Source organism: Aythya ferina (genome assembly GCF_964211825.1).
Source record: "Aythya ferina genome assembly, chromosome: 25".
Taxonomy (NCBI): domain Eukaryota; kingdom Metazoa; phylum Chordata; class Aves; order Anseriformes; family Anatidae; genus Aythya; species Aythya ferina.
In genome coordinates this window covers 2,334,929-2,579,465 of record NC_140323.1, presented here as the reverse complement: position 1 = coordinate 2,579,465, position 244,537 = coordinate 2,334,929, and the positions used below count along the sequence as shown (strand labels likewise).

At 51.6% G+C, this 244,537-nt stretch overlaps 5 protein-coding genes and 1 long non-coding RNA gene across 15 annotated transcripts; 1 reads left to right on the top strand and 5 right to left on the bottom strand.

The window, feature by feature from the left end:
• Positions 1-3,374: 3,374 nt before the first annotated feature.
• Positions 3,375-5,596, bottom strand: RABIF (RAB interacting factor). Its single transcript, XM_084497796.1, has 2 exons — positions 5,325-5,596; positions 3,375-4,871 (listed from the first exon to the last, which is right to left on the bottom strand). The coding sequence occupies exons 1-2, from the start codon at positions 5,568-5,570 to the stop codon at positions 4,629-4,631; spliced, it is 489 nt and encodes a 162-aa protein (XP_084353922.1). The 5' UTR covers positions 5,571-5,596; the 3' UTR covers positions 3,375-4,628.
• A 2,214-nt stretch (positions 5,597-7,810) lies between these two features.
• On the bottom strand, positions 7,811-30,055 carry KLHL12 (kelch like family member 12). 5 transcript variants are annotated; one of them, XM_084498245.1, is made up of 12 exons: positions 30,024-30,055; positions 29,556-29,753; positions 24,254-24,407; positions 23,267-23,484; positions 20,183-20,332; positions 18,292-18,406; positions 15,827-15,933; positions 14,666-14,861; positions 13,331-13,489; positions 12,183-12,281; positions 9,725-9,911; positions 7,811-9,409 (listed from the first exon to the last, which is right to left on the bottom strand). In XM_084498245.1, exons 2-12 carry the CDS (start codon positions 29,739-29,741, stop codon positions 9,283-9,285), a joined length of 1,698 nt encoding a protein of 565 aa, XP_084354371.1. In that variant the 5' UTR covers positions 29,742-29,753; positions 30,024-30,055; the 3' UTR covers positions 7,811-9,282. The 5 variants fall into 5 exon arrangements, with proteins under 5 accessions (XP_084354371.1, XP_084354370.1, XP_084354369.1 ...); XM_084498244.1 differs by lacking the exon at positions 30,024-30,055 and adding an exon at positions 29,985-30,013; XM_084498243.1 differs by lacking the exon at positions 30,024-30,055 and having other exon boundaries at positions 29,556-29,803.
• Positions 30,056-40,809: 10,754 nt separating this feature from the next.
• Positions 40,810-166,101, bottom strand: LGR6 (leucine rich repeat containing G protein-coupled receptor 6). 2 transcript variants are annotated; one of them, XM_084497888.1, is made up of 18 exons: positions 165,763-166,101; positions 120,818-120,889; positions 110,217-110,288; positions 100,663-100,734; positions 83,859-84,074; positions 74,612-74,683; positions 61,930-61,998; positions 60,395-60,466; positions 59,477-59,548; positions 59,244-59,312; positions 58,182-58,253; positions 55,274-55,339; positions 53,005-53,076; positions 51,348-51,419; positions 50,889-51,014; positions 48,615-48,775; positions 43,718-43,798; positions 40,810-43,324 (listed from the first exon to the last, which is right to left on the bottom strand). In XM_084497888.1, the coding sequence occupies exons 1-18, from the start codon at positions 165,954-165,956 to the stop codon at positions 42,087-42,089; spliced, it is 2,868 nt and encodes a 955-aa protein (XP_084354014.1). In that variant the 5' UTR covers positions 165,957-166,101; the 3' UTR covers positions 40,810-42,086. The 2 variants fall into 2 exon arrangements, with proteins under 2 accessions (XP_084354014.1, XP_084354015.1); XM_084497889.1 differs by lacking the exon at positions 83,859-84,074.
• LOC311423633 lies at positions 69,733-74,975 on the top strand. Its single transcript, XR_014685766.1, has 3 exons — positions 69,733-69,845; positions 70,906-71,039; positions 74,203-74,975. It is a non-coding gene; the product is annotated as an uncharacterized lncRNA (long non-coding RNA).
• A 5,735-nt stretch (positions 166,102-171,836) lies between the features above and the next one.
• On the bottom strand, positions 171,837-204,169 carry LOC311423515 (receptor-type tyrosine-protein phosphatase V-like). The gene is made up of 39 exons (XM_084497573.1): positions 203,485-204,169; positions 202,569-202,632; positions 200,215-200,481; positions 199,247-199,516; positions 198,476-198,742; positions 196,647-196,919; positions 196,107-196,367; positions 195,372-195,644; positions 194,544-194,813; positions 193,905-194,174; positions 193,205-193,477; positions 192,639-192,911; positions 192,043-192,312; positions 191,374-191,646; positions 190,382-190,654; positions 189,589-189,861; positions 188,634-188,903; positions 187,790-188,068; positions 187,430-187,564; positions 187,109-187,319; positions 184,424-184,491; positions 184,109-184,232; positions 183,762-183,809; positions 183,216-183,309; positions 182,620-182,710; positions 182,262-182,338; positions 181,310-181,444; positions 180,689-180,811; positions 180,040-180,200; positions 179,302-179,437; positions 178,887-178,966; positions 178,185-178,272; positions 177,648-177,738; positions 176,909-176,985; positions 176,462-176,596; positions 175,818-175,940; positions 175,227-175,384; positions 174,444-174,579; positions 171,837-172,344 (listed from the first exon to the last, which is right to left on the bottom strand). Exons 1-39 carry the CDS (start codon positions 203,548-203,550, stop codon positions 172,285-172,287), a joined length of 6,816 nt encoding a protein of 2,271 aa, XP_084353699.1. The 5' UTR covers positions 203,551-204,169; the 3' UTR covers positions 171,837-172,284.
• A 9,173-nt stretch (positions 204,170-213,342) lies between these two features.
• SLC45A3 (solute carrier family 45 member 3) lies at positions 213,343-240,875 on the bottom strand. Of its 5 annotated transcripts, XM_084497883.1 has the most exons (6): positions 240,619-240,875; positions 240,429-240,535; positions 222,749-223,168; positions 221,681-222,508; positions 220,079-220,344; positions 213,343-216,940 (listed from the first exon to the last, which is right to left on the bottom strand). In XM_084497883.1, exons 3-6 carry the CDS (start codon positions 222,918-222,920, stop codon positions 216,473-216,475), a joined length of 1,734 nt encoding a protein of 577 aa, XP_084354009.1. In that variant the 5' UTR covers positions 222,921-223,168; positions 240,429-240,535; positions 240,619-240,875; the 3' UTR covers positions 213,343-216,472. The 5 variants fall into 5 exon arrangements, with proteins under 5 accessions (XP_084354009.1, XP_084354011.1, XP_084354010.1 ...); XM_084497885.1 differs by lacking the exon at positions 240,429-240,535; XM_084497884.1 differs by lacking the exons at positions 240,429-240,535; positions 240,619-240,875 and adding an exon at positions 240,200-240,346.
• Positions 240,876-244,537: the final 3,662 nt, after the last annotated feature.

The following is a 244,537-nucleotide window of genomic DNA, read 5'->3' as shown; positions in this document are numbered from 1 at the left end:
AAGATGCAGGAACCAAACTCTCCAAGGGGCCTCCTGCCTCCCCTCTTCGGAGATGGAAACACGATCTTAGCAACCCAGAAACCCGTCCAACTCCTCCTCTGCGATTCATGTAGGGACCAGAGCACTTCATTTCCACGCTCTGCACGGTCTTTAAGGCAAGTCAGGCTTTCAGATGCCCGCACATTTCACCCAAAGCACACCTGTGAGAAGACAACCTTGGCTTCTTTCACCCAGCTGGGGGCTGCAGCCCCTGCCAGGCCACCATCTCCCCCCTCCCCGACCCAAAAAAGTCCAGCAGCACCTAAAGCTGCCCTTTAAGAGCCCGGCTGAGGAGCAGCTCAGCCCCAAAGTATCATTTATGCTGAGATGCACAATAGAAATTGGTTAAAGGAGCCTAAAGCTGGCTTTTATGAAAATCTTTCTCTCTTTGCACTTTTTTTATGGTAAGTTCCACTCCTCTGTTGTGGTTTCTTTCCACGGCCCCCAGCAACTGCAAAATACTTGGTGGTTTTAAGCGAAATACTTGGTGGTTTGGTGTTCCTTTGATTCTAGGCTTTGGACATTATTAACCTGGCTTTGCAGGAGGCAGGGAAGCATTTCCCTGCACTATTTGTTTACAGACCCTGCAGCTATTTCCTATTATTTCCTATCCTCCTTTTCTTGTTCTTGCCAGGGAGTGAATTGTCAGGCACGTAAAATAACACTCAGATACTTTTTACGATACATTTCAGGTATCCCACTAGCTGACCCCTAGTAAACCTGGCCCTGTTTTTGTCATTCCACAGCCCTTTCCTGAACTTGGCTGAGCTCCGTGATGTGCTACATGCTGGCAGGAGGTTCCAGATGCATCGAGCTGCAGAAATTGCAAAGATCCTACCACCTTTAAGCCCTCCTGGTGACAAACTGAATGTCCGAGCTCTAGAACTACAAAGTTCTCCTCCAAGGTATTTCTTAACAGCCTGCGTTGTCTGCCCTGCTCTGCCAAGGATTTCTTCTGTTAAGAGACGAGGAATCGTGGAGGCGCCCTGGTGTTGTCAGGCCCAGAAACCAAAACCTTTTTGCTGACCTGCAGAGCTAGGGAAAGAATTGGGCCTTGATTTCCAGTCCCCATTCCAAGCACCACTTAGCTACGTCCATGAAATGCGCCTTAAAGAGGGAAAGGTGTGAACGCAACCTCTCACCAAGGGGGGACTTGTGGCAGCTACCCGAGACAGATTTCACAGCCTCCTGCTGCCCAGCAGAGGAAGATCCTCGTCTCGTGAGTGAAGTCTCTGCAGCTATTTACGTAGAAGAATCCATTTCCAGCTTAATTTAAAAGCAATCTTCATGTGGAGGTAAGGGTTTCTGCTCCATCTTGTCGATGATAAAGATGGGCTGCAAGATGCGTGTGAACAGCTCTTACGTAAGCATTTCCTGCACCTGGTCTGGCTCTTGCCCTTTTTTTCTTGCCTAGAAATTCCTGCAGGCAACCGGGAAACGGTTTTGCAACATGCTAGATCAACAGTGAAAACACCAGACCGTATGTGGGGCTAAATTGTTACTAGCTCCTGCTCACACAGGAACTGTTCAGCACTTCACAAGCTGCTCCCAAATCTGATGTTGCATGCGAGCAGCCCTTCCCCTCACCCCCCTCGAGGCAAGGGTTGCTGACTGCAGACATTCTTCCTCTACAGCTCAGTTCGTATCACAGTGGCACTGCCCAGGCTGAGATCCCACACAATGCTGCTTTTTCCCTTTTATTTTCTTTGGGGGCTGCCGCGAAGCCCTGCTGCGTGGCTGCACCTTTGCTGGGAGGCCGTCCCTGCCCGCGCTGCGTGGGCTTCAGGGCTGCATCCCACAGCTTCTCCGTGCTGCAGGAAGCCAGGATCCCACCCGAGGCTGAAAGATCCCAAGATCTTGTGATTCTTTCCCATCTCTGAGCATCACCGCACTGCAGAGGATTCGGATCTCTGCCACTCTGCTTTGAAGGCTTTGACCTGAGATCTCCCAGCTCTTTGGGAAGCCTTCTACTACCAGGAAAGGCTGCCTTGAGCTTTCCTGCGTGTTCGATGTGCAGCTGTTGAAAGAACTCCTGCGAAGGCAGCCCCATTCAAAACAGTGACCTCTAGCACTCCTGCTTGGGCCACCCTAATAGAAGAGAGGCCCAAAACTGCTGTGAATCACCCCAGAACTGCTGCACCTCAGGATGTCACAAGAGCAGCCGGCACTGCCTCAGAAACAGCAGCATCCTCCACAGCGATGGGGCAAAAATTGAATGCTGATTTAATGCTTCAGCTGTGCAAACTTAACATCAATGAAAGTCAGTCGGTGAATCCCACTACTGAAATAAATCTCCTTCACTTCGAAAGACGTTGCTATCGATATTATTCAAAAACAAAACAAAAAACCACCACAACACCCACACTGTTCAAATACGCAAAACTTACCAAAGATTGGATTGTCTACAAGACAGAGGCATCTTCTTTATTTATTGTTTCCTCTACTGCTATCACATTGGTTTTGTTTTCTTCCCAGGCCACCAGTAAAGCTGCCTCCACCTCTGCTCCGCCCCAGTGCTCCCCACAGATGGTTGCCCAGTATCAGGATTCCACACACATTTTTTGAGAGGTGTCATTTACTCAGCATTAGCCAAGCTGATATCCCCAAGCCTGCACAGTGATGTCTTAAAAACGAAACGACTGCACAGTACATCTCATATTGCGGTAACACAGACCAAAATCTAGCTATTATAGGGCAAAACACATCCCTAGTAAACAAACTGAGTGATAAAGTGACATTGAAGTGATGCGGTCCCACTATTTCTTTGTCTCTCCTGCCCTTCTAGGTACATTTCCTCAATGACCCTGTTCAACTACAGAGCTTAGGGCTAAACAAGCAGAAGGGCACGAAGACAGCAGCACAGTTTTCATGTTGGATGTGCACGTGACACATTTAGCAAGGACATAGCACAAGACTCACCTTCTGCCCCAGTGAGAGCCTAAATCACACATTACACAGGTATACTCCCCCTCCTACTGCCTGCCCACAGCTGAGGTTTGTAACAGCAGCCCCAGAACAGCCAACAGCTCGGTTGCTTTACTTTTATATTAAGGCAGTCTTCAAATCTGAAAAGTGCAGGTGCTGGAGCACTGGAAAAGAAAGGACTTGTTTCTCCCTCACCTGCTGTCATCAGACCAGACCGGGATGCCTTTCGGGACAATCTACCTGAGGCTGTGCCTGCTTTAGGCTCCTGCCACCAAAATGGTTTTAGGAGAGAGAAGTGAGGCAAAAGCCTCTCCCACAGCCATAAGGAGCAACATTTTTCATCTTTACCTACGACAGATCTTGACTGTGGTGGTGAACAAAGAACTTCATTGCCCTAGCACAATGCCAGCTGCACCAGTACCAGAAGTGTTTATTAGCACAGCATACTGATACAGCTCCTGCAGCAAGGCACGTCCTCTGGAGATGTGCCTCAATACAACCACCATAAAGCTGCTCCACTATTCATCCAGGACTTTGTAAACCGAGAATACAAACTGGACTGTGACTGCCAAAAGACTGAGAACCGTGCCTGCTGCAGGCTCCTTCAGTTTTCGGTCAGCTTTGTGCCCATCTTTTAAGAGAGAGGCCAGCACTGGATGCAATATCCCAGCGCTGCTCTTGCCAGCTGCTTTTACAGAAGAGGAATCGTCTCCTGACATCTCTGTTTAATGTGCACACAGCTGTTTTGACATTCTTCAGCACTGAGACACTCGGTCATCAGACGCTGCTTGTCCAATGATTCAAATCCTTTTCAGGATGGAATCTCTTCACTCTTCCTTCCTGGGCTTGCATTTTCTTTATTTGCCATTCTATCAGTGAGCTCTAGCTGTATCTTATTTTATTTTCAAGTACTCAGTTAATATAATGACATTAGTTAAATGCCTTACACACACTTTAGGTGCCATATACTCTTACAGGTTACAGTTGTCAAGTAGGATGAGGTTTTAGAGAACCTAAATGTTAAGGTTTGGGGCAGGGTACATCTCTTCTGAAAATCAACAGAAGACACAGCCTTAAACCCTACAATTGCTTTGGCTGTAGTTTAGACAATTTATGCTGCCTCCATGATTCAACACAGCAGTCCTCTTCTCCTCTTGCCCTTGTGCCAGCATCCACGTTTATAAGACTGTGTCACAAACCAATCAGCCTGAACGACATCCTAAAACATGGAAACGGCTGCCACACGAGGAAGAAGTGACAGAGAGCAGCCAGGAAGGCCTGGCACCGCTTCTAGCAACAGTGGCAGATCAAGCTACTTGGCAAGACTGTCAGCGAGCTGTCCCTGCGGGTCACTGGGGACCTCCCACCAGTGACACCCTCCCCAGGTGGGCTCTGGTGAGGAGCCAGCTGTGCCGATGCTGCATTTCTTGGTTAGTTTATGGATCAGTGCCCTGGGCCGGGGCAGCCAGCAGGGCTGTAAGTCAATAAAGCCGTGGCGTTGCCAGGCTGCGGTCAGTCAGGCACAGGGCGGCCGAGCTGCATTCACCCAGCTGGGCTTCAGCTCAGCCCCTCGAGCTGTCCGGTAGCAGGGCAGCTGGGCTGCGGGGCTTCCCGGCAGCCGGTGCTCATCATCCCCGTCCCCAGCCCAGGCCGTGTCACCGCTGTCACTCGTGGGCCACGCGCTCCAGTGCCACGTAGAAGCTGTCCTTGTCGTCCAGGCAGTGCCAGCCGATGGGCCCTGCCTCGCAGTCGGCGCACACCAGGAACTTGACGTTGCCCACGTCGCGGGTGAAGCCCACGTTCTCGAAGGAGAACATGTCGCGCACCAGCCAGTGCTCCCGCACCACGTCCCCGCCGCTCGCTGCCGCCGCCGCCACCGCCTTCTTCTTCATGGCGGGCAGGAGGAGCTGGGGGGGGGCGAAACACAACATCACCGCCCTGCTTGTGGGGGGCACCACCACCTCCCTGCCCCCTGCACCCCCACCTCTCTGCCCCCTATTCCCTCTTTCTGCCTCCCCATCCCCACCTCTCTTTCTGCATCCCCTACTTCCCTCCCTCCGTTTCTGTCCCCTCATCTCTCTGCCCCCACTCCCCTTCTCCATCCTTTCTATCTCCCTGTACTCCCTCCCCTCTCCCTGTGCCCCCCCCACCCCTCTTTGCCCCCCACATCCCCCCTGTGCCCCCCATATCCCCCCCGTGTTCCCCACACCCCCTCCCTGCCCCCCAGCCTCCTTCTGCCTCCCCCCACCTCCCTGCCCCTCTCCCCCTCCTCCCTGCCCCCTCCCCTCTCCCCATGCCCCCCCATCCCCTCCCTGCACCCCCTTTTTCCCCCTTTTTCCCCCCTTTTTTCCCCCCCTCACCTCCCGCCGAGCGAATGTGGCGGCGCCGGGCAGCAGCACCCTGGAGCCGCAGCGCTGGCACAGCACCGCCTTCAGGTTCCGGCCCTGCGCGCACACCAGCTCGGCCGAGCCCGGCGCGGCGGCAGGAGAAGGAGAAGGAGAAGAAGGAGAAGAAGGAGAAGGGGAAGGAGGGGAAGGAGCGGCAGGAGCAGGAGGAGCAGGGGATGAAGGCGCCGCCGGCTCCATCCCGGCGCAGGCCGCCGCCATGGCCGCGCAGGCGCGCTGGGGCCGCCACCGCCCTGAGGCGCTGGGCAGGGAGCGGAGGCGGCGCCGTGCGCCTGCGCCGGGCGGGACGGGGCTGAGGGGGCCGCCTCGCAACGCCCCCCCTCAGGTCGCCCAACCGCCAGAGCACAGCCCCCAGGGTCACCCCAAAGCACAGCACCCCCCTTAAAGCACCCCCCTCACATCACCCCACACACATCGCCCCCCTCGGGTCACCCCTCTCACATCACCCCGATCCCCCCCTTCAGCCCGTGTGGCCGCACCCAGAATTACAGAATCACAGAATTTCTAGGTTGGAGCCCTCCAAGATCACCCAGTCCAACCCCTGACCTAACGCTAACCAGTCCTCCACTAAACCATATCACCGAGCTCTACGTCTAAATGGCTTTTAAAGGCCTCCAGGGATGGTGACTCCACCACTTCCCTGGGCAGCCCATCCCAATGCCTCACAACCCTTTATGTAAAGAAGTTCTTCCTAATATCCAACCTAAACCTCCCCTGGTGCAACTTTAGCCCATTCCCCCTCATCCTGTCACCAGGCGCATGGTAGAACAGACCAACCCCCACCTTGCTACAGCCTCCATTAAGGGAACTGTGGAGTGCAATAAGGTCGCCCCTGAGCCTCTTCTCCAGGCTGAACTCCCCCAGCTCCCTCAGTCACTCCTTGTAGGACTTGTTCTCCAGACCCCTCACCAGCCTCATTGCCCTTCTCTGGCCTAGGTGATCCCCAGACCCCTTCCCACCTCGGCCATTCTGTGACCCCGTGAGGTGGACGGAGCCGTTCCTACGTGAAGTGGGGCAGTTTCATAAGCTGGCAGTGACCAGTTGGCAGCCCAAATCTGTTTGTTTGCCAGCCAGCTGGGCCCTGCGGGGACAGGCAGGGCCTGGCTCGTGGTGTCTGGGAGGGACGAAGGGCAGGCGGTTCCTGCGGGGCTGCTGCGGGCGTTTGCTGTGACCCCATTTCTGAGAGCCTGGGCTGAGGACTGTGTGGCTCGTGGAGGCACAGAGGGAACTGTGGAAATGTGGATCCAGTGGGGAAAGAGGGGGGAAGAGGGCATTGGAAGGGCACAATGGTTTCCAGGACAGGAAGATGGAGCTCTTTCAGCCTGACCCTGAGCAGACAGCAGCTGTGCCAGTGACTCTGAGCAGCTCTGCAGGACGAGCCCAGGTCCTGAGGCCCGGGTGGCTTAAGCTCACCCCTTAGTGAGTGTGAGGCCCTGGGGGTTTGTGCTGGACCAGCTGGGGGCCCGCTGTTAGCTCTGCTGGAAAAAGGGAAGTGGCCCGGTTGATTGGAGCCACTGCTTTGTTGGGGGTACAACACAGAAAAACCCTGGTTCTGCCTTTTCCCTGACTGTATTATAAACATGCACCATTCTCTTGCTGCCTCCTGAATGGCTGCGCCTGAGATCTTTCAGGAGGAGCCAGAAAAGGGAGCAGATGTTCAAGGTACTAAATAGGACACAGGATTTCATCAGAAATCCAGCTGATGAAAGGCTCCAGCTTGGGAAATCCCAGAGCCTTGGCTGCTGTGCTATTGACCGCAGCTCCGCTCTCTGCCAGGAGCTGGGAAGTGAGCGTGGCTGTTTGACACAAACCCATCGTCCTGTGGGTGTTTGTGAGGCAGAGCTTGGGCATCGGAGCTCCTGAGCCATCTCTGGGCTTGCAGGGCCGAGAGGAGGGTGGAGGCAATAAAGGTGGTGTGAAGCTCACCAAGACCTGCTGTGAGCAGCCCCAAGGCACCCACTACTCCAAAGAAGGCTGCTGGGGCAGGACACAACAGCTTGTTTTAAAATCACCAGAAGGTTTGTAGAGAGAAACCAGGAGAGCAGTTTGCAGCTACGCCAGTGACAGCTGAATTAATACTGGGCTCCATTCATCCCACTCTTCCATGGTGGACAAAGGAGCTGTTGTTTTTTGCAACTGCAGACTCTGTTACAACAGTATTATCACAGGGTGTTTTCCTCATCTCTGCTGTCACTCTTCGCAAGCACCTCTTACAACAAATTAATTCTCAGTTAGTACATCCTCCCAGGCCCCACGGGCTTTTGCACTGCGGATCCCAAAAAGATGGAGCCCTTGCTCTTTAATGCCACTCAGAGACCTAAGCAGCAGGGCAGAGGCACGGCTGAAGGTGGCTGCCTGGTCTTACCAAAGTTTTGTACAAATCCTCAACGTGGGGATCAGGCAAACGTCTTGAGGGTAGAGAACAGAAGCGAAGCTCCCACTGGCTCAGGAAATATTTTATTCTTTATGTTTTCATTAAAAAATAAACATAGGAAACAAAACCACAGAACACTTGTGTAATAGAAACAAACGCAGAAGGTCAGAGCGTTGGCTGAAAGTGCATAATTAAGTCATGCTACCACATCCCTGATCCCACCCTGTCCCCTAAGCAAGGAGTCAGCAGTAAGCTCGACGAGCAGCACTACACAGAGCCCAGGCACTGCGGGGGCCAAGCTGACGGCAGAGGAAAGCCCGCGCTGCCAGAAACACAGCAAGGCAGGAGACATGCTGGGGAGAGCGCCCAGGGAGCCAGTGGTGAAACGCTCACCTGGGACTCGTAGGGCAGGCAAAGGACAGCTGGTGTAAGAGGATGTGGAGTTAAGAGGCAGGGGAGAGCTGAGAACACAGGGGCAAAACGGAACCCTGGGTGTCACTCCAAACCGCGCCTGGAAGCAGAAAAATCCTGGAGAAAAGGAAAATCAACACAATGAATTCGACTACAAGGCTGACGTGGGTGTGCTGGACAGACACCTGTCCAGGGAAGAACCGCAGTCACTCGCCAGCAAGGTCGACATAGACAGTAGCAATTGCGTCCCTACGCTCAGGGCCTCAGCCTCCGCGAGGTGATCTCCCTGCAGGGGTAGGAGCAAAGGCACTGCCTGTCACAGCAAGGCTCCTGCTGCCAGAAAACGCAGCTTTTTGCAGCTGGATCTGTCAAGCTTCTCAAGGGAAATGCGATGTGGTGAACCTCGGTGAGTCCCGTGATTGGAGCACAAGTGCTGCAGACCCGCCTCCACGCTAGGCAGTGAGTTTCTCCCCCCTGCCCTTTGCCCCCAGCAGCCTCAGGCTTTTGGGTCTCAGTAGTTGACAGCTTTAATCTGCGACTCCTTGTGTGCAGACCCGGGAGGAACCTGCAGATGCAGCTCCAGTGCAGGACCCCCTTACACATGCTCACTCAATTTGGCTCTGCACAGATACGTGCTTGAGGAGCAAATTACAAACATTCAGTATGTACAAGATGATTTGAAGCTGGAACATAAGAGCAGCTGGATTCCACCCGCACGCGTCCATGTTGCTGAGAGCAACCGGAGGACCCGCACGGTCCTGCAGTGGCTGAAGAGACCCCCAGTTGTGTGTAGATGTCCTTGGATTTTCACCACGCTGGCTGATGCCAATTCTGGGGGCACCCCGGCTCTGCTGATAGAATTAGCCACAGGAACAGCAGAGAATGCAGCTTCTCCTGATCCACTTCACCACCTCTCTCCAGCTTCACGCAGAGCCCCCGATTTCAAATGACTGCTGAGATAACACGTTTATGCACATGCTCTAGTCAAAGCAGCACAGAAAGCTGCTGTTCTGGTGCCTACTTCCACAGCATCCACACCTCTCAGAAACAGTCACTGCAAATCACTTGGGACTCTTCTTCCAGCAGAGACTTTTTAGGATGTTCTTCTTTGTGTAAGTGCCCTCCACATCACTTCTCCCGAAGGACACAGACTCCAGCATCACACCGCTGCATCCCCAGGGAGGTCACCACCTCCCAGTTGTCGATGATGGGATCGTAGCACTCAATGCTGCTCAGCAGGGAGTTGCCATCGTACCTGCCAGGACAGAAAGTTACAGGTGAGGGATGCTGCTGAAGGAAGAGGTTGAGGCGTTCACAGTCCTTTCTGGGAGGCTGGATGGTTACATACAGCAGGGACAGCCTGAAATAAAACCATTTTATGAGGCTCTCTTTTGCTATCTGCTATTTTGTTATCCACCCTCCTGCCTGTCTTGGCCCTGAACCATCACACTGCCTATATGGGCTGGGAGAGGCTACCCGAAATGTGGCAGCACGTCGTGTCACCTCAAATCACTCGCACCTCTTCCAGCAAGCAGAGCACCTTCCTCTCCAGCCCAGGGCTGTCTCTTACCCAGCGATTGCATACAGCCTTCCCCGCAGCACCGTGGCCCCGACGTAGCAGCGGGGAGTTGTCATGCTTGTTACAGTTGTCCAGGAATCAGTGCGAATGTTATAGGCTTCCACGGAAGAGAGATGTGCTGTCCCATCGAACCCACCAACTACATAAATATGGTCATTCAGCAGAGCCACGCCAGCCCCTGGGGAGAGAGAGGAGGATGGAAGAGTTACAGCCACGACTGACACTGTCGGCACTGTGCCCAGGGCTTGCTGTCAGCAAGGCTGAACTAGGGCAGTTCTTCCTCTTCAGAGGATATCTTCTTATGCTTTCATCTGAGTGATCAGTGACAGAGCTGACCTGACTTGGGATTTGTGACAACAAAATAACCCCCTGAAAAGCCCTGAGGCTGGCAGAAATAACCCCCCTGCCAGCCTCAGCTTGCAGACTGCAGCCCCTCTCAGAGCAAACAAGGTAAGTCAGATACCCGTGCGCTCCATGGCCTTGTGTGCTCCTGCCAACAGCTGCTGCTGTTCTGAGCTGCGTCTCCAGAGCTGAGTAAACCCTGTCAGGACATTACCACCACCACGTAGCTACTGCACTGACAAGTATCCCTAAGGAAACAAGCCAGCTACCCTACAGCTCCTGGGAACTGCTCCGTTTCTTCTACAAACAAGGTGTAAGAGACTTTCTGTCCCACTACAAGCAACCTCTCTCTCACCATCTGTCCTTATGAGAGCACCAGACTGCCCCCGTGGGTTCTCTGAGAGCTTCAGTGGGGGAAACTTCAGCTGAGAAGGGACCAGAGCAGTATGCAACCAGTATGTAAGCTACTGGTAGTGGTATGAGTACCATGGAGTGACAGAAAAAATAAACTGTGCCCAGCAGCATTTTGGGGCACATCCCTGCTTCAGATCTCTGTGCTCCCAGTCACGGCACTGAGGAAGGAATGTGGCTGGTATGAGGAGCCTCACAGTGTTCCTGCTTGCTTGTGGCACTGAAGTAGTCTGCTCTGCGGGCTGAGGCACTGCTATCAAAAGCCTCCAAGTCTTGTGGGAAACTGGCACGGACCTGGGAAAGACTTCTTATAAATGGCTTTCCCTTTGAACTCTTTGCTTTTGGTCTTGCCAGAAGACATCTTCTGTGGTGCACACAACAGACCGCTTGGAAAAAGGCATCCCATTCTTACGCTTTCTGGAGATCCGTGATTAGGTCTTGCATGTTTCCTCTGATGTAGGAAAAGCCATAGATTTATCACACATTGGTATGTGGGATCCTTCTGGGTGTGTAAAGCAACCAACTTCTAAATCAAATCCATTCTTGGCATATGGGAAATACTTTCCAACCCAAACTTAACAGGAATGGCTCTGTCACAGGAGTAAATATTTAAAGCCTGAGGTTTTGGTGAATGCACTGCAGGCACAAGAAAGCCTGAATGTTTTTAGAACAGAGAACAGTTTTAATTGAGTAACCAGCTCTTGTCTCTAAACAAGAATACTACAGCAGAGAACAAAGAGAAACAAGGCTGCCTAGGCTAATTGTAAAGGACATTTATTGGAATTATTAGAGAAAAAGCAACTTCAAAAGGGTTTTGAAAGACTGCCTGTAAGCAGAACTCCTCCATCAAGAACCACAAAGCTGTGGAGCACCGAGCTTCCCACCCTGCCACGTGCAGCTCAGCAAGGCCACGGCTGCTCTCGAGCACTGCCATGAGGCTTGGGGCAGGCCTGAGGCGCAGTGCAGTGGCCTGGGGCCAGCACTGGAGCACACAGGGAGAAGGGAGCTGCACTTCTTTGAGAAATGAGTAACAGCTGAGATAGTAAATCACTCCAAAAGGAGGCTTTAAACTTTATTTTGCTCCTAGATACAGCTGCCAAACTTAAAGCTCAGAGAGGACTCCAAGCAGGATGGAGAAACTGCAAGTTGGTGGGGATAACTGGAGTGTGGCTGCACGATGTTTCAAGTCATCATTAGCTGAGCAGTTTAACACTGCCCTCCCGCTGCTCCAGGAGCTGAGGCCCAGCACTTCACAAAGTGCAGGGCAGGTGAAAGAGAGCTTGCCAAGCACCCCTGCCTTTACAGTGCCCCGTGCAGTTGATGAGCACTGACTTAGCAAACTGTCCCATTATCTTACACAGGATTGTTACATTGCTTCTTCCTTGCCAGCTTGTTTTCAAGCCATGCACCGTTCCTAGTTAGGGCAGTCACACAAGACTTCCTCTCCCTGCAACCTATAAAACCACAGGCACATTCCTTTATTCATGTCTTAGCATGGGATGCAGACATCAGGCATGTGAGAACTAATCCTTCTCTCGGGGAGCTAAACCAGCACGTCCTAAAACAGTCCCTGCTCAAAGCCAGTCCACCCACTGACACCAGCCAACATCCCGAAGAGCAGCAGAACAAGTCAGCAATGATGTCTCCCTCAGTGCAGCACAACACATTTTAACCTCGAGGCTCTGTGGGCTCTTACCTGAGCGCTTGGTGGCCATTGGTGTGACATTTGTCCAGTGTCCAGTGTGGGGATCGTACCTCTCGACAGAATTCAGAATGTTCAGCCCGTCATAGCCACCTGAAATGAAAGAGAGGAGCAAACCATGGGGCTGAGTTCTGGAAAATGTTTTCTGTGTAGGGAGCAGTAACGTGCCCGGTTCACCCTTGGCATGGCACCACCCTGCGACCAGCACAACTCCCAACGCTGGGCAGGCAGAACACTGAGGATCTCTGCAGCTTGCAGGGACAGACCTGAGCCAGCTTGGAGCAAGCGCTGGTACTGCCCCTCCAAACCACTACAGCCAGCTTAGAGCTGCACTGCAGAGCCACCTCCAAGCCCGATGTCCATATTCCTAAACATAGCATACGCTGGGATGCCTTGAAGATGAAAGCATAGAAGGCTGAAAGAGCAGTTTCACAAGACAATACCGAAAAATGGTGTTGTGCTGCTTCAGCAAAGGAGCACTGTGCTGGCATCTTCCTTGGGGGACAGCATGGGGACGAGGAACTTGGGAGAGAGAAGTGAGACCCATAAACCAGTGTCCGATATTCAAGACTCCCCAAGAACAACAGGACTGCAACCGATGAGGGCAGAAAATAGTGCTGGGCCTGCCTTTTTTGGTGCCTTGAAAGTATCTCCAGAACAAGCTTATTAAGGTCTTTAGAATGATTTGGTTATCTGAAACTCAGGGGTCTCTGAAAATGAAACAAGTGCTGCAGAAAGGAGCTAGAACACATCCAGCCTAAGGTACATTTCCAGAGTGCTACAGCCAGCACTGCTTCGTGTTCTGGGGCATTTCAGCCACTGCCCTGGCCCTGCAAATCTCAGCTGCCACTGCTCACCCCTACGCTTCAGCAGTCCCTCAAATGTAGGCTGACTGTGATCCATTTGCTTCTAACAGCATTTACTGTTGTGAGGCAGATCCAGCCTCAGCCCTGTGAGAACAGGCTGGTGAGAACAGGCTGCACTGGCTGACAGCACCGTGCAGGGCTCAGTTCGGTGAAATTAAATCTTCTGGGTGTCTCTTCTAACCCAGATGTGCTGTAACTGCTGCAGAAAGGATCAGCGCTGCCATTTCTGCAAAAAGCACCTATTTGCTGAATGCCCTGAGGTCCTCCAGTACCTACCGAGGCAATAGATAACTCCGTTCGCCACGACGAGCCCCGCTCCTTCCCGTGCTGTCTGCATGTCTCCCAGCATACTCCACTGATCGATGTTGGGGTCGTATCGCTCCATGCTGGTGTGACGTCGGCTTCCATCGAACCCACCAGAAACGTAGATCATGTCTGCAACGTGAGAGAGAGGCTGGACTCACCGCATCGAGGACCAAACGTGCTCACCGAGCAAGAAGGCCCTTGCAGATGGAGCAAACCTACAACAGGGACTGCGAAATGCAGGAACAACTGCAGAGCTTGGCACACTGAGAGCCAAGACAAACCCAGCCTCCTCACCCTGGCTCGCTGCATTAGCCTGCTCACAGGCCCAACACACCAAACAAACACAAAACCCATCTGGCCTTTAAAGCTGCTTCTTGGTGATGGATAAAAGAAAGCATACATGCCCCAGCTATTTTTTTTTTTCATCCTGCAGAACATACAGAAAAAGTGGCGTGCCCAAACCCTGCCACCATTAACACCACCTCAGCACCACCCCAGAGTACGAGATTATAGGGCAGCAAACGGAGAGGATCCAAAAGGCATCAAGACCAGCTCCTTATGCTGGAGAACCCAATGCACATGATACTTCACAAATCTGTCAAGTGTCAACTTCAAAATGGCCACTTTTTTTTTTTTTTTTTACAGAAGTTTCATCAGAATAGATACAGTAAGAATTTGAGATGTAATGAACGTTATTTAACCAATATTATTAAGATCACCACTACTTTAATGGCTATGAAACTTCCTCTCATTTCCACACCAATTCTTTGTAGCCTGTTTATAACCACTCGCTCTTATTCAATTCTTTTACAGCACATTTTCTTCATGTGCTAAATAATACAAAGAGAGAATATATGTATATTATAGAGAAATAATATATGAATATGTCCTGTGTAAACAAGCTGAAGGGTTCTGGTTTGCTCCATAAGGTAGTTTCCTTCTTCCAGGTATGTCCTAAGAATCCCTCTCTGCACGTGCTCCACTTTCAACCTCTCTCCAGTGCTGGGTAGTTCCTGCTGTACTCAGCACTACCTAACACCATCACCACCCCGAGAGCTTCCCACCCCATAACCCTTCTTTGAGCTGCCACCCCTCAACGCACAGACACACGCCTGAAGAATGGAGACAGAACTCCTCTTGGGATACACGCACAAGAAGTTTTCCATTTCTCCATCCAAGTGAGATGCCAGACTTTCAGACTCTCAGAGCCACCGGCTCTGCGTGTGCCAGCTCAGGGCATTTCAGGACAACCAGAGGACAGGAACGACAGAGAACTGCCCTGCCAGTGCAGCGACCTGGACGTACCTCCCAGGGTCGTGGCTCCTGCTAGGCCTCGCCGCACGTTCATCGGAGCTACAGAGTACCAGATACCATCCTCATCTGATGTATAATCCAAGCACTCCACAGAGCTCAGGCGCGAGCGGCCGTCGTACCCCCCGATCACATAGATCCGATCGTGCAGGGACACCGTAGCAACGTAGCGCCTCTTACGGGTAATGCTCTAAAAGGGCCAAGACAATAAAGGGTCAAGGAGAGGAAATAACACCGACATATGTCCAACAACTGCGGTTCTTCCATCCTGTTTCACTGCTCTTTTGGAAAATGGCCAAAGAGACAAATGGCACTGTGGATTTCAAGGGCACAGCCCTGGCTAAAATGTATAAATTGCATCTGACTTCCTCCGCTTCTACTCTTGCTGCCCAAGTCTCTTTGTGCTAAAATATTTTGCATTAGAATGTCAACTTATCCTCTGTCTCTGCTGAGTCTTTGATGCATCTTGGAGGTTTGTGTTCCTCCCACTGGCTCCCTGCAGAGACTGTCAAGGGGAAAAATGTGGAGACTGTGATCTGATGGAAACACCCAAAGTTTTTGGCCTCCAAAAAAGAACAGAATTTTGGAGAAGGTAGTGTAAGTTCTTCTGTGACTACAGATGCTAAAGTAGAGGCACTTCTCCACCATTTCACACTGATAAAGCCGATTTTAAATTTCAGTAGAAATAGTCCCCAATGCAGAAGCTCTCTTCCTAAATATATCCTGCTTTGCTCAGAAACAATGCAAGCAGAGATCATGCAGCCTGCCTGAAAGCAGGACTGATTATACTGCTCCTATTGACATTTCAATTATCATTACTAAACTTCAGAGCTTAACACCCCCCTAAGATCAAAAATGCCTCTCATAAATTCTCACTCCCACAACAAAGATGTGGGTCTCTGAAGGCTCATCTCATTAGAAATATGACAGCAAGCTCTCATAAAAAGCTTATTTAGTAAATCTTCAAATATGAAGCAGTTTTAGCATTCACAGTGTAAACCTCATCAACCCTAATGAATTTCTGTCATAAATTCTAAGCAGAATGCAGAGAAACCCAAAGAGGAATTTTATTTAGAGGCTGGTATATGGTCATATGGTGAGTGTTTGATGTCAGCAATCTGTAGAGCCCCATGATAGTTAAAACTGGTCCCTTACAGGCAAGAAACTCCACTCCTGAGTCTTCGGGTCGTATTTCTCCACAACATCAATAGGTGACTGCTGGCTCCCAAAGCCGCCGATCACAAGCAGGACTTCATTAGCTCCTAGAGCAAAGAGGGAGAGCAACGTCAGGTCAGTCCCTTCACAACCAAAGGGGCACGTCAAGGCAATCATCCGAGTAAACACCGAGCCTTCCTTGGTGCAAGAAGCAGCCTCTAAATCACCCCTTTTTTTAATCACTGCTCTGAAGCAAGCACCTAACGCTGATAAAAGTCACCTGGGTCCCCTCTCGTGTCAGTGGGTAGGAAGAGAGAAACCCTTCCAGGGTGAGTGGCTGTAAGACTAACCTGGGTGCTAGAAGCTGTCCACTGGCGGGCAGTTCCTCCCCATGTTAGATGGACCCTGAGAACACAAGTTGGCTTGTTTATGTCTTCTTTTGTATTCTCTCCCATGTTTATTTTGTAAACTTCTTACCCCTGAGAAAGCTGAAGGAGGATGGCTGCTTCCCTCCACCCTCCTCACAAAAAATGGCATTCTCTCCTCATTTACAAGCGACATCCAAACCAGATAGCACCTTCTTTTTTTCTCCAAGATGTAAAAGTTAAGCTCACTGAAGCCTGAAAAAATAATGCAATATTTTCCCAAGAATTCTCTCTTATGTCTTAATGTATTTTATTTCAAAGTTGCCTTCCCTTTACTTTCTGTTCTCTCAAAGGGTCCCTGTTTTTTTCTTATTTTCTCCTTGACAGAAAAATAAGACTTGTGACCTGGAGAGTTCTAATTTCTAATTTAATTCTGATTTCCCTTATAACGATTGCCTTGAAGGTAGGGTTTCTATCATAGGTTTAGAAATAGATGATCATCCCTGCATTTCTGTAGTAGGGAATTTTATTAGAGTTCAGAGCTACCCAGCTTTTCGTTGCAGAAAGGCTGAATGTTGAGCAACAAAGATTTAGCAAGACCTTGTCCATCCCAAAGCAAAACAATTGCCACTTCAGATGAAGAGAATAACATAAAATGTAACTGGAAAGGACTCAGAAAAAAGCTCCAAAGACAAATTGGAACTTAGAAAGTTTCCTGTACATTATGACAGTTAATAGCACGATCAGTTCAGTTTATCCAACAGGAAGTTAATAGGCAACCTGATGACCGTTTATAAATGACAGATGATAAGAGCACTCCTGATAGCAGACGGTATTGAATCAGTTTAAAAAACAAACAAACAAACCCCCTTGGACTGAATCTGAAGGAGATGAACCTTTGAAACAAGGTGCAAACTTTTTGCCAGTGTAAGTAATGAAACAATTCTGTGACATTTCCTTTATCAGTTCACGTATTCCAACCAAGAACAAAATGCAATGCCCCTTTCTAAAACAGCGGGCAGAGCTGAACTGAATGTCACTAAAATTGATGGAGGATGTTCCCAGAAAAAAAAGAAAACATGCTGTGGGCTGGACTATGCTGGAGGTCAAACCACATCATAACAATAATGCCTCCGGGCCAAAAACCTAATCAATCTCTCTCTGACAAACCTAATTTGCCCTCCTCTTTTAGTATTTAAATTGTTTTCCATCCCCTAAAACAGTGTTAATAACAAGAATTGGCCACAAAGCTTTTTTTCAGGGTCCCTCTCCACAAGCAGCAGCACTGGAGAGCACCCAGGGAGGGCTGCTTGAGGGAAGAGGTGTCAGTGCTGGCACCAAGGGCAGTGCTCTGCGAGTGCAGCCGGGGTAAAGGCAGAGAGACAGTCTGGAGACATGAGAACGGGAGGCAGGTGAGGAAGGGCCATTGTTAGGAAGAAGCCTGAAAATGCTTTTTCTTCTCCTGGGGGTAATTCCTATTGTTTGTGTTACTCCCAAGTGCTTCCAGCCTTAAGCCAAAAGCACCTTTCCCAACAACTCAGCAACTGTGCTCGGTAGGAGGCCCTGAAACAGCAGATAAAACCAACTTTTTTTTTGTCCTAAGAGATTAAGTTGAAAATGAGGTTAAGAAAAATGTACCTCTGAAAGGAATGAGGCACCTCTCTGTCTTCCTCCTTGTGCCTTCCCCTCTCAGATTCCCTGTTGAAAACTAACCTTCACTCTCATACAGTTGTTTCTTTTTATCTCTGACACTGATAACTGCCTTTTTAGACAGGAAGAAACTCTTCCCAAACTTCTTGGACAGCTGCATGCTGAGCAAACATATCCGGAAGCACCAATAATTCAGTAAACTCTTTTTGTGGTTACAGCAGAGGCCTTGGATTAAAGGTAACCAACCAGTCCCTGCACTGCCAGTAAGTACCTGTGCTACAAAAACACACTTCTGTCCCCTGCTCCCCTTTCTTTACCACAGAGGACTGTGTGTCAAGAAGTTACTGCTGCAAAACTCTTCTGCACAATTGCAAGGCACTGTCCAGCACCTGTAGCACAACACCTGCCAATTCCCCAGACCTCCTCGGTGACCTTGCCCTTGCTGCTCACCTAGACGTGCTCTTGTCCTGGGTCCCTGCATCTGACTCCGGAGCTCAGGTCGAAGATGAAATTTCTTAGCTTCATCGACGAGGTCTCTGCACTGCAGACTGCATCGGATAAAAGGCTGAGGAAAAACATGAGTCACTGGTATGCGTGAGGTATTTTAAGATCCCTGCTGAGAACTGTCCTGAAGCCAGCTCTGGTCAATTCAGACAGCACTGAAATGACCTGTGTGCAGGCTGCTGCTAGTAGTGTCATGGTGCAAATGCTGCATGCAAGGAAAGGCAAAGACAACGCAAAACTAAACTGCAGCTGGAAAGACATGGCTCGTTTCTCATGCAAAGTCTGGCACTGCAGGTTCCATGATAAAAATACTTACATTGGAAAACTAAGGGAAATCCACTTCTGCTACATGTAAGCCAGCAGAAATACATTTGTGAAGGGGGACTGGCAGGGACTGAAATCAGTTTGGCTGGATCTGCCCCACATCATCAACTCAACATGCACCTGCCATTGAAGACGAAACAAGGAGCAAAGCACAAACTAAGCAGTTTTGCTGGGTCCATTAGCTCGATCCCTATACACACGGGACACTGAGCTACAAAGAGACTACAGAAGCAGGTAAGGTCTCCTCCAAAAGAAGCTGGGGACGCTGCACCCAAGGACAGTCATATCCTCTGTGAGTAACACAGAGTGTCGTTCCCCTCCCCTGAATGTTCAGCGTTCAGTACCCTTTGGGTATTTCATGCTGCAATAAGCTAAGATTTATTTTTACAATTTCTTTGTGCTTGTGCAAGGACAGGGTGTTCAGGGCAGATGATGCCACACAGCTGACCCTCTCCCCTCCACACTGCACCAAGATGATGTCTTACCATCACCACGTCTCACCTCCAGTCTAGAGGTGCCATCCTGGGCAGTAAGAAAGCTGGGGCCCTAACCACACAATGTGTTCGCCTGCTTTTGGAACAGACTTAATTGTTCTGGGACCAGTCCCTCTTGTGTTAACCTCAATTTCAGTTTAAGGTGGGCCATACCAATCTGACTAAGCACATTTTAGCCCTGGCACAACTTGACTGCATACTTGCTGACCCTATTTAAGAACATCTGTAGTAGGCAGCCATTGGCACATCAGAGATGATGTTGCTAGATCAGCCACTTTCATATGTGATCATGTCTTCACTTTGCATTCAGCACCTGATGAAGGCTAGTAGCCACAGCTCACATCACCATCAGACAAGGACACTGCTTCGAACCTTCTCTGCACCTTCCTGTCAAAGCTTGCACTGGGTCAGCATCACTCATTTGGAATTAAACTTGCACTGCAAAAGCTTAATGCTCTGTAATCACCCACAGTTCGGTTTGCCTCTGCAACACTCCAGCCACACAAAGGATTGCATCTGGCTCTCAGCTGTGTGTTGACCCTGGACCTAACGTGCTGCTGCTCTCCTCAGCCAAGGGCATCTGCACCCGAAACAACTCCTGATGAGGCCCTCTCCAGCCATTTCCTCCCTAGCATCCCAATCAGCAGCCTGTCTCCACCTACAGGAGACCCACTAGGGCTTATGAATGGAAGACAGAAAGCTCATTACAGAAGGTAACAGATGAGAACAGAGAGGTGCTACCTATCAGGAGACAACTGAGTAATTCCTCTGGATGGGACTCCCTCCCAGCTGAAAGCAGGATGCTGTGACTGTTGGCACAGCAAACTACCTCTGAGTAAAACAGGGGGCACTGCAGCTGAACGGGGACACCTCTGTAGGTTCAGCATCAAAAAGCACTGGGAGGGAGAGCAGCTTCTGACACGCTGTTAGGACAGCAGGACTCTAACCAGGGAGCACACAACCACACACAGACACTGGCTCCCAGCTGTTCTGTGCCCCGGACACGGGGCTGCTGATACCTCGGTGTCGATGACATCGGTGATGTAGCGGGGGGTGAGAAGCGGCATGCGCACATACTGCAGCAGCTCCGGCAGCGATGCTTCCCGTTCTTTTTTTGAGTGCTTCACCCAGTTTATAACTGCCTCAAAAACAGGCTCTTCAGAGTCCACCTGGAAAGAGGAGACACACACCGATCAGACCGCAGGGCAATTCAGCAACTGCCCGTGGAACAGACAACTTTCAGACTGCTGATACTGCTCAGAGCCAGCAAGAGAGCAGGACATCTCCAGTTAGTCTGTTACGGAAATTCCTGTGAGCAGTATTTACAAGCACTGATTACAAGCCCTTATTTTCTCTTCCTTAAAACTGCATTTGGTTTTTCCTTATAGCTGAGATCAGCAACTGACAGTTCAAGTACCAGAAATGCCCTATGGTACGCAGCAGAGCCAGGTGGGACCCGGCCCACAAGCAGTGAGAGAGCCCAGGGAAAGGCTGCAACTGCCAGGGGCTCCCACTCGGAGCAGGGGTCACTGTCCTGCAGGCTGTAAAGTACCAGCATAAAGGTGACCAGAATCACATCTCCTTTTTAGAGAAAAGTGCCTCAAGTTAACCCCTGCAGCCTAGTGCCCACACGCTGCCCTGCTAACACTCTAGTCATAACACTGGGTATACCTGAGGTCTTTTACTTCAATTTACATTTAAGGAACTACAAAAGACTGGATTTCAGAGTGGAGAAGGTGTGACCACTGCTGTTCTGACTCTAACTTATTTCTCCTTCCACTTAGGACCCCCACATGCCAGTGCTTACACCACTTCCAGAGCTTACACTGACTGAGCCAACTAAATTTGGCACTTTTAGAGAACCTCAGGTGCTTCGGACAGTTTTACAAATACAGCAGCTCCAGTGCATGCTGAGCACAACCGTGCAAGATTAATCCGATAATGAAAAGATAATTAATTAATTGTGAAGAGACCTATTATACATTATTTGGGCTTGATTTTCTTTTTGCAGGTCTTCAGATTGTCCAATTTAAAAGCAAGTGAGCCATGAATTTATTATGATTATCATTATTATGATCAACTAACATGAAGATAAAAGGAGACCTGTAACAAGAAGACCGAGTCTTCCCACCCATATAGGACCAGTACACTTTGAAGTTCATTTTGCAGCTATTTGTTGAAGAATGTTCTGAAGCAGGGAGCCATAGAGGTTAATTACGTAAGGCAATTCTTCCATGCCATTGATTTATATTTGTAACACTGCAATTAGAAATGGCCTCTTTATTTTTGAATTACAGGGAAAGAACAATTAGAGCTCACAAAAGGAAAGCAGGGTACTTCGCTGCTTCCAATTTTCCCCACCTCCTCCAAAAACGCAGTAATCAACACATCGTTTTATTCCCTCCTTAACTGACTGTTCCCTGATACATTTAACAGTTTTGTTGTATGTTAAATCATGCCTGGTTGCTTGATATATGACAGGTAACACTAAATAGAACACCACAGTGAAAACCTACTCCAAAAGAAGACCTACTTCTCCAAAAGCCAGGGGACTTTGCAGCTGGTGCTTTCTCAGTACCCTCCAATATATCACTCTTGCTCCTGAACACATTACCCCTGTCCAGAGCAGCAAAGAGATTTGCTCTGTTCACTTTCTCAAGTTATTACAATAAATTCACACCTCACGGTGTGTGTGCAAAGTCTGAATCATAACTTATAAGAAAGATGGGTAGAGACTTTTTACTAGGGTCTGCAGTGACAGGTCAAGTGGCAATGGTTCTAAACTAAAAAAAGGTAGATTTAGATTAGATATAAGGAAGAAATTCTTCACGGTGAGGGTGGTGAAGAACTGGAACAGGTTGCCCAGAGAAGTTGTAGATGTCCCATCCCTGGAACTGTTCAAGGTCAGGCTGGATGGGACTTTGGGCAGCCTGGTCTAGTGAAAAATGGCAGGGATTTGAACTGGATGACTTTGTAAGGTCCCTTCCAACCCAAGCCATTCTGTGACTGTTTCCTCTTGACTATCCAGAAGTGTTATGCCAGTACTCACCACAACCTGCATAAGCTTGGACCTTCACTGCATTGAAGCTGCTGCCTGTTAAATACCAAACACACTCAGCCTTTTTCCACTGCTGATCACTGCCTACACCAGGGCTTTTCATTGCTGTCTTGCATGTTCTTTCTCAAGCAGGTTTATCAACAAGAGGCTATCAGCTTGGCAGAAGGCCACTTTCACAGCAGACTTTCAAAGCATACATTAAGACTTCTCCTCTGGCTAGCCCTGCACTTGCTTTTCAGGAACTCTACCAGAGGTATCACTTACATGGGTTTGTTTCTAAGAGCTTGTGTTACTGCAAACTCTGAATAATGATTTAATCACTTCTTTTAGAACTGAAGCAAACATTAACTCTCACTGAAATCCATCTTAATTAAATACACCAGTGTCCTCACTATTTTCACCTTCTTGCCATTCTCAAGAAATACATATTCATAGAAAACTTGGAAAAAGAAGTATTTGACAAGTTCCAGCCAAGTAGTAAATCCTCCAGAAACTAACCCTGAGGGAACAGAATCTGTACCAGAAATCACAGGCAATAAAATCTTCTTGTAACTCCCTGAAGAATCCGACTACCCTGCACCATCATGCATTCTGCTCCTTGTAAAGCAGAGGACACCCAAATGCCTGGCATGATACATGCATTCCTTGTGCTGCTGAGTAGCATACAAAGGTCTACAAATAGAAGTTAATGTCTTGCGGGTATTTCTGAAGTGTAGGCATTGAGACAACTTGTCTTTGTAACCTCCGAATGCTCCTCCAGGGAAACGAGGAGGAAAGGGAACAAGAACTCTGCAGAGGTAACCAACTGTGATTGCCTTACTTGCAGGAAACGTTTGCCTGACAATAAATTCTTACACAGAAGTTGCATGTTACTCATCAGTTTGAGGTTACAAGGCTGAAAAGTTAGAAGAATCTTTTTGGAAATGAAATTCCAAAATTCAGGAACCGTGTGTGAAATCCATCCTATAAGTGTGGACTTAACCCCAACTGGTTTCAATGCTTTACTTTAACGCTTTGCAGGGTAACAGTACTTTTCAGGTTTTACCTGAATTTCATCACACTTGATGAGCTTTTCAACCTCTTCTTGATTTAAGAGGATAAACTCTTCATGCTGAACCACCTCTGGAAAATGTTTCTGGCTGAAGACCTCTGCAGCTTGCATTAGATCAACACAATTGTGTGTCTCAGCAAAATCCCGAATGCCCAAACAATTTGATGGATCCAGCTGGCTTTCTAGAAACTCACAGCAAGCTTGTTTCACACCTACGGAAAATTGGAGGGGTGAATGAGCACTGCATGCTTACTATCAATCCTCTGCTTTGGAAAGGGCTTCAGAAAAGAAAGTTCTAAACAATAATGAAAAACCAACTCAAAAACAAGCTTGAAATACACATGCATGCAAACATTTCTTCTGAGGAAAATGGTAACACTAAACAGAAGAGCAATTGTTTGGGCTGTTTCAATCTCTGTCTATTCTATTTGCACATTAAAAAAATCCAATACTAGGAACTGACTCAAATCTGAGTTGACCCAGCTTCATGGACTATAAGCCAAGAAGGTAGGTATATGCTAGTGGATATGGCCACCAGATTTTTTTTAAGGCTTTCTCCAGTGTCTTTTTGATAGGTGCCTTGGATAGCTCCATAGGCACACATCAACCAGGTTGTTATGACCCAGACACATTGTGACGGCAAGGCCAAGCGATATCAAGGATTTGCTTATTATTACATTGAATTCTTCCTGGGTATTCTCACGCAGATATAAAGTAGCCCAAACCATGGAAAAATAATATTTTATCATCTTTTTTTCCAGACAAGTCAGTTCCTCTACCAATGAGGCCAGTGTGCAAAAGATAATAGAAGAAGTCTGACACAAACTATGGTTTCAAGGCAGAAGTGCTCAGGTCTGGAATGAACACACTGCTTATAGATTTCATGCCTCCCATAATCTGTCTTCCATTTACAGAAGGTCAGACAAACCAGATCTCTGAGCAGCAGCAATTGTGCAGTTTGTGCTGATACTTGGCAATTACCTTTTAGCTGAAGCAGGCACGCTGCTGGGAGCAGTTCTTGGACATTTTCTACTGTCACGTGAACAGTTTCTGTATACACAAAATCTAGCAGGATTTCCATGGTGGAAGCTGTCAGTCCCTGGATATCTACATAGGGTTTATCCTTCTCCGAGAGCTGTAAATCAGAAAGGAGACAAAGGATTATTGTTCAGTAATCTGGTCAAAAAGGCAACAGTGCTCAGCAGTTTAGTTTATTACACGTCTGGAAGAGAGTCAAACCGCATTTTAAAATGAGCAAATTGAGATTGAGCAGAAATTAATTATCATACACAAATGGCACGTGTAAACTACCCTCTGAGAAACTCCGAGCTTTACTAGAAGGAACAGTTCAGGGGGTTCCTTTCTGGGCTGGATGTGTAATACATGCCGCAGCTTACATAGTGTCCCCAGCTTACTTCTCTGCTCTAAAACCAATCCAAATAAAAATCTTTCTTAACTTCAATTCCTGATCCATCCTGTTTGCTTATGGTGAGAGTCTCTACAAAGAATGGCTAGCTCAAAAAATTCAGTTGAAGGTTGAAATACTGAAGTTAAACTCACAATTAAAGTACGTAGAGCGATGGTACTTAAACAACCCTGACTTTGTCTCCTTGCTCTTTTATCATCTCTAAGATGCATCATTTTGGAATAATTACTTTTTCTACGGAATGTTACTGTTGGGAACAGTAAATTCTGAGAATTCACCCAATTTGCACCTCTATGGCTGCAGAACCGAGATTATATTTTCACAGAGCATCAGCTGTTGGTGGTTTAATGCAGCCATTACGAAGCTGCTGGCACAGCATCTGATGATTCACGAACAATGGGCTGGCAGGTGGAATTACTAATCACACCCCGCACAGAGCTGTGAGCTCCTGTCAGCATGAATGGACCTCAACAGAAGGATGTCGCCATGCAGCACGCTGCAAAACTCAGCTTTTTTTCCCTGAGAATTCTGAAGAAGTGGTCAGTATCAGTGCAAGCACAATTCAGATGAAAGCCCTGGACGTTTCTTGCTAAGAATGAGACTGAAGCTGGTTATGGACTGAGTGAGCGAAGACTCGGGGAAGAGGAAGCATGATCAAAGCATCATCACTTGGCTTAGAATTGGCCACAGCTGGGGAAAAATGCCGTGATACACGATTAGAGAAAATAAGAGCAGTCAGATGTACTCCTACAGAGGCAGCTGATGACACAGCAACAGCAGAGAAGCCTCTGCTGAGACTGAGCCACTTCTGCAATGCAGGGATCATTGAATCAAGAGAAACATGGGGGGGGGAATGGTGACACTCAAAGTAATTTGAAGGAGAGGCCTTTCAAGTCTGTTGACACATTTAAAAAACTTCATGGCATCCAGAATCAGACAGGAAAAGGAAATTACCTCGTTTGACCTGCTGTGCGACATTTAGAAGTCAAAATGAGTTCATGGCATGGGTTAGACAAACCATTCCCCCAAACCAGACCGAGATGCTTTGTGCAACAGATAAAGGACACAGGTGTCACAGAGATCAGAGCTGATCGGACAGGATATTCCTCGGATTCCAACAAGCAAATGGAGAGGTGGACTGCACCTGCCCGTGTCCATACACGCTGTGTACTTAGAAGAAGGAAAATAAGAAGTTAAAAGACTAGAATGGCACCAGGCCTACTGCTAAGGAACTGCACTGAGAGAGATAGATGCTGGACACAGCTGTTCTTCACAGACTGGCCTGAAGCTGGGAAAGATGCTCCTGTCCCCACAACCAATATTCAATAATCAGCCATGCACATCCTCTCTGCATGCTGTTGACCCCAACACTAACCACGGGGACAACACTAACGTTACAGAGATGATGAGCTCTGTCTCTTCTTACATGCGACTTCTGCCACACTGTACTACCACCTTGTTAACTGTCTCAGTTTATTCATGTGCTAAGATTGTTTGGAAGAAGAAAATATTTAAAATGACTTCACACAATGTACGTGATATATAACTTGGGATCCTTGAGTCATACCTTAAAGAAAGGATCCCAGAGCAGAAACAGAAGTTATTTTCAGAATAAGAAGAGAATTTCTCTATCTTCTAGGGAGAACAAAACAAAAAAGCCCAAACCTTCAAATTTCTAAAGCATACTCTAAGAAGACAGACTTGTTTCTTTCTGAGGTGGAGCCAACGATCAGCTGTTAACACACCCTGGATACGTTAACTTGTCCAAACAAAGGCAGAAATTCCAGTGCAAAACTAGGGTGCAAGGGAGCATTTGCTGAAACTGCTCTTCAGTTTTCATTACAAGGAAAAGCCTCGTAGGTAAAACCGGTGGGCCTTTCAGTTTGCCCACACAACTCAACACAGAGATGGGGAAAGGTGTTGTCAAAGGCCAGGGGTTCAACGGGTGATTGGTGGCTTCCCCTCCTTCTGGAAAACAGAAAGGAATTTATATTAAGGTTGTTATATTCAGATTGAGAACTTTTGCAAGGAAACGTTAAAGTCAGAAGCGAGAGAAGGAAGAAACTAGAGGCACGGACTGGCAAACAGCTTTCTCTGAAGATCATCTCTGCCGACCTCAGTGCTCCGCTGGCCATGCAGACACAACACCGTGAGCGGCATGGGGCATAACCCAGGGACCAATTCTGAGCAAAGCCCCTTGAAACCCAACCCTGACAAAAGCCACGCATTGCAGCTCACCGAGTAGTCCCCAGGTTTGCTGGAGATGAGCAATCAAATGCAAAGGAAGCCCTTGCAGAGGCTGTTGGCATGTTTTGCAATCCGGCCTTTTGAGTTCCCTGAAGTTACAGCCAAGGCCAAAACACTCCGTACCCACAAGTGTTTGGATGGCAACCAAGTGCTGCCCTATTACACTCACCAGCATACTTGTCATTAACACACAGAGGAAGTAGGGCCACTTTGAGGCTTCCCAAGCTGTCATTTCCTGGAAAGAACGTTCTCCCACAAACACACAGTAATTGCCTGTGTCACTTGGCAGGTTTGTCATTTTGGGGTTTCCGTACGAAAAAGCAAATTTGGATAGAGACTAAGCAAAAGAAGTAAAACTCTTACAGCAGCGGCAGTGTGGGGGCATGAGAGAGAGAGCACTCATGCCCACTGGGCACTGGATGTACTTATCTTTCTAGGAAGAATTGTATCTATGAATTAAGGTCATTACAATGTTAGAGTTAAAACGAGAGTATAAAGGAGCAAGGAGAGATAATCTCAGCTCAGATCCAAAGTACACCCATCCTCAGCCTTCGTTAGCAGCCACAAAAATGTTCTGCAGCACGTAGAGCAACTGGAGCTCTGCAGACCGTGTAGATGAAGTCAAAAGCACTGACAAGAACATAGGGGAAAACACAAAGAGCGAGGACAGTGCTATTAAGCTGCATTTGCTGAAGCTATCAATAAACTGAGAACTTCAGCCTCCAGGGACTGAGTTTGCTTTGTGTACTTTCTTTTATAAAAATATATATATTTCCTTTACGCAGATAACGAGCATAAAGCTGTCAAATTTGCAAATTTCTTGAAGACAGCTAGAAATACAGAATATTGAAATATTGAAGTCAGTAGATAGAAAACACACTGTTATGCGGTCGGTCCACGTATGTCTTATTTTGGTTGCTTCCCTCTGAACTAAAAAAAAATGAAGATAGCTGCTCACCCCACCCAGCACCGAACGAAGGAAGGGTTTGCAAACCGACCACCAACGGTGGTCAGTGCTGGATAAAACAACGAAGGAAGTGATTTTCTCCTGCAGGCAGCACTGGGGTAGCAGGAAGGTCTTTAGGACCTTTGGGCTGCTTAGTCATGTTTCTCTCTGCTGATGGAGAAGTTGCTAGGATGAGGAAAGCATCCTCTGTATGAAAAAGCCACAAAGATTGACTCAAACTTGCAAAAGAGAAGGCCTGGCACTCCTCTCTGCTAACAATACGAAGGAGTGCTAGCTTCAACTCTAACGTTACCTTTCAGTGACGCAGAAAAACAGCACGTAGGTAATGTGAGTTAATATAAAAAATACTGTGAGAGCCAAGGTCCTCGCAAGTGAGATTTCATGAGTAAAGTAACAGGGGCCCCAGGTCCCAGCCCCAAAGGCTGCATCCCCTTTGCAAGAGCAGCACCACAACCCAGCAGGTACCAGCTATCAGCCAGGCTGTGAGTGAATCTCCTCCATTTCAGTTTTCCAGTGGCTGCCCTAGTTCACCACCCGGCCTAAGGCGCACGCCACAGCCCCCCCAGCTCTGCCCTCGGGCTGGTAACCTCGGAAGGCAGATGCTCAGAAGCAGCAAGACACAAACCAGCCCTAGAAAAATCGAGACAAGTCTCAGAACCTCCTGGTTTTCCAGCTCCCTGCTGTGCGGGTTGGTCACCCAGCAGACCGTGATGTGGGGCACAGTCCCAGCCGCTGCCTCTGCTCCCCCTGTGCCATGATGGAGGGCTCTGGGGCTGCTGTGAGGGCACCCAGACGCACCAGGAGATCCTGGGCTGCTGTTGAGAGGATCCAGGGGGATTCGGGGCTACTGTGAGGGGACCCAGGGGCCTCCACACAGGGAAATCCAGAAGGATCCACAGGCACCACCAGGAAGAATCTGATGGGATCCCAAGGGGGACCCCATGCAAAGGAATCCAGAAGAACCAGGAGCCACCACTCCATGGGATCTGGACACACCATGGCAATGGATCCTGAGGGATCCAAGATGCCCACCCAACTGGAGCTGGGCCCACCATGCCAATAGATCCAGAGGGATCTGGGCCCACCACACCAAGGGATCAAGAGGGATCCAAGACCACCATGCAACAGGACCTGGGCCCACCATGCAAAGGGATCTGGAAGGACCCAAGACCCCCACCCAACTGGATCCAGAGGGACCCAAGACCCCAACACAACTGGATCCGGGCTCACCATGCAACAAGATCCAGAGGGACCCAAGCCCACCACCCAGCTGGACCCAGGCCCCACACCAACGTATTGAGAGGGATCCAAGACCACCACCCAACTGGATCCAGGCCCACCACGCAATGGGATCCACAGGGATCCAGGTCTGCCATGCAAAGGGATCCAGGCCCACCACACAAGGGATCCAGAGGGATCCAAGCCCACCACCCAACTGGATCCAGAGGGATCCAAGACGCCCACCCAACTGGATCTGGGCCCACCACCCAATGGGATCCAGAGGGATCCAGGTTTCCCATGCAAAGGGCCCCAGGCCCACCACACGAGGGATCCAGTGGGCTCCCACCCCCCAACCCCCGACCAGATCCGGGCCCACCACACCACGGGAGCCCCGGCGCCCAGCGCCCTCCTGAGCCGCCGACCTCGCTGGTGAACATGGCGCAGAAGTAGTCGCTGCAGGCGGCCAGCACGATGCGGTGGGCCGGGAAGTCCTTGTGCTCCACGCGGAGGGTGACGTCGCACAGCGTGCCGCTCTTCCGCAGGGCGTTCATGGCGTTCAGGATGGACTTGGCGTGCGAGTTGGTCATGATGTCCTTGGGGGGGGCCATGGCGCCCGGCACCTGCGGGCACAGCCAGCACGGCCACATGGCCCCGCCGCCCCGCCAGGGGGCGCCCGCCCGCCACCGCCCCTCCTCCTCCCTCCTCCCTCCTCCCTCCTCCTCCTCCCTGCCCCTCCCGCCCCGCCGCCGCCGCCGCCCCGGGTCCCTCCGCCCGGCAGCGCCGCCCCCCCCCCCCCCCGCTCCCCTCCCGGTGCTCCCCCCCCCCCCTCCTTCCCCCTCCGCGGCCCTCACCGGCCCCGCGGCCCCGCGCCGCCCCCTCCCCTCCCGCACCTCTCCCCCGCCCCCGCCGCTCGCTGATGGCGTCAGCGGGCCGCGACGCCCCGCCCCCTCCCCCGGGGGGGGGGGCTCCGCGCCGTTGCCTGGTAACGGGCACCCCCCCCCCAGCCTGAGGGGCAAAGTTGTGTTTTTTTTTTTATTTTAATTTTTATTTTTTGTGGGGAAATGTGGTTTTTCAAGGGGGAAATGGCACTCGCGGTGCCTGCTCGGAAGGGGTCGTGCAGGCGCGGCGCTGGGGGGGGATGGTAGGGTGAAAAGGGGAAGGTCCCGCTGCCCCGAAAGGAGAAGAAAATGAAGAAAAAGAGGGCGAAACAGTAAAAAAAAGAAAAGTGGTGAAAACAGTGAAAGCAATTAAAAGAGTAAAAGCAATTAAAACAGTAAAAACAAGACAAACAGTAAGAATGAGACAAACAGTAAAAACGAGACAAACAGTAAAATAAAGAAAAACTGCGAAATCAGTAAAAGCAAAAAACCACAGGCCCTGTAGTCATGAGGGACTCCTCAGTAGAAGGACATGGAGGTCCTGGAGCATGTCCAGAGCAGGGCGATGAGGCTGGTGAAGGGCCTAGAACACAAGTCCCGTGGCTGAGGGCACTGGGGGTGTTTGGGCTGGGGAAGAGGAGGCTCAGGGCAGAGCTCATGGCTCTCTGCAGCCCCCTGAGAGCTGTGGGGAGCTGGGGTCGGCCTCTTCTCGCAGATAACCAGGGATAGGGCTAAAGGGAATGGCCTCGAGTTGTGCCAGGGGAGGTTGAGGTGGGCAATGAGGAGCCATTTCTGCTCAGACTGAGCGGGCAGGTGTTGGGACGGGTTGCCCAGGGAGGTGGGGGAGTCCCCGTCCCTGGGGGTGCTCAAGGAGAGGTTGGGGCTGGTGCTGGGCAACACGGCTCAGTGGGGACAGTGGTGGCAGGGGGACAGTTGGAGCAGGTGATCTTGGAGTTCAGCTGGATGCTGCACCGGGCTGCTCCTCTGAGGACATGCAAGTGTGTTTTCAATTCTTGTGTTGCAGTTTCTAGGAGAAAAAGTCAGTTACTGAATTTCAGATCATGCTACGAGCCCTGGTTTAAGAATTACCTTTAATCCTCCCCAGGCCAACTGCCTGATGACTGTTAACTGGTTGAAAACAAGGCAAGGTTTTGGGGAAGAGGGGATTTCTTGACATTGCTGGAAAAACAGGCCAGCATTTGGGCACTCACGCTCTCCTTCAAGCTTGGAGCAGAAGCAGGCCACTCCGGATTCTTCCTCAGCAGTGGTTTACCAGTTTGGGATGGGCAAGATTATTGTGGCTACAGTCATGGAAGAACCCAGACTCTTTGATCCTCCACTTCTTACATGTTGATTTACATTCTGGCTTTACTCTGGAGCAGGCCAACTGGATCCCCAGGGGAGAAACTCATGCTTGTTGTCAAGGGAGTGATGGGAAAGGGAACCAGGCTGGGCTCCATCCGCAAAAGGTAGCTGGGATGTCACCACTGTTGTGTTCTAACCAGAACACAAGGAGAAAGGGGCTCCGTATGTGTTTTCTGGGGTCCTATATTAAATTCATCTCAGTGCTCCAGTTAGAACACAGGTTGCCTATGTGGTGGCCCGTGGGCAACCACAGCTCCCCCAAAACATCCCATAGTTCCTTCCACTCTTCCTTTTATTCAATATCCTTCTACAAAAGTCTGTGAAGAATACAGGGCAACCCCCCTCTGCTGGGCAGAGCAGCAGTTCTGTTGCTGTTTCTCATGCCTGGAAGAGGCTTGCTGCAGCCATGAGGAGAGCTGGAAGCTGTCCAGCTGGTAACATATTGGCACAGCAGCGCAAGGTCTCTTCCCTGGGTATGGGCCGGGCTGATTACACCCGAGGGCAGTGTAACTGCAAATTAAAAACCCAACAACTCCAAAAGGTCAGTAGGAAGACTGCAACTGTCCTTCTGGAGCAGCACGCCTTTTCATGAGTGCTATGAAATATGTGGAAGGGAGACTTCCAATGAGCCAGGACAGCCAGGGAGTAGTTGTGTTTGCGTGCACACTAACAGCATGAACAGAGGGGCAGAGGGTAAGGATACAGGACTCAGTCTAGGGCAGGAGTGTTGTCAGAGTGCTGTCTGCAGCCCAGAGAAGCTGTCAGAAGGATGCACATCCCCTAACTGAGCAGAGATACCTTCACTGTCATCTCAGAGCTTTGCCTTTGTCAGAGAAACAAAAATTCTGGGAAGAGCGCGTGTTGGGGCCACTGCTCCTTTTAGAAGGAGCAACCACGCAAGACTGATTGGAGTTTCAGTTTAGCAACAAGATGCATCCCACTGGGCCTTGGCTGCTTTACTGGTAGCATGATGAGGTGCATCTCCAAGAGAAGCTGCACCTGTCCCATCAGGGATGTCTTCCTTCTAGGGCTACCCACACGTCTTCCTTTGCTGACATTTTTTTCTGTAGGGGAACTGATAGCTAGCTGGTAGACTCACTGACAGTACATCACAGATGAGGTGTAATCAGTTTGGGATTGTTGCAGTCTGCACTCGTGGCAAGATTCACAGCAGATTCAATTTCTTCCTGAATTGCAGGGTGGTCTTCTCTTCCTCCATCTGCAATACGGACATCCCAACCCTTCCCTGAGACGGCAGGGAAGTCCTCTGATTATGACTGTCTTCTCTTTGCTCTTCATGGCAGAAAATAGGGGCTGTGGTCCGTGAATGTAGGCTTAACAGGGAAAATACTTGCAAATCTAACATCATTCAGATGCTTTAAGTCAAAACTCTGATCCTCCCCCAAGACACCATCACATAACTATTATGTAAACTGCCTCAAAAAATTGATGAAATGCCTCTTGAAAAAATACCATACCTCCACCATGGAGCTATTGTGAAAACCCACTGAAGAGACCAAAAATACTGCCAAGGAACTATTGAGGCTAAGCCTTAATCCCCACAAAGGAGCTATTGTAAATAAGACTGTAAAAATTGAGGGATCGTTTTCTAAATCCCTTCAGAAGGCCCCCATGAGAATGCTTCCAAAAATCACACAAAAGATTTTTAATACTGGATTCTTTGTGGGATTATTTTATTTTAGTTTTATTTTTTTAATGGTCCCTTTAATGGGGTGTTTATGGCTATGCTTTGACATTACAGATGACTTCCAAAATAGCTTCTATGTGGGGTATTTGGGGCAATTATAGAATCATCAAGACGTTCACTGTAAATCCCTATGGTTGGACTCCAGGGCAGCTTCACAACTGCCTTGAGGCTGTTGTTTCATCAGTAGTACCCTATAGGCATTTTCTGAATATTCCTTTGATGGGATCACTGAGGCATTTGATAAATTGCTTATGGTGGGGCCTTAGATCTATATTTTTCAAAATTGCCTTTGGCTGTGGTTCTGTGGTTTCTGGTATGCTACATCTGTAGTTCAGAATTTTGTTCTAGCTCACAGAGGAGTCACGGAGTAGTTCCTGGACAGGAACTTTAGATGATTTTTCAAATTCTTCTTGGCTCTGTCCATTAGGTGAGGTCTTTGAGAGAGTTAAAAATGACTTTTGGATATCAAGGTTTCCGAGTTGGGGAGTGTCTTCAGGAGTGTTTTAGGAAATGTCTCAGAAGTGTGATCTGAGAAACGCTTAAAAAAGCATCTGATGCCATCTCTTGTTCATCTCCAAAATGGCATGTGTCCCTGGGCTGTGGTTTAGACGTTTGTTAGGTGTGATCTGTCAGGTACTTTCGGAAAGTACAGCATCCTCTACCGACCATGCAAAGATGATACAGGAATAAGCCACAAGGTTGTGACGCGGTGATAGAAGGATGCAGGGATGCGTTACTGCAGCCGTGGCCGCACACCACGCGAGGGCGGAGTGGCTCCAAATCTGCTGGAGCACCTCTACAAAGAAAGGGCTGTCCCAGCAACAGCGTTGTAAGAACCCAGAGGGTACGGCACACAGGAAAGCAGATCCTACAGTGTTTCCTGCAGCCTTTATGTAGTTCACCAGAGCCAGGTGAAGCTTCCTTTAGATGTGCTTTGCAACTCAGAATACTTCACAAACATTATTTCTAAACCAGCATGTTAGGTAACAAGGGCCAGGGGCATATGGAACGATGCGAGCTAATATTTTATTTGTTTGTTAACTGAAAGGCCTGGATGGAAGCGAAGGAAAATTAAACAGGTAGATGTCTCTGTGCCTATATACTGGTGAAAAAGCTGGTCCTTTGAGAATCCTACCTGGATATCTCTAAAATTTTTCAGTAAAGGCTGCTCTGTTGATATTGCATTTTGCACAGCTGTTTCCTCTAGTAAAAAAAAAAAAAAAAAAGGCAAGAAAAAAAAAAAGAAATAAAACCTTAATACCCCGCTATCTCTAGTATAGGTTTAAATATGACAACCACAAGGTCTTCTCTTTTTACTGCAATAATGCAATGGGGCCATCAATGTGCTCTGAATGATGTGGTCGTTGGGGTGCGAAATGGATGGGAGGCCTTTTATGCAGGAAAGATTGCTGCCATAATGGGCTTTAAAATTTTATGGGGATATGTTTCTATGAACCATAATAGGTATCCATAAAGTTAAATAAGAGATCACGATGAGCATTATTAAGCTCATGGTAGAGATGAAATCACCAGAAAGTGAAAGTTCACTGATATCCAGAAATGTAATGGAAATGGTTTTCTTTATTTGAAAGTCCTCAAGGTCCGACACCAAGCCATTACCTGTACGTGTGCACACAGAGGCCCTACAGAGCTTTGCCAGGCAGGCTGAATGTGCCCATCCTTACTGTCTGCCTTGCTTGTGGGGCTTGGCCTGTGGGGCTGAGCCTCTCCTGTCTGATGCAAGGTAGTGAGAAAAGCTGTAGGCAGTTCAGACTCCTTCCAGAAAGGTTATTGTCACCTTGAAAGCAACCTGTGCTCACAGGTATCACTATGGTCCTAAACCCCAAAATGATCCATAAAGGACGGTGGTGTAATCTGCGCAGGGTCATGCCATATGCTTTGTTCCCAGTCTTATCAACGGGGCTGGCCACAAGAAACATTTCTGCTGCTGGGGTGGGCAGTCTGGGGCACAGGAGCTGCCCTGCAATTTGTGCAGTTTAAGTTTTCTGACAGGGGAGAGGCAGAACCATGCTGGAGAGGACAGGGAGAAGTTGTACCAAGCTGCTGGGAACAATGTGTGCGCCCAGCAGGAGATACCTGGATGCTCTGAGTTAGCTGAGGTCCAATGTTTGCTTTCTTTTGGTCCCTTTCAAGTCATCTGGAAACTCCCCAGTCCACACAGAAATGGCCCAAGCTCACTAAGTCTGCTAAGATGAATCTTACTGAGCTCAGCAGCCATTAATTAATTTCTTCTCTCCCTGTTCCTGCCTGAGCTCAGTTCTGGGAGGATCAACTTCTTTCTCTTGAAGAAATATTCATCAGAGCAAAAATGTCGATTGAAAAGGGGTATTTTCAGCTTGGAATTACTTGTTTCTGGAAGGTGAATTGCATCTCACCCTATGGTATGCACATGGTGAGACAGCTGTAATTTCTGCCTTCCTTTTAAGCATGTGGGAGGCATTACGAGGTGAGGGTTGGCTCCCTGGACATGATGTTTGGAACACAGACCATCAGTTTTGGATGAAGAACTTTATATGATGATTTTTTTTTCCCCTCTTTTTCACTTGTTTGTTACATTTTACTTCTCTATAAACTCCCAAGGCTTTGCTAACAGCAGTCATTAAGCACTGCTGTGAGGGAAGAAAAGAGGAGGCTCAGGGGAGACCTTACTGCAGCCTTTCAGTCTATAAAGTGGGCTTATTGGAAAGATGGGGAGAGACTTTTTACCAGGGCCCGCAGTGACAGGACAAAGGGAAATGGTTCTAAACTGAGAGAGGGCAGATTTAGATTGCATATAAGGAGAAAATCGTTCACGGTGTGGGTGGTGAGGCCCTGGCTGCCTAGAGGAGCTGAGGGTGCCCCATCCCATTCCTGGCAGTACCCAAGGCCAGGCTGGATGGGTGGTAGGTGTTGTGCCCATGGCAGGGGGGTGGACTGGATGGTCCTTAAGGTTTCTCCCAACCCAAACATCCTGGGATTTTATATTCTTCATTCTCCAGCATTTGTCAAAAGAGCGTATTGGACTCTTGCAAAGGTTTGCTCACGTGGCTTCCAGCTTCAGATCTCTGGCACAATTTCAATTCTGTTGTCTCACAATTTGTTTTATTTTGCAGGGAGCGAGGTCGGGATTTTCATGGCAGGAACCAGCTAACAGAAGCAAGACTGAGATGAAACAGGAAGAGGAGAAGAAGTGCAGCAGAGCAGAGATAGTGAGAGGGGGTCAGTGTAGGGTTTGAACAATCAGCCAGCCACCACAAGGCAGAGAAAGGGCAGCCAACCCATAGGAACCAGGCTGGAAACTGCTTTGCCTTGTTGCATTTTCTTCTCTTTGCCCCTAAAGTGTGTGTGTGTGCGTCCAGGGTGAAATTCATTTTGCTGTGTTCCTCAAATGTCTTCAGTTGTGTTGGCAAAAGGATACGTGACACTTTGTCTATGTGACTTTTCCAAACTGGAAGTTTTTTAAAAAAAATAAAGAGAGGAAAAATAAAGGTCTAAATGTGAGAGTGGAAGGAGGAACAGAAGAGGTGGATTGGGTGAGGTGGAAGAGGAAAATAAACCAGTTATTTTAATTGATTGATTCAATTGGAAAGAAATGTAGGAGAGAAACAAAAAATTAAGAGCATAAAAGGCTTTTTTCCTGAGGGCTTGGAACTGAAACAACGTCAGAATTTTTGGTGCAATTGTTTTTTCTGTTTGTTAACCGGCTCTGTTATTACGGGGCAGTAAAGCATGCAGGAAAGGAGAGGAAGAGTCCTGCTGTGAAGCGCTGTGCGGGAGCAAGGGCTACTTCTGGGCACCCATCACGAAATTAGCCCTTTGGTTCACAATTAACCTGCAACTGTTCCTAGGTGGTGTGGAGCAGGCACTGGATTTTATCCCTGAAGTGGCAGCAGTTTAGGGTCACTTCTTCCCATGTACCACCGATGTAGGATGGTGTTTTTGAGGGGAGCAGCTAGTTTTTGGCTGTATTCGCAGTGCCTGCCCTTTGTTCCTCCTACACCTTGCTGGGAAGGTTATAGAAAGAACTTTTTCAAAATTCATTTGGCTGTCTCCAAACAACAGGCCCTCCAGTATTTCTGGTTTCCCAGCTTCACCATGTCCTCGCTCTGACAAGCATTATGTTAGGATGAGATCGACTGCTCATCTCCCCCTGCTTCCCCCCTGCCCCTCTGCAGCATCACCAGAAAACCTGGGCTGGGAGGGTGCAGTGGTGCTGTGCTGCAGGAGGAGCTCCCTGAGCTGGGTAGGGGGAGAATCAGGGCTGGGGGACACGTCCTAAAGGCTAGAAGTTGTCTGAGGCTGCTGGATAAGGGAAACAAGACCTTAAATAATTAAATCACGCCTCAAATAAAATCAATGCTTTCATCAGGAACAGGGGAAAATTCCTATTTAGTTTGTAGATGGCTTTGCTGTCAACTTGGTTTACACTTTCCATCCATATCATTAATCAGTTTGAAGAATTAGATCTTCTAATGCTGACTGGTTGGCCGGTGCCCTCTGTTTTTTTTTTTTTTTTTGCCTTTGATGTGCTGCTAATGTTGCTTTTAAACACAAAACTTTATTCCTTGTGAAGAACGTGCCTCCTGTGTCCCCTGGTGAGTCTTTTTTTTTTGGTGGTGGTGGTTTTTTTTTGTTTATTTCAGAACACTTTGGAGAGGAATAAATAAAAAATGAAATCTGATTGTCCTTTGATTGTTGCAGTCCATTTGTGATGATAGTCATAAGTGAATGAGCAGTTGCTTAATATTGTCAAAGGAAGTACTTTGGCAGCCTGACGTTTCTGCCCTTTTATTCCTGGGTGATGGAAACTGCGACGTTTATGAAAGAGCATGTTGGATTTTTTTTATGAGGAAAGATGCCCCATTATTCTCCGTGTTTCTGACACCAACAGGCCTGTCTAGACCATGATTTGTTTCCTTTCTTGGAGTTGTGACATTATATGATATTAGCAGTAGTTCAAAGTAGGTACCAGTCGTTGTGTAATATACAGCGAAGAGCACTGCTTCATCCCAGCCTTCGCCCAGCCATTGCCACACTGTGGAATCAATAGCTAGGTTATAAATCAAAAGAAGATTATTTCAGCATTTGAACAAATGTCTTAATTTCTTGCTCCTAAATCCCAAAAGAGCCTCAAAGAAGATTTCTTGACATACACTCGATTCCTGTTCATGTTCTTGTGGTAGAACGGGCGCCTTTGAGCCGTAACTGTAGCTTTACACGGTCCTCATCTTGTCGTGTGCTCCTCCATAAACACCAGATCGGACTCTGGACACTGAATGCCAGAGTATCTACGGCTCTCTTGTGTCTCAAAAAAAGGGGCTGAGGGCTATGGAAGGAATTCTATCAGGTGCATCCAGACAGGATGCTGGATTTTGTTTAGAAATAAGTGAATAGTTTACACATATTCATGGTTACAGGATATTTGTGTGTGTGTGTGTGCATGTCTGAAATCAAATACACACACGATGGAATTACAGATTATAGAAAGGCAGAGCAACCCACACAGAATCTTGTCTTGACTGTAGGAGCATATGCAGAAATAATGCCTTGCATCACTATATGCTGGAGGCTGACTGAGATGGACCTGGGGATCTGGGCGGACAGCAAGCTGACCATGAGCAATGTGACAAAAATAATGTGCCTTTGTGGCAAAGAAGCCCACTTATGTGGTGGGCTGTGTTAGGGAGAGTCTTGCCAGCTGGTGGAGGGACGGTGATCCTTCCCCTCTGCTCAGCACTGGTGAGGTGCTCAGCACCTGCAGTGCTGGGGTCAGAGCTGGGCTCCCCAGTCCAAGGAAACATGGACATGCTGGAAAGAGTCCAGTGAAGGGCCACAGTGTTGACTGAGGGCCTGGAGCATCTTTCCTATTAGTTGAGGCTGAGCGAGCTGGGACTGTTTAGCCTGGCGAAAAGAAGGCTCAGGGGAGATCTTGTCAGTGTGTATAAACATCTGATGGGAGGGAATACAGAAGAGGGAGCCAGACTCTTCCCAGTGGTGTCCAGGGACAGAACAAGAGGTGATGGACACTGTCTGAAGCACAGGACATTCTTGTTGAGCTTGCTTGATGAGCTCGATGATGCTCTTGATGAGCTTGCTTCTCATCGTTTGCATTTCTGTGGCCACAGCAGTGCTGCCGTCCTGTGAGTTCTGAATCATGGCTCAGGCTTCCAGAAATCACAATGCTGGTGGAAAAAACAATGAGATTGAAAAAATAATACCGTAGGGTGCTTGCTTCACTGGTTTTCTTTCAGAGAAGTTGCACGTCTACAGCCATGAGGGCTGCACAAGTGAAAAATTGACATCTGAGAGTGCCTACAACTGTCCCTACATTGTCCTGTTAGACAATGCTTCCGGGTCCCTCAGGGCCAAAATCCTCACTCAAATATGTTGTCTCTCCCCTTCAGGGTGTCCTGACACTGCCTTGCTGACGTGCAGGGGAAACCTCAAAGGTGCCCAGCCCTGACAATGGCTTCCAGAGAAGCTCCACATGTCCTCCAGCTAGCCAGAGGGCCTCTGCCTGGAACACGCTGCATCAGCCAAAATGTCACCCACATGGCGGCGTGGCCATGTTCTCCTCCCTTTCAACGTGACCTGACACCTCTTTGCCCTTTTGCTCGCTCAGGATGTTGCAGGCAACATATGCAAAGCTCCTGGCACCCTTCGGTGTGCCAGAGGGGCCCAGGACCACCGGCCGAGCAGGGATCGCCCACCCAGGCTATCATGCTGACCATGCTGGGCCTTGCAGCCCAGCTCCACTTGCCCAAAAAATGCTGTGACACCCTGGCTGCTCCCTGGGGCTGCTTGGCAGACAGACCTCTGCCACCCAGGAACTATCTTGCTACAGGGAGGGAGCCCAGACCTAAAGTTCTTTCTCCTTCTCTTACTTGCATACATCCCCTTCCCCTAAAAGTACCTTGTCCTTGTACAGCACAGCTTTTTGCAGGGCACGTGCCATTTCCCTGCTGGCACCAGTAACAGAAGGCAGGTACTGCTTGCATGTCCCCTGACATGCCTCTCCAGCAAACGCAGCTGCCTTCCAGTATTCTAGTATTTTTAATGTGATGAGCATGAGAATTGATTTTGATCATCCGTAGGATGTCAGAAGTCTGGATCAGGATTCGAGTACTACAACAGGGCTTACTTTTCATAGCTCCCACACAGACTCCATAGCAGAGCTTTGGATTTTGTACCTAAATTTGGGGTTCCCATTCTCTTCTCTAAGCTTTGGACCTCATTCCTCTGATTTATTGCTGATCTCTTGAGTCGTTCTTCTCAATATAAGACTACAGGGCTAACGGGCAGAGATGGGAAGCAGAGAGAGGCTCTGGCTGGGGAGTGTGCCTTTGCATAGAAGACCCTTTTCTATGATGTCCCTAAATTGCCATGCAGCAGACTCCATCCTGCTCGTGAGCTCAGACACTAGATGCAGCCGAGATGCAGATCAGGGGGTGCAGCCAGGGGGCCACAGGGTCTAGAGAGGGACACTGGTGTTGTGATCCTGCTGCGTAGCGGCAGGCGGTTTGGCTCATCCCTCTCAAAAAGAGGGATGGTGAGGATGGTGCCAGCACCCGTGAACACAATGCAATTCCATAGCCTTCACTCAGGCAATGCAGACAACATCCAAGCCCCGTCAGCCCTAGTTTGTCCGGGAGAGGCAGGCAGACAGCCGCTGAATGAACCAACAAGGTGCTTTTCACATGCAAGAGGACAGAAACCAGCCACTGGTCAGCAACGGGGCTCATTTATTATCTCACAGGAATGAATGACTTATACAGCTGCAGTAATGTCAGCAGAACCAAAGCTTTGCCCAAGGCCTGAGCTCTGGCCGTGGGGCTCTCTGCTGTGCTGGGCAGCAGTGGGAGGGACTGTGATGGAGAGGATGGATTTGGGAGATCCCTGAGCTTCAGGGAGCAAATTCAAGACTGTTCGCAGTGGCCTGTGTCCTCCTGACACCATCGTCCCACAAGGCTGATTTATGTTCCTTCTTCAGAATAGGGGACTGGCTGTTCTGTGGGGGGACCATGTACCCCACAACCGTCAGCCCCTTGCAGGAGTGAGGTTTGGGGGCAGTGAATGAGCCGGGCCCCATCCCTGCTGCACCTCACCAGGAGCCAGGCGTGCGAAGGTGGAGGGTGCGATGAAGATGGAGGGAGCCCTGTGTCCCCTGGGCACCCTGGCCAGGTGACCTCAGGCAAAATACATAGGTTTTTCTGGGGAGGAATTTGGATTTGGCTGCTTTGGGGTTCTGAGACCCGTTGTTAGACACGGAGGGCCAGGCTGACAGAAGGGCTGAGCATCCCCAGCTTCTGGTAGTGACTCAAAGCTTGGGTCCTGCCTAATGGTGAGGCTCTCAGTGGGTGAGGCAGAGCCTCCCAACATGGAAGCCATCCAAACCTCAGGCACACAGAGTGCACCGCTTGTAACCCATTTCCTCTGCTTTTCCAGCTGATGGTGTGAGGGAGACACAAACCCACTGCCAGGGGCCTGCGGGGCCTGCAGAAGACCCTGGAGGACAAGGCCTGGGGTCCCTGTGGGTGGCCGTATCATTACAGACAGCCACTTCCACATTACTTCTGCCACAGAGCAATGGCTTTTGTTTGCTGAGATGTCTTTGCCTCGAGAAGACACGCTCGATTTTGCTGCAGGCTCCTCCTGGCTCGTGGTGCGTCAGGATGACGAGGAGGAGGCTCTCCCTGAGCCATTTCCTGAGCTGGTGGGGCTCTCTCCCACACAGTCCCTAGCAGGGGAAACACGTGCGCAGGGGGTTTGCCTCCTCCCTTGGCCAGCCCTGAGTGTCTGGAGCTCAGTCGGAGCCCTTCCAGGCGAGTGGCAGCTGGCGGTGCGGTGCCTGTTGCCCAGGCATATATGTTGGGGGGGTGAGGGTAGATGGGTTGTACTGGGGCTTGACACGGAGCAGCCTGCTGTCACCTTGCTGGCCACCCAGCCCTGGGGCTGGCCCTCAGTGTGTGGTGTGGGGCTGTTGGGCATGGCTACTCCGAGGTTTATAAGTGAGACGTGTAGGGCGGCGTGGGTGGGGAGGGGAAGAAGGCTATCCGGAGGCTGCTGCCGGCTGGATCTCGGCTCTCTGAAGCGATCAGCACCTCACTGTCATTGAGGCAGGGGCAGTGCTCGGAATAGCCCCTCTCCTTCCCCCTGGTGCCCACCCTTTGCTGGCAGGGGACAAGCGTCATGGAGGGGAAGCTGTAGCTGTCGAGGATGGGGTGCACTCCCAGGGGATCGGGTGTCTCGAATATGTGGTCGATGTCAGAGAAGCTCACCAGAGCCTGGGTGGAGTCATAGGAACTTTTCTCCATGTCGTCGACCCCACAGGACTGGGGGTAGCTCCCCTTGTCTTGGCTTTTCTGCCTCAGCAGGCGGAGATCATCTCTGAAGTGGGGGTTGAAGAGCAGGTAGAGCAAGGGGTTCAGGCAGGCGGGCAGGGGCAGGACCACAAGGAGGACGGATTTGATGACCTCTGGGGTGATGAGGAAGAGGTTGAGCGTGGAAGAGAAGGTGAGGAAGGCCACTGGGCAGTAGAGGAGGCAGTTGGTGAAGATCAGCCAGGCCACATGTTTGACCATGGCACAGTCCCAGACAGTGCTGAACTCCCCCTTCAACAGGTTGCAGTAGAGTCGGATGTAGGTGCCCGTAATAGTCAGGAAACAGAGCATGTTTGTCATCACTAAGGCCACAGTGAAGCCCAGGGTGGCGGGTTTCCCATCTGGGATGGGATAGGGGAGGCACAGAGGGGATGCTCCGTATTCCCCAATAGAGAAAAGAGGCAGAACTGCAGCCACGGAGGACAGCAGCAGGCAGCAAAGGGCTGCGGCCTTGACCTTGCCTATGGAGGGTGCCTTCCTGTAGCCCCGCACACAGGAGACTGAAATGCTGCACTGCACCGCAGCCAATGTCAGCAGAAAGATGGCAGCCTCGGAGGCAAACACCGACAGGAACCCCGTCACCCTGCAGCCCGTGCCAGTCTCCCACCTGGCGCCGAACTTTGCGAACTGGCCGTAGGTCAGGGCGTCAACGAGGGCTAGCATACTGCAGTAAATGCCGGTCAGCATGTTGGCTCCAGCTATGGAGCCAATGACGAACTTAACTGGAGAGAGGTAGCTGGGAGAGGCAAAGACAGCCAGGATGACCAGCCCGTTACAGAGCACCGAGACCAGAACGATGACCCAGACTCCCAGGCGGATGATCCAACTCTCGAAGAGGTGATCACAAGGCTTGAAGGGACCTGAAAGAAAACAAAACCCAAAGCTAAACCAAGAAGTTGCCACGCTGCTCTAGTGGTGCTGCTCAGCACAGTGGCCAAGTCCCAGCCCTCTCCTGGCCCCACCAGCCCAATGCCTAATGAATGCCACAGGCTGGAAAGGAGCATCCAACAGTAACCCCCCTGGTCAGGGATACAATGCCGTTGTTTCCTCCTTGTAGGAGGGCAGTTACATCCAAGTGGGAGAAGGAAGTTGTCCTCCTCACTTGTCCCCAGACTGGCCAGAGCCCAGCATTTCAGGCTTGTGGTCTTCATGGCTGTGAAACACTTCAGGAAGGGTCACGGGAGACTGGGGATTTAGAGCTGCTTGAAGGAGTCCAGCTGTGTTCAAAGAAAAAGGTTTCCCTGGCTGCTCACCGGGGCTGGGTGTGCACTGAATAGTGGGGTGCAGCTTTGACTCCTCAAGGTCCAGCTGGAGGTCATCCGCATCTAGGTCATCTGGGAGAAAAGAAGAGAGAAACACTGCTTGAAGAAGAACGAGCAGGGCCATCAGGGCTAGCTGGGCCAGATGCTTTTCTCACTGCCTGTCCTCAACATAGACCTTCCCAGCCACTTCCCAGCCCATTTGTTCAAAGTATTTGCTGGTGCCCAGTTTGTCCCCCGCAGTCACTGCTGGGGAAGAAGAAGGCATGGAGATGTTTTGTAAATGTTGGCGGGTTGCAGTGTGGCCAACCCCTCTGTTTTTAGGCTACTCCCAATATTTGAAGCATAAGAACCCCAGATCCCAGAGTTGTGTGACTTGCAGATCCCTCCTCCCAGCATGCTGTATAAAAAATAAAGAAATGCTCTAGCCTATGTGGTTACAGAAAACAAAGCCTTCAAATGCATCTCATAAATGGAAGCTCTCTGGGAAGGCCTTGTCCGATGTTAGTTCATCAACTTTGGAGCTCTGTTCAAAGACAACTCTCAGCCTCTACTTGCAGCACAAAATTGTTAGCAACTGCCGCTACCACCAAATGGCTCAGCAGAAAAAAAAGACAGAGCATCATTGCTTTATTTCATAGCCTGTGATTTCTTGAGACTGTAGTGTCGTGCTTGCAACCCTGGAGGTTCCCAGTCCTGGGTTTGCTTAAAGGCAGACTGATGCTCCATGTGTGCAGCCTTTGGATCCATGGGATTTATGAAACCAGACGGCACTGTGCTCAGAGCCCAGCCAGCACCCACATCCCTCTGGAGCTGCACCCTGAGCAGGGCTTGGGTGCTCCGAGGGTCAGATGGAGGTTCCCTGGCTGAAGGAGAAGCTGCTGGAAGAGAATTGGGCAAGATCTCAGATATGTTTTCCATGTGCCTGTGGGCCAAAATCATGGTGTAGGTCACCACCAAGGAGAATAGCATCCTCCTAGTCTACTCCAAGACATGCTTTTCTGCTTTGTTTCCTGTTCCCTCTCTGAAACCACTGCAGTTTCACAGCACTGGGAAGGGCACAGTGAGGACAGCTGCTGTCCTGCTGCACCATCCCCACCCATGGCACCAGCACAGCCTTTTGCTCCCAGCGGGGAATGCCGGAAGGTTTTCTACGGACAGGAGGAAGGGGAAAGACTTTTTTTTTTTGGTGTTTTCTGCTCGCCTGATAGCCAGGGAGCTTGGACCAGATCTGTGGCTGTACAATGAACTCTGCATCGGGTGCTGTGATGGATGCTGTACCCAGCCAGTCTGTGACAGCTCACCAGGAAGGTGAGTTTTCACAGTGTTGAAGATGTGGCTAACCGAAGTGGGTTGGATGCCTACTTTGCTTTGAAGTGGTGCCTCTCATGAGATCTGCTCCCTGCCTGTGCTTGAAAACATGACTGGGATTATTTGATTAAAGAATGATGACAAATAATGTACTATCTTTAGTGCCTCCTGACAAGCATTGTGGCTTTCTCAACTTCAAGTGAGCTTTGGAAAAAAAAAATGCCATTTTTAAAATCTGTCTGTATAAGTTGAAATATTACTGCTGTCCTGGAGTCTGGCAAGAAAACCCTCACAGTGGGATGGAAAAATATTTCCTCCTTGTATTTTATAGTCTTATAAATCTCCAGTGTCTTTTCCATCCACAGCGCAGAGGCTGTGATGTGCAGCCCCAATACTCAAATCAATGTGGAGACTTGCACTTTCTGTGCCCCCCCGCCACCCAGCCCATGGTAATGTTCAAACAAAATCTGCCCCCATCCCTTTTCTCTTCAAAAGACCAGAATGCACAAGGGATGATTTTAAGTGTAGATTAAACATTTGCATGAGGTGAAGGCAGTGATCTTTTGTTTTGCCTGGACTACTGAGCTAGCTGTGAATTGCAGAGTAATCCTGGGCCAGCACAGCAGGATTCAAAGCAGAAAATGTACCTCTCTCTGCTGGAAATCAGTATTTCCCCCAGCCTGCGAACTGTTGATAGTTGAAAATGACTTTTTTTGTTCTATCAAGGCAGACTGTATTGTTTTTGAAGTAGCCCTTATTTATTACAATTTTGCCACAGCACCTCCACTTTCTGAGGCTTTGTGGAAAAAACAACTTTGCTAGTATTGTCCTTTCAGTTTTAATGGTTCCCAGCAGGCCGTAGGAACAGTGAAGTGGGAGGAAAAGGAGGAGAATTGCTGGAAAAAGGGTAGAAAAGAAAACATTGGTCTGGATGCTTCTTCTCATTTTGTATTGTCTGCCTTAGCAAGGGCAGCACCACTTGGGTTTTGCAGATAATTGCTCTCTTCCTTGGAGATAGGGCATGGGTGGCTGCAAGGGGCCTGGACAGGTACTTTTGGGGTACTTGAGTAACCTTCTTGAATGACAGAAATAGGAAATGAGTAGCTCTAAGGGCCCTCCAGGGCTTGCTGAACAGTTGCAGAAGTTAAATGGCTTTACAAGCTAATGGAGATGCTAGACACTAAAGCAGTGTCTTATTGTCAAGGATAACCATCCAAGTGTGTTCTCTTCTCGCTTTCTGTAGCTTTGTTCCCTTATTGCAAACATATGCTTTTAAGTAAATATATCCCTTTCTATCCTCAAACCAGTCGTCCCCAAGGGGGTGCTGGGACAGTGAGGGAAGTGCCCCACGGCAATGGGAGCATTTTCACTTTCCCTGTCCTCCCTCTGCAGCCAGTTTTGGGAGGGTAGCAGGAGGGATCAGCTGGTGGCCGTGCTGTGTGATGAGCCCCCGAGCCATCGGGGCTGCTGCCCAGCCACAGGGGACGGGCTCGGGTCAGGGGCATCTGCTAAAGGCCACCAAGCATAATCCAGAAAGGCATAATCCAAGCAGCAAAAGTTTTGGAAACTTCTGTCATGACAGAGTGACCGAGTGATGCGATGACACGCTAAGCACACTCCTTTGGCCCTCAGGTGGCTGTCAGCTGGACGTGAATGGACAACCTTGGGTGGTGTCCCCCAAGTGGCAGGTGGTGTTCCCGTATCTCCAGGGCCCTGGGAGGGTGGGAGAGAGCTGCCAGCCCTGGGGTCCATGAAGCCTCTGGCACCCTGAGGTTGGAATTCAGATGCTCGCTTGGGCGCAGGGCTTGGCTGATGGCTGGGATATGCTGGGGGCAGCACCCGTTTCTCATCCCCACACAGCTGGTCTGGGACCAGTCACCTCTCACCATCCAGCTGTGAGGTTCTGCGGACTTTTTTGTAAATGGGTCCTCAGTCCCTTGCTGGAAATGCTACGCGAGGACAAGAGGGTCTGGCTATCTGGAAGCGTGCCCCATGCCTCTCAAGTTCTCCCACAGCACCCAAGTGCCCTGACAAGCCTGGTGTACACTGCAGGGAAAAAAAAAATGGAGTGATTTTCTTGTAATGAGGCCACTTTCTCTCTTGCAGGGAAGGAATGTTTGGGAGCTTTTTTCCTCCTTAAGGAGGAACTGTTACACAACTCATATAACAGAGTTAAATACCACTGGTGGCCATCTGAAAGGAAGCATTGGGAACATAAATAAAGCAACAATTAATTAAGTAAGACAGCAACATCACAAAACCCTAATCGCCAAGAATAGCCCATGTGTTGCTGAATGGTAGGGAGAATGATCCGTGAAAGCTGTGCATAGTGAGAAAGGACGTTCTTCTGCATTCCATGTTTGTACGGCTGTGGTTTGATATTTCAGACAAACCCAGTGCTTTAACATCTGAAAATGTGGGCTTTTACGAGCTGTTAAGAGTCTCATCTGGCACATTTTAGAAGCACTCAGCATTCCCCTCTGGTCCTAATATCTCCTGAGCACACATATAATCCATGGGATTGAGACTGGTTTGGAGGCCTGTGGAGGGCGTTGGTCGCTTGTCAGGGCCAGGGCAGCGTATGCTTTAAGACAGCAAATAGCTTCAGGGTTTGGTGACCAGAAGGACCAGGTCTGTAAGCAGCACTATGGTCCCTGGCTGCAAACCAGGTCTCTTCACAGTTTCATTGAAGACACTATAATTTGTTGGGCAAACACCCCAACTATATGCACAAGGATCATTAAAGTATGGGCTGCATTGATGATGGAAAAACTAACCCGGCGGCGAAGAAATTCCTGCAGCAATGACCTTAACATACGCCTCCTCTGTACTGTCTGCCCAGCAACAACCACCAGTCTACCACGCTTCCTGAAGCCATATCATGCAAGTAGGAATCACACTTGCTAGCCTCTAGTTGGACTTTTTACATTGCTAAGGCTTATTCTTAGACCATGAAGGATCAGGACAGGGCAGATGGCAGGAGCGAGGGACGCAGGGCTTGTGACTCACTCGCTGGCTGGGTCAGGAGGCACAGATCCCCTGGCTGTGGCTGGGTGTGAGGTGTTCCCAGGAGCATGTGGGCAAAGTGCAGCTGCACCACTCCTCAGGGACTTGGTCCTCTCCCCATCTCCTGCAGGCACCAAGCATGATGTGGTTTTGCCTACAGGGCGTTTCAGACCTTGGAAGTGCATGTGGCCTCTATATTTACACAAGCATATAAACAAATACAGCATCCAAGCTGTGTCCTGAAATGATATTTCCACTCTCCAGCAGTTACAGAGGGGCCAAAAGAGCTCATGATTTTCTTTGTGTTATTCTGAGATTCCCTTGTAAAGGGATCAGACCAGATTTCATCTTGGAGCTGCCGATGTGCTGTGGGTCTGTGGGTGCAGGAGATGTGCTTTGCACGCTCCTCGGATAGCCATGTGCAACAGATTTCATGGGGGTTTATGCAGAAGTACATTTTGGAGCACAGAATAAATTGACACTGGAACAGAAACTGCTGTTCAGCTTCAACTGTGGAGCCACTTCTGCCACGCATAGTTTAGCCCTATAGTGTGCTCACTGTATTCCTACTTACAGTGGTTATCAGCATGACCTGGAAAGAATTCCATGGTCCTCTTGTGGGGATCTTCCTCCTCAGGGCTCATGTCTTCTGCCTCCCATTGGTTGGACACCTTGAAGAAGCCACTGCAGCTTCCATAGGCACAGCACTGGTAGGCGTAAGGTACCTCTAGGACTCTGCAAAGGGGTAAAGCAGAACTTTTAGGTGATTTGACTCTATTGCTTTGCATTTTGTGCTTAATTTTCATGTGCCAAAGGCCAACTTGATGGCTGATGGCTACCCTGGAGCAGGACTTTTCTATGTTGAAAGGGAGGACAGAGTGTGGACCCTAATCACGCCACAGTGCTTCCAGGTTGCCTCACTTTTGGTGCTTAAGATGCTGTCTGTTTGTCATCAAACACCAGGTTTGGAAACCACTAAAGTTCCTGGATAATTCCTCAAAACCTTTGCGTGGTTCTCCATAGACTGACATAGCCTTGCTCTCCCATGCCTGCTAGCTATATGCCGTAAGCACAACCTCTGCATGTGGAGTTTTCAGTTTTTACCCCAAGACCATCATTTTGCTGAACATCCTTTCTTTTGTTCAGGACAAGGAGCTTCCTAAGAGCTTAAGCAAGTGCAAGGACCCTCTTTGCTTGTTGCTGAAGGTCAGAGATGCACCTCCAGGCTCTAGTTCCATGACCAAGGCTCACCCCTGCCAGTCAGGGCAGGGGAATCTCAGGTATCTTAACTGTAGCAGGTTATTTTACTGTCTGGTTGCCCTGAAAGTAGAATTCTTTGTTGTCAATTACAGTATGTATTACAAGGTTAATTAAACAGCAGCTGAACATCATCTGGATGAAATACCAGGCTGTCAGTGAGAAGTTGCATCTTCTTCAAAGATAGAAAACTCCCGCTTCCTTGCTGAAAGCCAGAAAGACTGCCGATGAAGTCAAAGGAACCTCAGGTTTTCTAGACAATTAAGGTTTTCTGACAAGATCAGTAAATATGGTGAAACTCTATATTCTAAAAATATGCTTTTGTTTTAAGTTCCCAAACATTTCTGGCTGAGCCCCGGGACGCTATGGAAACTCTGTATACAAGCTTGCTTCCTGTTATAAGCTCCAAATTAAATCCTATTATTGAAAGGTGGTAGGGAGATACAGATCCTCCCGGGATGGTTAAGAATCTTTCTCAGATGATTCCTCCACACATATGTCCTAAGAATAAAAATACTTAGTGGCAGTACCCCAAAATTTAGGGAATGTTAACGGGTCTATTGCCTGGCTTGCTTCAATGCACCACTCCCTCAGTCTTGGTGTCTCTGGTAGAAATCCAAACCAGCCCCGCAGATGTTAGTGGAATTGGTTCAGAGGAGGAATGCTCCTGCAAGTGCTGAATTCGACCCACTCTGCTCAGAGGACTGCCATCCTGGGTGTGGAAAGCCCTCCAGAAGCTTCTGGGATCCCCTGCCATTTGGAAAGCAGTCATGCAGCAGATACCAACCATGATGAGTCAGAATAGTCACAAGAGAACACACTGCAGCCGCTACTGCCAAGGCAAACCCAAGTGACAGATCAATGCTTTTCACAAGACCTGAGCTGTTAAGCCCAGCACTGATACAGTGGCCTTTGAGGATTTGCCTAAAGGTGAGGAGCTCCAGCCTTGGGAGCCCTCGGCTTGTACTGGATGGCTGGAAGCATCAGCTCATGCATCCTTGGCTCCCAAGGAACTGCCTGGAAGACCCATGCAAAAGATGGCTTTACCTGGGGAAAATTTGAGTCACCTGCACTGTAGGCCCCTTATGTACTGTGCTGGAGACCCACTGCTAAGATAGGGAAGGGAGAGCCAGAGTCTGCGGTGCAGCACTGTACTCCAAGCTTTTTGCAGCCTTGTCTTGCTCTGTTTGACCCCTTCGGGCTCCTCATTAATCCATAGCAGACAAGACACGGCCACACAAACAGAGTTTACTGAAGGAAAGCTGGATGTCATTAGCTAGGACTGGCTTCTGGGAATGTTTTCCATTGAGAGAAGCCCTGAGCTGGGCCTGCTCCACGCTTTCCACTTGTGTGTGTGTGTTTGGGGATGGGGGTGGCAGGCCCAGAAGCGCATCATCGCTTTCCCATGGAAGACTTTGAAAGATGAGGCTTGTTAGCAGCAGATGAAGCTTCCTCAACCTATTGGCCTGAAAGGATGGAGGAAAGCATGAGATAAACAAGGAAAGCAGGAGGCTGATTGATATAAACAAATACAGACTGCATCAAGAGCCAGAAGGGAAAGAGTGAACAAGGCCCAGGGCACAACCAGTACCTCATTTTGGGGAAGCTCTCCTTGGTGAAGGGCTCAGAGAGCGCCGGGTTGCCTTGGAGCTTCAGATGGGTCAGTCCACCCAAACCATCCAGGGGCAGCGTGACCAGCTGGTTGTCAGTCAGGTCCCTGTGAAGGAAAAGCAGAGAGGTAGAGTGCGGTCAGGTTGTGCTGGTGGTATCTCAGCCATCAGCGGCTCAGAGAGGCATGCTGTCTCCTGCTTTCTTCCCAAAATGTGTGGCTCAAATGGGGCTGGGTGCTGCACGAGCCCAGGGTCCTCTGGAGTTAATGGGGATACTGCAATCCCTGGGGGAAACGAGGGGCAGGGGTTAAGACCCATGCTGAGAGCTCTGTGTGATGTTTACTTCTCTGTGCACATATCTGCCCCATGCATCTGTTTCCCTGGGGAAGCCCCCACAGCAGGTCAGGTATGACTGGCAAAGAAATATCACCGCAACTTACAGCTTGGTGAGAGAGTGCAGCGTCACAAAGGCTTCAGGGTGAATAAACTGGATGTAATTCCAGCTCAGGTCTCTGCAAGGCAAGGACAGACCGGTAAGAGGGGTGCAGAGCAGGAGAGTGAAGCTGCTGACACTGGCCTGGGCAAGGGCTTTGACGCAAACGAGTGTGGAATCTGTAGTCCCTTGGTTGGCAGCGAGTTCTGTCTCATTGCAGCTCCCTGGAGGCAAATGTTTGAGTCTGTATCTGGGTAGTTTCTAACAGAGTAAGCAGGTTTCTTGGTCTGCCCTTAGTGCCAGAGCATCTCTGAAGTGGTCACGCTGCTGGGCACCCAGACAAAGACAAGGACAAATAAGTTCAGGAGCTGTGTGGAAGGTGAACCAAGGCCATCTGATCATGTTGCCTGTCACGTGCAGTTGGACGGGTATGGAGAGGATTCACTGAAGCACCTCAATAACCTCATACCCTCTGTTTCCATCTAACCTAGAGGTTTCACCTCCCTCTGTCATAAGCAGACAGGAATCAGGATGTCAGGAACCATTTCTTCTCCTTCTAAGGCTGACTGTATGAACAACCTGCCACATCTTTCTACATCTCTCCCATGCAGAAGGGAGCCAGGGTGCCAGCCCAGGTGTGTGTGTCACACCACAGAAGGCTGAAGCTGGGTAAGATGAACCTTTCCTACAGGCACCCAGAGACAAATGCTAGAACTCACATGCTCAGTTGTGTGTTGTGTGACTGTCCTGTGACAGCAGCATGCTTGCATTTGTGTGCTGCCCGTGGTGTTACATGTAGTACGTGAATGTTCCTGTGCAGTTGTGGTCCCATGACACACACGGATCTCTGGGAACGATGGCCTATTAAATGACACTCAAATTGCTGCACTGTGGGAAAAAGCTTCTATGCGATTCAGTTCATTGCCTAGCAGAACAGTAAATAAAGACCATCTGCACTTGAAGGGCTCTTTCCATACATCTCAGAGAGAATCACACCCTACAAAGCTTTACTAGCTTCTGAAAGGTGCCAAGCACTTAAGAAGTGAGCTGTCTATTGCAAGGTCACTATGTGCGTATGGTATCTGCATGCTTGTGTGCACTTAATACATCTAACATGTACTTCTTTGAGTCTTCTTTATGTCTCCATAAAACTTCTTTGAGTTTTGTGGAGATAATCCCTACTCAAATGAGATGCTCTGCATTGATGTGAGGCCCAGGAGTGTTCCTGCATGGCCCAGGACTAGGCTGTGTAGGGAAAAAGCTGCTAGAGCTCATGCACACCGGGGTAAATCCCTGCCATGCATCAATGTCTCTAAGGGCATTTAGGAGTATGTAATACTTGAGTTGCAGCGTGTGGTAGTGCATGTGGTGTGGAGTTTCTGTATGTGTGGGCAGTAAGCCTGATGTGCAAGGATTTCATTCACAGGGGTGTCTGCATGCAGAAGTGAAGCCAGGGAGATGGCTTGAGCCCTAAGCACAGCTCCTCTGTTCTGGAAGGGACTGGAAGTAGAGGAGGGACTGGACAGCTTCAGGCAGAACGTGAAGCCTCAGAAGAGAGACAGAGTGGGGCTGGGAAACTCCACATCAGCCTGGCTCAGTGCTCACAGTTCCCCAAGCAAAAAGCCCGGTCATCCCCACTGCCAGCCACAGCTGGTGGTACTTACATGGAGCGCAGGGCCATCAGCTGCACAAAGGTGTCTGCTCTGATTTCGTGGATCCTGTTGTGCTGGAGGCCACTGAAAAAAACAGAAACTGGTCTGAGAAAATAGCTGAAGGCAGCGTTCATACTTCATGGGGATCTTTGTCCCTCTGCAGCAGAAGCAAACTATCACAGAAGAAGTCATTTGTGTCTGGAAAATCTGCTCTTATTTCAAGGGGTAAAGAGCAGGAACAAAGCAGCTCAACGCCATTCTCTCCCATGGGCAGCTCCAGGGCCCAGGCAACCTCTTCTTTTGAGGCCATAGCGGCATTTGATGTGCACTGGTTAACGGTTCCCCTTTATCTCCAAAGCTGCACTGGTTCCTTGCTCTGCTCCACCCCATGCCTGCCTCCTCCAGAGCCAAAGAGGATGGCTTGGAGCCAACAAGTCAGCAAACACAACCCTGTGTCACCTTCAGGACGGTGAACATTTTTTTTTTCTAAGTTCCTCAAAATTGTGATTTCCCTGACCTGCAGAAACGTGACCTTCTGCAAGGGGCAACAGCCACTGCTTCTTACTCTACCCAGGGCATTTGTTGGGTAGCTAGCCTGCCTTTCAGACTCAGAAATGGTCTTGAATCATCTCAGACTTGCTCACAAGGACCTATAAGCAATGGCTGTAATGATTCAGCTGGTGCTTGGTCACGTATTCACGTTTCAGAGGCAGCAGCTTGAGGCTCTTGCATCTAATCTACTGGTGGTTTCTCAGTGTCCCATGTAGCCAAAAAGGCATTGCTCATCCTTCTAGTTAGGGTTTCAAATGAGAGGGCTTAGGGAGCTCTGCACAAATTTGGGGGTCTCAGGTAGAGGGGCACTGAGTGGGAGAGGGAAGCAGGAGTATTGGGGCAAGTCAGTGAAAAATAATTCAAGGATATTTAGCTGCAAGGGACCACCTGCGTGTTGCAGGTAAAAACCTGCACGTTGGCAGCTACAGCAGAGCGACTGGCACACACAGGGTGTTTGCATACCAGGCTGCACCACCAGACTTATTTTCAGCTTATTTCCCAGCAGGAATGCTGGTATCAGGTGGGAGTGGGTCTTACAGATGATAACAATGGGCTTAAGGGTTCAAATTCTTATTCTGTAAGAAAATGTGATTTAAAACACACTCTGTCTGACTTCAGTAGACTGAAAGAGGGATTTATTATGCTTTTATATTGATGTTAAGACTGAATTTGGCATATTATGAGATACTGTAAGAAGAAATTTAGGTACCATGTGTAAAATTACAGGTTTGGAATTCTGGAAGTTTGTCACTATTTGGATACTTATTTTATTTTTTAAAACATGTTCTATTTTTATAAATAAAAATACTTCCAGATCTAGCTCTGTCCTCATTGCTCCCAAAGAGGCAGCAAAGGCTGTGTGACTCCAGTTTTCCTGTGATTTCACAGCGCCCAAATGCCTGGCTTTGCAAAGGCTGGATGAACTGCTCTGGGTGTGCAGGCTGTGGTGTTGCAGGGAGCAGGGACAGCCTCTCGTGGTATTTTTGTGGGGATGCTGCTCCCACACATCAATTCTTTCAGATTACAGAATTCTGTAAAAGCATGGAGTCTGTTATTTTGAGATATATATATATACTTCCTCTCTCTCTATATATATATATTCCTGATATATATATATACTTCCTCAAAAAGGGCAAGAACTTCTGTTAGTTGGGTTTGCAGGGTTTCTAGGTTCAGGTCTCTGGACACTTTAAACTGAGCATGAATAACTGTGTCTTGGAGCAACGGGGGTGCGTCCCAGGGCCCAGAGGAGACCCAGATCAAGTGCTATTCATAAACAAAGCATCACTCTCCTCCACGAAGTGGCAAGCCCTAAGCAGTGTGGGTGAGAGCCACTTTGCACCTATGGTATGGGCCCACTCCTTGAAGCAGCTGTTTATGGTATGGCATGGAATGGGATAAATCCCATTCTTGATTAGCTCATGTCTGGAACTTGAATTAGCAAAGCAAAATGTCAGTGCTGTCACATCCTACTTCTGCTTGCTGTGTCTGAGACCTCTGAAAAACCTCAAGTGAATTAAGCTCCTATGCACAGGGAATGTATTTTTATTCTATATTTGCACAAGGGCAATGCGTGGAGCTCTGTCCTGTTTGCAGTCCCAACAGCAAGTTACAGTGCTCAGCCCTCCCAGTGCTGGATGATGGCTGGATTTTGTGTTTGGGGGCTGCCTCTCCCTCCAGGGGTGACCCCTTTGCCCCGGAGCACGGTGCAAGCAAGGTCTCTACTCACAGCTCCTCCAGCCGCTGACACCGGTGGAAACTGGGCAGCTCTTCGATTTTGTTGCGCGACAGCTCTCTGCAGGGAAGAAATCAGCATGGAAATGTTAGGAAAATAAATAAATCAAAAGAGAGTGCCCTTGAGCCCTCTCTTGGGAAGCAAGCATTGCCGGAGTGGGAGGGATGATGCCTTCCCATCCTTAGAAGTGTTCAAAGCCAGGTTGGATGGGGCTTTGGGCAGCCTGACCTCGTAAAACATGTCCCTGCTTCTGGCAGGGGGGTGGACTGGATAATCTTTAAGGTCCCTTCCAACCCAACCATCCTATGATCCTATGATATGATGCTTCTATAATTCTTTCTTATGATTCTATGACTTATATTGAGCACAGCTACGAGAACAGGACCCCCGGGTGAGGAGATCTGCACTCTGCACACACCTGACACTGGCTCCGAGCATCTTTGTGCTCTGCAAGCATTGTGCTGTGGCTCACCCACTCACCCAGCCCCAGCCCAGCTCCCTCCAGCACAAGCTGCAGACTGTAGGAGCTGCTTCTACAGCTGGGGGTGGGTTTTTCCTCAAGGCCATGCTCCTCCCCAGCTCCAAGTCAACCGTGAAATGCATCCCTGCCAACTTCTGCTGTGCACAGCCGTGCTTTCCTGTGCCAGAGCTCCCATCCTGCTGCTGTGGATGGGTGAGCGCACAAAAGCTGCAGATGTGCTTTCAGAGCCTGGGGAGGTTTTGGCCAGCCGAGCAGCCAGCCAGCTGCCTTGCCTCCTTCCTGGCACAGCAAAGCTGCCTGCCTATCGCTCCATTTGGCCTTTCCCTGCATCTCCCCAGGGAGAAGGAAAGGACCATGGTACAGGCAATGTCCGTACAGGACGTTACTGACTCTGAGCATCCCTGGCCCCTGTTTGCTCAAGTGCTGCCACTTGAAAATGATTCCCAGCAAACTCCTGTTCCTGCTCCTGCATGGCCCTGTGGGATGTCCAAGGCAGAGTGACTTGGTAGGCAGAGGAAAAACTATCCTGGCACAGCTTTGATATGAATTTATTAAAACCAAAATGGGCTGAGCGAGGGGTAGCACTTAAAATCATCTCTTTTCCTCAGTGCCAGGGCCTGGATTGCTGCTCAAGGGAAAGGTGTCCCAGGGGAAAGATTAGTATCTGGCCTTTCTTCCAACTCTCCCTATTTCTGCCAATATTTTACTACTAAAACATTTAAATTATTGTTGTTTTATTGTTATTATTATTTTGCCAGCCCCCTCCCTGCAAGTGTTCTGTGGTGGGAAGGAGAAGGAAGGGAAAAACCAACCCAAATTTTGGTGTTTGGCTTTGGAGACTGTCCCCAAGTGCAGAGAAAGAGCTGCAGCATCAACCACTTCTCACTGGTTCTCATAGGATGGGTCCCACAGCCACTGTGCAAGATCTCTGCAGACAATCTGCAGCATGAGGTGAGCAGCAGGGGGGCGGCAGAAACACAGCATTAAAGATATCGTCTCTGTTCAGATGTGCCATGGTTGTAATGTTAACCTGACAAACCGCCAAGGGGCATTTAAAATGGGGGAAAGCAGCAGGAACAACCACTAGCTCTGAAGGGACAGAAGGACAACACATTTCAAAGGCAGGAGAGATGTAAACACGCACAAACATTGGCCCATATGCCCTCCCTCCAAACTCTGAAAGCATTGCAATTAATGTCAGTAAAATTAACTGGGAAAGAGGAAGAAGGAGCAAGGTGGGGTGTCCCCCAAAAAAAGCTTGCTCACAAGGAGGGGCAGACATGAAGTACAGGCTCTGCTGTGAAGGTTTACAGGCTGATAACTTGCAAACATAAACTGAGCACATGGGACCCTATAGCCTAGGCCATTCCAAAGGCTACACTTTGGTGGCAAGATGTCCATTGAATTGGTCCAGATGTCTAAAGCTGAGAGATCTTCCCTACAGGGACAGCTGGAGCCAAAATGCTGTGATCTGCTAAGTTACAAATTGTATCCTTTTATTTTTATGCTTTTTTTCTTGTTTCCAACTTCTGTGATCAGGAATTCACTCCTGTTGCTTTCCTGGAACAAACTTGTTTTCATTTTCAGCTTGCTTGTATAAAGACTGATGAGAGGCAAGCCTCCTTCTTGCCCTAAGGCTCCAAACTTGTATAAATCTGGCTCATGACTCACTTCCTGAGGATGTCTTTGACTGAAGAAAAGGTTGGGGACCTCAGGAATGAGGGGTGTGCTTCCTGAGAAGATGTAGGAGTCAGTGAGGAGCTGATTTCATCATGTGCCAGCTTAAGAAAAAAGCACCTTCTCCCACTCAGCATCCTTCAGTGCCTTGCTGAGCAGATAGGGCCAAAGCAATGTGGAGACTGAGAGAAAAACCCCAATCTGCCACTGCTGCACTGTGTGAAGGACCACAGCTGGGGCCAGGAGGCCCTGCAGGTCTCCACCTGGTCAGGTGTGTTCTCTGCTGGGGTGTGAAGATGATGGCACTTGCTGGAGCCACAGTGGCAGGAAGACATTGTCTGAAATGTGACTTAACCCTGTTTTTTGTGATTTGTATAGCTGAAATGCTGCTGCTCTTCTTACCCGGTGCCCGTTGCACCTTCTCTATCCTCTGCATAGGGCAGACAGTTCCTACTGGTGCAGAGCAAGCAGGAGACAAATGTGGCTGTGCATTATTGCTTACAGCCATCCAGAGCATCACACTGGGGCTATACTGGGATGGACAAGGCAAACAGGTTCAAGAACATGCAGAAGTCAAGGTAGTATCCAAGAAGGTGGTGTTTTCACCATGGGAAAGGTAACAGGAACAAGAACCATGGGATGATCTTCTATAGCTAGTACCCCTGCGCTGGACAAGGAGAAAGCCTGGGTTCTGACAGTGCTTTTCTGAAGACAAGACAGGACAGAGAAACTTATGTTACTCACAGGACTCGGAGGCTGGGCAGCTGCTGGCACATCCCTCTGGGGAGTAAATGGATGCCTGCCCGGGTCAAGGTCCTAGAGGAGCGGAGGAAAGAGAAGAAATGGTGTTGGTGAGGGCCAGAGCACAGACTCTGCTACCTGCAAGCCCAGCTACCAGCCCCACATGGTGGCAGGAGAGACAACATCAATGAGATAATGAAATACCCGGAGAGAAACAAAAACTGACTTGGAAAATGGGCACTGCTGCTGGACCTGGTAAAGGTGAATGTGCCTGAAAGAAATTCTGGGACACTTCTGGGTACTGAATTCACTGGTGTCCTTGGCCATGCCCAGGGCAGGTGGCTGTGACCTCCGAGGCACACTCTGCTGTCCCAGTTTCCCATTGTCCAGACTGGTGATCTGCCTTGAGCCACAACTGCCTCAGAAACCTGCGCATGGGGGATGGATGACATGTCCCTGGCTCCCTGCAGCAAGGCACGGCCAGGCAGGGCACACTCCTGGGCCCAAGTGCTCAGCAGTGCTCCAAGTTTGAGCACAGCTCGTGGACCAGTGCCCTGCAGAGGAGAACCGCGGGTGGCTGGAGACAGCATGTCCTCCAGGTGCCTGATCTCCTGGGTCTGGGGGTGTGAGGATGGGGCCAGACTAGCTGTAGAAGCTTTCAGCCCAGGCAGCAGATGTGTGGCAAACACAGCAGATATTTTCATCCCCTGCACAGCACTGCCAGTGCTGGGATGGGCAGCGAGGCACTGGATCTCAACAGACCATGCTGAAGCACTGCACCCAAAGGCTCATTCCTTCACAGACACAGAAGGAAAGGAAGAAAATAATAAAAAAAAAAAAAAAAAAAAAAAAGTAAAAGATCAGAGAATGCTCAACAGTACCAAGAGAGCAACTCACAGAGAAGAAAGCTGCTTTCAGGAGCCACAGGGGTGAAACGAAGCAGAGAGGTGAGTGACCAGGGAGAGGCAGAGCACTGCAAAAGTTGTCCTCGCTGAAACAGCCTGGACCGCCTTGAAGAGGGAAGAGCACAAATAGCAGGGTAAAAGGGAGAGATTTGCCACTCACAAAACTTCTAGGCTGGTGGTGCCTTTAAGGTCTGGGAATTCTTTGATGTCCGTTGCACCGTTGAGTGACCTGCAGAGAAATGAGGGTGAAGTGAGTTGGGCAGAGGGCCCAGAAGCAAGTGCAGCCGCCCGAGGTCCCAGACCCAACTGCTCCCAAATGTCATGGTGGCAAATCTGCTTCCTTGCACCCAGAGGAGTGTGTTACCTCTTTGAGGATGTGTTTGGTGAACTTACAGAGTGTGTAGCTTTGGCAAGTACTGGAAAGCAGACTGTCCAACAAACTGGATGGGATTGTCATAGAAATGGCTGCAAAGGAAATGAGTAACTTGTTAGATTCTGCTGTGTGTGCGGGAGAAGATGCTATTACAGATCAAGAGCCTTGGAGCAACTAGCAGTAAGCTGTACAGAAATTGCTATAGCCATACTATGAGGAACCCTTCTTTTCCAGACAACCCCAGGCTCTCCCACCAGCCTGTTCTGGCTGAACGTTGGTTATCTGAGGTCTCAAATCCTGCTGCTCTGGAAGGGTCCCTCAGGGTTTTGCTGAACGAGGCAGGCTACAAAGATGCAAAGCCCTCCTTCAATCCGTCTGTAGTGCTGTGATCCTGCTGGGAAACACCTTGCACTTAATGACACCTCCTCTGATCTTACATACGCACAGCACCAGCATCTTTCCTACCTGTCACAGTCAGTGGAGAGAAGTGAACTCTGGTAGGATCCATCCAGTTTTAGGAGTTGTATCACCTCCTAGAAGAAGCACTTTCTCCCAACTGACTGTGAGAGACTTCAGATAGGCAGACCCAGTGGGGACATGAGTTCTGAATGCGAGGAAAATGTACAGGCAGATGTCAACCAGGGCTTAGAAAATCCTGTTATCTGCACGGTTTCTGTGCAGACCTCCCATTTACCCTTCCTTCACTGCTATCAGCCTTGTTAACTGCTGCAGAATTCAGCTGAGGGTAAAGGAGAACCTGTGGCAGAAAAGCTGAAGCAGAGCTGAGAAGGAGCTGAATTCAGCTTACATTAGCCTATATACAACAAATGTCAAATTGTGGTCAGTTGAAAACCGTCAGAAATCCCAACCAAAGACATCAGGAAGCGCTTCTTTCCAGGGAACATAAGGATTTAGGAAACACTGTTTAATTTTCTTACATTGTTTGGAGGAGGGGATTCCCAACAAACGCATTCTCTGGAATAGCTTTGATGTTGTTGTTATGAAAACCACTGTTGGGAGAAACAAACATCTTAATATTAATGCATTAGAAAGGCTTGGAGATGCCATTTTTTCCTCAACAATTTTAAAAGCAGAGAGTCTTTAAAAAACGCACATAAAATAAGATATGTAGGCTCTGTCCTGTCCCAGCAAGTGAACAAGGTCTGTTCTTTGGCAGGACAAAGGCCTCATTCTGCTGTATTTATTCTGTGTAGTCTGGTGATCTGTAAGTCACGTCACTTAACACAGCAGGAATACAGGGACTTAGGGTTTTACAGGCTAGGAAACAGGACAGGAAACAAATGTACAAAATACACTTTTTTTATACCATCCAGGAATTCCAATTTTTATCGATGGTCTCTTCCTTACAGCTCAACAGCTGTTAGCCAGAGTGCAGCCTACTATGAACTATTGGCCCTCATGATTTTAAGGAATTTGTAGATCAAGCAGTGATATTTTTGGCTAAGCTTAAGGAAATGGCTACCAGCAAACTTCTGCATCAGAAGAGAGCTCTGTGACCACAGCCTGATCTCTTGTACAACAAAAGCCAGAGAATGGCAGCCATGGGATGCTGTGCCCAGCAACAAGACCAGGCTCTGGGTGATGCCCAGGTTGTTTCATCCCAGAAGAATCTGCTCTAGCTATTACTTGGATATCTGTTTGAAGTGATTATTTATTTAGTGATGTGAATTTCAAAAGCCATCTCAAAGTGGATTAAGGATATTATTCTCATTTTGAATATCAGAGTAATTATGATATGTGGCCTGAGAAATCTCCTTGACAAGAAATTATTCCAGTAAATGAAAAAAAAGTGTCAGATTTTCTCTTCAAGAAGCACCAAAGCAGCTATTTTTGTGCCACTCCAGCCTGTCACCAGTTTGACATTTCTTAGGGTCCACAGAAACTGCAGATCCACGTCAGCTAGGTGTGACCCTCCGTTGGGTCTTCTACTTTTTTGTTAACTGGGGTGTTTTCCCATTTTTAGTGTCTCCCGGGCTGACCAGTTAGAGAAGAGAGAGCTAGCCACTACAGTGGTCATAAATTCTTGGCATTCCTTGTTATAATCTTGCCCTAAGAGAGATCAAACCATTTAGGCATGTCAGAGGAGGTGGCACAGGGCATGCAGAAGCCATGGCCTCACAATAACGCAGTTAACTCCATGGTTATGGCCCCGGTCTGGGGACTTTGAGCCCATCAGACACTAAAGGGGAATGAAGAGCTGTTGGAGGAACCTGCTCCAAGCTAGGTGGGGGGATTTCCTGCTCACCTCTGCCAGCCATGGTGCTGAGGGTGATGGGGAGGTGATTAGAGCTGATGAAAATCAAAGGGATAATCTGCTTTTATGTGCATGGCTGGGTAAGATAAAAGAAAGGCTTGGACTGAGTGCTCTCCCCAAGTCAGAGTACAGGCAACCCTTTACTGGTCACTCTCCATCAGGGAATGCTTTTGAAAAGGAATAAATAGAAAATCTTACAGCTCCTGCAGTCGGCCCAGCGTCCTAATAGCCCCAGGGAATTCCAACAGCTCGTTGTAGTTTAGATCCCTGAAAGACAGAGAAGGGAAAAACATTCATTAATGTTGCTGTAGGAACTCAGCTGAGTGTATCTGTGCTTTGAAGGCATGGAAACTTGGTCGTTAAGCATGGGAGACAGGTTTTTCCTACTGCGCTGATCCAGCCACCGCCTGGAAACCAACTCTCACGCATTCCTGCTGCAGGACTGTGCTTTGCTAGGAGCTCTGTCAGGCGAGAGCCAGCCCAAGCCGTGGCTGCTGGCGGGCTGCTGCCAACTGGATTCCTTCCCCCCAAGTCTCTCAGTGCTCAGAGCTGGACAAATGCCGCTGCTTCACATCTCCAGAGTGCCCTGTTCCCCTCTCCCAGGGTCTCACCCCCACACACTGTGGCCATGAATAATTTTTCCTGCCTTTCCAGGTCAAAATGGGATGTTAGGAAGAAGACAAAAGAACAGCTTTAGCACAGCTCCACAAAAGGGCTTTCTCTGGGTGCAAAACCCCACATTGGAAACCATGAGCCAAAGGTGGAAGTGATGTGGAAGAGGTATTGACAATTCTGGGTGCTATATAACAAATTAAATAAAAAATATGTTTGATATACTTGGTCACAATGACAAGTGCAGAGTTTGGCAACCAGAATCAAAGAATCACAGAATCATTTAGAATGGAAAAGTCCTTCAAGATCACCAAGTCCAACCACCAACCTGACCTACCAAGTCCCATCACTAACCCATGTCACTCAGTGCTATGTTCGCACATATCTTAAATACCTCCAGGAATCTACCACCTCCCTCGCAGCCCATTCCAATGCCTGACCACCCTCTGCATGAAGAAATCCATCCCCATGTCCAAGCTAATCCTCTCTGATGCCACCTGAGGCTCTTGCCTCGCATGCTATCACTTGTTTTCCAGTCCCTTCACAGCTTCGCTGCTTTTCTCTAGTCACACTCAATGACCATGTAGTGAGGGACCCCAAACTGAGGGCAACATTGGAGGTGAGGTTCAGACACTTGCCCAGGTCTGACGAGGGCCAGGAAACCCGTGGCCTTCTTGGGCCCTTGGGCCCAACACTAGCTTGTGGTCAGCTACCCCAGGGCCTTTTCTGCTGGGCAGCTTTCCAGGCACCCTTCCCTGTGCGTTGTTGACTAGAGGGAGCCTGGGGAGGCCAGCAGAGCTTTAGATGTGAAATGTTCCTCCTCTAGCTGGCCTGATGGAGAGGCAGGTCCAGCTGAAATGGGATCATTTGACTTCCTGCTGGTTATCCCACAGACCGGGACACTGAAGCCTGAAAGCCATGTGACTTGCTTCCTCCTTGCATGAAACTCCCCGAGTTTTAAGTGGTAGATACTTTGGAACATGAGGGTAATTACTGGCTCCTGGAGATTACTGTATAATTACACTTAATGGACCTCAAAGTAATTACCATGTAACCTGGATTGTGGTTTGCAGAACAGAAATAACCATACATTTACACAGCAATGAGTTGCTGCCCAATTACCTTGTAATTCTCAACCTCTGGGCCCAGGCATGGTAATTACATTATGATCTCTCTTGGCCCCCCTCTCTCTTACATGGTCTTCTCCTTTGCCCGCATCCGTGCATGCGAATTACTCTACGGCACCGTCTCGGCTTTGCCCGGTAGGTATTTACACAGTAAATCATCCCAGTTAGTCTCTCCAAATTGGTCTTCCTTTGTGCCTTCCAGGACTCCAGGCTGATAGCACTTACTTCATATATTTTTTTTTTCTGGTTTTATTTCCTGTCTTGTCATTCCCTGACAAATATTCCCTAGCACGTGAGATTGGCCTGAGTGGGTTTTATTCTATGCAGCCCTGAAAAGGTCCACATCAGATCTTGTTGCTGGATTCCCTCTGCAGCCCAGGCAGGTCCTGTTACAGCACACCAAGAGCTTTTCTCTCCTCCGGCCAGAGGGAGTCTGGCTGCCTGCTCTGCACGTGTGGGTTTGAGCAAATGACCCAGGATTCTGTAGGACCTAAGCCTCAAATGGAAGGCGCTGGAAAAGGTTCAAATAGTCTAATAATTGCAGTCAGCAGGAGAGGGTGACAGACAAGACCTCCCAGTCCTGTCCGACCTGCAATGTGATGGCAGAGCCCCAGCACACGCAGAGCTATGTCCCCAGGGTCCAGGAGCAAACCAGGAGCGAGGCGTCCCCTCCTCAAGCCTCATCCCCTCTATTAGGTATGAGAGGTCCACACCTCCTAAAGAGCTTGCTCTGGCACACTCAGTTTTCATCTGGGTCCCAGTGGATCAGTGTTTTTTTTTTTTCCCCAGTTTCCTCTGCTTGAGTCTAAAACGATCTGTCTAAGAATAGCCTAACACATGGCTGCTCGTAGACCTCACTGTTTGCAAGATGCACACAACTCGTTGTCTGCTGCTTGGCTGCTCTGAGCCAGTAGCTCTCTGCTGTACCTGCCAGGTGTCCATCACTCTCATGTCTGTGCCTCGCCTTGTCTGCATGCTCTTTTGCCGGGGCAGGCAGGACAAGGCTTTTGCAAAAAGCCTCAGCCAAAGCTCAGAGAGGGACAGGAATGGGTTTAAAAAGAGAGTGAGTGATTGGAAGTGCAGACAGGACACTGCTGGGCGTTTTGAAAGCATCAGTCAAAGCCCATTAACGTTCACATCACTGCACTGAAAGAAATCAGAGGACATTAGCAGCCTAAACTGACTGACAGTCTCAAATCTCTATCTGTGTATAAGATGCTTAATACCTTTAAAAGTCTCACCCTAGAGGGACTTTCCAAGGTTACAGGGAGGTTTCACAGCAGCACAGGAAGCTGCAGAGGTCACTTAAGGCTGGGTGTGTGCCCGCACCGCTTGCCCAACTTTCTGTAACACAAACTGGGGCTCTGGGACAGGCCTGGGTGATGCCAAGGGACTGACCCCAGGGAGGAGGCAGCACGAGCTCTGTCCCTAGGTGACCCTCAGCCCACCTCTGCAGCATCACTGATGCTCTTGAGAAGCTCCATGCCAGGGACCGGCGTTGAGTTTCTCCCCAGCGATACCTGATGTGTCTGTGAGCACCCGACAGATGGAAAGTATTGCCCAACAAAGATGAAGCTTGGATCACCTGTGATTCACTAACAGAAAAAGAGTTAGATCTGTAACCAATATTATTTACAAGGAATAATTCAGCATGCTGTAATATTTGCTCCTGTCTTTCTCTAGAAATGCATTTCCTTTCCAGCCCGTGTCTCTTCCAGGCAGGCTGTTCTTTCATCAGCAGATGAACATTTTGTTTGCACCATGGTGTGTGTGCAAGTACGTACAGGACCAATTCTTCCTGAGTGAACACACACCTTTTCCCAGCCCTGGCAGCATCCCCAGGCCTCCCTCCCCCTGCGTTTGACAGATACAAAGAGCATTGTGTTAAGCAGCTCCCTCTGGGTAAAAAAGCTGTCGCTAACTTCTGGCATCTGCTGGGCTTGTCGGAAAGTGGAAATGCAACCAGGTGTAGTCATGCCACTTCATCCTGGCTGCCAGCAACCCCAGCCTGTTTAGGAGAGACAATGTGCCCGTGCTCGCTCCTGCCGGTGCTTCCTGGTTTTCGGGGCGATGAGCTCCCTCCCGGAAAACAAACCTGACTGTGCTCATTAACAACTCCCCGCAGTGTTGCTCGCAGCTGACTGCTCCTGATCTGCGTGCTGCTCACACTGCCCTGACTTGCCTCCAGTGCTGCAGATTTGGGGGATTTCAGCTGGCTGGGGGAGGCTGGACGAAGCAGGTACCCGTGGAAGAGCTTCAGCTCTTCCCTGTGGTGGGAAAGCTCTCCCCGAAGCCCAAACCCAAGGTAGCAAACAAGGGTTCCCTGTCCCTTTCTCTTCCTACCCAGAGCTCGAATCAGGCCCTGGGGCAGATAATGGCCCAGAAATGGTCCCAGCTGTCCCCGCAGGGAGGTGGCAGATGGTGGAGGCAGTGGGGAGCTCCACGGGCTCAGGAGGTTTCTGCTCATTTAGTGAAACTCAGTCCATGGGTCTTTCTGTGGACATCTGAGGCGAGCAGGGTTGCATCCAGCCCAGACACTGCTCCTCTCCACCTGCTCTCCCATGAGGAACACGTCCCAGCCAGCCTCATCTCCAAACCCATTCCAGGGTCCATATGGAAAATGGATGGGGTGTAGAAACCAGCTCCAAGTGTCCACTTCCTCTCTTTGACCTTATCTGAGCTGCTTTGGCAATGCTTTGCTGGTCCCAGCTCCGTGCTCAGGCACTTTCGTGTCTGGCATGGGGAAAGCTGCAAAAAGCCAAACCTGCCACCAGGTGACACTATCCCCCCTAATTGCTGTGGCAGATGGGCTGGGGTGGCGCTGGGCTGGCCAGGGAGGCCTCTAAGGCCAAGGCAGCGGGACCTGGCTCTGCAGAGGTCTCAGCTGCCCCAGCTCTGTGGTCTGTCCCAGGACTGTGGGACAATGCGTATGGGGTGTCCTGGCTTTGGGGTGCCACCCTTGTTGGCACATTTGGGACAGCGGATCCCCTGCCAGCATTGCTTGGTGGAAGGATGACAATGTGCCGTGGCCATCTTCATGCCGAAACAATTGGGAAACCTCATAAAACCGTACATAGAAAAAAGACAGGAGTAATGGCCATAGCATTAGGAAGGGAGTTTTGCTCATTATCAAAGGCTTTTGGAAGCAAAGTCACCCAGCCAAGAAGTTCAGAAATGATGTGCAAGAGAAAGGACTATAAAAAATCACTTTCCTTAGTTGTGCTCCAAGTTACCAGCTCCAGGCATCACAGTGGGATGTCAGAAGGAGTCTTGTCTGTTCTTCTAGTCAAAACGAAAACCTCTTAAAGGTCACCCGGTCTGCCCGAGACACAATGAACTGGCTGGCTTTCCATTGTTGTTATTTCTAGAGTGAGCCTATAGCTTCATATTTGGATGATCTTAACCAACCCTGTTGCTTATTCAGAAATAAAAGTAAATTGACATCAAAGGCACAGTTATTTTGGGCTTTAACTGCCAGGGTGATTTGAAGCTGACAACATGCAGCCTGGAACTATTAATATCTTCAATCGGGCCAAAAAGAGAGAAGGAGGGGAAAGAGTCTCAGGTCAATTTTCTGCCTGTTAGGGACTATTAGTGGTTCCACACAGGAAGCCAAAAATAAAAAATAAAAAAATTATATAGTACTATAAATTCTTCCATAAGCCACAAAACACCACAAATTTGCAGCTAATAAACCTGAAGATGCAATAAGATTAGAAGCTGGAGATGGGACATTTGCTGACTATTTCAGTCCCACTGCAGGTTGCTGCCAGTAGTTCGAGACGTTACTGTGGTGCCCTGGAGAGACACTTTGTGCAGCCTCCGATAAGGACTTGAATTTCCACCTGTCCTTCACTGGCATCTCACCAAGCTACCGGTAAATGTAATTACCGCTGCTGCTAGTCGTGCTGGTTGCTGTGGCCAAATCAAGCACTGGAAATGATTTAATTGGTAGTCTTGAAGCCCAAGGGGGCTGTTGTGGCCATTTAGTTTGACCTCTTGCCCGCCACCAGCCAGCCAGCTTTACCCGGATGCGTTATATCAAGGTCATGGCTTGTGGTTGAGCTTGAGCTGAGAAGAGCTGCCTGTTTCATCCAGACTATGGAAAGGGAGAGAAAATGTCTTGTTTGAGAAATGCCCATTTTAGCAAATTTTGAGGAGTACACAGGCTTTGCTGGTGAACTGCAAAGTTCGTGGGTGTCCCAAAGGAGCAGAGGTGGGCCCCACACTGTGGGAAGCTTGGCAGGTACCAGCAGTACCTGATTTCTGCCAGAAGCAAGCAGCAACCTCTGTACAAGGATTCCTGCTGATACCCTGGCCTGGAAGCATCCCAGCCCCTCACTTACATGGTGCTGCACCATTTTACAGGGTTTACTGGCACTGAAAGCTCTACTGCTGGGGCGTGGGGGACCTGTCTGTAGGTCCTGCCTTGTATGTCTGCAGCTGCCAGTCCTTCCTCGCACAGCTCTGTTCCCCATTTAAAAATGCAGCGGTGCCCAGAATGTGTCTGTTCCAACCAGTATTTCTGTCTGTTCTCTAACTGATGAAGGTACCGAATTAAATATGTTTTCAATTCCGTTTGATTTATTTAACAAGGTTGAAATAAGCCTTTGAGAGCAGGATCTCGTGGGGGGTCCTGGGAGCACAAGCGCTGCCATGAACATATCATTTACAAGACACAAAAGGAGCTGACCGCAGAGCGGAGCAGCGGGGACCTCGGTCGCTCAGATGCACAGACAATAACCATGGAGCTGATGACTCAGGCAGGGGAGGCACGGAGAAGGCTGCTGCACTTGGCCAGGCAGGGGAAGAAGCAGGCTGCAGAACGCCTGCTATACAGCAGTGTTTCTGAACTGTGCTGCGGGAAGGATGCTGGGGACCCCCACCTACCCCCAGGTGCACAAGCGGTGGGTCCTGGCCTCCCTGGTGTTGGGAGAAAGTAGCAGGGGTGCGGGCAGAGCTTCTGTGCATCAGCATATCCGTGGTGAAAGCATGCCCACAGCTCGCCTCTGCTGCCCTCTGTGCTGCCTGCAGTGCCTGCTCCTCCCTTCCACAGGCAAGCAATTCACTCTCACATTTCTGGAGGCAGAGGCATCCCCTCCTCCAGCACTGCTCTGCCTCAGCTGCTCTGCAAAAGGCAGCACCCAGGCTGCGTCCGAGGGGAAGGCTTCAAGCAAGATGATGCCTGAGGAGCCACAGGAGTTGGGGACGGGTCATAGCATACATGTCTGGACACACAAAGGTTGGAGGTTTGGGGAGACCCGGTGCTATATGCTGTTGCAAGATGGCCTTAGGGATGGGGGAGCCTGCAGGGTGCAAGAGGGGCAATGTGAGGACTTGGTGGGGAAAGGGAGAGTAAGCAGAGTCCTGGGAAGGGGATGAGCCTTGCAGCAGAGCCATAACCCATGGAAAAATGCAGTGACCTGGGGGGCTTCGCTCCCTGATTTTTCCTTTTAGTCTTCCAGAATGTCCTGTCTGCATGAGGCCAGGTTCTGCCAAAGCTCAGAGTCAGGTCAGAAGGTACAGGTTCAAAGCCTGAGCTGCTCAATGAGGCAGTCCAGGCTCCTACTTTTGGGAGAGGATAGGCAGCAAACAGGGACCGGTTGGTCCAAGGGGACCACAGAAAGAAGAGGCTGATCCCAGTGCTCCCAGGTGGTGGTTGGTGAATTTGCCAATTCAGTTTTACAGAAGATTTTGCCTGTGTGATCAGAGCAGGCAATGTACCTCATGGCCATTTTTGAACCAGGCACAGTGCCACGCAATGGGGTCCCTGAGCTGTGCTCCCTCCCTGCAGAAACCCACCTGCACCCTTCCTTACTCCATCCCCTGCAGCGGGATCTGCAGCCTCTGCTGAAGTCCCCTTCCTCCTCTGGCAGAGCAGGATGTGACCATAGGGCCAGGCTGCCCCTAAAATGTTGCTCGGGGCCCCTTGCTGACCCACAGCGGGGATGGAGCACCAGGAGCAGAGCTCAGGGCAGCACACAGGGCATCCTGGAGGGATCTAAGCCATCAGCTGCTTTGGGACAGCGCAGACAGGGATTAGCACCAGGAGACTGCACAGAAAGTTTAAAACGTGTTGATGGAGCCAAACCCCACTTGAAGAGCAAGGTAGCACTTGGCAGACTATTTTCCAGGAGAACAGCAAGGCCTGCCCAGCCCTAAAGGGTTAAATGATCCCTGTATGAGCTGCGGTGGAGATATTTCCCATTTCCTTCCTCCTGCCTTCATCGCCCGAGGTGTACTTTATATTAATTTTTTTTTTCCTCCATAGAAAATCCAGCTCTCCAGAGGAGTCAGTAGGTTCCAGCTCTGCTCTGCATTTACAGACTCGACTAATTACCCGGATAATAGGGCAGCGCGCTGCGAAAGCCTGTGGTAAGGGCATTTCCTGTGAGGCAAGGTTAGGCAGATAAAACGCCTGGAGCCAGAGGGTTTTGGATTCAGCCCTTCTGGGAGACGTTTTTAATTTATTAGCCCTATTTTTAAAAAATAAATTAAAAAGTTTTTAAATGAATGAAGATTTGCTCCTTCCAAGTGATTTATCTCCTTTGTCTGACTGGCGGAGGAGCTGGAAGGGTGTGGACGGGAGGGGGAAGTGGGAACGACTGGGAGCAGTGGGAGCAGTGGGAGCAGTGGGGTCAGCTCGGGCGGAGGAAAGGAGCCAGGGCTGTGGGGCCTCTCTCAGCCACTTCCCCCACCACGTCCCCATCCGAGATGGGCCACAGATGCATGGGCAGTCAGGGGAGCAGCGCTCTGGGGGCAAATTGCTGCTATTTAGGGCATAGCTCAGAGCTCTTATTTTGCATCTCTCCCTTGCTGCCTTGCTGGTGGTTGGAGCTAGGGCTTGGGGGCCAGCTCTGAGATCCAGACTCAAAGTTTTGATGCCCTCCCCATGGCTCTCCTTGAAGGACTGGATATATTCAGGTGTGTCTCAGGCCACCTGCCCCTTCCATCTCTTCACCCTGCGGAGGGCAATGACTTGGGTCACGGCCATCTGGAGCTGCTTTGTACATCCACCTTCCCTTCCAGGGCTGCTCCATGAAAAAATTATGTTCCAGGGAAGTGGATGGTTAGCTGATCAGGTTCAACATCCTCATAACTGATCTAATGAGGTCAGAGTCAGCTCTGAAAGGCATGGAGAATCCAGAGTGGATTTGATGCAATTATTTATCAGCCTTTAGACTGGCTGCAAAGCTCGAGAACATTATAAAAGCAGTCAGCTTTTGGGCTAAGGTGTTTAGGCAGAAACCCGGGCACAAAGTCATTGTCACCGTGGAAATTCATGTCACAGGATTCTCCCCATGAGAAATACTGGCTTGATGCAGTGTTGGGGAACTCAGCTCATGTATTAGCACCATGCAGGCCTTTGGATGGCATTTTCCCTTGCTGCTGCTCTAAAAACAAACCTGTTCTCCCCCCTGCCCTGTTTCCCCAGATCTGAGAGTGCAAAGACTGGATGTTTGCAAAAATCAGCCTCTGCCATTGCACACTCCTGGCCGCAGTCAACTGCTCTTTGCAGGCAACTTTTCCTTGAACATCCCCACTTACCAAGCCTATGCTACAAAACAGGTACAGTCTAATCCCCCTCCCCTAACCCCTGCATTGTTAAAGATTTAGAAATTAAGGTCCAAATGATCAGGAAATGTAGAAGTAAGATCCCCCCATCCAAGCAGCTGGAAGCCAGTTATGCGGCCTGATGTTTTACAGCCCACATTAAACAGTGTAAGGAGAAATACATTACAGGGCAGGTTTTACAAGGCAAAGCAGGAACAGCGAAGCCAAGTGAAGAGCAGCAGGACTGGACTCTCAGCTTTTGGCATGCCTTGCTTCTGCTTACAAAAGCTCATCTTTCCCTTTGGCTTTTTTTTTGGCTTTTTTCCTCCTTTATTTCACCTCCCAACTCCTCACCCAAAGCCCTCCTGGGTGGGTCCCACTGTGGTCCTCATGCCCAGAGAGCAAACAGCTGCTGGAAGTTCCCCTCTGGGAACGCCTATGGGTTACGGTTGTCACTTTCTTGGTATTTACATCTCTGTTCCCAGCTGGTTCTGCTTTGCATCTCCTGTGGGCACCCCAGAGCTCACGCTATATTTAAAGGATGAGTCCATTACCCACAGGGACTACAGGAGGAACATGTCATGTAAGGATATTAGCACTATGGTTTACTCTGTGTCAAGAAGGCTGAAAAATGCCAAGTATCGCCCTGTTTGGCCATCTAACACCTGGCTGCATGGCTTGGCCACGCTTGGAGTTTCTTCCTGCAGCCCTGCAGGGTGGTTCTCTGTCATCTCTCAGGCTTATGGGAACCGGCGAGGGAATCTCACTGATTTTCAAGGCTGTTTCGAAACCCTATTGGGAAGCTGGCCAGGGCTGCTCTGACTTGCTTCCAGCCTGCCTGCCCAGGTTTCCTTCCCAGGGAGATGAGGCTGGGGGGACTGGTGAACAGCCAGATCTCACCCTGACAGAAGATTTTCCTGGAGCTGCTTTCTCCAGTGATGTGCTGGTGTTTGATGAGTTGAGACCTGGCGAGTGCTGCACATTCAGCACCATCTCCCTGCCCCTTGATCTCTCTTCCCTTCCCCTCATTACCATGGAAAACTCAGAGCTGCTCTTGCTCTGTATGTGACAGAGTCTGCTGTTATGCATGGTATCTGCACAGGAAAGATGAAGTCCTTCATCTGGCTTTACTTTATATCTTTCTAGACTTGCTGTCCTCCTGAAATATGACAGCCAAGCCATCTCCGTGAACAGAGATGCTCAGCTGGGACCTGGTTTTGCACAAGCGAGGCAGGCATCTGGTGTGGTTGTGCATAGGCAGCTTGCACACTGCTGCAACCTGCATGGAGCAGTGGGTCCTGTTCCTTCTAAAGTTTTTTTTCTGCATTTGTTAAAACAGATGTTTCTCTGTCTAGCTGAATATGAAGAGAAACATTTCCCTTAGGGGAACAGAGGTTTCTGCACCTAAAACTTTATATGCTTTTCTGAACCCCCCGAGAACAATTCTTTCCTCTCAACTCCTACAGTTCTTCAGCTATTGTGCCTGGATTATAATCAGCATTTGGCCACAAATACTCATTTTAGGAACCCTGGAGATGTTTCTGTCTTCACCAAATCTTGCCATCCTGCTGCCTTCCAGGAGGTAACGCCCACGGGGTAACTGGGAGCTCAGTTTGGCCTGCCCAAGCCAAGAAAATGTGCTAAGTGCTGTCAACAGAATGTAATCATAATCTGAATTAAAGGGTATGTGCAGGAGACTGTAATAGTCTCCACATGCACAGGAGCTGGGAGGTGGTAGGTAGATGCAGCTCTAGCAGTGTGGCTGCGTTGATGCAGCCAAATATTTTTGCCACAAAGCTTGGCCAGCTTCAGACAGCGGGGCCGAAATCTCCAGAGTGCTGGGGATTAATGTGGGGCTGGCTCCATTGGGGGACAATGTGTTCCTCAAAGAGCAGGGACTTGAGGTATTTGCTGGCCTGGAGGTGAGAACTCGATGCTCAGGCTATGAGGAGTAAAAGCCATCTCTCTCTCTCTCTAAGATGTTCCTTCAGTGTGATCAGACAGGGAGGAGAGCCTGGAGATCTCGACACAGCACTGCCCTTGCATCCTCAAGGCGGATGGGGCATGGGGAATACTACATGAACACGTTGGGGCCATCAGAGCCTGAACACAGGTGCTGGGCAATAGTCAAGCAAAGCCCTGCTCCAAAGCGGACAAACCCTGAAGGTGAAGCACTCCCAGGGCTCTCTGGTCAGCAGTGGAGAGCCCCGTCCTTGCACTGTCTGCAGTCCTGTTCCTGTAGGGTCTGAGAGCAAGGTGGGAATGCTGAGGTCCCCTGAGCACTGGGGGAACCATCTCAGATGGACAGGAAGAGGCAAAGAAAGCACTACAGCAGGAACAGAGGGGAAGAGAGGGAAAAAGCTTTCAGTGCAAGTGTCCATGTAAGCTGAATTATCTCCCAGGACAGTGGAAGCCCTTTAGCCTTCCCCGCAGTAAATAAGGGGCCAGGTTTTTCTCTGTGGCTCTGTTGTGCTTGAGATGGGCAGTGGGGTGGCTTCAACCACCTTGGCTGCAGAATAAATTTACCCCGATGCAGACTGCTACGTTGCTGCATGGGCTGCAGCCCAAACAGGGCTCCCATTCATCAGCGAGTCTTCTCCTCCCTCCTGCGACCTGCCCACCCTCATCCTGCCTTGATGGCATGACTCTGCCCTCATGCATTTACCCGAACCCACCAGAAATTCTGGGGGAGCAAGCCAAGCTGGCACAGCGATGGGGCAGCCCCACCGGCCTCCAGGAGAGCCCATCCAGCCCGCTCCATCCCCAGCCTCCTCCCTGGCACTGCTGAGCCTCTCCCCAGCCGAGCCCTTCTGGGTGGCCCCAGGATGTGCCAGTCTGAGCGCGAGAGACAATGCATGTCATGGGCCTGCCCGAGGAGTGCGTCTGGGGACCCAGGGCTTGCCTGCTGCTTCCAGTCTCACCCGCTCGCTGCTGCTGGCGCCGTGCTCGGCACAGAAGGGCCCTGCCTCCGTGAATGGCACTTGAATGCTGGGAAGCGTCACCTCGCTTTTTGCTGTGACCCAGACCCCCCTAGTTCTCCCTGGCAAGGAGAGCAGGCCTTGTTGACCCCACGGCTCGCATGAAGGGACATGTTTCTGCACAATTGAGGGCTACAGGCGCCTCCTCCAGTCCTCCAGAGCCTTGATTTATTTGCTTTCTTGTTTGTGTTTCCTCCTAGGCCAACGCACGGCACATGAGACCCAAGCAATTCATACCGCCATCAAAAACAGTGTGTGTGCAAGGCAAGGACGTCAGATTTAAGTGCCCGTGGGCTCAGGGTCACCCGTCTGCTGCAAATGAAGATGTGTCCTGGAGGAGAATTCATTCCTGCTTCCCACCCCCCTGTGGTTCCTGACAGATTTCCTACCCAGCCGTGCCAAGAACACGGTGAAGTCAGCTGGCTCTGTGTGGTGCCGTGAGACTGTCTCAGAGAGTTATTCCATAGATCCCCACCAATGTTAACAGCCTTGAACTCAAGCCACCCCCTCATTTTGGTGGCCTCAGGTGGCCGCACTGCACCCCGTTACTGGGCAGGGACAGAGCACACCGGGGGTGAACACGCGCAGAGAGGGCAGGAGGTGACTCACAGCGTTTCCAAGTTGTGCAGCCCGTCGAAGCCGTTGGCTCCCAGGCGTTGGATCCGGTTGTTGTGCAGGTGCCTGCGGACAAAGCAGAGGTCAGTGGAGATGTAAGATGACCTTTTGCTGCCAATCTGGGGTACAGGAACAAGCTGAGCGTGGCCTGGGCTGGGATGATGAGGGGTTTTGTAAGGTCTCCTCTCCTGTCTGATCAGACACTGTCAGGTGTAATAGTGCTGGAGCTGCTACCAAGCTCCCATTTCTCCCAGGACATTAGAGACCTCCACTTACACAGCCACTGGCTGACCTTGGATGAACATGCTTAAACAAGAAGCTTCAAGAAACACTAAATCTCACCTTACATTGCTACCAACCCTGTGTGTGCTGTGTGACTTCACCAGTCGTTTGTGGGCACTGGGTGCTATCTAAGGACAGAGTCATATTTGGACTCCTTGGAGCCTTAATAGCAGCAAGAAGAACTTGAGTTTAAAATCATCCTGTTAGTCACAGTTTATTATCTTTCCTTAAATATATATTTTATATATATATATAAGAAATGCTGCCTGTTCCTGGATCAGCTCCAGTTTGATTGCAAAGAAAGTTATCTTTAGTTTAAAGCTTCTAAGTGTCTCTGGAGTGCCAGGGCCATGCAACAGGCCAATGCACATTCTCTACACTAAGACAGATTTTTTTTTTCCCCTGTGCCCTTCTTTCTCATGCTACATGCCATGAACATCTCATGCTTAGGGGCTCTGGAGCTCCTGGCCTTAATGCTGGTGCTGGGGGCCTGCTGGCTCGAAAAGCCATCTGTGGTATTTTTGCCTTGGAGGCTTCATGGGTGATGAGTTCTCCTGGATTCTCATCTGCTAGGTTCTCTGTTTCCACAGGCCTCCTACTCCCATGCCTGTTTTTTGGCAAATCCAAGATCTTCATTCCTGGATTCTTCCTCTGGGTTGTCAGAGACTGCGTGCACGCATCGGCGTGCTTGAGCCACCTGGGTTCCTTTACAGCTGGTGGGCACCGCATGGCTGCCTGTGCATCTGCCTCTGAAATCCCACTTTAGGGCACCTTGAAATCTGTGCAGGAAGGTATTGTGAGAAGCCTGGGGAAAGTCTGATGAAAAACAGGACATGACAAGCCATGGCTGCCCAGCCTGCACTTCCAGCGAGGGCTGTGTTGTGTGGAGGAATGCCCACCAAGGAGGTAAGGTCCTCCTCTTTGGTCTCTATCAGGGTGCTTTCCCATCAGTTTGTTTTACAGTTCATGTTCTCCTTTAACACAGAGCACTGTGTGGTTAATTTTCTGCCACACCACTTGCCTGTGGGGTCCTTTTCTCCTTTGCCCACGCTCGGGGATGCACCAGCCTTCGTCCAACACTGCTGCCTCCTTCCAAGAGCCTGGGGGAGGCTCCACACTGGCAGGTGGATCAATGACTTTTTCGTTATTTGCTGCTTGATCTAAATCTGTCTCAGCTTGAAAAATCTCTCACTCCACCTGGATTCAAGTGTGAACTGTTTGGCTGAGCACACACAGCTCCCACTGCCAAATATTCTGGGGTAAAACAGGAGGGAGCTGGGAGTGGAGAAACAGCCAGGCTCTAGGGCAGTTTGGTAGGGGCTTGCAAAACACTGCAGTTCAGAAACCAGCCCAAGACGGATGTTTGTCGTTGGGATGAGAACATGCAAACATCTCGGAGGAAGGGGAAGGGAGGGGAAAGATCTGTGATAAAATATGTTTGCTTCTTTGAGCAAACAGGGCAAAAGAGAAGGAAGATATATGCAAGAAAACTTGGATTGCCTGTGACTCTTAGGGGAGAAAAGAGGCTGAATCTTACAGGAGAAATTCTCTTTGTCATAAGAAAAGAAGTTCAAGTCCAGACGGTTTCCTCTGTCAAATTTTATGGGATAGCTTCAGATCATGTTGCCCTTACTTCACTTGGCACTTCCAGTGCAAGATGATGCCAGTCACTTGGGTCCCTTTGCGCACTGGATCCAGCATTTGGCAAATGGAGGCTTTGGATCTGGAGTCGCTCTCTCTAATCACAGCGAGAGGTACCACAGGAACCTCTGGCCCCAAACCTCTGCCTGCAGTGAGGGGACAGTGTGAGGAGAAAGGAAATGCTGAGTGCTGGGGATGATGTGAGCTCCCCAGAGCTTTGTTGGGGTGGTACAGCAGGCTGTCCTGCCTAAGCTGGGCATGCTGAGCAGCTCAGTCTGACTACTATTGCTCAAGTCAGGCATGGAGAGAGAATAGAAAAGCAACCACCTGCTGTGTTTATATTTGGCTCTAATCTGCTTTGTTTGGAGGCAGAGTAATGAAAATCATCAGAAGGGTGTTCTTTGTTGGTGAGAAAATTATGAGCAACCAAAAAAGAGAGTTATAAGAAAAATTGCTGTCCAAGCTTAATAGAGTTGTTACCCAACCACATGGCAATAATAGAAACAAGCAAGTTTGAATGCAATAATGCAATATAAACTGGAAAGGTAAACACTTGAAAAGACATTCTTTTCTTCCATCCTGCCTTTTTTTTTTTTTTTTTTTTTTTTTTTTTTTTTTTTTTTTTCTCCAGTGGTAAACACATTTTAACAAGTGGAATTGCAACATCTCCAATGTTTGTCAATTTGAGCTCAGCCCACACAACGTTATATTCTGCCCTGTAAATTACAGCTGGTATGATAGCAGCTTGAGATATTTGGTTCTGGGCTATAAACAACCATCTCATGATGCAAAAACATGAGAAGTCTTTAAGGCCCTCCTGTTCCCATGGAGCTAGTATCCACCACTGTCCTATCCTTGCTCCTATCGGCAAGCATTATGGTCTCTATCTCCCTTTTCAGGTCAGTACCACAGAGGGGGGTTAATCAATCATCAGTTAATAATCAATCATGGCAATCATCCATGAAAGTGGCTTTGCCCAGGTAGAAGCAAGACAGTCATAGCTCTTTTGTAGGCTGGCATACAGACTGGCTGTGTGTTCCAGCTGCGTACCTCCACTGGAAAACAGTGGTCTCATCACAAAAGCCATCACCCTGGTGGCCTCTGGCAGGATGGCAGAGAAGTTGCCCCATGTGCTCCTGCAGCAGCATGAATGCCACCATGCCCCTAAGGTGGGTTAGCTCCTCTGCTGTGCCAGGTGAAGCCATGCTCTGCCTTGCTCAAAACCAGCACAAATTGCAGTAGCTGCAGAATAACAAATGGCCATAATCCCCAGGACAGGCTAGAGGGAGACGCTTCATCCTGGTTGGTCTCTTAGGTGCTAAGACTCGAGAAACACTCCAGAAAGAAATACCTATAAGACTTATTTGTGGCCCCTCCCCACCCCTGCAAAACTCCTAGTAGAATTTGTTTCATTTTCATTTCGTTTCCCTTTCAATATGTTTTTTCAGTGCATTAAGAAAATCTGAGGAACAGTTTTGTGTTGAACTGCGAAACAGCCCAGCACATGCGACAGCAGTACAAGCTCCATGTGTGGAAATGCCACCTCCAAGGGGACAGGGCAACTCCATCATTTTTCTTCCACAGAAGGGAAAAACAGTTTGAGCTAACATGCTAAATACTGCTTCAATAAAAGCATTTTCCTGAATAAATGAGAGAGTATGGAAAGGGATAATATAGCTGAGTAGTGCAGTGGTGAAACCAGCTCTGGAAGGCTAAATGTGTTTCTAGTATCCACACTGTAAGCTGGATGTTGATAATTTGGAATGGGTGCGGAGAAGAGCAATAAAAATGATCCAAGGGCTGGGAAAAAAGTAGGATGGAGATTTAGAGAACTCAATCTGTCTAGCTTATTAAAAGTAAGATCAAGGGAATGAGTGTAGCATAACGTATAGGATCCTTCCTGGTTAGAAAATGGGTACTAAAATGGTTCGGTGATTTAGTGGAGAATAGAATAATAAGAACAAATGTCTGAAGTCAAAGCCAAAGAAAATTCAAATGGGAAATATGAGCTTTTTCTTTTTTTTTGTTAACACTAAGGATGATTAACCACTGGAACAAACTACAAAGAGAAGTGGTGGATTCTCCATTGCTTTCATTTCTAATGACTTCATTTTTTCATCTTAAAAAAAAAAAAAAAGACAAATGCAAACATTCTCCATCGGTTATTTGCATTAGATGATTTTGAACCAAGTTCAAATCTGACTTGATGCGAATCTTCCCACTGTGCCAGCCATTGCCATGATGAATTTCCAGATCTATTGTGGCAAAGCTGTCCTTTTTCCTCAATTTGGCTGTGGATAAATAGAGAAATCTAAATCATAAATGGTGCAAATTCACATGGATTATTCCTGACAGTGAAGGGCCAGCATTAGAGCTGTCTGGCAAAAAACAGAGATTGATCAGAAGTGACACTGTCGGGCGTGCACTGGAGCACAATTCATTTCTTCCTCAAGTGCTGGAGGAGGAAACTCACTTTTCCCAAGGCAGTGCGTTTGGTCCTCAGAGAGAAAAGGCACTTTTGCAAATTAGAAGGCCCATGAATGGGACCCAGATGTTCCAGGAAATATTGTTCTTAGTAATAATGAATTGCACATGCCTGGCACTCCTCACCAACCCCGAGGTTCTTTCAGAGAGGGACTTGTTAACCCCCTTGTACAGGTGAAGGCAGTGGTGCAGAGGCTCAGCCCTGCACTGAGCTGCCATGCTGGGCTTTGTCCTGCTGGAGAGCTCTGTGTTCTGCTGGTTCCTAAGCTGCCACCCAAAGTTACAGCCTCCCAGCACCTCAGGAAAGCAGGGATAAGATGTTTGACATCTGCTCCCTGGCACAGAGGGCACTGAAAATGAGTTGGCTCTTTTGAAAGCTTTGCCCAAAAGAAAGATCAAGGACTGAAAGAGGATTGTAAACCCAGGCATCTCGGAAATTGTTTTCCTCCTCTAGTTGCTATTTAGTGCTGGTAGACATAAAGCTGCGTCATGTCCTTACATAATAAAAACTGTAAGAGAGAAGCTCTGCTAGAATTTGCTTCATTTGGTGACCTCAGATCTCAGCACACGCAGCTGGAAGGTCTTGCTGGGTGGCCTGGGAGGGAAGCACTCACGGCTGAGTTCCTTGTCCTTGACAGTAAAACATCAACTAAAATTCAGGCTTCATGGATGTAAGATGATGTAGAAGAGGGAAAATAGTGTTACATGAACATACACACTAACAGCCTCTTAAATGTCTACAGGAAAAAGCTCTTGGTGTTCGACAGCTGTCAGAAAAGCAAACCAAATGATAGGGATGACTAGAAAAGAGAAAACAGGGTACAGAAGGGCACTGTGGCACCGTGTACTCACGGTTCATCTTTCTCTTTGTTAAAAGTGTGTAGTTCTGGTCTCTCCACTTAGAGGTGCAGAGGAACAAACGTGATTTATAGGCTAACATCTGCTTCCAGAGCAGCCAGTTGGATGGAGACTGGAAAAGCTGTGATGCAGAAAAGGCAGGACAGACAGTAACAAATACAGAGATGGCACAGATCAGGTAGAGAGAGGGTGCAAGAATTAAGGGGCATTAAGCAAAACTAACCAGTAGCAGCATGAAAACAACCTAAGGAGGTACCCGTGGATCACTGACCTATGGAGGTCCTTGCTACAGAACATTTTGAATGCCTAAAATTTACTATTGTGCCCAAAGCCATTGGAAACATTAATGGACAGGAAGCCTAGCAATGAATCTTACAGATAAAAAGCTCATCTCTGGTTTGGGAAATCCCTAAGACATAAATGAACCTGTGAACGTATTCTGAAGAAGAAGAATGGTCATTGTACCCTCTTCTTAATTTTTTTTCCAGTCATTTGATGCTGGCCCAAGCTAACACATCTCATAGGGCTGCAGACACCTTCAGCTTGCCCCTGGTGCAGCTGTCCATGTTGTTCATGTGTTCATATATTGTTCATATGTTCTTGTCTTTCCCTGTAGTCTTTGTTTTTCAAAGACCTCTGTGCAGGCAGACAGTAGCACAGGAGCATCCTTTCTGATTCTGGGGCTGAGGTAACTCACTGGCTCCAAGCTTGCTTGATGTAAGGTATCAAATGCTGAGTCCTTTTGACAGTGTTGCAGGAATGCTGTAGTTAAAGAGGTTTCCAGGAGCTGAGGCTCCCTGAGGACCCAGACAGAGAAGGACCCAGGTTTTAACCTCATTTGCTCTAACTTAAAGGATCTCCTGCTGAGTGATGAACATAAAACTTCCCAAGGACTTTCTCTAGCCAGGTCCATCATTACAGGGCTGCAGAGCAACCCCTCCTCTGCCTGGCTTGTGGAGGAGAAGGGCACCCTGACCCCGTGTCCCACCCAACATCCTGAGTTTTGCCTAACATCTGTGCTGAGGGAGCTCAGCTCCTTCGGTGACACCAGGAAGGGAACCACAGCCCAGCTCAGAGACTCTGCAGCACTGTGGGAATTCCTGGGCTATGGTTCCCAAATTTGTCTCCCATGAGATTTTACTGCAGTGCTCGTGGACCCTTTTTGGGACTGGGGCTGGAAGAGGTGCTGTGATTCCTGGTTTGGAAGCTGACTTTCTGCTGAATTCAGCTGACAGAGGGAACGAGGGACACTAACGAGAACGGCTGTCATGCTCTTTATCAGCCTGTCAGCACAGCAGCATGGGGGTTTCAGATGCTCAGCTTCTAAATGAAAAACCCTTTGTGCCCAACAAAGAAAATGCTTTTTGTAACAAATCTGTTTCATACAAATCATTAGCTGTACAATATTTAGGACCAGTTCTGCCTGTATATGCTAGGACACATTCTGTCCTGAATAGATCAGACTTGGAGGTAACATCCTTGGTATCCTGTTCCCATGAGACACCCTGATCAAAGAAGCCGCCTGCCTTTTGCCATCCACAGCATGGTGCCAACATCACAGCACACGAAGACCTTGTTATCGAGGCTGGGAAAAGACGGTGCCAATTCCTGAGCCTCAGAGATTTCATGTTGAGTGATTTACATGAGACTCTGCTTACCGAACACCCGGCAGCCCTGGTGAGAAACCTGCGGCAGCTATAGTTGGGAATAAGATCAGGGAATTCCTCCACGGAGGTGTAATTTATCAGCAGAGACTGAACCCCTTAACTTGTTCCAGATTGAGGCTCGTATGTCCTGGTGGTGGTTCTTTGTGTCAGTGCTGGAGGATCACCCGCATTTCTCCCAAAGTCCCAAGGTGCGGGAGGAGAAGCACATCTCCCCCCTCAGCCATGGCCAGCCGTGCCCACGAGCATTAATCAGGCTGTAAAGGAGAGATTCCCCCTGCTCCTCCACATCTGTTCTCATCTCTCCTCCCCCAGGTGCTCATTTTACCTCTTGGGCTGGAAGTTTGCTGAAGTTTCGGGCAGCAGCTATCTCTTCTCCACCTACGTTTGCATTCACAGCTTGGCAGAGGGATGCACGTGCGTATCCTTTGCATCCTGTGTGGAAAAGTCTCCTCGTGGGCTTTACTTGCCTGCTGGCTTTTGGGAGCTTCTTGGCTTGGTGGGTGAGTGTGAGGCAGGGAAACGTCCCGGTAGGGGCGCAGGAAGAACACTGGGTGACTTTCCACTGGCTGCGCGCTGACAGGGGTATGCGTGGAAGCATGGGAGAGATTTATGGGGACAGTTCTGCCAAACACTTGTGATCCCACAAAAATTCAGCTTCGTGTCCCACAGCGCCTGGCAGGATCACACATGTGTTCCCGTCCAATTGTCTGTGGTGGGACATTATCCTCTCCCTTGCGACCTAATGGTCATTGACTTTTATTTCTTGAGCTTGCCTGTTTAATTAAGGAGTTGCTTCGCACCCAAAGTATGGGATAAGCAAGAATGAAAGCAGCATGCTTTGAGACTGGAATAACAATCGAAATGTCAGCTCACCCTCCGTGCTAGCTATTAAGGCTGAATGAAGTGCTTGTATTATGGGTCAAAGGATGTCTTGGTAGAATGGGCACTATTGTGGGTGAAAACTACTTATTTGACATTTCTCAAGTTGCTTTTAGTGTTTCTCCTAAACAAGCCTTTGTGATTTGTCTAAACAGCTGAAGTTGATGCTAATAAAACAGTGGACTGTGCTTTGTCCAGGCACTTTCTGTGCTAGATGGTTTCAGTAAACACTTTAAATTTTGTAAGTGAACTAATTGCTAAGCTTTCACTAGGCACCACATGCTGAGATTACTTAATACCCTGATATCAACAGGCATATTAGCAAACTAAAAGTTAGCATTTCATGTAGATACAGGAGCTCTGAAGTAATTGGCAATCACACCTGAACTTATTAATCAACACCAAAAAGTTAATGACTAGCTAATTTGCACATGTAAACTTCCTTTTAACAGCCAGATACTATCCAAGCCTCTGTTGATTGAAGGGATGCACCTCCTGACGTAACTCCCATGGCATTAGTTTGCTTTCTGATTAGAGGCTGTGTTTTAGTGTCTCACTGCCTGTGAAGTGAATGTGTCCCACCTGCACCTGGTGTCCTCCGACAGCAGTCCCGTTCTCTACATTGTTCCGAGTACTGTCAGTAAAATATTTATCATGCAAACTGGACAACAGCGTGCACCACGGGGCTGTGATCGTTGCAAAGAACTGGTGAGTGGTGTGTGTTACACCGTCATGCAAATAAGCACACACACAAGCTTGGACAAGGTGTTGAGCTCAGACCTTTTGTTCCAAATCATATTTACTCAAGCAGTTTTTGTTGCATGTTTTCCAAGAAAAAAAAAATCAGAAAAAAAAATTGCTTTTTGACCCGATTGCAAGTTTTCATTTTTTTTCTTAATTTCAATAGAAATTCCTGTAGTTTTAGTGGAAGATATCCCTGCCCATGGCAGGTGGTTGGAATTAGATGATCTTTAAGGTCCCTTCCAACCCAAACCACTCTATGACTATGATTTAACACAGAGGTTGGAGAAGGGACTAGAAATTGTAAGCTTTTTGTTGTTTGAATTTTCAGTGGAAAAAATCTGCTTTTTGTTTCCAGATCTTTATTTATTTATTTATTTATTTATTTATTTAATAAATGTCATTATTTTTGAAAGATGTCGAGGACCTTTTTGGCTGTTCAAGTAGGGAAAACATTAAAAAACTTCAAAAGTGAGTGGAAATTTTAGCATTTCCCATCAAATGGTGGGGATTCCTCGACTCTGGTGAACCAGCCCCCTGCCTGCCCACCCCCGGAGCAAAAAGCTGCCCCTCGGGAGCAAGCAGCGGGAGCTCCCCAGGGGCTGAGGATGCTTTGCCAGGCAGGGTCAGCACCTTGTCCCAGCTGGAGGATGCCGCGGCTGCGAGGGAATAGAAGCAGAAAGGCTTACAGCACCACGAGGCTGCTGAGGTTCTGGAAGGCATAATCGGGAATGTGCCAGATCTGGTTGAGAGCCAGGGTCATGGCCTGCAGTGCTGGCAGGTGGTTCAGAGCTCGGACAGGGATCTCCGTCAGGGCATTATCGTCCAGCCACAGGTGACGCAAGGAGAGCAGCCCCTCAAAGCTCTTCTCGGGCACCACAGAGATAAGGTTTGCATCCAGGCGTCTGAGTGGGAAAGAAACAGGGTGGGGATAAGTGAGAGATTGATCCAGCATTGCTTTCTGTGCCCACAGCGTTATGTAAAGGGAGGTTTGGTGCCGAGGCGGGATGGATTGATGGCCAGGGAGATTGGGTTAGGCTGTAAGTAGTGATTAGCATGGGGAGGTCTCAGCACAAGGCTCCTGCTGGCGCCCTGAGATATTTGACCATCCGCCAAGGATAGTCCCTTCCTGATGGCCATTTAGTGGCCATTTTAAGCAAAACAGCTGGGCTGAATCCTTTTGTATGACCCCACCAGATGGACACTGGCTGGCTGTGGCTTGCAACACTTAAGCACAAACATCCCAGCTCATCCCCTGGGGCCAGACTTGCTGTGGCCCCGTAGCGCAAGTGCCCTGCCACAGCCCCATGTGGAGTGCCCTGCAGCCTGCTAAGCCCCACAGCCATGGGGTCTGCTGGAAAGCAAAGCACCATGGGCCAAATCCCATGCCAGAGGGAAAGGATTTGCCTGAAGAATGTGATGTACGTGGCAGCCGTGCTCGGGATCCTGCGTTAGGTCTGAACAGCCAGCGCTACCTGTAAAACCGTGGGTGCAGGAAGCACTGACAGCAAGTCAGACCATATGTCATGGCACAGGAATTAAGCATGTGCTCTCTGTGTTGCACATGTTCAGGCCTTTCTTTCTCCTTGATTTGCCAATTGCCTTTTTTTTTTTTTTTTTTTTTTTTTTAATCATCGTGGAATCCTTAGGGCAATTGAAAAGCAGAGATTTAATTTGGTTAGAAACTTTAATTTTTAAAACTGGTATTTTGTTCCAAAACAGAATGAGAAGCCAAAAATATATTAAGCTTATTATATAAAAAAGTAGTTTTAGTAATCGTCTCTCTTAAAGATCTTTTTTTTTAACGATGGTGAGCAGGGTATACGGTGTTATCTGTAGATTTTAAAATCAAAATAAAAGAGGAAAACCTTTCAAATTTGGATGAGGTACCAGGAACCAATTATAGCAAGGAGAAAGAAAAATTTTGATTTCCATCCATGGCTAACAGAGCCTATTTTGTTTACTCAATCTATCTAAAAGAAGGATCTCTGAATTCAAATTTGCAAAGAGAAAGCACTTTGCCTCTTATCACAGCACGAGAGAAGACAGTTAACAGAGCTGTCACGGCCCAGCCCTTAAATCAATGATCATCCATAAGAAGAAAGTAGTATATAAATTAGTATTTTAGCTATCAAAAGTAATATTTTTGACAAAAGTTGAACGCTGGAGCAGAGCCCCAGACTCGTGTTGCCCCCATCTCCACCAGACACTTGTTCAAAGAGCACACATCACATCTCAGAGTTCACAAACTATTTAAGTACGCCCATTTTGCCACACGAATGATTTTCTCCGAATTGCAATGCGCTTGTGTTGCTGCAAAGCAACGTATTCTATTTTCTGGTGCAAGGCTGTTCGGCTGAAAGGTTTTCACTCAGCTCTACTGATTTTGGAGGGTGAGCTGAGGATGACGAGAACATGTCACAACCAAAACTCAGTACAGTTACCACAGCGCTTGCATCTTTGCTCAGAAAGCTTACACAATACAGTGTATATCTTTATCTTGAAAGGATGGGCATGTTGCAAATTCTGCCTCAATTTACCTCCTATCACCCAGGCTGCAGTCAGCTCAGAGCACAGTGTTATTCATCTTCCTGTGAAGATATATTCAAAGAATAAAGAGCCAGAAAACAAACCCTGCAGCAGCTCAGGGCAAGATTAAAGAGCCTATTTGAAAATTTTCATCAAAATGTTTTGGGACAAACAAGAACTTTTTGACCAAAATTAAAACTTGTGTGGGAAATGTTAATCTTTGCTTAATTTTTCCATTCCTTCTTCAGCATAAGAATTCTGTTACTTTTTTGGCATCATAATTTGTTTTTCGGAAAAAAAAAAAAAAAAAAAAAAAAAGAAGGGAGAAGTACTGCTTACTTTTCACAGAGACATTCTTTCATCCAAATCCCTATATGTTTACTGAAAATTGTTTTAAAGTGAATGCTCTGTTTCAAGTTTAATTAATTAAAGAACAGACAATGAAAATATCCACTGAGAATAGTTATCATTTCTCAAAACCAAATTCAGCTCTCAGAAACGGAGATGCTAAAACAGAGCCACGGGCTGGTACAACACCAGGCTGAGCTGTCCACGAGGATGGTTCATGGCAAGGGAGCAGGGTGCTCCCAGCACTATTTAGCTTTCTGTCCCGCTTTGGTCATGAGCTCCTGGGTGAAGCCACAGGCACGAGCCACAAGAGTTTGGCTTCAGTGTGATGGTGCCCCAGGTGTTAGAGGAACTGTTAGTGCAGCCAGATTTGCTCACAGCTATTTAGCACATGCTCAGGAGGGGCACTTCCTTACATGCATGGTCCTGTAGGTATCAGAGGAGTGCCAGTGAGGTAGGATGGGTCCTTGGTGGATTTTCTGAGGGACTCACTGGCACTCAAAGGCATGGAGGTCCCTACCTTTGTTAATCCCCGTGGTTAGGATGGGGCAATAACTGAGATTCATCTAATAAGATTGTAAATGCTCCTGCACAGGGACCGGCTGCAGCTCCAAGCATGCTGCAGCCAGCCTCTGCTCCATGTCTCGTTCCCTCCTGTCAAGGAGAGGTCGCTTCTGAAGACTGAAATGAGCCCCAGGTCTTTTGTCTCTTCACCTCTGCCCTGGTGGCAGCGTGGCATGTGGTGAGGAGTGCGGCTGCTGCCCAGAGAGCCGCGTGCCCGGGGAGCCGTGCTGGTGAGCTCCAGCCATGTAATTGCTGCCTTAATCTGCTCCAGAGTGTGAAAACCAGCCCCCAGCCAGATTCCTCAGTGGGGTGAAAGGGAGACCTTTAATGAGCTGGATGAGGGCCTCAGAAACAACGGCTTGTTTGGCCCATAGCACAGCAAACTGCACCTATCTGGAGCTACTGAAGTTAAAATTAGGAACAGGGAAGTGTCCAGCTAAAGGCATTTCACCCCTGGCTGGATGGGCAGAGGATTTATCTGCCTTTGCAGCACCAACAAGGGAACAAGAACTAAGTGATGGCTGTGTTCCTGGTACCAAAAGGTCTCTGGATTGTTTAATTGCTCCTCAGGGAGCTGCTGGCTGTTTCTGGAATAGAGGTGCATTCTTTCTAATAAAGGCTGTGCATGTGGGGATTGCTAATTGCTATGGCTTTCAGACAGCTCTCCACTCTCTTCTGGAAGGAGAAAAGCTGAAGTTCTTGGCACAGAGTTGTTAGTAATTATATCAATTATACTAAACAAAAACCAACCCAACAGTTCTCTCCTTTCTTCAGTGTGTGACTCTGGCTCTGTAAGTGTTTTCTGTTATGATTTATACCTAAGATAATTGGGCCGATTAGTGGGTAAATGGGACAGCGCAGGCTGGGGCTGGCTCCTCACCTTCCATGGAGATGTTTTAATCTTTATTTCACCAAATCACTCAGTTGGTTTTCCTCACAAGCATTAACCCATTTGTTGCTAACAAAAGAAGATGTCTCTCTTGCGGAGCTGCTGGATGGCTTGGAAGTGGGACTTGAAGTGGTGCCTGCTGTCAAGCAGTGCTGTAGGTCTGGAGAGTGGATGAGACACACAGTGCTCTCCAGATGTCTGCATGGACAATATTTCCAACCGACTTCACAGGCTGAACTGAGAATCAAGGCACTACAGAGCATTATCCTGATCATTGCAGGCAAAGAGCTGATTTTAAGTGGGACATTCAAGAATGCTGGCACATCAACAGCTGCTAGAAAGCCTCGGCTTCTGGCTTCAGATCTACATCTACTACTGGTAATCATGGGACATTAATATGATTTCAACATGACACCTAGCCAAAACAAAAAATGTCTTAAAAGTGCCCAAATTTTACTCCATTTTTCGTTTTAAGGATTACTGGATTAGGGAGAGAGGGATCTGTTTTGGAAAAAGACCCTTAGCTCTAGGTCTAAGGTTTTACCTATGTGATCTTTGTTCCCTGAGCAGCTGTTCCCATCTGTGAGAGGAGCAGCTCAGCACCAATCTCTGAGCCCCATCAGCTGGTGCCTTTGCTGCAGCTGTAGCCAGTGGCAGTTTTGGGGATCCAAAGGAACCTGTTTGGGGTGGGAAAAGGGATCTTTTTCCTCATGCAGGACACTGTCAGATGTTGGAGTGCAGGGTATAGAGCCCGACAAAGTGCAGGATCATAGCTGACTCTGGTTTATGTGGGCTCTGAAGAGCCACTTTTTTGCTTTGAAGATTGTCTGTGTCGGATAAAATCTGTGTGCCTTCTTACCAAGAACAATCCAGAGATGGTGCTGGGAACAAAAACATTCATAGAAGGAACCAAGCAGGTAGGAAAGCCCTTTTCTAATCACAAAAGGGCAATAATGGGATATTCCTCCTTCCCAGTGTGCAAAAGAGAAGCTAAAGCAATCAGTGCAGCCATTCCAGGAGGTCCAGGTGGTGGTGGGGCTGTGTGCAGTTGCCAATGCAGCAAGCATGTCATAAGGTTTGTATTAATTCTGACAGGTCGAGCTATAATCTGAGATCTTTGTTTTCCTGTGCCACAGACCCAGCAGTTTCCAAGAACTGCCTTGTTTCAAGAACTGCTTCCAGATCACTTCAGAGGATGTACAAGTGCGTTTCCGAGACCTCTGCAAGCACATGCATCCTGCTGTTTGTAACAAGACTGGCAGAAGCGTGCAGCAGTGGATAACCAGAAACACACTGTTCCGTAGCAGATGTAGTGCAAAACTCAGACTGTGACTGGCAGAAGCAATTTTGCCCCAGTCTTTCCAGCTCCTTCTGGCTGTGGAGCATTTAGAGGGAGAGCTGCTGCCTGGAAGGCAATAAACGTGCACAATGCCATGCTGTCAGGGAACATCCTGACTTTTAATGCTGTTCTTCCTTCCTTGCACATGGTAGAGCTGATAATAGCAGGCTGTCTGGATGCCTTACACAGACCACGCACAGCAACTGGTCTGCAGTGTAGACTCTGTGATGTTCCCCTACAGCCCACAGCCAGGTCACAAGGGGACACTGGGTCCTCAGGTGCCCATCCATCCTCCCAGCATTTTTGCCACATATTGGGCTATTATTTCCCTTGATAAATTTGGAGAGAATATGCCACTGAAGATCAAAGGCAGCACTGGGGGTACAGGGCAGGGCCATTCTCCATTCAAACCAGGGAACAACTGTGCGTCTTCTTTATCTGTCAGCAGCAGAATATTCGGCATAAAGAAAGGAGGGTCTGGACAGAGCTGCATCCTTCGAAGGAGTGAGGACAGACCTAGCAGCGTGGTTACCCACTGCTCCCAGAGACAGCCCCTTCCTCGGGGAGCGAGGTGCTTTCTGTCTTCCCTGGCCCCAGCGTGCATGTGTGTCTGCTGAACAGAGCTGATCTCACCAGAAATGCCTAATTGGTGCCTTCAGGCAATCATGTCTCTCTTCCTGTCTGAGTTTATCTTGAAAGGCTCGATTGAGTTACCTCCTATCCAATAATAGGATCTAAGTTCCTTGTAGTAACATAAGAAGGAGATGATGTCACTGCAGCTAGACTTCTCTGATAACTTAGTAATGACTGGGGCCAACACCTCTGCTCCTTTCTCAGGCAAAACTCCCAGACACACTGAGTCAGTACCTGGCTTCTGAGCGCCCAGGGAAATTGTGGTGCAAGGCATTGAGGGCACAATGAGGAAGGATGGCTCCAGCCTGCTCAGAGCCACTCCACACCAGCCTGACTCCCTCCTCGTGGCTCCCCCAGAAGCCAGCTCCACGTGTGGGGCTCGTCCTGCCACGCACAGTGCCCAGTGTGGCCTGGACACGCAGAGGCACGAGGCTCTGGGTCCCAGGTAACCTAGGCAGGGAGAAAGGGCTCCTTCCATCAGCCGGTACCAAATGGGTGAGAGAAAGGCAGCCAGGGACTGCACTGCAAGACTGGAAGGTGGCAAACTGGGTTTCATCTGCTCTGTCCCTCGTGTCCTTGTGGTCGTATGGTGCTGCAGACACAGCAGGAGAAGGACACATTGCTGAACGTGGAGAGCGTTGCCTTGCAGGCCTGCTCCAACATGTGGGCTCCCTGCCCCTGCCACGGGAGAGCTCAGCCCTCAAACAAGACTTGCAAGAGTTCCCAGCTCCCTTTCCAGACCAAAAAGTCTTGTGAAAGCCATCGCAGGCAATGAACGAAGGTTCCGGATGCAAACACGTCCGCAGTCCGTTGGCTGGGGAACAGGACCAGGTGGAAAAGTCTGCAGGGCTCTGTTTGAACTGCAATGAGTCTTCACTCCTGACTTAATGGGACACGTCCCTCTGGGAAGCCCTCCATGAGGGATGCTCAGGAAATGAAATCAGAGCAATACCTAGACTCCACACAATGTGCCTCTGGTACAGACAAGAGGGCTTTGTTATCTCCAGTTGCAGACACCTCCAAAACCCCTCAGGTCAGAACCGTGTGGGAAGGACTGCCAAAATCCCTGTGCAACTACAGAAACTGCTGACAGGCGGGCAGCTGCTGTGCTGACTCCCTGAGCAGCACTCTCCCCGGGAGCCTGGCATTGTCCCCTGTGCCCAGAGAGAAAGAAAGTGCAGAACAAGGTGCAGAAAACAGGCAGAGACTAAGGAGAGTGGCTCAAGGCCCACAGAGCAGTTTGGGTCCTGCATTTTTTGGGGGAAACAAGGAGTTTGTCAAGCACAGGAGCTAGGAGCAATTGCTGAGGACGGAAGGAGCGGGACCCACTGCTCTTTGGGGTGAGGGGTTCTGAACACGTCCCTGTACCCGAGATCCCCTGGGCCAAGCAAGCTCATTCCTTGTGCTAAGTAAGCACCCAAAGGATGCTCCATGACCCTCCAATGCATCCAACTTTGTTTTAGAAGTGAAATAACCCTCAGCTGTTTAGCTCATGGACTATACAGGGAAAAAGCACTGGCCTTTGCTGACAACCTTGAGCCTTGACGGTCATGCATGCAGTGCACAGCTTCTCACTGAACACGTGTGACCCACGGCTGGCCAGATGATGCCCTGGAACTGAATGTACAACTGCTCTCATCTCACCAAGGCTGAGGCCCTCCTGGGCATGCCCCCTCTGTAAGTTACCAGGCTGTTTTAGAGGCATAGCAGCCATGGCTCCATGGGAGAGTCCCCTAGCCCCTCTCCAGTTGAGCCCCTCTCCAGGGGCACTATGTATGACTGTTAGGAGACATTGCTTGGACTGTCTACAGCCTGGGCTAGAAGGGCCCTCTCAGACCCCTACACTGAGCTCCCTCTGCCAAAGATACCACGTCTGATAGAGCCTGTCACACACGGAGCGGGCTCCAGCTGCTCCTAAAATGTTGTTTATGTGCTTCACAGCACTTGGCTAAAAATTAACTTGGTGTTTATCCTACCAGCACAGCTAGCAGTTCTTAAGCCTTACTTTAAAAGGTGAGACAGGTCTGTATAGCAACTTGTCACCTCTGAGCCTCACTGACCATGCCAGACAGCAGACTACGGGCTATTGCTGTGTCTTATGGAGGACTATATGCTGCATAGGTGGGTGCCAGTTTAAATATTTTGTTCATTTCTTATTTGCCTTGCTGTCTGCAGTTTACCTGAAGCTCCTCTGTGGTTCATCAGGAGTGCTTACACATTCAATGTATGGAACATCTGCAGCCCATCTTCCTCTTGCACTGACACATCTACTGTGTGTAACATCTGGGACACATCTTCCCTGCTGTGTGGCTGTATCTACTGTATGGAACATCTGGGACCCATTGTCCATCTTCTCTATTGAGTTGTCACTGGGGAAATGCAGCATGCCCTGGATACTTATGTGTATAAGTGAGTGAGTTAAGGTTCATGGGTATCCATAATAAAGGTCAATGGAAAACACATTGGAACTTACTGTATGAGTCATATGCAAGAGCGTGTGTGTGTGCAGATTGTGCACACACACACAAAAATAATAATCACAGCTCATATCCACAATGTTCTAGACACTGGGAGGGCAGTTGAGGTAGCATTCACCTTTTTCTGAAAGCTGTTACAGTCCGAGATAGGAACTGACAGGGCATAAGAGAGAGATATAAAGACAGAATTAATTTTCTGTGTGTGTCAGAGTCTCTTCTGAGGGATATTTGCTTGTTGAAAGGTGGGCACTGCTGTCATTGCCCTGTGAGCAAAGAAAGGCAGGAGCAGTATGGACGAGGAAAGGACCACCACTTTTAGCCTGGTGTAACTGATCTCTTGAATATTTATCCAGATGGGTCTCCTGGTTGCCACACTGGATTGCTAGCAGTCATGCATATAGAAATGTTTGGACGTGACTACCGTTGATATAACCTCTGCCAAGCCACGAGAGAAGTACAGCCAAGCCACCCAAGCTGTAGTGTGACCTCTTTGCTTGGGAGCACAGCGGGTGAGTCCCAGGAGTGCTGGCACACGACAAGGGTGTCACTCATCGCTGCCCCCTTCCAAGAAGCGCCAACCACAAGCTCAATGAGTGGTAAAATTAGAAAGTGAAGTCTCAAGAGAAGATTTGACTCAGAGGATTGTGAGGAAAATTAAAAGCTGACCATGACGGCCCAACTCAAGATCAATGGGAGCGGAAGAGCTTGCTCTCAACACATTTCAGGACAGAATCTCAAATGCTGTAAAGGGATGAAACTGCTGCTTTTTACACACTGCATACACAGGTATCCAACAAAGTCATGGGTAGAGTTTCTACATCTGCCGATGCCATTCTTGGGACCAGGTAGAAATTTATGCAGACACCTTATTTTTCTGTATCATTTACCAGCTCTATCACAGAATAAAAAAAACAGGAGTTACTGACATTCACAAAAATTTTAGCTGTTAGCCTGATCGACACTTTACATGCTTTTCTTCCTGGGAGGTGAGTGCAGGGACACTTCACAGCATGGACACTCATAAGCATGGGGAATTTGGACATTTCCTTTACAAGAGCTTCACAACATCTCATTACTCAAAGCCAGAATTTAAAGGAAAAGGGACAAGTGGAGGTGGGGTTTTATTGCCTTACCACTAAAGAGGGCTGTTCCTGGAGGATGATAGGTTCAACAGCTCGTGTGTGGTCTCTAAATCTTCCTCTCAAAAAAAGTTACTCAGGTCATTGTAGCAGGATAACCACTCTGTGTTTCATGCTCTTTTTATTTCTAAACAGGAAAGGCTCTACTCTGACCAGCTGAGCTCCTCTCACTAACAGGAGGAAAGAACATCTGTGATGTACCCAATACCCATGTCAGAAGCCTTTCTAATTTCTGATTTGCTTCCAAAACTGTGGTTGCAAATTCAAATCCCTCCAGGTCTGGAGTGCAGAAAATTTCTCCTCTGGTTCATGGGTAAGCTGCTCCTTATATTCGTATTGCTGGACAAGATGATATGCTCTGACAGCTTTCTCTGGGGGCTCCACAAAGGTGTTCTGGGTCATGTGCACAGCATCATGGGGGATGAGAGATGCTCAGCTCTGGTTTGGTACCCATGTTCTGATTGTGTGTTACCTTGGGAATTTGTTTTAGCCAGATGGAAGTGTGTGCAGGGGTGGGGAGAGGAGTGTTTTTTGCTTTCCAGGAGTAGGAAAAACACATCTCACCCGATGTTATTCATGTAAAAGTCAAAACCAGTTATAGGGTCTCTCTGTAGCCAATAGAGAAAATCTGATTCCTCCAGAGAGTGATTCAGCCACCAGACAGGGCTCTGAGATAACAGGGATGATTCACCCTCTGGAGATGCTGATCATTTTCCACTGATGACTAGCTGAGATGACTAATATCAAGATGGCTAAAGTCAGAGGAGACAAATCCACCTGATGAGCCTGAGGGAGATGTGGGCACAGCAGAGGCTTACCTGAAGGGAAAGATGGTTGCACAGCAAAGCTATAGAGGATGACTCAGAAGAATTTGATTTCTTTCCTGGCAGTGCTCAGGATCTCCCACCATGAGGGAAGGATCCAGCACTCTAGTCATAGCACCAGCACGAAGACATCAGCCTCCTGTTCCCAGCCACCTGGCTTCCCAGCTACAGACCTGACCCCGGCTGCTCTATTGGAATGCCAAATTCCGGCACGGCTGATCACACTGCTCTTCTTTGGTGGCTGGAAGATGGAGGCAGTGAAGCTGCTTGTTGGGTCCTACCAAGAACACAGTGATCAAGCCACAGTTTTGGTCCCTATAAGAGAATGTGATGCACTTTCTGCCAAGTGGATTTGCCAATGGCTTTTGAAAATGTAGTATTGCTCATTTCTGCAGTAAAAATGCTAGCACTCATGAAATGTTCTGGGGGACACTCCAAGAACAACTTGTCTTGGGGAGACAAGCTGAACAGCAGAGAAAACTGCTAGAATAAGCAATAAGGTCCAGACAAGCACTTTGTTCTTAGTCTGGGATACTCCTGAACCCAGGCCAGGGATTTGGATCCGGCCAGCGTAAGCAGAGGAACAATTCCAAAGTCTGAATCTTGAGCTTAATTTCTATTTTAATACAGCTTTTTGTCCTCACACCTGATCTAATATTGCCAAGCTATCGATCGCAGTCCTGGTGACACTCACAGTTCTGCAGTGGCAGCTGAGACAGGTCACAGTGGTTGAAGGGGAGATAGAGAGCAGCAGGTTAGATGGCAGTTACATCCATTTTCTGGTCCTAAGTTACATGGACCAGAAAAATTGTGTCTGCTCAAAGTCCATGATAAAAAGCAGTGACTTATCTGACTTTAGCTTAAAAAAAAAAGAAAAAAAAAAGTCTGGGGACAAAACCTCCACTGACTTAGCTGTGTTTCTCTCCAAAACCAGCTGCTGAGAAGAGGTACCTCAGGCCAAGAGGAATTTCAGAGATGGGGCAAGTTCTTCATTGCTCTTCCTTGACCTTTTTTCACTGTGCTCCAGAAAGACCCTGTAGCCAGTAAATCATGTCACAGGACTGAGGTGGTCTTGCCACAAGATAATTTCTACGCCAACAGATTGTAAGTCACTGCTAAGTTATGTTGACTTTATAGATTTCTGCTTTTTCCATAGCTTTTATCCTCTAAACACCCAGTGGAAACAACACCTTTCTTAAACCTTATTGTATCACACATGATTTATAGAGAAGATTATTGCTGTTAACAGCGAACTGTTAAATATCAAATAGATCAAAGATGTGAAATGAGGAATGAATTGACTGAGCTCTTCAGGCCATGCTTATTCCAAAGCCTTTTTTTTTTTTTTTTTTTTATTCCCTCTGTCATAAGAATTTATATGCTTGTGAGAATCTGATCAGGTGGGAAGAGTTTTCCTCCTTTGTCTACATCAAAGTCCATATGTTCGCAAATTGCTATAAGTCATTCTTTGCATTTTAATCTCTAGCCGTATGTATAAAAATAATGACCTGCCTTGAGGGACAGGGGATGAAATGCTCTTTATTGCATTTCCTTAAAAATCCAAAACATTTCTGCTAAAGATATCAAGTTGGAAAGCTAATAGGTTGGAAGAACTGGAATATCTTAGTTAGAGGTAAAATTTAGAATAGAATAGAATAGAATAGAATAGAATAGAATAGAATAGAATAGAATAGAGTAGAGTAGAGTAGAATAGAATAGTTCAGTTGGAAGGGATCTATGAAGCTCATCAAGCCCAACTGCCTGGCCAATTTACAGCTAACCAGAAGTTAAAGTATGTCACTGAGGGCATTATCCAAATACCTCTTGGACACTGACAGGCCTGGCACATCAACCACCTTTCTATGAAGCCAGTTCCAGTGTTTGGCCACCCTCATGGTAAAGAAAATAACTTGTGCACTAAAGTGAGAGTGAGGACAGGATCCCAGGGAATGAGACCTACTGGACCACTGACCACTACATGTGCAGGCTTTTAGGTGACCAAGATATTCTGGCCTGAAAGGAATGTCTCTTGCTTAGCTGCAGTTGCTTCCCTGACAGGCTGGACACAGGAGGAGTCACTAAGACACAGAGGAGAGATACAAACACTGTCAGCTGCTTTCCTGTTTGTTTCTGGGTACCTTTGCTTTAGCCAACATTCTGACAAGTCCCACAGCAGGACAGTCAATCCTTTTTGTATACAGGGACAGCTGAAGCCAGTGTTTCCCAGCATTATGGTGCATCTTGCTAGGGAGACACAAGAAAACGCAAAGTGCATTGCGTAAAGGAGTCAAGAACAGGCTGACCTCTTGCTGCAGGAAATTTCTGTTTCACTGCTCATGAAGGGAAGTGCTGCTGCTGCTGCTGCTGTGTGTGAGAGGGAATATCTCAGGGCAGGGAGCACAACTGGGAGACAGAAGAGATTGACGAAGGAGGTAAATGTAATGTGTCTAAAGATGTCTGGGAGCTATCTTTCAAATCTCATGTGCCACATTTGGTTTCTGTGCTTGCAAATGCAAAGATATCTGAAGCTGGACATGGGCTTTGTGTGCTAGAGGGTGCCAGGGCAGGGAAATCCCACACCAGGTGGGTCCAAGGCTCTGCCTGTCACTGACCACCTAGCCCACTTTCTTGGACTGTATGGCAAGGGAATCATGTATTTAACAGGGAAACAAAAATCCCGTTCTTTGGAAACACAGGGAACCAAGACAACAGACTTCCTTTTGTCTCTTATCCCAAATCTTAGTATTGATGGACTATGATATACGTGCTTTCTCTCCTCTGAGCAGGGTTACTAGCTCAGATATTTCTGGACAAATCCCTGCATGTACAGGTTAGGGGATGGGCTAAAGCCTTGGTAAACTCCCTGATCCACATGCCATGCTCCAAGTAGTGAGGATTTAATGAGGATACTAATTTTGATACACAAAATTAGTAGAATACACTGCTGCGAGTGATCCATTCCAAAGTGAGATGTCTGCATCCAGGAGGTGATTTTCTCCCCCAGAGCATCTATTTCACTCTATTGACCAAAGGATGCTGCTAAGATACAAGGAATTGAGCTCAGCTGGAGCCCCCCACACTGCCAATGTCCCCCTGGGAGTTAGATGACTTCACATGTGTTAGTGTCTCTATGCCAGCTATGTCCAGGTTCCCTGGGGTCTCTGTGAGGTGATACGCAGCCCCAGGTTGCTGTGGGAGGAGAAAGAAGCTCCCACAGGCCAGGAGATAAATTACTGGGTGCCTTTTTTAGCAGGGAGGAATGTGACTGAATGCTTTATGTCTATGCTGCTCTCTCACTGCATCAGCAAACCTGCCCTGGTCCTAGGGATGCCCAAAGTCAACACCCCTCAGCTGAACCAGACACACACTAAGCACCTTCCCAAAGTGCTGATCTGCCAGAAGCTCCAGAAAGAGCCAGCTATTCTCATCACTTTCCATGAGTATTTGAAAAAGAAAAATCAAGAGTTTATCTTGATCTCTTAATCCACCAGGTTTCTTTTCTCTTTGCTTTCTCTACCTCTGCAAGCCTGGTAATTATAATTTACAGCACCTGCTCACTTTGAAATACCTTGGACTCCTTTTGCCTGGCAGAGGAACAGACACAGTGCCCATCTGCTTTAGGTAAGTGCTCACAAACCACAAAGTCGTTAATTAGACTGACACACGACTCTTCCAGAATACACATGGTATGTTGTTACTGCACCTATAAACCACCGGTAACCAGATACCCTGCCAGGGGATCACAATTGGATCAGAGCATGACGTAAGGTCTTGGCATCCCTTGCAGGGCTCAGAGCATTGCCATCAGGTGTGCGTGTTCTTTCTAATCCTCCCCACTGGGCTTCCCAACATGCTTCCCAGATAAAGCAAGCCTCCTTAACACTCAGTAGGAGGCTTGGTCTCCAAAACTTTGTATTGTCTTATTTTGAAATCCAAATTCCTCTTTGTATTCATCCAGTCATCCCCGCCAAGGTCTCCTTCCTGACAGCTCAGGCTCCAGGCGGTGATGCCTCCACATCCTGTAGCTGACAGGGAGCAGGGCAGGCCTGATTCGGGCCCCACAGGCATGGCTGCAGCTTCAGAGGGCCTGTGGGGAGGGGTGTTTGTGAGGGCAGGTGTGTCTGACGGGGATGGGAGCACTTGGGTGGGTTTGACACTTGCTTCCTCAGACTGGCTGGCATCCACGTGGCAGAGTGAATCACGAACACCTCTGGTCAGGCAATGCTGAGCCTCTGCAGTGGGTGCCTCCTTCTGGAGGAGGAGTGGCGCAGACCACATGCAGCCCCTGATGAGTGGTGATGCACAGTAAGTAAAGCTGGCACAAAGATCTTGGTTAGCACAGGAACTGATGGGAAATGGGTACCTACAAATGCTGTTGTCACAGAGTTGTGTTCAATGGTCTGAAACCTCACCTGATTTATTGGCCTTTGCCAGTTTGTGTGTGTGGGTGGAAGCCCTGTTAATATATTTTAAATATCACTTGCCCAAACTCAAGCCTGCAACTTCCTTGGGTTAGAAAATATACTCAGGGAAGAAACAGGACATCCACTTAGAGAGTATCCAACAAGGGAACTTCCTGACCCCCTCATCTAAGGACCTTCCATTTCACCTAAGATTGCCTGAATCTAATGTCATTTTTTGGCATACTGTCTGTCCTGTGAAGGACTGGAATTTAAGTAACTTAGGCTTTCTGAGAGCCAGTGTGTTGCATCTAGGCTAGTAAAAATGAGTGCTGTTCTTCCTGGCTCTCCCATTGCTGGCTCCTGCATCCCAATGTGTGTTGCATCCAAATGCAAGACAGCTGTTGCATTTGGAGATAACTGGGGTTTATTGATCATTACTTTTCACTTTCCAATTTCAGAGGCTCCATTGAGGCTTTAGGGCTTTGCTACATTTCTGCTCTAACCTGGCATTGTGCAGGCAGTAAATACCAGCCTCTCCCTGTCCCACGGTGGCTAAAATGTCTCACTCTGTCTTGCTTGTTCAGCTACCTCATCCCTTGAATTTCCTTGTAAATCCTACTTATAGAGCTAATCTCAAAACAATTGTTCTCAGCTTCCACTTAGTTTGGCTGCTTCTGCTGTAGGCCTGAGAAAAGACTTTTCATATTCAGAAGTCTGTCTTTTTTTTTCTTATGTCAGCTTGTCCATAAGAGATACATACTTTCCCTTCAAATCCTGCCTGAATTCCAGAATGACGAACATGGACATCAAATGCAAATATCTGAAAGAGTAAGAAAATAACCAGCACACAATCCCTTTCTGTCTAGTGTAGCTGTCTGCTCCACCTCACTCCTGTTGGCTCCCATTTTCACCTCCCTTTTCTGCTGCCCTGTTTAGAATGTGTTGCCAACTTGCAAGACAGATAGTTAATATTCCGTGAAGTGCCATGCTAGTCCAGTAACTCATGAACTGTCATGATGTGGCATGAAGCCACTTCCCCTACTGAACGGAAAAAAATAGTCTCTGGGCAACACGAATACACTGGGTCTCAGATAACCTGACCAGTAATGCTCGGAAACCATGCTGTGGTGACCTATGGGTGTTCCAGGCTGGCTAGGTTTTTTGGCTATGAATACACAAGAGTCTCATAAACTTGTGGAAAATGACTCAGATATTAGAAAAAGAAGAAAAAAATCTCTCTAACACAGACCTGTACTGGAGGTTCTTGGCCTGAGGCTAATTACTGTGTTTGGAGAAATCATGGCAGCACCGCTGATACTCAAGCAGAGCATCTTAGCTCTATCTTAAGACACATTGATTGTGCACACTGAGACACTCTTGCTGTGTCACCAGTGAGGGATGAATTTTGATGGGTAAATCAGATGGGAGTGGGGCCCAATGATCCTTGTGGATCCCTTCCAACTCAGGATATTCTATGGTTCTATGAGTCTAGTATTTACAATTATCCTTCTCCAAGCAGAATGCTGGATTTGAGGCCTCCAGAAACTGCTTCCAGGCAAATTTCTATGACAAAAGGATGCAGTAAGAATAGGGCTGAAGTTAAGGATTAGGGTTGAGGTTAATTTTTCAGTGGTTCAGTGTGAAAACCTAATTCAGAAAGCTCTTACAGCTTTGGCAGTGCTATTTACTCCAGCTGGGCAATTACCAAACAGACCTGCCCTAAATTCAGTGCCACTACCAGGATCTGATTGCAATTATGTTTATACCCAGGAAAACTGCATGCATTTCAGTGACGTGGGATTTTTACTGAATATGTTAGCACAAACCTGCTGTAGACATAGTTACTTTAAATGAAAAGCATCACCATGAAAAGCTTCGGTTCTTCCCATGGCTGAATCACTAAAAGTGTTTTAAAGCATTTTATGCTCTTACATAAATACCCTTTGTCTGGGTAAAACGGTACAACTCACATGTTGACAGACCTAAGTTTCCTCTGTGCTACCCATCAGGTCCCTTCCCACTACAGTCCACAGCGGTGAGGAGGAGCCCCTTCTGGGTGGATATTTTCCAGCGTTCCTTGAAATGTGCATTGGCTCTGGTGGCCTTTTCGTCGCTGTGCACACATGGGGAGCTGTAATTTCAACATCCTTTACCAAAACAGTGTTCCTTCCATGAAAACCGCCCTCTCCTCCCTTCTATGCTAAGTGACAGTAATCTTTGCTGTAATTGGAAAAGAAAAGGAAGAAGGGACAGAACATCCCTGACAAAGGAACTAATGACTCAAATGCTGGGAAGTCCGGGCCCCCAAGGGACTGTGCAGCTTGCAGCATTGATTCTTAATGACTTACAGAGATTGGAGGTTTGGAAGATCTCTCAGTGCCTCTGCAGGGATGCGACTCAGCTGATTGTTCTGCAACATCCTATAATTAGAAAAAAGAAAACTTTGTTAAAAAATAAAATAGCCTGACACAAAATGGAAGAGATTGCCTGTTGTTTCTGAAGCTGCAAAGCTGCCCTGAACCCTTGGTCACCCAGGGCTCTTAGGCAAGCTTGCAGGCTGCAGGCAGGCAAGCCACAGTCCAGGCTGCCCTTGGATCCCAGGGATCCTGGGGTGAATCTTGTGCTGCTGGGGGATCCACTGGGTGGATGTGAGGTAAAGGGACACCTCCAGAACACGTGTTTCTGGTGAAGGGATGTGTTGGTGCGCTTCCAGGTGGGTTTCTGGGACTGTGCACTCTTTGATTGCTGGAACAGCACCGAAGAAGGATCTGTGCTTTCTGTGAGTCCAGAGTAATACCAGTGCCTTCAGCTGATCTGTCTCATATTTATACTTGTGTAAGTCATCCTTCTCCCAGCGTCAGTGGTGATTACCTCTGCAGAGTCTATGGAAACTAGCCTGTGGGTAGGTTTCTTATTCAACTTTTGAGGCAGCTGCAACACAATGGTTGAGGAGCCACTTCATAACAGTTTGCTAAGGGGCTTTGCAGCATTTGCACAACTTGCAGCAGGAGCTGGGGCTGTAGTGGAAAATAAAACAAGCCAGGGACTTCAGAGAGTAATCTCTGAAGAGATCTGTTGGGCTGAACAAGGAGGACCCAGGAGGGGCTTCAGAAATGGTAGTGAGCATAGGACATGGAGAAAGGCCATGGATGCTGGAATGACTGCACAGCTTACAGAGGACCAGGAGAGAGACTTGATGACAGCCCTCCTGCCCCAGTGGCAGGTGTCCAAGTGGCTCTAACTGCAGGTAAGGTCCTGGGGTATTTCTGATTTGGTCAGCCATTGTCCTCCTGGAGCACCACGCATGAATTTACTGGTTCATCGGTACATGAATTTACAATTCATCGCTGTGTCTCTGTAAAGGGCCAGGTTTTTGACTCTGAACCAGCCTCATCCTGAAACCTTCCCTTTCCTACAAGAACTGCGACATCATGGGCATATACTCTTCTGGATAAGAGAGAGAGACACATCCCAGCATGGTAGCTGGGCAGGGGAAAGTGCCTAAAGAAAGGAATGTTTTACATAGCTGAGGTTTCTATTTCCAAAACCTTCAAGGAATGGTTGAAGATGACATGAAAACAGAATTAGTGCTTAGGGGCCTGTCGTAATTACTACCAGTGTCAAAGGGACAGAGCATGGCCTTAATAGTGAAGGGCAGCCCAAAGAGTTTTGTTGCAAGCAAGGAATTTTCTCTTTGCTGAGAGCGGTTGCTTTACTACAGAAGATTAAGACATCTGTCATGAAAGGAAAGTTGGAAAAAGACAGTTATAGGGACAATCTTTTTAAAAGGGAAGCTGTAGAGAGCTACAGGCCACACAACTCCTCTTCCATTTCTGGAGGAAAATGGGGACTTAGTATAAAGTTATTTGTATGCACACAGGAGATAAAACAGGGAAACAAGCAACAGTCATTTAGCATGATGTTAGCTTGATTTTAATAAGACATTAAATGCTGGCATGCAGAGCCATTTTTATGAGCAGAGGGGACAAGTTCAATGCAGTACAAAAAAGCAGCAGAGAGGCCACACTCAAAATGAAGTTGCCTCTCAAATGAAAGACACATTTAAGGGCTTGTAGGAACTATCCTGGAGCTGGCATTGAGTGTTATTGTGAAGGACCCAAGCAACAGCTGGGAGGGGAGAGATCATCAGCCCTGGTTCTCCTTCCATGCTTCTGACAGGGGTCTGTAAGCCTTGTGATGGATGCCACAGGTGCTCTGTGCAGCCCAGTGGGATGGGGATGCTCATCCAGGCTGACAGCTCTCATGCAAGGGCCAACACAAATTCTTGGGTTCCTGGTCCTGCACACAGGTTTGTTTGAATAGCTGAGTTGGGGTGGGGAGATAGGACACTGATTCCTGAAGTCCAGTAATGAAGGAGAATGTGTCAGATCTGTTAAACATCAAAATAATGCACAGCTGGACTCTTGATACAGAGTGGGGGTTCAGGAGTCTCAGTTGGTGGGAGTTTTTGTGGGACACACATTGGATCTTTATGAAATCTGAGCTCAGTATTTAGACATGATCGGCACAAGTATATGCTGTCAAAATTAAAGCAAAACCGATTGTCATATTACTGCTGGTTCCTTTATGCCTCACCTCTGTTACAAGGCCTTTCTCCAACCAAAAACACAGACAGAGAAGCTCTCCAGACAGATATTAGCATGGGCTGGTTCCCATACCACACCGTTTTGGTGCAGACAAGCAATGTTCAAGCAAGTGCATCATAGACCTCTGAAACCACTGGAGTGCTGGACAGTGCTTGTTTCCACAACCACAAGGCAGCTCCGGAAGTTTTTGGATGCCTGGGCTGGAGCAAGCCTTACAAGGCACATCATTACCTCCAATAACTCATCATCAAAACTTGATACAGAGAGGCCAAAACCAGAAAATAGCTCCAGACAGGATTAGACAAGTTCCTCGGGGACACGGCCACCCTGGTTTAAACAAGAAGTTCTTCATTCAGCCTCAAGCTCAGGAAAGCCTTAGTTCTACTCACTGGGAACTCTTCTTCTTTCTTTTATAAAAGGCCCTCTCAACATAGCCAGAAAGAGGCTGGGCTGGCTCCCAGGTACAGCAGAGGGACAAAAACAAAAAGCTTCCTTGGGGGTCTCCTCCTTTGCTGTTGTCCCTCTGCTGTACCTGGGAGCCAGCCCAGCCTCTTTCTTGCATATCTACAGTCCTGCCGCTGCCCATGGCTGGAGACAACACCAGTTTGGCTGAGGGGAGCCTGCTGTGAGCCTGGGACCTGTGAACAACTCCCCAGTGCTGTGGCCTCCTGAGGCCCAGGCACTGGGCTGTGCTGCTAGACCAACAAACCCAGTGTGCAGCTCAGACAGACACATTTAGAGACATTGCCATGAGGGCCAAGCTTCAGGCATGCCAGGGTGTGTGCATGGCAGATGGTGCTGGGGACACACTGGGGACCCACTGTCACCCGGGTTTGGCTCTGTTCAGGTGACCATAGTGGAGCTTGCAGACACTGGCAGCCACGGACACGCAACCTGCCATCCACAGCAGGTCAGTCTGCCTGGGGTCAGCATAAATCACAACGCTCCAGGGTGTCATGTTTTATTTTCAGAAGTAGAAGGTTTATGTGTTGGCAGAGACCACACCTGAACAACCAGAAAAAAATCCTGGGATCAGGTCCCATCACACCAGGATCCTTGCACAAGACAGTCTCAGCAGACTTACAGCCCTCAGAGGTACAGGCCTGTGCATGATGAAATGTCCCCATCTGGGGAGGCTGAAGTGACTCAGCCAGCACAAAGGGCTGTTATTGCTTGAGGCAACTGTGCCTGGAGCCTGTATTAAAGACATTCCAACCTCTGCACGTTCCTCTTCCCTCCCCATGGGAGCGTCTCTCTCTTGGATGTGCCACACCATTCCCTTTGTCTCAAAGACATTTCTGTTCTGCACGGACTCAGGGTTGTCAAAGAGGCAGGGCCTGTCTGGGGATTCTTGATGTGTGCCTGGCCATCTGCAGACCTGCCATCCTGGGAGCAACATGGCCTTTTTGGTGGTGTTTTTGATGTGTGTTCACCAGCCAGGTTAGTTAGTGCCTGTTCTACATCACCTGAGAGGCTGTGATGGCAGCTCAGGGTGGGATGTGACCAGTGCAAGTGGCCACCGGGTGGCTCATGCAGAGCAAGGCTGCTCTTGTCAGGCCTACACCTTAGAATCATAGAATATCCCGAGTTGGAAGGGACCCACAAGGATCATCGAGTCCGACTCCTGGCACCACACAGGTCTACCCAAAAATTCAGACCCTGTGACTAAGTGCACAGTCCAAACGCTTCTTCAACTCTGACAGGCTTGATGCAGTGCCTATGTCCCTGGAGAGCCTGTTCCAGCGTGTGACAGCCCTCTCAGTGAAGAACCTCTTCCTGATGTCCAGCCTGAACCTCCCCTGATGCAGCTTGACACCATTCCCGCGGGTCCTATCGCTGATCACTAAAGAGAATAGATCAGCGCCTGCCCCTCCACTCCCCCTCTTGAGGAGTTTCCTCTCAGTCTCCTCTTTTCCAGGCTGAACAGGCCAAGTGACCTCAGCTGCTCCTTATGCATCTTCCCCTCTTTGCCCATCTTTGTAGCCCTCCTCTGGACACTCTCCAACAGTTTCATGTCCTTTTTGTACTGTGGTGCCCAGAACTGCACACCTTGATGGAGACGAGCCGTGGGCAGCACCCGGGCAGCGCGTGGCTGGGAGCGGCTGCGGGCAGGCGCTGGGCAGTGCTCACACCAGTGTCTGTGCGGACATGCTGTGGGCAGTGCTGGGTCTGCATGCTTGCACAGGCTGGTTGAAGCTTGTTGAGGAATGGCGCATGGGGTGGGCCGTCCCCACATCCCCAGCTGCCTGCTGGGCTGCCAGGTCTGCAGCCAAGAGGATGCATCCAGGCATTCTGCCCTCTGCATTTCGGGGTGAGGCAGGCTCAGGTTGTGGTTGTACTTGGAGTCTTTCCCTGCCGAGTTTGGTGTGGGATCCCTTCTTGGCTACTAAGTACTGCTGTTGCTGCAGCATGTTCAGCCAGGAAAATAAGAGGCCTGGCAATCCTGGCGGAGCATTTAATGAGGGATATGTGTGTGAGGGTGGGATCCGGTGTGAAGCCATGGCAGCACAAGATGGGCCACACATCAGGTTAGGATGGAGTTCCAGCCAAGGAACATGGAGATGAGGGGTGTCCAGGTGGCTCACGAGGAGTTCTGGAAGGACAGGGCAGTTTTCATTTTTCCAGAACTTCTGATTAAGCAACATATTCTGCTGCTCCAAGGTTGGGAGAGCACAGACTAAGGAGGTAGTTTTGGACAGAAAGACCTTGGCAAAGGACACAAACAGCCAATGGAGCTGATTTCTACTGATGCTGACACTGAAGCATGGATCCTGGAGCACTGGCCTTCATGGGGAGGGTGGGGGTTGGTTGTGCTGCTGAGCAGAGCCCCTGGGAGAGGTGCACTTACAAAATCTCTTTGCAAAGGGATTCATTCAGTAGAGAAGACCACAGAGCACCAGCTACCACTGCTCAGCACCCTTCACTGTCTGTCTGCACTCAGCTGAGGGGAGCCAAGGAGGCCACATCTCACCTTGCCTTTGGTTCGGGCCCAGAGATCAGCACATGAAGATCTTGGCACATTCCACCATGTCACGGTGTTTTGTTGGTAGCGAAGTGCCTGGCTCTTTACCTGCTCTCTTCCAAGTCTCCACACACCTGCTTGCCTGGCTGTACCCCTGTATGGTTTTTGCACAGGCCTATCTTTATGGCCGCTTTCCAGGTGGTTTCTGTGCAGTGAAGCAGCCGGAGGAGGCAAAGCCAAGAATCTGGTCCTGCTTCCAGTAGCTCTGGGATTCACTCTGAGGGCAGGGAGAGGACCATCTGCACAGGCAGGTTTGTGGAGGAATTCCCAGGGTGTTTCCCATCCTTTTTTAAACATAAATTAAGTCTCTGGAAAGACCGGGAAAGCACCAGGCCCCTTAACAGCTCAAGATGCATGCAAGAGTTTACTTGTGGGCATGCACATGACTGCAATGAGCTCTAAGGCCCTAGCCCATTAACATTAATTACCATCCCCAGCTCCCAGCTTGTCTTCTTGAGGGACACCCCTGTCACCACAGGCCAGAGCTGTGAGTGTGGTGTGAGTCAGCTCCTGAACACCTGCAGGCTTCAGCTGGGCATGGCTGGGGCGGCCATTCCCACCTCCAGCCATGCCTGTTACCTGTCACACCTCAGCCAACCTGTGTCAGAGCATGCACATCCACGGAGGCAATCTGTCCTGAATATCCCTGGTGCCATCGGCTCCAAAGCCTGCTAGTCCTGTCATTCAGGTATGGGGAATATGTATTTCCTTCCTTGTTGCAGCAGCTGCTTGTCCTATACGGATTACATCTGTCCTCATTCACCTTTCCTTGAGGGTAAGTAACCTCAGCTGACTTTTTTTTTCCTTTAGTTCATCACCAGACCCCTGATCCTTCTCACTGTATTTTAATAAAAGTGATTTTTTTTTTCTTTCACTACCGGACTACAGGACCCAGTGCCCTATCACAGTGCCCAGTGCAGGACCAGGAGCCCGAGAAGTTGTGTTGGTCCTTGCATGGGAGCTGTCAACCTGGATGAGCATCTCCATCCCACTGGGCTGCACAGAGCACCTGTGGCATCCATCACAAGGCTTACAGTACCCTGTCAGAAACGTGGAAGGAGAACCAGGGTTGATGATCGTGGACCTGGCAGGGCAGAGCTTGTGCAGGAGATGCAGGAGGAGGGCATGGGCACATTTACACGTGAAACACCCCCAGCCCTGCTCTGTGCCATGGGGGAGCAGTGCTGTGTGAACACCCTGCAGGTCTCAGTGCTCGGCATTCCCACTGTGTCTGCTGATTGTGACCCTCCTGAGCCTTCTGCCCTGTCTGCTCTCCCACTGCCCCATGTCAGCAGGACAGTGTGGCCCAGCCAAGGCTAACCCAGCACAAAGAGGAGCAGGAGGATCAGTGCTGGTGTGCTGCTCCTCCACCCCACCTCACCACCCCCAGCTCAGTGTGCATCTGACACGTGGTGAACAGCCTGACAGGGGACTTGGCCTTCCCAAGTCCACTTCTCTCCTGATTTTCCATCGAACCAGGATGGTTAGGTACAAATTCAATGCCTTGGCTGTATCAAAAGTGAAGAGACAAGGACGTTCCTCCCTGTTCCTCTCTTTTAATACTTCACATCCCGGCATTTCTCTGATCTTTCCTGCCTCATGGGCTTTTCAGATTCCCTCAACAGATACCTCCTTCAAGATGTGTGGTTTGTTGTTGGAGATTAAAGTGCAGAGAGAAGCACATGACTGCAGGAGTGGTTATACTGGTCCTAAGGGAGCAAGGATCTGATCTGGATGGGGAGCAGCGTGACAAGCAGCTCGTGCCACCACAAAATGCTGTGCTCTGCACAGGACATGGATGCAGCTGGGGCCAGACTTATGCTCTCCAGCTACTTTACATGACCAGTTCAGAGCACACTTCTGCATCCTCTGGGCTGCTGCGTGAGGCACACAACTCACAGAACTCTCACACTTGGTTATCCTCCCAATATCTGTCCAGTGTCCATGATGACAGTATCTTATAAATCACTGCACTTTCCAATTAGCCTCACATTTCTCCTAGGTCCTGTTGGATTGAAGCTGCTCTCTTTTTCAAAGTGCTGGGTCAGAGGGAGATCTCAGGAAAGCCTTCTCACCAGGGAGACCTTGCTCTCAGGAAACATTAGGCTTGGATGGGAGCTAAGAAGAACAGAGAGGGAAGACAGGGCGGAGAAATGGCTTGGGAAGGGGGAGCAAGACTTTCTGCTCACTCCCAGAGCATGGGATCAGGGTAGGACAGCACTGCGGTCTCTCTCCGGGCTCTGCTCTGTATTCCCTCCAACAAACAGACACCTTTTCCTACAGGAGGCTTTGGTAATTTTTATTCCCCTACCAAATGAGTTTGTGGTGCTGCTGTTGTAGGCACCCTACACACACACTCTTGTTCCAAGGAGATCAGAGCAGGCGGCCTTCACCTGCCCCCTTCAGCACATCATGCTTTTCCTTTTTGCTGAGCAGAAGAAATCAGTGAGAGTCCTCAACCTTACCGAGAGCCCTCCTGATGTGAATAAGCTGGATGCTGTCCTGGAAAACTTTCTAGTCCTGTTCCAGCAGATCGCATGGGTCCAGCCTATCTTCTCCACATCCCTCAATGCTGGCCTCACTGTCATGGTGACAGTGATATGAATGCAGGTGAGTGCTGTTCCTAGAGGAATAGGGGCTGCAGAGCACTCACAGCTAGGTCCACCAGTGACCTCAGTCCTGTGGAGCCCTTGGTATTGTTACAGACAGCAATAAGAGCCAGGGCACGTGGCAGCACAACATATACCCCTGTAAGCCTGGAAAACCAGAAAAGCATCAGAGGCTTTGTAAAGTGAAAATCTCCCAGTGAAATGAGGGCTGGCAGTGAAGCAGGGATTTCTCTAAATGAGAGCCCATGGCAGTGGTGTAAATTTAGGGCAGCCCTGCAGCCAGAGGGTTGGTATGACAGCCCGGTGGTCACCCTGTGAGCTGTGCACAGCCTGGCTGAGAGCAAGGTGTTTTGTCCTGAGGCACGAGGTCTCCAGCTTCAGCTCTGCCTCTGTCTCCAGTGCTTCAGGCCTCTCCTTGCAATAGGGTCGCTCACCAACCTGCTCCTCCTGGTGTCTGTGAGCCCATCTCAGGCTGGCAGCGGGCAGAGGCAACATGCTCCTCTCATTACTGCAACCTGCAGGGAGCCCTGCTGGCACCGGATGGGAGGCATCACTCTTATATTCTGCATCAATAGGTAGTTACCTGGGCCTGACACAAATAGAAATTGATCAAAAGCGGCTTTAAAAGCTCCTGAGTTCCTGGAGTAGAAAGTTCCTCTTGTTGAAATTGGGTGGGAGAGCTGCGGTTTTTCCTCAGTTCCTTTGATTTGTTGCCTAATGCAGGGGATGGATAAATCTCTAAGCCCTGAGATTTAGGGCAGGATTCATACTTTACATCTTCAGAAGATGTAGTAAACAGCCCTATACTCTCTAATCCTGGGAGCAGGTTTGTACCTGCTCACTCTGTATAAACTGGACCGGCTACAACAATTTCACATTGCGGCTGAGTTCAAAACATCCCCTTGGGGATGAAATGTTTATTGCAGGAGATTTTTTTAAGATGGTGCCTGAAAGGGAGGAAGAGGGACTCCCAGCTGAATACCCTGCACAGGCCCTGCGGGACTGTCTCATGGATGCAGAAAGCTCCAAGGGCAGTGAGACACCCCTGGCCCATAGGACAACACTCAGAGCTTCCCAAGGGTGTGAGAAGCCCCAGCCCTTCCCCACAGGATGGACAGAAGTGGGTGGCCTCTCTGAGGCCTTCATTTACTGGGGCAGTGCTCAGGCATGGCCCCGATGGCTGCAGTGCTCCTGGACCTGGAGCACTGGTCCAGGAGCACTGGTCCAGGTCCCCCTCTGGGCAGGCTGAGCTTGGGCTACCTGAGCATCCCACTCTTCTGGGGGCAGGTCACTTTGGAGCCACCGCATCTGAGGGATGCCACATCAGGGGATTTGGCAAGTTTTTACACAAAATGGGAACCTCTGCAGATTCTCCCATGCCGTGTTTTCACATGGCATGGAATGTTGTGCTCTGGAGGTGGCCTGCTCATAGCAGAAGCGAGGAAGCAGTGCAGGGCGTGCGTGGTGGTCCCTGCAGGGGGGATGCAGCCCCTCAATCACCAAGGGGCATGTTAGCCACTGTGGGTTTAACAACTGGCACCACAGCACCTTGTGCCTTTGCGTCCTGCTCTGGAGGGCTGCAAGTCCCATCACAAGGCCAGTGCCTGGCACGAGGATGCTGGGGCAGTGGAGGCTGCGCACAGGGCGGTGAGTTAGTTACTTACAGAATCTTCAGGCTGTAGAGGCCAGAGAAAGCTTCCCCTGGGATACTGGAGATCTGGTTTCCAGACAGGCGTCTGCAGTGAAAAGAAGAGCCAGTAATGTGTCAACATCCTTGTAATGGCAGTCCCTTGTCTGCAGGCTTAGCAATTCATGCGTCTTGCCTCTTGGGGAGGATGCCGCGACACCTGCAAACCCGGCTGCAGTTTTGTGCTTGGGCAACCCTTGCATTTGACCCCTTCTTACAGTTTGAGGAACAGGCAAAGAAAATAATAGATTATTACTGCTGCCAGACCTGAATCCAGTGTTTTCAGCATCCAGTGAGTGCTCATGGCTGAAGTAATTCCCTGCATACCCACAGAGGACCTTGCTCCACAGAAATTACAGCACAGGCTGTGAGGGACCTCAGCTTTGGGCACTGACCAACCCTCAGACCCTGCTCTACACCAGGTGCCTGGCACTGAGAGTGGAGCAGGGGGAGAGTTGTTTTCTGGTTATGCATAGGTCCTGGGATGATTATCCCTAAATCATGGACCCTCATCTGTGCTTTTTGTCCACAAATGATCTGCTCCTGCACCCTGCAGGCCCTCTTTTGCCCTGTCCATCAAAGCCTGATGCCACCTGATTTGCTTCCACTCCCTCATTCCCAGCCCTGTGACCTGTGTAGCAGCTGAGACCCAGCTCCTTCAGCACGTGAGAACTTGGTATTACTGCTGTGGGGGAAGGCTGGGGAGGGTACTGGAGATGGGGAACATCAGGTGGATGTCGAAATAGAGCCATATCATCTGAGCATGGCTTCCAAAACCAGGACAGAAAAAGTAAAAGTGGTTCTTGGCTGAGCTGTGTCTGGAGAAAACCATAGGAGGGAAGACATGGATAGGGACAATTGGTTTGGGGAAGATGTGAAGGGACAGGAGAGGAAGACAAACTGGGACCACCAGAGTCACAGCACAAAGAGCAGGGCACAGCATACACAACTGGCTGGAAGAATTTCTCCAAGGAAACCTGTGGGATTCACTGATGCACAGTGTCATCTGATCACAGCACTCAGATTTTAGCAAGGTCCAGAGCAGGCTGGGACATTAACAAGGGTCTGGATTTTTCAATTGTATCAAAAAACCGTTCGCATCCCTTTCTCTGAAGGTGACTGTGGTCCTGAGAGACCATGGTGGGACCCTGTGGTTGAGCCAGAAGCAGAGTCCAGGCCTCTTGAGCCTAGGGTTGACCTGAGGAGGGTCTTCTTCTTCTTCTGTTTCTTCTGTGAGGACAAGCATGTACCAAGTCCCAAGGCCCATCAGCCAAAACCTATGAAAACTGGTTCAGCAACCCGATTCTTTATCCCACATTACTACTGCATTTATGCTTCACTTTCTGGTCGCCAAGTGGTCAGACAGATGTCAAGGTTGGGCTTCTCCATAGTCACAGGGTAAGAAACTTGCTGTGGTCTTCATGACTCAGACTGGAATATTGCATCTCCCGAAGGAGACACCGAACATCATTTGTGACCAGGCACATCTCCAGTCTCTCTGAAACTCCAAAGCAGATTCAAGAAGCTGGGCACAGATGCTGGGAAGCGTGTTGTGTTCATTTAGCATTGGCAAAGCCTGCTTCTTTTTAGATGTTTTGGCTGTGAGGAAGACAGGTGTTGAGGATGAGCAGCATAATCCAGGCTGGAAGCAGAGCACATTATAGTGAGGACTCTGCAGAGGTCATGGAGAGGATCTGAGCTTTTTTGAGGAGTCACACTCACCGATGGCAGAGCAGGCTTGTGCGGGTGCCCAAGCTCTCTCCCTCCCTGTCTCTCCCCTCGGGAATCTAGAGAAAATTACTCCCGTAATTAGGCCTCCGACAGCATAAACAGCACAGGGTCGTCTCTTTAATGTGTGTGAGCAGGTTATAACCTGCCTCTTTGCAGTATGCAAGCTGCCTGGCAGGCTGGGCTATTTGTCACTTGGGGGCTGTGATTTGGGGTAATTGCTCCTTTTGATTGCTGATTTCCACATGGGAGGGAGTGTTGTCCAGGAGACTGGAGTGCTCGCCTGGAGGGGGGGTGTTCCTGCACGGCATCCTCGGCCTGCTCCCAGCATCTGTCCTGCCAGGCTGCACCAGCTCCTCTGTGAGGGGCTGCCTGTCCTCCCCTCCTTGAGCTCCTGTCTGCCCCCGTGCCTCCGCTGCAGGGCTCCACACGTGCTCACGGTTACATGTGCTTCTCGACTTGTTTCCTGGCCACTGTGAGCCTTTATGTTCATGCTCCTGGGAGTGTTCAAGCAGTTGCAGGACCCACTCTTGCTTGTCAGGACCCAAAATGGAGCTGGGACCTCCAGGGCTAGAAGAACGGGAGTGTGGAGCTTGAATGGAGCCCTAGCTGGGGCTCCTGACCTTGGAATAGGATTTGCTGTTGGGACACACGTTGGGCCAGTTTGTGGCTTCTCAGCACCACAAGAAAACCAGAACAAGAGGGAACAACAGGCCTTCAGGTTTCACTGGGCACTGTCCATGGGTGAATCTAGAGGCACAGGGCATCCCCCAGCCTCAGGAAAGGCAGCCAGACCCCACTTGCTCTGCTTCTGTCCTTGGCTCTGCCACACAGAGACTGTGGCGGGTCCCTGGCTCACCTCTGGCCTCTGACTCTTCTCCCTTTACCTCCTCTCCCCGAGGTGTGGAGCCCCGTGCTGAGCCAGGCACAAAGGGAAGCACCAGCCACAGCCACCCCACTTGATGTGCCTCCCAAGGCAGCTGCCAGCCTTGCTGGGGTGCAAGATGGGCTGTGCTTACTTGTATGCATGCACAGACCAGAGGTGAGAGGCACCTATACACACAGGCTGAGGTTTTGCTCTCCTACGGGTACATGGACGAGATGTGTACACAGGTCTGGGAGCCTGGGCTTGGGAGACTTGCTCCACTTCCCAGGACTGGAGGTACAGCATGATGTTGTGGTGGCAGCCAGGTGTCCCAGGTAAGGGGCCGTGGCTGTGCCCTCTCTCTAAGAGTAGGCCAGGAATGGGTAGGGCTTTTCTGGTGTCCTGTCCGTCTGGATGAGTGGCCACCATAAAGAAATGCCTGCTTCCGTGTTGTTAGCTCCTGGGTCAGTTCGTACAAGAGCTCCAAGACACAGCAGGCTCCCTGTGTGCGTGGCCCTTCCTCTGTTCATTGTCACCTGTCAATGTCCCTAGCACTTGGATCCCTCTGTCCCCTCACTCTGACTATCCAGAAATCTCCCAGCCCAGCAGGCAGGCACCCAAACACACCTCCAGAAAAGGGATTCTGTAGGAAATTCACTGAAATGATCATTTCCTTCCCATTTAAAAGGGAAAAATAACATTTGGAGTGATGCTGCGAGTGTGACTTCCCCTGAGACAGCTCTGTTTGTGGCCTGCTTTTGTGGCCTGAAGAAAACTAACTCTGCAAGGAAGGACCAAGGGGCAGCACTCCCTTGTGCCCCAAACACGCAGGGGACAGGGAGCTGCTCTTACACCTGGCCCATGGCACAGCAGCTCTGCTCCAAGCCTGCTCAGGTCTCTCTTTAGGACAGGCAGACTTGGTTCAGCTGCGTGTCTGGCTGTCCTGGAGCTTACATGGTAGGTGAGCTGGCAGGAAGGGAAAGCTTTGGATTGAAAATGACTGATGGAACAGGGAGAGAAGGGGCAGGTGGAAGGCGGGTGGGGGCCAGAGTTGGCTGGCTTGCTTTGGAAAGCTTGCATGTTTGGTGGATTTTAGATTCTGTTTCCCCCTTCTTCCCCCTCCAGTGATTTCTGGGAACATTCCTCCAGGCTTTGATCTGCATTCCCAATACACTCCAAGTTGGAACAAACTCATGGTTTACCACTTCATGGTTGCTGTAGTTCAGTTACCACAGGCTCCCACCCCCTCCTGTATCTTGGGCTTCTTGGTCATGCTACAACTTCCATGGCATGCCCGAAGGCTGTTTGTTGGGCATGATCGCTCATGTCATGCGCTCAGACAACACGATGATGCCCTTATCATTCACATTAGGAGGCAGGAACATTGCCCATTGGCAGGACAGGACAAACATGTATGTCCATATCCCGGTGGAATTTTCCCCTTGCCAGATCCTTATTGTGCGTGTCAGCCTTCCTCTTTGATCTCCTGCTCTGGTTCATTTCTCAAGCACTAATATTGTCAAGGCAGAACCTGTGCCCAGATAAACTCCCTGCGCTCCTGTCTAAGCAGCGCCATCACATCGAGATTGTGCCATCCCCCAGGTGCACAGGGGACCAAGGGCTCCATGTTGTGCCTGAGTTTATTCTTGTGCTGGTGCAAAGCAGGAATGAAGCCAATTAAGTCATGCAAGTGAAAACATGGTACATTTGAGAAAAGAGTCAGGCTTGGACTCTCCCTTCCCACACAGGAATCTGCAGCTGGTCCTCGTGTGGTATCACCTGGAGGTGTCTCTAACGTGGTCTTTACTGCCTTACTCCATCCCCGAGGAGGAGACTATGCAGGCCTGTTTCTAACTCTGCCCCCCGTGCCCCCACCAAATGCCTGTTCCAACTCGATAGATTGATGGCATTCGTTTCTTTTGTTTATGGTCCTCAAGCCAGTTTTCAGCCCACACGAATGTTCATATGCAAGCTAGTTTGGATTCGTTTGCCAAGTAAGATTTAATAAGACAGAACTCCTTATTGAACAGCCCAGCACAGGACACTAAATGCTTTCACTCCATCCCCTTATGTTATAAACTGTCAAGGTTTTCAGGGCAGATTTGTTCACTTCAAGCCTTCTGAGTAGTTTTAACTTTTGAGTCCACTCTGGGTGCCTCACTTGGGATACCCCAGGACAGAGTCAGTGGTTTGGAGGAATATTTTCAGGAAAATTAGGGCCAGAGATCCTCACTCACAAGGATTTTTCAAATGCTGAACTCTATCCCCAGCATTAATGGAAAAGAAAAAGAACTGAAATCCCTAAACTTTCACAACATTTTGAAGTTGACTTGGGCCTTTTCAGTGAATCCATGAACTTGGATTCATTTGTCCATGTGCACAATGGAGAACCCCTTAGGAGCCCTACTCTCCTGTCCTCACTGGTCCCTTGGCCTACGTCTGCCTCCACACCACGCCAGACTGCACAGGGCTGACCTTTGGAAGGTTTCATGCAAGGAATTATCCTTTAAACCTCTCTGTGCTGTTGCCCACCCACTGCATTGATGACCAGTGCTGTCCTCTGCCAAGGAGCAATGTCAACCAGGAGAACATAAATTCCTGGATGAACCAGGACTGGCTGGCTGGTCTCTAAAGGGTTGCAGAAAAGCCACAGCATTGTGTTCAGTCGCAGCATGCTGGTGCCTTAGGAGCTTTATTTTGGGGAAAACATGGTGCACCAGCGTTCAGGGGACCTGTACCTCACAGATCAGTGCCTCTCGCCCACAGCCATCTGGAAATGGAGATCTGTGTCAAGCGATGCAGTCACCAAGGGAGCAGTGATGCTGCTACCAAATCTCAGCATGGCAAAGCAAGGTCCTGTCGCCCTGGGAGGGATCACAACAAGCTCATGGCCCTGCAAGCATTTCTCTCTCCTCCAGAGACCTCTGCGGCCTGTGATGTCATGGAAAAACACCAAAGCTGCTCTCCCAGGAGTACTCTACTCTAGGCATGTCACTGCACTGCCCCAGGAAAGGAACTTCCCCATTGTTCCAGCACACTTGAACACAGCCCGGCGATGTCAGCACCCCTTGACACAGCAGAGCTGTCACTCCAGGGGTCAGACCCAGTGTCACCGCAGTGCTGCCTCTCACAGCAACGAGGTTGCCTTGGGGTGAGACCCTGTGCTGGACAATGCCCTCGAGGCTGGATGGCTCAGGTGCCTGGGAGGTGATGTGAGTGGTGGTGGGAGCTCCAGCACCACGCAGGGTGTGCTGGTGCCCTGTAACCCATGACAGCTCCATCAGCATATCCACCTGCAGGGAAGAGGAGTGGGATGGGGTGTCTTCCCCGGGGGAAAGGGAGGAGGAGAGTGCTGACTCTGTTCATGTTGCCAGCAAACACGCTTGCATTTCATTCCGTTTCGCTTTTATGCTGCTTCTTGGCCTCCAGTCCCTTGAGCTGCAAGAGCTGCCTGGGAAAGGGAACAGCCTGCAAGGGGAGGCCACGGGTCCTGCGCCTGCTGTAAGCGAAGCACTGCAGAGGCACGGCACTCCCCGTGACGGTGAGTCCCTCGGCCCTCAGGGCCTGCGAAGAGGCAGGTGAAAGAGCCAGTGGCTGGGAAGGGGTCTGATCTTGCCGCTGTGCCCTGGAGCAGGAGGTGAATGGCAATGAACACCTGCCTTTGGCTGCAGTTTCTCTTCTTGGCATCAGGCTCTCGTGTTTGGATTCAAAGCGCGGTAACAAAGCCCTTGCCGGCGAACACATTTCAACATGTTATTATTCCCAGGCTGGCTTTCAAGATCCTCTTTCTATTCCTTCTGTACTGATTGCTCTTGTTTCTCTTGGCTCCCAGCTCTGGCTTTTCAGGCTTCATTAACTGGAATTTATTAGCAACTTTAAACATTCTTCCTGCTGCCAGAAAGAAAGAAAAGAGAAAAAAAAAAAAAAAAAAAAAAGAAAAGGAGAGAAACAAAGAGGAGAAACACTAAACTCCAGGCTGCTCCCTGTCTGTGTGAGGCCCACGTTTGAACACCTCTGTAGCAGAGGAAAGGACTGGTGGGTGTCCCCACACCCTCTCTGCCCTCTGCTGTGTCCCCTGCTGGAGGCAGGAGGTGCCAGGGAGCAGAGGAAGCCTCGCAGCCAGGAGTGCAGACTGATGGACAGCCAGCACAGCCCCGTCACAGCCCTCGGAGAGGGGTCCTCAGTGGTGGCACATTTTCAAAGCAAGCTTAGACAGAAGAATCCGGTCTTTTGGCAGCCTCTGAACCTGAGGGCTAATTGCATCCGCAACACCTTCCTGAGCAGCTTGCAGTGCGAATTAATCACTAACGGGTCCCGGCACACCTGAGAGGCCCTTTCCCGTCGCTGAAAGGATGGGTAAATAGAGGCACTGGCAGGGAAAATCCTTTCACCAAGACCACACAGTGAGTGAGAGTTTTGAGCTGGAGCAGTCCTGGTGCCCTCATCTGTGCCACAAGCACTGTGCTGCCTCTGATCCCCTGTGAGACATAAGCCTTTGGTCTCTGGGGGGAGCTGGGCCAATGTAGGGGCCAGAGGCTGTTTGGACATTGTGGTGTGGCCTTCACGCTGCAGCCCCCTGCTAACAACCCTCCAGATGGGGCTCACCTGGATCCAGCAACCCTCATTCATGGTGCTCCACAGCAGCTTGCAGGCTGTGCAGCCTGGCACATTCATCCTCAGCATCAGTGGGATGCACATGCTTCATCGACCCCTTTTGGCATCTTTCTTTCCCCCTCCCACTATTCCTGTTCCTCACTTGAACCACAGCTGACCAGCCCAGAGCATAAGCTGAGCCTTGAGTCTGGCTGATCTCTTACTTCCATGAAATTCTGCCTTCATGGGGAGCCGGAGATGGTGCTAAATTTGAAGCACAGAAAGAGGAGGCACAGTAAAAGGAGATGTGTTAAGACATTAGCTCTTCTCCAAGTACTGGGACCCTGCAGCAAGGGGCTAGATCTAATGAGAAAGAAGACTGGCAGCAGCAGAGCAGGAGAGAAGCTATGAAGAGCTCATGGAGGAGGCAGAGGAACATGGACTGTCTCTGACTATCAGAAAGGACGGAGGTGACAGATCTGTACGGGTTCAAGGGCCAGGAGTGACAAGGAGTCTTTCAGACATCTCTGAGGATTAGAAGGGAAAAATGCCCCTAACATACAAGAGTTTCCAGGGGACCTGAAAAGGAGTTTGAAAATCTGTGTTGAATTTGGCAACTATTTTTGGCTGAAGAGCCTGTGATTTTTTTTATTTATTTTTTTTTTATCACCTTTTTAAGGCACCTTTGCAATAAAGCTTTTCAGTTTTCATTTTGAAATGACTTTTTCTTTTCAAGTTTGACTCAAAGTAAAAGAGTAAATGTTAAGAAGCAATCCAAAAATGAAACAGAATATTTTATTTCAGGTCCAAGGAACTCTTTGGGGTTGACTAAAGCCTCAGAGCATCAGTTTTGGTTCACTCTGAGTTGAATTTTGCATTTTTTCTCTTTAGTTGCTGAGTCCTCAAGCCTGTTTCTTAGTTTATCATGGATGTAAAGGGGAACATAGCAGGGTATGAGGCAGGCTGGGACTCTAAGGCCATTTCTGGTCTTCACCGACCCAGTAAGCTCCAGCATGGGCAGTTCTTCCATGGGGGGAGTGCACAGAAGACTTGGTCTTGTGCTACAGTTCACCCTGCCTGATCCAAGGGGATATGTTCAGAGTAGATGAGATCTGCAGAGATTTGAGCTCTGAAAGCTGAGCAACTTTCAGTTGGGGATGTGCAAACAGATAGAATTTGTCTGCTTGATTCTTGTGCACATCTTGGCATGGGAGTGATCCCATCCTGAATGTGAAGGTCCTGATCTAATGTTTTGGGATGAAGTTTTGGTAAAAACGTAAGTGAAAAGAGCAGGGAAATGCCAGGTAAGTTGTCTCACTGGTCCATGACAGCCATATGAATAATATATATGCATACACAGTTGCTGTCTAGATGCTGATGTTGAAAGGATCACTTTTATTTTCTGATACTACATAAAAATCCTTCTTTCCTTTATTGATTTCATATAATTCAGTTGATTTCTATAATTAAGATAACTATATTATTGCTATCAAATTTAAGTATGAATTGGATATGAATAGATATATATTGTTGCAGTTTCCATTTTTTCTCCTAACTGTGGTGTTTTTTCCTACTCAAAATACCTTTGCTTTCCAAATGAGGAGTTGTGTGGCATTTTGAACCTCTAGTAAAATGTTCTTTAACAACTTCCAATTATTTTTCAGATTTTCCTGTTTAAATTTTTCCTCCTCATCTGCTTCATACATAATTATTTTTGGCTGCGGGAAGCTGGCTCTATTGGAGTCAATGAATATTTATTCATTGCTGGTTGAGACTGTTCTGTTTGTACATGACATGTAATCAGGACATGATTGCTTGCAGCAAGACAACCGTTAATTGTATACAACAGAGAACACGGTCTGTGTTTGTGTGAATCTGTACTATCCCCAGTGAATGCCTTGGGTGTCCATGCTTCAACACAGATGTTGACAAAATGAAAGAGGAAGGCTGCAAGATGGATGCAAGACCTTGGAAAACCCACCTCCCGGGGTAGCCTGAGCTGCAGAGCTAAAGGAGGATAAAAATGATGGCTGCTCAGTCTGTAAAGTGCTAATAGGATGGGGAATTCGGGTAGCTGGGGTCCTTACAAGTCTAATGAATACCAGATATAGACACATTAAGATGATTTGCAAGAGCATTTGAAGCTAAAAACCTGTAGTATGATCTGATAAGTAGGAGATTTGACCTGTTATGAGAACAACGAATGTTGGTATCTGGTCTGGTCTTTTTTGTCAATACCAAATGTTCAGAGAAGCAAAGGCTGTGCAGAGGCTGTACAGAGCACGCAGCCTGTGCCCATCAGTGCCACTGCACAGCATTACAGGGGGCTGGCCATTCCGGGTCGCTCCACTGCTGCCAAGAGCAGGAGCAGAGGTAACAGCGTGCACGGGGCAGTGTTAGTTCCCTCTCTGCAAGATGCCTCCTTTCCAGGCAGTGCAGACAAGTTTTCTGTAAGAAATTCTGACAGTTTGGAAACTACCATTTTTGAAAAGTCTGTGTCGCCTGTGGTGTTGGCTGCGAGGAATGATTCAGTAAGGTCAAAGTGTCTCATTCAGACGTTAAACTATTGTAAGTGTTATATACACAGTAAGTTTACAACACATACATCAAATGCAACATTAATATTAGTATTTCATGCTATGCAATAATAATGTTTTGAAGAAACTGCATTTTCCAGCAGAATCTATTGTGTTGAAAGGAGCAAGAGCATGAGAACAACACCTGGAGGTGTTTCTCATGGTCAAGTGGAATAAGACCATACAGGTGCAATTTACCCATGAAGAAATGGCCAACCTCAAACTTTTGCCCCCCAGGCTCTCATTTTTGGGGCTCCCAAGGGATTCCAGTGGTTGCTAATGCCGGTGGTTAATTTCACACTTTCAGAAGTGGGGCCACTCCTTCACTGACACACAGCCACATGCCGATCCCTTGGGATTGTGCTTGCTGCTGTGCCTGAGTGTGCCTGCTCAGACCTCAGCGCACACTGGTGCACGACGGGACACCCCAGCCTCTGGAGCTGATTTTTTTGGACTTCTATTACCTAGACAAAACGCCCAGGACCCGTCATGGCTTTGATCTGAAGGAGGGGACCCTGTATGGAGAAGGGTGAATGAAGCTCCCTGCTTTCTAGCCCTGCTCTGGGGTACAGTGATCATTTCTGCATAATGGATTTGTTCTTTTATTCTGGCATCTAGCACGTGCAGCATAGCCTAATGCTAATATCCCCACTCAAACCCCTACAGCTGGAGTAGCAATTAACCCCCTCCAGCACCCAGCCTCCTTCCATCTCAGCCTGTGGCTCCAGTGGCAACTCTGGGGGTTGCTGCCCGAGCCCCAGGCATCCTCCAGCACATCCCCATCCCAGGCTCTGCATGGGGCCGCTCCGTACTTACAGCTCCTCCAGGAAGCGCAGGTGTCGGAAGGTGCTGGGCTGCAGCTGGCTGATGTTGTTCATGCTCAGGTCTCTGGGGGAAGAAAGACAAAAGTCTCGGATCAGTCACGTTGTGGTTTGCACAGAACAAATCCCTATGCCAGGCTCTGTGTCCCCTCTCTGTTAAGAGGGAAAGCACTTCAGTGGAGAAACCCCTGCAAACTGAAAAGCATTAGCTTCTGTTATTATAGCTTCTTGATATATTAGCTTTATTATTATTATTATTATTATTATTTTAATTATTAGTATCACAGCCCAGGCTCTGCCTGCAAAGGGATGGAAAGGAGTATGGAAAGGAATAACACTTGAGAGAGACACTTATTCCTCCAGGGTGGCCTTCCTGGGCTTCTGCAGGTTATGGAGCAAGTTATGACATTTCCTAACAGCACAAGGTGTGTGAGTGTCTCACACATTTTGGACGGTGGACAGGAAGCCCAGTGATGCCTGAGTGGGAATGCATGTCCTTGGGCCCAAAGGTGTATTTCTGTGGCCAGTGGTCATGCCAGCCACCCCCGGGAGTGTCTGGAGACAGAGCTGCTTTTGAGGAGACAGCAAGCCATTGAAATTGGGTATATCCTATTGGAGAGGCCAGCTGGAAACTGGAAAAAAAAAATCACACCAAAAAAAAATCAGGAATGAGACCTAGGTCTGCTTCGTGGATGGCAAAGCTTGAATTCAGGAGGCTGGGGGAATCCGTGTGGTTGTGCCTGTTTTAGGCTCTAAGATCTCTCGCTAAAGGCTTACCCCACCTGCTTAGGGTCAGACAGACCCTCACAGAGGAGGCAGTGCCAGTACCTATGGGGTCCACGAGCCCTGTCCTCATTTTAGGATATAAGAGTAGCAAAGTCCGCAGCAAACAGTGCATTAGGCTAGTTGGTAGTTGAGGAAAACAAACAAACAAACAAAATGAGGATGCTTTTGGGTTCTGCGCCTCTTTAGGGGGTCTGATACTAAATTGCTGCAACTCTGCCCTTGTGGGCAGCTGACAGTGAAGAAAACCATGCTTATTAAACAAGTCTGAGCAAGCTGTGTCCAGATAACTGCAAGTGATCACCAGGTTTTAAAGCTGTGAGGAAAAATGAGGCTGAATTAAAAGCTGGCAGAGTTAAAACCAGAGGGAACTGAATGAGCCATATCCCCTACCAAGCAAAGCAATCCGAGTCAAATGTCATCTAAGGCTCTGGGTAGATTCCTGTGAAGTGGAAGGGGCTATTTTTGATCATTGTGTACAGATGGGACAGCGCCTGGCTCCATCAGTCTTAGTCTAAGAGGCAGAGACAGAGAGGTCCCTCTCTTGTGATGTAACAATAACAAGGCACACACATAAAAGAAAAGAAAAAAAAAAAAAAGACATTTTACTTTATTCTTCCTCCAATAAATCTCACAAACCTGTAGGAATTTTCCTTGCCTTTGGACAAATGCATGAAGGATTTGTACAAAGGACAAGGACTGATGCTAAGCTAGAAGCATGAAGAAGAAAAGCTTCCCCTAGCAAACCCCTGCAGTACCAGAGGGACCTCTCTGAGCTGGCTGCTATCTGCACAAATTTAACATGATGTGATCTGCACATCATCATTTTAACTGAGATGCTGCAGACCCAACATGTGAGACATGGGGAAGATCTAAAATCTCCCTTTACGGTTTCTCTGGAGATGTGTCTTGTGACAAAACCATGCACTTGCATGAGTGCTATTTGAAGATACTCCAGGCAAAGATTATATATTTTTTTTCCTTATAACTTTTCTCCTCTTCAAAGAAGTGGTGGAAAAATCCCTAAAAATAAAAAAGAGAATTCAAAGACCTTTTGTCAGAATGAATGCAAAAATAAAGTTATTGTCCATATTGTTCCCTATGCAACTCTACATTCTGTATTCAGATGATCCTGTGGTATAATAGAAGGGTTAAAATACTATTTTGTTCTGCTTCTATTTTTATTTTTAAATCCCTAAGGGCAGTTGCTACTTAGCACCCATTAAAACATCTTTTTTTTCTACATCAAAGTGTCTCTTGTTTATGTTGTAATGAATCAGTCTGATGTTTTGACATGTTGTGAAACAATGTAAAAATAATGAAAAATAGCATAAAATGAAAGGCTATGAAACAAAACACAGATCTGAAATGTTCAAGGTCTCCTTGAAATTCGGAGGCCTATTCCTCAAGTTGCCTTCAGCTGGCAGTGTAGGGAATGCTCCTTGCTCCCCACAGAAGACACTTTTCCGATGTTGTGTAAGTGCCAGCTGGGTGCCAGTCCTTTCCTGGGGACAGCAGCCAGCATGGACAGCCTGTGGCACAGCACAGGGAAGAGTTTGGGTCATTTTATTTAATAATATCTCATGTTTGGGGTGTTTGGATGCCATAGTTGTTTGTGGTTCTCCTGCAGGACTCAAGCACAACGCGTCTATATTTGCAGTACTAACAAGAGGAGTTCTGTAGCGCACACCTTGGAAGTGAACAGCTTGATAATGAAAGGTGAAGCAAATAAAAGAATCAGCTTCAGGACTGCGTTTACCATTAATTCTCTGTGATACCCACAGGGGTCCCATGGCGGCACCTGAAGCAGTGGACATCCCGCCTGGGCTGGTGTGCTGGAGTGGCCCTGGTGTGAGGACAGCACAGAGGGGATGGGGGCAAGGACAGCTGATATGAAGGAAGACAGAGTGCCTCCGAGGGCTGGAAGTGAACTTCCTGAGCATGGTCCTGGACTCAGTGATTTTGCTAGCCACAAAAGCACGAGATGTTTCTCCACAGACTGTCCATGCTTGTGTGAAAGCAGAGGCACAGGATTCCTGCCTGCAGTGTTGTGGGAATAAATGTTTGACTTATTACTCACGTAAAGATGTTGTTGACTTATTGCTGTGCTTTCCCAAGCTCATGTTTTTCCTCTTAGTAATGTCTCTTGTGTTATGTACATCCCCAGTGCATGTAAGAGTGGAAATGCTTCCTGTCAGGGTAATCAGGGAAGCTATTTATCTCTTCAAGTGTTTGGGGGTGGTTACTTCAGCAGCCACATTCGGTTCATTTTAAAAGGAACCCATGGTATTTGAACCTGGCTGGGTATTTTCTTTTTCAGCAACATCTGGCAGACGGGTTAGGGATTCATGGGCTACATGGATGACAGACTCCTCTGACCTTTCTCAGGTCTGCCAATGACTTTGGCTTTACAAAACAGCTCTCTCTTCACTAGCATCTACTTGAAGTCATACACGTGTTGGGTTGCTGGTCTCTAAGCATGGCTATTGCCATTTACACTGGTGAAGCCACCAAACAGCTAGGAACCATACCACAGCAGGTACTGCAGGAACCCACGGTAAACATTATTCAGATCCCAAAGTCCCTTAAACTCAGAATCAGAAAGGTAGAAGAGGAAACCGGGTGCTGCAGCTTCACCCAGGCTTGCAAAGGAGGGCCAGCAGAGGAACTGTCCAGTTGCTTCTCTTTGAGTTCATGAGGCCACGCTGCATTGCACCGGGACAAGCTATCACTCCCTGCCCCAGAGCTTTCCTTCTCTTTCTCCAGCAGCTGGCCTTTCTGTCCTCTCTGCAAGCTACCAAATAAAAGCAGGAAACCTTTTGCTTCGGGTCGTTTTGTGTGGCTGTGTGTAGTACGAAATGCCGACAGTGAAGTGACACAAGTTCCCAGAACCGAAATGTGGTTCTGGTACCACCTACGTTCACCCATTGAGCACCTCTTGCATTAGGTGTTAAAGTTACCTATGCTTTCCAATGGCACTGCACCAAAGCCATCAGGGCTATAATTAGTGTGATTTAACACCCCCCTACCCCCCTCCTTCCCCAACTAATTCTAAACATTTATTGTAAGCATTTCTAACTTGTACCTGCAGGAAAACTGAGACACAGTTCATGGAAACTGAGCCCATGTGATTCAGCCTCAGACCTTACAACTCTGGCCCTCGAGGGGTTCCTTAAATTATTTGCTTTGATGTCGCCTTCTTTCATGAACAAGCTTTGATTATTCACTGATTAGCTGATCTTCCTTACCAAAAAGTGATGTGACACACAGCATGCTTTGGGTACTCCAGTAAGGCTGCCTGCAATTGCCTCTACCAGCGCTATGAGATGGGCGCTAAAGTGTTTTAGTTCAGGAATGATACCAGATTTAAAGATCAAAGGAATTTATCTTTGGCATAATTGCTCAGGCAGGTGGGATGCCAGCCTGTGGTGGTGGTGCTCCAAAACGCGGAGCCAGGGATGTCCCTGCCAGGAGCAGCATGGTCCCACTGGGCTCTGTCCTGCTCCAGTGAAGGTGGGACTTCTCCTTGTGGGACCTTGTAGTGTGTGCTCTTAGGCCAAAAGGGAGGTTTTTCAAGTTACAATATGGGGGCCTGCATAAAGGGCACCCTTCAATACTCGTCTGAGGTAGGTCTAAGCATTGTCCCCAGTATGCACCTCTAGGGGCAGCAGGATAGATGCCTCCCTTGGACTCAAGGTGTCTAAAAGCTAGCCACAAAACTGGAGAGAGATGAGCCCTTCCCATAAACTTCTTCCCAAGCTATAGGCAAAGAGTTTCCCCAGAGACACACTCTATAAATTAGCACGAGCAGATGTCAACAGACCTAAAGCAACACAGGATGAGGCCACGCTAGAGTAGCACAGTGAGATTGTGGCTGCTCAGCCAGGAGGGTTGAAGATGAAATCTGCAGCGATATGGTTTTGGCTGAGGTCAAGCACATAACTTTCAGAGCCCGATGTGCATCTGGTTCCAGATCTGTGAAGTGCACATGACAGCAGAGAGACGCTGCTCTCTCAGAGGCAATCACGGGGCTGGGTGAAGACATTCCCTAGCCATTTCTTTCTTTACTCTGAAGGAGCAGAAAGTCGGGTCGTTAGCTTCAGTCACCTAAAGTGCTCTCCATGGGTCCCTCTCACTCAGTATGATGGAAGTATGCGTCCTCGTGCCATGAGAGCACAGTGGTAGCAGCAGATATTTGCTCTACAAGGTTTCTGTAAGCCTGGTGTGAGGTTCAAGGGGAGACCTTCAGGGACTCAGTGGTAGAGTACACTGTGGGCTCTCAGCTTCTTTCATATTTGGATAAGCTACTAAGAATCCCAAATGGTGACTATCTTCTCAAGCCCTAAATCGATCTTCTGTATCAATATCTTCACATTTTTCAAGAAGTTCAGGATTTTAATGTGATCTCTTCCCAGCCTGGTCTCAAGCCCAGCTCCTCTCAATGTTGGTGCTGAATACATGAGTTCCTGGACCATAAAATAGAGCTTCCTTACACTCAGGCACTTGAGCAGAAATTTTTAAGATGATTGTGGGGAGAAGCTAACAAGCGGGTGTTCTCTTGATTAATTGATTGCACAATAACACATTAAAGCCTCCCAGTTCTGGTCCAGCAGTATGATTTCTGTGGGAATGGTATAAACCACACCAAAATTCCCATATTTATTCCAGAAAGGTCCAACGCTGGACCTGTTCTTGCAAGGCATGAAGCACTCTTGTCTTGGTGAAATCACTAGGAGATGAGCAATGTCTCTATCTTCTGGCCACTCTCATTAGCATCCAGTAAAAAAAGCACAAATAAACCACCCTTAAAAAAGAAGCCCAAAGGCAATAAATGATGGTTTTAGAAATTCTTTGGATTGTACGAGAGTGATTCATAAAGGTTCTTGTTATCTCCTTTCCTCTGTATCTCAAAATCTCCAAGGTCACCACAAAATGCCTGGATTGCTTGGGGTAAAGCTGGGGCTGCCGACAGAATGGTACTTGGAGCCATAGCGCCAGCTGAAATTTTTCCTAAAAGCCTGCAGGTTGAAAACTATGTTAAAGGTAGTCTCCATAAAGAAAAAGAGAAAGGGAAGATAAAGAGATCAAAGCAGTAAGAGCTCATTTGCATTCCACCATATCTGGAGGCACCAGCCCTATTTCAATCCTGTATCACTGCAATAGGCAAGAGCAGGACGTGTTTTTACTCCCACCTCTCCACGTTTGAAAATAGATCAGTCATCTTAGATCATACCCCACGTGTAGGCCCTATCCGAGATCTCCACAGTGTTTCAATAATAAAGACTCCACCAAGGCCAGTTTGCCAGGGTGAGATTAAGCCCATCCCTACACCAGCAGATCTTCAGAAGTCTGGTCTGCACAGCTTGAATCTTGCTAAATATATTGCTAGAGACTTTTCTCCAGGGCTCTAGCACATGGGTTCCCAGTGTCCTGGCTGCTAATTCCCAGGTTACCAAAATCTGCATGGCAATAGAAGGGGAAATCACTTGTGCTGTGACAAGGTGGGAAGAAGAAGTCTTATCATGAGCACGGTGGGTATCGGCATCCTCTAGCCTGCAGACACAGAAGTCCCCTGGTGCTTCCAGTGACTCTTTGGGTAGAGCTGCTTGAGATGGAGTCAGAGAGCCTCAAACAATGTGCCAAGGGGGAGCCTGACAGAGCCTCCACCCAGCCCCCCTGCTCTCACCTCCCCAACAGCGCAGGCACTGCCCCAGGCTGCTTTGGGTTGGTTGCGTGTTGGATTTTTTATTTCCGATATGATTCTGCAAGTTCGTGTTTTTGGTGGTTTCCATGAAACAGAAGCCCAGAAAGAATTGTTTTCTGTTGATCAAAATTCCTTAAAGCAATAGCAAAAAATATTTTTTTTCCAGTTTTGACATTAAAAAGAAATCATTACAGAAAAAAAAAATAATTTGAAAAGAAAAAACATCTTCAGTCTTGGAAGTGTCCAAACAGGACTTCTCAGCCTTACTAAAATTATGTTTTTAAATGATTTTTTTTCACATAATGGGATTCAGGGATGGCCAGTGTTTGGAGCTGGATCAGCATAAACCTTCCTTAGTGTGAACACATCAAAAGCAACAAAATGTCTTCTGATCTAAAAAAGAAATATTGGGTCATGAATGAGAGCAAAGAGCTTTTTTTTTTTTTAAGTAAGAAAAATGAGGCTTGCATCAAATGTCCTTTGGAGAGGAGAAAGGACTTTCCTTCAGGCTTTCTCACAGCCCAACAACTTCTAGATTTTGAGGAACTAAATGGCCCCCACTAGATCCCTGGGAAGAGCCTCACATTCCCTGTGTCCAAGTACAAGTTCATTCCCTGCCCTTCTCCAGGTGGAGGCTCCAGCTCCCTGCTTGCTGACCTCTTTGGGAGCAGGGCAGGTCACTGCCAGGGAAGGTGAAAGCTCGCTCTGCCCCGGAGCAGGTCTCCTCCTTACACCCAGTGCAGCTACCAGGGGAAGGCAAACCCAGAAGCACCATCCTCTCTGCTGCCCAGCCAAAGCCTTCTCAAAGAGCTAATGAGCAGCAAACAGTAAACAAATGCCATCGGAGCATCCCTCACATTCCCCACGCAAATGTCCTTGGAATCAACTGCGTCATGGAAATGCTCTGCTTTCAAGTTGGCATCTTTTACCTTGCTTGCAGCAGGATATTTATAAAGACAAACACTGTGTTGAGAAACTATTACCCAGCTCTGCTCTGGGACACGAGCCACGCTTGCCTGAGGGCTGGCTGGGGAGCACGGTGCTGTGTCCCAGGAAGAGCAGTGCAGAAGGGGAGAAAGCTGGGCAAGGCAAGCCAAGGGTGGCCACAAGGCACGCTCTGGAGAGCCAGAAGCTCCATGGCCAGCAGACTGGGGCTGTTCTGCAACCCACAGTGCCTGAGAAGGCAGCTTGTGCATCACAGCCTGCCCTGACTGCTCCAGGCTCCTGTCCAGCACCTCCGAGGAGACCTCTGCAGGCAGTTTACCCTGCAACGTGCAGGACTGATTTCCTCTTCAGGCCAGTAAAAGGCTTCACAGCCCCCCTGTGCCACTTGCACCGTTAACATGGGAGAAAGTAATGGGAGCACAATGATGAATTGCTGATCCAGCCTGCATGGTGGCACCAGAAGTGACTCGCTGTGGGAATGTTCCTGGAAGAGTAAATGATCCACCTGGAAGGTACGGCTTCTTGGATTGCACAGAAAAGTAGACAATGAAAGAGCAGAAACAACACAGGAGAGGGAACAGGATCTAAGGAACCAGGTCAGTGTAGAGATGAAGTTGACATGTGCAACCACTGTCATCCACATCCTTCCTTTAATTGCACCAAAGGTTGTGCAAGGTGCGTCTGGCCCTGCATATCCTGGCAAAGCATCAGCTGGAAGTCTAAGGAGAGGCAATATTGGATTAGGGGAAAAGCACTCTGAATCCTAAATTCCACCGCTGCTTATAGAATCATAGAGTCATGGAATGGTTTGGGTTGGAAGGAACCTTTGAAGATCATCTAGTCCACCGCCCCTGCCATGGGTTTGAGAGATGCCTGAAAGAAAATTAAAGCCCTGCTGGACTCTGTAACATACCCACAGTTAATTTGTGCACATTCGAAACCTTTGCACATCTGGCCCAGGCCTGCTGCCTCTGTCCTGTTTCTCTTCTGTGCACAGATCCTCCCATCACTGCCAACTCCTGCCCCCCAGCTTTGTTCAGGAATCCCAGACAGCTGATGCCCACGGTCTCCAGCCCCGCTCCATTTACTTTCAGACCCACTGAAAGGAGATGGCAGAGCCCAGGGCTGGCAGGGAGGAAATTGATAGCCTATAAATGACTAGAAGCATATGCAAAACCATGCTGTTTTCTTTCACTTTGAGGGGACCTGGCAGCACACAGTTATCCCTGTTACTTCTCCGGCTGGCAAGAAATCAGAGAAAGGATCTGGCAGGCTATATGGTCACACACAGCATGTTGCTCCTACCGGTGACAGAGCTCTGAGCTACGAACAAAAGCAGCCTACTGCTGAGCTGGGGAAGAACCAGGGCAAGGCACTAAAAGAGCACTGGGCCAGGCTGCCTCTCCTCTTGCAAGCCACATCTCAGGGGAGCTGCACCAGCTCACGTTTGGGGCAGAATCCTGTCCCAAAGCCTGACACTAGCAAGTAAAGTTGTACACATGAACTGAAGGGTTGATGCACTGCTGAAACTCTGCAGAGTTTGTATCTGTCACAAACTAGAAAAAGCAGAAAAAATTTGGAAATATTTTACCGAAGACCAATTTCAATACATATTTTTAGTTGAAAATATCAGACGAACTGGCTGAAATGCTTTAGGCTTACGGGAAAATATTTAATTCACCAAATGCCAAGTCATGACAACACAATATTTAATTTACATACATTATCTGCATATGTTAACCTAAGATCCACTGTAGAAAAATCAGAAATAAAACAAAACCCAAACTGAAACAAGTCTTTCATTTCAGATTCTGCCTTTTACAATCCGTTTCCATTCAAAAATTTCAACCACATCTGTCTGTAGCCTGGAAACCTTTGTTTTTGATGAAGAACAGTTTTTGCTCTAAGTAACTGTTTCTTAGAGAAAGACTTGGTTTTCCTGTGCATCGTAAGCAGACCCTTTTACTGCTCACAGGCAAGCTGCAACCAAGGGGCCCTGCAGGGCGCAGTATGCCCAGCACCACCACAGTGAGAAGGGTCTGTGACTCCATGAGAATCCTGGTTTTGGTGCTGGGCTGTGTTTAGGCACAGGAGGAGACATCGCCTGAAGAGCTGTTCCCCATCTCCCCCTGATGGAAAGATGATGAGTTTCTGTATTTGACTGGCACACTGCTTTGAAGCTGTGTTATCTCCAGGGCAGTGCATACCCCAATTTAAGAACCCATGTCCTAGGACCAAGAGGTGACCAAGCATCAAGGAGGAACCATGCACAAACACATTGCTGGCAGAGGGTGTACAGATTGGCATTCAGAGCCATTTACCTGGGCTCAAAGGCCAGGAGCTGTATGGGCTGGGAGCTGGCAGGATGGACGAAGGGAGGCAGTGCTCTGTCTCGGGAAGCAATCCCCAGAAACACTCACGCTTTGATCTTTGCAACGTTTGGTTTGGTAAGACTTTGCGCTGCAGAAGCCTCTGTTTAAATGGCACTTTCTAAACACTCCCAGCCAGCATGGCCAACCAGCAAAGACAATTCAGTGTCATAAACAACCAAAAGAGCCAAGGATGTGTTCTCATGCCTGAAATGGGTGTAAGGCTCAATTGTGGTGTCTCTGACACCGCTCTAGTCAGCTCTGGTGCCAGCTGTGTTGCAATGCTGGCCGGCAGACAGGAGAAGGTGGGCTGCTGTGACTGTTCCCGTTCTGGCTTGGGGTGCATCATGAGGCAAAGTTCCTTCTGCAGCATCTCTGCCCTGCTCGTACAAGTGCTGCTTCAGAGCCACCCTGTAAGCCTGAGCTTAGGTCACCCCCACTGACAGCAGCATCAGGGGAACTGGAATCAGATGGAAAACCAAGCTCTGGTATCAGAGTGCTTATTTAGTGTCACTACCTTTCCTGGCTATCCCAATCTTCCAGCGGAACAACAAATAGTTATAGATTTTTCTTTGGCCCACATGACTCACATTATGGGAGCATCGTTCCCTCACACAGGGACACTGCTCTCATATGGCCCGGCTTGGGTTTTAAAATGGGTTAGAAACCCCTTGATCCAGCTACAGATTCAGACGCCAGGCATCAGGCTAGCTATCACTGTACTTTTTTCCATAGGCACCAGTTGCCTGTTGCACCCAGAGAGGTTTCAATCGGATATCAGGAGGAATTTCTTCATGGAAAGTGTGTTCAGGGACTGGGACAGGCTTCCTAGGGATGTGATGGAGTCGCCATTCCTGGAGGTATTTAAAAGATGTGTAGATGCTTAAGGACATGGTTTAGTGGTGGACGTGATAGTGTTAGGTGGTGGTTGGATCTGAGATCTTAAGGGTCTTTTCAATCATGAATGGTTCCATGATTCAGCAATTCAACAACTGCCAGAGAAATGCACTGCTTTAGTAGAGTGTTACTCCCAAATTTTCACCCGTGCCTTCAAATCCAGGGTCCAGCTACCAGCACTGCTGTATGGTAAGGTATTAGGTGGGATCCATCCATCCAACACCTTGCGCCTTGTCTGCACTGACCCACAGTTGTCTAAACAGGAGCCCTGAGGCACCCTCACATTCCCCTTGGCTTCCAGCCACCATGCCAGGAAACTCCATGGGTCCTGAGGCATATGGACAGGCCCACGGATGGGATGTCTGAAATGCCATGGTGTCTCACAGATTGCACTTAAAGCCACAGCTCAGGGAACTACATCAAACCCCAAAACACCATGTCAAATCTTTGGCCAAACAAAGAGATGGTTGCATTTGGCCCTCAGATGGCAGAGAGATCTCTGAGCTGTCTCTTCTCTTCCAAACACTTTGGGCCCCAGCAAATGGGTCAACAGGGTCCTCCTCCAAGCAGGAGTATTTTTTAATCTTGTTTGTAGCACTAATTTCAGTCACAACTGTGAGAAACTGTTGCCAAGCTGGAGGATTACCTGTGCAGTCAGGGATTTTCTAAAAAAAATAATTAAGTAATGGCCTGAAAATTGCAACCATGTGGGAAACTTGGTCTCTCTAGGCTCTGCCTGTCATCACAGTGGAAATTACACAGGTGGAGGTTATTCTCCTCATTAGCAGATGAAAGGCCAGGCTCAGCCCAGAGACCTCAAGCCACGCTATCTGCATTGTTGCCACCTGCAGTGGAGAAGGCAAGTGGTACTGGCCCCAGAAAGCATTTCCAGGTCACTGCACGTGTATCAAACCTGCAAACAGCAATAATACATAATCTGTAGCTGCCTTTAGAGGACAAAAACATATCATCAGCTAACACCTGCTTAGAAATGAGACAGTGTCCACATTTTGCTTTTCAGCTCACTCATTGTGGAGACATTGTACTCTGTGCCAAAGCAAGTAAAAGAAGGAACAATCACGTCATGACAAGGCTGAATACATTTTATGCTCTTAACCAGGAACGGAAAGCAATAATTCACGCTGGAGCAGGACTAGGTTGGGATGGTCTGGCACTGCAGATGATTTATATTTAGAGTTGGGCTTGGCAGGTGCTTTTATGGAAGTTTGGTTTTCTATTGTACTCAACCTGTCCCAAAAATAATTTAAACCATCATGCTTTATGGCATGGCCAACTATTAACTAGCACCACTGGGAAATGCTCACAAAATTGCCCTTGTACTGCTGGAGACATGATATTGGCATTGGTCAGAGACGTCCAGCCACTATAATGGCCTGTGCCTGAATATCCAGGTTGATTGAGAGAAACCCTGGGGGCTGACAGAGGATTTTACTCCCCTCCTGCCTCCTCTTTTCCCTGCTCCCCAGCTCCATGAGCTGTGATGTTGGCATGGATGTCCACGTGGGTGCCAGCTACCCAGTTTGTGATGCCAGAAAGGACACAAAGGGGGCTGACTCACCCTCAGACCCATCCTCACAGACATCCTGGAGGTAGCTGGCTTGACCACTTGGCTCTGGAAATTGGAGCCATACCTTAGGCCGTGTTTGACACTGGCTCAATGGTGCAGAACTAGCCCTTTCTAGTGTCCAGGCCCAGCGTTAAGTGCTTTGCTTTCCTCAAGAGATTTTAGTTAAAGGATATCTTCAAAATATTGCTCCTGCAGAAATTCCTGATATTTGTGTAGGAGAGTAGATCAAGACAGAGTGAGGAGGGAAATAGCACCTCTCTCAAGCAAGCAGAACAGGCTCTGGGGTGGGATTCGCAGGCCACCCTTGTTATTGCCATGTCTGAGTACCAATGTCTGACCTTGTATATGGGGAGGGAGTCAGGAAAAGTAGAAAAAAATAATGGTATAATGTAGAAGCATAACTAAAACTTAAAATAGCTTTTTCTATCATTTAAGACCTGTATCTAGGGCTTTACACAAATTGAGAAACAGTAGTGTTCCTGCTGGTAGCAGGCAGAAAACCGCAAGACCAACGCTACGTGCAGAGGCAGGATATTGCTGGACAACATCCACAGTTATCTGCAAAGGCTGGCAGAGTCCTTGGGATGGCCCTGGGACAGGAACTCTGTCTGTTGGCCTTCCCCTGCCACCCACCAGAGCTTTTGGGATGCACAGACAAAGGCTGACATTATGTACTTCAAGGGTTTCCTTGAAGATGATATCTACTGGGGTATCTACCAGGGACGGATGTGAAGCTCACACGGGGTAGAAAACTAGGAGACGAGATTCATCTTCAGAAGAAACCCTGGTCTGCTCTCCTTGTTCTCATGGGCCACTAGCAAAGTACAAACGGTGCTGACCAGCCTTCAGAGAGCAGCCTGGGACAGCACTGGTACTGTGGCAATGGGGAAGCCACCTATGGTGCTTGACAGGCAGCCACGGTCTCAAAGACTTCCCAGGCTGCTTAGGCCATAGGTGTTTGTTCAGCCACATCAAGTCCTGACAAGCCTTGGCAAAGGATGAGGCAGGTGCCACGGCCTTGCCAAGCTCCCCTAGTCAGCTCTGCCTTTGTGGGAGCAGTGTTTGGCCATTACCTCCACTAGACCCCACCACAGCAAGCTACGGCCTGCTCTGTTCAGATCAGGTTCCAGATGACCACATCGGGCTCTTACACCATGCTGGTTTGAACTGAGGAAGAAGTGACCACCTAGGCCTTAGTGGGGCCTTGAGATCCCTCAGCTTGTGCTTGACCTTGTAGGCACCTCCAGCACTCAGATCCCGCACCCTCCCCAGTAGACTGCTGGGCTGGAGACATTTTTGGAGAAGCTCCCAGGCAGGTCCATGAATGCTCATTCTCAGATGTTATCTATGACCAGGACAGCCAACCCTGTAGGACCAGGTGTTCAGAAACCAGGCTGGAGGCGAGACATGATCCTGCCCAAGCTGGAGGATAACAGTGCCCAGTCTAGAGCCTGCTCAGACTGCTCTGAATGCGCTTATGATGCCTTCAAAAATGTGGAGGAACCGGACTGGCTCTGTGTGGGGCACATATATGGCCCCAGTATGTCCGTCACCCTGATCACCCCTTCCCAGGCTCTAGGCTGGGTCAGGAGAACTGATGTCCATGGAGCACAGGGAGTGAGATGCACATGGGTAGTCTACCACGCTGTCCCTAGCTGTTGATGATGTCTGTGTAAGCAGTAACCTGAGGAGCCCCCCTGAACCAGGCAATCTTGAAGCTTCTTCTTAGTTTTCTAATCAGCTCACTTATACAATGTCCTAACTGTGTCCAAGGGCATAACCTCAGACAGCTAGAGAACTCAGCAGCCTACAGCCATCAGAGAGGTCAGCATGGAGTTGTCCAGGTGCAACCAGAAGATCTGTACTAGGTTAAACAAACCATTTACTGAAGACATGGCACCTGCATAGAGCAGTCAGGGCACTAAGCAATATGGTAGCCTGAAGTCATCTGGTGGGTCCCAACAAAATGGCCTGCCATGGCCAAAGGGATGAAGAAGTGTCAGCGTAGCTAGTGCAGCATTTCCTGACCCATGCCTGCTACACCCACATCAAGGAGGGATTGCAGAAACACCATGCGGGCAGTTGCAAGTTGCGAAAGTGTTTCTTCCAGCTGCAGATGGATACCTTCTCACCCCCACACAGCCCACAAGACCTCACCTTTTGCACCAACAACTTTCCGCTGGCCTCATCATGCACCCACACACTTGTATTATCTGGCGTGCAATGCTGCCTGTCCATGTTCTAATGCACTATCAAAGGCATCAGCGAGACGTTTTTATTCTTACTGGTGGGGTAAATGAAAACGGGCTGGGACATTTTTATGCTCTGAATAAGGGAGAGGGGGGTCACCAACCAGACAGGGTTGAGAAACCTGGCAAAAGAAGTGTTGGAGCAGGTGGGGCAAGCTGCACCCAGAGGCAGAAAACAGTCACAGCCCAGGATTCAGGTTCTGGCCCAGCTCTCTGAATGGAGTTGGCGCACAGAAGGCAAATCTTCCCTGTCGCAAGCACACCGCTCGGGACCCTCCCTATCTCTGCTTTGCTGACAAGGCAGGACAATGGAGGCAGTTCCTAAAGCAAAGAAAGTTCAAATTCCTCCAGCCAATTACCTCACGGCAGTAAATCTTCCACCTCTCTTTCCCAGTCACTGGTGAAGCCTGTCTATTGTCTAGGGAGCCCGTCTGTCTGCCCCAGCACAAAAGGGAGAACAATCAGTGGGCTTGAGTAACATCCGATGTATTAAAAGACGGAAGAATAAAGCAGGGAAAGGGCCAAGGAGAGCTGGGTGGGGAGGAGATCTCTAAGAGGCCACTCCGAAGTGTGGGTGTCTGGCTTCAAGAGGCTTCCAGCCTTGCCTGCCTCATGCAGGTGTTATTCGGGCTGGTTCCTGGTCAGAGCCATGCTGGGGAGGGTTGGGAACCTCTCTGTGTGGAGGTTTTTCAGAAATGATGGTGCTGATGGACGGGAAGAGGATCTCTGCCTACAGCTTTGACCAAGTGCTCTCCATGCACCTCACAGAATCACAGAATGGCTAAGACTGGAGGGCACTTAGAGCTTTTGAAGCTCCCCAAGGAGGAGACCCCACAGCTTCGGGGCAGCCTGTAGCAGGGCTGCAGCCCCCCCAGCACAGCTGTGGTGCTGGAGGTCAGGGGGAGCCTCCTGGGCTCCAGGCTGTGCCCAGCTCCTCTGGGACTGGCCCTGGACAGCGCTGCCAAGAGCCTGGCTCCATCCCCTCGTCCCCTCCCTGCAGGAACGTGCAGGCCTTGGGGAGCTGCCCCTGAGCCTCCTCTTCTCCTGGCTGAGCAGTGGTCAAGCTACTTTCTTTAGACAGCAAGGGGAAAGACAAGGTCCCGGGGGATCAAATGTGAATGCAGTCCATGCTTAATCAACAGGGCAGTGTTTTCTTGCTGTATCCTGCACATCTGTGCAGGAAAAGAGAAGCAGCTGCAGTAATGTCTGTTTTACAAGGCTTATTCGGTTGTCTGGAAGCAACAGGAGCTGCACGTGTGAAGGAAGCTGCCTCTCATCAGTCCCTCCATCTGCAGACCTATCTCTGTCTCAGGCCAGCCTATGGCCTGAAAATAATTGCCAGGCAAAATTACTGAAAGTAGGAGAAAGACAACCTCATGGAAAAGAAGGGTTTCCTTAAAGCAAACTGCAAGCTCTGATGAAATGGAAGAGACCTCAGAACTGTGTACATCATGAGAAGACTGAGGATAACCGAGTGACAAGGGGACACCAGGCCATTTTGACAGTGGTGGTGCAGGAGGACATCCCATCGGGCTGCTCCAGAGCTCTGGCCAGGTGATGGAATAGGACAAGTCCCCTGCTGCGCACCCTGAAAAAGCCTCTCTGTGTGTAAGGGATGGAGGCTGGAAGCAGCACCTTGCAGCAGTTGCAAAGCAACCCACCAATGTTGGGGCAGCAGCACAGGTTTGCTTCCCTGATTTGTCTTCCAGCTCTGCTGCACTGTCCTCCCTGCTCCACGCATCTGGCAGTGTGTTGGCTGCAGTGTGCACCTTTTGTCCTTGGCAGCACCACTGCGCTATCATGATATCTTTTTTTCCCCCTCATTCCTTCAGTACAGATATGTAACTTGCTGGGTGATGCAGGCACTTTTTGTATAGCCTGGGCTAGAAGGGTTTTCATCTGCAGCCCAGCAGGGCAGTAGAGAGAGGGGAACAGCAGAAAGGAGCTGGAAGTTGTTATGAAGACACACAGAAAGGCTCTGGCTTCATGCTCAGCCTCAGATGACTCCTCTGCCCTGTTTGAGTTGAGCTGACCTTGGACACAGAGATTGAGGCATTTGTGTGGGTAATCCAGGGAATACTTTGGGTTTTGACTACCTTCCCACTCAGGATGTGGCCGTACTCCTTGGGGTATGGGCAGGCACCTTCCCATGACTGGAATGGTTGCCAGCAGCCTGATCCTGCATAAACCATCTTCAGAGCTGTGGCCTGCATTGCTCCGGGTTCTTTCTCTGCCTGTAGGGCGGGAGGTGGCATCTCTGCATGGCCGTGAGACAAACAGCCTCCCCCATGGCCCAAGCTGGTCTGGCGTTCCATCCAGTTCTAGTTTGATCTTGTTTTTATCTTGTGTAGTTCAAGCACGCAAAATGTTTCTGGAGAAAATCAGCGATTGTGTCATTTGCCCCCTGCATTTTGGACTCAGCTTTGGGAGCAGTAGTATTTCATGGCCCCAATGGACCGAGGCACAGAGAGACAAAGCCTTCTTCTCTTAGAGCTGGCACAACTCCCATGGCCCACCGATCTGCTGAATATTGTGAAGGGAATCTGAAACCACCATCACAGCCACAAAGCAATGTGCTAACCCAGACTATTGTGGAGAATGATGGCTGGTGGGTGATGGAGCAAGGGAGACCTCAGTCTCGTTAGCAGATGCCACAGGTGCTGTGCAGATGTCCTCTTCTGAGCCAGCTGCACCCATTCACTGTCTTGAGCTGCTCCTCACTGCCACAAACCAAAGGTCAATGGTTCTGCAGGGTCTCTGAGTGGCCCCCACCCTGCTTCTGGTCCCAGCTGGGCTGGGACAAGCTGCATGTGATGGATGGTTTGTGTGAAATGGGGCTGGGAGTGTGACCACAACCTCACCATTTGTCCGTCCCCCAGCGGAGAGTGGCACAGAGGTGGTTTCCTGTGTCCCCATCTGGCACCACTCGTTGCAGCAGGAACATCTCACCGCTTCTCAATGCTTGAAATGGAAAGTGCAGCCGGGGCTGGAGATGGGGATTTGGCCATGGAATTAGGCAATCCAAGCATCTAGACCCTGAGCAGTGACCGAGCTTCTCGTGCAGAAACCATTGTCAAGCTCTGAGGACAGCAGGACTCTCATCTGTCATCGGAAACTGAAACCTTGTCTCTGCTGGAGAGCTGGAGACTTGTGCCTGCCCCAGTCCCTGCTTCCAGGACGTATCCTTGCTATTGGAAACTGAGCACCATGCCGTGGAAGGACATGCCCTACAACTGTCCTAGAGCCAGGGTGGTGGCAGGTCAGGGAAAGGGCACAAAGCACTGCACCGGCTGGTGCGAGGTCAGTCCCTAGTTGTGGTATGAGTGCTGCAAGGCTCTGACAAAGTTAGTCACTGTTTTTAAGGTGTAAAGTCAAGTCAGAAGACGCTGGCCAGAATGAGCCCTGAATTACCCTGAGATTTCTGAGATTTCAGCCTGAATATTGAGATTTCTGGAGTAGATCTGCCTGTTCAGCATCTAAAAAATGTGGAATAGCTCTGTTTGCTTAACATCCCAGCAGCACTTGGAAACCTGGCAGCGATCTGTTTCCTTGCTCCATCAGATATCATGTTCCTACCTCCTTGTTATATCCACCAGCATCAGAGTGTTCCTCTTGTGATAGTGCAAGTAATTCTGTTATTCCTTTGGACACCAGAGATGCCCGTCTCTGGCCTTCGAATGTCCTATATGCTTGCAGAATGATGCAAATACTCATTTATCTTGAAGAGACATCAGATTTTTCAAGGCAACCACCTCAATGCACTCCAATTACCTTCCAGCAGTGGCTGTGGGTTCCAAACAGATCCATCCCATCTCCAAATTTCAACCTGATCTTAGCAACCAGCTTGGCAAAGCATTATCCTGTCTTTTACTACTCACGCCCACAGAGGAACCTCAGACTGAAAGCTATGTGGGTGCAGGATTTGCAATATTAAGTCCTGGAGTCAGGCTGCAAGTGATGGGTCTTGGTCTGGGAGAAGTGACAGGAGGAACGGAGGGGCAGGTGTGGGATTTCTGAGCAAGGCTGGTGGCTGTTTGTTCTGCAGTGCACAGAAGAACAGGCCCCAGCGTGTGTTCTTGGTAAATAAATGAGATTACATCAAGAATACACCCAACTCCTATAATTTACTTTTCATCTTAACAAAACCAACCCTTCATGACTCGGGATATTGCCTTGTTGCTTGGGAAAAGGGTTAACAATGAAGAATATTGGTTTTGTTTTATTTGCCTTTTGAATGTTGAGCCTTTAGAGGATTGGGAAATCACCTTTTCAAACGAAAGACCATCACTTCATTGTGTGAGCCCAGGAGCTGGAGTTTTGCTACAAGCTCTAAGTGTGAAGGTTTGCCATTGCCACCAGTGTATGGACTTCTGTGCTCCTGGAATCAACACCTGCCTGGTTCCTTGCCAAGTGATCTTTCAAAACATGACCTGCGATACCGATGTTGTCTTCATGTCAGTGCCTTGGGAGGGTGGGAGGTGGGAAGTCGACACCCAGAGCTGCTGCTGTGGTACCCCCAGGCTAAGCAGAAGCCTCTCATCCACTCTGACCCTTGTGAAATAAGCAAGGCAGGGCTTGTGAGGACCCTAGAGCTGAATCACAAAAATTCCAAGCAGCAAAATGCCACGGTAAGAGCACGTCACCACCCAATCACCTCCAGCACGTGCACATCAGCAGGGAAGCCTCCCAGCTCCAACCACAAGTTTGCTGGCCCTTGGCCAGAGCTGCCAGTGCAGCGGTTTCAGCAGAAACTGACTTTTTTTTTTTTTTTTTAAATTTTTTCTGAAAGCAGCAGCCCCTGGTGCTGCAGGGTTTTCAGCTGGTGTCTGGGCTGAGGCTGGAGGAAGGCTGCAAGGGCTTGGCTGCAGCAGCGCAGGTCCCGTCCATGCCAGACCAGCCTTACATTCAATTTGAGTCTTCAAAGGAGCCCGCTCCCGCTCTGCACTATTAATATTGCTGTCTTCCCTACCACAAGCTGTAAATCTCTTGACGGCAGGGAGAAGAAAGCATCATAGAACGACGCTCCCTGCGGCCGCTCTGCGCAGAGAGGCTCCATCAGGCAGAGGCATCAAGGAGCTCTTCTTCCTGCCGCTGCTTGTAGGATGGCCTCACATGCCTGTAGCTGGCACCGCAGCCTCCTCTGTGCCCATGGCCTCTTCTGCTCTCAGCCCACGCTGTCCTGTTTCCAATCTCTGCTCTAATGTCAGCTGGTGGGGTGTCACGTCTCAGTATTGCCCCTCAAAACTCGTCCCTGTGTCCCAGCTCCCCAGCTCTGCACAGCTGGCTGCCCTTCTCTCCATGGCTGGAGAGGAGCATCTGCTGGGCAGCTTACAGACCACATTCCCCCATACAAAACCAGCATTTTATTTTTCTACTTAAACTCACTAGACAAAAATGCCGCAGCTTTTCCCACACTTGCTGTTGAGCTTCCAGCCTTTACCACAAAGCTCTGTCCATTCGCACCCATGCAGGGCCCTGCAAAAACACCATTGCCCTGACCTGAGCACCTCTTGGCATCCTGCATGTGTCACCAGAGGTAACTGGTATTGCCGTTGGGTTACACAGATTAAAAAAAATATGCCTAAGGAGGAGCAAAATTAAATGAAAATGCCCTTGCTTTGCTGCCAGGGAGCCCTCCATGCTAAGAGCTCAACAGATCTGTAATAGATATGTTTAGCTTGGAGAAGAGCAGGCTCAGGGGAGACCCTGTTGTACTTTACTACTACTTTAAAGGAGGTTGTGGCAAGGTAGGGATCCAGTTTTTCTCCCAAGTACCAAGTGATAAGATGAGGGGAAATGGCCTCAAGTTGCACCAGGGGAGGTTTAGGTCAGATATTAGGAGAAATTTCTTTGCTGATGGGGTTGTGCAGCATTGGAATAGGCTGCCCAGGGAAGTGGTGGAGTCACCATCCCTGGAGGTCTTCAAGAAACCTGTAGATGAAGAACTTAGTAGCATGGTTTAGTGGTGGACTCCAGTACTGGGTTAAAGGTTGGACTAGATGATCTTAGAGGTCTTTTCCAACCTGAATGACTCCATGATTCTGTGATTCTGTATCTTAAGAAATGGCAAATTTGTGGCAGCTTACCTGGACCATCTCTGTCCCACCACATGCTCCCACAGAGAAACTAGTTCAGTCCTGTTCATTATGCTGGGCAATCGTTGCCTCCTGCTCTGCTCCTTTCTTTTGGGCTGTGCTGGAATATTGCACCAGCAGAAAATGGAACAAAACAATGACCTTATTGTAGAGATGGGGAAAAAGGTTTGATTGACTCCAAATACACTCATGGAGTGACAACACAAAGCTTGGCAATTTGGTGTCAGTGTTTCCAATTGTTTGTGGAGGCAGAGGCTGCAAGCCTCTGAAAATATTAAAATGCTCTATGTTCACAAAATCCCTTGGACCATATTATTCTTCATCCAAACTGACACAGTTAAATGTATTGAACTGCTTGAAATCAGTTCAGTAAAAACATCGTCTACAATCCAGAACAAATTCCCCCTTTTTTCAACTTGTGAGGGCAGTTGAAGTATTTTCTTCTAGGATTATTTTTCTTGCTTTCTACAGTTTAATCATCTCCACCTAAAAAGACCACTAACAAGAATCAGACAGGAACTGGTGAAAGGCCTGCTGTTTTGATCAGGGCTGCATGAAATTTTCCCAATATATTTTTCAGAACAAAGGCAAAGCTTGAGATACAATATTTGTTTTCCCTAAATAACTGATTTATACATGGAAAACAAATTTCCAGAATTAGCATCTTTGTCACACCACGGTCACCCTGGGGTCCAATTAGGAAACCTCTTAGCAGTATTATCTGAGCTACAGGTCCAAGCCGGTACCTCCCCTTGTGGAGTTCAGTGTCACTGTGAAGTCAAATAGAGTTTTGTTTGAGCCAGCCAAGTGCTTTGATGAGGATTGGAGGACGCCAGTCAACTCATCATGATTCAACTTTCCCAGTGGAAACTTGAGACATGCTGGCAAAACATTATTGTGCTTTAAAGGAAATATTCAATTTGGGGAGAAAATGCATTTTTCCATTAACAAAGCCCTGAAACAGAAACTCCTCTCTCCTTCTCCCATGGGGCAGCTCCTGCGCAGACGTCAGCGTGCAGGACTCAGAGCACAAGTTCTGCGTCTGGGAACATGATGCCAGGACCTGCATGTTTCAGAGCCAGATTTTCAGGAGAGCTTAGCTTCCTCACAGGCACCTCACTGCAGTCTGGATTTAATAAGAAAGCAGCACCAGCAATACCTGCCAACACAACAGCTCAGTTTTTGAGCACCCCAGCACCAAATATGCTATCACTCAAAACTGACCTAGGCAGAGATCCTTCAGAACGACCTGGGTCTTTGGCTCAAGATGGACTGGGCAGGAAGCAGGAGATGTGGGAAAAAAATTGTGTGAAATTATTATTATTTTGGCAAGGTAAGGAAAGTGGTAGTAGAAGCTGATAAATCTGCTCTGTATCACTTTCATGATGGTGCCATGTTTTGACCATGGTTTTACAGAGACTTCACTAGTGGTTCCACACAGCGAGAGCACTTTGCACTCACAATGGGCTTGAAAACCCCTTTTGAAGTCGAATGCTTCCACAAAAGTGCTTTTCAGCGTGGGAACTGCTCTGAACACTGGCAGGAGGAAAACGAGGGGAAGAGATGGTAAAATGAACATTTTCCTAAGCTCCTAAGTCAAAGGAGTGTGAAACTGGCTGGGGCAGTAAAGCAAGACCTGCTGGACCAACCAAGAAAATCAAGGATTCCAAAGCAGTGCAAAGAACTGATTCCCTGATTTTACAGATCTGCTTTCTCTTTCATTTGCCGTCTGTTTTCCAACCTCTGGAGCCTGAACCTTTGAGACTATGCATTTCATTGCAGTTTGGAAAGAAGGTGCTCCAGACTTCTGGTCATTCCTTTTGACTTCAATGGACCTACCACAGTTTTAGAGACCAGATCTGGAGGAGCTTTCCTCCCATTCCCAAACACGATGTAGCACACAATTGCCACTTGATCCCCCAAAGGACCAAGCCGACACCTTCAGTCTGTCTGTGCTGCCTCCATCAGCTCTTTCTCATATGGTCACAAAACCCAAGCAGCCCCCTGGTGCGTGCACATGTAGTAGCTTGTCCCTGTGCTTTGGTCTGAATTTTGTCTGTTGTTTCCTCTGGGACCACTCTGAAACTCTTTGCAGGCAATGTTCATCTTTACTTCAGTTTGATGGGGTCCCATCTTAGAGACTTTTTGGAAACTCAGACACTGATTTCTATTGGACCAGATGTCTATTGGCACCTTCATTGAACTGTTTCCTCTACTCATATCATTCTCTTTTTACCTACTGTTCTATATACCCTTCATTATTTTATCTGCTAATTCTGTTCCTTAATTTTGACTTCATCTGATGGGTTTAAATGTCTGTGATTCCCTGGATTGCCCCTGAAGGCTTTTCAATAGCTGGTGCTGTACTGGTCACCTGTTTTTCAGACAGTAGAACAAGTTTAAACAATGGGCTAAGCAGAATGGTCAGTGATTTCAAATTTGGACACCTTTAGAAGCTGTGTGAGTATCACCTGAGTCTGACCATTTTAATTATTCATCTTATCCATTTATTTTCAGATTTTCCCCCACTGAAAATAGCTTTGAGAGAAGCACCCACAGCCTCTTCTCAGGGAACAACAAAGAAAATTATTCCATGCAATGGTGGTGGCCCCATGTTTAAGCAGCTCTTCCACGTCTCTGCCACCTCTTGGCCTGTCAGCTTGCCTGCTTCTTGTGTGTTGGAAAAAGCTGATATTATTATTAGTGGCTGCTGTTACATTGCAAAAGAAATCGGCTATTAAATTTTGTCTGGCTCACTCCTGACATTTCCCAATTATTTTTTTTGGGGGGGTGGGGTGTGGGGCGGAGGGGAGGTGGGGGTGCGTGGGGGTGACCTGTCTCTCCTTGCACAATCTTTAGCCCTTTGGAACAAGTGAATAACATTATTAATTTCTGATTTTTGTCTCCATCAATATGTCATCAGAAGTGGTGTCATCCCCGTCATGATCTCGGGAGGAAAGGTCATTGGCATTACACCAGCCTTGCCTGAGTTAGAAAACAAATGCTTGTTACACCAGCACAGCATTTGGCTGCAGAGACACAATGCTGCTTCCCTCCTCCCTGCCTTTGGGTGGATGACCACATTATTTGGTCCTGAGAGCCAGATTTGTGTTCGTTTAGCCACTCTCGGAGTCAGCATGAAAGCACTTGGAGAACACCTCTGAAAGCCATACAGAGGATTTATATGTCCCTCAGCTTTGCCACAGGTGTCCTCATGTTCTTTTTGTGAGAAAGTAGGATGGCTTATTTCCACTGTGCATCAAAGATTTGGAAATCAACTGAGTTGGTTGTGAGAAAGCACATCCATTACCCTTGATCTTGAAAATTAGATTGTAGTCAGTGTCTTTACAAACCTTCAACTCAGAGACATCATGTAATTTGGAAAGAGTATCCCCCAAAGATAAAAAGAAAACGATCTTTTGGTCCAAAGACAGACACTTTGAGTATTTGGTCATGCCCTTTGGACTATCTAATGCTACAGTTACCTTGCAAAATTTTTAATTATGTATTTTAGAGATTCATTAGATTCCTTTGTAATAATACTCTTGGACAACAGCATTATTTTTTTTGGGAGGACATGAACCAACCTGAGCAGACTGTAAAATCAGTCCCAGAGTATTTGAGTTGTCACAAACGATATGCCAAATTAGAGAGGTGAAGTTCTGAAAGGTCTTCCACTGAATTTCTGGGCTCCCTCACCTCCCCAGAGGCAATGGAAATGAACCCTGAGAAATCACGGGCTTGGCCACGCCAAAGACAGTTACTAGGTTCCAGTGTTTTATTAGCTTCATTAACTTTTATCACCAATTAATTAAAGACTTCGCCAAATGATCTTCCCATTCCTGGACTTACTAAAGAGGGGGACATTTGAATCTCACCACCTCAGTTTAGATGCCTACAAAGCACAAGTCTACATCTGAGCTAGACTTTGGATTCCCTTTATAGTCCCATGAAGAGAAACGAGTCCTTTTACTGTGTGATTCATGCTGCCTATATTAGGTATGCTTTTTAGGTGGAGATAAATCACACCCTGCTTTTTTAGGAAATGAAATGCTTTAAAACATGACAGTTTTAAACAGGTTTTTATAATTGTCCCATTCAGAATACACTTAGACCCTTCCCACCGCTTCATTGTTAAAGCAGATGTTTCTCATTGCACTGGAGGAGTAGCGTTAGCTGAGTTAAAGACCTTTCAACCAGGGTTTCCTCCCTATGCAAGCTACTTTTAGTGATTGACCTTATTTGAATCCAAGTGTACAGGGAAGGAGCAGCCTGCAGCACAGCCACTCCTGCCCAGCCAGGGCAGGAACGCAGGGTGAGCGTCAGACTCAGCCACTGCTACCCCTCTTGGCTTCCTGATATCATCTTTCATTTCACTGTCTTGCATTTTGGCCTGTTGGGAAGACAGAGGTAGCAGGCTTTGTGTTAGAAACTCAAGTCAACCAGCTACAGTGTGAGTCCTGGAGATCCATTTTAAAATCACCTGGAGTGTGTGGACCTGGAGATGAGCTTTAATATCACATGGAGTTTGTCAATGTAATCTGTTTAGGTCCCTCGGCCAACCCAGAGATGTTTTTGCTTACTCAAGAATTTGGTTTTCCACCAAAGCAAGGCACCTGCACAACCTGCGAACATGGGATTACTTCCTCTGGCTAGCAGCTCTAATAAGCCCAGAAGGGGCTGTTTGGATCGGGGTGTGAACAAGCCCTATTTCTGGCACAGGAGGCTGTTCAGGGATTACAAGCTTCTTGCCATATTCTTTCCAACTGTCCCCAAGCCTGGGGACACCCGGGGGTGTATTGTATATGCTGATGCCTGCAAAAATGCCAAGGCTGTAGAACTGGTGATGGCCCTGAATTTCCAATTGCACAGGCCCTTGCTTTTGCTTGCATTTTTTGATCTCCCATGTCCAGACAATCAGAACAGATTTTTGCCTTATTAATGAGCTTAATCAAGACAACACATCTACTACCCTGCACCTACCCTTCTGCTACTAAGGGGAGTAGTTCAGCTCTTCTTAACTTATATATTTGCTGTCTACTATGATTTCTGACTGAAAGCCTCAGATTTGACCCATATTTTGGAAAGAACTACTTATCCTGTTGGTAACAAAAGAGTTACTTGTTGTTGCCTATTCACTTTAAGGTAATGGGTAAATAAAGAAAATAAAATAAACTCTGGGGGGATGGTTAGGGTTGCATTATTTGAGTGACTGGGTATATTTTATCCTGCCTGGGCAATTTCCATAGCATTATTCCATTCATTTATCTGTACAGCTCTCTGCACTGACAAGTTGAAGTCTATCAATGATTCCTCTCTCAATTCCCCTAAATTACAAAGCAGACTAGGCCAGACTGTGCACTGGGATTACAGTTCCATCTGGAAAAATCAAAGGGAGTCTTTAAAGCCCAGCCAGATTTTCATTGTCAGGAGTCTCCAACTCCATCAAAGGAGAGACAGTCTAGACAAAACACCTACAAACTTCAATCCTAAAAATTGAACCATTATTTTGGGGGGAGGAGGGGACCTTTGACAATTTCTGCTCAGATCAACTGAATAAATTACTTGCTTTGAGGTCTTCCACTCTTTCATGAATCCCCACGAAGAGACATCTGAAAAAACACTCCCCAGCCTCTAGTCTAAGTTGGTGATCCTCTGGAGTGTGAAATCCAACAATTACTGGATTCTGAGGAAATTCACAGACAGTATTTCATTGGTTTGAGAGTAATCCACATTGGAGAACTCCTGGAGACCCAATGAGAATCGTGTGGAAATCTTCCCTCCATCAAATGCTGAGAAATCCACACCACGTGAGGGCAGTTAGGTATGGCTTCTCTATGGCCTCTGTATGGAGTCTCCTTATCCTGGGGAATCCATCTCCAACAATGTTAAACCTAGATGATAAATAGTGAGATCCAGGTATAGCCATCCCAATGCCTTCCTATACCCAGCACTCAGCAGCTTCTCAAAATCTGCTTGTGTATCCCTTAATGCTTTTTGACTTGAGCATTAATTCAGCCTTTCCCATGTCAAAGACTTTGTTGAGTTTTTTGAGGATATAAAGCATGCGCTGACTGAGTGAACTGGGTTCTTGTCTTCCTTTTCCACCTTCTTGTGAAGATGAGCAGACAGAAACATTCAAAATAGTTGGGAATGAGGAAGGTGATCTGCTGGCTGCCTACAAGAACAGTCTCTGCTAGCAAAACCTCTGCTTAGCCATGCCTGTCAGGCCCACTTTTGGAGGCCATGGGCTCCTGCACATCGACAGACTTATTGAATCCATTGATTTACTGTTCTTAAGAAGACAAGCTGTCTTCTGCCCTGAGCACGTGCATGAACCACGGAGCCACTCTCCAGAGTCAGAATAAGGGTAACATAAGCAAAAGAGATAAGTTCCCCAGATAAAATCTCATCCGGGGAATAGCCCTGACACGATTACAGTGAATTGAGGAAATCACAGCACTAACTCAATCTGTCTCCAGTATAATTCTGGATGAGATGGGGAATGAGACAGGAACACAAAGTGCTAGAGCAGATCCACCCTATCTCGAGGCTGCCAAAGTACCCTGGCTGTGGTTGATAGGTCACAGCACTAACTCAATCTGTCTCCAGTATAATTCTGGATGAGATGGGGAATGAGACAGGAACACAAAGTGCTAGAGCAGATCCACCCTATCTTGAGGCTGCCAAAGTACCCTGGCTGTGGTTGATAGGTCTCTAGGCTCCGTACTGGGCTAGTCCACTGCATCTGTGGTTTCCAGGGCTTGCACCTCCCTCAGTAGACTGCAAACCAGGCACTCAGCTCCCAGCTCCATGCAGGCTGGGAGCAGAATGTCATGAGAACAGGATTCTCTTACCACTGGGTGCACAATGTTTTATGGTCATGGATTGCTGTTCTGTCTTCCCTCCAGTAAACCCTGCTCCAGCCCCACAGAACTGAGACATCCTCCAGCTCACCCAGGACAGCCCACCTCTGTCTGCAAATGCTGGTGCTGGGACAGTGCTTGCCTCCCTTGCACTGGATTCAAAGCAGTGCCACTCTGAGGACTGATTCCTGAATGGATGCAAGAGAGACACTAAGCCTACATAAGGTCACCTGATTTACCATAAGGAAACTCGCAGGCAGCATTTAAAATTCTGGGGGAATATCAAAAGCTTTTGACAGCAGAAATCTGTCTGAGTGTTTGTACTTGGTGGAAGTTAAAGCTCATGTTATGACATCTCTGCTGGTTGCTGTGGTATGAACAGAGAAGTGACCCTCAAGCAGGGTGTTTCTAATTCCCCTTCTTTGACAGATGTGATCCAGTGCAAATCCGCTTGGCTGCAGTAGCTGGAAGCTAAGATGTAGAGGATTAAGAAGCAGGTAAATGCCAGAGTTGGAGAACAGCACCTGGAATTAGTAAATTACCAAAGACAATGCAGATGAGACAGGCTCATCTCTAAATAGATCTGTCTCCACATTTTTGTAGGAGGCAGCAGAGCCAGAGGAATGCAGAGTCTGCACACATCAGTAATAATGAATTGTTCCATTGTGACACTTAATGGGAAGGTTCATTAATTACAAGGAGTCTTTAAACTGTGGGGGTTTACCCTGGCAGTGGCCAAGATCTATGGGCAGGCCCAATGTTCCCTGATGCTCTCCCCAGTTGGGAAATCATACGCAGAGCTTGTGCAAACCTCCCACCTCTGGCTGCCATATGCTGGACCAAAGCCTGCAAGCTCAGTGCTGTTTCCACTCAGCTCTTGGTACTGGTGGCTTGAGCAGCAGCTTGGGCTCCCCCTGCCCCTTCCATGCTCCTCTAGAGGGGAAACTGTGCAGGGCAGCGATGGGGGCACAAGAGGGGAAAGAGCCAGGACCCCCACATGAAGTAGCAAAGCGTTACTGTGCTGGAAAAGAGATGCTAAGTGCTGGTCCTGCTCCCCCTCCACCGTGCTCACAGCAGAGACATGAAGCTCTGCTCCAGGGAGATTTTCACCAGCATGGGAGCCCGTGCCTCACCCACACCCATACCCACCAAAGGGACTGGGGTCTGCTTGCTGGAGCTGCAGTAATGTGTCCCCATATGCCCACTGCCATGTGCACCTAGTCTAGGTCCCCATGGTCCTGGCCACCACCTGCCCAGTGCCTGAGGGGCACTGCCACCAACTACAGCCAGCAAAGAGAGGACCTGCAGGGGCTCTGAGCTGGAGAGAGCTGCCGAGGACCCTCCTTACTGCAGGCTCAGCCCCTCCTGCTGTCCAGCATGTCCTCCCCATGGATCCAGGTAGGGGACTGTCCCCGGAGCTGCTCCACGTGAAGAAGAGAGGCCCCCCCCACCAGCAACTTTTGCTCCAGCTCCCTGGCAGCTGCAGGACGTGGGAAGCTTTGCCTGCTGGCAGTGACGTTGCTCCAGTTGAAAGCCCTGAGTGCCAGGTCTGCTCCCTCCCTTCTTAGATACGGATCAATGAAGGGATGACCCCAGCACCTGTGGCCCAATCTCCTGGGAGAAAAGCAGTGAAGTGCGTGGGGCACGTCTGGAGATCAGATGCCCTGCAGGTGACTCAGTGGCACTCCCTCTGCTCATGCACCAAAGCTTCACCTGTCCTGCCCAGACAAGTTGCACCAGCGTGAGCAACAGCTAAAAGCCGGCAATATCCCAAGATGACAATATTTGAAAGCCCAGTGCTGCCAGGATAAACCTGCAGGAAGCAGCCCTTTCTCAGGGAGAGGGTGGTGGGTGCTGTAAGGAATTCAGTGCATACAATGAAACGTGTTCCCTAGCATGGAGAAGACCAGCAAAGGAGCTACCGAGACCACAGAAGGCTCTGGGTTCCTGTGGGCTACACCATTTCCAGCCCCACCACCCCAAAGGCCACAGGGCAGACAGGCTCTGTTCACACCTGCTGGATATGAACTGGGGAAGTCCCAGGCAGCACCCGGCCAAGGGAAGCTTAAACACCAGGCACGCAGCGGGGCTGTCACTGCAGGTACCCTCAGGTGGCTGAGGTGAGGAGAAAAGGGCACTCTGCTGCTCCCCATACCTTCTGACCCCACAAACTCCTGCTGTGCTGGCCACAGCTTCCTCACTGGGCAAAGGATCCTGTGCCCATTACTCAGACCTGGCCTCCACAAAGGTTCCTTTCTGCATTTGCGGAGCATGTTGAACACTCAGTTTTCTGGTTTCTCTTCCCTGAATGTACCTGGTGCCTCTCACAGCTCTACAGTGCAGGAGCCAAGCTCTGGCTCTGCCCTGGGGAAGGGTTTCTGACAGCCCTGATGGATGGATGGATGGATGGATGGAGAGCCTGGCCTGGCTCTCCATTGGGCCCAGCTGTGCCAAGGCCGATGACAGTGCACTTGGTGCCTCCATCTGCTTGAGCTTTGGGGCATCCCCAGTGCCTAACACAGGAATGTCAGAGCTCCTCCAGGGCAGAGACAGGCCTCCTTTCATGCCTGTTGCATGGCTCAGGTGTATATCAACATGCTCGCTAGTGCTCTGTCTCCTGGAGGTCCTGATCTCACAGCAAAAAAAAAACTGGAGCTCTACTTCAAGCTGTGAAGTCCCAGCCCTGGAGGTCTGTGTCATCCCCCTGCTAAAAAAGCTCAAAGCCATGGGCCACCAAAAGCCCTCAGTAGGTCAAATAATGGACCTGCAGGGTCTGGTGAAAGTTCAGTCTGTAGCAGAGAGCAGGAGCAGCCAGGACAGCCCAAGGCACCTGTGAAACTTTCTGATGACACCAAGTCTGACCCGAGACACAAAGCTTCCCAGCCATTCCCTCATAGCTGCCAGGCAGAAGAATGTGATAATTAGTCATTAATTATTGTCTGGAACTTGGGAAAAGGCATGGTACATGTGGGCCCTGCCCTAGAAGGCTTGTGCTGCAACCAGCTGTGGGAAAGGAGCTGGAGCTACAAGATATAATAATCCCTTCCTGCCCTAAAGAGTTGTGAGGATCATGGTCAGGGAGGAGGTCACTTAACTGATGAACAACATCAAAGAAAGAGCTGGATGTAAAGTGAATGAACTGAACAAGTCAGAAAGCAGACTTCTGTCCGCAGCTGCAACAATGAGCTAGGCCTTGACCTGGAGGAACCAGTCCAACAATGGGGTGAAATAAAGGATGATTGAATCTGGAATTCACTCCAATTCTGAAGCAGAACTGGTACCCTGGTTATGAAGAACTGCACTCTAATACATTTTTGGTCTGTCTTTGATTCTGCTTCTTTCTTTTATGAGGTGGTTTTGGGAACTGACCTCTAGGGACATCACAGCAGGCATTCCCAGGGGAGGCCGTGGCCGTGAGTTCATGCGGTGACAGCAGGAGCTGTGAGCAGAGCCTTGCCCTCCCCACCAACCTCCAACAAGCTGCCAGAGAGAAATGAGAGACGGGCAAATCAATGGAGGTATGAACTGATTCTGGCTGGGATGGAGCTTATCTTCTTTGTGTGTGTAGCTTTGCTTCACCTGTTAAATTCTTTATCTTGACCCACGAGTTTTCTCACTTTTGCCCTTTGACTGTCTCCCCCATCCTGCTGGGTTGGCACTTAGCTGCCATCGAGGGTCAACCCACTGCAAGGGAAGCTCCTGAGCAACACAAAGTCAGTCTTCAAATCCATTGCAACTCATTCAGGCTCTTGTATTTTTCTCTGGATGACAACACTGCAGCCAGGGTGAGGACCGAGCCGTACTGCTTTCTGACCTCTGAGACATCCCAGACCAGACCATCTCACTCTTTTCCATGCCTGTAGCATGATGCCTCCTGAGGAGCCATTCAGCCACCCTGCTCTGCCCTTCCTCTTGAGACAACCTTGTTGGCTTGCTAAATCTGTGATCCTGAGCTGCCAGTGAAGAAGGGGCCCAGGACATAATCAGAGGGTGAGTCTGTGCTCCCATCTGCTTCATCAGGCAATAACTGCTGCTCCTACAGCCTCACAGATAGTTGTGGGCTCTATTACTGCCCCAAAACACTTGAGTTTCCTGCCTAATTTATCACGGCCTCTGAGCCAAGGCTTCATTTGCCAGCACCACTCTGAGTTGTGGTTTATCCTTCCTCTTTGAGCTGAATCTTACTGTGGACCAATCCGTCAGCCAACACACTAAATAAATAAAGTTCCTGTCCACACACAACACAGACCCCTGGGCCAGACGCAGCTTCCTGCTTTTCTTTGTACTTTGGAGGTAACTGAAGTGGTCCCTGGAGAAGGCTCTGTGCTGGGTGAGAGAGATGGATAAATTGTTGGGAGCCCAGGGGATCGCTGCCTGGAGACATTTGGTTCCTCTTGCAGGAAACTGTAATGAGCAAGGAGCAAAATATGACAGTTGTTGACACTGTCAAATAGAGAACAGCATTTTTATCAGAATTGAAATTTGCTGGTGGTTTTCAGCCATTTTTGGCTGAAAATGATCTGTTTTCAGACTAAAGACTTCCCAAAATGAAACATTATGGCTGAAAGCTTTTGAAAAATGCTCCTTGGACTTTTGGCCTTTTCATGAGGAAATTTCAAAGACAGCAGCTGTGAAATCCCAGCCAGCAGAAACTGAGGATCCAACCCAAGGGCTCTGTCTCAGTTTTGGGGACACATGGCAGACAGGCTCCTGCTGGTCTCCTACCGATGGAGCCCATGCAGGCAGCCTTCCCTTGGCGCACCGGGGCTGGAGATACAACCCAGCCATTTCTGACCCCTTTCCCAGCAGACTATGGATCCTGACAGTTATTTTCCCTCCTAGGAACCAGAAAAGCCTGGGTCCCTGTGGCTAGCAAGCATCCCGGCCCTGCCTCCCGAGACTGTGCATGATTTATAGGGGAAGACTCGGAGCATTTATGACAGCAGAGGAGGAGACCTTCCGCTCGCTGTTCGTGGCAGCTTGGATTCTTGGCTGAAACACCCAACCCAAGGTAAGAGATGAATGCCAGCTGCATTCCTCACCATGCTTCTGCCTTCTGAGGGCAACGAGAGGCCCGCAGGCATTTGGGCCGAGGTGTTCTCCAGCCAAACCCAGCAGTGGCCTGGCAGGGGGTTTGGAGCTCCTCTGGTGGGACAGGCTGTGCGTCAGAGATGCCCAGAGCTGGCTTGTCCCGGGGAGATCTCTGCTGCCCCCAGTAACGAGCAGGTTTCCATTAGCTGCAGCAGACTCTATGGTGTCACCAGGAAGCCACAAGACATTAGAGCGTGACGGCTCTTGCCTTGCCTCATTCTCCAGTGGGTGGTCCCTGCGCACCAAGAAAAGCCTTTCTTCTGCTGTCAAGTGGGTAACAAGAGTCTTCCTGTCTCCAGTGCACATTGCCGCCGGAGCGCCTGTCTGCGTGGTCACACTGCGGTGGCGGTGAGTCACCAACGATGGTTTGCCAGGGGAAAAGCTCCACTTATCAGAGCAATGGGGAAAGAGCAGGGCAGGGGGGCTGAGACCGCCTGACCCAGGCCGTGGGAGCATAGCAAAAGTCAAACCACCGTGGATGGACCTGATTTGCCATGGCCCCTCTGGTTCGGGTAGGTGCCCTGCTCCTGCACACCAGATTTCACAAAGCACGTGAATTAACAAAATTGGAAGACTACAACATTTCTCAGGAAGCCAGCACGTGTGGGACGCCTCAGCCAGAAAGCTTTGGGACAAACTAACAGGGAGAGGAGTGGATGAAGAAAGAGCTGAACAGCGTACAGCACGGGGATCCTTGCATCCCAGAGGCCCGTACGCTCAGAGCCAAGGGGATCTGCCCAGGGATGCACAGAGGTGTCCTGTTTGCCAGGCGGGGGCACAGCAACTCTCTCAGACCCCACCAGAGGCACATCTGTTGTTTACAGTCCTTGCAAAGATTTTTGCCATTTATCTGGCTGGGAAAATGCTTTTATGCCCAGATGTTCAGGTGCCCAGGATGATGCCCTGCTCCAGGTGCACCCCTGAGAGCTCAGGGCTGGCAATGATCTGCCTGTCTCTACTCAGTGGAGAGCTTTGCTTGGCAGTGCTCTGCTACGTGGCTGTGCCCAAGTCCTGGTGTCACGGCTGTGCTCTCCAAACAGCATCTGCTCTGCAGGTGAGCTCTGGTTTGATCTGAATGTAGCATCTAGGATAGGCTTTTGGACATCTCTCAAAGAAGATGTTTCTTCTAAGGCTCTTGAGCTGATTCTGGAGACAAAGTGGCTCCAGTTGGCACTCCAGAGGAAGTGCCTCTCCTGAAGCAGGAGAGCCAAGACCTTTTCCCAAAATCTTTGATCATTTAAAAAAAAAAAACAAAACAAACAAACAAACAAACAAACAGCTCATTTTCCTTGGGCTTTCAAAGCTGATGGAAATCAGAACAGACTAAATACTCCCCCTACCTTCCTCAGGAGGGGCATCTGGAGCTGCATGCAAGGGTGAAACCTGATGCTTTGCAGAGCCTGTGACATAGGGGGGAAAACCATCACGGGGCTGTTGTGGAGAGTCCCACTTCAGTGCCTGGCTTCACTTAAGTCCCCCCACGTTAACGAGATGTGAATGCAGAACAGGGCAGGAGAAACAACTTGAGGCTGATGGCAAAGGCTGTGAAGAGCCACGGACTCTACAAAAAATCAGATCTGATCCCGGTCTTCCTTTGTGCCTTGCTCTCAGGCTGCTCGGGGAGAGGTGTGCATGGTGGCAGGGGAGAGGATGACAAGCTGAGGATGCTGCCCATGGGGTGCAGGAGCAATGAGCACGCAGCTCTGCTGCTCGGTGACACTGGGGCTTGGCTCCAGTTCCCAGCCCTGCCTGGAACCAGCAGCTCCTTCATTTCACGTACCAGAGGGCTCACACCCCAGGGCCTCGTTTTGTTATGGCAGCATTCAGAGTGGCTCAGAAAGAATGGTGAAAATGTCTGATGTCATTTTTTATTTATTATTGTTATTAGTTTTTCCTGCAGAAAATGCTCTGGAATAGCTCCTCCTGCAGACACTCTTCTGACAGTCAGAGCAACTCGCATTCAGGAATGAGGTCTGCATACAGGACTCCTGCCATAAAAACCCCACAGCTGTCGGTGCAGGAGCCTCAGCAAGCTCTGCTTCCCCCGTGTAGACAAAACCAAATTCCAGGCTGAAATTTCCTTAAGACACATCTCATATTTCAGGATCTGTTAGTATGACTTTCATCTCCAATCCACATATTGCAGCCCTATAATAATAATAATAGTAATAATAATAGTAATAATAATAGCAATAATAATAATACCTTCTGCATGTACATAGCACCTTTCATCCAAGGATCTAAGTCACAATTACAGCCCCACACATTCCTGTATATTACAGCCCTATAATTCTAAGACTGTTCAAGTATCCAGACTTCAAAGGGAATGTGGATTTCCCCTCCAGCCCAGTCACAATGCCCAACATGCTGGAGACGTTTCAAAGGTGTTTCGAAGGTGCCTTGGCAGTAGCTGGAGAGCGTCAGAAGAGCCAGGGGAGCTCTCTGGAGCTGAAAGAAACCTTCGTGGAGTCTTTCCTCCCCTCTCCCGGCCACTTTCTGGTCCCCCTGGGAAGGCAGCACAGCCCTGGGATGCGGAGGATGCTGCCACGAGCCGCGTGTCTGCACGGCGGGGGGAGAGGAGGAGGCAATGGGACCGAAAGGAAAAACAAGTCACGCACAGGCTCAGCTGGGTGACTTCCCAGGCCAGGCAGAACCCACAATGTTTCAATCAGTGGGAAATTCACAAAAAAAATACACTCAGCTGGAAAGAAAAGGGAGGGGAGGTGGTGGAAATTTTCATTGTAAGCTCTTATTATAAAAGGGTTTGAAGATTTTCAGGTAGCCCAAAAATGAAGCAGGGTATTTCTTTTTTTGGGGTCAAAGCAAAATATTTCAGGGATACCCAGAGCAAACATGTTTTGTTTTGGTTTGGTTTAGGTTTAATTGCATGGGAAACCTGAAAAAAAAATCTATTTAATCCAAGCCAATCTTTTCCCCTCCTTTTCTGGTTTCCTCAAAGAGCTGAAATAGCTGTTATTTACCCCCATACATTCAGGAAGAAGTACGCTGAGAGCGAGGTAGCTTCCTATAGAAAACATTAGATTAAAGCAGCGGGGTTTACAGGAAGGCTGGCCAAGCTGCCGCTCACCAGCTGGGTTCGGGAATCGGCTCACTTCCTCCGCAGGGCTCCCCGAGCCGCTGAGGAGACGCTGGATGCGGTGGTGGAGGAATGCCTGGGAGCTGCACCGGCTTGTGGCTGCCTCCGTGAGCAGGGAGCGGCGAGGTCAGCGGGCATGAAAGGCAGGCTACAAATCCCAGTTCAGTATCGCCTTCCTTCGTGCTGTGACGGCGAGAATGTGAAGCTCGAGAGCTTTTTAATTTTTAGTTCGAGAGGACTGGACGTCTGGCTGAAAAGTGCTGGGAGTCTCTAGCTCTTTTGCAGCACTTATTGAATCGGTTGATCTCAAAAGACATTAGAGGAGGGTTCATTATTAGTGTTTGCCGGGTGCCCAGAGCACCCCACGGAGGAGCTGGGCAGTTTTCACAATGAGCTCATCTCAAACACACCTCACTCACCACCAGCATGGGCTGCAACACATTCCCTTTCCCCCTTCTTCCATAAATCAAGGCTTCCAGTGTTCATGCTTTTGTCGCCAATAAATCCTCTGCTGTCTTACGCCACATGAAAGAACAGCAACACCGTAACTGACAGACACTTCCCCGTGCAGGGCTGCAGCTGCAGACACAACCTGCAGCACACGAACCTGCTGCAGCCAAAACGAGAGGGACAGCAAGGCTGATGCTAGGCTTGATAAAGCTCTGTGCAGCCAGCACCTCATCAGTCCCCGGGACTCATTGCCACAGGAAAACAGCGCAACAAATTCTTACCCGCTCCGATAAATCAGCTCCTGTCCTGCGACGCCTTCGGCTGCAGGTGGAGCAAACACCCCACACCTGACCCTAAAGGAATGTCCCTGTCCTTTGGTACCTGGGGCGTGTGCAGGTGACATCCCAGCATGGGGACAGCCCCCTGGGACAGTGTCTGAGGCAGCAGCCTGGGATGTGCCTCTGCACCTCGTTCTTTCCTTGGGAAATGCTGGCTGAGTGCTGCTGCCCCGGCTGTGGGCACGTTGGCACGGTGCTGCCCGGGTGCCCAGGGGACGTCGTAGGGACCTGCTGGGGGTACAGAGGCTGCTGCTGGGGAGTAGCTGCAGAAATCAGGGTAAAGAAGAATGGCAGAGATTGTACCCTGCAATTAGGATTTCTTCTCGTGTTCCCTATGAGAAATAGGAGTTGAATTTCTGTCTGAAAATGCAAATGCCTTTCCTGCTGGTTTCACACATGCAGTGATGAAAACTTGCTTTAATAAGGTTGAGAAGTGCCCCGATTTGGGAAATCTCTTGAAGCTGTCCTGGGTGGGATGCAATTACAGCCAGAACCATCCTGACACAGGATAGCATCCTGGGGAAAGGGGTTTTCGCCTTCATATCCCTCAGGACCATCACGCCTTGGCTTGGCTCCCTGCAGGGCACTGCCTGGGCTGGGAGGTGGCACCAGGCAGGGGGAACGTCCCGGGGGCTCAGACATTACAAAACCATCTGACAAGGGTGGGGGACGCCCTCCCTGTCCCTGTGTGTTCTCCCCCTGCTCTCCCACCCTCGCTCAGCGGAGGAGCCAACATTTCCCCTCCACGCCCTGCCCCGCGGTGCCAGCGCGCACAGCCCTGGCGGATGATGCGGTGCTCGGGCCTCACCTTCCCTTTGAATGAAGGGGAATGTTACTAATTGGTGCCTCACGGGGATATCGAGTGCTGGAAACTATTCTGTCTCCCCAGGGTCTCTTTGTAGTGGGACCTGTGGCTGCTCTCAATGAGAGAGAACAGGTCCCTTGAGCAGGTCCTACCTTACAGGTGTGTCTGGCTTGCTCCACTCCCATGGGGGCTGCTTTTCATTTCCAAGTCCTTCAAAGAGGTTTAAACAGCTCCAGGAAGGACTGCAAACAAGGCAAACGGGGATGGAGAGCTGCTGGTGCCTGGGGAGGCTCCTTGTCCCTCGGAGGGGGGAGGCTGGAGGGCTGCCCTCCCTCACCACTGGCAGCAGAGCCTGTGCTGGCAGCTCAGGAGAGGGCTGTGCGTTACCCCTTCCTGGCTCCTTGGCACATCCCTGTGAGCTTGGAGGCACTCCCTGAGCTTCACCGTGTCCTCCCCTTGCCCTCCACCACGGGCACAGCACCTGCCTCCCCTTGAGAGGGCTCTGCTCTGACTTGGCTGCAGCACGAGGTGCTTGCGCTCCGTCCTGCTCTTCCTCGGGAAGGCTGCTCCTGATCCATTTCAGCTCCTGCCAACCTCAGGTCCTTCCCCGAGACCTCAGGCTCCTCCCAGCCCTGACAGTCCTCCCCTCTTCCTTCCCACAGGTTTCAGAGCATCACGGTGGGTTTCCCTGCTCTTGGAGCCCTCCTGGGCTGTCTGCAGCAGTGCACGAAGGCAGCTCGCGTTCCCATTTCCAGCTCCCTGAGCAGCCTAGCCCACCTCAGACACCTTCTGTGCTGCCTGAGAGCAGCCAAGAGGACGAATGTCTGTCTGTCCGTCTGTCCATCCATTATTCTGGGCTGCTGGCTCACCGAGACCCAGCCCAGCATCCCCACGGATAGACCTGGGGTAGCTCCTTGGGGCAGAGGAGGCATTTTGGCACCCGTGATTGAGATGCCCGCACCGAAGGGTGGCCGCACACACCTGCCTGCTGCTGGCAGAGGGTTGGAGGGGGTGCTGGGGGTCCCGCAGCCCCACTGCAGCCCCCTGGCAAGTGCCGTGCTCCCCTCTCCCTCCTCCACCCTCCTGCTGCTCCCTGACCCAGGCAGGTGCAGAGGGGGGGAGAGGCATTTGCAGCTCCATCGCTGCCTTTTGGCACCAGAGCCTCTGCCAGAATCAAAGAGCTTTTTCAAAGAAAACCCTAAACTCCTTTAATCGCCAGCTAGAGCTCCTCCCGCACAGATCTAAGGGCCATGAGCTCAGTGTTTTCATTGCCCTGGGCAGATTTATGAGCTTATTCTTCAAGGAAGGGAGGGAGAGAGGGAAGGCTGTGGCATATTGCTTAGCCTGGGGGGCGGGCAGGGAGGAGCAGGGGGGGCGGATGGAGGAGGACGGTTGCAGGGGAAGTGCACGACCACGATGCTGCAGAAAGCCCAGCACTGCCGTGCCCGGAGCTCGTGGCTTGGTGGGGAGGCTCCAGGGGCTTGGGGCTGCGAGCGAGGACCAAATGGCTGAGGCTGAAGCCCAGAGCACACAGAAGACGAGTGACAGCTCCAGGGTCTCCATGCGGAGCTGCCAGCTGGAAGGGAGCGTGGGGACACGGGGACCTGCCCCATCCCATCCTCGCTAGGTGCCACCGATGGGAGCAGCGGCGGAGCATCCCCCAAAGCCCGCACGGGAGGCACTGGCCTCCTGCTGTCCCGGCCAGCCTGCCCTGCTGCGGTTTGCAGGGTGGAAACATTGGGAGGAAGCAGCTGGGGTCCAGCCCAGAGCACAGCCACGGCCCCGTGCAGCTTTGCTCTAACCGCGGCGCCGTGCTGCGCTCCTCATCTGTACACCTGCTCCCTGCTTGCCAGGGAGCGCAGAGCTCACTGCCAGCTGCCGAGCAAGTGCAGCAAAGGCCTGGCTGCTGCCTCTCCTGCAGGGACCTGGGGACCTGCTGCTGATTTTGGGATGGGGCAGATCCTTCCTGCCACCTCCCTCAGCCCTCCTCAGAGAGCGCCCTGCCAACAAGTGGGCATCTGCTCGCATCCTGTGCCCCAGACACCCTGCTGCCTCCTCCAAACCCCCTCATGGGATGCCTCCTGCCATTCGAACTGAAAACTTGGGAAGGACTCGGCCATGACCTACAGTACTGGAGCCACAGCCCACAATCCTGTCACCCGCAGCATCGCTTCTACTAGCTGGAAGCATTTTGGGGCTGCAGCCCTTGCCTGTGGACCAGTGAGTCCCAGCAGCACCAGTCCGGGGTAGCTGCAGCTGTGCAGGACACCACTGCAAGACCCAAACTTTTCTAGCTCATGGTATCAGGTGCAAGGGCACAAGGTATCATGGTATCAGGGGTACAAGGGAGCAGAGCCTTTGACAGAGGAGGCTGGAAGATGGGGAAGAGGAGGGAGGACGTGGAGAGGTGCCAGAAACCTGGAATTTTCCATCTCGTTGGGAATTCAGAGACTTCAACAGTTCCTTTCCTCCCAGGCCAGGACAAAGAGCCCACATGTCCACATAAAGTATAGAACAAAAAAAAGCCAATATATTGTGTTCTAGAACCACCAGGAGGTTTTGCTTTGATAATTTCAGAGTGCTGCAATGTGAATATTAAATGGCCTGCAGGTAAACATAGCAGCAGCAGGTGAAAATATGTAAATATCCCGCTGGCTCCCCAGGACACTCGTGCCCATGCCGAGCACCACCTGCAGCATTGGAGCATGACAGTACCGCAGGGATGAGGCCCTCTGCTCTCCAACTAACAACCAGCCATGTTCCCAGCACTGCTGTGGGCTGAGGGACCAGGAAATTTGGGCTGTGAGCTGGTGGCCTGTTTGGCCACCCCAAGGTGTCGGTGTTCATTGGGGCTGGGAGATGTCCCCACGGGCTCTTCCTTGCAATGTACCAGCAAAAAGCCACCTTCAGGCACAGAGCACCCTTGGGTGCAATTGGGGTGCTGAATTGGGTGCTGAGCCCAGGCAGCCTGACTTCAGGAACCCCTGAAGTCTGCTAACAAGGATGCAGAGCACGTCTGCGTCCTGTGGGGTGCCTCTATGGTCTTTGTAGGGCCCCTTTGGCAGAAAGCAAATGCTTGAAGGTGGGAAACTCCCATTATCCCCATTATTCTAAGGAAAAGAGAAAAATAAACAGAGCCTTAAAGATGTCAAATGGTGCACATAAATCCATGAACCCACTGCAGCATGTGTGTTAGATCCCAGCCCTCCTAATGCCCCTCACCAGCCTGATCTGCCAGGTTTGGGATCCCAAGACCACACACATTTCTCCTTGCTCCTGCTTTGGCTGCTGTTCTCCCAGGCAAGGACTGGACTTGTGGCCATTTGGGGCAGGAGTGGCATTTCCCATTTGCCCTTAGATCATCACCGTGGCCACCAGGACCAGGGCTAGTTTGGAAATGCCCAGAATGGGGGTGTCAGGGCTTAGTGCTCTCAGCATTTTTGGCAGCTCCTTCTGTCCCCCTAGTGTGTGTGCCCATCACCTCCATTGCTTCTTGTCTTGCTCCAGCATCACATGTGGCTCTGGAAACCCTGCTCCCTCCCCCGCTCACAGTTCTGGGGTGCTTAAAAAATGGAAATACCAGGAAAAAGGCACCTTCTGCTCTAAACTTCCCGGCATGGGTGCTGTGCGAGCATGGAAGAAGCTGCCTGGTGCAGCTTGTGGTGCCAGAGGGCAGCACAGGGAGCAGAGGGGCCCTGCCCCTGGGCTCCCAGGGGGCTGCTAAATTCCAGGCAAAGCCTTAAAATGTCTCTGCAAGGTGAGAATGGTGCTGAGATCTCCTGGCTCCTGTTCCCCTTGGAAACAGCATGGGGAAGGAGAAGCTTTCTGTCTGGCCAGGATGGAAATTAATGGGCACAAGCTGGACCATGCCGTTAGATATTAAGAAGAAAAAAAATATGATGTTTGTGGTCAAAACCAGAAAGACGGTAGGTTATCAGAGGTAGTAGAGATGTTCAAAGCAGATGAGTTCCCTTGACCAGTGCCACAAGCTGGGTCTGCTTTGAGCAGGGCTTTGGATCCGTGACACACAGAGGTGTCGTCATGTCATCCTAAGATATTTCCTGGTTCTGTGCAATCCTTCCAGCTCCTCCTCCCTCTCACCAGGGGCTGCAAGGGGGCAGAGGGGACCAGGATGCCATCCCGGGGGACAGGCATGGGGACAGCCACGTACCCAGGGGCTGTCCTCCCCCAGCCCATGCGACGTGGCACTTACACACCCCAGGGAATCAGAGGTGGGGTTGCTCACCCAGGTCACGCACAGGGGCTGCAGCAGTGCCAGGCATCAAAGCCAAGCTAATTCTGCGAGTGCCGAGCAGCAATTCCTGTTTTCCCCTATTAGCAGACACCAGCCTCCTCAGTGCCTCTTTGCAAAGCCTCCTGTGCTGCACGGGAGCCTTCCCCTCGCAGCTCCAGCCTCCTGTGCTCTCGGCTTGCTGTTGTCCTCCCCGAGATCCCCCACAGCCCCAGCAGTGACTCCCCTGCACACGGTGCTGCCCGCGGCAGGCAGAGCTGTGATATTTGGCACTCTGCTGCCAGGATGTGCTGACACGCCAGCTAAAGCTCCTCTCTCCTCTCTGAATAGCTCAGCTCTTTTGGGTGGATGCAGCCTGTCAGGTCTTTGGCTGCAGCTGAACAGGACGGTGCTGAACCTCAGCATTTCGTGGCCAGGCAAAAAACCCGTTCACCCCCCAAGCTCGTCATGTCCTGAGGATGTCGTCAGCAGCCCCCAGGTGACGAGGCAGAGCTGCTACAGCAAAATGGGCTGCTAGAGCCAGAGCAAGCCCTGAGCAAGGGCAGACTACGGGGTCCTCTCACCTAACAGAGCCAAGCCCCAGCTGAGCTGGCTGCCCGGGCTCTCTGCGGCTGCAAGAAGTTGCCAGCACACCCAGGTGCCTACTGGAAAGGTCCCCATGGGAAGAGGTGACCTGCTTCTCTCCCATCACCCTGACCACAGCTGCGAGCTCACCACGGAGCCCTCCCGTGGCAAAGTTTGGGTTCGGGTGGCTGATCCCACCTGGAGGATCCCAGGCTCAGGCACAGGGAGGTGCCCAAATGAGCAAGGACTGGGTTTTGGGGGAGAGACAGGCACCGCGGAGACACTGCGCTGTCAGGACAGGGCATGAACGCGAGCTCATTAGTGGTGAGGCAGTGTCTAATCAGAGGTTATTACCCTTTATTTTGCTCCCGAGGGAACCCTGCTCTTTACAGGAGTACAGTTTGCTTAGAAGGCAGGGCACGGAGCAAAGGAGCTGCAAAGCCGTGGGTGCAGCTGCCCTCCTGCTCCGGGTTCCTCCTTGACATTACAGGGCTTGCTTTTCAGCACTTGCAGCTCTCCAAAAAAATTTAAGCATTCCTTTACATATCTGAGTGTGGATTTACAACAGGAATTTACATGAAGAGCTTAGATCTCTCTTGAAGACCCACAGTTCTGACAAAACTTATGCTGATTTGCTTTGAAAAACCAGCCCTGGCTGCACACCTTGTAACTAAGAAACTAGCCTTACGTGACTTGCCGAAGGTAACTCCAGAAGGCAGTGACAAGCAGGGAGAAAACCCAGTTCTGTTCCCCCAGCAATTCCCAGAACATCCTGCCTTCCTCCCTCGGCTACATCTCCCCAGCTCTTAATTCACGGGTGCTGCTTAAATCACACGGCAAACGCGCTGTGGCTCCCCAAAAGCCCCAGCCCTGAAGGGAGGAGGAGAACCCCGGCCCCTCCGCCAGCTCCCTGGCTGGATCCCACGGGTTTTGTCCTCGCAGCCCCGCTTTTCCCTGCAAGGTGCCGGGCTGGGGAGGCTGCACGGCTGGTGCACCTCCGGCAAACTGCTGTCATTGGCGCCACCCTGTGCGTGAAGCTGGCGGAGGAGCTGCTGCTGGTGCCTAGCTGCTGGGCTGCCCCCAAGCCCAGCTCCCAGACCTCTGCCAAAAGCCAAGAGCATCTTTAAGCGCCTGCCCGCTGCCACCCTGCACAAGGGGTCCGTACCCTTCTGCGTCCCTGCCCTGATATTGTGCTCAGGGTAAGTGAGAGCAGCTTAGCTCCAGCTGGCCCTCGGATTGTGCTCCAGGGGCTCCCAGGCTGCTGGGGCTCATCTCTCTGCAGAGATGGGGGCACCACAGCTGCTGGGAGTCGGATCTGCAAACTGGGAGCAGGTTTCTGCCATGACTGTGGTTTGTCCTTGCAGGAGCATGGGGGGCTGCAAAGCTCTGCAGCCTGCCCTGCTTGCAGCCCGCATGTTGTCGGCCACCTCCACCAGGACATGCTCAAGAGCTGCAGTGACTTTTCACCCGGAGGCAGCTGGCTCCAAATTTAGCCCCAGGGGGTGTGCAGTGCAATACCTCTACGCAGCGCACACCTCGTGTGACAAGTGCTCCGTGGTTTGCGCTCCCACGGAAATGCAGCTTGCATTACACAGCTCTCTCATCGTCCAGGCTCCCCAGCAAAAATCATCCTGTCCTGTCTTACTTCTTTCTCAGCTGGCCCAACAGTACATAAAGCGATGTCCTCAGGCAAGCAGGACAGGCAGAGCTCTTATCCAGCCATGGCAGCTTTGACCTGGCTTTGTAAAGCCCTTCTCGAACTGCTTAGGGTGCTTGGCTTTACCAGCAAAGTAACTGCATCGCAGGACAAGCCAGGACCATCAGAGACACACGGTCTGCACACCACACCTGGACACTTGGCTCTTCTCAGCACAACGAGCACAAAAACAGCTCTGTCTGGGGGCTACAGGTTGTCCTGCACGATCTGGTACATGCAGCAGCTGCTCCACTGCATCCCTGGCTGGGAAAGGCAAGGGAGGACCTCAGCAGCCTGCTGCTGTGCAGCTGAGGACAGTGCCGCAGCCCTTTCTGCTCAGCAAAAGGCCAAGCATCCTCCCCAGGGCATGCCAGGGCCAACCTGTCTCCATGAGACAGATGGATTTCTTCTCCTGGTCAAAGCCTGGGATCGTCCTGGGGAGTCCCTTGCTCACCCTGGGGATATGCTCAGCCACCGCTGAGTCTGATGGCACCACGGGGACCATCGCCAGGGCTAGAAAGGGACGCACCAGTCCCTGTGGTAGTGTAACCCTTTGGGGTATTAATACCAGAGAGGATGGGAAGCATTCAGACAATTAGGAACTTTTAATTCAAACCAGAGAGGGGGGAAGAAAAAAAAAACATCAAAAATCCTACATCTCTTATAGGACTTCAGTACTCATTTTAAAGAGGCAACTTGGACACTGCTGGTGGCCAGCCCAACCCAAACCCCAAAAGCCATGAGTTATCACGGCTATTGAAATGTTTGACAGAAGGATCCCAGAGCAGTTTGCAGTAATTGCTCAGTATAAATACTCCATTATGCTCTCAGACAATCAGAATCTACCCAGCAAATCAGCTCCTCTGATCCACTGTAATCAAGAAGCAAAGCATGCATAACATCGCAATATAAACAGCGTTTGCAGAGGGGCGCGGGGAGGAGGGGGAGCTGCCTGAGCTTGGCAGGTCCTGGAGTAATAGCTGCCTTCTTTTTTTTTTTTTTTTTCCTGTTTTATTTTGTTTCTAATTTCCAGGGGAAATTTAATTTTGGGAAAAAGTGGCGCAAAGCTCCGAGCCAGAGGAAAACCGCAGCTGACGAAGGGGTGCGGAGAAAGACCCGAGGCGAAAGGAAAGGCGAAGGGCTGTACTTACAGGTACGCCGTGAGGGGGCTGAGGCTGGCGGGCACCTCCGACAGCCCCAGCTCGGAGCAATCCACCGAGAGCATGACCCCATCCTCCTCGCAGTGGCACTGGGCTGGGCACGAGGGCGCCGCACCTGGCTCCGCAGCCACCGCTTGGAAGCGGGCAGAGGAGGCCAGGAGGACACCCCAGAAGAGCTGCTCCATCCTCAGCGGGCTGCAGCGGTGGGGAGCGTGCGAGGAGCCGCGGGCTCGCCCTGTCCCCGGGCTGGGCTGCACCCAGGGGAGCTCCCTGGTCCCTCAGTGGCAGCGGGCACCGTGCCTCCCGCGGTTCGGAGAGGAGTAAGGATGCAGCCAGGGAAGGGAAGGCATTGTTGAATGATCTTGGTTATTGGGTTTCAAGGGCTGGGCAGGGGCGTGAGACACTCCAATGGGAGGAGTTAAACTTTCTACTCTTTCCCTCTCTCTCTCTCTCTCTCTCTTAGAGCTGGCAGGAATTTCATTCAAAGGGAAGAAAGGAAAAAAAAAAAAAAAAAAGAAAGAAACCTCAACAAATAAAGACCTGTTCATAGCTCCGGGACCTGTGCTTGTTTTGTAACAATGTTTTTGTGAGATAGCAGGGCAGGGGAAGGCAAAGCTGGCTCTGGCAGGGCAGAGGAGCATAAAGAGGAGTACCCAACCAGCACTTCAAGGGCTCCAGACTTTGGGACGCTGAAATATAACCCCAGATAAAGGACTCTGTGTCTGCGCTGGCTGCTAAACCCAGCTGCAACAGGAAAGTCAGGGCGCAGCTGGGAGAAGGGCGCAGGAGCTGCCAGGGAGCTGCTTGCTGGGAACTGCTGTCCCCAGGGCTGAGGGGCTGTCTGTCCGTCCGTCCGTCCGACCTCGCTCCCCTCTCACTGTCTCCATCCTTGGGCAGGGGCCGAGTGGGAGATGCGAGGGATGGAGCAGCAGTGTCAGGATGCTGAGCTGGATGGGGGTCTCCCCAGGGTGCTCTCCAGGTAAATGGGACGTGGTGCTGATGCTGATGGGCAGCTGGGTCCAACATCACCCAGACCCAGCTGGGGCATGAGCTGTGTTAGTGGGAGCAACGTGTTCACCCCAAGAGCTCTTTCTAACCTTAGGTAAAGCGGTCAGGGGTGAAAACAGCAACAGTTTGTGGAGCGGGGGCTTGCAGCCAGGGTCCCAGGGTGTCCTGCAGCTCCCCACGGGGCCATGCGTGGTTTTCACAGCCCCGCTTCCTGCGAATGCACTTTTTATTCAGACAAAATGATTTTCTCAGGATAAATGAGGTGAGAGTTATATGGGATCAGGTCTGCAAAATGGGAGACTTAAGAAGCTCCAGCCAGCCCAGGCCTGGGGGTTCGCTCCCTCCTGTGTGAGACTTGTGCCCAAAGTGGATATTTCTTCTGAAAAGGTCTGCTCCAAATCGAGCTCGGGGTTTGGGGCTGATGCACAGACCCTGGCTGAGGGCTCCCAGCCTGGGTGATGCAGGACCTGAAGCTATTTCATTTGTGAAATCCATTCAGATCCTGCAGTCTCCAGGCTGAAACCCTATCGCCGCTGAAGTCAGTGGAAACTTTGCCGCTGAGTGCGGAGGAACGAGGATTTTCGTACAGGAGCAGGAACTGATTTAATTAGAATTAAGCCACTTCCATGGCAGGCAATTCTGGAGATGTCATTAATTAGACATCGGCGATGTATTTTGACAGCTCCAAATGTAAAACACTGCCAGCCGGATGGAGGGGTCCTGGTGGGTGGATGGGAAGCCCTAAGAGACAGGTTTCTCCCTGGGTCCGCTGACAAACCTTCCTCCAGCCCTGCTGCGGGGCTTTAGCATGGCCTGAAATGAACGGATTTGCTCTGACAGCAGCCAGGAATGTGGTGTAAATCTGGAGAAAGTGTCGGGCCTGTCACTCTGCTCCTGGCTGTGATTGCAGCTTTTATCTATGATTTCCCCGTCTCTCTTTCTGGGCAGCCAAAGCTCGCACTGCGAGCCCCTGACAATTTCTCGCTCAGTGAGTTCTCCTTGGGGATGCAGGACTCTGGCTGAGCTCACTATTAATAGAGCTCTTAAAAATCACATTAAAGAGATTCCTATTGAAAAGTGCCATTCTGCTGAAACAGAGCCATTTCCTCAGGAAGGCATTGACTGCAATGACATTTTTCACATTGTTTTTGGAGCAACACAGCCCGAATTTGGAGGGCTTTGCCCTGCATGTCACACTTTGCTCCAACTTTTCTGTTTGCTTTTTATTCCAGCTCAGCTGTGGTGCTTCATTTCCTTGTCTCATTTCCCTGAGAGCCGCTAATAGACATTAATATTTGAAGTGTTCATTTATTCCAGCGTGTCGCCTGGCTCCTGGCAAAATGACGAGTCTGGACGTGGAGTTGTTTGGACCGGACAGCTTCCATGTTTCCATGGCAAAACTTGGAATTCCCAATAAGTCCCTCTGGGGTGGAAGTGTCACTTTTCAGCCAGTTCTCACTGAAAATGCAGTTTGCTGTGAGTAATTCGGGCTGTGCCGTGCCCTGGTTGAAGGCACCGGGAGCTCCAGACCCAGCTTCTCCCTGCTCTGCGAGTGGAGGTTTTCCTGCAAGGCTCACACGTGTTTGTGTGTTGTCCTCTAGTGGCAGCCTGCGGTTTGGGGAGCGGAGACGTGCTCAGGGCAGCACTACCTCCTCTCTGAGCTGCTTCTGAGCATCCCTTCGCCCAGCCCAGCTCCCCAAAACACTCGCTGCACCCCTGCTCACAGACTCCTGAGACTCCGGGACCAAACACCAGCATTTGTGGCCAAGCCTAACACAGAGGTGTGGTACCTCTGGGTGGCAGGTGACATCCTGGCTGGGATTTCTCCTGCTGCCTCCACCATCCATGGCTGACGAGTCTTCCTACAGCTTACTTAAGAGCAGGAAAAGAAAAAAAAAAAAAAAAAGGAAAAATTTAGAGCATAGCCTCAGCGTGTAATGAGGTTCAGCCAGCGTGAGCTACTGCAAGCACAATTACTGCCTGTGCTTGGCAGGTCTGCGAGGGCCATGTTATTCACTCCTGCACCAAAATGAGGAGGTCTGGCTCTGGTCTAAGCCTTGGACCCGAGGGGAGCTGGGTGTCCGGGCAGCACTGCTGGCTGAATCCTCGCTGTGGACCACCAGACAAGCTCTGGGCTGTGCTCTGAGGCTGCCAAGGCTTGTTAGAGTTGTCGAAGTTTCCAGGCTAACGAAGTTCTTCCCTTGTTATTTTAGGGGGTTCGGGATTCACCCTAGCAGAATCCCAGTTTAGCTGTCAATCTCTGGGGAAAACCATCCCTGCTGCAGAGCACGAGGGTGCTGGCTGCTTTCCATTTCTGCTCACCTGGCTGTGAGGGAGGGCAGCTGCTGATGGGAGAGGATGCTGGAGATCCTGGGAAGGGATGAGCTGAAGCCCTGGTGCTCAGTGATGCTGGTGTGGCTCAGGTGGAAAGGGAAAGAGCAGCGGGCATCCCCACGGCACGGATAGATGGGGCAGCTACAACCTGAAGCCAGGTCCCTCATTTCATGGAGGTGCTCAGCTTGGGCTCCCTGGGGTGGGAGCTGTTGGTGTGCTGGGGGAAGATGCCACGGGACTCTCTGTGCCCTGAGGGGAGAGCAGGGGACAGGGGAGAGCCTAAGGCAGAGCAGCAGCACCAGTGAATGGAGAAATGGGACCAAGGAGCTGCGGGACCCCAGCTCCCATGGCTGCAGGTCCCCAGGAGATGCTTGGGGCGGGTGGCCCTGCTCTCCTCTCTCAGTCCAGGGAGCAGGGAAGGGTCCCAAACAGCCCCAGCCCTGCTCATCTGCAGGGTCTCAGCCTCTGCACAGGGGCTGGTGGAGCAGGGTGGTGGCTGGATGCTGCCAGGCTGGGGCAGGCTCGATACGAAGAACAACACGGCTCGGTCCAGAACACGCTGGGCGGCCGGAGCTGGAGGCTTGTTTTGTTTTACTGTCTTGTTGTCTCTCCCCCTCTGGGTTTCGTGGCTCTGAGCTGCAGGGCTGGAAAATTATTCATCCAAACCGCAGCTCCCACGACACCCTCTGCAAGCATCTGTGGCTCCAGCCTCCGCTGCAGCAGTGGGTGGGAGGTCGTAAATTCGTCACCGCCACCGGGTCGGCCTCCTGCTGGACGGGACATGAGGCACGGGGCAGAGGGCTGTGCCACATTTGCAACCAGACCGAACCCATGGGGTGAAACGTGTGGGATGGTTCCCTGCGACCTGCCTGTCCCGTTGGTGATGAGGTCCCTTTGCAGCCCCGTGCGCTGGCTGCAGCCGTCTGCAGGTTCATTTTGGCTCAGTGCGAGCTCTGCGTCGTGCTAGCCAGATGTGAGGGCTGTGGGATCACTTGCTCCTGGATTTCTGGAAGCTCTGCAGGCAGCAGCCTCTCCCCCAACGTGGCTTTCACTCGCTTCTTTGCATCTTGGAGCCAGCACACCTGTAACAACGTGCAACAGGCCCCAGGGCGGTGCATCAGCCCTGCCTCACCGTGTCCCCATGCCCTGGGGGCTGGGACTGCCACCTCTGTGCACAGGCACACAGGAGACCCACGAGCATTCCCCAAGGGGCTGTAGAAAGGTCCTGGTGCCACAGCCAACGTGGCAGGGCAGACGGATGGAGCTGTGCTGCACTGAGCCCCGCTGGGTGGGAGGTGGCGTGGGGCAGGTGCCAGCAGAGCTCACCCTGCCCTGCTCCTGAGAGTGGCACGGGGTGGCTGACCTGCAGGGATGTGCTGCTCCTCGCCGCAGAAAGCAAGTGCCCAAAGCAGGCCCTGGGAAAGCAGCCCCAAAATGAGGCCTTTGGCCTCTCCGCTGCCACAAGCGGTACAGCCAGAGCCAGTCCCTCTCCACGGGGAATATGGCTTTGAGCAAAGCCCCGGGCAGAATGACTCTGCAAGCCGCAGGGTAGCTCTGATTGCAGAAAAATAGGAAAGGGAGGACGGGGAGCTCCTGCCCCTCCTTAACCTTGGAGGTGATGCAGAGCCAAGGGGCCACCAGCCTGGGGTGGGCACACGAACTGCACACACTGGCTGCCAGGCTGTAGAGAGCTATCCTCCCAAGGAATCCTGCTTCTGTGCCCCTCACAAGGGTCTTTCTTATAACCTGTTCCATGGCAGTGGCTCCTGTACCACATCTGCACTCTAACTGGGGTTTGGCCCCACTTTCCAGCTCAGGGGGCTCCACAGATGTTCTTGAGGTCTTCTGGACTGGCATTAGGTGTTTAACACACAATAAAGCATGCTGGGGCACACAAATGAGGATGCTCCTTGTCATTAAATGGAGCTTGCAGACTTCAAACAGTATACCAGGCTAAAGCTCAAAGCTGCACACACCCTTGAGACTTAACCATCCTCAGCATCCGGAACTCCAAGGCCACACCGAGCCAAGGAGAACCACCGGTTGTGCCCAACATCACCAGCAGGGAAATGCTGGGGGTCGATCCAGGTTTGTTTCATCGCATCTTGTCATCAACCTACATGTAAGACTCGGCAGAAGCCAGGGACTTTACTCTCTGGACCAGACTGCAGCTTGTTTGCTTTATGTCAGGCCTCCAGCACACACTGGTGTTCTCCCAAAGAACACAGCAGGTGGCTGCTGCTATGAACTGTGCACACCCTCATGAATAGTAAATAGCTGGACATCACCAACCCTGCTGACAGGCTTGGGGATCAAACACCGTGGTGAGACGTGACTCCTGCAAGTATGAGCAGGATATCTTGCCAAGATAACATCATAAATCGTCTTGTGCACATATGCATATCCTCAGAGCTTCGTGGTCCTTTTTTATGTTGACAGTGTTCACACATCCTCCTGGAGAGCTCTCGGTATGCTGTCACCCAGCCAGAAGCAGTGGTAAAGTGGTAAAACCTGCTCGGTACCAGGAGCAGATGAGAGCAAGCAGAAGCTGCTGTGGGCCATGGGCAGCAGTGCCTGGGCTGGCCAAGGGCACCTGGTCCATTGCCTGTGGCCCACTTGGCCAGGGACACCGGTTCCCTTTTGGGAATGGGTGCCGTGCTACAGGAGGGGAAAGTCTGGGCCTCACCAGGACCCCAGGAAAGCAAACCCACCCTTACAAGCACTCTCCTTCCTAGGGCTGTTTATTGTTTGTACCTAATGCTGATCCGTCAGCCGCCACGAGCCTGTTCCCACCGCCCACAGCAGTGCTGGAGACCTCAGCACGCCCCGTGCACACGGGCAGCCCCTCCTGTGCTGAGTGCAGTTGGGTTAACAAACCTTCCAGACACCAGGAATCCCAGCAAAGCGGCCAAACCAAGGAGCATCCCACCCAGCCCCTGGCCGTGTCTGCGCCGAGGGGCTGCAGCAGGGCAGGACAACGCTGCCCCAGTCTGCTCAGGAGACCCCAAGTCTCTGTGGACACCATGCAGGACACGGTGGTGGTGGTGGTGGCACTGGGGTGGGTCCCCTCTCGCTGCAGGACCCCCGCTGGGCTCTCACCCCAGCTCCTGGCTCCGGCCAGGACCCTGCAGGGGTGGAGGGCAGGACGGTGCTGGGCTGTGCCAAGTGGTGTCACGGCTGCTTCTGAGCGATGATGTCCCGCATGCAGGTGTAGAGGAACATGTACTGGTCCTGAGAAAGAGAAAGGGGTTCTGGAGTCAGGTCTCTGATGGAGGCCTCCTGTTTGCAGAACTAGCTCTGCAATTTGCCTCTAAAGCCCTACAATTACTTTGTGATGGAGATTAGCCAGCACTGTCTGATGGCAGAGCAGGATTCCCTGTCCCAAGAGGTCCACGTTTGTCCTGTGTCACCAGATCTGCCCAGAAAGGAAGAATGAGGCCTGGAGCTGCACTTACACCATATTTGTTTCCTTCTGCTTCATCATCCCCACTCATAAAACCTGAAGGCAAATTGCACTGAGGTGTGAGAGGAACGACAGCACCTGACCTCCTCAATCTGCACAGCTGTGGCTTTTGGATGTGCCACAGGGTTTGCACCCAAACCATGGCTGCAGAGCCACTCCAGCACTGCTGCAGGGCAGCACTGGGGAGAGCTCTGTGGTGTGCACAAGGTCTGGCAGTCACCTGCGACCAGGAGGGAAGACCTATGGGCAGGAGTGTCCCTCGGTGGCTATCCCAACAAAACGGACTGAAGGGCTGACCAGGGTAGATCTCTGCAAGCACCCAGTCTGGGTCATTTTAGTCCAGTTGCATTATTGTTCTGTTTTTAAGATCAGCAAAATGATCTGTCAGCACCTAGCTGGTCCAGAGAGCTCTGTTCCTTTGCAGGTTTGGTAAATGCTCTGCACAAACACCAGACTGCTCCAACACAACGCCAGGCTCCAAAGCGCCCTGGGGCGAAGGTGCTGGGCATGCAGGGCTGGTTGGGGACCGACCCCTGGCAGGGCTCCGGGAAAGGTAAGTCAGGCTGTGCTCAGTGCTCACGCTGAAGGGCAGGGCTGGCCAGCAAATGTGGGCTGCAATCACATGGTAGCCAGAAAGGGGGATTAGGGACCTGACAGAGGGGCCCCCATGCAGCTCGCTAATGCGCTGGCTGAGCTGCAAGTCACGAGGAGCCTCCCTCCCCGCCGGCGGTGGGTTTAGTCCCACTGCACGACCAGGAAAGCCACAGATCACACAATGGCTGCGATTCCAGGTCACCAGAGCATGTTTTCAATGAGCCCAGCCCGATTGTGAAATCTGGAGCGACAACCCTGTGCTGACTTCAGACCAGGCACACTCGCTGCCTGGCGAAAGGCAGGGGCACGTCCCCAGGGACCCGTACCACACTGGGGCTGAGGGTGCTCCAACACCCATGGGGCAACCACTCAAAGGTTCATTTTCCCCCTTGTTTGGCTTCTAAACCCAAGCACATCAGCCGATGCCCTGGCGTGACAGCAGCGTGCCCCCGCTGGAGAGAAAGGCAGCGTCCTGGCGGACCCCGTGGTGACGGAGGAGGCTGGCACGGGGCTGGAGGCCAGAACAGGGCGTGCTGGGATCGGAACAAGCACTGCCTGCAGCAAGGTGGGGAGGCTGCTGCCTCTGCTGCCCCCGCACCATGGGGCAGCAGCGTTTGACGGGCGCTTGCTGCGTGTTTATGGGCACATTGTGTCTCCGCGCGGCAAGAGCACAGCTGAAATACAAAGGAGCTCTGAGGCTGGGGCAGCGGAGGCCTTGCCCTCCTCCGGCTCCCACCAAGCGCATGGTTCACATTAATTAAGAATGTGATTAGCCGGTCACAGGCGGCTCTGCAGCTGGGAAGCCCTGGAGAGATCTGCCCCAGTTCTGCCGCCCCCTGTGGGGAGGGTTTCCAGGGATGCTGCAGCAGCGCACACAGTGGCTGCAGCAAAAGGAAAAGCTACCAGAGGGCACCTGTGCCAGCAGCACCCATCAGGAATGGCACACGTGGGGCTGGGAGACTGGGCTGGCATGGCACGGCATGGTTTGGCACGGCACGGCACGGCACAGCTGCAGCACCATCAGTGCCCCAGCCCTGTGGCTCGCATGGCTGCGGGGCAGCTGGAAACACAGCAGGGTGTCCCACCAACCTCCTCGGAGGTAACCCCGGCCCTGGTGACAGGCAGGAAAGTGGGAACGTGGCAGAAAAAAAGCAGATTGCAGGTGTCTGTGCTGACAGCTCTGTGCGGGGACTGAGGGTGTGGGACTCCGGGGACAGCTCGGCACCGATGTCCCCTCCTGCCCAGCCCACTGCCCTCCCTCCTTGCCACCTACCAGCGTGGGGGTCATGAGGCAGCAGCTTCTCGTCAGCTGGAGGGTCACCCCGTAGACATCCAGGACCCGCTCTGTTTTCAGCTGGTGCAAGAGGCAATCCAGGGAGATCAGCGTCCCCATTTGGCTCACACCACCGCTGCAAGGGACAAGGAGGGGTAACTGCAGGCACCAGGCCAAGAGGTGAGAGGCACCATGAGAAACACACAGCAGCTGGCTCTGGTGGGGCAGGGGGGGCTGTGAGCACTGATGTGGGTGGCAAGGAGCTCTACACTGACCGGTGGTCCCAAAAGTGGCACCGAAGGAGCCTGGAGGCACAGCCCACCCTGCCCTGCCAAGCTGTGCATCCCTCATCTGGGTCAGCCCTGCTAACGTGTGGTCTACTGCTGTCTCTGGCCACAAGCAGAGGAGGTCAGGGCTGCTCCCAGGGTCCCAGCAGCCAGCCCAGGGGTGTCGTGGGCACCACAGCCCAGGAGTGCCTGCTCCATCTGTGCTTGCCCCTGGTCCAGCCCTGTTTGCCTTCCTTATCCTGTGTGCCTGGCTTCATGTGAGCTTCCCTGGCTCCTATGGACTCTCAAAATGCCCCAGAATGCTGAGGCTGTTGGTGGGGGGCACAGACGCTGGTGGCTATGCCAAGGTGCTGTGGGTACCTGCTCCTAGGAGCTGCCAGGCCAGGCTGGATGGGGCTTGGGGGAGCCTGTGCTGGTGAGAGGGGTCCCTGCCCATGGCAGGGGGTCACGCTGATCTGTAAGGTCCCTTCCAACCCGGTTCTACAATTCCATGTACCTGCAGTGCAGAAGGAGGGGAGCGGCTCTCTTGCGGCTGGGCGCGCACCGTCTGACTGCAGCGAGGAGCTCCGCCAGCCCCTGGGCATCCGGCTGCTTCGTGCTGCTCCACAGCGTGTACAGGAACTGCTGCACCTGCCTCTCCTTTCCTTTCTTCTCCTGGGGAGACACAAAGAGCTGACAGGGCTGTTGGGGAGGGATGGGTGAGTTTGGAGGCAGAGGAGCCCCAGATGTTGGGTCCTTAGGCTGTCAGATGCTTTCTTGGACTTCTGTAACTCTGTCCTAGGAGTCCCCTCTGGGGCACTGCTCATCGCCTGCACCGTGGGTACTGTGCCCAGGGGAATTGTTCCCCTTCCCCTGATCTTTTGGTAAGGGCTGGGGAAGCCTCCACGGCCTCTCCCATGCACCTCCCGGCAGAAGTCCTTCTGCAGGCTGCAATCGAGACTCCCTCCTGCATTCACAGGCTGCTGGCACTCTGCTCCAGAAGCTCAGCCAAGTCTCCGCAGACCTCTCAGCCCCTGCCCCTCCAGACCCGTTGGTTAGCAGTGGGAAATGTCCCAGGCAGTGGGGAAACCCCACAGAGGACACATACGTGTTTCACTTTGAGCTGGGTACACCTCCATCCCGAAACAGGCTTCTCGGTGCCGCACTGGATGGTCAGCATCTTTGTGCAGAGGGAGTCTCCTTCCAGGGGCCAGCACGCGTCAGCTGGGACCTGTGCGCAAGAAGTTTGGCTTCGTGTTGGTGGTGGCCGTGCTTCAGACCATTCACCATCTCAAGGGGCTGTGGTGGAGCTGGGCTGACCTCCCCAAATATCCCTCCATGCCAGTTCATCCCCCAGCTGAAACCCAGAGGAGTTTTTGGAAAAAACAGTGGACAGCAGCCAGGTTTCCTTTTAGCACAGAGGTGTTTGGCAGTGGGACTCTGCTCAGCAAATGCTCTCCAGCTCAGCTGGACAGAGGCAGGAGCTGCTGTCCGTGGGTGCCCTGGGGATGCAGCTTTAAGAGACCAAGGATCTGATGGTGGGCAGCAAAGAGCCTCCCTCCTGTGACAGGCTGTGGGAGCATTTTGAAAGAGGAAAAGTTCAGCATCAGCCACGCTGGCTCTGCAGTAGGCTTCAGGATAAAAGAAGCACCCCTTCAGAAAAGACAGCCCAAGTTTTGGAGCTCCTCTGGCTTCCAGCTCTGTTAAACAGATCCCTGTTCTGTCAAGGAGCAGGCAGGCATGGTGTCTTACCTCCCCCTTCTCCTGCCATGGCAGAAGCGTTAGGATGGTGTGAACGTCCTGCTCCCACACCAGGGTCCAGAAGTCCTCCATGGTCAGCTTGTCAGGTCCCTGCACAGCCAGGTAGTCTCTGCCGGAGCTGCAGCCCTGGGTGGGGAATGAGAACATCACTCTCCAGCTGGAGAAGGTGGCACAGGAACCTGGGCAGCCTGGGCAATTGAGGGAGAGGCCAGGAAAAGAAGGGAAGTTCAGCACATCAGGGGGAAAGGGGAGAGGAGGAAGCCCCAAGGGAGGGAAATGGGGACAGACCAAACTGGGCAGAGCCCCAGGAGGGAGGCAAGACTCATCCTCCATCCCCACAGACCCCTCTGGTCCACGAGAGCACCTCACTCAGGGTCACAACAGCGGTGGGGAGCAGGGGAGGGGAGCACCGCCTGCTGCAGGGGGAGGACGACTCACCGGGATGCGCCACACCTGCAGGAGACCCGAGAAAGGGCCCTGGTCCAGCAGGGAGAACTTCACCCTGGAGCGATCATCTGCAAGAGATGTGGGTGATGGAGGGAGCCAGGGCAGCCTCACGCTCGCACAGCTCCTGCAAGCAGCCACGCAACTCCAGCCCCCCATTCAACAACTCTCTGCCAAGATCCCCTCTTTGCCATGCTCTTGTACAGCTTGCGGATGCTGGTCCTCAAAACACAGCCTCAGAGCTTCTCCTGGAACCACTGATCAGTTTCTATCCCAATTCCCTTCTCCAGGCAGGTGCATGCGTGCATGCAGCTTGCTCGGTGTCTTGTCCAGTGGAGATCTGCACATCTCTAAGGATGGAGATGCTGCAGACACTCTGGACCTCTGCTCTGGGTTTTGGCCATCTTCATGGGATTTTTTTCCCTTTTACTGAGCTGGAATACCCCGTGTCTTCCAAATTATCCCTGTTGCCTCTTGTCCTTCCATGGAGCACCTGAACGGACTGCATCTTCTCTGTGCCCTCCCAGCAGGCAAGTGAAGGCAACAATGTGATCTCCCTTTTGCTTTCTCTCCTCGAGGCTGAACAACCTCCTCCCCAACCGCAGTCCCATACAACACATGCTCCGGCCCCCAGCCACCTCGGTAGCCTTCTGGTGGACCCACTCCAGAGTGTCAGAAAGCTTTTTTGCACTGTGAGGCATGGTGAGAGGGTGCAAGGTGTGAGAGCACTTACATGGCAGGATGCTGGCTGAGGGCCGTGTCTGCTGGTTGCCTGAAGATGGTGTTGCAGAGCTGGCTTCCTCCTTGACAACCTCGAGGAGGGTCTGAGTGAAAGAGAGAGGTGGAAGCGGTGAGCAGAGGAGGTTCAGGAAGATCTGGGGACTCCTGAGGGTGCCCAGCCTCAGCAGCAGGGTGCTTACAGCTGCCCATGCAGAGGCAGGTAAGCCAAGGCTCAGTGGGGTGGGCTGCCAGGTCTGCTCCACGCTGTCTGCATCTCTCTGTAGGTCCCTACCGTGTGTAGGGTCTGGGAAGGAGGGGTCATGGACGGATCCTGCTCGGTGCAGGACATGTGAGGGGGCTGGGGACGCAGTGCCATGGAGAGGGGAATGCTGCCAGGAGAGCCGGGCACAGGGAAACTGGGGTACGGGACCCACTGAGGAGGGATTTTTAGGGTGTCCCCCAGTCTGAGCAGCTGTTAATGCTCCCCAGGCCCCCACGGTGTGTGTGGCCGTGGCAGGGCTCCCCGCACCTTGCCCAGGACAGTGCTCACCTCGTACTCCCTCAGGAAGCCCATGTTGGACTTGGCTGCATTCTGGGCATAGTGCTGTGCAAAGCTTTTCAGTGGGATGGGGCACGACCTGGGGAGAGAAACTGGTGGTAAGGGGGAGGCTGAACAAGTGCAGAATTAGCCAGGCTGTGTCCACAGGAGCTGGGCAGGGCTGTGGGCAGACCTCCACCCCTCTTTTGGCTCTCCAGCCCCTTTCTGATGGGTCTCAGCTGTAACACAGCCCAGAGCCCATTGCCAAGACACAGCATAGGCAAGGGCATCCTCTTTTGAATGAGGTAGGATAGAATTTGGCCATACAGATAAATAGGTCACCTCCAGAAGTAGGCTCAGAAACAGGGTAGGGGGGCAAAGCCCTGACCTGCTCCTACCCCCGGGAGCTCTGCAGCATTTTGGCACAGCCCCTGAGACTGACACTGGGGGGAAGGAGGACGTGGTCCCCCAAGCCCTCGCAGTGTGCCCTGTGCCCCACACTGCTCTAGACTGGGCTCCCTGTGCTGCAAGGAGCAACCAGCCCCAGGCTGACCCCCCTCAAAATGCTGGGTGGGATGGCTGGTGGGGCCTCCCTGCCCTTCTGTCCTGGGATCAAGGCCCAGACTGAGCTCAGGTCCCAGCGTGCTGCCTGGAGGGGCTGTGGGTTAGGGGTTTGGGGGGGGAAGGGGCAGGTGAAATGCAGCAGGCCCTTACGTCTCTGTCCCTGATAAACCCAGGAGTGGTTCCTCCAAGATCTTGTCCAGGATACAGCTGTGCAGGAAAATATACTGGGACTGGAAGACAAAGGCAGAGAACAATGTAGAGCAATCCTGCACTGTGCAGACAGCATGAAGGGGGGTATGGTACCCAGTAAGCAGGGTATGTCCCACTGCTGCTGTGGGTCTGGCAAGCCAAGAAGCTGCTGGAGATCCCCACAGAAGGGCAATTTCCACTCCAGCTGAGCTGGCCCTGGGAGATATCACTGCTTTGAGCAGCACCACAACACAGCCACAGGCTGGGGACCAGTTGGGGTGCTGGGACCAGTCCACCAGCACATCTGTCTGCCAGCCCTGATGGCTTTTATGCCACAAAGCAGTGGGCCTGGGGGAAGAGAGAGCAGAGCTCTTACCAGCGTCTGAATCATCTGGTAGCGGTTCATCCGCAAGGTGTAAACCACGCCGAAGGTGTCCACCACCTTCTCCTGCTTCATCTGCTGCAGCAGCCGGTCCAAGGCGATGAAGGTACCGCTGCGGCCCACCCCAGCACTGGGAGCACAGACAGAAAGGTTTAAGCATTGCCTGACCCTGCAGCTGATGAGCTCCCCCCCAACACTAGGCATGTCTCGCCCTGGGGGCACCAGCAAAGACTGAGGGGCTGTGGGGCCATTGAGACTGCCCTGGGAGTGCTGAGCATCCCCTGGGAATCACAGAATCGTGGAATGGTTGGGTTGGAAGGGACCTTAAAGCTCATCTAATTACACCTGCCCCCAGCCCAGGCTGCCCAAATCCCATCCAGCCCGGCCTTGGGCACTGCCATGGGGTTGGGACACCCACAGCTCCTCTGGGCAGCCAGTGCCAGGGCCTCACCACCCTCATAGTAAAGAATTCCTTTCTAACGTCTAATCTAAACCTACCTAAATCTTTTAATTTAAAACCTTTACCCCTTGTCCTACTGCTACACTCCCTGATAAAGAGTCCCTCTCCAAACCAGACTGGACGACAGGCTGCCCGCAGCCCTGCCATCCCCAGTGCCCAAGCAAAGAGACTCTCTGCAGCCCATGCATGCCCTGGATGCTGCCTTCCCTCCCACCTCATGCACCAGGAGGTCCCTGGTCCCCCCCTGCTGTCCCCGCAGTGCTGCGCCTTGCCTGCAGTGCACGAGGGTCGGCCCCGCGTCCTTGGCGCTCTGGATGCGCTCCCGGACCAGCTCCCTGAAGGTCATAATGGACGTCGTGGACTCTGGGATGCCGTGGTCGGGCCAGGCTGTGTAGTGCAGGTGGGACACGTGCCGCTCTGCCCGGAGGCCCTCCTGAAAAAGGGTCGATGACACGGATCATCAGCATGCACCCCGCAGCCCCAGGAGCACCCACAGACCCCAGGGCACCCAGCTTGTGTATGGGGACAGCCCACATCACGTCCACCCCGCTGTCTGGTGGCTTCTACTGCCCTGTCCTGTCCCCACAGCTCCCTGACGTGGCGAGGTGTGTGGAGGTGGCAGGGAGCAGAGCTGCCTTCGCCTGCCCTGAAACACGTCCTTGAAGCTGCAGGCCAAGTCCCATAGCAGGGACATGAGGGCAGTGGGAAGGAAGGAGCAAGGGTGGGCAGGAGGCACGATGCACATTGGATACGTCCGTGCCACCGAGCCTGAGGTGGCACATTGCTCCCCAGAGGGGCTTGGTCTTCTTTGAACCCCGTTACTGGCATAGAAAGGAGATTCTGCCACCACCACTGAGGCGAAACCCCGCTGCATCCCGTGCAGACCCACAGCCCTCGATGGGGCCCCGGGTCCTTACTCACGTGCCACAGCTTGAACTCACGCATGGTCCACTCGTCTGAGCTGCTCTGCGCCAGCAGGTGGACCCGCACCTGCCCGTAGGAGACCGGGGCGGATTCGGAGGGCCAGTAATGATCACAGAGGACCTAGGGCACAGGTAGGACAGGGTCACAGGGAGGCCTAGCCTGACCGCCGGGGTGACATCGCATCTCCCTGGGAGCATCTGGAGGTGTGTGGGGAGCTGGGGCAGATCTGTTGGAGACAACAGGGGGTTGCTCCTCACACCAGGAGCTTTGCACAGCTCTCCTCCACCTCCCCTTGGCTCCTACTGAGGAAAGGACCTGTGCAGGTCTCATCACCCATGGGGAATGGAGCAGGTCTAAATGAGGCACCTCATCCTGAAGCAATAACTTCAGATGCTGCCGAACTACCTGGGTGAGGGGAGCTGGGGTCCTGCTAAGCTCTACTTCTGCCCCTCCATGCGCCGAGCTAACGCAGAGCTGCACACGTCCTCCTCTTCCACCCAAGCTGCTTTTTGGGGAAGCTGCACGTGCACAGGGACCAGCAGAGTGCCCAAACCCAGCCCCAGGCTCAGCTCCCACAGACAGGTGCCGGCTCGGCTGAGTGTGTCGGTGCACACCTACCCGCCCGTTCTCCATGCACACTGTCAGCATGATGATGTTGCAGACGTTCTGCTCCCACACCAGCCTCCAGAAGTCCTCTATTGTTTTTTTCAGGGGCCCCTGGGTGGCAATGAACTCCTGCTGGGATGTGTAGCCCTGAACAAGAGCCAGAGAGGAGGAGTTGGCAAGTTCCCTAGGGCGGCGGATGCAGCCCTGGGACCAAGTCAGTCCTTAATCTGCCTCTCTTGTAGATGGAGAGATGCCCTCAGCCCGTGTGAGCACAGCTTCCTGGGCAGCTGACTTCAGCAGAAGCTTCAGAAGAAGCTGACTGCACAGGAAACGTGCTGCCCAGCACGTGCTCTACTTCTTTGGAATAGGGACGTGACCCCCCGCTTCCCTCCAAGCAGTTCCTCATTCAGCCTAACCAGCGAAAGATAAATCTGGGTCTTCCTTGAGCTCTTCAGCCAGTGCTGGAGGTAGGGTGAGCATGCGAGGTCCCAGGCTTCTCTGCCTTTGTCCCGTTGGCACACACATGCCCCGCGGATTCCCACAGCATGCTGCGTGCCCTGCCTGTTACCTGGGGAAAGCTCCCGGGTGGGGGATGCTGGCACAGCTCCGGGGTTGTTCAAATGCAGCTGCACAGACCAGAAGGAGAAAGAGCAGACAGACAGACGGGGCAGTAAGCTGGGAGAGGATGGAAAGAGGACAGTGCTCGAGAAGAAGGAAGAAAGCCTTGCCAGTCTCCCCACACTCGCTCACTCTGCGTTCACAGCACTTTGCCATCAAATGTTCGCCATCAACCTCTGCTAGAGAGCAACCATGAATCTCTGCCTGACCCCAACACCTCGCCAGTCTGCCAGCTGTGGTTCCAGTGGCTCTTGTCCACCGGCCCTCACAGCCTCAGTCCGGGCTGGGTTCTCTGATGGTGCCCTGAGGCCGTGCCTCTACGTGGGGAAGGCAAGCGGGCACTCACAGGCACAAAGTTGGCATTGATGTAGTCCGTGTGCGGATCCTCCCCCAGCTGGCTCAACTTGACCCGAGAGTGATCATCTGAAAGAGACCACATACATGTGGGACCCCTGGCAGCCCTTCACTGAGACACAGCTGCAATTTCATCTGGTTTACACCCCATGAGAAGCCCCAGCAGCTCCTCCAGCCCCATGTATGCAGCCAACAGCAAGGCTCTGTGCTCTGCTGGTTGCTCTCCTCCCCAAGGAGCAGCTATCACGGCACTCCCCAAAGCTCTGGGACATGTACGGTCTCCCCGTGGTGTCCAACTGGGACCCGTCCCTGAGCGGGGCTCACCCCTGGGAGCAGGAGGCAGCACTTACAGGGCAGTACGTGCGGGTATCTGTTCTTGGAGACGTTGGCTGGCAGCTCGGCCTCCACCTTGGGCTGCTCCTTCCCAACTTCTTTCAGCTCCTGTGGCATGGAGTTAGTCAGGCAGAGCAAGTCAGAGCTCACAGACATTGGCGTTAGAGAAGCTAGCCTGAGATGAATTTCACAACCTGATCCTGTGGCTCTGACAGTGCCTCTCAGAATCCTTTTGGCTGCAGGCTCTTTTCCCAAACCCTCCAGGCAGATCTCATTGCAATACTGCTCCACTGCCTTGCCTCCAGCCCAGGTCTGGGGCCCTGAGCTTTGCACACAAGCAGCTATGGGCCGTGCTCATTCACCTCATGTCACAGACAACACGTATTTCTACCAAAACTTGAACAAACCATGTTTTGAGGAAGGGAATTGCCTGATCACTTGGTCCATCCAGCCTTTGGCTTCCAGGACTGCCCAGCAGAGTGGCCAGGGAGGTGGCTTACTGTTCCTGCACCCAACGGCCAGGACACGACATCTTCCTTGGAGCCAGGCTGGATTTGAAAGAGCTATCTAGGGGGGAAATTAAGTCCCATCTCTAGCAGGAGTCTCAGCTCACCTCAAACTCCTGGAAAAAAGCGTGGTTACCACTTGCTGTCTTCATCTCATAGTACTGCTTGAAGTTCTGTATGGGAATTGGCCGGTGGACATTTCTGCATGAAATGAAGTCCAGAGGAAAACTTGCCTTAGCTTTTGGGAGGTCTGGCAGGCCAGCCACGCAACCAGAGAGACAGCCCAGCCTCGAGACCTGCGGTACCTGGATGCACACACAGGGGGTGGTTTATAGCCCACAGCACTGCCCAGGGAAACGAGTCCAACAGAGCAGTGCTCAGACACTGGGAGGGATTTCGGGTTGGTGAGGATATTCTCCTACTGCAGAAGCCTTGCAGAGGAGGTGACAATACGTTTCCCACTTGCGTTGGCGTGGAATGGAGATGGGCAATAAATGATGGACATGGGAAAGCCTAGGCTTTAAAAAGTAATGGGAAGGAGAGGACACATAGCTTGTTTTTTCCTGAGTCAAAGCATGAGAAAGGAAGTAGGTGAAGGGCTCTGGCACCTGCCTTGCAAGCAGAGAGGGAAGAGTCCAGCTGGTAGCACTCACCTCAAGCTGTAGGTCACCATTTCCTGGGGCAGGCTGTTCTTCTGTGTTCTGGAAGCAAAACATGGGAGTTGTTACTCTTCCCTGCAGCACAGGGGCCGATCCTGCAAGCATACTGTGTGCTGCTGGCTCTTGGAGCACCTGTGAGCAGGAGGCTCACATCAGCTCCCCTCTGCCTGCTGCTTTTGCTTTCTGTCTCTCAGGCACAGCTCCAGCTGGTGGGTGTTCTGGTTTCCCCAAAGCTCCTTTTACACCCTCTCACTGCTCTTCCTCCTGGCCTGGCATTTAAGGCTGGGTTTTGCTGAGATTCCCAGCCTGCACCCGCTGGGTAAGAGATGGCTCATCCTCACCTCCTCGCCCTGAGCTGCTTCCAGTAGACCAGAGCGAAAATGGCAGTGAGTGTCAAGAGAAATCCCACGACGATTCCAGCTATTACTGGCATTGGGAGTGGAGTTGCATCTACACCTTGAGCAGCTGGAATCAAAAAGAGGAAAGATGGACAGAAATATGAGCCAGTGAATGACTACATTTACATTGTTTATTATATTTACTACAGCCCAAGAGCTCCCTCTGGCTTGCCATTAGCTGGTTGTTAATTCTCTCCAACCTGCACAGCCTGGTAGGGAAGAGGACAGAGCAGCGGTGAGATAATGTACCCATCTTACCTGAAAAGGTGGTGAACGACACTGCAGGGGCCACTGGGTCGTATTTGGTGAAGGCAGCGATGCTGAACCTAGGGCAAAGCAGAGTTGTGCATCAGGGGCAGCCAGCAGCAGGCAGAGCCAGGGGTAAGGGCCAGCTGCCTCTGCATTGGATGAGGCTGTTTTTCTGGAATGGGATTTAGGGGATGTATTGAAATGGTCTTTCCTCCCTTGCCTCGTGGACAAGTCTGTTACACTTGGGAGAATGTCAGAAAATGTCAGAAAATGCAAACAGGGAACAGCTCTCCACCGAGGTGCTACCTGCAGGCAGGCAGAGAGCTGTGCTCGCTTAGCAGGCAGAAAAGGAAAGTCAGCAGCCGGTGGGGAGGGTGGAGGTGGGCTGAGTCGCTGTCTCAGCTCATGCCAACCCATTAATTCCTGGAGAGATGAGCCCAGTGACTTTGAAACAGGGGCACCTCAGCTGGTGGGGCTGAGCCCCGACTCAGACCACACAGAGCACAGAGCTGGCTGGGGCCTCCTGCTCCCAGTGGAGATCTGCCCTACATCCTCCTCCTCCAAGCAGTGCACACACCAAGCCTCACAGCGCCCTGCAGAGCTGAATTTCTTCTCCTCCCAGTGTATAACCTGGAAGGGCAGGTCCTCTGGTGCCCTAAATGCAAGGTAGGGCTTCCAAACGTAGCTTTGGATTTTAGCAGCCTAGAGTTTGCAGAGTCCAGGGTGAGCTCCCTCTGGCAGCATCCCAGACCTGGCTTCTGGGAGCGAAGATCTCTTTGGAAACTGGGCCTGCAGATGTCGTGCTATGAGATAAGGGTTTGTGGATAAATAACTCACTGAAAGATAGGAAAGAAGGGTTGGCTTTCAGAGCAGAAATGGGCAGCCACTGGTATCTGCTTTTCACCACACCGCTGATGATTAACTGTTAAAACAATAGGGAGGATATCTGTTATTTAGGGAAGCCAAAATGAAAGTGATGGTTAGTACATGTCATTCAATGACAGTAGGTGGTGTAATGACACCGTGACAGAGCTGCTCCCTTCCCGAAAGTGGATGTTGGAGGGAAAATGGCAACTGGGCAGCACGAAGGTGGATATACACACAGGATGGGACAGTGTTTGGGGGCAGAGGGGTCTCCTGCCGTGTTTGTGCTGCTGTTAAACTACCCTCGAGGCTGCTGGCAGCTATCAGATGGGGTCTGGCAGATCTTGGTCTGATCTCAGCAGTGCTGGCTGGAGCAGAAAGCCAGACCCGAGGCTGCAGGGGTTAAGCAGCAAGGTTTGCTGAGCCATGCCTGAGGGTGAGTGGGCAGGAACAATAGCAAGAAGGAAGAATAGATGGGCAATCAATCTCAAACCTTCTCAATCAATTGGACGCTCTCCCATGCCTTCTCTGGGGTGCAATACCTCAACACCTGCATGGGCATGGGATGGGAATGCAGGATCATTCCAGTTATCCTGCCAGGCATGATAATGTGTTGCCTCAAGAGAGCTGAGAACAGCTGTTAGCTCTTGACATCCTGCTGTGGGTGGGATTTCCAAGGGAATGGCTGTCTTGAAAATCCCTTTTGTTCTCTGCCACCCACCTGACTCAGGCCTGTGCTGACATCGACCTTTATTCTTTGCCAGTGCTGGCCCAAACAGGGCGCTTGAGTCCCTATTTGGTAACACGTGTACATCTCAAATGGCTCCAATTTACTTTTTTTTTTTTTTTTTTTTTTTTTCGTGTAAGCATGAAGTCTGCACATAGCAGAAGTAGAAAGAGAAGCAGAAGAAAATAAGAAAGGCAGGAGAGCCAGCAGGTCCAAACCTGGCACTAGGGACCTGGACTCCACTCCCCCCAAACTTAAGGGCAGATCTAAGCCTCCAATATTTTACTCATATGAGAAAGCGAGGCTCTCTTGTCATGCACACACTCTCTCAAGTTATTCCTCTCTTTTCCCAAAGCTCTGAGACTTCTATCATTATTCAGCCATCCTTGCTATATGCTCCTTTAAATTGGAGAGGGACAATCTTCTAGATTTCTGGAGGACCCTTTGTCAGGAGTGCCTGGAGATATGGCCCCTATTAACAACGGACTGCCTAAAGAAATGATTCTTTGTTTGCAGAAGAAATCTTGTTTTACCAGCAAATATTTTAAAGGAGCCCTACAATAAAATATGTATGCTTGTGCATTCATGCTGCTGTATTTTATTTACTGTCGAATAAGATTGTGAATTTATGGACCTTGTGATCTGTGTGTGTGCATGCCTCATGAGGAATTTGAACCTTAGGCTGTGCACTTTGCAGCCCTCAACCTCTGGGACCCCAGCTGTGTAGGCACCATTTGAACTAATGTCCCCACTCCCTGTGTGAGTGTGGGCTCTGGGTCACATCCAAGTACCAGCACCCTTTTCCAGTCTTAACCTCGAGGTGGACAACCATCCAGCTCCCAAGACAACCTACACAGCCCTTGTCAGCCTCGACTTTTGTTTCTGCTCTCCCTCTCTTTGCCCACTTCCACCAACATCCTCCAATGTGACAGCCCTTGCATCCCTCAAATGCTGCTTGGCCGAGCAAACCCTGGGCTCTGCCCCTGGGGGTTTGCAGAGTATGAGGGTGAGGTGAGAGCGAGGGCGCTGCTGGCACCTTGCAGGGGTCTTGTGGGGTCCCTTCTGTCCTGCAGCCCCTCAGGAGGGAGGCTGGCATCTCTCACCTGTACTGCTCGTTGGCTTTCAGCTTCCCGTTGCACGTTGCCCTGGACTGGCCACAATCTTCTGTTCCCACTGGCACTCGCCAGATTTCAGGGGATCTCCTGGGGCTCGTGTGGAACGGATTGGGGATTAGCACAGCCAGGTAGGAGTCCTCTGTCCCGTAGTAGTGGTCATACCAGGTGCTGGACATGGTTTCCTGGGTGGGCCTCAGCACTGAAGGGGAACATACAAGAGGACAGAGGTAACATGGACGTGGTGTGCAGAGGACTTGCTGCCCCCTTGCTGGGGAGCCACTGCAGCTCCGAATGCACAGGGACACTTACGTGAATCATTAGTGGTAGCAACAACACCATAGTACTCGATTTGGCCATTCTCCTCGCTGAACAGGTCGGATGAAATGATGACTGTGGAGCTGGCCTCGACCTGGAAGACGTCTGCTCGTAGGGGTGGTGGCAGGGCTGGAAGAGGAACCAGAAAGCACAGCCTGTTAGTGTGCCCTGCTCCCACAGACCGATTGCTCAACACGTGGCAGCTCCCAGCATCACCACTCAGCGCCCTGACCCTCAGCAGTGCAAGGCATGCAGGGCTCAGAGATGTCTGAAGAAGTCCCCAGGTCTAATTATCAACACCCACCGTCCTCTCCTGGGGTCTGTGGCAAGGCTGTGGGAAAGAAGGGCACTCACCCTCCACTGTTGTGTTGCAGAGCAAAGGCACAGCCTGGCTCCTCATGGCATTCATGCCCACTGTGCTGATGGTGATTCGGTATGAGGAGTCTGGGCCCAGCCCCTCCAGCCTGGCTGTGCTCGTAGGAACGCTCACGATGTACTTGGAGGCAGGGGGTCTGTCGGAGAGTCTCTCTGTCACCACCTCATAAGCCTCCACGTCTCCCAGAGAGCTGGTCCAGTTCAAAAAAAGGCTCCTGGATTCCGGTAGGCATTGCACATCCTCCACTGGGTTTGGCTCTGCAAAGGAGACAGCCCTGGATATGGCAGGCCCTGAACGTACTGGGACAGAGAAAACCCAGCCCCAGAGCAGGTGTCACCATCACAGTCCTGTGCTGCCAGTCCCTGGGTCAGTGGGAGAGCTCAAAGTGTTTGGATAACGCTCTCAGACATGGTCTGATTTTTTGGGTGGTCCTTTGGGGACCCAGGAGTTGGACTGGATGATCCTTGTGGGTCCAACTCTGGATATGATCCGATGACATCTGTGGCTCGGGAAACTTCTGTGCCAAGGGCCACAGGACAAGGTCAGTGGGTCAGGGCCTGAGCAGGAGATGGCTTTTAAGATAAGCAGTTCAATGGACCTCTCTGCAGAGTCTGCTTTGCTTTACCAGTAGCCAGGCCACCAGATTATGAGAAGTGGTGGGGTTTACAGAGCTGATGGCTTCTGGAGGGGTCACCTTGCTGCTCTCCTGTACCTCCCACCAGGAAAACTTGCACCCTGCTGCTGAACCCCAAGGGTTGATTCAGCCTCAAGCCCTCCCAGGCATTTCTCAGCCCTCCCAGCCCCAAAGCAGTGCATACGAACCCAGTGGCACCGCCAAGGGCTTGGTGCTGCTCCAGTAGGGCCCGGCCACGCAGCTCAAGGAGACGGAGTAGTTCCTCCCTGGCACCAGCCCCTGCAGGAGGTGCTGGACTTGTCCTTTGGTGAGAGCGTGCCGTGAGGGCAGCGAGCCATTCCTGGGGTCTCGCAGCCACAGCTGGCAGTCGTCCTGCTGGCCAGGGACACTGTCCCAGGAGATGAGCATCGTGTTGTTCCCTTCCACCACCGCAGAGAGGTTTTTGGGAACCGAGGGGACTGCAAGGAAAACCACAGCAGGGTAGAGTTACTGGGATGCTTGGCCCTCTCTTCCATGTGCAGAAGTACAAGCAGATGGGAAATATGCAGGGAAGCTTTGTGTGCTCAGTGATAACACTCCTGCAGCTGCTGGCTGCCACTACCAGAAACGGCTTTTAAATGGCAATAGGAGGACAAGCAGAGTGATGAGCATGAGGAGGTGGCTTATTCCTCTCGCTAACTGGCAAGTTGCATCAGAGACCTGCCTGAATGGCCCCGCATGTGACTCCCAATACCCCGCAAGGGGCTGGCTGAGCGTGGGAGCAGAGACCTCTGGATTCCCCAAGCAAAGTGCAGGGACTGCGGGGATAAGCACATGAAAAGGCTTATTGTGCTTATCTGCAATTTCCACATTCCTGAAAAAAAAAAAAAAAAAAAGCCTGGCTTCCCCATATTTCCCATGCCAGGAATTTTCTGAGTGCCTGGGAGAAAGGCGGTGGGGATGGTGAGGTACCAAAGGGCAGCTGTATTGCCTTCTCTCCCCTCCGCTGGCTCATCCAGACCACGATCCCACTGCTAGAGCCATACCTGCAGCTTCCAGACAACATTCCCAGCCCCAGCCCTGCCCCTTCCCTCTGCAGGAGCTGAGCCTGCCCAGCTGGGAAGGGCTGAGCATCACGCACATCCCCCAGCTCCCACCACTTACTCGTCCAGTCGCTGATGTTCTCTGCGGAGGTTGCGTAGGGCCCTGCCATGGACACCACTTCCAGCAGGTATTTCTGTCCCGGAGCCAGGCCAGAAAAGGTAAATTTGCTGGTGCCTTTCCCCACAGACGTGTTGGCTGCCAAAATACCCGATCCTGAGTAATACAGGAGGAGCCTGTACCCATCCTGTCCGTGGGGTTCAGCTCTCCAGGACACACTCAGCCTGTTGGGATACCCCTGGTTCGTCATGTACACGTTTTGGGGTGCCAGCGGATCTGGAGAGAGAGGATGAGCATCATGCATCAGTGAAGGGTCTGAGGACATTGCTCAGTCACTGGCAGTGTCATCGGAAGGGATGGAGCATGCAAGACAGGGCTCTTTGTCTCGGCTGGATAGCTGCACCCACCAGCCTGGAGGCAGCTTCTGCAAGCCTCAAGCGGTGCCTGGATGAACAGAGACAGCCTTGTCCTGGCTGCAGCAAGCCACCAAGATGGGCGAGGAGGGTGCACCCAGCCAGCTGGAGGTGGGAGCTGAACACCCCCATCCTGCTGCTCCCAGTGAGCTTCTTTGGTGCTCAGCTCCCAGAGATGCAGCCGCCCTCATCTAGGTTGGGGGAGCTGACGGCGAGGGTGGGGAGAGCCCTGCTCAGTGCCATGGCACTGATGTGCCCTTGGGTTGAGGCAGGGCTCGTGGTCTCCATGCGGGTCAGTGGGGCCATACCTTTTGCTACAATCCTACACAGGCTACACCCACACCCAGCAAGGCACAAAATCACCCTCCAACCCCACTACTCACACGTCCAGTTGCTGACGTTCCCTGCAGGTGTCCGGTAGGGCCCAGCTACAGACACCACCTCCAGCACGTACTTGCTTCCTGGGGCCAGGCCCGTGAAGGTGAAGTTGTGGGTGTCTCTCCCAGCTGAGGCCGTAGCTGCCACGGTGCCCAGCCTGGCGTGGTGCAGGGTCAGCCTGTAGCCATCTCGCCCCCCGGCCGCGGCTCCCCAGGACGCGCTCAGCCTGTCGGGGTGCCCCGTGCTCAGCAAGCGCACAGCAGCCGGGGGCAGCGGGCCTGGGGAGTCACCAGACCTGGTATTAGGGATTGGAGGCCAGGCAGAAGGAAAGAGATGCTTGGTGGGATGCTGTGGGTCAGGATTGGTGCTCCCTAAGGTCTGGATATGCAGGGCCACATTGGCACACTCCAACTCCTGACTTTTCTTCTCCATCCCCTTCCCACCTCACCTAATTTCTCCACTTTGTGGTCCCTCACTCACCAACCCTTCTTCATCCACATCCTATTCACACTCTCCTCCCCACGCCCAGCTGCCAGACCTTGCCACAGGTGTGTGCACACATCCTCCAGCACACAGAACTGGCAGAGGGCTTGTCGAAACCTCATGCAGCCTTAAAATGCTTCTGAGTGGGCAAAGGGGTTGGGCTCATCCATCTCCAGAGCAGAGACCTTTTCTACTGGGAGAAAGAGGTGGATGACCCTCTTCTACTGCTCTGATTCACAGACCTTTATGGGAACGTGGTTTCTACCTGCTGGAGGAGACTCAACAAGGGTGAAAATGCTTGGGTATACAGGAAGATGGGACTGCTTGGGCAGGGGATGTCCCCATGTGGGCACGGCTGGGTAACCCTGCATGGCACCAGCGTTTTGCACCCATACACGTGGGTATGCACACCTCCAAAGGCACCAGATCCCCCATAAGCCTCCCAGACCTCTCCAGGGCTGCGCAGTGCAGCCTCTCCCACCCCTCTGCAGGGGACAGTCCTCTGGGCACTCACGTGTCCAGCCACTGACGTTGGGTGCTGCTGCCTGGTATGGTCCAGCTGTGGCACTGGCCTCCAGGGAGTACTGGCATCCTGGGGCCAGGCCCGTGAAGGTGAAGTTGTGGGTGTCTCTCCCAACTGAGGCTGTAGCTGCCATGGTGCCCAGCCTGGTGTGGTATAGGGTCAGCCTGTAGCCATCTCGCCCCCCGGCTGCAGCTCCCCAGGACGCGCTCAGCCTGTCAGGGTGCCCCGTGCCCAGCCAGTTCACAGAAACGGGGGGCAGTGGCCCTGGAGAGAAAATACAGCTTATTGGCAGGAGCCATGTCTGGGCAGAAGGAGAGGAGCTGCTCCATCTCCGTGCCAAGCCCCATGTGCTACAGGAGGTGGGTCTGCCCTGCAAGGTCCCAAAGGGTGGCTTTGCTCTTGGCTCTCTGGCAGCCGCCTCAAGGGGTTGCCTCCTCCCTAGGGCTGCATGTGGATGGCTGCTTGGGTGTGGGTGGCCAGGCCGTGGGGTCCAGCACAGACCCCCCCAGTGCTGCACCCATCAGGGCATGAGCACTAGGCACTTGTGTGGATGGGAGAGGAAGGCAGGATCTGGCTGGACCAGTATGGCCTCCGACTCGAACTGGGAATAAGGTAGATCTGGTGGAGGACACCCGGCCGCAAGGAGAGCATCGTACTCACGTGTGCAGTGGGTGAGGTTTGGGGTGCTGGTGTGGTAGGGCCCAGCCGTGGCTCTCACCGCCACGCTGTAGCGGGTGCCAGGGTTCAGGTTTTTGAAGGTGTGGCTCCTGGCATCCCCAGCCAGCGCCGTGTGCTCAGCACCACTGCTGGAGGCTGTGTCGTGGAGCTCCACCACGTAGCCCTCTGCTCCGTGCCCCGTGGCTGCCCAGGATGCCCGCAGTGCTGAGGCAGAGGGGCTGCTCAGGGTGAAGTTGGCAGGGGCCAAGGGATCTGGAAATAAACAAAAAAAAAAAAAAAAAAAGAGGAGAGGGTCAGCCCCTGCTGTGTGCCACAGCGCTGGGAGCTGGCTGCCTGGCTGTGTGGGTGCTCATGCACCAAGCAGGGGGCTGGGTGGCCACCAGAGGTCCTCCCAGAGAGAAGGATGGGGGCAAACGAGCAGTCAGGGTGCAGGGCTCCAAGCACAATTGGACAGCAAGCAAAAAGGGTGAGTGTGCACAGCAGGGAGGGGTTGGGATGGGGAAGGTGGTGGTGGGTGCTCCACAGGGCTATGGGGCACAGTGGAGAGCCCTGTGCTCAACCCAGCCCCTCAGACTCACACGTCCACTGGGTGATGTTGGTGGAGGAGGCTTCAAAGGAGCCTTTCACGGCAAAGACCTGCAGAGCAAACTTGCTGCCTGCCTCCAGGTGAGTCCAGGTGATGTTCTGGGCATCCTGACTCAGGATCTGGACCCGCTCCCTGCTGTGGGTGGTGAGGCTGTACAGAACAGCACGGTAGTGGTCCCTCCTACCGGGGGGCTTGTTCCACCATGCGTGAAGCTCCAAGGAGCTGCCTGGGTTGGTAAGGCTCAGGTTTGTCGGAGCAGCAGGAACTGCAAGGAAAGACAAATACACGAGTTGGAGAAAAAAAGGTCCAGTCCTGAACATGCAACAAAATCCCCAGAAAAGCCTTGCTTTCCCCAGGCAGCCAGCACAACAGCCCAGAAAGTGCCCTGTGCCCCTTGGTGCAAGAAGGCTGCAAGAAGCAGGAGATGACTGCAAGCCAGCAACATCGAGAAAAAGACCACGGTGCCCTCCAGTCCTCCTCCGAACACAGATCCCATCCCACCTGGGGCTCCTTGCAGCTCCCCCACCTGCGTCACCTGAGGGTGCTGAGGGTGCTCACCTGTGCACCCAGAGGTGTTCCTGGGGAGGGAGCGGTAGGGGCCGGCTACTGCCCAGATCTCAACAAGGTAGCAAGTCCCTGGTGCCAGCCGCCCCAGGGTGATGTTGGTGCTGTCTTTCCCTGCTTCCAGGTTCCTTGCAGGTGAGGACAAGCCTTCCTCGTGCACGCTGAGCAGGTATCCATCCCTCTGCCCAGGAGGGGTCTCCCAGTGCACAGCCAGAGCCCAGGCAGTGCCGACAGGGCTTGCTGATAGGGCGAGTGGAGGTAGTGGGACTGCGGGAGAGAAAAGGCATTACAGGGGATAAACGTGGGATGCTCAGGACTGATGCTCATTTGGGAATGAAGCTGGGAGCTGCAGAACCGTGAGCAATGAAAATGTTGCCTAAAAAGTGCTGAGAGCAGCAGGTTGCTCCCAGGTCCAAGCTGCTCCCTCCATCCCAGGTGATGACACAAGTCACCACCATGGCCCCAGAGTCCCTGTCCCAATGTGTGGGGCAGGCTCCCAGTGTGCCCCATTGAACCCCTGGGCCCAGAATGAGCGCGGGTCCCAGCATCCTGAGCAGGAGATGGGCACCAGTGGTGCTGCGGGGACGTGGGCACAGGACCCTGCTGCAGGACAGCCCTGGGGCTCCCTTTGGCCCCCAGCCCCTTGCCAGGTTGGCCACCAGGACTGGGACACGCAGAGGGGCTGCCTCCCTACCTGTGTAGCCGATGGCAGTCTGAGAGGAGGTGCGGTGAGGCCCAGCCTGCGAAATGATCTCCACCCGATATCGGGAGCCTGGCACCAGCCCCTCCAGGTCAAGGTGGGTGACTCCACGGGGGACAGACACGTTCCTGATGATGGACAGGGACTCGGCCACCGAGAGCTGTACTAAGTGGTCTCTGCCACCGCCTGACTCCACCCAGCTCACGTGCAGCTCCTGGGGACTCCGGCCAGGCTGTGCGCTCACGTTAGCCAGAGACAGGGGATCTAGGAGGAAACACAGCGCGGAAATCTGTGAGCTGGTGAAGGGAAGCAGATGGAGAGGTCAGGACCCAGCCCACACCTCTGCACAGGGCTAAAGGAGAAGTGTGGACAGCTGACTGCCAGCTTGCCCCTTGCTGGCACCCTGTGCAAGCTGCCCGTGCATGTCCCCAGGGTGCATTTTTGGGGACCCAGCAGCCAGCATGCAGCACCTAGCTCATGACACACGCTCCCATTCCCAGGAGCATGGATCATACAGCTCTCCCTGGAGCCTCCCTCCAGAGGTGGCCTGGGCACGTCCGTGTCACTGTGAGCCCTGCGGGCAGCACCAGGATGCCCTGTCCCTGCAGGAGGCTGGGGCCACTCTTCACTCACATGTCCACTCGGTGGCAAAGTGTGACGAGGACCTGTATGGGCCAGCGAGGACCGTCACCTTCAGGAAGTACTGAACGCCGGGGGACAGCCCCAGGAAGGTGAAGTTGTGGGTGTTTGGCCCCACGGAGATGTTCCTCTGCATCGGATGGCTCTTGCTGTAGAGCTGGAGGTGGAACTGGTCCACGTCGCCAGCAGCCTTGTCCCAGAAGGCTGAGAGTCCCAGCGGCCGCCGGGTGTTGGTCAGGGTCACGCCGGATGGAGCCAGTGGATCTGAGAGAGGAGACAGCAAGCAGTGAGCAGCAGTCGTGGTGCAGGTGATGGGCTGGCACAGGAGCTGCCCCAGGACGAGTTACAGCCTTTTTGTTTTGGGGGACAGCTTCAGAAAGGAGCTGGGAATACAACAGCTGACCACAAAAAGGGCCCTCTGCCAGCATGCACTCATACTGGGCACCCTCAGCTGCTTGTGCCCAGTGGGCTTTGGTCACCAGCCCTGGCAAATCAAACCCCAGAATAGTCTGAACTCATTAATAATAGTCTGCCCTACAACAGACGTGGGAGTGCGTCCCCACCCTGCCTGCTGGGTGGCATTTGGTAATGTTTTCCCATTCTGTGATGGGTCTGTCCTGCACTGAGGACCCTTTCGCTGCCAACCTGGGGCTCTGCTTCTTCTTCCACTCGTTCTTTGTCTGTCTGTCCAGCCCTGCCCCTGGGTCCCTGCTACACACGGTCCATGTTCTGCCTTGCTTCCATGCCACAAGATCTCTGCTCTCCCTGGCCAGGCTCTGGTTGCAGCCTGCAGGAGGGCTGGGGAGGGCATTACACACTCACATGTCCACTCGGTCGCTGATCGCACGCTGGATCTGTAGGGCCCAGCCAGAGCAGCCATCTCCAGTGTATATTGTCGCCCAGGGACCAGGTCCTCAAAGGTGACGTTTGTCCAGTTGTTCCCCACAGACACGTTCCCGACCTGCTCCTGGGATTTGGTTTCCCGGAGGGTGCCTGTGTAGCCGGTGTTGCCAGCAGGAGCTGCTCTCCAGGAGGCTTGTAGAGAGGTGCTGTGGCCCTGGTTGCTCAGGGTCAGCTGCTCCGGGGGCAAAGGATCTAGGACAGGTAAGGGCTAGAGTTACAGCTGCTCCTAAACGGGGGTTACCAGGCAGAGGTGCAGCCCCAGATGCTTTTCCTTTCACTAGGAGCACCCACGCCAGGGTCCTCTGGCCACCTGTGGGGTCTGAGCGGGCTACCATCAGCCCCACTGACACCCACAGGTTTGGCGGGGGGGGGGGGGAACATGCACAGAGACTGGACCAGCACAGAATCCAAACTGGCATGGTAGGAGAGGGCTGCCCTGGTGCTGGACGTGGGAGAAATGGTGTGGACCAGGGCAGCAGAGAGGTGGTTCGGGGCAGATCCAACCTTAGCAGTGCCACCAAAGCGGGGCTGAGGAGGGACTTTTTATGGGGTGAAGTTGCAAAACTCCGATGCTGTGACATGTCTTGAGGCACAACAAGAGGGAAAAGGGCAGGACTGAGTGGGAACCCCGGGGCTGGCCGTGGTGAGACTCACATGTCCAGTTGGTGACGCGCCGGGGTGCGGATGTGTAGGGGCCAGCCACAGTGCTGACCTCAAAGGTGTAGAGGGTCCCAGGGCGCAGGCCCTCATAGGTGAAGTTGGTGACACCTCTGAGCACCGAGCTGTTCTCCCCTGGGTGCTCCACAGGGCCTAGGGCCAGCAGGTAGCCCTCTCCCGTTGCCTCCTCCCAGCTGGCCAGCAGGCTGTAGGGGCTGCCCAGGCTGGACAGGCTCACTCCCGATGGTGCCAGTGGCTCTGCAAGAGACAGGAACAATGTCACAGGATCACAGGATCACAGAATTTCTAGGTTGGAAGAGACCTCAAGATCATGGAGTCCAACCTCTGACCTAGCACTAACAAGTCCTCCACTAAACCATATCACTAAGCTCTACATCTGAACGTCTTTTAAATCCATTTCTGCCCCCACTTCAATCCCCCCTGCTGGCCCACCAGCCTCCTGCATGCTAGAGCTCAGCCCCTCCACAGGGCACCAAAAATACCCCAGAAAAAAACACGCTTTGGCTTTCTGCTTACGTGTCCAGGCTGCTGCGCTGTGGGCAGAAGCCCGGTAAGGGCCAGCCACCGCTGTCACCTGGACAGAGTATTGCTTCCCAGGGCTCAGCCCATGGAAAGTGACGTGACCGCTGTCTCCCCCAACGGAGATGTTCCTTGCCGGAGCGCCGTCCTCTGCCTCCCGCAGCGTCACCAGGTAGAAGTCCCTCTCTCCTGCCGGGGTGCTCCAGTGGGCTTGCAAGGAGCTCTGCTCCTCCGCATTGCTCAGGGTCACGTTGGTGGGGCTCAGGGGGTCTGGAAGGGAAGGGAACAGGGTGGTGGTCAAGGTTATGGGGTGCTCTGGACCCCAAACCCAGGGCTTGCTGTCTTGGTTGTAATTTAGGACTGTCAGCACCAAGGTGTTGGGCACACCAGTATATAGGGCATACAGTCCTGCACTGCTCGGTCAAAACAGAAAAGCAATAGTGTGAGCAGGTGCCATGCAAGACCCTAAGATCTCCCCATGTACCCTGGAGCCTCTCTCCCTCTTTCCTTGTCTCCAGGGTTACATCCAGCCTTAGACATCGTTTTAGAGCATGCTGTTTCCACTCCCCAGTGCAATCATTCCTGGTTTAGCGGAGCTCAGATGAAGCTGGCAGCCCTGCTGTGAAATTCCTGAAGGGCCCCTTCATCTCCAGTTGTATGAGCTTGCTGATATTCCCAGGAACTGGCCTGGATCGAACTGGCCGGCTGCCCTGGCTTGTTCGTCTGGCACTGGGATGTCCGTGCAGCCGGGTAGGTCAGAGCTGCAGACAGCGACTGCGGGGATTGAGTCAGGCTCGCTCCAGAGCAGAAAAAAAAACAGCTGGGAGTGTGGAGATCTTCCAAAATCCCAGCTGCGGAGTCAGCAGTCAGCAGGCTCTGGCTTCCCAGACTGGCAGAGCTGGAGACCTGCAGTCTGGTGGCACCCTGTCCTTACACGTGTGCCTGGCAGTGAGCGGCGCGGGGCCAGGACGAGCCGCTGGGCACAGCTCTCCCGAGCCTGCAGTTTGGCATTTCTCTAATTTGCTCATCACTAGAGAGAGCCAGCACTTGCCTGGCTTTCGTTTTGAACTCATTTTCAGGAGTCCTTGTGCTGTCCAGGCCTTGGATCGCTCTCTCCATTTTTCCTCTGGTTTCCTGGGAAGGTCTGGGAGAGTGAATACGGGGCCAGCCCTGTTCCCAGTGCTAGGGACACGGCAATGGCAGAAAACGAGGGCTGTGGGGGGGAGCCACCCACCCTTGGGGCCATCACCTGAGGTCAGAAGGTGCAGGCAGGGGGTGATGGGGCAGCTGGCTGGGGTCTGGGAGCACTACCCTCAGAGTCTTGATCTACCAGAGCTGGCTTCTGTGGCTGTGTTTGCACAGCACCCGCCTCATCAGAAGCATCCATCAGGGTGAATTTATCTGGTGCTACCAGAGCATGCTTGTGACAGCACTGAAAGGGAACCAAAGATCCATTCCCCTCCAGAAACCTCTGGCTCAGCTCAGTTAAAGAGCTGTCCCCTGCCCACTGATTCCTTGGGGGCCATCCTGACTGCAGCCCTCTTTCTGCAATGGTTCCCCTGCACTGGGTGTCTGTGTTGCCCTAAGGCTTGTCCAAACTTCACGTGTCGTCAAACATTCCCACCCCACGGGCTCCATCCCCTTTTTCTGCCATCACAGCTCCCCACAGCTGGGTCCTGGGGGGGCTTAGGATCAGATCCAAGCAGCAGATTTGCCCTCTGCACAAAGCGCTGTGGCAGGAGACCTCCACATTCAGCAGCTGGACCGGAGGCAAGGAGAAGAGCAAGGCCAGCAAGGTCCCCAATGCCCCGTCCACCTTTACTCACACGTCCAGGCCGTGGCGTTGGGCCCGTCCACTGTGTAGGGCCCAGCCACGGCGCTCAGCCCCAGCCAGTACTGGGTGCCGGGGTGGAGGTGCTGGAAGGTGTAGCTGGTGAGACCTCTCTTGGCCGACAGGGTCTTGGTCACCGTCTGCGTGAGGAGGTTGCGGAGCACGAGGTGCAGCCAGGCGGCCCCCTCAGCGCCCGCCCAGGAGGCCAAGAGGCTGGTGCTGGAGCCGGGGCTGAGCCTCAGCTGGGTGGGGATGGAAGGTGCTGTGGGGAAAGCAGTGAGATTTGGCAGTGCACAGGGGAACAGGGGGGTCCCACCACCCTGCTCCCAGCCACAGCAAGGTCTCCTACAACCCTCAGGGTCTGGCAGGGGTCTGCTGAGGGTTGTGTCTCCCGTGTGCCTTCCCAGGTGGACTGTGGGGCTCCTGAGGTTCCTCCAGATATTTTGAGCCTGCAGCAGCCCAGATAATGCAACATCCCTGCAGCTCCCACCCACCAAAGCCTTTTGCTGGCTACCCTTCTCCCGTGGTGCCACAGAGCAGAGAAACCCAAGCTGTGGGGTCATGCGAGGCAGGACGGATATGTAAGGTCCTGCCACACTGGTGGCTCTGGTGGCCCTTTCTGCCTCCCTCAACACACAGCAGCGATGCAAAAAGCTCCCGGCTGTTCCCCACCCTACACAAGATGCCCACCCTGAGCCTGGAATCCAATTCCCAGCCCAGCCAGCACATGTGCTACACCCCTGCTGCCAAACCAGTCCCTCCCTACCTGTCCACTGGTGGATACTGGTGCTGGCCTGGCTGGGTCCAGCCAGTGTGCTGACCTTCAGGGTGTACTCGCTGCCAGCCAGCAACCCGTCGAACAGGAAGGTGGAGGCGTTTGGCAGGACGGACACATTTCTCACAAGCGTCTGTGAGTCGCTGTGGTAGAGGGCGAGGTGGTAGCCGTCCCGCTGCCCACTGGCCTGCTCCCAGGAGGCGTGCAGCGTGGCTGAGCTCCCGCTGCTGCTCAGGCTCAGGTTGCGGACGGGTGAGGGACCTGAATCAGACATGGCATGGATGGATTTGGCTGGTTGTCTCGCCGCCAGCTCGCTCAGGAGCTGGTGGGACAGACCTACCCTCCAAGCTGCCTGAAACCATCAGACAGATGCTGTCTGAAACCAAACTGAGCTGTCTGAAACCATCCCTTCTCCTGGCCGAGCCCTGCCCTTCAGCCCTGCTGGCTTTTTGCAGTTTTTCTACCTCCACCTGCACCTGATTTACTCAAGGATCTTCCGGAGATGCTGCTGTCATCCCCATTCTCCTTTACATGAGCCAAGGAGGGTCTAGGACAAGGCTTGGTCTGACAATGACTGGCAGGGATGTCCCCAAATCTTGGAGCAGATGCTGCTTCCTCGTAGCTCTTCCTAAACCTCCAGGCATGACTTCTTGCAAGCCCCCAGCTCTCCATTGGGTCCTCATCACACCTCACTCCATCACTAGCTGTGTTACCCCAGGAGACATGGCCTGAACTTCAGAGTGCAGGGGTAGGACCAACCCTCCACATGGATTCAGGAGCGACCCCCTGGGCCCTGGGGATCAGGGAAGAATCCTAACCCTTGCAGCTGTGAGGACGTGCCCAACCTCCCCATGGATTCACAGGCCCACCCTGTGCTTCACACCCTCCAAAACAGCGGGGCGATCCCCGTCAGGAGCACGCAGACCCTTTGAGTCTGCAGTCCCAAGCGAACCCCTTACTTGTCTGCGCTGTGACCGTCTCCCTGGCGGTGTCCATGCAGGCAAGCGTGGCTGTCACCTCGATCTCATAGTATGTGCCAGGGGTCAGCCCGTGGAACCAGAAACTGGTGGTGTTGGGTCCCGCAGATCCATTCTGCAGCAGCGTGCCCGACCCCAGGGAGGAGAGGGCGAGCGAATATCCCTCAGCACCCGCCTCCGGCTCATCCCAGGAGAGAAGGAGGGAGTCTGACTGGCCGTGGTCACTCACGCTGAGGTTCAGGAGCATCCCTGCAGGAGCAAGAAGGTATGGAAAACCCCGTGCACCACGTGAAAGAGGTCCTGAACATCTCTTCTATTGCAAAAGGACTCCAAAGGCTGCAGGCCATCGCTTGTTTTGATCAGACAGCCCCACGTTTGCAGCAGAAGAGTTGCCCTGAGGAGGCAGAATGCCCTGCTCCTCACCTTACAGGATTTTCTTGGTTGATGTTGAAGTGCTTTGGGCCCAGCTTGCAAAAACAAAACCATGGCCGTGGTGAGCAGGCTGGATAGAGCAGAGGGGCAGGCTCCTGCCCTGAGACCTCAGCTGAGATGGAGCCGAACTGAACCTGGGCTGGGAGAGCCAAGAAATCAGCCCAGGTCTCTGCAGCACCCAGGTGAACCAGACCCAAAGCTGGGGACAAACCAGTCCCATTTGGGCAGAGCAGGGTGCTGTGTACGGGGAGGGGACCTGGATTTGGGCAGAGCAGGGTGCTGTGTACGGGGAGGGGCTGTGGGTTTGCTCAGTGCCCTGCCCAGGTGTGTCCCCACCTCGGTCGTGCCGCAGCAGCAGGACCGGTGCTGTGGCGTCCAGATGAGTGCATCTGGGGATGAGGAAGTGGCACACGGGGTTTTGCCTAATTGTGGGGTCGGTGGCCAAAACTGCCATCGGATCCCCGCCCTCAGAGCTGCTCAGGAGCCACATGCACAAACAGGAGCTGGACACAACCTGTCTGTCGGGGCCAAGCTGGCAGCAGGACCCCGCCAGGCTCCGTCTCTGCCTCGCCGTGCCTCTGCTAGCAGATTTGCCACGCGCTCCCCGTCCCCAGCTTCGCTGCAAGTGACGAGCTCTCCATGGCTTTCAGCCTTTGGGAGACATCAGAGCAGCTCGAGTGCTAATAAGGCATTTGTGTAAGAATTAGCACTTCAAATTTATGATGTGCAACATGTTGTAACAGGCTTGCTTGAGATCTGGCAGGGCACAAAAGCTCGAAACAAGCACAGCTATTGTCCCAGAGAGCTGCTTGGGGCTGCCTTTACTCAGCAAAGAGTGGTGTAGGGTGAGCCCCAGGGCCAAGAGCACCTTTGGGACTGCTCAGGTGCAGCGTGTGCCCTTCCTACAAAGCTAGGGAGGCGTGAAGCTCTCAGAACTGCAAGCAATTTCCACTTCGTGCAATGAAATGCAGGAAATGCAGTTAGTGCCTGCCACCACGCTGAGGAGAGCTTAATGCAGCAGATGGATGCACATGGGAAAACCAGACGGCCACAAGGGCAGCACGTAGCCCCAGCCAGCTCCCTGGGAAAGGCCCTCGAGAACCTGCCCTGAGCAATTCTAGCACAGACTTGGGAGCAGGCTGCTGGGAAGGGCCAGCGGGATGCCGATGGGGAGCTGAGGGCAGGGCTGGTTCCTCCCAGGGATGGCCACAGGGATCTCACCCTGCACAGGGGTCGCAGGGCTGGCTTTTCGCTGTGGGATTCCTGTCAGCTCATGAAGGTATGAGCTCTCCACCCATTTTTGCCTGCTTGGCTCAGGTTTCTGACAGCCTGCGTTGCCTGCCTTCATCTCGGCAGGCGTCGTCTTCACCTCTGCAGTGCAAACGCCCCACAGCGAGCACATGCAGGAGACATCCTCCAGCCCCAAGGACGTGATCACAACACCACTCGTACTCCGTACACGAACCCTCCTAACCACACCACTGAGAGCCATGTCCTGCTCCATCCCATGCCCCGACCGGTGAGCACACAGTGGGGAGCACCATCCTGCCTGGGCGGCTGCAGGGGCTCCATGCAGGGCACCCACGGCTGTGCCCCTGCTGCTGATGCTCTGTGGGGAGGAGGGAGCTCGAAGCCTCTTGTCCATCTCTCCCGCTGCCCCCCTGAAGCTCATCTCTGCTGCAAGAGCTCCTGTGGCTGCCATGAGGCTGGTTGCTGGAAGGAGATGGGGCCGGCTCCCTCCCCTTCCCCGGTCACAATCTGCAGACCACAAGAAGTCTAAAGCAGCACATTTAGAAAGCTACTCCAAACTCCAAGGTGCCTGGCCCATCATGTCTGCTCATCTCCCTGCTCCTGAGCACCACAACCACCCTCCACAGCCTGGGGACCTCTTTGCTTCGGCTTACCTCTGTCGCTGGGTGCATCCTGGCCCTCCGCCCCTGCCTGTGCTGTCTGATTGCATCCCTCGCCCTAGGGGGACAGAAGGAGACCGGTGAGATGTGGCCAAGGTGGGGTGGCCAGGGCTGAGACACGCAAACAGGGCGAGGACGCCCCACCGAAACATCCAGGGCACAAGGGGCAGGTCTGGGTAGTGAGTGAGCTCTGGACAGGCCCTGGCCATCTCCCTGCCCCCATATCCCTCCCTGCCGTGATGGGGGGGTCAGAGGGACCCCAGACCCCATCCCCTGCAGGCTGCACGGTGAGGGCTTGGCCCGCGAGGACCAGAGCACCCAGCACCCCTCTGACCACAGCGGGTGCTGAGCACGCTGGCAGGACACCCGTCTCCCCACAGGCTGCAGGGTGTGCCCTGCTTTAGGTTGAGGCTAGTTCCCTCCACATTAAAGGAAATATCTCTGCCCACTCCCTGTCCCGCAACAAGCCGCGGAGGAGCAATCATCTTTCTTGAGTTATTTCCCCCTCGGCTCCGCTGGCTGACTCATTTCTGTCCGTCCCCTCCAGTGCCTGCGCTGCTTCGGGTGTGCGAGGAGGGGGGTGAAGGGGCTGGGGACCCCCGGTTGGAGCAGGCAGCCCCAGCTCCTGGGGCCAGCAGCCACGCAGCCGTGGCAGCAGGAGCATGCTCTGGTCCCAGGCACCGGGAGAGGGCACGGCGAGGGAGGGGGGAAGCGGAGGAAAGAGCCAGCTCGTAATTGCAAACGTCGCTAATTTGGTGCAGCTGCACGGCTGGAAGAGGCAGCCCAGAAACATGCCGTCATTCCTCAGCGGGGTAGGACTATGCGAGCCCCTTGCTGCCAGCAAGCCTGGAGCCAGGAGCCTGCATGGACAAACGGGGAGTGGGGGGGGGGTCGAGAAACCAGGGCTTACCTCTGCCAGGGTTCCCAGGAGCCACGGCACCCACAGGACGAGCAGCGGCAGAAGCGGTGGTCTCATCGGGACCAGGGTGGCTGCAAATTAGAGGGATGTCAAGCTGGATGTGGGGGGGGGCTTCTCAGCAGTAGCTGTCCCCAGCCGTCCCCTTCTCCTGTGGCAGCGAGGGGCTGCATCCCCGCATGCCCCCAAAGCTCGGGGGCCAGGATGGCATCAGTGGGGCTGGGCAATGCGTGCCGGCACGTAGCACATCAGCGCTGCCAGCCGTCCCTGGGCACGAGCAGAGCCTCCGGGCTGGAAGAAGTGCAGGGTGTGCGTGTGTGTGCCTCTCGCTGCGTGCATTTGCTATTGTTCCCGTGGAGCTGTGTCCCTCTGCGGTGGCTCCGCTGTCGTCCTCGCGTGAGCGCGTGTGTGCTGCGGCCAGGGAGCGGCCGGCCGGGGGGCTCGGAGAGGGGGCTCTGGCCGTGCCTGGGTGTCTGCACGCCTGGAGCCCTGCCTGGCCATCAGAAGGAGTTGTGCAGAGTTGTGGGAGTTGGTGCAGAGAGGGGAGGAGAGGGGAGGAGACAGGACAGGGCAGATGGCGGCTCTGCGCTGGAAGGGAGTGCCCAAACCAGCCCCCAGCAAGGGGAGGGACGGAGGGACGGAGGGCACCCGCAGCCTCGGGCTCGGATGTTGGAGGGAGCTTTGGCACACGCGTGGGTCCGGGTGCTGGACATCTCTGTGCAAAGCACGTTTGTGCACCCTGTAGCTGTTTACGCACGGATTTCTGTGCGGGGAGCTGATGGGGAAGGGGAGCTTTGGCTGTGCTGGGTGAGCTGGGCGATGCGTGCCTCCGTGCGATGCCCTGAGCAACAGCGGGCGGGTGGGATCTGGGGGGTGCACAAACACGCTGAGAGGGCTGTGAAGCTGCCCCATCCGTGCTTTGCCCTCCTGAGGGACTGTCTGGCTCTGAGCTGTGCCCTGTCTGCTCGTGAGGCTTGTCAGAGCCGTGCTTTGCAGCACTGTGCCCCAGCCGTGCGCGGGGCTTTGTGTGGTGCTGGGCCGTGCGGCGCGTGGCCGGGTGCCAGCCCTGATTCCGAGCGGAGATGCCATTGGCTTCACATCAGCGCTGGGGAGCTGGGACAGCGCTGGAAGAGGCTCAGTGATGCATCCACCCCGGAGGCCAGCGCAGTCTGTGTGGCCGTGGGAGGCTGTCCCAGTAGCCAGCGTGGCCACCAGCGAGGGCTATTCAAGCCGTGCCGCTTGCTGTCAGCCACTGGGCTCTCAGGGTGGGGTCCCATGGGGACACATCCCTCGGCTGGCCCCAGGACAGAGGATTTCCACCCCCAGAGACTTGGAGTTTTGTCAGGAGGAACCAGATCGGCCCCCAAAGCTTGGGCAAAGATGTGGAAAAGCCCCTGCCCCTGCACGTCGCTGAGAACAAAGCAGGTGGCGATTCCCTGGACTAGGACCCATCTCCAGCCCCGGGTCCATCCCCAAACCTGCTGAAAGCCCCCAGGCTGATGGGGACAGCTGGGATGAGCAGAAAGCGTGCAGGTCTCTTTCCCACTGTGCTCCCCAAGTGCCAGGAGCTCCAGGAGTCCTGCTCCGTGGTCACAGCCACAGAGAGGCTTGGGGAGGAGGAGAAGCCCCAGGGGCGGCTCCCAGTCCCTCCAGTCCCCTCCATGCCTGCTCACAGCACTCAGCCGCAGGGCTGGGGTCCCCACTGGGCAAATCCTGTTCTCTGCAGCAATGGCAACACCCAGAGACCATCCCAAAACTTGCAGGCAGGGCTAAGCGAAGGAAAGCTGGCAGTGGCTGAGTGCAGGGCGGATGCTCACAGGTACCACAGTCGGCATCTCCAAAGACACTTGGCTGGACTGGGGCAGAGGGGGTTTGGGGCTGGCTGCTGCTGCCTCCAGTGGGCTGGGGACTGGTTCCCAAGGCCCCTTTCCAGCGGCTGCAGCCAGCTGGGAGGAGGCTGGAGCTCCCTGCTGCAGCGAGGGCTTGCCAGGATTACCAGGGGGCCCCGGGTGGGAGCCTGGAGGTTACGGCTGGCCGGGCCCCTAGGGCATTTGCAAAGAAGCTTTTGGTGCAGCTCCCCACCTGCCCTGCTACGGGGGCTTGAGGAGGGATGACCCCGCACCACGGCTGGGGACAAAGGGCTCAGGGAAACCCTGGGAAGAGATTTTGCATCCCCTGGTGTCTGGGGCAGGTGACAGGAGGCAGTGTCCCCTGCTGTGGCACAGACAGGAGGTTTTCCCAGGCTACAGACTCAAAGTGGGGCTCATTGAGCTTCAAAGCACACCGGATTGCTCCAGGCCAGCCAGAGGATGAACCCCTTCACTTGGAGCCCTGGGAAATGCCAGCCAGGCTGAGTCTGCCCTGCCCAGAGCCCCCTGTGGGGCTGGGAGCCTTCCCCTAGGTCCCGAGGTTTGGTGTCCCAGCCCTTGGTGTCCTGTGAGCTGCAGGGCCGGATGCTGCTGGGGACTGCGAGTTCAGAAGGGATAGGTCAGCATTTGCAGTTTGGCACCGATTTGAGGGCTGGTCCTCCCTGCATCCATCCCCGGGGTGAAAATCTTTCCCTGCCCACCAGCACCTGCATCCCGTCCCATGCAGCAGCACGGTGCCAGAGCCCAGCCAGGTGCCCACACCTCACTGGTGAGACTGGGCACACCGCTGAGGAACTCCTCAGTGCGAGTGATGCCATTTGCCTGCCACAGAGCTGGGGCCCAGACCTCTGTTTTTGAGAGGTCCAGCAGTGGGGACAGCGAGCAGGGACACCCAGCTGCCCCCAGCTCGGTGGGATGAGGGGAGGTGGCATCTCAGGTGCTTCTTGGAAAACAACAACTGCTGCCACAGCCCCCTGGGGGGGACACAACTCCACCCCTGAGGTGGTTTCTCTGGGGACACGTCCTTGCCAGCCCCATCGACTTAAACCCAGGGACGCGGCGAGCTGGGGCCAAGCTCGGGGGCTTTGGGCTGTGCCTGCGGTGGAAAGCAGCCCGAAGCTCTGCCAGGAGCCAAACCCAGGCCCTGTCCCCGGCGCCGTGGGGCTCAGCAGCCACCCGTGCTGGGTGGAAGAAGCTGCTCATTACGTGCCCTCCTCGTGGCCACCCCGGTGCCATCATGCCACCGCAGGCGAGGGCGCAGAGAGAGCTCGCTGTCAGCTGGGGATGCCAGAGCCCCCGGCCGGTCCCCCCGACAGCGAAGCCTTCCACTGTTCCAGACCCAAAAACAACTGCAGAAGGTTTCTCCACCCAGCAGCTGGAAGCAGGCCTGGAAACTCAGGGGCTGCCGAGTCATCACATTTTCCGTGAAGCAGCAAAGGCTACCGCAAGGAGCAGGGGGATGGGGGACGCCCAGCACTGGAAAGCTCACTTGCTTGTGCAGAGGGACAGCAGCAGCAGTGCAGTGGCAAAGACCTGGTCCGAGGATGCTCCTGGCAGCCCCCCTGCACGGTGCCAGCCTCAGAGCAGAGTGGAGCCCACCCCCAGCCCCTCTGGGGACCTTTCGGGGGATGCAGCAGGCAGAGCGAGGATGAGCACGGAGGTGTGCAGGATGTGAGGATGCACTGGTGCCACGGGGTCTGTGCACGGTGACAAAGTCCCTGAGGCTGGGCACGGGCAAAGGAGGGCCCCTGCACATCACTGCCCAGCACCATGCCATGAGTGAAGCTGTCAGAGCGTGGAGGAACCCTCCGTGAGCTCCCTGTGAGCTCTGCCATCACGCCCCGTGCAGGACGCCTAGCAGCCCTTCTGGCCCTAATGGCCCAGTTATATGGACACTGGTGCCACCACCATCAAGCTGGGAGCAGCTTTGGGGCTCCTGTCCTGCCTCGGCCTGGCTGCAGCATCCCTTTGATCCCCGTGTCCCTGGTTCCCGTCTCCCCTTGTGCCCACCAGCACCGCGGGCTGCCCCAGGCCACGATTTCTCCCCGCTGCCACCTCCAGGAGACCGAGCGCTGCCTGGGGCTGCAAGGGAGGAACGAGGGGAACCGGCTGCTCCCAGGGACGGAGCCCTTGGGGGGTGCAGGTGCCGCTGGGACCCCTCCCTCTGCGAGGTTCACACGCCGCAGGGCTTGGACCCTGAGCTGCAGAGCACCGGGATGCTCTCGCTCCTACCCCTCGCAGGTGTTTAATCATCATTTCCACGCTGAGCCCTGCCAACGCTGCTGCCTGTCTCCCGCCCCACAGTTGCCAGCCCTGGAGCTCTTCCCATCCCGCAGAGGGGAGGAGAGCAGGCAGGCAGCATGGACGTGCAGGGCACAGCTCTACCCAGAGCCACACATGGACGCTGGCCAGGCTGTGGGCAGGCAAGGAGAGGAGCGAGCCCTGAGCAAGGCGATGCTCCGCGTTCCCCCTGCTTGCTGCCGGTGACCGATGAGACCCAGCAGCAGCACCCGGGATGCCTGCGGGCATCACCCAGGCGCCTGCAGAGCTGGGAAGAGCAGGGCTGCGGGTGACTCAGAGCACGCCCAGCAAGCTGGTGGAGCCGGGTAGACCTGCTCAGCCCTGCCGGGGTGTGGGGTGAGTCCCCTGGGGCTGAGCAGGCTCACAAGTTCCCTTCCCCTGGCTGGGGCGAGAGACACCACGCGGGGAAGGCTCAGAGCAGCCTGGAGAGTGCTTGCAGTACTAGGGCAGCACCTGGTCATCCCCCTAAAGCTCCCAGACCACCACCAATAACCCCACCGGGCTCTGCTCCCACCCTGGGATGCAAATCTGAGGGCAGAGGCAGAGCACAGAGGTACCTGGTGCTGCCAGGACCTCCACTCGCAGGGCCAGGAAGGTGCTGCTGGCAGCACTGGGAGCAGCTCCTGGTGCCCACCCGCACCTTGCCAGGCTGCAAAACCAAGGCATGGGGTCCCCAGTGCAGGACAGGAGTTCCCCAGGACAGGACAGGAGTTCCCCAGGACAGGACACACGCACGGATCCTGCCCCATCCCCTGCAGCCCACCCCAGGTCTGCGGGTCAGGGTTTGCCCGCGCCGTGCCACAGCACAGGAGCATCCACGCTCCTCTCCCCACCGCACGCATCCCGACACATTCACATCTGGCAAAGGAGAGGGGAAACAGCACGGGACTGGTACCTCTGCTGGTGGCCATCCCTGGCACGGTCGGCATCCCGTCCCCGTGAGCCCGGCGCGCGCGGCGGCGGCTCCGCGCGCTCCCGCTTGCTGTTTACTCCCGCTTGTGCGCAGCCCTGACGCTCAAGCCTGGGCTGGTCCGGGGAAAGGCCCGCCTGGGCTCGCCCAGCGCCTCTGCCAGCGCCTGCAGGATGCCACGGAGGAGGGATCGGCTGGATGGAGGTGGCCCCAGTGGTGGCTCCATGACTCAGGGGTCTGCAGCCCGGGGTGGCAGGGCAGCATCCGTGGGCGCTGGGGGCACTGCGCCATAGGACCTTTGGAGGAAGCAATTGTCCCTTCGTACCGCTACTGCGGAGGGACAGGGAGAGCCCTGAGGCTGTGATGGAGCAGTGCAGGCATCCAGACCCATGCTCCAGCCCCGAGGCTATCTGCGGGCCATGGTTAGTGTGTCTTCGCCCTGAGTGCCATCAGGCTGGGCATCAGCTCGCGGAGAGAGCCCCTGCTGCCTCATAGCCCCCCTAGAAGGGGGAGATGGAGGCAGAGCAGTCAGTATGTTGGCCCAGGAGGTGCAGGACATGCTGAGAGCACATCCAGGCGGGCATTGGAGTCCCCACCCTGCTGAGCAGAGGAAACCCAGGACGTGGGAGCAGGCCCCAGGGCTCCCCCTCACCCATCTCGATGGATGCAGCAGGAGGAGGTGAGCGTGAGGACACCCATCTCCTGCGGCCCCAGCTGAAAACAGGGCCTGGAGCTCACGTTGCTGAAGTTGCTCATGTTTCTGGGCTCTGGGGCTGCTGGCAGGATCAACCTGGCCGAGCCCCACGTGAGAGCAGCGAGTTCCTGAATCCGCTGTGTGGTGCGCGAGGGAGCTTTGCCTCGTCCTCCTCTGCCCCTTCCCTGTCCCCCCATGGCTGTTTCAGGGGCTCAGCCCTCCCGCCACGGGCACCCATCCCCGTCGGCAGCTCCTTCACCCCCGGCTTGGCAAAGCTCTGCAGAGGAAAAGGAGAGGGACGGCGACAGTGGCTCCATCCAAACCAGGCTGCCCGCACGGGAGGGACAGGGGGAAGCCTTGGACTCCACGGCCATGCTCAGCAGCTTGCAAAAACACAGGCTCCAAATTTGGAAAGCAGCTCAGTTTCCAAATACCACCACGAACTGAAAAACTCACCTCAAAATGAAACCAGCCCCGGCCCTTGGGTTCAAAGTTTCCTGTATACTACCAAACCTGCCAGACGGCTGCATTTGCACAACAAAAAGGTTTGGTTTTGGGGCGAAAGGTCTCTTTTTTGGAGGAGTAAACACAAGACCTCCCCATCCTCCATGCCTGCAGGCAGGAGGCTTGCCTGACAGCTCAGGGCGAAGGCAGGGCAAGGTCCTATCTTGTTTCCTGGCTGCTTTCCCTCCTGCTCATCCCCCTGCCAGCACCACTGCCACCACACCGAGCTGCCAGCCCACCCCACAAAGTGCTGGACCCCGGCGGGCTCCGTTTCGCACCCATCCCCATAGCAGGGTCACCCTGGAGGCTCCCAGAGCACAGAGATGGGTGCAGGACGGGGCTGTGTGAGGGCAGAGCTGGTCCCTACGTGATGGGAGCACCTCCTGTCCATGGCTCACCCCACACCGTGGCGGTGCCGTGTCCCCGTGCAGCACCCAGGGGTGCTCCCTCCCCGCTGCGCGGCTGCTGCTTTGGCAGCAGTTCCCTCTGCAGCTCCTTGGCTTCTCCCTGGCAGCGCCCAGAGCCAAACACAACACGAGCCTGCCTCTCCGGCTGCCAGCAGCTCCTGCTGCTCTCTGCTTCCAGCCCCCAAAGGCAGGCAGCTCTGCTTCTTCGCGGGGATCCCCACCCCGTGTAAAGCTGCACCCCCTCCCCGAAACCTCCTCCCCAGCCAGGCGCACATTTGGGGCTGGCACAGCTCCAGCCCGGCTGGTCCCCGGACTGTTTTTACCCATCCCAGCGGGCAGAGGCACTCTGCTTTCTCCCTCCCAGAAGCTATTTCTTGGGATATTTCTTGGACACGGTGCCGGGCTCGCAGCTGGCAGTTGGTAAGGGCTTGCTGGCAGCTTTGCCTCACCCGGTGGGTGCTGCAATTCTGGAGCAGGGGTGAGACGGTCACAGGGGGATGATGCCCAGTCCGTTCCTCCACCACTATCTGCTGGATATTTTCCTCCAGAGCCCCAAGAAGCCTCTATCCCCTCAGCCTGAGCTCCTGCTGCTTGTGCTTGACTCAGAAGGGTTGGAGCATCTCCAGGAGCCACACGGAGCCCAGCCCAGTGCTTCCCTGCGATGTGCCCATGGAGGTGACCGACCTGCCTTGGGTGGGGGCACGGCGTGGAGAGCCCGGCCACATCCAAAGCTCTGGCAGAAGCGATTCTCACCTCCGAGGGGAGACACCCTGCCCTGCCTCAGTTTACCACCCGCGCGTGGGGAAGCGGAGCGGCCCCGCTGCCGGGGGGGAGGGCGGAGAGCGGGCGGGATGCCGGCACGGGGCGGCAGGGCGCTGTGCCGAGCCTCCTCGTCACCCCTGGCCTCTCATTAGCAGCCAGTTTGGCATCTGGGCCTCGACGCCACGCTGTCCTGCTTCTGCCGTGGGTGCTGAGGCCGGGCCAGGCTGGCTGGGGGGGGTCCGGGATTGTCCCAGGGCTCGGGGGCACCAGGCAGGCTGCTGCTCGCCTGGAGCCGCTTGGCAGGGAGAGCCTAAAACAACAAACATTGCAGAATAAGGGAACGTCTCACTGCGTTTTCCTGGTCAAATGTTTTCCTGTTTTCTGAGCAGCTCTTCCAGCTCCACTAGGGCAGAGGACTCGTCCCAAGGCAGACCTTCAGCAGGAGGCAAGAAAGCAGGAGAAGAGGTCGGGAAAGATCAGCTCCAGGAGCAGCGGGAGCCTTGCCGGGGTCCTGCAGCAGCACACGGCATTGTTCTCTCCCCTCTGGGATGAAAGCATGCCGTGAGCACGGCGCTGCCTGGGTCAAACCTGGCTGAACACCGCTTGTTTATGGACCCCCACCCATGGGGGTGTTTGTGAGACCCTGAGGATGAGCCCTGTGTAATTTTGGTGCCCTTCCAGCCTTGGGTCCATCCCTTCGCCCACCAGTGCCTGCCAGAAGCTGTGCTGCAGGTAAGGGCACCCTGCACGAATGCTGCCACCCGTCAGCCCCCTGCCCAGCTCCTTCATCCCCACCCACCTCTTCCTCAGCCGTTCACTGCCCTGGGCATGGCACCAGCCCGCCAGACCCCCAGGGAAAGGCACAGAGATGTGCTCCATTGACAAACATCCTCTTTCCCCTCTGTTGCTGAGCATTATTAAAATAAAAAAAAAAAAAAAAAAAGGAAGAAAAAAAAAAAGAAAAAAAAGAAAAAAGAAAAGAAAAAGGTTGTAGGCAGAGTCTGGCCTGAAAGCCAGCCTGTGAGTGTGGGCGCCCGGGGACGGTGACCCGCCGGGAGGACGCAGGCGCAGGGGACGCTGACACGCGGGGCGGCCGCCACTGCTCAGAGCAGCCCCGGCTCCTCGTGGGAGACAGGAGCCATCTGGACCTCCTCTGGTCTGTGCATGCTTCGCCATCCCTGACCCCAACGGAAACATAAGCCAGGCCATTGCTGGAATGGAGAAATATGCAGACATCGCTGCATTTTTCTGCCCCAGATTTGTCTGCAGGGCTCCCAGCAGCACCCGTGGGTCCGGCCCCAGCCAGCACGGTGGGATGCGACTCCCTGCGGGTGGTGCAGGAGGTGCAGGAGGTGCAGGGTTCACGCTTGTGGCCCCCCGAGGGACTTCATGAGGCTGAGCATGGGGCTACCTCTGGCAGGTAGCAGGCAGAGATGGCTTTCCAGGCTCACGGGGTCATTCTGAACTGGTGGTCATTGCAGTGCAGGATCCACGGGCCCTACGACAAAAATTAAAGCAGGAGGGTAAGAAATAGAAACCCAGGAGCGTGCTGTCCCGTGCACAGGGCAGGGAATCGGGTCTGCCTCCACTCTCAAAGCACACCCAGGGTTTGGTGGTGACGGTGCTCTGGGGTTAAATATTTGCAAGCAGGACGTTTCTGAGGCAGACAGTGCCCCTTATAGGAAGAGGGAGTTCCTTGTTGCATCCTGCTCAGAAGCGACAGGAGGACACTTAGTGGCTGCAGCAGGCACTGTACAGCCAAGGAAACGAATGCGAAACTTCTCTGCTTTGTTAGAAACACGAGGATTGGAGCCTGAGTAAAAACTCTCCCTCGCCAGAGTAAGGTTTCATATTTGGAAAACAAAACAAAACGGCACAACCCAAGACCCCAAAGCAAACGATAAAGGTGCGTGGTCACCTGGAAGGGGCAGCCCACTGCCCACCGGTGCGCCTCCGGCGTCACTCACGCGTGTCCCAGCTTCACCTTCAGAATAAATCCTGCTGTTACTCCGGTTCCTTTGGGACCGGGGAAAGCCTCAGCTCTTCGCAATCCTCAGGCGCTGCTTGCTGCGATGCTGCCGGGTTCAGCCCCCCCGGGGCTGGCTCACACCGACCACCTCGCACAGCTGCTGGGGGCAGCGGGGAGCGACCCCTGTGCTTGGGCACAGCACCCGGCGGGGCGAGCAGGATGAGATGTGCCAACCCCACCAGGAACGCCTGGGATCGAGTCCCGGGGCACAGCTCCGCACATTCGGCTGACGAGGAGGTGAGTGGGTGCTCCGAGAGCCGTGCTCAACCCCGGACCCCAGCCCCAACCCCGGATCCCAACCCCAGCCCCAAATTCGCTGGAGGCTCCCCCTGGCGGCTCGCCCCCGCCCCGACCCCTATAGGGACACACACCGCTGGGCAGTTTGAGCGCTTTTTATTTCCTCGGTTTCATATAAATTTATTATAGCCAACCTCTGACATCGTATACAAAATATTTACTCTACTGAATAAATAAAACAGCCGCGCCTCGCAGACAGTACGCGATCTCCAAAGAAACCTGGCATCGACACGGCCGTCCCTCGCCCACAGGTTCACAAAAAGAGCCCCAGATCAGAGAAGATGCTCGCCCCGCTCCCCTCTGTCCCCAGCTTGGCTCTCACAGCCACCGCCTTGCAAAAGGGATGGAGAGGGAGCCACAGAGCTAGCCCGAGATGGAAATGCTGCCAGTGACAGCTCGGAGGAGCCTGTCCCATCCCTGTGCAGTGTAACCGTGTCCTGGAGAGGTGGCTGTGCTCACACCCTTACGTCCATACAGTAAGGGATGTGCTCACCTTTACCAGAACACACCCGTGTCCCCTGCTGGCCTGTATGGGATCCCAACACGTGGAAGCTGCTCCAGAAGTGATAAATAATCAGGGGCAAAGCAGGGATGGCTGAGGAGCCCCGTGGGCTGTGCCTCTCTGGACTAACCCCAAGCCCCAGGGGCAGGTCCGCTGGGGAATCTGGCACGTTTGAGCCTTCTCCTCTTGAAGGACACATACAAGATATGGATCAACTACTGCAGCATCTTTTTCTCTCATGTTCCAAATCCAAAGATGTTAGAAAACAAGGCTGACACCCTCCTGAGCCCACTGCTTCCTCAAGAATCACTGGGATGTTCCTAATGAAGCATTCAAAGCCTTCGTCACCAGACCAGTAGACCTGAGGTTGGTTTGGAAGTACTCTACAGGCACTTAGACAAATGGCAAGAGATTCCAGCATTCAGGTGGGGACCTGTTTGAAAAATCTTGGTCAGAGGTTACTGATCGCTAGGAGCACTCATCCCAGCAACACCCCACCGTTGGCAATAATATTTTGCCTCAAAAACTTCCTTCCGAAGCCCGAAGTGGACAGAGACCAGGGTAGGAAGTGCAGATGAAAAACTGTTTCCGTAGGTGGTTAAGCAGCCACCAGATCCATCCCCCGAACAGCTGCGAGTCAGCACACAGACCTTGTTGTGGGAAAGGGAGGCCGGCAGGCATATAATTTGAGAAGAAATACAACAAAAACAGTCACCCTTTACAGGAAAGATACTTTAAAAAAACTTAGGAGAAGCTCTCTCAGGACCCGTCTGCAGACAGCAGGGGAGTAACCTGGCTTCCATGCCAAGGAATGGTCTGACACAACCTCACAAAAATAGCAACATTTTGCCCTTAGCAGAACCTCACCAGTGCATCTCACTGCCCACACACCTCCACAGAAAATTACTCACAAACACTTTGTTTAGACCAGCCAAAATTAAGGACTGACGAACTCCTGCATGCTCCCAGCCTAGCCTCCGAACGCCCAGCTCATGCTTTTCTCTGTGCATTTCAAAGCCTAAGTGCTGACTGGGGGCCAGGACCTGGACTCCTACTTGGTGAATGAGGAATCTTCAAGTGGCAGAGATCTGCTATCCACAGAATTATTGCAGCTGGTCCACTCGCAGCAGGCATGGGGCTGGCCAGAAACACACACAGCTGCAGCCGCTCCTCTGCCAGGGCAGATGACTCACGTCTGAGGGCTGCCCAACCTAAACAAGGCAGCAGCATCGGTCCCGGTGCAGCAGGCACTCTGCCTTACTCTCACAGGTTTATGCTGCACCTCAGTAAGGATCTTGACCTCTGGAAATTAAAAAAAAAAAAAGGCCAAAACAAGCGTAACATAGTAAACGTGTAATCTGGATCAGCAAACCACAGGCACAAACAGCACCGAGAGTTTCTGTTCTGCTCCTTCCTTCGTCCAACACACCAAGAACTAGGCTTGCCCTGTTCTCAAAGCAGCAGATGGAGTGTTCATGATGCTGTTTCCAGCAGCTGCTTTGGGAGCACTGGCAATGCTTTAACTCACCAGGGCACCGTGATGCAGTGTGCTCTGCACACACACTCCTGCCAGCCTACAAGCACAGCCAAAAGCCCTTCTGTTTGGAAAGGGTCTGGTCTGGAAGGCTGCTTTGGGGCCACCTCTTCAAAGGAACACAGACACAGCCAGCGAGCAACACGAGGTAGCTAGTACAGCAGTGACTGCTGCCGAGTTCAGCTGGCTGTCGGTGGGCAAGCAATCCCTGCAGCTTCCTCCAGCCTGAACATTTCTTCTCAGACAGCCTCCCAGGAGAGCTCTGTCTGTTCTACTTCACTGTTACAGGGCTGAAAACCCCCTTGTGGTACTGCAGCATCTTTTAGGGGTCAGGTGTGGAAGAGGCACACCAGCCCAGATCTGCTGGGAGGCACTGGGAGAGAACAGGTGGCTGCTCCAGGCCCTGAGGAGTGAGAGATCTGTTACTGAGAACTGTAAGGAAAGCTAAAAACAATCATTCAGGAAAAAAATAAATAAATTAAGAAGTCCTTCTCATCTGCTGAAACTTGGTACATATGTAAAAGATAAGTCACCTTTTGGAATTGGTCCTAGTGAAACGTCACTTGTTTTTCCCAAACAAGGCAGAGTAACTTTTCTCCTAAAGGGTTTCTCCCAGTCAGAAGGGAGACTGAAGCATGCGTGTGCACATACGCACCCCTTTGCTCCACGACCAAACCTCAGCCACCCATCCTTTTCCCAAGGAAATCTCCTCCCAGTGCCCTCTTTGAAGTGTTACTCAAGAAGCTGAGTAAAATTACAACAAGCAGGGTAAGAGGACACATCTATAGCTGGGAAACAGGAGAGCCAGTGATTTCTTCCTCCCCTCCCATATCACTGCCTCTTCTGCTCAGTTTAGGTAGAAACACGACGGAAACGTGACCCGTTATTAAAGGAAAAGTCCGTTTCTGTTCTGTCCCCCTGTACAATCTCCTTTGGTGCTGGCTGTGCAGTGCTTTCATCTGATAAAGGCACCACGTGGAGAGCACTGCTGGCCTGAAGCACAATGCCCCGATGCCTCATATTTACACCTGAGATTAGCTCTGCTGCACGCCTCCTGCCCCCGGCCTAGAGCAACCCCCCGGGGGGCCCAGCAGCAGCGTGGGGAGAGCACACACAACACGAGGCTCGTTTCACCACGTGAAGGCACCCGCGTGCTGCCCCTGGGCATTCCCCATCACACCGAATACTTGGCCATGTCACTCTTATCAAAGACAACTTTGGTTGCAAAGTAGATGGCCACCAGGCCAAAGCCAGCAGCCGACACCATGTAGGCAGTCACCGACTGCGTAAACTGCACGATGGACCCCATGAAGAGGGAGGGGACAACCTGAGAGAGAAGGAAAGCACTGTCCAAAATGGCCAGGTCCAGGCAGATCCCTCGGCCAGGAGCCACCGAGTCCGGCTCTCCCACCATCATCATCAGCGAGACGTCGCAGGAGGAGCTGACGCACAGAGCTGAGCTGGCAGCTGGAGGAGGAGAGGAGGAGGAGGAGGAAGAGGAGGAGGAGGAAGAGTAGAGGCCCCCAGCATGTCCGTTCTGGTAAGTCAGCTTCTGGCTGGAAAGGCTTTTAGGGAAGGCTGATTTCTTGTCCAGCCGAGCTGGATCTTCCTCCTCTTTGCTCTTGAATTTATGCAAAAATACCTGGGGAAAGAAGAAGGGCACGTGAGGAATGAGTAGGAAGGGTGGCGCCCAGAAAGCGAGGAGGGGGACGGGGGTCCCTGCTGTGTGTGAGAGCAAAACCACTCTGAGCTCCGTGTGCTGGAGGTGTGGAGCCTGCAGTGAGCCTGGCCCATGTGTGGTGGCCTCCGGGAGCCAGCCTGGCTCTTCCTGACTGGCACAGGACTCAAAGCAACCCTGACTCACCGGGGAAACTGGCCAAGAGGTGCCCTTGTTGTGTTCAAGCTCCACGGTGCAGCACAGTGCCACAGCCCAGCGCCAGCCCGGGCTCTGCACTCGGGGATGTTTTGCTCCGAGCCCCGGGTCGTCACCTCCTCCCTGGGTGCCAGCTCCACTCCACTCCACCCAAAAGCAGCTGATGCAGGCTCACAGGGCCAGAGCCCGCTTTGGGCACATCCCAGAGTCAGTGCAAACATGAGCAGTTGTAAGGTGGTGGGCTGGGGACTCAAAACACTGCTGCAGAACAGCCCTAAAGACTGAAGAACTGCTCAGAGCCCTGGGTGCACGGCCCCTTCTCAGTACCCAGGATACTTAGAGTGACACTGAGGTGGGTGCAGAGCTGGGAGATCAGGAAGAAGCTCTGCAGCAGACCCTGCACGCGTGACCTCAAGCGAGCTGCTTCATTTGCCTGACCTGAGCCTCCCCACTCAGGTTGGAAAAACGGGGGAAGGAAAATCTTTTTCTTCTCACCGTTTTTTTTTGGCCTCACTTTGCCCAGGCTGCGAGATTTCGGGGGCATGGTTCACTCCAGCAGTATTCATGGAGAGTATTTGGATCAAAAAGCTCCCCATGTTAACGCCAATAAATAAGGGGCAGTGGTGTGCAGATGGCAAAAACACCCCAGCTTGATAACGCCAGGGCGTTTGCACAAGCACTGAGCTGTCCGGCGTAGAGCAAATAATGAAGGACGTTAATCTATTATCCACACAATGAGATAGAACAAACAAAGAAACCAAAAGGAAAAAACAGCACTTCTTTGAGGGCAGAGAACACTGTACCCAGCTGCAGGGCTCAGAGGAGCATCCTTAAGGAACCCTTCCTTCTGCAGGAGGGGCAAGGACACGGGTCACAGGAGGGAACAGGGGCAGGAGTGGGCACTCCAGCTCTGTCGCAGGCCATCCCAGAGCTTACAGCAGTTTTGGCACCCACCCAGCTACACCCAGCCCTGCCCCAGCGTATGTCAGCACCCGGCAGTCTCTGTTCGTGCTGCCCCAGGCCATGGCTGCAGTTCTGGAACACAAACAGTTTCAGGTTCAGTCAGAGAAGAGAAACCAGATGAGAACTTCACTAAATGGGAGCCAGCTTCCAAAAGCTTTCCCTGGGCTCTACTCAGATGTCTGAGTACCTAGTTCACAGAAATTGCATCTCGAGAAAATGACTTAATCAGATATTCACTTGAATGAGCATAGTGAGAACACATCCTTTAAGATCACCCTGCGTAACACAGGATAAACCCCAAGAGTCTTTGGTGCCTCAATCAGCAGCTTCATCTCCCTCTATAGTTGGCGGGGAGTGGTGGGAATGAGGAACCTACCTCTCCCTAATCTCATGCAGAAGGTGTGAATGTTCACCATGCATCTCACCGGAGCAAGCTTCCAGGTGCTGTTAGGACATGCAGATCTTTCCCTCCTGCTCTAGACAAGGTTTAGTGGCCATGCAGAGATGAAGAGGGCATGCAGGAGAATGGAGCGACTTACAGAGCCTGTGCAAAGCAAGGAGCTCCAGCTGGGGTGGCCTTGCAGGCTTTCGCCAACGATCCCGCACAGGGTGGAAGCAACAGCCACTCTGGATGCCCCTCTGCTGATTCATTTCAAATGAAACTTCACTTTCATTTGAAATTAAAACAAAAAAAGGTAAAAAAAAAAAAAAAAAAAAAAAAGAATAGAGGGAAGAGAGGAAGCAGGAACGAGGGAAGGCAAACAAAAATGATGACAGATTTCAACAGTAAGAGAAGAGAAAATAATAGAAGTGGAGAAGATGGAGAATTTTCTGCAAATGGCATTTGAGGGACTGCTTCTTGTGGGGTCTCCCTGGAAAGTTCTTGGTAGAGGAAGGAGAAGCTTTCAAGTCAGGGCAACAGAAAGACCAAACCCTGCTATACCCCACACCTCATTGTACTGAGAGTTGTTCCCCAGCAAGATTTTGGCAAACAGTTGGGCGTGTGGCCTTCACACTCCCAGCCTGTGGGCTTTGGTTTTCATTCTCTCGATGTTATGTCCATGGGAGATCCCAGGCAAGCCGAAGCTTTTGCAAAGCAGAACACTCCCTCATGCCCCTATTTTAACGGGGTGCCTGGTGCAAATCAGGACGGGTTGGTCACAAGTATTTGTTCAATGTGAACATCTGGATGCCTGTGGTAAGAACTCCTGCTTATTTCACTGCACAGCGAACCGCCTGCCATCGGGATGAAAGAGCTGCTCTCAAACCACAAATTAATTTTGCATTTGCAGCACAAGAGAAACTGCTATTAATCCACTGCGCAACTCAGAAACCTCCCGAGACTTTGCCACAAGGATATCATCTGTGGGACAGGATTACTGGCTTTTGTGTTATGTCAAAAGTTTCTCAAGGTTTGTTTTTAATGGAGCTAGGGGAACAGGAAAAATCTTCCTATTTTATTGCTCTTCATGTTACGGACCAAAATTCAAAAGCAGGACTTTACACCTGTTTTAGCACCTTGGGCTAAATGGCAATTCTGCAGATGTGACTTAGCTGCAGAAAACACATGGCAACAACTAATCTGCACCAGTTTCCCTAAATGTTTGCAAAACACGGAGGACCATAGGGTATCCCTTTTGGTGCACTAATCCTAGCTTTCTCCCATCTCACCCACTCCCCACTATTTAAAATTGCAAAATGCTTCTTGTGAGCAGGGAATGCCTAGGGAAGGAGATGCTAAACTCTCTTCTCTCCTCAATTCCAGATAAATCTTCAGAGAAGACGCAGCCTGGAGACAAAAGGCACATGAGGAGAACCTCTGAACACAGGCAGGTTTTTCTCTGCCATGGCCTGAGCTGATTGGGGCAGCTACAAGCGGCTGAAGAGGCTGCCCAAGCTGTCCTCAGAGCTACCTGCACATCGCCCTCTGGAGCAGGTCCCTACCTGCTTTTCATGATGATAGAGCGATGCCAGCGTGTATGGCAGGATCTGGAGTGCAGAGAAGGTGAAGCCCGTGAGAGCAGCTGAGACGGTCACAACGATGACGCTGCGGGAAAGGCACATAACGAAGGCAGCGGCGGGGAAGAACACCACGCTGGCCAGGTAGACCGCCCGCGTCCCGAAGCGCTTCACCATCCGGTCCATGATTGTCGAGAAGAAGATGGACGTGACGCACTGCAGGAAGAGGCCCAAGCTACCCATCCGGACACCTGTGGGTAAGCAGAGGTGGTGACGGACACTGCCACGACTGCGCCCAGGCCTCAGACAGCCAAGCGCCTTCGGGCTTCATTCCTCCCTCCAGTGCCCAACTCAGGCCAGAGGGGCAATGAGAGGGGGAGACAGAAATGCAAACGCCATTCTTCTCTTGGAAAGCTCTGGTTCTCACCTTCCTGCTCTTGATCAGGATCTGTGTCACCTGCTCATGAACCAGGATCTCTTATCTGATGCCAAAACCAGCGGGAGAACAAAAGGAACAACAAGAAACTGTGCTTCAGCCAAGGGAAAGTATACAACATCCACTGAGCGACGGCAGCATCCGGCAGCAATCCGGACCTTACCCTTTGCAAAGATCTATCAGATTTCAGGGAATTAAAGCCATTAACTCCTTGGAGCAAGGATCATTACTCAACATGTGTTTCTATGAGTGCTAGCACAATGGAGCCCTGACCTGCTGGAAGCTATACAGTGGAAGTGTTAAATAATAATTAAGCTCCCTCTAAGTTAAACAGAGGCACAGCACAAAGAGGCAGTGTACTGCAGAGCTCGTGGAGGCACTGGGTGGAAAACTCTGAGGGCAGGGTATACAGCTAGAGGAGGGCCAGGGGAATGCCTCCAGGACTTGGATCTAGGGGAGGGAAAGAAGGGCTGGGCAGTGGAGTCAAGGCTCTGGCACAACACAGCAGCCAAAATGAGGACAGCGGACAACAGTAAGCAGGTAATGTGCTGGAGCGAGCAGGATCTCATGGTGGGCATGTGGCAGCTCCTGACTCATGGTGAGCAGTAACAGGAAGCACTGGAAAGAGCGGTGGGAACTGGGGAAGCTGCCCCAGGGCTCCCCAGATACAGATGTGAGAAGGGAATCTCACAGTCGTGTGGAAGGCAGATGTAGCAAAGCCTTTTCGACCCCTGCCCTCCAAGAGACTGGGGGCACCATCACCTCTCCTTTAAAAAGGAGGGAGGAGGAGAGGAAGGACATGGCAAAGGTGGTCAGCATTTGCAGACAGAGCCAGGTATGTGCTGTTCAGCATGCAAACTGCCGGACCATTCTGCCACTTAACAATTCAGCCCCAGGCCAGGGCTGTGCTGCCAGATTTATTTCTGTGCTCATAGCTCAGAGGAGAACAAGGTGTTTCCCTATTCAGTCCCCTGTGCAATGCTCTCTTGGTCACGGGGGAATGTTTTTCCTGACCCACCTGCAAAAGGTGTAGTTCCCTGTAACAAGTTTTTGCATTACAGGCAGAGCTGAGCCCGTTCCTAGCTCCCACTAAACGCTCCTGTCCCAGGGAACAGACCCCGAGGCCCCAGAGCAGGCGGTTCACTTCTCACCTTCATCATAGTGGCGTCTGGCATCTGTGCCCGGCTTGGCTCTGGGGACACCGTGGTACAACCCTTCCCCAACAAAATCCGTGTAGAACAGCATGAAAGTCATGAGTGCCATCCAGCTGCAGAGCTCGGCCACGAACAGGCGCCGGATGACCCTGGGGATGCGGCAGTAGAGGCTGTGAAGCCGTGGCAGCAGCGTGCAGAGGTTTCTGAGGGCCTGCACCATGTGCCTGGCCTGCAGGAGGCTCTTGGAGAGCTGGCAAGAGCAGCAGGCAGGAGGGGAGGGCTTCGGGAGAGCATCCTTCAGCGCTGCGCCATCCAGGGCATCTGCCTGGGTGGCTGCCTCTTCAGTCACAAAGAGCGTGGCCAGCACACAGCCAAGGAAAATGACAGCCAGGAGGCTGAAGAGGCACGTCTCCTGCCCTCCCAGGTACGGGGCCAGAAAGCTGCCCCCCCAGTCGATGGCTGGCAGCAGGTAGCCAATGCAGCCCCCCAGGCTGATCATGAAGGCGTACATGGAGAAGGCCTGGCGGCAGTTGTCAGGCTCCTGGAAGAGGTCCGAGAGCAGGGCCTCGAGCGGGGTGAAGCAGACCTGGCCGCAGAAATCCAGCAACCCGATGCCCAGGATGAGGAAGGCGATCTCCAGCGGGCGAGTGTTGAGGGCGAACAGGCTGGCCAGGCTGCTGGCGTGCGGGATCACGAAGAGGCTCAGCAGGACTCCCAGGCACAGCATCCAGATGAAAGGCCGCCTCCGGCCGTAGCTGCTGTGCCAGTGGTCGCTGGCAGACCCGATCAGTGGGACAAAAACCAAGCCAAGGACCGGTCCTATCCCTGGAACAGAGGAAGAGGTAGTGTTAGGGGACAGAACCGGACAGGACTCCAGTATATGCACACTGCAGCAAAAGCCTGGGATGTTTCAGGGACCCAGTAAGCTTCACTGGGTCATAGCCCTCCCCTCCAAACATGAGGCTGCCCTTGGTGTAACAGCCATCCTGCAGCCACCCCTCCATGCTCTGATCTACCCCTTGAAGTGGAAACAAGTCCCTCGAAGACGAGCAAGAACCTGCCTACCCAAAACCATGGTCATGAACTTCTCCTCGACGCCCACTTCCAGCAGCAGTGGGGGCACGTAGGTGATGCCGGCAGCCAGGCAGACCTCGAGGCCGAACGTCAGGGAGTTGAGCAGCAGGAGCTGGGCCCGGCGGCTGTGCAGCAGCGTGCTGAGCCCCGCTCTGTGCGCCATGCTGCCCCACAGCCTCACGGACAGAGGGCTGCGGTGCTCCGGCGATCCCGGAGATGTCCCACAGGTGAGCTCTGGAGCTTCCGATCCCGGTCTGCCAGACAGATGCTGCCTCCCATTTTTAGCGTCAGTGAGCAAACCGCCTTCTCCTCTTCCTCCTGCTGCAAGATGCGGGCCCAGCAATGTCAAGTCCAAGCATGGGCAGGCCAAGATCCCTCTCTGTGCTTCCCCTTCTGCTCACATGCTGTGGTCTGAGAGAAGAGACGGCTCGTTAGGCATGGGGTAGGGGACAGGACTAAAAGCAGGTGCCACACAGGCATGTCATGGCTGAAAGAAACGCTGTCCCCACAGGCTTACAGATGTGAGAACACCTGGGAGAGCTGTGGGGTTTTAAGGCTTGAGCTATGTTCATGCCTGGTTTCTCTCCAAGGGCTTGTGGCAGGTGAGACAGGCACCTGTCAGAAACAGTTTGGGAAAACCCAACCCTGCCTTGGGGCTGCGGGAGGCCTAATGACCCCTCAGTGTCCCGTCCAACCTCATCCGATAGATGGGAAGTTGTAGCCGAGACACAAAGCCTAACCTCAGAAGGGACTTTGGGTCCCGTCTCCCAGTGAAATCAATTACGAGTTCCCGTTGGAGGATGGAGGCGGGCACAGCCTGCAGCCACTCGGGACATCTCCGGGGACTCACACCACCACCTGCTGACCACACATCTCCCCCCAGCTCCCGGGGACGCCATCTCACCCAAATCCTGCCTCCAGCCTCCAAGATGGGGCGCAGGGAACAGATGGTGCCTCTGTGGAGTTTCACAAACAAACCTGACCCACTTTAGCCTCGTCTAACAGTGAACAGCAATTACCTTACTCATTAGTCTGAGTCATTTATTTGCCCTGTAACATGCTCCCTCTCCCCAGCCTTCTTCAGAGGGGAGAGGCCACCGGATCCGGACAGGGTCTGAACACCCAGAAGCAGATGCCTCTTAGAAACTTGTGCTGAGCCTGCCACTATGGCACTCTGCAACAAAACCTAATCCTGTGAGGTTGCCAGCATCCAGTCTAGTCCCAGCTGCTGTGTGGCTAACAGCATCCTGGAGAGGAGCAAACCAAACTGAATTCCCAGGGATTCGTCTGCTCTGACTTCATACCCTACGTGAGCCACCGGCAAGTTTTGTTGTTATGCCTGGCTCCCACAGGTCCCGCTGTCCCGAACTGTTCCAGCACAGGACTCGTTCCTCAAAGCACCCCCTGCACTCTGCTGCTGGTTTGCACAACCTTCTGCCTCTGGTCCCACCACAGCTCAGCCCCCAGGAGCTTTGGGTCCTGTGTGTGAAGGAGGCTGGGCAGAACACGGGACATTCCAGCGGAGGCGCTTATCTCTGCCTGCTCCCTCCCTGACTCCGGGAAGCTGTGGCTGTTTACCTGCCGGTACACCTCCTTCATGCCAGAAAGGCTAACTGGTACAGTTTGCCTTCCTTAGCTGTGGAGAGTGAGCCCAGCAGGAGGAACAAGGTGAAAATCCAGTTTTGCAGCCCTGTCCCCTTCTAAATTCTTTGCCTCAATTAGAGGAGAGAGCAAGAGATGTCCCCTCCTGCTGCAGGGACCATCTCTGGGCCAACACGTGCCTCCCTCCTCTGCACCCTGAGGCCACCAGGACTCGAGGCTGTGCCTGGCCTTGGGTCAGGCCTTGCAGAGCTGGAAGGGCTGCTTGTCAGGGGGCTGAAACTGGTGTGAAGTGTGTTCAGAGCCCCTGGCACTGCCAGCCCTGCAGGAGGAGCCGCTGGACCCCAGCTTCCCAGAGCACACGCGTTTGGCCTCCATCACTGCACAAGAGTTAGACGGGTACAATTTACACGGCTGCTGCCTTTCCCCTTTCTTCCCCTCTTGCCATCAGCCAAAACAAAACACACGGAGACAGCTGGGTGAAGCAGGAGGCACGGCAGTGAGGTTTGCACAGATACAAGCATCCCTCCCTGCCTCTCGCTGTGCAGAGAAGGGGCAGGGCTCCCCAGCTCAGGAGCTGACAGGCTGCCAATTAGGCACAATAAGCGCTGATTAGTTTCCTACCGGAATCCCTCGCCTTCCCCCTCCACGCTTAGACCTTGACTGTCACAAAGGATACCTTCTTTTACCAACTGCGAACATTTAAACGGCTCGCCCAAGGTCAAACAGCGAGCTAACGGCAGAGGGGAGGGAGCAGCAGATTTTTTTAATCACTACACATCCTTCAAAGGAGCACCAAGGCCCCAGCTACACCCAGCGTTACTTCTCCTGCACTCTATCGGCAAGGAAGCGACTGGGGGCAGCAACCACCTTTCTTAGATGTGGGCTAGACACAGGATGTCTCAGCCTTGTTCGTTTTTTACGATGGGTGCCCAGCTGGCTGACAGCCCTGGGGTAGGAATTTAAGCTGCAGCCCTCCAGCAGCATGAGGTTTGATGCTGTTAGCTGGAGGAAGCAGGCTCCCGAGACAAAATTATTGGAGCTAGACCTGGAAGGGAGCTGTAATGTCTGCTGACTACAGGGATCCTCGCTGCTGTAGTCCAGGCTTTGGAGGGAAATTTATCCCAGGGGAAACGAACATTAAGTAAATGATGTCTCACACACACACACATACGCACAATAAACAAAACAAACACTTTTTTTTCTTCCCTTTATCCCAGCGACACCTCCAGCAGCGATTAACCAGCACGGGGAGGGGAGCATGAACCTGTACATATCCCCAGCTGCCTGAGAATTTCAGGCTGAGGGACAGAGGCTGGATTGCTTATCAGTAGGGAAGAGCAGATCTGTCTCTTCCCCCCTCCACACTCTCAAAGGACTTTAATGAAAAAACAAATCCCAGCGTACCCAGTGGCAATACCCACGATCAGAAGTTACCTACAGCAACCAAGTCACAGACTCAGCACCCATAGATTACGAACTCTTTTCTGTTTAAGTTACATCTTGCCCCAATACCCACCAACTATCTCCTTATTTTGCTCACAGAAAACCGAGAGATGGACTTAGCTTCAAAGAACTGCCGGTGCAAACTACCAAAAGCATCTGATCCGTAAAGACAGGGCAGAGAGATGGAAAACGAAGATTTGGGAGGTTTGAGGGAGGCAGAAGGCAGCACTCACCTCCCCCAGGCAGAGTGGTGACAGCAGATCCCCGCAGCCAGCCGGGTACGAGGCATTCAGGAAAAGCTGCTTAAGTAGGCTGCAGGCAAACAGAGGAGGAACCGAGCAGGTACACACGAGGGTTTGGTTTCAGGGCCCTCCCTGCCTCCTGATAACGCCGAGCTGCACGGGGTTGTTCATGCTGTTAGCACCACAGCCACGCCTGCGCTGGGCCCCTCGTGCACGGTGCTGAGCAAACACAGGCTGCCAGCACCAGCCTCACAAAGCCACTCTCCACCGAGTGCTTTGCTGCTCCAGTCCCAAACCAGCTCAGAAAGAAACTCCGGGATGAAACTTCAGGAACAGATCCTGAACAGAAAGAAACTTCAGGAACAGATCCTCTGCACTACGGGCACCTGCAGGTCCCAGGCAGAGCAGGGCTCCCCATCTGCTCCCATGCTACTCCCCATCACCGAGGGGTCTGGGGCTGAACCAGCAAGCAGAGACAGCCTTAGCACAGGGGATTATTATTATTGGTATTTTAAAGACCATGAGATGTTGCCTTCGGTTTTGCAGGTGACAATCTGGTTCTGAAGAACAGCCCCAGCAGCAAGACCTAACGTTTCGGTTGAACTGCTCATCTCTGCCAGGACAGTTTATTTGGCAGGCTACGCAGGAGGACTGATTTGAGGGGGTGGCTGGTCAGAAAGCTGCGTGACAGAAAGCACTTTTGGCCTTCTGGCCTCAGTTTCCCCCAGCTTTACCGGCAGGGACAGCATTCGTCCATCCCTAAGGACACAGTGCCAACCACCTTGACAAAGATAACAGCCAACCCCTCCCAAAACTGCATCCCAGCCCTTCTGTGCAGGGTTTCCTGCACACAGCAGCAGAAAGGAGCCACGGCTGGGGCTTTTCCACAACCGTGCACCAGGCTGTCGTGGCATGGGGACATCACCTGCTGCTGAGCGCTCAGGCTCTTCCTCTCCCTCCCCCGGGAGTAGCAAAGCGCTTGTAAACCCAAGGTTTTCTGTTTTAGTTTTAAGCTCACAACCCAAACTTTTCCTTCCTTTCCTCTGCAGAGAACCAGCAGATCAACCCCAGGAGGCTCTTCCACCTGGCAGCCAGGTAGGAGGGCGGGACAGGGCAGGAGCTCAGCAGCACCCAGCACCGCGCTGTCCGCACAAAGGCAGCCCTGGGGCAGCTCTGTGCCACCCACCCGGACACAGGAGCCTGCCCAGCACCTACGAACAAAGGACTGCACCTCCTGCACGTCTGCTGTCTCCTGCACCCCCTCTCCTCTCCTGTGACAACACCCAGAAGAGGGGAAGCCAGGCTGGCTGTCTCTGCTGAGCACGACTCACCTGGCAGGCAGGAGGAGCAGGGCTGAAGCCAGGGGATCGGCTTCTGAGAGTCCGATTCTTTCACGGCAGGGGACCAGCAGGCTTGGATTTGTGCCTTTCCCCTAGTCAGAGTGGATTCCTTGCTCACGTGCTTAGAGAAAAAGTTTTGACAAACGCCCTCGTGAGCTCAGTGCGGTACAGATGGTACAGACACAGAGCTGCAGAGGAGCAGCAGTGGGTGCATGGCCGCACGCAGCCACGGGGCTGGATGTGCCGGTGATGTCAGATGCAGGGACTCGCTTACCAAGCAACGAAACAGCTAGCAGACAGCTAACCTCCCACTTCCTTTCTCTCAGCAGCACGGGCGCTGCTCCGTGTGCCCTCCCCAGCGGGCTCCGCGCCACACCTTTTGCTGTCGGATGGAACAGACCCTGGGACACCTTGAGAAAACAAACTGTGTGCTAATGGACACGCACCGAAAGAAGCTTCTCCTCCTCCTGATCTCCTCAAATCTTCACAACGTAGGATATTACATGTAATTGCATCTGTGCTTGGACAGAATGACGACGGAGGGACAGCTGTTTTATAAATAAAACTGGGGTGTAGTTAGGTGGCTGAGAAAAATTCCCTCCTTCCTCCAAAGAGTCCGTATCTCGCCGCTCTGCAGCCTTCCCCATCACCCCCGTGCGTGCAGAGATGAGATGTTGCTGTGCGTGGCAGCAACCCCTCTGATTTATTGCTACCCAGCAGATGAACAAACAGCCGCAGCAATGATCAGCCCGTGGAGATCTGCCAGCACTTGTGACCTGCCCGGCTCTGTAACAACCCAAACCCTTTCTTACACGGGAAGAAATTTCCCTGGGTCAGCCTTTACCAGGCTGGAGGCAGGGGACGGTGAAGGGCAGGGGCTGCTCCAGGTGACCCGGCCCCACACCTTTCCTCCCCACCACAGGGCAGATTCGATGCAGGAACTGATTGCCAACGAGCAGCGGGGAGAGGGGAGGGCGAGGGGTATTGTTAGCCATTCATAACCACAGCGTTACACTTCCAACCTTCCGAGGGGCTCTTTCTGAACGTTATTAATTCCCCGCTCCCTGGAAGCCCTTTGGAAGAAAGGGTGGGAGCGAGCACAAGGGCGAGCGCTTCGGGAAGGGCTGTTCATACAGTGCCAGAGCCTTTCACAGCTATCAGTGGCCATTCAGTGCCGCTGAATGTGAAATACACCATGGAGAATAGCTCTGGCAGGCTTGCGCGGGATGAAATGGAAAACTCACCTGACCTCTCCTGACCCTCTCCCCTTCCCCCCCCTCCAAATCTCCTTGACCCCATTCACAGTGTGGGGAGAGGGGAGTGGTCATTAAGCAGGGATGGGAGAATTGCAATTTATTTAGTCTCCCTGAATTAACTCTGCGTTTCCTTTGAGCTCAGGGCTCCATTATATTGGCCTCGGCAGCTCAGCTTAGGGAAAGAGCAGCAGCGGGTGGAAATCCCCTTAGATGAGAACAAGGAAGACCCAAGGGCCACAGCCCATTCGAAATTCCCTCCCTTACCCCGCGGTGCAGCACCCAGCAGCTCAGACACCAGGAGTTATCAATCTAGGAAAAACGCTGGATGCTACAGACATTTAGGAGCTGGAGGAAGGGGCACGTCCCCAAGGCAGCTCAGAACACCTTCCACGTGGTTTGTTCGTAAGGGAGACATTTAAATTTATTGGGATTGGGAGTTGTTTTATCTGCCAGGCAGCAATTGCTTCCTTGCAGCACCCACGAGGTGGTTATCCTGCTGTTAGGGCTATCGGAAGGTCATGGCTCAGCTTGTGGTTGGTGCTCTTGTGGAGAGCAGACTGATCCCTGCCCAGGGAACACAAGCATGGAGACTGAAAGCAATTCACTACGATCTCCATTTTATGAACTGAGAGCAGGAAGCAAAAGAGAGAAGAAGGAGCCAAGCTTTAAGCGCCTGGAGCTACCGGGGGGCTGCATCTCCCCTTTGGGAGATTTGCTGTTTCGTGCTGATGGTTTGTCCTGGTGTTTTGTGCAGATGGTTTGTGCTGGTGGTTTGTGGGGTTGGGCTGTCCTGGAGCCAGCCCTGGGGACTGCTGCATGCCTGCAGAAGCTCTGGGAGCTTTGGGGTTGTTTCCAATAGCAGTGCTTTGCTCAAGCAATGGTCGATCAGGGAGGGCAGGTGACTGCTAAGTGTCTTCCCTGTTTTGCAGTGAGCAGCAAGGGCACGTGAAACAGGCTGGTATCAGTCCTCCTTTGAGCAATTGGATAAAGTAAAGGCACCAGGGAAAGGCTACGGACAGCAAACGAAGGTCCCAAAAGGTGGATAAGAAAGTCAAAGCTTTTGTTAGGAACAAACATTAGGAAAGGATGCTCTCCTCTCCCATCAGGCTAACGGCACCGTCCATGCCAGGGGGATAGTTTGCAGAATGGGGAAAGGATCTGTCCTGCTTGCCCTTCACCCTGCACGTCGCTGGTATTTCACGCTTCTTTCTGAAGCCATGCCAACAGCTCTGCGGACTCTTTATCCTCACCCTGCCCCAGAACATCAAACAGACAGCAGGACAGCCCCCAGGCTCCACTGACCTCCTGTCCACAACCTGCTTCTTCCCCCTGGCAGACAAAGGAACTGCTCCTGGCAGGAGCTCCTGCCTGAGCTCTCCTGCCTGCCAGCCTGGCCAGAGAAAGAGACAGAGCAGCAGAGGCCAATTCCAGCCTCTCCTCCTCCCGTAACAAACCAGGAACTGCCTCCAGCTCGCGAGGTCACTGACACAGCAGAGGCCACGCTGACACGTTTTGGAGCTTGCTGCGGACAGCCCGGGATGCCAGAGGGTGCCAGGAACTCTCCCACAGCTGGCAGGCGTCACCGGCACGTCCACCCGCCTGCAGCCACGCAGGGCTTCGGGCTGCTGGGTGAGATCCTGCCCCAGCCCACACGGGAGGAGCGTGGCCAAGTGAAAGCAGGGTGCAGGGAGGAGCTGCGCGCTGAACTCCATGCAGGGGCCGAGGCTGAAGGGCTGAAAACTGGTCTGCAGCTCGGCCCCATTTCCATGAGGGACACTGACTGGAGAGCCAAGCAAGCTAAGCTGCGTTTCAGTGAAGGACTGAGTGCCCTAAAAAATATCCTACAGCTCAGCTGCAGAAGGATTTTCAGAGAGCACTGAAGGAGCTGTGGTGGAACTGCTGGTGCCAGCTGCAGGGCAGGACAGCCTCACGGCATTTCACCCACTTAGGGCCAGCATCTGATCTCCAAACTTCACGAAGCACAGAGCAGTCTCACGCTCCCCTAAACACACACAACGCAACCCAAGAGGCATCGCTTTCAGCTCCCACTCCAGTCTCACTCCTGCTGGTCACCCTCCCCTGAGCTGGCGTCGGGTGTGCCACAAACAGCTCAAACCTCCGGACAAGGCTGGCCCTACTGTGTACAGCTTTTTTTTTTTTTTTTTTTTTGCTGTGGCATGAGCCAGGCTCTTACTTTTATTCATGAGAGGAGCCCCTGTTTTGGAGTGGGAGGGCAAACGCGAGATGAGCTGGTTCTGCTTTCCACTTGAGTTCATTTTTGCTGTTTAAAATACTGTGCCCATCGCCCTGGCACTTGCTCTGACTCAGCCTTTCCCCCCACCCCCTCTTTTTTATTTTTATTTTTTCGCTGAAGAATAAAAATGTAAATCGAACTGGGGAAAAAAAAAAAAAAAAGAGCCCCTTCCAGGTGCCCCCCTTCTCCGCAGCGCGGTAACGGGCGCAGATTCTATCCGCTGCCACATGACCAGGGCCCGTATTTCTGTGTCAGGGTGTAAAACCTTCCCCGCTGAGCCGCCTTTTCTCTGCCTGAGGCTGGGGGCTTCTGCTCCGCGTCTAGTCAAACAGGCCCACAAAGGGGATTAAGGAGAGCCCCTCAGCCCCACAGAGTAATCCATCAAATTATCCCTTGTTGGCGGTGCCGGCCGCCTTGGGGGGAGCGGAGGGAGGGAGCTCCGCAGGCTTTTAAAGGCGCTGAAATTATACTTGAGCCTGAAACACTCCACCCAGCTGCTCCAGCCCGCAGCACAATGAGCCGGTTGTAAAGGGAATACCGGGGAGCGAGGAAAAAAAAAAAAAAAAGAGACGGCCGCTGGTAAAAAGCGCAGCAGCCTCCTGATGTGTGACAGCCCAACAGGTGGCTCGGGACCCGCTCCCGCGACCCCACAGCAGCGCAATAGCACCAGGATGCCTGTGCCTGGGCAGGGGGAGACCCCAGGGCTCCAAATAATGTTGGGATGTGTTGGTCCTGCCCGAACGGACCCTGGGCATGGCCTTAGTGCTGTTGAGGCTGAGGCAGAGCCTGCATTTAGCTGCCAAGGAGCCCCTGGTGCTCTCCTGCAGGGGATGAGGGCTGGGTCCAGCAGTGCCCCTAACCGTGGGCTGTGATGGTGCCACCCCAGGCTGTCCCTCTGCAAGCCCCCCCAAAAAAGCAGATCACACTCACCAAACTGTCTACCTGGACATTGAATCTGCATTTTCCTGCAGTGCAGCTACACCTGCATAGCTCAACCCCACACAAGTGAAGTGCCTTCCTTGAACAAGCGCGTGGGACTTCAGAGGCTTGCATTTCTGTAAGTCTTCTTAGGCAGAAAGCACTTACCCCAACAACCTGGAACTGGCAAAGGGAAGAGCAAACCAGTCCTGGTGGGAGGTTGGTAGCTGGCAGGGAGCACACATGGCTGTCCCATGGATGCTGCACAGCTCACCTTGGCACTGAGACAGCTACACAACAACTTCTCAGTTCTGGTCACCAGTGCTGAGCAGGAGGAAAATTTCCCACCTGTTACAGAGAAGAAATGGGAGGGCAGAAACCCTAGCTATTTTATTGTGCCTGCTTTGCAATGTCTGTTCGCAGGGCTGGGAAAATGGGAAGTGAAATTGGAACTTCTTGTTTCCAACCAAAGCACGAATGCTGCGTAACGGCACGTCTGCCTGCCCAGCTAGCCACAGCACCGTCACTGCTCCAGCACGCTCAGGCTCCAGGGCGGCTCTGGGACTTGCACCCCATGAGAGATCATCATCATTTCTGGCTTTATTTAGCAAACTGTGACAATCACGGGGCCAGCTGAGTCTCAGTGCCAGCCTCAGGGTGGAGAGGGCAGCTGTGATGTGCTAGCACAATGCAGCAGCCGCGGCAGAGAGCCGAGCCGTACCTCAACGGGCCCATTTTGAAGCTGCAGAGAGGGGTCTGACAAATATAACCACAGCAGGAGCTGCTGCTACCTAACCCTGAAATCTCACCTTCCCTCATTTTTGCCAAAAACATGTCCCGAGGTCAGTACCTAGGACAGACAGAGGTTTGGCTGGTTGCTCCTCCCTGCGTGGCGGTGCTTGGAGAGCAGAAGCCAACAGGCGCAGGCTTCTGCAGTCCCTCGCGCTGAAAGTTTTGGGAGCGTGACCTTGTGCTCTTCCTCAAAGGATATACTTTGAATCCTAGACACACACAGAGCTAATGGGCTCTTTTGTAATCACATGGTAGTTAGTCCATTTTTTCATGGTAATTTTCTGGTCTGCAATTCCAGTTATTTGTGTCCCTGCCGGAGAAGTTTGATGCTAACATATCTCTCGGCAAGCCCTTTGACCTCCGCTGGCAGGTTGGTGGGTTTCTCCCTCTCTGTTTTCTGTCTCTAAAATGAGGTCATGGCTTTGAAAGAGACAAAGAGCCTTTGCAGCGTGAGGAATAGCCCCAAGACAGCTGTGAGCACAGAACCCCCATCAGTCACATCGGGCCCTGAGCGCATGAGAGGCGAGCAAGCTGGGCAACAGCCCGCAGCCCTCCTGGGAACGGCTGGGTTTTACCCCCCTGCTCGGAGATCATGCAAGAGCTCGCACCGAGCACGAACGGATGCGGACGGGCAGCCACCCGTGGTGGCACAACTCAAAGGGGGGAGGGAATGCAGCAAACCCTGCAGACCTTGGGCTGGGAGCCGCTGTAAGATCCCGCTGGCCCTGCTGTCTGTCCCCCTGGCAGGGTTGCTGTTTCCGTCCCGCTGCCTCTCAGCCACCTGCATGCTGCCCTGTGGGCTGCAGCTGCCCGTGGAGGTGGGTTTACACCACTTTGCCAGGCTCCTTCTGTCTCAGAAAGGCTCCTTCTGCCTCAGCAGCCACAGGGACGGGTGAGCGGCACGCAGGCGATGACCGGATTTCTCTTTAAGGTCATGCATCCAAGTCCCGAGATCTTTCTTACAAGAAAAACAATTTCACGTGCCTCAGATAGCAAAAACTTTGCACGAGCCCTGCCATCTGCCTGCGGCACGCCAACATCTCCGTGTTAATGAGAGCCCTCAGATCACCTCCTTATCATGACAGACTGGTCATGAGGTCTGGGTCTAAAAACAAGAGATCCTGTGATTTTACTTCTGTCTGAAGCTGTCTGGATAACTACAAAGATAAGAAGCCATCAGGGTGTGTTTTTTAAGACAGATAACTTTCACTGAAAGATTGTTATAAGCAGCTTACGAAGCCTTTTCCTTTCCCCGTTCTCATTATCGGTTTAATGTACCACGGACCCTGAACTCGCAGGGATTTAACGTGAAGCTGGAGCCATTTACCCAGCACACGCAGCAGCACAGAGTAGCTGCCAGGGGAGTTTTCCCCTTCTGAAAAGACAAAGCCCCAAGCCGCGATTTCTATAGGCGGCGAACAGAGCGAGGCATTTTACCACCCCCCTCGCTCCCTGCCTCTGCGTACAGACAGGCACCTGACTTCTGTTTTGCAGCTCCTGCAGGAGTACCAGCCTTGAATTATTAGCTTTTTAGTAATTAAGCTGGAAGTTCAAGTTCAAAGCTGCCTGGATTTTGCTGAGCACTCCGGCCAGGGGTGCTTGGGCTTTTCGTTGCACACGGTTGGTTTCTTGCTTTGATGCACCCTGCATCCATCAAGGGGACAGGCAGGGAAGTGGTGCGAGCACTACAGCTCCTTAGCACTTGCTGACAAGGTCTGCTGTCGTAGGGGTAGAAGATTAAAACTTTGTGCATTTCAGACTCTGAGGAGAGCAGGATTTTCTCTCCTCACTGGGCTCTCTTGCGCATATTTACCGGAGTAAAGTTCAGCAAGCTACAAATGAAGCAGAAAGGCCTCTGATATTCCCGCAATATGCTCTGGGTGCCTCGGGCAAACAGCCAGGGCACCTCGGGCAGGCACGGTGCTGGCTCTGCCCGGTAAGAGCCGGGAAAGGGGTTATCACCAGCACCGTTTTGGGTCGTTTTGGCTCTGCACCAGCATGTGGTGACTAGCCACAGTTGCACTCGCCTGCTAGGGGGATAGCTAGCATTCCCTGCTCTTGCCCAAGAGGCTTATTCACGGCTATCAACACGGGCCACAGACAGTGATGAATGGGAATATCTGGGGGCAGCACAAATGTAGACTGTTCGCAGAAATCAAAGCTGAAAGAGGCCCTGTTGAATCATCTTCCCCGAGGCTGTCGCAGGACTGTTCCCAACAGCACATTCTCTAGCACATTTGTCCAGCCTGGATGGATGGATCTCAAGCACTGAGGTTGCAAGAATTTCCCCTGAAACAATACCCGTGGGCTGAGGTTTAATAGCTGGAAGCGTCCTTCCTAGGTTCCCTGTGCCCCTCTTTCTACGTGCACGGTCAGCCCATTCTCCTGATGACATTTAGCTGCTCTCCTCCACCTAGCGTCAGTCAGTCCCCACGAAAAGCCACCCTTCCAGGCCCGTTAATTGCTCGGTTGGCCTCGGCTGTAGCACAGCAGCCTTTTGTTCTAGCATTGCTCCAGCTGCTTCCACCGCCCCTCTCGCACAGGAGTTGTTTGTCAGAGCCATTCCCAAACCCACCTCTGGAGTCCAGCAGCGACAGCGCCCACACAAAGCCCTCTCCTGTCCCCACACGAGCCAGTACCTGGTACGCACAGCCTGCTGCCATCTCATTGTTCCTTTGTGCTCCATCTCTTTGTATTTATGAACTGCCTCGAGCCCCGGACCTACAAGGCCGCTCTCTCTGCCACCACAACAAGCCTTTATTCTGTTTGCACAGCTCCGAGCGAAGGGAGAATTTCCTCCAGAAAGCAGGCCAAGGTAGCACAGCAATACCCAGCACACCACACAGGCATCATACCACTGGATAGAGGGAAAAGAGAGCAGCGCAGCATCCTGGACCTGTGGCAGATGCTCTGTGTCAGTCGCAGAGCACAGCCTGCTGATGGAAGCAGCTTAAAATCACCAGCAGGTAACTCACCCACAGGCTCAGAGTAATGTAGAGGCTCTGGGTCTTCATGCAGAGAGGACGGAAAACAGAGTGTGTACACTTACACCCACTTCAAATCTAACTGAAGAGCCACTTCTGGGCACTGCTCCTAAATTAGAAGCAGGCAACTGGGAGGAGACGGCAGAATAGCTTTAAGATTTGAGGTTTGACCACCACTTCAGTTGCTTTGATGCAGGAGGTCAGATCCCAGCAGGAGTCAACCCTAATGTTTGGTAAAGAAAATGCGATCCACGGATTTTACTGCATGCCCCATTTCACCGAAAGTCTTAACCCATAAATCTAAAGCAAGATTCAGATGTTATCCACAAATACACACATCATTCCTCAAATTGGCTCTACCCTGCTCCACAAGAACATTAATGTCTTTTGAGTGCTGACGACTTGCACAGATTTGAGTCACTGCACTCATTATATTTGCGTTTTTCTTGAGGAAAACTAGCTCCTGGAGACAAACAACCACGGAGAGCTTCAGCTTCCACCAGAGTTAAGGTGGAAAAAATCTGCTCCTTTGATGGAAGAGAAAAGCCTTCGACCTCACAAACCCAAACCAGCGCCCACCATTGTTTTAAGTTTCTTTTTCAAATAAACCTCATCATCTTGCCAGAGGCCATCCTTACACGGTCTGAATATTCAAAAATTGGCAATTATGAGAATTCATCTGCAAACCACCGTAAGTTGGTTCTTTCTGGATCAGCAGAGCTGGTTTCACATGCTACTCTATGAAGGTTTCCCTTGGATATAAGGCAGGGACAGGGCCCTGAGAACTGGACTAGCAGCAGTTTTAGTGCCTGTACAGTGACTTTGAGAAAGAAAAACTGTTCAGAGCTGCAAACCAAGCACCTGCTTCTTGCTGTGTGTGTTCCAGCCGCCCTCCAGCACCGAGACAAAGAAGCCATTCGGACCACATTCCTACATTACATTTCTTATTTTGCCAGACAATATTCACGGGGGTCTGTTTCTCCTCTTCTGCAGGCTGGCAAAATGTTAAACAAATATTTTTGAACTGCAAGAGGAACTGACATTTTAGGATATGAAAACAAGGAGGAAGGGCACAAATTTGAGGACCTCCAAGGAACAGCGTGCATACAAATAATAATAAAAGGGACACTTTATAACTTCACGTGGTTATGTTTTCTGAACAAGCAACTCGATAGCTTGCTTGGTGGATACATCGGCAACTTTCTGCAGTTCCATAACACAAGATCAGATTCAGAGATTCTCAAAGCATTGAAGTGCAACAGCAGCACAAGAAATAGAACATTTCAAGGGCTAAATGGATTCAACAGATTGTCAGGTTTAGAGATAAATGTGGTTTGACTGTAAACTACATGCATCGGGGCAAAAAAACGCTATCTTCTGGGTTACTATCTTCCTATTCTTTCTTTTACTTTATGTAGACCTGTACTTAGAGGCAATCTTCTATGTGCACCTACATCACTTGACTATCTCACAGAGACTCCTTTGAGGTTTTCCTCGCTTTTCTTTGTTTTTTGTTTTTGTTGATTTTTTTTTTTAAAAAAGCAAGGATTCCTCCATGAGGGTCTGTGTCCCTTTTCTCAGCTGAGCCCTAGGGTTCCTTGTTTTCACACGGCTACCTTTGATGTCTGATATCGAGCACCCAGAAGTCAAGTCAACACTGAAAATAGCTGACAACTGCTCACAAGCTTTTCATGACTCCCTCCACTCACAGCACAACCTCAATCAAGAGTTTAACTGCACAGTTAGCATCAGGAGACCCCCCAGGTTGGCTGTCCCGGGTTAGTTTTAGTTAGAAATTGCTGTTGTATGCTGAATGTCCCCAACCTCCTGCAGAAGCCGCAGGGCCCGATCATATGATGGCGTTATTTGGAACAGCAGAAGTGAACAGAGATTCCCCAGACATGACTTTTTCGTTTCTGCTTCTCCCTCTCCATACCAGCTGCTGCCTACTTCTCCTGAGGTGCAAGGTACAAGGTTTTATAGCTGCTGCTGCCTGCTCATCCCTGCTGCTACCTGCAGCCGTTCTCCTCCCATCCCTCTGGTCCTCCTGCTCCCTCATCGCCCTGAATCCATCACAAACCTCCACAACTTTCACCCAATGGGTCAAGACTTTTGCTTTGATGTTGCCTGAGACAAGATAAGGAGATAGCAGCACACACATTAAAGACAACCCAGAAGAGGTACCAAAACAAGACACTCCTTGGTTGAATAACTCCAACCTAGAGAAAGGTGGAGGATAAACACAAACAGATGTTGCTTACACCGTTTATAGCTCATCTGAAAAGCTCTACAGCCCCATTGCAACAAAAAAAGTGGGACAGTTGCCTGGAGAGGCCAAAGTCTGAGGAGTGCATTACTGTTACACCTATTGGTGTGTACAAAACAGGTTTAAATTGCCTGACAATATATAGCCGTAAAGGAAAAAGAGAGAAAGACTATCAGCAAACTACTTGTTAATGTCTGTTATGTCATTTTCTTGTAATTTAAGCAAGCTCCTAGCACAGGTCTAGCCTGGTACCAGATCTGACAGACTAATAGCCAACTTGAATGAAACCAACTAATAGCAATGTCCAGACAAGACTACACGCACACAGCAGCATCCTCGGGTTCTCTGCTACATCATCATCTGCAGAAGTCCCTTGAAAGGGTTTTCTAAAGCCATCACGAAACTGCTGCTGCAGACATAGCTTTTCACCTTGCTTTTCACCATCACAGAACTACGGAAGGCAGGGATTAAGACTGTTACAGTCTAGTAGGTTAGAAACATGACATATAAAGACTAGTTTTACAGAGCATCTAAATTTGTTTTTGTTTGCTTTCGTACATTCCTCAGAAGCAATTTGCAAACCCTCAGAGCTTCTTGTGGATCTGACACAAAAGGCTCTGGGTTGAGATTTTCAGAGTGCAGCAGGCACACCACAGACAGGCTGATATTTTCAAAGAGGCTCTGCAAAAAGACGCTCGAGGAGACCCACACAGTTACATTGGAAGAGCCGGGGCTGCTCTGTCACTTCATTGTTCAACAGATTTGATGCTTTTAGGACCAGCTCCTTTGATACCTAATCTGACAAAGCTTCTATTGGCAGCTTCGCTACAAAACTGGGCTGCTTAGTTGCTTTTTAATATTTGATTTATCATTTTTTAGAGAGCACACTCACGATGCCATCAGCCACAAGAGCAGAGCCATCACACTGAACTCCATACAGAAAAACACTGCCGCTTGAGTGCTCCAGCGAAATAAACAGTTTGGGGAAAAGGTTAGCAAGAGTTTATACTAGACACTCGCATTTTCTGGGGACTCTGGCGAAGATAAAACAGACCAAAAGGCTGTATTTTCTAACTCAGCAATCAATCCAGTGATCCGAGCTTCTCGTGCTATGGATATGGTGTTTCTCACTGCTGACAAAAATGGACTACGCGCTTTTCAAAAAATGCTGCCAGCAGAGTTTGTTTGGAAAACACTCAGTATCTACTATTACTCTGTTATATTACAGTAATGATAATCTTAGAGGCTGTAAGACTACTGCTTTGTTCACAAACAATATTACCGTTATCTCTAGGCAGCTCCTACACAAAGCCACGGGGCTCAGACCTTGTAGCAACAGCTCCGTGTTGTGAAACACCTTGAGGTTCAGGTGCTTGAACCAGAACCTCTTCAAGAAGAGGAGAGGCTCTCGCAGAAGACGTTGCACAGGCTACGTGTGTAACAAGTTGTAGGGGAACACAGCCATCAGCAGACAGCACAGGAAAAAACTCCCTACAAGGAGAATTTTCCTACTAAATCCTAAGATTGGCTTATGCCCCAAAATACGGGGATTTATATCCCTTGTAAAGCTCTCTTTTAATTTACTATTAATTCTAGAGATTCTTGCTATCCATATCAAATTTCTAATCCTTTTTTCAAATCCCATAAGCTAAGCGCTCTTGGCTTCCACGATGCTTTGTGGTAATAAGTTCCAGAGTTTAAGGCACTGCCTGGAATTCGAGCACAGGGCTGAGAATCAAGCCTTCCCAGCTCCTGCACCACAGCCACTCCCCACCGAGTGGAAGAGTTACCAGGGAGCTACGGTGATGCAAGCAGGTCCAGGTAGCATCACACATTAAAAAATAAAGAGAAAATTACAGGTAGGGTGAATAATACAAATCGTTTCAAAGCTGGTACATGTTTTTCAGGAGTGCCTGCATGACTCTGGTGCCCAAGTCATTTGGGTACTTTTGAAGTTCTTACTCATGTTCTATTTCTATAAATTCCCGGTTACTCTCATGTTACACACAAACCCCACTCCCCTGAACCCACGTCTGAGACTAAAATAGTGCCAGACCAGGATCTCGTTGGAGCTTGGCTACTTTTTCTATATTGCCCACAAGTCTGACAGGTCTAAATGAGGACCGAGAAGAAACATTGGTACATCCCATCCCCCCCAATTTCAGCAGTTTTTTTTTCTTTTTTTTTTTTTTTTGGCAAAAAAAAGAAAAGCATGAAGACCAGGCACCTTGCTAAGTTTGGCCATCACCAAAGTACAAGTATTGCTTGACTCTAGTGATTTTTTCCTTCCTGCCAAAGCTGCCGCGAAGGGGAAGACAAATTAATATCATAAGCAATTAACGCACCTTCCCCATCAAAGTCTGCAGTCACGCCAAGCTTCGCAATCCTACAGAGCACTCACATTATGACACTTAGGTCCCAGGTCTAAGAAGAAAGCCTCTCCAAGCTCCCTTACATCCGAGCAGGGCAGACAAGTGAACCTGGCAGCAAATCTAAGCGGAGCCTACAATTAGGTGCAGTGAGAGCTTCCTCCTGTCAAGCGCTGGTTTCCTTTGATTCCGAAGATTCACTGACCTGTCCTCACAAGCCCTCGGGATTTCTGGCCGTCCGAATTCACCTCCCGCTTCCCGACTTCTTTCCAGTTCAGTTACCTTTCAAACGAACTCGCTCACAACAGATGTCTGCAACAATGAGAAGCAGGGAAAAAAAGACTCAGGCTGCGTCCACACGCCAGCACAGCCCAGGAGGGGCTCAGCAGCCCTACCTGCAGCCGCTCTCCCTCTGCTCCTCGACGTGCAGGCTCGCCTCTTCTCCTCGCCTTTCCCCTAGCAAAAGCAGCACCGGATCGCAGGGAGCATCAGCGGGATTGAAGAGCTCGCAGCCGCCCCGTCTGAGCAGAAACCCGCCGGGACCCGGCGCTCTGCTCCCGGCTGCGAGCACGAGGTGGTCCCGGTCCCCCCCTCCTCCCCCGGGACGACCCCGAGCATCCCCGCAGCCCTTCGTCGGTGGTGCCCAGGGCTCAGCCCGGCCCCGGTGCTCAGCCCCGTGCCTCCGCCGCCGTTTAAATGGGCAGGTTGGGGCCCGGCAGGGAGCATGCGCTGCCCAGGGCGGGGCGGGGGGGACGGGGACGGCACCGGGATGGGGACGGGGACATAACGGGGACAGGGACATAACGGGACCGGGAACCCCCAGCCCCGCACCCCGGGGTCAGCCCCGCATCAGGGCTGGGGGGTTAGAAGTGCTCGGCTTTTTCCTTTCTTTTTTTTTTTTTTTCCCCTCCCTCTCCTCTTTTTTTTTTTTTTTTCTTTTTTTCCTCTTCTTTCTGCAGAGGAATTACCCGCGCTCCGAATCGGTTCTTGTTTGCTTTTTAACTGATCTATTCATTACTGGTAATTGCTTGGATTGTATGCAAATGACTCCCATGCTCTGGGAAGCTCGTGACCTGGCCCCCGGACATTATTCATGGTACATGACTGCCTCAAATCACACGGCGTGTGCGCACGAGAGGGGAAAGGCAGGCAGCTTGGGGGGTGCTTACACACTGTCACAATCACAGAGCCCCTTGGGGTGGAAGGGACCTGAGAGATCACCCCCTTGGTACCCCCCTGCCAGGGACAGGGATGCCATTCAGACAGCCCCGGGTCAGTAATTGGTCTAACAGTAACTGAACAGAAGCAGAGGTTGAGGAAAAAGGAATATTCTTAACTCCTACACAGCCCTAGAGCTGAGCAGCCTTACACAGAACAGCCTTCCTTAAACATCTGCATCAACAAATAGTTTATGTGAACGCTCACTGGCAGGGGACAGTTAAAAAAAAAAAAAAAAAAAAAAAAAAAAAAAAAAGGACGAGAATACAGCTGCTAAAGTTGATCTTCAATTAATGCTTGCAAAAGTTAGGGCCAGTTCTTCAGCTGACTGGCCATCAAAAGGCTTGGGTTAGTTTGTACTATTTAGAATTTGGCCAGCTGTTTCGCAATATATTTATCCAGCTCCGGTAGTTGCAGAAGCATTATAAAGATCTAGTTATTTTTAATCTTCGCAGGTTCTCTCCTTTGAGCAACTTTGTACCTCTCAAGGTCAAAAATCCCATTTCCCCATCACATTTCAGCTTGGGTCAGCAGGATCATCTTGTTTTCACCGAGCAGCTGCTCCCTCCCCAAGCTTGCTGAAAGGACTCACCCTCCATGGCAAGAGCAGAGGAGCACCTGCATTTATTGTCACTTGAACCGATGAGAACTCGCTCACAGGGGTGGCTGACAAGGAGAAACGACACTCCTGTTTCCTGCAAAAAGTTTTTTGGCACTCTACATGCAGCTAGAAACTCATTGAAATAAATAATTAAAAAAAAAAAAAAAAAAAAAAAAGCCAGCAAGCCTGGAGAGCTAGGCTATGCCTTAAGTTGGTAAAGTGCCAGAGTCCAAATTTGGGTGGGGAGAACTGCCTCTGTTTTCTGCTCAGGGAAGTTCACAAGCAATTAAATAACTATTAGTGCTGCTTTTTTATTTTTTTCTTTTTCACTGGAGCATATGACGCTCGCTAGGTGGATTCCTGAATGCTGTGCCTACAGTATCTGAGCTGGAGGTCAGTGTTGCAGGGCTCTGGTTAGAGCAGCAGCATGAAGTCAAGCTTCCTATTTGCAGCTCTACCTCTGACTCACCGAGTCCACACAAACAGCTTTAAAAAACAACAAAAAACTTGCAGGCTGTGACAGTGGACACTCCTGGACTGCCACTTAAGAGGAGGCTCTGGTCCTCTCACTGAATGTCACCGCGTGCCAGCGCTGCTTCAGCAGGCCAGGAGATCTGTTAAACTTTGCAAGCCAGAAGAGCAAAAACAGCAGCTCCACATACCATCCACTCTACACTAACCACAGGAGACAGGGCAGGCCATGGGGAGTCTTGTTGCTCTCAGAAGTCATGAGATGCATGAACATTTACAGTTCTGTGCCCGTACAAAAGAGCCAGGACCACCTGCAGACGAACGGGGGCTGTGCAGCTCAGAAGTGGTGCTCCAGGCCGCAGGCAGGGCTCCTCTCCCTGCAAACAGGCAGGTAACATTTCTACAATTACCAGGCAGAAAGTGGGTTTAACTACATCTTACCAGACAAGGAGATTCTGGGTCATGCAGAGCAGATTAGGGCAGCTGATACTCCACTACCTCAAATACGAGGACGTTCACGCTTCTCTCAGATTCCTGGTGCACTGCCCAGCAGGCCTGGGGAATTTCCCTTTGGCTGAGGAACTAAAAAGGTTAGGGGCTACTCAGATATTTCAGCCTCTGACACACGTGAGACAGAGTACGGTGGTAGCACCCCGGTGACAGCACTCACAGCTGTGAGCTTGCAGATTTGGGTCTGGCAGCCCCCAGTCCAGCAGGGACAGCTGCAAGGGCAGCTGCCTCCCTGCACTGCCTCTGGCCAGCACCCACGCAGTGTGCCCGTTTCCAAAATACTGGTGCTTGCCTGCAGTCTGAGATAGGGCCTTCTACTGTCATTTCATAACCATTACCTTCACAGATCTCACATCTACCTGAAGACAACTCCCCACAACAGAGCAAGACTGGGGTGTGAGAAGCCTCGACATTTCTTATGGCTGTGACAGTCTTCCCATGTGCTCCTCCAACTTACCCACCAAGCAACCAAGGATTCTGGAGCACATCACACGTTTTCCTGTTGCAGGGCTCCATGCTGACAGCTACAGAAGACCCCAGACCTAGTTCACAAAAACACTTTGGCAGGGACCAGTGGGATCTTTTAGCAGGATCAGCAACAATTAGAAGTCAGACTTGGGTATGATTTCAGTAGATCCAGTCCTAGGCTTCTAAACGGACCGAATCGCTTTGCTGAAGCAGAACTAGGAGGTTCAGAACATCGCAGGGCTGAGCCATCATAAGAATCTGAAAATCAGATTAATTTATCAAAAGGGGGAAATACAGAGTCAACTGCCACCTCAGCTGTTCATGCCCGATTAGATCACAGCACAGATTTGCCCTGGCCTTATCTAAATCTCATGTGAACAGCCAAGCAGAACTCAGCTTGTGGTATCTGCTAGAATATTCACAGGGATTAGACACCATCACATGTGGCAAACAAGACAAGGAGCCTGTGAGCAGGAGAACATCTCAGCTTTACCTAGGTACAGGCTGTGCTCTGACAGCTCAGACCCTTCAGCTGCAGCTGCTTTGAAGGAAGGCTCAATTTGGGTCTCTTCTCTCTATAGATCTTACTCATGCTGCAGAGGGATTTCCATGGATGCTCTGACTTACCCTGGAAGTCACAACAGCCCCAGATTGGCCAAAGGCAGTTTTGTAGTTTGAAGCCCTTCTTATGTTTAGTTACAGCAAATGCAAATGTGAGTCCCAAACTTGACTGCAGACCGTTTGCTGACTCACAACACAAACCTTTCGCTCTCTGTAAGCCAAGAAAATAAACCCTCAGCACCCCACCCAGGGAGGTTAGGAGTGACTATTTACAGAGCACTCAGATACCAAGGTGGAAAATGTTGGAGAAATGCAAAGGAATAACATACTTCGGTGGCACTTAGTGCTGTTGCCTTGAGAACAAAGATGGGAACTCAAGCTGGACGCTCCAGGCTTTTAGGAGGATCCTTCCTGACAAGTCAGCAGTCTCCGATCTCTCGTGCCAGTTGGGAGCGATGCTGCCAGAAGATGGACTTTGTATAATT

What these genes read in the sequence shown, in the direction of transcription:
- RABIF (XM_084497796.1), bottom strand. Translation starts at nt 5,570, where the DNA reads ATGGCGGCGGCCTGCGCCGGGATGGAGCCGGCGGCGCCTTCATCCCCT. An exon ending in CCACATTCGCTCGGCGGGAG is followed by an intron (nt 4,872 to 5,324) that starts GTGAGGGGGGGA and finishes GCCCCCCCCCAG; the next exon opens with CTCCTCCTGCCCGCCATGAA.
- KLHL12 (XM_084498243.1), bottom strand. Translation starts at nt 29,780, where the DNA reads ATGTGGCCGTGCTGGCTGTGCCCGCAGGTGCCGGGCGCCATGGCCCCC. An exon ending in AGGAGTGGAGTTTCTTGCCT is followed by an intron (nt 14,862 to 15,826) that starts GTAAGGGACCAG and finishes TGGCCCTTTTAG; the next exon opens with AGCATTACCCGTAAGAGGCG. An exon ending in AGGAGCCACGACCCTGGGAG is followed by an intron (nt 13,490 to 14,665) that starts GTACGTCCAGGT and finishes CTCACGTTGCAG; the next exon opens with ACATGATCTACGTTTCTGGT.
- LGR6 (XM_084497888.1), bottom strand. Translation starts at nt 165,956, where the DNA reads ATGGAGCAGCTCTTCTGGGGTGTCCTCCTGGCCTCCTCTGCCCGCTTC. An exon ending in CTGCCCAGCCTCCGAGTCCT is followed by an intron (nt 55,340 to 58,181) that starts GTGAGTAACATA and finishes TCTTCCCTGCAG; the next exon opens with AGAGCTGTCGCGCAACAAAA. An exon ending in TCAGTGCACACCCAGCCCCG is followed by an intron (nt 43,325 to 43,717) that starts GTGAGCAGCCAG and finishes GTTTTCTTTCAG; the next exon opens with GTCCCTTCAAGCCTTGTGAT.
- LOC311423515 (XM_084497573.1), bottom strand. Translation starts at nt 203,550, where the DNA reads ATGAGACCACCGCTTCTGCCGCTGCTCGTCCTGTGGGTGCCGTGGCTC. An exon ending in CTGCAACACAACAGTGGAGG is followed by an intron (nt 187,565 to 187,789) that starts GTGAGTGCCCTT and finishes TTCCTCTTCCAG; the next exon opens with CCCTGCCACCACCCCTACGA. An exon ending in CCCCTCCTTCTGCACTGCAG is followed by an intron (nt 174,580 to 175,226) that starts GTACATGGAATT and finishes TGTCCCTTGCAG; the next exon opens with CGGTGGTGTGAGCCAAATGG.
- SLC45A3 (XM_084497883.1), bottom strand. Translation starts at nt 222,920, where the DNA reads ATGGCGCACAGAGCGGGGCTCAGCACGCTGCTGCACAGCCGCCGGGCC. An exon ending in CAGACGCCACTATGATGAAG is followed by an intron (nt 220,345 to 221,680) that starts GTGAGAAGTGAA and finishes GCTTACCCACAG; the next exon opens with GTGTCCGGATGGGTAGCTTG. An exon ending in TCTATCATCATGAAAAGCAG is followed by an intron (nt 216,941 to 220,078) that starts GTAGGGACCTGC and finishes TTCTTTCCCCAG; the next exon opens with GTATTTTTGCATAAATTCAA.